Source organism: Homalodisca vitripennis, chromosome 7 (genome assembly GCF_021130785.1).
Source record: "Homalodisca vitripennis isolate AUS2020 chromosome 7, UT_GWSS_2.1, whole genome shotgun sequence".
In the NCBI taxonomy this organism is placed as follows: Eukaryota; Metazoa; Arthropoda; class Insecta; order Hemiptera; family Cicadellidae; genus Homalodisca; species Homalodisca vitripennis.
Window position 1 is genome coordinate 23,253,529 of NC_060213.1, and position 243,972 is coordinate 23,497,500.

At 38.7% G+C, this 243,972-nt stretch overlaps 2 protein-coding genes across 4 annotated transcripts; one reads left to right on the forward strand and one right to left on the reverse strand.

Annotated features, from left to right (window-relative positions):
• The first annotated feature begins 3,194 nt into the window (after nt 1–3,194).
• Nucleotides 3,195–27,995, forward strand: LOC124367010 (protein LTV1 homolog). Its single transcript, XM_046823682.1, is given in 11 exon segments — nt 3,195–3,431; nt 9,913–10,047; nt 15,310–15,447; nt 15,569–15,656; nt 15,846–15,969; nt 17,527–17,743; nt 23,758–23,883; nt 24,676–24,747; nt 24,749–24,847; nt 25,978–26,184; nt 27,430–27,995. Coding segments are annotated over 11 exon segments (1,320 nt in total). The 5' UTR covers nt 3,195–3,428; the 3' UTR covers nt 27,541–27,995.
• Nucleotides 27,996–58,306: 30,311 nt separating this feature from the next.
• LOC124367011 (steroid receptor seven-up, isoforms B/C) lies at nt 58,307–214,673 on the reverse strand. Of its 3 annotated transcripts, XM_046823683.1 has the most exons (6): nt 213,898–214,658; nt 179,931–180,080; nt 143,509–143,598; nt 141,517–141,824; nt 138,426–138,684; nt 58,307–61,273 (listed from the first exon to the last, which is right to left on the reverse strand). In XM_046823683.1, exons 1-6 carry the CDS (start codon nt 214,148–214,150, stop codon nt 60,999–61,001), a joined length of 1,335 nt encoding a protein of 444 aa, XP_046679639.1. In that variant the 5' UTR covers nt 214,151–214,658; the 3' UTR covers nt 58,307–60,998. The 3 variants fall into 3 exon arrangements, with proteins under 3 accessions (XP_046679639.1, XP_046679640.1, XP_046679641.1); XM_046823684.1 differs by lacking the exon at nt 143,509–143,598 and having other exon boundaries at nt 213,898–214,660; XM_046823685.1 differs by lacking the exons at nt 58,307–61,273; nt 138,426–138,684 and adding an exon at nt 138,916–139,357 and having other exon boundaries at nt 213,898–214,673.
• Between the last annotated feature and the right edge of the window lie 29,299 nt (nt 214,674–243,972).

The following is a 243,972-nucleotide window of genomic DNA, read 5'->3' on the forward strand; positions in this document are numbered from 1 at the left end:
TACAAATTTGTACAATATTAAAAAGGTTCGGAACTCTGAACCCAACTGTATATACTAGTGATCTGAAATTTCATAAATCCAAATCAGTTCATGATTATTCCGTTAATAATCTACTTGGTGGTTTTTTAAGGAATAATGCAATAAGTGTTTAATTAAGAAACCAACACCTCATGAACATTGATTTATCTGCTGTTGTGTGTACTAATGAAGATGTAGAAAACATTTTAAATACCTTTTTTTAAAATCATATTTTTATAAAACTTCATTATTGTCATTGGTTCTATACATTCATTTGACAGCAGTATTATTAGAAACAGAAGCTTAAAGTTTTGTAGTGGAACAGCATTTCCGCTGTTCTTAATACAGAAGAAATATCGTTTCAAATGATAAATCATGTGGTCAACACAGCTGCATTATCAGAAACCAGGTTTGATCTTTTTTTAAATTATTATTTTAAAATACGATGTTATAAGGGATGGTAGAGTAGATAAGACATGGGGTGGAGCAGCTCTCTTTGTTTCTTTTTTTCCTCTTTTTTAAGCCTCAGCTTTAAGCTATGACGGCTTCATTGAACACTGGTTATTCATGTTTATTCATGATGGGCCCTCCCCGGGATTTTAACCCGTGATCTCTCAGTTAGAGAGCCGAGACTATATCCATTAGTCTACGGAGGAGGACGGAGCAGCTCTCCTCCATGATAAATTACAATACGGTGCATTATATTGGATATAAATATTCCTCAATAGTTTCATTACCGGTACAATAAAGTAAATGTGTTGAGGATACGATTTTACGAGCATTATTAGAACATATATAACATATTATTACATTTTCAATTTGGGCACCACAACCTCATCGAGTTAGTATAATAATGCTTGGGATGAGGTTTTTACCAACTTCATAATAACATAATTATTATACTGGTAGATTGTAATGCTTATCATATGTGTTGGGGCAATGTTAGTAATGACTAAAGGAAATAAACTAATGAATTTCATTAAATTCTGTGGACTTGTCTCCTGTATTTTAACATTCCAAAATCTATTTTTTATATTGGATATCCCCTAAGAAAGAGTGCAACTCAAGTCTCAATAGTCTCCATAGCTACTATATCTAATTAGAAAGTTTTCAGTCACTGGAGTTTAATTCAACATATTCACATAGTTATTAAACTTGGATGTCCCTATTTGGTAATAGTGTCAGTAATGATCGACGTCAGCTTCGATAGTGTTTTAAAAACAAAATTGGGATTTATTCTCAAAAATAGTTGACGATCTATTAGAACAGGTTATGGTAGTAACAGATCTCATGCTATGTCAATTTTAACCATTTTTTTTTTAAGCAACTAATGAACCTATACCTCTCTCTACATTTCAAAGTTCAGTGTTTTTACATTGTCCATTGTGGAAGACTTGTTCCGAGTATATTGCGAAAAGAAAATTGTCACTCTTATAATACCATACAGGGATCATAATATAATTGTAAATTATACTAATTACAAGTTCTTTATTCGCAAAAATATGCTACAAATAATGAGAAAATTGCTATTTTGACAATGAAACAAAATTCATTCAAGCTTTCAAATTTGATTAATTGATTAACATCTATGTCAGCGCGTATTGTTGCATTGTTCACGTACGGTATTTTATTACATCGAAAATTGCACAGGAAAACAATGTATTATACAACGAATTCAAAAAAGGTATGTTGGTTGATTTTGGAAATTCTGATACTGATTCAAACACGCCACCTGTTCTTAAAGTAAATATAAAATAAAAATATATCTTTTTTCCTTACTTGCCTTACATTTTATATTCAGTTTGTCTGGATTTCAGGTCGTAATGGAATTATAGGAAATAAACTAGCAGACTTTGCAGCAAAACATGCTAGTACCGGCAATAGTTTTAATTTTAAATTTTATTTTGACTTCAGAAGTTGTTTCAATGTTTGAGCTAAAGAACTGTGGTAAAAAGAATGGACTTTTTAATCACAATTAGTAAGACAATTGTTTCATTTTTTTAATCTGGCTTATGCACGCTCTTCTATGGTTCACATCGGTAAGAAGAAATAGAAGATATATAACTTTTCAGATTAAGGATAGATCACACACATTGTAATAGTAATTTATATATTATTAAGATTATACAATGACCACTTTGTGAGGGCGGGGAAGAAGGTAAAAACATTCACCGTTTACTTACGGTACTTTACATTCACCATTAAAGACATTGGAACGTATAATTGTCTTTGAGGCTTCAAAAGCAATGCTGAAGTGCCAAATCTGGAATAGGGGGAAATTTGTAAATATGTTTTAACAAAAAATTCAACATGAAAGTTATCATATTCCTGGTAATGAATATAAGTAGCATGTCTGATATCAGGCAAATACATCGTGGTTTTTAATTGTTTTCTTTGTCAATTTTGTATTAATAAGATTTATTTCATCTGTTTAGTTTTATCAAATTAATTCTACGTATTTGATCTTAGTAATAAACTTATAACATATAAAAACCACACACTTTGCCATTAATATTGTAGTTCATTAATACAAACGAGGGGTGGCTTTAGGAGAATTTGATTTATGGAAGTGATTTGGGGTAATGAGTGTGAAGAAACCAGTCGCGTCTTTAAACTTCAGAAGAGGGTTATTAGAGTTGTTTTTGGATTACAAGGAAGGCAATCATGTAGAGGTACCGTACTTTTCAAAGGAATGATATGTTTTCATTTCCTTCCTTGTACATATTTAGCTGCCTGATGTTTGTTCATAAAAACCCTCATATTTCCCTAATAAAGCCTCTCATTGAGCAACAATAAATCCTTTGCCCTGCAGGTCCCAGCTCATCTTTTTATGAGTGTCAATGCTTATTTTCATGCATTACATTGTTCAATAAGCTGCCACAGCCGGTGCAAAGAATATTAAATATTGAATAAATAAAAATAAAAATAATGCTAGTTAAAAAAAAGAATATTGTACTATAAATGACTTTTGAGAATACGATCTCTAAGTTAAATTTAATATAAAGTCAATTATTATCATGTTAACTGTAATATTCTTGGTTTAGACCTTATTGTATTAATTGACACTTGTCACGCATGTACAAAATGTTTACGTCAATAAAACATTTTGATTGATTGATTTAGTTAGGTTTGGGTTAGGGGTAATATGATGGTTTACTGTTGGCTACAATGCCATAGACACACATGCTGAGCTGCGTTATATGTTAGGTTATGGCTGTTTATTGTTGTAATAGTTTCACATGGAGAGAGTATAGAGTTTTAGATTTTTGAGTTTACTGTAATACACCATCAATTCAATTACACTAGAAAATCGTTCACTGTCACAGTTGTGATTTTATTATTTGATATTTGTAAGCTAGAAGAAGCAGTTTTGTGCATAAATAAATTAGATCTTTTGACAAAAATTAAGAATGGTAAGTGACTAAAAGCAAGTAAACAAAATTGTTTTATTATAAGATAATATACATATACTTATTACTGGTCTAAGTTTACAAACCAACAGTGAAAGGGTTGCCTATATAATTAAATCTCACTGTTTTAGTATGTTCTCTTTCAATGTTTTAGTATCTGTCAATTCACCACCTGGAGCCTGTTATAAAAGTTTGGTATTTATTCAGTTTAGGAGACACCCATTTTTTTGTAAAAAATTTGTTGATAACTTCTATAGCCGAGCATGTAACTCATGTAGACAGGTTGGCTTTCGGGTAGGGTGGTCATCCCTCAGGTGGTTGTTCATCCCTCAGGATAGGTAACTTAGTTGGCCCTCCAATTTAACAGTCAGTTAGGTGGGTTTTTAATATAAACAGTTACATAATTGTAAATAATACTCATAGGTTTGCCATCAGTTAGGGTGGTTGACCATCGGGTTGGTCTGAGAGTTAGGTGAATTTTCATTACTTTTTTGTGTTGTCCAGCCCTTTCATGATGGTCATCCTGATATCCCTCCTCCTACCCTGTTAATCCCCCACTCAGATCACTAATCCCTTCTGTTCCCGTTGTTTTTGTATGTAAATTGGGTATTACGTTAAATGGCTGCACACAGTATAATAAGCCATGACAATCGATAATTCTCATTATCTAAATTACTGCAAAAGTGAAACCAAAATGCAGAACCGAATCATGTTACATGTTATAGGCATTTCAAATTATAGTAGGCCTATAGTTCAGCTATGGTATTAGGCCTATATGTGAAAATTAATAACTTCATGGTCAATTAAGCTATCTAATGTTATATGTAACAAACAAACCAATGTAGCCTAATAGGCCTATTTAATTATTACCATTTGAAGGATAAACATTTCGCATAGAATGGATTGTGACGGAAATAATGCATGTTCATCACCACTGTATTTGTGGCCAATCAATCAATCAATCAATCTTTATTTGCCTTTTTACATATGACATGCATTGACAAAGTCAGTAATATTGTCTAGATGACATGGTCAGAAACAGCAATAAAACCAAACTATTCAGTTTTTTTAAAATATCATTACAGTTTAAAATTATCTTTGAATATCAATATCATAATGAAAGACAATAGTTTAACAAAAGGAGATTTTAAAATAATTGAACAACAAAAGAATTTATAAAAGTTAAACAGATATTAAATTAAAAAATATTTTAACTGATTGCACGTGAATTACTACAATACTAGCACAACAATTTGAAATCTTAGGATAACAGGTTACAATATAAAATTCTAGATGAAATTTACAGTACTGAATAAAAAAAGGACAGTTTCTAGATTAAAATTGAACAATTTACTGAAATCTCATTGTTGTTTACAAATATATGTTTTCAATTGTAGTATATAACGATTTAGCGAGCTGTAGCCTACAGTGGATCCTGTATACATTATTAACAAACTAAAATTTAATATCCTTGTAGTTAAAAAACTCTGATAGGGTATAGAAAGGATTGTTCAAAAGCCAATGGTACAGTTTGTTTTGAAATATTTTTGTGGGATACTTATCTGCCAAATGTTTTTACTTTGTTGAAGATTTTTTGAGAAATTATAATGTGTGGCTGTTTTGAGATTTGGCTAATCTAACATGATCCTATGGCAATATTAGTTCTATTTCTAGTATAGTAGCTGTGTATATCACTTCTTAGAGTGAGAGTTTGAAAAAGTTTTGAGTAAATAGGTAACTAAATCAAAGATGTAGAGATTTATCACAGTTTGTAATTTAAGTTCAATGAATAGAAGCTTGCAGTGGTCCAGAGAATGGGGCCCTCGCTATCACTCGCACAGCTTTCTTTTGCAGAATTAGAATGTCTTCAATCTTACTGCTGTTTCCCCAGATTATTGAACCGTATCTTAAAACTGATTGAAAAAATGCATAATAAGCTGATTTTACGTAGTTTTTAGGCACACACGACAATAATCGCCTGAGTAGAAAAAATTACCCTAGACAACCTTTTGGATATGTACTCAATATGGAATTCCAAGTCAAAGTACTATCGATATAGATACCCAAAAAATTTTACAGTAGTAAAAAAAGCATTTATTGGTATCATCTGATGGTGTTTGTTTTAAGCTGAATATAATATTCTGAGTCTTGGCTTCATTGAGCACTAATCCATTGGACCTAAACCACAATGAGGCCTCTTGTACAGTCTCTCTAACAAGATCTTGTAATTCATCGAGATTAGAGTTTATGTTAATAAAAGTTGTGTCATCTGCATATAATAAAGATTTGGCCTTGATATTTTTTGGTAAATCATTTATTTGTAATAAGAACAACAGAGGACCCAAAACCGATCCTTGGGGTACTCCAGTAGAAACTTTAGCCTCATCTGACCAGTTTCCATCAACACATACCTTTTGCCTTCGGTTTTGATAGATATGACTGAAAAAACTTAGAGGGAGTTCCTGTTTACAACCATAATAATTTAGTTTAAGGACTAGTTTGTTGTGGTCCCACACAGTCAAAAGCCCTGCTCAGGTCGCACAAGGTGGCCTGAGCAAAGGCCTTGTCCTCAAAGGCACTCACAACTTCTCTAATTAGTGATTGCATCTATGGTGCATTTACCCTTTCCTAAAAACCAAATTGCGATACATCAAGGTAATAATTTTGTTCTAAATATGCTAATAATTGATCGTGAAACTAATATTTCTATGATTTTTGATAATGTGGGTACAACTGATATTGGGTCGATAACTCTCCGGTAGATTTTTAGGGCCTTTCTTGTATATTGGACAAATTCTGGAAAGGTTTGAGCTCTTCTGGAAAAAATAACCATCATTCAGGCATTTATTAATGCCTAAAGTTAAAGGAGTTAGTATTGTATGATAGATATTTTTTATCATATTGTTGGACATATTGAAAAATGTCTTTACTGTCAAGAGTTTTTTAGTCTCTTTATAGCTTTAGAAGTGTCATCAACAGAGACTTGTGTAAAGTAAAAGTTATTACTTTCTATTTGATAGTTACAAATTAGGGTCAAACTGTCTGTGTTGGGATGGTTAATGTTATTTACGGTCTGCTCAACCGAGTCAATGAAAAAATTTATTAAAACAGTCTGGTGTGATATCTAATTTAGTTTGAGTTGATGTGTTAGTAGTATTATCTTTTATAAGATTCCAAGCAGCTTTACATTTATTTTTGCTATTTTCAATTTTTGTTGTATTGTAGTATAACTTGGCATTTTCAATAGATTTTTATGTAGCATCTTTTGAGGTCAGTGTATTTTTGCATATAACCTATCACTGCTTGAATTTTTTTACAAGTTTGTTTAGAAAACAGAAGCCTTTCTTTCATGTGAACCAATTCTTTTTGTATACCAATTTTTATTTAAATGTTATGTTTTTCATGGTCTTAAATTTTTTCAAAGTTGAGAAATAAGCAATTTTATTAACAAGAACACTTAAAAAGTGTTGAAACCAATCTTGGGTACTTGCTACATTTTCAGAGTTCATTAAAGCACTCCAGTCATGTGATATCAAACTTTCAGCTAAATTGTTTGTTGCTGATTTTTGGAAACTAATTGTAAAAGAGTTCATGTGCTCCAGTGTTTTGTCATGATATTCAGATTCATTACAGTCAGGATTCATATTGCATGTCATGTTCAAAATAACCCCGTTATGATTGAGAAAGGAAAATCAAATATTTTGGATTCCAAAACTTGCCCTGGACAGTTAACAAATATATTGTCAAGACAACGGTCACCTCTCGTAGGAGCATTGTTGATGTAAAAGTAGTTGAATTGTCTCAAAACATTAAGAAAAATTCTTGTAGTTTTATTGTTTGATGTTACATCAAAGCTAGCATTAATGTCCCCCCCCAATTACTATTGAATGGGCCGTGATATGATGAGATGAAAGATAAAAATTCTTCTAACAGTTCTAAGAAAATATATGGATTTCCTGCAGGAGAATGATAGATTGATGCTGTAACAAAACTTTAAGAGAATCAATAACCACTGCAGACACCTCAAAGTTTAATTCAGAGCAAAATTTACTAACATCAATCTTTTTGAACCAAAAGCCTTATTAATAAACACAAGAGTTCCTCCCCTGATATTATCTTTTCTGCAAAAGTCAGCTGGACAATAAAAGTTTTTTCGGGCAGAATAAAGAGGGAGCACCTTCATCTAGCCAATGCTCAGATAGACCAATAATTGATATTTGATTTTTTTCATTATCTGGGAGAAAGCTTTCTAGAATATTGCACTTTATTTTGGAATCCCTGTATATTTAAGAACAAAAGATTAGTACTTTTTGGATGATTAGTTTTTAGGTTTGTAGAACTACTTACTATATTACTCTTATTGTATTATCACTAAGTCTTCTTTTTTGTTTGGGTTGGAATCAAGTTTTTTTGTTTGGAACTGAGAGTGGGAGATTGAGATTTAGAAAAAGGGGTCAACTGAAGAAGGATGTCATGTGTGTCATGGCCATTACTGAAATCATGGGTAGACTAGTAAGGAGCCTACACTCGTTTTTCAGTTGTTTTTAATGAATTGTTCGATGTTTTTATCCGAAAGCATAATTCAATATTTTAATTCATATTACTTAGCATATGATTTCGCCCAATTACACATAGCAGTTGAAATGTAAACAATGAACAGCAGAAAGTAACTAACATTTTGAGACTGAAAATGGCGATGAATATGAGGAAAATATGTGAGATATTTCTCACGAGATTAGTTGAAGTGGCTTCAACATATACGTTTAGCTCCTGGTAACCCATGTGGTGCTTATTATATTGCAGCCGGTAAAATTCAAGTTATTAGGCCTATTAATTTTTCACCTCTTTTTAAAACATCAAAATATGTGGTATTAATGGCAGTTTAAATAGTGAGGTATCAGTGAGGGCTGTGACAAAACCATGTAATCACTATGGACTAGCTGGTCAGATACTTGTGACCTTGACAAGCACAATGACATTACACTGACAGACCCAAGTTTATTGGATTCTTTTAAAAAAGGCTTCACTTCAACACTTAAAAACTATGCAGTATACATGAATTTATCTGTTACAGTGCTTACCATCATTCATAAACGTCAAGGAACTTTTATCAGTTTTTTTGTTGTTTAATGTGATGATTAAATAAAATCTTATTGCACTTTTATTTGAATGATTAAGAAAATGTGCAGCATAACCTCATAAAAACAACTCAAGTTGCTGACTGCAATATAGGCTAATAAATGACCAGCAACACAATCAGATGATGATTACCGAATGATATGGAATCATTGATATTCATGACCATCCAAAAGATTAAAAGCAAAATGTTGGACCAAATATAACAGCCTAACAGATATTTCAATGAACAATATGGTTTGGCTAGTTTTCAATCTTAGGAATTAATGTAGGCCTCTAAATATTAATAGTATAATTTACAAATTAAAACATAATATATAATTACAACAAAACAGTAATATTTACTTATCATATATATTTTCAAGGATAAACATGACTGCTTGTGAAACAAAGAAGACAATATGTACACCACCGTTCTTGCCACCATTAGTCAATAACAAAACACAAAATTATGATTTTAATTTTGAATTTATTTCCAATCACGTTGTAGGCTACTTTGAATAAATTTGATCGTTGATATCGTGAGATGAATTACATTTCAGGCTTTAAAAATGTTAATATTGAAAAGCTATGTAAAAGCTTTAATATGTAAAAGAAATGGGTTTTGTTTCAGATTACATAAAGTAACTAAACTTTATTTAAAGTCAGCTTGAGCAGCATAGTACTTACAAAATTACTTTAGCCAATCTGAAATAGTATTTCTGCAGATACTGATGCTGTAAAAACTATATTCATTAAATGTCATAGTTTGTTTGATTTAAACTAAAATAGTACATGATTTTCGGTATAATCATAATACCAAATTTAGAATGTTAAAAAGGTTTTCTTAGGTGCGTTTTTTATGACGTGTTTGTTCTTACTTTTCTTGTAGCAAAACACTATTTGATTTCCACCTTTAATTTTAGTTTCATCTCAAGATTACCTAGGATTTAAGGAGCTAGCTTCTTTTCTTACAGCCATTTAAAACATTGCTCAGAGTTTATAAAAACATTTGAGCCAATATTTGTATATTCATCGCCATTGTTTTTGTTGTCACCAGCCTTCTCCTACATAAACAAAATGACAGCTGGTAATGACGTCATTAGTCTAATTAAAGAAAACTGGCAATGATTATTTATGAATATCTATAGGTAAAATGTTGTATTCAATAGTATTGATATTTAAAATCAATAACATCTGATTGTGTTGGTGGCCGCTTATTATACTGTAGCTAAGTTGTTCGATGAGGTAATACAAGTTAACGTATTTAGTATAAAATCACTTTATTGTTCTGTACTCATCTAGAACAAACAAATAAGTCATGGAGTGGTATTCATATATTTTAATTAATTGAATTCATGTATTCCAGCCGAAGAACAAGAAGAAGTGGATTGATAAGAAAAATGCTGTCACTTTTCATCTGGTTCACCGCAGTCAACAGGATCCTCTTGCCGCAGACGAGACTGCCCCGCAGAAAGTTTTGCTGCCAGCCAATCCTTCCCAAGTGAGTCTCCCACTATGATAATAATAATATTACTGTTTCACCAGCTGAATATACTGTACGTAGTTTCTACTTTCAGATATAGAAAATATACTACTTAAGTTTTACTATACTGGTATAATATTTTACACAACTTAGAGGAAAGTGAACTTCTGACTTGTTTATAATTCAGAATCAGAATCAGAATATCTTTATTGTCATTTGTCAATATTACTATTGCTATAGACAACGTCAATATAACTAATATAATAAATAAAAATGTTATAAGGCTACTTAGTTTATTTGAATGTCATTAACTGATGTAATATATTGAACTAATTCGTACAGTGTATTTGTCAATTTAAAAAAATGTAACTGTAGTATTAGTAAATACATGACAAAATAAATAGTTGAAACAATAAATTAAATTACAACTAATCAACAACTCCATTCTAGGCCTAAGGAAGGTAACAATTCGTAGCAAAAAATTCTTCAAGGGAATAAAATGCCTTACTTATAAGCCAGTTCGACAGTTTAGCTGCAAATGGTTGAAGTTCTAAGCTTCTAAAACGTTTGAGGTAATTTGTTAAAACATTTAATTTGTAAAATATTTATGGCTAACTAATGTTTTCCTAAGTCTAGAGGAAGGTGGCCAACAATATCCCGAGCTCCCCTAGTGTCATAATCATGAATTTCATCAAAGCAGATAAAGTCTTCAAAATTCTCCTTTACATATATTACATTTTGAAATATGAAAATGCCAGGAAACAGTCATTATATATTGTAGTCAATAAAAGCATTGTTTACAATCATCTTGATAACCCAACTTGGCTAAAATTCTTACTGCCTTTCTTCTTTGCCACGCAAAAACTTGACTGGCACCCCTACTGTTACCCCAGAACATTGAGGCATAAAGTAAGTGTGAGTGAAAGTCCACTGAAATAAGAAGAGAGCAATATATTTCTACCAACACAGTTTTGTAATTTACGTAACAGAAAACAAGCCTTAGATAGTTTAGAAATTACTGAGTTAGTTTGAGCTTCCCATGATAGTTTTTGATCTATTGTTACTCCAAGTAATTTCACTGGCTTAATACAGCTCTCTGCTATGTGCAACTTTTTTAGTGTGAAACAAATTGTTTCAGTTTTATCCCCATTGACTTTAAGATGGTTGACATCAAAACCACGAGTTTGCAATTTCCATCACTCGGTCACTTTGTGCTTCCACTTCTTGGAAAAACTTTGCCAGTAACTAAAAAAGAAGTGTCATCTGCATATAGAATAGTCTTACATGGAATATTGGTTGGCAGATCATTTATATACATAATAAACAAGAGTGGGCCCAAAACTGACCCCTGTGGAACCCCAGCAAGGACCTCAATGAAATGAGGATTCTGAACCGGCCACTGAGACTTTGTGTAATCTGCCACAAAGATAAGTTTTAAGGAAGTGCAACGGTTTATCATCAATACCGTAGTATTTCAGTTTACTCAGTAGAGTTTCATGTGATATACTATCAAAGGCCTTACTGAGATCCACAAGAGTCATATTAACATATTCACAGTTCTCAAAGCTATTTATGACATTAGTTACAACTTCATTTAGAGCTTTAGTTGTAGATCGACCAGGACGAAAAGCCAAATTGGCTATTACTTAAAATGTATATAGATCAAAGAATTCTAACAGTTGGTTCTTAACGCATGACTCCATTATTTTTGAAAACACAGATACAATACATATTTGTTCTATAGTTGTCAATACATGATTTATTACCTTTCTTAAAAAGAGGTTCCTAGACTTTTTTAAGCAATCTGGAAATTTAGAACAGTGAAATGAAAGATTGATCAAAAAATGTTAATGGCTTAAACAATAGCATTCAGCAATAAGTTTGATAACTTTGTTACTAAAACCAAACACATCTTCACTGTTAGAGGGTTTTAATGATCTTATTACCTTAAGTACATCAAGCTCGCTGACATATTTCAAGTAAAAGTTTTCTGGAGGCTGTTCAACATTACTTAGAAAGGAAAAATGACTAATATTATTCTTATTAATTGCCTTAGCACTATCAACTACATTTTTCCCAATGCCAATATAATAGTTATTAAATTCTTCAGCTGTAATAGGTGGTATTGGATTTTCCCGTTTATAGTAATTACCAGCCTCAGACTTTATTATTTTCCATGCGGCTGAACATTTATTCTTTGAATTTTTTAATATGTTCTCATTATGCAAGATTTTTGTTTTGCTTCTTTAATTTTACTCCTGTAAAACTTCTTTTTGGCAGTGTAACACATCTTAAGTAATATATTGTTTTTTGTAATGAGGAATTTTTAGCAAATCCTGTAACATAATTAACCGTGCTTCTCATTTTTCTTAAGCCACTGTCAAACCAAGAAGTATTATTCTTACTTTGATTTCTCTGTTTAACATTTTTAGTTTTTCTTGGACAACTGTTATTGTATACTATTGATAATTTACTTAAAAAATAATCATATGCATCATATCTACATCTCTTCTATGTTATACAACAAGTTCCAATTTAATAAAGAACTTATTTCTGTGAACTCTTGCAATGTTTCATCACTTAGCTTCCTATAAGAGATTTTAACAGTTTGGGGAACAGTAAGTGGAGCAGTGAATTCAAAATAAACAATAGAATGGTCTGAGATTCTCCCCTTCCATAAGCGGTTTTTTATACAAATTATTATCTAAGTCTGTAGCTATATTGTCAATACAACTGTTATTTCTTGTTGGGAGTTTATTTACGCAGTAAAGATTGAATGATTTTAAAAGGTTTTACAAACATTACAGTGTCTTGCTCTCCACTCTTTAGAATGTCAATATTAAAAATCCCCCCCTAATACAATTTTACATTTAGGCTTTTTTCTTTGAATAAAGCATAAGAGATTATCAAGATTAGCCAAAAATATTTGGCACATAGAGCTAGGAGTCCTATATACCGATATAAAAATTACATTCCAAATATTTACATGTATACAAACAGCTTCAAGTAAACCAATTTGGGTTAAATGGGCGATATCAATCACCTCAAAAGCAATATTGTCATTAACAAGAATAGAAGCACCTCCATAAGCATTTTCTCTGCAAAAGGCAGCAGCTAAATTAAAACCTACAGGAAACATACAAGGAGACTTCCATTTTGTGCAGCCAGTGCTCATTAATAAGGACAATGTCGCAATTGGCTTCATCTAAAATAACAGCTAACTCATTTAACTTGTTCCTTATTGACTGGATATTTAAATGCATGATGCGTACAGTTTTTGGTGTTATTTTGATTTCAAATTAACCAGTTTGTGACTTAAACTAGACTTAAAAATTATATACAGAATTTACATCATCACTCTTGTTGCACACTAGGTCATCAGGTGTTGGACTGCCATTGGTAAGTTTCCCGCTGTAGACCCAGGTACTGCTGACTGCTGAGGGCTTCCTGGTGTGTTTGTCTACTGTTGCAGGCTGCTCGCTGTTGCTCGGTTTCTCAGATGGGGGTGACGGTGAATCAGCTTTCTCTTTCGCCGCCTCACATATCTTGCTCACCAACCACAAGCTTTCCCGTACGATTTAGGTGCATACCATGCACCATGAATTGTTCAGTAGAATCAGTGAGTAAAGTAAAAACTGGGATCACATGCCAGGGAAATAGGCTAATGGATGTCCATGATTTATACATCTTTATTCACAAAAATCAATATCTTTTTATGAGGGGTTACTTGCTCAGTATGTCTGGTGTTTGTGGAGGTAGAAGATCTCTCTCTCTCTCTTTCTGTCTGCTTTGACTGGTAAAGGCAGGACCACTCTTCACAGGCCATACCTTCATGGATCCTGGTTTTTAGGGTCTTGGCTGAAGGAACTCCCTTTTAACCTCTTTCCCGTCCTGAATATCCTGTCATTCGAGAATCGGTGCAAAATGTCCGTTATTATATTTAAGTATTAAAAGTAATATATTAAATATTATTACCCAGGGGAGTTTACTTCTGGCTGTTTATACCTTCCAGTTGAACCTACACAGGGTACAAAAACCGATGTGTCACCTATAACTGAGCAACATATGGATGTGTAGAACTGGCACATCATGAACCGCAAATGTCCAGATTCTGGGGTACAAGGTTATTTTGATAGGTCTAGTCCATTGTTGAAGTTTGTGGGGTTCCCTAAGAGTCAAAGGTTCTTGCTAGCCTAGGCATAAGGGCATGCCACCCTTGGAATGGAGAGGCTGGTTCAGAGCTGGCTTCCCCTTCTTCCAAGGGGACATGACTGAGATTAATGCCCTAAATTCTTCCTCATGGATCTCGGCAGGAGGCAGCCCTACCCCCAACCTTACCCATTCAGAATATACTGTCACTCCGGAAGCAGCACAAATGCCCTTTTATGACTAGGTGCAATTTCTAAGCTTCTTGGCCTAAGAGAACATAAAGAATCTGTTATGAGAATTTACTTCACTGAACACAAAGTTTGTGGAAGGAAAATGTTGTAAATAGAAGGGGGAGGTAAGAAGTACACAGGTACCAATAATGCTGAGCTGAGGTACCAATAATTCATCTAAACTCACAAATAAATGGTTGAATATCAACTCAGTCTACTGTTGTGTAGGTGAATTTCAGCTAGTAAAGATCCTAAAGGCTCCCTTGATAAAATGCTAGTCATGATTTCTTTTAGCATCCAACTATTATGTAATTCCAAACTGGATGTACAAGAACACCGTGCAAAATCATGTACTGTACAAAATGATCGTGTTAGAGAAGATGGTTATGTTGATTTCAAAACATATAATTTTAGAAACAGAACCAGCCTTAGTGATTGCTTATACATGTTCTCCTTCAATGAATAATAAACAACTTGGTACATGCTTTTTCTTTGATAGGGAATATACTACTGCATTCAACTAGATTTTATGAGCTATGAAACAGACTAACACTTTGCATCAAATTTATTACTATGAATATGTTCGTATTTGGGATTTAGAGCAAAGTACAAAGTCTTAATATTGTCTGTACAAGCTACAAAGTGCAGTGGAACCTTTTTTCTTAATTAAATACATTTTGCACCTGGAAGGTGGAAAATTATTAATGACTAATAAAAAAACTCTATAAGGGACATGTAATTTTGCCTATTTACTTGAACACAGTACCAATAACTTAAGAAAGATTTTAATGATTTGGGTGATCTATTGATGATATAGGTGATATCTACCTATGCACTATTCAAGGTGATAACTGTAGGCTTCAGATTGTGTCTTTGCTTATTAAAAGAGATGTTGTTCCAGACAAAATGTAAGAAAAACAAAGAAGAGGAAACAAAATATGGCATTTACTTTGACGATGACTACGACTACCTGCAACACTTACGAGAAGCCAATTCTACCGTCGCCCACTGGGAGGAGACTCCTGCTAAACCTGTCAAGGTAATTACTTTCACTAATTCCTTCAAGTAGATGAAACAGTACTGCAAACAACGCGGATTGAATATATTAACATTCTGAAATATTGAAAGTTGCTTGTCTCATAATTTATTTTTGATTGTAGGAGAGAAATATTAAGCTGCCATCCTCTGTTTTTGCATCAGAAATTGAAGAAGATGTCGGTCTTCTCAATCGGGCTGCTCCAAAATCAGGTAAACTGATAAAAATCTTTCTAAAACAACTTTAAATCTGAGTACCAAGTGATTAAGAATTTTCCAAGTCCAAAAAAGGAGAATATTCTGAATCATTTGATGTTGAATCTTTTTATCGAAATGTACATGTCAAAGATAGCATCAAATACATTGATAGTGCCCAGTGAGTGATTTACTTGAGTACTGTAGGTCTCTGCCTGGATCTGGACCCTGACGTTGTCGCTGCCATGGACGAGGACTTTGACTTTGATGACCCAGATAATATGTTGGACGATGATTTCGTGCTGAAGGCTAATGCTTCTGGAGATGAAATGTAAGTGAACTTTGCTATTGTTTGTAATTCTGCCTGAGATCTACCTGCCTGTCACAAAATGGTTGGATAGTAAGATTAATTTATTTAATAGATAAATGATTTTATCTTTTGTTTTCCATCTGATTTTAAAATCAAATTGTAATGTTGGAATACAATAAGTTTTAACCTTTTTATGGTAACAAATTTTATACAGATTTTGTGGAAATATTTTATACATATATTTATTTTTGGTTTTATTAAGTCATTGATCATGTAGTAACATGCTTAAATTGTTTATTACAAATAAACACTGGACAGTAAAAAGTGTAAAATATTTGGAAAATCTGATTAGCAAGTATAACATAGAGCGTTATACGTAATGTAGTTCAACACAAAATGTACAATGTAGAAGTTGGGTTAATATGTAACTACAACTAATGCATAGATAAATTGGACAAGGATGGTTATGTTTTTGAGTTACTGAATAGTGAGAATATTATATGTTTAATGCTCAGATATTAGAAAGTTTATTTTGAAAAATGCTGTGATTTCTATTCACAATAAACACTTGAACCATTTGGAGATTGTCCCATGACTTAAAATTGTAATATAATTTTAATGATATTTGCAAAGATATATTGGATAAGTATTACTTCCTTTTGTTATTCATAGCGGTAAAATCTGAACGTGAAAAACCTTTCTTTATTTTAATTTAGATAACTACAAATGTAACATTGCATCCAGGAGAATTAAATCTCATTACGCTATGGTATGGAAAAACCTTTCTTTATTTTAATTTAGATAACTACAAATGTAACATTGCATCCAGGAGAATTAAATCTCATTACGCTATGGTATGGAAAAACCTTTCTTTATTTTAATTTAGATAACTACAAATGTAACATTGCATCCAGGAGAATTAAATCTCATTACGCTATGGTATGGAAAAACCTTTCTTTATTTTAATTTAGATAACTACAAATGTAACATTGCATCCAGGAGAATTAAATCTCATTACGCTATGGTATGGAAAAACCTTTCTTTATTTTAATTTAGATAACTACAAATGTAACATTGCATCCAGGAGAATTAAATCTCATTACGCTATGGTATGGAAACTCCTGTTTTTTATTAGTGTCTAAATAAATGGTTTTCCACTCTGAAAATTGTTAATATTATAAAAAAAACTTCATTTATACAATCTTCTTGGGTTTATAAATGATACTAACTAGAAGTTCAATATAAACTTTAAGTTAATATCATTCATAAAACCATGATATTTCCTTTGTTATCAGTATGGTTTTTTTTGAAATATTTTATCAAAACTTGGTATAAAATAAATATAAACCATTAGTTTTGTAGATTTTGATTTATTGGAAGTTTACTGGTAAGGGTTTAATTATTTACTTTCATTTACAAATGGTTAATAAGCCATCCGTGTTGCTCCATGTTTAAAAAAAATAAATAAAAATATCTGTGTATGTAATAAATAAATTTTTCCTTGTGGAAAACAATGTATGTAAAACCTGTGTTGGTAGTACATGTTGTACACAACTGATAATCAACCGTTGCTCACAGATTCTCAGACGAAGATGACGATTATGAGGACATGAGTGGCGAGGATGAGGACACAGTCAGTTCGAGGATGGGAGGTCGCAGTGAGGATGAACTGGATGATGATCTAGCCAGTCTGGACCAAGAGGAGACCAAGTCACGGTTCACAGAGTTCTCCATGTCGAGTTCGGTGGTGCCTCGGAATGATCAGCTCACGCTGTTGGATGACCGGTTTGAAAAGGTGATTTAAAGTTCCAACTTTATCAATCAAAACTGTTATAATATATATATATATATATATATATATATATATATAAAATAAATTATTGTTTTTATGTGTAAGTAAAAACCTTAAAAATGTTATTTTACTATGCACCATTTAAGCTTTCTGGTTTACGCCATGTTGTATTGTTTTAACGTAATATGATGACTGAAAATAAATATACACAGTGAGGCCGAACCATTACAACTGTTTTGGTGCAGTGTGAACCGAAAACAGATATCGCCACCATCCACATGAGTTTAAGAACTAAATTTGTTATTGTGTTGGTTTCAGAATTTGTATGATGTCTTTGAAAATATTCTGGCAATAATTAATCTGTTGTATTGATTTCATAATGTAGGAGTAGTTGACAAATGTATGAGTCCACCAGGTATGAGAATCTTTGTTTGAAGTTCATTATTGACTGTGGATAATTTGAAAACAGAACATGATTGTTTGGACAATTACTGTGAATGTTTTTAAAAACCGACTATGACATGTTAAAAACTAGCGATTGCTCTCTACTTAGATATAAAATTGTTAAAAAATGGTTAATTCTACATGACTAAGCAGAGATGGTGTAAAAAAATTAACAGATTAAACAAAAATTAGTTTTGAGACACTTCTAACATTCACATTTATGATAGACAGGATTTTTGTGTGTTTTCCTTCTCAGACCATCAGATGGTTCTTTGTCCACTTAAATCTTTAGAGTGACATTTTCTGAACTATTTATTCAAGTGATATGATGAATATGAAAAGTTTCAGATTAGGACATTATACTGTGAGAAGATCTACATTCATACTGTGATCTTGTGCTGATACTGACTAGTAGAGCTATTTTCAGATGTTTGCCGAATATGACAAGAATGAGATCGGGCCACTGGACTGTGAAGAGATCGAAGGAGACCTGAATCCTGCCAATAATCTGGTGCTGATACTGACTAGTAGAGCTGTTTTCAGATGTTTTCTGAGTATGACGAGAATGAGATCGGGCCACTGGACTGCGAAGAGGTCGAAGGAAACCTGAATCCTGCCAATAATCTGGTGCTTATACTGACTAGTAGAGCTGTTTTCAGATGTTTGCTGAGTATGACGAGAATGAGATCGGACCACTGGACTGTGAAGAGATCGAAGGAGACCTGAATCCTGCCAATAATCTGGTGCTTTATACTGACTAGTAGAGCTGTTTTCAGATGTTTGCCGAATATGACAAGAATGAGATCGGGCCACTGGACTGTGAAGAGATCGAAGGAGACCTGAATCCTGCCAATAATCTGGTGCTGATACTGACTAGTAGAGCTATTTTCAGATGTTTGCCGAATATGACAAGAATGAGATCGGGCCACTGGAAGAGATCGAAGGAGACCTGAATCCTGCCAATAATCTGGTGCTGATACTGACTAGTAGAGCTGTTTTCAGATGTTTTCTGAGTATGACGAGAATGAGATCGGACCACTTGACTGTGAAGAGATCGAAGGAGACCTGAATCCTGCCAATAATCTGGTGCTTATACTGACTAGTAGAGCTGTTTTCAGATGTTTGCTGAGTAAGACGAGAATGAGATCGGACCACTTGACTGTGAAGAGATCGAAGGAGACCTGAATCCTGCCAATAATCTGGTGCTTATACTGACTAGTAGAGCTGTTTTCAGATGTTTGCTGAGTATGACGAGAATGAGATCGGACCACTGGACTGTGAAGAGATCGAAGGAGACCTGAATCCTGCCAATAATCTGGTGCTTATACTGACTAGTAGAGCTGTTTTCAAATGTTTGCTGAGTATGACGAGAATGAGATCGGACCACTTGACTGTGAAGAGATCGAAGGAGACCTGAATCCTGCCAATAATCTGGTGCTTATACTGACTAGTAGAGCTGTTTTCAGATGTTTGCTGAGTATGACGAGAATGAGATCGGACCACTGGACTGTGAAGAGATCGAAGGAGACCTGAATCCTGCCAATAATCTGATGCTTATACTGACTAGTAGAGCTGTTTTCAGATGTTTTCTGAGTATGACGAGAATGAGATCGGGCCACTGGACTGCGAAGAGGTCGAAGGAAACCTGAATCCTGCCAATAATCTGGTGCTTATACTGACTAGTAGAGCTGTTTTCAGATGTTTGCTGAGTATGACGAGAATGAGATCGGACCACTGGATTGTGAAGAGATCGAAGGAGACCTGAATCCTGCCAATAATCTGGTGCTTATACTGACTAGTAGAGCTGTTTTCAGATGTTTGCCGAATATGACAAGAATGAGATCGGGCCACTGGACTGTGAAGAGATCGAAGGAGACCTGAATCCTGCCAATAATCTGGTGCTGATACTGACTAGTAGAGCTGTTTTCAGATGTTTTCTGAGTATGACGAGAATGAGATCGGGCCACTGGACTGCGAAGAGGTCGAAGGAAACCTGAATCCTGCCAATAATCTGGTGCTTATACTGACTAGTAGAGCTGTTTTCAGATGTTTGCTGAGGTATGACGAGAATGAGATCGGACCACTGGACTGTGAAGAGATCGAAGGAGACCTGAATCCTGCCAATAATCTGGTGCTTATACTGACTAGTAGAGCTGTTTTCAGATGTTTGCCGAATATGACAAGAATGAGATCGGGCCACTGGACTGTGAAGAGATCGAAGGAGACCTGAATCCTGCCAATAATCTGGTGCTGATACTGACTAGTAGAGCTGTTTTCAGAAGTTTGCCGAGTATGACGAAGAATGAGATCGGACCACTTGACTGGAAGAGATCGAAGGAGACCTGAATCCTGCCAATAATCTGGTGCTGATACTGACTAGTAGAGCTGTTTTCAGATGTTTGCTGAGTATGACGAGAATGAGATCGGACACTTGACTGTGAAGAGATCGAAGGAGACCTGAATCCTGCCAATAATCTGGTGCTTATACTGACTAGTAGAGCTGTTTTCAGATGTTTGCTGAGTATGACGAGAATGAGATCGGACCACTTGACTGTGAAGAGATCGAAGGAGGACCTGAATCCTGCCAATAATCTGGTGCTTATACTGACTAGTAGAGCTGTTTTCAGATGTTTGCTGAGTATGACGAGAATGAGATCGGACCACTGGACTGTGAAGAGATCGAAGGAGACCTGAATCCTGCCAATAATCTGGTGCTTATACTGACTAGTAGAGCTGTTTTCAGATGTTTGCTGAGTATGATGGCGAGAATGAGATCGGACCACTTGGACTGTGAAGAGATCGAAGGAGACCTGAATCCTGCCAATAATCTGATGCTTATACTGAACTAGTAGAGCTGTTTTCAGATGTTTTCTGAGTATGACGAGAATGAGATCGGGCCACTGGACTGTGAAGAGGTCGAAGGAGACCTGAATCCTGCCAATAATCTGGTGCTTATACTGACTAGTAGAGCTGTTTTCAGATGTTTTGCTGAGTATGACGAGAATGAGATCGGCCACTGGACTGTGAAGAGGTCGAAGGAGACCTGAATCCTGCCAATAATCTGGTGCTTATACTGACTAGTAGAGCTGTTTTCAGATGTTTGCGGAAGTATGACGAGAATGAGATCGGGCCACTGGACTGTGAAGAGATCGAAGGAGACCTGAATCCTGCCAATAATCTGGTGCTGATACTGACTAGTAGAGCTGTTTTCAGATGTTTTCTGAATATGACGAGAATGAGATCGGGCCACTGGACTGCGAAGAGGTCGAAGGAAACCTGAATCCTGCCAATAATCTGGTTGCTTGATACTGACTAGTAGAGCTGTTTTCAGATGTTTGCTGAGTATGACGAGAATGAGATCGGACCACTGGACTGTGAAGAGTCGAAGGGAAACCTGAATCCTGCCAATAATCTGTGCTTATACTGACTAGTAGAGCTGTTTTCAGATGTTTGCTGAGTATGACAAGAATGAGATCGGCCACTGGACTGTGAAGAGATCGAAGGAGACCTGAATCCTGCCAATAATCTGGTGCTGATACTGACTAGTAGAGCTGTTTTCAGATGTTTGCCGAATATGACAAGAATGAGATCGGGCCACTGGACTGTGAAGAGATCGAAGGGAGACCTGAATCCTGCCAATAATCTGGTGCTGATACTGACTAGTAGAGCTATTTTCAGATGTTTTGCCGAGTATGACAAAAATGAGATCGGACCCTTGACTGTGAAGAGATCGAAGGGAGACCTGAATCCTGCCAATAATCTGGTGCTTATACTGACTAGTAGAGCTGTTTTCAGATGTTTGCTGAGTATGACGAGAATGATATCGGACCACTTGACTGTGAAGAAGATCGAAGGAGACCTGAATCCTGCCAATAATCTGGTGCTTATACTGACTAGTAGAGCTGTTTTCAGATGTTTGCTGAGTATGACGAGAATGAGATCGGACCACTTGACTGTGAAGAGATCGAAGGAGACCTGAATCCTGCCAATAATCTGGGTGCTTATACTGACTAGTAGAGCTGTTTTCAGATGTTTTGCTGAGTATGACGAGAATGAGATCGGACCACTGACTGTGAAGAGAATCGAAGGAGACCTGAATCCTGCCAATAATCTGGTGCTGATACTGACTAGTAGAGCTGTTTTCAGATGTTTGCTGAGTATGACGAGAATGAGATCGGACCACTGGACTGTGAAGAGATCGAAGGAGACCTGAATCCTGCCAATAATCTGGTGCTTGATACTGACTAGTAGAGCTGTTTTCAGATGTTTTGCCGAAGTATGACGAGAATGAGATCGGACCACTGGACTGTGAAGAGATCGAAGGAGACCTGAATCCTGCCAATAATCTGGTGCTTGATACTGACTAGTAGAGCTGTTTTCAGATGTTTGCCGAATTATGACGAGAATGAGATCGGGCCACTTGGACTGTGAAGAGATCGAAGGAGACCTGAATCCTGCCAATAATCTGGTGCTGATACTGACTAGTAGAGCTGTTTTCAGATGTTTGCTGAGTATGACGAGAATGAGATCGGACCACTGGACTGTGAAGAGATCGAAGGAGACCTGAATCCTGCCAATAATCTGGTGCTTATACTGACTAGTAGAGCTGTTTTCAGATGTTTTGCCGAAGTATGACAAGAATGAGATCGGACCACTGGACTGTGAAGAGATCGAAGGAGACCTGAATCCTGCCAATAATCTGGTGCTGATACTGACTTTGTAGAGCTATTTTCAGATGTTTGCCGAATATGACAAGAATGAGATCGGGCCACTGGACTGTGAAGAGATCGAAGGAGACCTGAATCCTGCCAATAATCTGGTGCTGATACTGACTTGTAGAGCTGTTTTCAGATGTTTTCTGAGTATATGACGAGAATGAGATCGGGCCACTGGACTGTGAAGAGATCGAAGGAGACCTGAATCCTGCCAATAATCTGGTGCTATACTGACTAGTAGAGCTGTTTTCAGATGTTTGTGAGTATGACGAGAATGAGATCGGACCACTGGACTGTGAAGAGAGATCGAAGGAGACCTGAATCCTGCCAATAATCTGGTGCTTATACTGACTAGTAGAGCTGTTTTCAGATGTTTGCTGAGTATGACGAGAATGAGATCGGACCACTGGACTGTGAAGAGATCGAAGGAGACCTGAATCCTGCCAATAATCTGGTGCTTATACTGACTAGTAGAGCTGTTTTCAGATGTTTGCTGAGTATGACGAGAATGAGATCAGGACCACTGGACTGCGAAGAGGTCGAAGGGGACCTGAATCCTGCCAATAATCTGGTGCTTATACTGACTAGTAGAACTGTTTTCAGATGTTTGCTGAGTATGACGAGAATGAGATCGGCCACTGGACTGTGAAGAGATCGAAGGAGACCTGAATCCTGCCAATAATCTGGTGCTTATACTGACTAGTAGAGCTGTTTTCAGATGTTTTCTGAGTATGACTGGACGAATGAGATCAGGTGCCACTGTAGAACTGACGAAGCCACTGGTGGCGAAGAGTCGAAGGAAACCTGAATCCTGCCAATTAATCTGGTGCTGATACTGACTAGTAGAGCTGTTTTCAGATGTTTGCTGAGTATGACGAGAATGAGATCGGACCACTGGACTGTGAAGAGATCGAAGGAGACCTGAATCCTGCCGATGATCTGGTGCTGAGACTGGCCGATGAGGTGTATGAAGAGAGATCAAAAGTATGTTGTTTGGTCCATACTGATTTTTTGTGATATTTTTGTTGTAGTAAATACACACTGGGAATTTAAAAACTGTAGAAACTCGATTATAATTTATTAAATAGAAATTTATTAATGGCCACCATATTTTTTAGAAAAATATACGGGAAGTGCAAAAATGTTAAAGATCAAAGAAAACTCAAAAGGCACTAAAGCAAAAATTACTTGATATTCCCCTTTTTTCTGTAAACAAGATTTTTTAATAACAACAGTAAAATATATTGATATTAGATCATATATGTACTGAAACCCCATAGTAAGTTGTATTTTTCAATGGTGTTGAAAGTTAACATTGTTCATATTTTATTCATATTTAATAAATGAGACACTATTATGTACATTGTAAAACATGAGTAAAGGGTACTTTGATATGATTTAATACACAAGACAAGTCCATAAGCTAACCTTTTTCAATAAATAATCAATATTTTAAAGTTACAGTTATTTGTATTACTGGAATACTCTAACCTTTTTATAAGTGGAAATTGATCTGAAAGAAGATTATTCTGGGGAATATTGCAGGATCCATAACAATGAAATCAGATGATAAGAACCATGAGAAATGTTACAGCCTGTGACATCAAATTAACATGAAGGTAAGGAATGTTGCTCTGTATGATTTTATCAGCTTGATATGGATAATAAATCAAACGGACATTTCCTTTCCTGATGTTATCTTTCCAATGGCTGTGATTTGTATAGTTTTCCATACCTCCCTGGAACAACACAATTAACATGTGTGGTCCGTGTCAGGTGCCGGATCCAGAGGCAGGCCATATAGTGTTGTCCGACACTGACAGTGAGTCCGGCCCAGAGGAGGAGAGGTTTGGTACCACTGGTGGAGAAGGAGCGGTGGGACTGTGAGTCCATCCTGTCCACCTACTCCAACCTTTACAACCACCCCAAACTCATCACAGAACCTTCAGTGAGTAGATTCTACTTAATCTTCATGGGTTTGATACAGTGGTAGTAGTTACTGCATTATTACAGTTAAACATTTAGATAAAATGTGTTTCAAAAAGAAATTTCTATCATATAATTAAAAGTATGCTTTTCAGATTTAATTTGTTCTTTTGTTAGAACAAGAAATCAATTCTCAAAGTTATTTTTTTATAATAAAATAAAACACCCTTTCTATGTAATGAATTAACGATACTATGTTTTATTATCACCATTTTGTTTGTGGCTAGCAATATAGCCGCTAATAAAATAACAAAATAAATAATTATCTAACATTCAAGTGGGTTTATTTAGAAGATTTGTTAGGTTGTTAGATTAGTTATGATACTCTTTTTAACAAATATGAGTAAAGAAATATTTTTTATGTATGAAGTTTATTTTTGACGATGGAAGACTTGTGAAGGAAACAGGATTTTTCCGAACATTTGCCATTGTTAAGTGAAACAACTGGAAGAAGAGATCAGATTGCAGATCTCAAAACATAGTGTTAGTGATTTTTTGTTTTACCGGATGGAAAATGTCCGGAAAAATCTTGTTTCGTTCAATTTTTATGTAGATGGAAAGTGTAAAAAGTAGTTTTTGCTAAACGATATTTGTAACAAGATTAAGAAACAGATTGCTTGATATATTAAAAACAAATTGTTACTGTTGATGAAAAAACACATTGTTTTCGGAAGAAAAGGGTTTGAAACTTTTTCTTGTGTGGTTTTACTATAGGTCAAACTTTGAATACCTGTAGGAGACATTTGCGAACCTGATAAAAAACATTTTGGCCTCTAGATCGTGAGAATTAGTTATGTATAATACAATGAAATAGTCATTTGTGCTAGATGAAAATCAAACGCTTTTGAATTGAAAGCTAACATTTTCCCTAAGTAGGGGAAATCTGATGATCCAACATTATGTGTTGGTTACACAGAAGATAAATCATTCATATGGACATGTTGCGCTGAGGTCAGGGGATCATTTCAATCACATCGACGCTAGGACTGTGCCACGTAACTTTGGTTGTTTAACTAATACAATCAAAGTTGGTATTTAACAATATATTTATCAAATACTGAAATATTGTGAGAATGTTGGTTGTTCTTTCAGAGTCGCAAGATCAGAGTGAATCAACGGACAGGCATGCCAGCAGATGAGAACCGGTTGACTGCCAAGAACCTGGCAGCTCTAGGAGGTGTGGAGACCCATGGCCCCAGATCCGTAGTGTCGGCACTGTCCTCCCTGTCCGTCCGAGACAAGGGGGAGACTGCTGAGCAGAAGAGGGAGAGGAAAGCTGCTCTCAGACAGTACAGGAGGGTGAGTCTACACATTACACAAGGTCCATCATACTCGATTACATTGTGACGCGACTAGTATATGTACAGACAACCGCACCAACTGTAGTTCCGTGGATAAGAGCGCACTCTGTCAAGAGACTGGCCAAAAGAAAACAGTTCGCTAATAAATCATTTGGAAAATGAAAAATAATTTATGAAAACAAGAGCATGAGGATTCTTTATAGTGTGTAGAAAAATCGGAAGGAAACATTAAGAATGAACAAGACCACATTAAAATGTTGCAACATGAACTGACCATATTAAAGGAGGAAATAAAAACAAAAGCAGGAATTATGAATTCTCTGAAATCAGATTGCAACAAAATTTCCAAGGAGCTGTTATATAAAAATAAGGCCATAGTAAAATACGATGGAGGTAATTGTGTACCGCCAACTGTGCCATTAAGAGCTGGGAATAGTTTTGCCTGTCTCTCTAATGACTTGGGAATGTCATTTTCATGTATTCTCCCAGAAACAAATTAACCCTATAATATTAACAAACAACTACTAACATGTCGAAGTTTGGTTCTTCAAATCATTTTGACCTTGCTGTCGCCCTACCGTGGATTGAGGAACTAATTTGGAAGTACTTTTGAATGGTGTAAATATCACTGAAACAATTGGTAAAAGCTTTCTCATTTTCGGTGGCAAAACATTTTTGTCTTAAAAGTTAATTTACATGATACATCTGCACATCTCAATGTCAATTTCTTGAGAGCTGGTTCTGCTGGTGGCCATCTTGATTATATCATCAACATGTTAAACTTCTTGCACTTTTACGATGTTGTTTTAGTCATGGAATTATAGAAGAGGCATCATTTTAAATATATGATTAATACTAAGCAAAACACTTTTAAGTTTTTTCAAATATTTTTATACACTTCTGAAAATAATTTAATTATATTGTTTTGACAACCACAAAAAAACTAAAAAGCATTGGGCTGCATGTTAATTGTACATTTAAAATGAGACATTTCCTATAATACTATAAACAAAAATGAAGAGCATAAAAATAAACAAGGTTTAACATTGTTCTTATTGGAAGCAACTACTCCAACTTGTAGCCTATACTATATGATAGTATATTATATATTGTGGTTACCACCACAAAAGCATTGCAGGACTGCAGTACAAGTGCTGTTATCTACCAAATATCTTGTACATATTATTTTCCATGAAATTGTCACAACTGATGTCATAGCATTTTGTAACACAAACTGTTTCAGGATCGTCGAGTAGAGAGGAAACTGAACACTTCTGCATTCAAGGAGGAAAAGAAACGCCAGGAGAAGAACTTGCTGAACACAAGAGTCAACAATGTAGCTGTGCACTTCTAGTCCGTTAACCGTAGAAGTTCATTGAAAATTTTATATAATGAAATAAAAAAAAATTAAATTGTACATATTATTGTATGTAAAGAATGTGTTACTTATCATAGTTAGTACATCTTCTCATATGTTTTATTTAGAAATATTTTGTGAAGCCTCAAAATTACTTTTTTAACTTTCACTGCACTTTTGTATAGCAGCAAAGAAAAATATTTTTTCATAATCTCGTTTAGAAGTGTAGCCATTTCAGACCAATATTCCTAATGTATCATGATTAACGTTATATTCTTCTTTACGTTCTTCTTTGTAATACTATAATATTGTTATGTAATTTATAGTTATTAATTTCTTTAAGAAATATTGTTTGTCAGCTACCTAAGTTAAAGCATTATTTTTGTTGAATTAAAGTTTCATTTTTTCTGTGTGGTGCGCTATATATTTTGTAAATATAATATTTTATTAATGAATGCCTTATCATTTTTACCCTAAGTCATACATCACAAGTATAATTTTTAAAAGTTTTGGACTCAGTGCTTGGAACCTTATTACCTCCAAAAAGCAAACAACAAGACTCTGATAAAACCCTAATTTAGTTGGGTACATCATGATTTGCTTTTTCTGAAATATTAGCCTCTGTAATACTTTGATTTTTTATTTTCCTTGTAAAGAAGACTTGCCAGATTTCACAGAAATTCAAATGTTTTAAGGGGAAAATGGTACATACTGATATTAAACAGTACATACAATTTTCCTTTGTATAAAAGGACGAGTTTATAAATATATAAATTGATTTATTTCGATTAAATTACATGTATTAGGCCCTGTTAAGTATAGCACTACTTATCAGCAGGGTCCCACTATAACTATGAGATTTATACAAACAAGAGTTCTAATCATAGTTTCATAAATATCTTACAAATGGTGGCACTAGTGGGGTTATTTGTTAACTCTTATGAAAATAAACTGTTATCATTAGTAGTTTAAAAAAGAAACAATACAAAACATCTTACACATTCGGACGATTCCGTACATAAATCATGTAATACAATAATGATTTAATAAACATTTATAATTTATGTGTTACAACAAACTGATGCACATAAGTAAGTTAATCCAATCCCATTACTGAATTTGACTTAATTTATATAAAAATCTGTCTATTCTAATCTATTGACTGCTATGAAAATGGTAATGCTATCCAATATTGATCCCAATGAGTAACTCAGCAGTACCTTGTTTCACAGTAGTATAAAAATAGAACACAAAACAAAATATAAAAAGTAGCAAACAAATCCAAAGAGAAAACACGTCCATTAATTTTTTGAAAGAGGATAATAGCCTTGATAATTTAGTAATAGAATATGCCCATACTGGAGGTTTCCAGGTTCGCATATGTTGTGTAGTGTTCTCCTTCAGTCGCAACAATAATATACTCTATAATATGAAAAGTCTGTTATATTTTATCTCCTGTACATTTTTCCTGTTATTTAGTAATTCTATTTTCACGAGTCTGTCTTCAATCTACCTATACATTTTTTGTGACGGAATCAATGTATTTTGTGTTAGAACTGTGTAAAGGTGTAAATTAAATTCTGTGTGTTGTTACTTCTTAATATAGGATAAGTCTTGTTTCTTTCTATATAAAATATTAATCAATGTGAAATCCAATTTAAGTAGTGTGTGTCTTTGTGGTGATGGTGTGAATACATAACCTAATATGTGTATAAAACATTGGCCTTAACATTATTGCAGGATATTTTATTGAAATTGAATAAAGGTAAGTAGGTTAAAGCTTACAGTTTTTACATCATTGTGTAAGTAATCATCAGATTTGTTTACACTGTTTATCGATTAGTGTTTTGTGGAATACTATATAAAGGATATATCCAGCGGGGGTACTTCAAGTTAGTACGATAAACTTATTTTAATCTGTAAAACAACACTATACAGCAATAAAATGCAGTAACAAGACTAGACCATAAGACTTCCGAATTTGTAAATTGTTGTAAATCACGAAATCAGTTATTATTCTGAAAATACTGTATGATACTGACATACTGGTCGTGAATGCTGATAAGGATTCGTGGTAATTCCATTTTACACCATCTAACAAATAGATGATATTTCAAGAGTTTTTGATGATTACAACGGGTGAGCAGTGGCTGCATCCTGTGCCGGGAGTACAGAATGTACATGTAGACTTCCTGAGATACCGGCAAGTCTAAAGACGCTGAAATCGATCTATCGAAACAAGGAAAAGTCGATTGCAACAATCGAACCAATGGAAAATATCGGAAGAAAAAGAACAACCCTAAAAATGACGAAAGGAAGGAAATGTCAAGGAAACAAGCCTGTGCTTTGGAAGAAAACAACGATAATGTTTTGAAGACAGACAGTGAGATACCCGAAATAGTGGAAAATAACTCTGTTGTATATCTAGAAAATATAGCTGAGGAAACTGCACCAGATGCATCGGTGCTGGGTGCCAGCACGGACGCCGCGCCGGTTGTGATAAAGGTGGAGAATGGGCGGTAGCCAAGAATCCGAAAAATGAAAGGAAAAGATATAGTACTGCTCTTAAGAGCAATCACACAAACAGCGGAAGCAATGGTGGACGAGATCATGGATGCGCTGCATCAAACATTTCCAGTCATAGATGGCACTATGACAGCATACAACATAACCTCAATCTTGTATCCAAGCTGAATTCTACTAGTAGGGAAAGGTAATATTATATTGTGGTCAGTGGTGAAGCAAATTCCTTTTTGACTGGCGATAGACGTGGTTGGTTTCATCTTGGGAAGGTGATGGAAGGGACAACTGTTGCTTCGGTGAATAAATTCGTAAGCAGTAAGTTCCCCGATACCGATTTCGTAGTTGATAAACTGGACACAAATGGTGTAAACGAAAGCTTCGGACTCGGATGTGATTTTTCAAGGAAACGTCAAATTATTGAGAGTTCTGTGTGGCCAAAGAACGTAGTATTGAAACATTTTTTTATTCGAGAGAGTGGACAGCCAACCGACAAGGTAGGTAATGTTTCTCATGTTGGTACAATAGACCTAACCTCAAAGTCAAAATGTTAATGTTTCATTTTAATGTTCCTGCAGTAATTAAAAACAACGAAAATAATGCTGGTCTTGGCTATAATTTTACAATAACCTATGTTAATATTCAATGTTAAGAAATAAATCCAATCTTGTTTCTTTATTTTGCAATGACGTTGAACCAAATGTGCTATGTATGTAACAGCTATGCTGGTATTAGATCAATTATGGCCAAGCGTCATTGTTTCCCAGAGGTGTGTACTCTTTGGATATGTTATTTGTTTTTGTGTGTTTTAAAATGTTTAAGCAACAACGAGTTTACAGCCTTCAGTTGTGATGTTGCGGTGGAAGTATAATAAAAAATACTGCTATAATAATTTAAGAATTTAGTGGTAACTATCCAGGTGTCGCGATACCCACTCTACAGTATATGCGGAAGTTAAATAAGAAATTTGAAACACAGGAAGCGGTTTAAATGCCCCGCAGTGTGGTCGTCCACGATCAATTTGCAACGAGGAAAACCTGCAGACAGTTGCTCAAGATGGTGCGCTAGCACATTTCGGTATCCAAGTTCGAGATTTTTTAAATAACACGTTAATGAATGGATTGGTCACCATGGTACAATCGATTGTATATATAAACTTTTGAGAATCTTGTGCTGCAAAAAATACGTCTGTGTCATAATTACTAATTGTGAAGGAAACAAGATTTTTCTAGATATTTGCCATCGTTCAGCGATAAAAAAAAAAAAAAAAATCAGTAACACTAGTTTCGAAATCTGTAATCTGATCTCTTCTTCTGGTAAATAACTAACCTAACACACAATAAAAATTTAAATCAAAATAAACATATCATACCAGAATGCTGTAACACGAATAAGTGAGGAATCACTACTACCATGTTGTGTGTCAACTTTACTAACATTAAACCACGCACTCAATAAAAACTAAACATAACACTAGTTATTAAAACTGAACTACATAATACAGGCCACAATAGGTCTGCATTAGCCGACTAGTTTTTTTTATCTACGACTGACCAGAGGATAATATACAAGGGTTGTTTAATACAAAAAGTCAGTGACTTTTTGAATAAAAACAAATTTTTTCGGCAAATAAATATTTTATTTTTCAATATAATTATTACCTTTTAGCTCGAAAACATTTTGACCTACGTTTTTATAATTTTTATATTCTCTCAAAATAATAGGTTTTCTCAAGGCTCTCAAAAATAGGCGTTCGTTTTAGTAAATGACTTCTTCATTCGACCCAAATCTCCTACCGCCCCCAGCCATTTCTTTTATGTTTGGAAACAGGAAATAGTCGCAGGGGACTAGATCTGGAGAATATGCTGGATGGGGTAGCAGTTCGTAGCCCAATTCATAGATTTGTGCCATCGTGACTAGACAAGTGTGCACACGTGCATTGTATTGATGGAAGCGCACCTTTCCTCTTTGACAAATGCGGGCCGTGTTTGCTTCAAATCAACGTCAAATCTGTCTCCAAAAGCTCTGAATAATATTTGCCGGTGATAATTTTAACATTCTCACGGTAATCGATGTGACACCCTTTCATCCTAAAAAAACTGTGGCCGTGTCCTTGTTGACTGACAGACTCACGTTTGCCTTTTTTGATCCATGTTCACCCTGAGCAACTCGCTGTTTCGATTGTTCCTTAGTCTCTGGCGTGTTGTGATGGATCAATATTTCGTCCACAGTTACAAAACAGCACCAAAACTTGTCCAGAATACTGCTAAAACATCGCTAATTATTCTTTTGAAGAGGTAACACGACTGCGCTTATGGTCGAGTGTGAGTAATCACGGCACTCCTCTCGTGGGGAGTTTTTTTCATGTCCAAATGTTCTTGTAAAATGTTATGTACCCATTCGATTGAGGTAACTACAGCATGAGCCAACTCACGCACTTTCATTATCTAACATAATTCAATTGATGTTATCGACGGTTTCCAGCGTGATAATTTCTTTTTGGCGACCTGAACGTTCGGCATCACTAGTGCTTGGTACGAACCGCAACGGAACTCTGCAAAACCACTTCTTAAACATCGAAATTGAAGGTTTCGAGTCCCCGTAGTATGTATAAAGTCTTCCTTAGTCTCAGTGATGGGTTTTTTTTACGTAAAAATGTAATGCTCAATCAGCACACGTAATTAACTTTTTTTTTGCAATTTCGAGAAAATTCACGAGGTTGTCTGCTTTGAAGGGCTATCAAACAGCAACTTGCTCAAAGTTAGAAAGTTGTCCACTGATAGATAACAGTTCACTGCAGCACTGTTAAATTTAAAGTTACTGCGCGCGGGAAATTTAAAAAGTCTCTGACTTATCAAACCTCTCTCGTAGTAAATAACAATCGTCAACGGCAGAAACAATACGGCGACTAAAAAGGAGAAAACGGGGATGGGCCTTATTATTATTGGCTCTTTTCAGATGAACTCCACATTGGTTTATTACAAATATCTAATCTTTTTTATAACTTTGGTTTCTTTGTAGTTCATTTTTCAGAATTGGCACCCAAAGCGGCCTAATCTCGACTTATGGTTGACTAACTGATTGGTCTGCCAATTTAAACGGATGATGCCTTGAATAAATTTCTTTGGAAAAATTAGGTTTTCGATGTATTATGTTGGCTTCATCAAAATCCATACGATGGTCTTCGGACCAACAATGATGTGCGATTTTTTACTTTCCTGCTTCCTTTTCTTGTTTTGTCTTTGTGTTCTTTTATACTTACGTAGCCTATAATGGTCTTTTCGCCTGTGTATTCCCTATTGCAACTACATTTTTATACTGTAAAACCCAGTTTTTGGAATCCTGTGTGCTATTTTTTGGTTTTGTTTCTACGAGACTTTGTCGAAGAGTATTGCGTGTTTTAAGTGCGGTTCTAATGTTGTACTTTCTACCTACTCTTCTAATTTTATCCGATAATTCCGGCACATAAGGGATTAACATAAATGCAAATTTATCACTATCTGAATTACTGACTCAGGAATCATTATTCTGGTTCGTTTGCACTTATTTGTTACTGGTTGAGAGTATCCATTGCGTCTAAGATCCAACTTCCCGTGCCAGTAATTATGGAACTTATACGATTATGCACTTAATGCAATCATTTTTTGGTCAAATGTAACGTCAAGATGAGGGGATGGCAATGGGTTCTCCACTACCTCCTATTTTCGCCAGTATCTTTATGGAGGAATTTGAGCAACAAGCCTTGGCCTTAGCTCAGTTCAAACCAAAAATTTCGTTGGAGGTTTGTGGATGATACCTTTGTGTTTCCTCATGGAGACACTGAATGTATTGAGATTTTTTTAAACACCTTAATAGTATTTCTCCTTCCATCCGCCTCACAATGGAATTGGAAGTTCAAAAAAGCTTCATTTTTTATGTGTGTGTATTACAGACAGGGGTGTTCTTAAGACAACTGTTTTTCGAAAGAAAACACACACAGAACAAATATTTAAATTATCAATCAAAATATCAGAAATCCGTCAATGGAGTGGTCTACTCGTTATTTGATAGAGCAAAGAACTTATGTTCAGATAAAGATGGATTAAAAGAAGAGTTTAAGAAAGTTGAATCGATTAAGAAAAAATATGTCTGATTACACAACTGATCGTTGGGCCAACGACCCTCATATTTAACACTAAATTAATATTGGGTCGATGGGCCCAACGATCGAAGGGAGTAATCGAATCAGATCCAGTTATATTTTACAACATTTTTCTGTATTCATCATTAGTTCCTGTTTGTTCTATTGAAAAATATATTAGTTTAGCAATGTTATTAATTATTAATTTTTGAATGTGAGGAGGTGAATTTCACACCATTACACGTAGCTTACCCACATTTAATATCATAATTAGGTTTTCGATATATGTATATTGTCGGTTCCTGTAAATTCTCTTGAATGAACTATTATATCAGTAATATTAGCCATTTACAGTCTTAATTCAATTTGTAAGCCAACTTCGCAGTGTAAAAGTACCTAGATTGCCGAGATTATCAAATATAAATACATAGTCGAAATACCTATTGTTTTTCATTGTTAATTTCTATACGACTGTCGTTAGTTCTCTAATGATCATTATAGAGCTTTACGTTAATGTAAGAAAGCCAATTTTAAAGTGTGACCAGTAGCTTACCCACATTTAATATCATAATTAGGTTTTCGATATATGTATATTGTCGGTTTCCTGTAAATTCTCTTGAATGAACTATTATATCAGTAATATTAGCCATTTACAGTCTTAATTCAATTTGTAAGCCAACTTCGCAGTGTAAAAGTACCTAGATTGCCGAGATTATCAAATATATAATACATAGTCGAAATACCTATTGTTTTTTCATTGTTAATTTCTATACGACTGTCGTTAGTTCTCTAATGATCATTATAGAGCTTTACGTTAATGTAAGAAAGCCAATTTTAAAGTGTGACCAGTAGCTTACCACATTTAATATCATAATTAGGTTTTCGATATATGTATATTGTCGGTTCCTGTAAATTCTCTGAATGAACTATTATATCAGTAATATTAGCATTTACAGTCTTAATTCAATTTGTAAGCCAACTTCGCAGTGTAAAAGTACCTAGATTGCCGAGATTATCAAATATAAATACATAGTCGAAATAACCTATTGTTTTTCATTGTTAATTTCTATACGACTGTCGTTAGTTCTCTAATGATCATTATAGAGTTACGTTAATGTGAGAAAGCCAATTTTAAAGTGTGACCAGTAGCTTACCCATAGTAAAAATCTCATAATTAGGCTTCGGTTTATGTGGCAGTTAAGTTTTCGTGACTGCCTCTTAGTTCTCATAAAACTACCAGTACAATAAGTAAACATTATAAATTTAATTCAAAGTGAATAAGGCAATTTCACAGCAATGAAATTTAACTTTATCCACATTACATGTAACAATAACTATATTCTGGCATATACACATCGTCAGGATCTTATTATTACCTGTATGAATACAATCACTAAATCACTAGCAACATCCATTCACCAAAGGACGCCAAAAGAGAAATAGTTAGGCAACTTTAAAACGGAAGTAGCCGCTTCACAAAGAATAGCGTCTATATAGCGAATAAACAATATCATACAAATATTTTTCTTTTACTCGAATGGGGGTGAATACCACCCAATCAGTACAAAATTATTTCCAAGATAATATAGGTGTATATTTTAATGTGGTAGACGTTTGAAGTGAGACGTTTAGCGTGTGAGAGAGGTTGCCGTGACCGGACTTCGTCGGGGATCTTCTTCAAAACACAAACTATAATAGACTATAAAACTGTAACTTTATCTATAATTTTTCAACCACTTATTTACAGATTTCTTAAACTTTTCATAACAAATGTCATCTGGCAGACTATTTTTAAAGCTTAGATACAATACTTGTATATTTAGCTAGTCTTTCTTCAGAGAATTTGTTTTGCAGTGAGTTTGTCTTAGTAACTAAAAGACATTTTGGAATTTTTAACTCATTTCCCGAAAATTACTAACAAATATGTTGTAAAAATCCTTAGGTGACAGGGTGTTTGCTTTTATAAAATTTATATGTTCATATTATAGTTCAAGTGTTTGTTTTTGCAGTCTTTAAAGCTTATTTATACGAAATTCAGCTGTTGTACTATAAGTTATGATGCCGTATTTTATTATTGACTCCTCGATCAATGCCCTATAAACTGGCATTTTACCATCCATACTCATGACATTTTTTTAATCTATACAACGCTACCATACAAGAATAAATTTTTGCTTTAGATCTTTTCAATATGTTTATCGCATCTAAGGCGATTATCTATAGTATTCTATCTATAGTAATTCCCAAATAGTCACGCTAGTTCACAATTTTGATGTTATCACAAGAACAACTATTTTCGTTTAAAAACTCCTCTATTGCCTTTTTTGGTATTTCAAACTGGGGTAAATAGTACAGTATTATATTTCTCAAATAAATATTCATAATAACTGTTTTGTCAAGATTGATTATAACTCGACCGTGCGTCCATATGTTTAGTTTTGTTGAAGTCAGTCACATTGTAGTTTCTATTGGACCACTCGCATATTTTTATCTTGATGATACAATCAAATGTCATCGGCATACCTCCACATTTGTACATGATCTACGACATCAAATATTCTATTGAGGTAGATATTGAATAGGACAGGACAAAAATTACTCCCTTGAGGAACACCCAAACACTGTTTATTCTTTATTCTTTCTCTAAATGCTCCTGCCACTTTAACTGTGAAATGTCTATTTTATAGATATGACTGGAACCAGGCGAAGTATACTTCCGTCACACCTACATCTTGCAATGCTTCAATCATAATTTTATGTTCTATTGTGTCAAACGCCTTAGATCAGTCAATAAATTGGGCTAATACGTAACGTCCTTTACTAAGTTATTGCTTTGCATAGTTTATTACATCTTTCAGGAGATCCTCTGTCTCTTTTATCTTCGGGAAAACATCCTGATTTTGATGTATAAATTACGTTTTCTCAAATATTTATTGAGTTTATCCATGACAAATTTCTCAAAAGAGTTTATCTATGCCAGGTAGTATGGCAATCGGGATATCACTTTCAAAAGAGCCTTTTAAACCTTTTTTGTATATTGGTCTGATAACGGATATTTCCAGACAGTCAGGAAATATATCACATCACATATATAGATTTATTACATTGGAGAGTGTATGGAGCTATCTTGCTAGAAACAAACTTTAGATCTTTATATCTAATTCCATCTATTCTGAGGGCCTTATTGTTGTTCATGTTATAATTCAAGGACTTTATTTCATTTATTGATGCTTTTGGGATATAAAAATTCAGTTTTCTCTGATATTCTATATTTGTCTCTTTCATTTCACAGTCATGTTCAGCTACTCCGAGTGACAAAACATTTTGCACCCTTGTTAGCAGATAAATGCAATGTATTAAACATCTGTTGATCACTATTTCTATTAATTTCTCATAAATTTGTATAAATGGCAATATTCTAATTTAATTTTTCAGTAACCATTGTCACAAAAAGTACTTGTTCCGCCGGGATTGTTCAGCGATATGTATGGATTGTTAGATTACGTGAACATTTAAATTAATAAATTGACCCATCTAAAAGGTGTTCGTATAGCCTACAACTATCTAATCCAGACTAGAATATTTCGTGTACATTGGTTTTCGACCAGAACACAAGATAGATTTTTGATCTTATTTGAACTTATTATCAGACCTCTATATCCAACCCACCTCCAGGCCACGGTAGTGAAGGGGTTAATACGACTATATTGTAGTTGTTTCCACTTGATCGACGAAACCTCCCTCGTGAGGAGAGTGGAGATGTGACGACGACGACACTGTGGAGAGATACTCGAGCGCTGTTTATCCTCTCGGCAGACAGCGCTGAGCTGCAGGGCGGGCCATTGTCGCGCTCAGCGAAGAGCTCATCCCATTAGATCCATTGTGCGCTAATGGCTCGCCATCCCACAACGTTAAAACCTTTACCCGACTACCGTCGCCGCTCTGAACCCACTTGTGGCCACTACAGTTGCACTTATCGTGTACGTCTCCATCACCTCATCGGTTCACGCTGAGACGCTAACAGCATTCACTTCTAGAAACTGCCAGTAATACATAGCCGCTTATATAGATGAGTAGAGCCTTCGGGACAGGTAGTGCAATCGATTTTAAGTTTGGACAATATTTTTATGTTAATCCATAGCTCTATAAGAGATACTTCTTCTTGTATTTATACAAGAACAGTTGGAATTTTTGTGTTACTCCTTTGTGAAATTACAGGAATTTACGCAAAGCAGGCAATTTAGGCCTTTTCAACTCAGACCTATCTGAAAGCGGCAGAAGACAAAAATGTGAGATTTGTACATTGTGTACATGAGTTTTAACTTCAGGGAGTGAAATATTTTTGTATTAAAAAAACATCTAAATCCATTAGGAATATGTATTCAATAACAATGATACTTAATGTAAAAAATGTAATTTCTTTGTCTTAAATGAATAAAAAGACGTTAATATAAACACATGTTTGATGTTAAACACTGTTTAATACGAGTATGTAATGAAAAATTATTTCAGTGTTCTAACATTTTAAATTTACTTTTTCCTGTCCACATTTTTAGTGCTTGAACATTCAATTTAAGTAGCTGAAACCTTTCCTCTGAAATTTCCTTTAGGTCTTCCCTATGATGTGCCGAAGCTAAATTGTTTTTTAAAGTCTTAGAATTCATATTACAAAAAATAACTGTTTAGTTACCAAGCATCACACCTATACAATCTTGTGCTAGATCAAAATATGTAACTGCTCGTCATTAGTCTATTCCTCTATGAATCTTACTGTGTACGAAATATAGATTACTTCTCTTGCCTTACCGATGAAGGAGCACTCGGATCCTCTCGGGTGAGAGTGTTCTCAATGGTTCTGTTATCATTAGGAGCGGCCCAGTACATGAGGGTCGCCTCTTCAGCTCAGCAGCTGGCAGTTGACTCCCAGCGCAGCGGTGGACAGATGTTGGCCCTCAGCCCAGCGGGTGCTGGCGAGATGGATAGGGGTAATCATCCTCGCGATGGACTCTTGACTGCCGAGGCCGCCACTTGAGGTCGCCGCCACTCAGTGGGCCTACACTCGATCTCCATCTCTATCACAGAGTTGTCCGCAACAGCTAAATCATCTAAGTTTTATACGCTCTAATAACTCACAGTTGATTGTAATAGTTTCAAATAATACATTTTCTCGGGAATACCGATACATTCACTTTTATAAATTTTATGAAGGACTCTTCAATAACAAAGCACCAAGAGCAGTGTTAACAACTAGTGTTTTTGTCGTTAGCATCCAAACGTGTAATTTAATCTCAATCCTTGGTGAAGCCAGATATCCATACAACAAGAAGAGGTCCAGGCCGATCGTTGTATAACTGCTTCCATCGTACATCTTCGCCCTCCTCGTCATATTTAATTTAAACCGTGATATGACCTTACGATTTAACCTTGAAAATCACTGTCAGATTTTGTTAAGTGCTGTTGTAAATATTTTTTACCTGGAGCTACTTCCTCTTGGCTCCAAACGTTTCAGTAATAATCCTGAGCGAAAAAACGAGCTATGGAACACCCATGCAGATTTTGAAAAGATCCGTCCAATTACTTGATTTATTCTTACATCCTAGGGCTTCGCTCTCTCCGGTTATGCTTTATGAAACCAGGCCTTGACCTTGGGATCAGCCTTCAAAATCACTGTCAAACTCAATTACGATCGCTTCATAATCAAGTACCATTATATAATAATTGCTGTGAATGATTGTATCGTGAGGCTCTATCATTTTGGGTCCTAACATTTCAAACGATTGCGGTAACAATCAATCGAGACAGTATAGTACTTGTACTCGAATATAACGACAGAAATTTCTGTATTGTAACCCAATCGTCTCAAAAACCTCAAGGCACTAAATAAATACATTAAATGTAAATCATAGGTTTGAAGTGGCCTAATTATACATTAACTTTGTACACACGCGAATACACATAGGCTAGTAGTATCAGAGAGTACATACTATTATATTATACTATTATACGCCACACAGATGGATGTCGTCCTACTTGGAGGATAGAGACCAGTGTGCAGATCTCAAATGTCGTGCCAGGAAAATTGAAAATGGTAAATGGCGTCCCTCGGGATCGATCTTTGGGCCAGTGCTTTTTACTATTTACGTTAACAATTTAAACTCATCGATCGAGAATGGAATGGTGATTTAATATGCTGACGATACTACTCTCTGCATTACTGCAAATTCTGTGCAGGAGCTTGAAACTAATTCATTTGTCACAGTGAATTCATCCATCCAATTATTTTATGAAATCAATCTGAAAACAAACAGCTTAAAATCAAACACAATTGATTTTTGTCTGAGACAGTGTGAAGGTAGTGCACGACCTGCTGTCCTGGTGGATGACAAACTCTTAGAGGAAACAGTAGTATCAACATTATTCTACCGTTAGTTTGTATATTTTAGAGAAACTCCTGCAGAGCGGCGAGTTACTGCTTAAGTGGTCTCACGTGAACGGTTAACAAGGATAACTAGATAGGGCGAATCAAATGAGGTCCGTATTAAAATAAACGTTTTCAATTTTGCGGGGTAATGCGGGGCGATTGTGGAGGTGGAGGGACATGGCAGTAATAGCGTAGGAACAGCAGGAGACTCATCACAGTGCCCCGTGGCACTCCGTACTATCATCTGCACTGGCACTCGTCACTTTCTCCTTATTTAAGGACCAGAGTTGATTTTAACGCACTCTATTTAGAATTATTTTTGGAGGTACTCAAATGATGGGTTTTGATACATGATTAACATATATCGAAAGATAAGTAATGCAACGCTCTTTAAAAATTTTTATTACTGGCACGTGTTTCGGCAAAATTTCCATGACCACAGTAACAATGATCTCAAAATAAACCATAAACCAATAAATATGGTGATAAATGTAATAAACTATAAAACTTCGTTTGGAATACTTTCAGGGTTACTTTCTTAATTTTGATATTAGTTCAAATATTGAATGTTTTGTATTTACTTGCATAGAATTTAACATATTTATTGAGTCTCTTTTATAATTAAATTAAAAGTGTAATTCTTGTTTAGAGGATAATTTATCTCCCTTTTTCGGAAACTTATTAATTTCCACGTTTTATTCCACACTTTTATAATTATGATCTGTTTCCAAAAGTTGTTCAGCAAAATTAGATTTCCTACTAGTTACTTAATTATAAACAAACACTCCAATAATTATTGAATTTTATTTTTTGAGGCCTTTTGTGTTGAAGGAACACATCATCAGACCCACATAACTGAAATAAAAGTGGTTCTTAAAAAATGCTCACATCTGTGTCTTGCGGAATACTTCTTACTTGGGATGCAACATAGGTGGCCTTATACAGTGTCGGTTCTATAGCATGTATTATTAGGCTGAGCGTCATTGAAGCCTATCCACTCAGTAGGCTAGGCTGACCCAATGTATCTTTTGTCTGCCGAGGGGATTTATTGTTTTTTTCTGTTTAATTGTTTGTCTATCTGTCCGCAGGACCTCCGAGAGTTAAATGAGCTATAGACTAGAAAATGTGCATGCAACCTGAGCGTAGCCGTGGCGTGTCGTTCGCCTTCCTTTAGATTATTAGATGCTTGACAATATCGCATAAACTGCACACTTAATAAAATTCTCATTCACAATTCGCAATGATTGAATTTCAATTTTGAGCAATTTAGTTTTAGCCGTGGAGAATACCACACAAACAATGATTTTAATACGATATTACAATATTGCGTGTCCATTCTTTATAAACTCTTACTTTAAAACATTTGAAAATATTGTTACTCTTAAACATCTTCCTTCTGTATGGCTGAAAATATTATAAATCATATTTTAGGTTTATTTAATTTTTAAGAATGCACAAAACATATACGTTTTTGGTCTAACACTCAATTTTTGAGACGAGTATAGTTATAAATTTTGATAATCCTGAAAATGGAATCTTTCGCGATTGTCAAAAATAGAGAATACTAAATATGCTTTATATATGTATGGCATTCATATAAAATAAAAAGTATTTCAGGATAAAGATTAAAAAATGTAACGTTTTCTTAAATAATAATGGTTTGCTTTCCCCAAGACTTATAAACTATTCTATACGTACCCAACAGATGATATTCACACCACCTTTAGCAGTATTTATTTAATTTTAGGATCACATCTGTAAAACAATAACCAACTGAAATAAGTTTTAAACATTTACCAATTATCGTTTACCCAAGAACTAACGTTTCGGACATAAAAAATAAACCATTAAGAAAACACTTTTAATAACTCTGATTAAATTATGGGTATTTATAACCCATTATAGGGTTGACAAAATAGCACAAACTGCATTTTTCTCAAAACTTATCTTTCAAAAGTCATGAAAATAGTAAATGACATCCATAAATAGCAATAGGAACACTACAGCATACGTGATTGACACATGTCATGGGATTCTACGTCGTTGTTCCTCAATCTAGATCAATGTCAACATTCAAAACGTCGTGGTTCGTTTCTTTATACTATGTTGTGTTTGTTCCCGGATTTTACTACTTTCCCAATATTTGGTCTCCGATTCCATTGCTACAAAGATTTATCAAGTTTCGAAATCAAGTCCCGTGTTGTGTTTTCAGAAGCTGTCGCATTTTTGCTAACGAGAACTAATCAGAATAATTAGCCGACAAAGAGGTCTGAACCAACAATCGGGCAGGTTTCTGTTTGCCCGGCTTCATAATCTTGAGTGGTCCCAGCGCCACAGCCTGCTCGATCCGCGTAACCACTCTCTGATTGCTGATACAGATGGCAGTGTCGCAGCGCTGCGCTTTGTAAACATCGCGTAGGCTTCACTTGGCGATCAAGATCCACTTCTTACCTTTCGCTTGATTATATTTGTCGGACTGAACAGATGTCACAACTGACAAGAAGTTTGCAATTAGGCGAATTGAGCAGCTTTCAACTCGACACTGAGAACAGAATCATTAGTAATATTAATGTCGAACATCGAGGCAGATTGTCACGTGCCAATACGAAGTTATGAGATATTGAACATTAACAAGTTCCGTAACCAGTCCGTTTCTTAATTCTAGTTCTCTATAATAATTATAAAACAACAGAAACGTTAATCTTTAAAGTTCATAATATCGAGAAAATGCGTTCGATGGATTTTAACATGTTTTATAGTTGTATGATGAGATACGAAATGCTAATTTAAACACCATTTCGGATACAGCACGTTTAAACTCAACAGTACAGTTATCAGATCTGAACATGTATTTATGGCTCAGCCATTGTTCCATAAATCATATTTTTGGTGAGATACGCAATGAATCATATAATGGAAGAGTACAACCTTTCTTCGCGCAAGACTCATATTTTAGTTTTTTTATGACAGCACATTCCGGAGTGCCCGCCGTATGAATAAAATTACACAAGAACAAAACTAGCATTGTAATTTCAGCGTACCTTATCAATTGCACTTTTTATAATTGGAGTATCTAACCGTACAATATAATGAACACGCAAAGTAATATCATCAGACCTTCGTGTTGTGTTGTAAATAGTATTTGGAGCACTTAACAATACTCACGTATTTTCTTGAAAAACATAAAACACTAAACTACAATGTCGATTCAACCGTATCTAACCGTACAATATAATGAACACGCAAAGTAATATCATCAGACCTTCGTGTTGTGTTGTCATTAGTATTTGGAGCACTTAACAATACTCACGTATTTTCTTGAAAAACATAAAACAATAAACTACAATGTCGATTCAACCGTATCTAACCGTACAATATAATGAACACGCAAAGTAATATCATCAGACCTTCGTGTTGTGTTGTCATTAGTATTTGGAGCACTTAACAAAACTCACGTATTTTCTTGAAAAACATAAAACATCAAAACTACAATGTCGATTCAACCGTATCTAACCGTACAATATAATGAACACGCAAAGTAATATCATCAGACCTTCGTGTTGTGTTGTAATTAGTATTTGGAGCACTTAACAATACTCACGTATTTTCTTGAAAAACATAAAACACTAAACTACAATGTCGATTCAACCGTATCTAACCGTACAATAAAATGAACACGCAAAGTAATATCATCAGACCTTCGTGTTGTGTTGTAATTAGTATTTGGAGCACTTAACAATACTCACGTATTTTCTTGAAAAACAAAAACACTAAACTACAATGTCGATTCAACCGTATCAGTTGGGAACCAGCCCTTGCAAGTGTCTGAATTATACCTTTTGGTTTTATGTTGTGTGTCAAACATTGCTGTTTGTAGAAATTAAATTATTTTAGCACAGCAACGGTCTGGGGATATTAATTATTTAAACAAGGCAGGAGTACGCCACATCTCGTGTCGCGCAATAGGCATCGCTCAGGTTACATGCACAAGTTCAAATCTATGGATTATTTCATATTTCAGATGTCTTACGGACAGATATACATATTTAAACAAGGCAGGAGTACGCCACATCTCGTGTCGCGCAATAGGCATCGCTCAGGTTACATGCACAAGTTCAAATCTATGGATTATTTCATATTTCAGATGTCTTACGGACAGATATACATATTTAAACAAGGCAGGGGTACGCCACATCTCGTGTCGCGCAATAGGCATCGCTCAGGTTACATGCACAAGTTCAAATCTATGGATTATTTCATATTTCAGATGTCTTACGGACAGATATACATATTTAAAACAAGGCAGGGGTACGCCACATCTCGTGTCGCGCAATATAGGCATCGCTCAGGTTACATGCACAAGTTCAAATCTATGGATTATTTCATATTTCAGATGTCTTACGGACAGATATACATATATTTAAACAAGGCAGGAGTACGCCACATCTCGTGTCGCGCAATAGGCATCGCTCAGGTTACATGCACAAGTTCAAATCTATGGATTATTTCATATTTCAGATGTCTTACGGACAGATATACATATAAAGAATCATACAGAAAAGAAGTTTTCTAAAAAATGACGCATCACATAGCCCATGTTTGCATATGAGGATATGAAATTTCAAATGAAAAGTCTGCAGATGCAATCTTTCTCAATATATCTATAACATGAAACATTCACATGTTTGTTCTTTAAGCTACGTTTCATAGCAGTGTTCAAATTATTAAAGATACCGTGAGCTAAGGAGAGGACTGCATGGAAAGGGTGCGCTGAAATCAAATCTTGTTACCGAATAGAGGTTAATGCTTTCCAAAATACTTTTTTATTCTTTTGACTCAATGAATAAAACCGTCACATATCACATATAATGTGACACATATTAAATTGATGTGTCACATTATATAATCACAGATTATATTCAGTTCGTTTGCAAATGTATTTATTCTGCTATTTTCTCATCACCAAGGTTATCCATGCTCAGCCAGATCCCATTGAGTGACATGCATCATCACCGAAATCAGTGTTGCCAACTGTAACTCAGTGAAGCTTCATGCAATATTTCAAGCTTATTGGTCTACATTACATCTGCAGTTGTTTTGAGACATCGTGCGTACAGACAGACAGACGAAAGAGGAAGTTTTCCAGCCTTTCGCTGACGCTCAGCCAATAAAACAGTGCTTTATTGTAGTTATCAACCTTAGGATAGTAGTGTTTACTGTTGATTAAAATCTCAGCACCCTGAATCGACTTTTCTTTCCTTGACAATAGACACACGAAAGTTAAAACGGGTCCTCCCAATATAACGAACACAATCCACACTCTTACAAAACCCGTACAAGCAATCAATACGAGTAATTAACTACTGTACTACAGGTGGTAACCAAATCACTATTTTTCAGTCCGAAATTCTCTCGCACTTAACTGTGATTTAATTAAAAATAATTAAGCAAATAAGAGTTTTCCTATGGATGTCTGTCTCGTGTACACCAAGGACGAATCTGCAGTTCTTCAGCCACTTGTATCACGTACAACTTGATTTAGCATTACAATACATTGTTACAATTTACTGATAATATATGTGTATGACGTCAGTCCGTTATTTCAGTCGAATAAATGAATTTCTAAGTAAAACCATGGACGGACGATAAACTGAGCATTTCCTACTCATAACTATATGACGCTTTGAGTTAGTACCTATTGATCCAAAGAACAAATTCCATCAAGGTCACATTGTATACAATGATTGGCTTATGATCTAGCTTATGAGTAGCTTGTATTTATGATTTATGATAAAGACCATGATTGCCGGAATTGGAGAATATAAAAATATTTACCACAACCAGAATAAAGTGAATAAGGAATAATGTTTGAAAGTATCAGCTGCTTTACAAAATTTTTATTTGTTGGCTTTTGGGAGATTTACCATTGTAAAGGTAAAACTAGTACTCATGCAAACGCTTTTTAGGTTTTTTTGTATATTGTTAATGGTTATTTATTAAAAAATCGAGTTGTGTGTGCTTTAACGTTTATTTAAAATGTTCATAATTGACATAAAAATTAAAAGGCTCTTGGATGCATTTAAACGTATACTGATTTAGGACTAGAAATATCCCAAAAGTCTGCGGATACAGTTCAATGCATATATACATAACTACAGCTAACTCTTAATACTATAAGAGTTTATTAATTATTAGTACTCTTAGTAATTTAATACACGTATCCTACAGCTTTCATACTAATTTCATCAATGAACAAGACTTGAGAGAAGAGTAGTTCTTTATTTTCTCTATGGTCAGCAATGTCACTCACAGTATGTCTGTTGGAACAGTAGAGACCTAGTATAATGATTGAAACGGTGGTTGATAGTGTAAATACACTATCATTTACCTAAAGGCGCAAGAACGCAAAATGGGTGCATTGAAGTACTGCGGTTACTGCCTACGCGCAAGGCGCACGACTACAGCAGTTATTCCTAATTTTGTCTACCAGTAAAAATATGTGAAGCTAAATTAACGGATAGTTAATAATTTTTATTAATATAATTTTTGTATCATAAAAATAACGTCATAAAATATTGCTTACTGTATCACAAATGAACGTGCAATAAATTAAATTATTTAAAAAAATATAAATTTAGCATCTATTTTACTCGTATACTAGGATGGTTTTGAAAACGTTTATATTTATCAGACCAATATTATTTCGCGCCGAAGGTGGATACAAATTATTGCGTTACGTTTATTTCCCCCTCTTAAATACATATAATTCAGAGCGAATATAGTAATAGCCCTGAAAATCAATTTGAGATTGATGGTCTGAAAGTTATTATTGTTAGAGAGAACACGAATTCTCAGAAGTTAATGATGTTGTGTGTCCAGATTTAACCGGTAAATTTATTCAGACCACATTTCATATAAGCGGCTTTTTAGAGTTATTACTACCATACCAAAATATTCTCAAAAATAGCGAATCGGTTAATATTTCTTATTTTACTTATGGCTCATTAAATATTCAACTCTTTGCTAAAACTAGATCTTCATAACAATTCTTATTCGAAATAAAAAAATACATTTCAATTTTGGTGCTAGTGCATAGTTTAATTATTGAATTGAATTGAATCATACGAGTGTATAATTCAAGACGGACATTCACTGGTCTGAGAGTCCGCTTCGGTCATAAGTACATATTTTCGGCAAGTTTCTACTTGTAATTTTAATCCGGCCTAAGATATTTCGTATGACATAATTAAGTTTACTTTGTTGCTCCGATCAAGAAAATGTATACGTACGCCGGTGTGAGAAGATGTATACGTACGCCGGTGTGAGAAGATGTATACGTACGCCGGTGTGAGAAGATGTATACGTACGCCGGTGTGAGAAGATGTACACGTACGCCGGTGTGAGAAGATGTACACGTACGCCGGTGTGAGAAGATGTATACGTACGCCGGTGTGAGAAGATGTATACGTACGCCGGTGTGAGAAGATGTATACGTACGCCGGTGTGAGAAGATGTATACGTACGCCGGTGTGAGAAGATGTACACGTACGCCGGTGTGAGAAGATGTATACGTACGCCGGTGTGAGAAGATGTACACGTACGCCGGTGTGAGAAGATGTATACGTACGCCGGTGTGAGAAGATGTACACGTACGCCGGTGTGAGAAGATGTATACGTACGCCGGTGTGAGAAGATGTATACGTACGCCGGTGTGAGAAGATGTATGTACACGTACGCCGGTGTGAGAAGATGTAGGTGTGAGAAGATGTACACGTACGCCGGTGTGAGAAGATGTACACGTACGCCGGTGTGAGAAGATGTATACGTACGCCGGTGTGAGAAGATGTACACGTACGCCGGTGTGAGAAGATGTATACGTACGCCGGTGTGAGAAGATGTACACGTACGCCGGTGTGAGAAGATGTACACGTACGCCGGTGTGAGAAGATGTACACGTACGCCGGTGTGAGAAGATGTACACGTACGCCGGTGTGAGAAGATGTACACGTACGCCGGTGTGAGAAGATGTACACGTACGCCGGTGTGAGAAGATGTACACGTACGCCGGTGTGAGAAGATGTATACGTACGCCGGTGTGAGAAGATGTATACGTACGCCGGTGTGAGAAGATGTATACGTACGCCGGTGTGAGAAGACTAGTATAACTAAGGTATGTTGTATAACAGGCTTGAAATCTGTAGCAAAAGTAAAATAGCAGTTTATCTTTGATATCTGCATAACACTACTGATCAAGCACGGCATACATAATATTAGCTAAAATGTTTAGTTAAAGGTTTATTTTATTAAAACCTCAAATTTTACTATCTGGATAACTTCTGCACTCAACAATGATTATAAAAACGGTTGCAATACGAACTGTTGTTACGTTTATGCTTACTGTATGCAAGCCATATAAAATTAAAAAATTTCCAATTTCACTTAAATTAATAAAGCATAAGATTGTGTTGTTAAATTATAATGTTTACAAATAACAGTTGATTAAATTTTAACAGGCTGTTTTAATTAATAACAAGTTTTTGAAACAATGCATTTCTTATAAGAATTTTCGCAAACTTAGAGGACAGTGGGACGGAGCCCGGAGGTCTGAGAGAAACATCCTTCCTCAGTGTGCCTCTAGGGTATGAGATTAAAGTATGTACCACACAGCATGTCTCTAACTTTCATGGTTTTCACTGAACATTGAAGAATCACTCATGACATCTCTATATATGTAGAGAGGAGAGCACGTGACGTGCTTCCATAAAACTGATGAACATTTATTTACGCAGTACCGCAATGTTGCGCAATACCCTTCTTAGAAACGATCGTACAATTCTTATAATATAGTGATAAGAACCAATCATGGTTCTATAAATGGCCAATTATCTAGGAATAATATCTGGAATTTCATTAGGAAAGGTCAAAGGAGGATTTAAAAAAGGTTTTTTACAAGTGACATGCCTGCAACATTCCTCGTGTAAAAACCAACAAGCCCAGCATTAGGATAGTAGACAATGGCGAGTTACAAGCCACCACCTTGTCAAGATCTGCTTGTAAATAGAAGCGGCTTGTATCACAAACATTTTACAAGTAACTTGATTTGTCTCTGTCTAACCACTTACTAGCCTTTTACAAGTAATTAGCTTCTGTCTCTGGCTAAACACTTACTAGCCTTTTAAAAGTAACTCGATTCTGTCTCTGTATGAACAAGTAATTTAATTCTGTCTCTGTCTAAACACTTACTAGCCTTTTACAAGTAACTTTATTCTGTCTCTATATGAACAAGTAACTTAATTCTTTCTCTATCTAAACACTTACTAGCCTTATACAAGTAACTAGATTCTGTCTCTGTCTAAACACTTACTAGCCTTTTCACGTAATTTGATTCTGTCTCTATCTAAACACTTACTAGCCTTTTACAAGTAACTTCTTCCTGTCTCTGTCTAACCACTTACTAGCCTTTATAAGTAACTTGCTTCTGTCTCTGTCTAAACACTACTAGCCTTTTACAAGTAACTTCTTCCTGTCTCTGTCTAACCACTTACTAGCCTTTATAAGTAACTTGCTTCTGTCTCTGTCTAAACACTACTAGCCTTTTACAAGTAACTTCTTCCTGTCTCTGTCTAACTACTTACTAGCCTTTATAAGTAACTTGCTTCTGTCTCTGTCTAAACACTACTAGCCTTTTACAAGTAACTTCTTCCTGTCTCTGTCTAACTACTTACTAGCCTTTATAAGTAACTTGCTTCTGTCTCTGTCTAAACACTACTAGCCTTTTACAAGTAACTTCTTCCTGTCTCTGTCTAACTACTTACTAGCCTTTATAAGTAACTTGCTTCTGTCTCTGTCTAAACACTACTAGCCTTTTACAAGTAACTTCTTCCTGTCTCTGTCTAACCACTTACTAGCCTTTATAAGTAACTTGCTTCTGTCTCTGTCTAAACACTACTAGCCTTTTACAAGTAACTTCTTCCTGTCTCTGTCTAACTACTTACTAGCCTTTATAAGTAACTTGCTTCTGTCTCTGTCTAAACACTACTAGCCTTTTACAAGTAACTTCTTCCTGTCTCTGTCTAACTACTTACTAGCTTTTATAAGTAACTTGCTTCTGTCTCTGTCTAAACACTACTAGCCTTTTACAAGTAACTTCTTCCTGTCTCTTTCTAACCACTTACTAGCTTTTATAAGTTACTTGCTTCTGTCTCTGTTTAAACACTACTAGCCTTTTACAAGTAACTTCTTCCTGTCTCTGTCTAACTACTTACTAGCTTTTATAAGTAACTTGCTTCTGTCTCTGTCTAAACACTACTAGCCTTTTACAAGTAACTTCTTCCTGTCTCTGTCTAACTACTTACTAGCCTTTATAAGTAACTTGCTTCTGTCTCTGTCTAAACACTACTAGCCTTTTACAAGTAACTTCTTCCTGTCTCTGTCTAACCACTTACTAGCCTTTATAAGTAACTTGCTTCTGTCTCTGTCTAAACACTACTAGCCTTTTACAAGTAACTTCTTCCTGTCTCTGTCTAACTACTTACTAGCTTTTATAAGTAACTTGCTTCTGTCTCTGTCTAAACACTACTAGCCTTTTACAAGTAACTTCTTCCTGTCTCTGTCTAACCACTTACTAGCTTTTATAAGTAACTTGCTTCTGTCTCTGTCTAAACACTACTAGCCTTTTACAAGTAACTTGCTTCTGTCTCTGTCTAAACACTACTAGCCTTTTACAAGTAACTTCTTCCTGTCTCTGTCTAACTACTTACTAGCTTTTATAAGTAACTTGCTTCTGTCTCTGTCTAAACACTACTAGCCTTTTACAAGTAACTTCTTCCTGTCTCTGTCTAACTACTTACTAGCCTTTATAAGTAACTTGCTTCTGTCTCTGTCTAAACACTACTAGCCTTTTACAAGTAACTTCTTCCTGTCTCTGTCTAACTACTTACTAGCCTTTATAAGTAACTTGCTTCTGTCTCTGTCTAAACACTACTAGCCTTTTACAAGTAACTTCTTCCTGTCTCTGTCTAACCACTTACTAGCTTTTATAAGTAACTTGCTTCTGTCTCTGTCTAAACACTACTAGCCTTTTACAAGTAACTTCTTCCTGTCTCTGTCTAACCACTTACTAGCTTTTATAAGTAACTTGCTTCTGTCTCTGTCTAAACACTACTAGCCTTTTACAAGTAACTTCTTCCTGTCTCTGTCTAACTACTTACTAGCTTTTATAAGTAACTTGCTTCTGTCTCTGTCTAAACACTACTAGCCTTTTACAAGTAACTTCTTCCTGTCTCTGTCTAACCACTTACTAGCTTTTATAAGTAACTTGCTTCTGTCTCTGTCTAAACACTACTAGCCTTTTACAAGTAACTTCTTCCTGTCTCTGTCTAACCACTTACTAGCTTTTATAAGTAACTTGCTTCTGTCTCTGTCTAAACACTACTAGCCTTTTACAAGTAACTTCTTCCTGTCTCTGTCTAACCACTTACTAGCTTTTATAAGTAACTTGCTTCTGTCTCTGTCTAACCACTTACTAGCCTTTATAAGTAACTTGCTTCTGTCTCTGTCTAAACACTACTAGCCTTTTACAAGTAACTTCTTCCTGTCTCTGTCTAACCACTTACTAGCTTTTATAAGTAACTTGCTTCTGTCTCTGTCTAAACACTACTAGCCTTTTACAAGTAACTTCTTCCTGTCTCTGTCTAACCACTTACTAGCTTTTATAAGTAACTTGCTTCTGTCTCTGTCTAAACACTACTAGCCTTTTACAAGTAACTTCTTCCTGTCTCTGTCTAACCACTTACTAGCTTTTATAAGTAACTTGCTTCTGTCTCTGTCTAAACACTACTAGCCTTTTACAAGTAACTTCTTCCTGTCTCTGTCTAACCACTTACTAGCCTTTATAAGTAACTTGCTTCTGTCTCTGTCTAAACACTACTAGCCTTTTACAAGTAACTTCTTCCTGTCTCTGTCTAACCACTTACTAGCTTTTATAAGTAACTTGCTTCTGTCTCTGTCTAACCACTTACTAGCCTTTATAAGTAACTTGCTTCTGTCTCTGTCTAAACACTACTAGCCTTTTACAAGTAACTTCTTCCTGTCTCTGTCTAACCACTTACTAGCTTTTATAAGTAACTTGCTTCTGTCTCTGTCTAAACACTACTAGCCTTTTACAAGTAACTTCTTCCTGTCTCTGTCTAACCACTTACTAGCTTTTATAAGTAACTTGCTTCTGTCTCTGTCTAAACACTACTAGCCTTTTACAAGTAACTTCTTCCTGTCTCTGTCTAACCACTTACTAGCTTTTATAAGTAACTTGCTTCTGTCTCTGTCTAAACACTACTAGCCTTTTACAAGTAACTTCTTCCTGTCTCTGTCTAACCACTTACTAGCCTTTATAAGTAACTTGCTTCTGTCTCTGTCTAAACACTACTAGCCTTTTACAAGTAACTTCTTCCTGTCTCTGTCTAACCACTTACTAGCCTTTATAAGTAACTTGCTTCTGTCTCTGTCTAAACACTACTAGCCTTTTACAAGTAACTTCTTCCTGTCTCTGTCTATCCACTTACTAGCCTTTTACAAGTAACTTGTTTGTAGTTCAGTTGCTTCGTCACAGTGCGGCGTTGTTGTATAGGATCAAAAGTGTGATGATGCCTAATTCAAGTGAGACGATGCTCCTAAGAGAGGGTATAATCATACATACTCGTCTCTTCATGTTATCCAATCTTTACACAAGCTCATCACATAGCACTACAACCACCCCTTCTCCTTCTATACACAATTCACTGTTCATCAGTTTTAACATGATTCATTATAACTGAAGAAATCCAGTAGAACTAACTTCCAGAAGACACTTGTACTGAGCCGTGGCACTTGTGTAAATACGTTGTATATTTGGACAGAACTCCAGAATGTTACACTTCAATCATGTATCGATTTAATTTCTTCAAAACCCGAAATGGTGCCTGTTCCAAGTGACAGGGATGTGTTATTTTATATCTGGGATTATTAACGTTGCCGGGGAAAAATCGAAAAATTGAGGATTTGTGAAAATGTCCAAGAACGACGTATGACGTATGAAAACATAAAACACTCAACTGAGAGAGCAGTAATAAACAACATTACCGATCGGCGATAATTATATCTAAATGGCTTTTCCATTGTCTTATAATGCATTTACTTTCAGTCTGCAACTTATTTCTGGCAGGACGGCGTTCTTATAAATCCTAGCGTTATGTTAAAAGGTAACAAACGTATTAATTTGTTGTCATATTTTATAAAAACCATTACAAAAACAGAAGCAGTCAAATTACTGTCAAAAAGAGGTATGAAAGTTTATGAAAGAGATATGAAAAATTTGCAACACGATTTGTCACGTTTTGATTAGAAAATTTTCCTTCCGCAGTAATCGGAAGAAAAGTTGAGAACATTTCGAAATGTTCGAACTGAAGGGGCACGATTTATTTAGACCTTTAATTGGCACAACACCAATACCTCTCAAGGTCGACATGCTAATTTACTTGTAACTCTTTCAAATATACAGGGACTCCATAATCTTGAAACCTTAAATGGTAAAATCGTTATATACGTATCGCAAATTAATTTGCAGAAATGTAGACTGCCAATCCGAAGTTATGTTTGTAAACATATTCTCTCTTGAAGACTCAATAATATTGTACACTAATGATACAACTGTGGGACGGCCATAATCTTGAAACCTTAAATTGTAAAATCGTTATATACGTATCGCAAATTAATTTGCAGAAATGTAGACTGCCAATCCGAAGTTATTTTTGTAAACATATTCTCTCTTGAAGACTCAATAATATTGTACACTAATGATACAACTGTGGGACGGCCATAATCTTGAAACCTTAAATTGTAAAATCGTTATATACGTATCGCAAATTCATTTGCAGAAATGTAGACTGCCAATTCGAAGTTATTTTTGTAAACATATTCTCTCTTGAAGACTCAATAATATTGTACACTAATGATACAACTGTGGGACGGCCATAAACTTGAAACCTTAAATTGTAAAATCGTTATATACGTATCGCAAATTCATTTGCAGAAATGTAGACTGCCAATCCGAAGTTATTTTTGTAAACATATTCTCTCTTGAAGACTCAATAATATTGTACACTAATGATACAACTGTGGGACGGCCATAAACTTGAAACCTTAAATTGTAAAATCGTTATATACGTATCGCAAATTCATTTGCAGAAATGTAGACTGCCAATTCGAAGTTATTTTTGTAAACATATTCTCTCTTGAAGACTCAATAATATTGTACACTAATGATACAACTGTGGGACGGCCATAATCTTGAAACCTTAAATTGTAAAATCGTTATATACGTATCGCAAACTCATTTGCAGAAATGTAGACTGCCAATCCGAAGTTATGTTTGTAAACATATTCTCTCTTGAAGACTCAATAATATTGTACACTAATGATACAACTGTGGGACGGCCATAATATTAAAACCTTAAGAGTTATAAAAATGAATAAGAATAAAGGTTTTTTAAACTAATTGACATTTTGTTTAATGTGTTAAATAGCCCAAGATAAACATTTTATAGAAATGCGAACGACCGCCGTCTTGAACACTCTTATTGGTCGAGGCTAGCTAACGAACTTATTCAAGCAATTAGTAAGTAGTGTCATAGTACTAGGTTGGTGTTTCTTCAATAAAGTTAGAAGGACAACATATCATGTGCGGCTTCCGTGGGAAGGGTTGATTTAATGCGAATGTTGAGATTAGCTCCAGTTCACCTTCTGCCTAACGCAGCGTCTGAAATCTGACTGAGTCAGAAACTTGACTCCTGGAGTCTGCCGCCAACGTTTCCGGATCTCTTCAGACGAACTTGGACTCCAGATTCGAGGAGTCAAGTCTGTGACAAATGTTCAAATACAACTATGTGGTTTTGTGTTCTGGAGGTCATGATCGGCAATATTGAAAATTCCATTATGACAGTGACTGCAATAGGCAGACTTTTTAGATTAATCTTAAAACACATATTATATTGTAGTACTTGTATTAGGTTCCATATACTGTCACTATACATATTTATATAAAGTGCACAATCACGACCTAACGGACAGGAACCTAGGTCGTAAATGAGTCAACAGGATAGTAACTACCTGGACCCGTACATGAACATTCCACACCACGTCTGTGATGGTCGTCCATTCGAGTTTCTTATGCAGCGAGACTTGGGAGTCGTAAATATTAAGGTATTATTTCTATTAGCAATTTCAACCGTTCTCGACTCGACCATAAACCGACCAAGTACTGTTTTAGCACGTCTGTACTACAATAAAACGAATCTGAGTTTATAACATTCTGGGCTGAGCTGATCAGCATGATTCAGCACGTCTCAGTTCTTTATTGGATACGTCTCTTTTACTGACAACTTCAGCCGCAGGGACCTGGGGTTTGTGTCAGTAAATTTAATAAGATACGACGTATCATTACGTAGATACATGTAAAAATTACAAATGATTACCTCTCTTTGTGAAAACACAATTACGACTTGAAGTGTTTGTGTTTAGACTTTGTCTACTTAATGTAAATTGAATGAACGAGTAAGCACAATACAACTACAGTCATCGTCATTCGTCACAAAGGTGATTTCAGCAACCACAATTGTAGATTAAACGTGATTTATAGATTTAACGTGTCAATAAATACTGGGCAATCAACGAGGGTTTATATTTTAGTTTCAGAAACCGTCATAAACGTAAATAAATGTTAAATCAGTGTCTACTAACCGTATAAAACCCCTTAAGGTAGCGATTTTACCATTATTAATAAATTATTTTTTATGCGTATCGAGGTTAGTTTTAATTGTATCGAGCTAACAAAAATATAATCCGACAACAAAACTATAGTTTTATATTTTTAACCCTTTCGGTACCCTTACATTTCGACTTCCATCAAAAATAGCGCGGCTGACGATTCATTTTTTTTTAGAAAACATATACAAAATAATTAAAATTACATTTTAAAACATGTTAAAATACGTTAAATTACATAAGTAATAAAATAAAAAACTATTTTGTACCAAGAGATTTCCAACAATAAACCAATTTATCTGCTTTCTTTCTTCGCTAAAGTGTTTGTAAAGGTTATTCTGACAAGACTTCGACCCTAATGCACTCTTAACTGCATCTCAATTTGGTTTCCGAAAGTGATAGTCAACTTTTAATGCCGTCAAAAACGTCTCGGAGGCCGTTTTGGAGCTTTGGATGGCCTACAGTGTCGGTCTGATATACTGTGATTTGTCCAAGGTTTCCATTGTGCTAATCATTCCGTCCTTTGTGGAGAACTGGAAAGATATAGGTTGGACGGTACAGGTATCTTACTTCTTTCCTCATACCTCTCTGTAAGGAAGCAGGCAGTCTCACTAACAAAAAAAGGAAAATTTCAGTTTAAGTGCACCTCAAGGCTCTATACTTGGGCCTTTTCTATTTTCTATATACAAAAATAACCTTCCTTACAATATGAATTCAAGCATTGTTTGCTGTGCAGAAGGCACAACTACTCTGTCTTCTTGTTGTATGTCCACAGCCTAGAAATAATCATGAATCAGTCATATGTCAGATTGATTTTAGTCTTCACTTGAATTAAAAGAAAACTAAAATAATGATTTGCTCACTATATTTCCGTGATTTTGTGAGTTGCAGCGTAAATGGTATCACCCAATTAGGGTCTGCCCATTCATCTTGATGTTATTTTGGATGATAACTCAACTGTCCTAAACATATTGATGCTCTATGCACAAAGTTGTTTTAACAGACTTTCGCTTTTCGAGTATTAATGCCTGTATTTCGAAAAGAAACTATACTTTAAATTTGTAGTAGTTTAAAATATATATACACTGTACAGGTATGTAGGTTGAAATATGCCATTACATTCTGAGCTTCGTCTAGTGAAATGTTAAGAGTATTTAGACTCCAGAAGAGGATTGTTCGCATTATGTCAGGATCTGGTCATCGTGCTCACTGTGAGCAACTGAATCTCCTCACCCTTCCAAGTATCTACGTACTTGCAGTTTTAACTTTCTTTAAAAATAACTCCTATTTTTTGCAGAAAATACCTTTAACCATCAGTATAATATGTGTTCACCAATATTTGAGAGTTGTGTGCAACCAATTTGATTCAAGATGATGAACGGGTTCTCCACCTGCAGATTAGGCAGTGAGTGTCTGCCAATATCTCCATCTTATTTTAGTACATGACTTCTTTTGTATAAAATTACGTTATTACCAAAACAAATGACCGGATAAATAACGTTGATATACTATCACGAAAATTAAAGCTTCAAGACATATAAAACAACGTTTTACCTTTCAAAAGAAGGTAAAATTACAAAACTTGGTTACAACAAAGTCAATAGAGTTTCTCCTTGAGTCAAGAGGAAGTATAGTTGCGTCAAAGTAAGTGTCATATACATTTGTGTTGATAAACGTGCTCACCATTGCTAACATTTAACTGCAGTCCATAACAGTTATCCATAGAGCAATTTTATCTCAGGAAGTGTTTGAAGAGAGAATAACATTAACTGTGCTCTGACTTCTCTTACTTACAAAGATTTACTGACTACAGGGGAATGGCTACACTTCGACGTGCGGTCAGACAGTCACAGACGACGGCAACATTATTTTACACTGGAAGAGGAAAGTCAATAAAACAAAACTTCTCGTTTTTATAGAAATTTTATACACAGTTTGTCAGTTCCTCGATCTGTACATAGGAAATAAAATTGTATTGGACATCATACAAACATATTTTGTTAAACACAAAATTCGGTGGTTTAAAAGAGAATTTTATATTTAAAACTATACAATATATATTCATCATCTATACACTAATAATTCATGGTTTTCTTCCGTCAACTGTTCAATGTGGACATTTGCTTATTAGTTTGAATGGAAATATAAGCGTAAATTAATACATACATGTATATTGAAAACCCGAAACACAATTTCGTACGTAAACACATGTTTCACAATTGTCCAACTTCGTTGTAAATACCTGCTTGTCACTGTGATGTCAACATATGCCGTTGCACAGTTGCATTCTAAAACGTAAATACATTCTTCTAATAAGTTTGCTGACAAAAGGCAAACATAAAAATACCTAATATGGTTTTCCAGATTGAAAACAGTACAATAAAACAAGGTAAAACTACTCGTAAAATATCCCTATTTTATTTCGTTGTTTATTTTCACTATTCATTTTAACCTAAAAAAGTGTAAAATTCCGATACAGCTCATCTTTCCAATGTCGAAATGAGTTTTAATATATGCACAGTATTATATAATGCAACAGTACTTATAACAGAAACTAATAAAACAGAATGCTAATGAAACATAATTTAATTGTTTGAATATTACCAATAGACGAACTACAGTAACTAAACCTACTGAGAGTTTATACATACAAGCAAATGCCACACTGATAGCCCACATTGGCGTACTTGGTATATAACGTTATTGCTATCAACGGGTCGCAATTTGAGCAATAAATAAAAAGTAACATCTACAATATAAGCCACAACAAATATAATATATACAAGACTGGTACACGGTCAATGTATACTATACAAATAAATCTGCCTCCGTGTGTATAAGATAACAGCATTGTTCTTTAGACGCTTTTGCTTTGTTTCTTAAAGCTAATGTATGTATCATATATTTTCCGCTCAGAGAAGGCGGCTAGGAGATTAGGCAGAGATTACGCATGCGCACTGGAAGGCTCTTCACGATTCACTGACTGGTCCCTATATCTGCTGGACTCACAAAAATACTGCACAATGCAATATATAAACATTTTATTTTTCCTACGATTTTTATTTCATTAAGTGACTTAAAATTTAAATTGTGTTGTTGAAACAGGCATCACTGGTGTCTATTAGTTTTTAATTTTAAATGTTTAATGTGGTATTACAATGGGAAATAGTTATCTTTGTTTATATGCAGTCTTACTTTTTAATAAAATTTAAAATATGAATAAATAGACATTAAATATATAATATAATAACAGTTTATATATTATGACGGACTATATTTTGCTGGTCAGTGATCACTTAAATGAACGATCCCAGTTATCGAAAATTACTTGCCAGCGAGCAAAAATATCCACCTAATATTCTAGCCGTCTTTCTTGACTTGATTAATTGATAAATTCGCATGTGATTTGTTACAATGCTTTCGAAGACACAAAGTAAATTTTAAAGGTTGTAATTTTTGAAAAGTTAAAATATTTGAAAGTTTTTTGACAGAACATTGAATCCTAGTGGTTATTTAGATTTTGTACATACCATAAGTTACAATGATATTTGTTTTTGACATTCGGTTAACATACACCTACTAAATTTGCTCTAGCAATATGAAGTAGGTGAATGTTGGCGAAAAGCGCGAAAGATCAATGCTGCTACCGACTGTAAAGCACACGACTATACCTGTAATCTCGAGAAGTTTACCTAAGAGTAAGAAATGCAAATACGCTCGACGGGCGCTAGCGCTATGTACAGACAGCTACGCTATGTACACGGCAGACGGTACAGCAACTTAACCTAATTATCGTCTACAGCTATCACAAGTGTTAACGTAACATTGCCTAAGTCGTCGCCATTGTCCAAACCAGCTCCGTCCCAAATGGTTATCGGACGTCCATTTGTTCGATAAGTTTGAATTCAACAAATAAGCTCAAGTGATGAATCTGGACGTGTCGGATTGCGATTATTGTAGTAGTTCTATTGCAGGAGTTATAGAATCAACTTGGGCGCTTCCTAATGTTTCACGATTTTTTTGTCCGTCACGAAAAGATCTTACATGAGCGGTATTGTATTAAAAGAAGTAAGTCTGATGTTAATCAAAATGTTCAAAAAAGGTAATACGAATTGAATTATTTTTCACTTGTCAGGTTTACGCTGTTATTAAGGCTAACTTGAATTTTATAGATTTATTGTTCTGAGTCAACCGTATCTAGTTTACAGGTAACATTTCCTAACTTCTGATCAAATCAGTTTCGGGGGGTTGGGGCTGGTTACGAGTGGACAAGACCACGAGATTCGTGCTGCCGGATCCAACAAGCCGATGTTGACTACACTCTCGCGTGTAGTTAGCAAACCGACCGCTTGGGGCGCGACTATCACCGCGAGCGCGGACCCCATTGGTCGTTTCTCTACACGTCGTGTGTAGTGCAGGGATCGGCCGCCAGGAGCGCACCTACTCCGCGTGTAGTAGACTGGCCGACCGCTAGGGGCGCGTCTATCGTTCGCTAACGCGGATCCCACGAGCCCGCTCTTCTACACACCGCGTGTAGTCTGCGGGCCGGCCGCCAGAGCGCGTCTATCAGGTGCTGGCGAGCTGACGCCAGACGCTGTGTCACATCGAGTTCATGTAGGGCCAGCTGAAACTGCTGCCGCTGAGCAGCATGTCCCGGATGAGAGTCTCGATCGGGGTCTTCCCCACGAGACGCACGAAGAACAGCTGCTCTATGACTTGGCTGCTGACGGTGCGCAGAGAAGGCAGGCGCAGCAGAAGTTTGCCGAAGCGGATGGGTTGGTTGGGGTATTGAGTCCGGCAGTATTCTTCCAGGGCGCACTGAGACTTCTCCTGTAGACTCTCTATGTGTGACACGTCCGACAACCCGCAGGCATCTGGAACAATAGCGGAACTTGTTACTGTTGACATGCTTAACCGTGCTCAGCACAATACAGGGTTTGTTTAATCAATCATTTAAATATTGTAACCTTAGTTATTAATATTGTTTTATACAGTACTTCTATATAAACAAACGTAAGAATGCATTTTCTTTTGTTGCCAACGAGCCCATTGTCCACTTTACCTGTACAATACTATACTCGTGTGTTACCAATGTTCTGAATATTCAATAAATGCGATTGAGGGTATATTGAAATTGTGGATAAAAACGAGCTCTTCATATCATCGTAATAAGCAATCTAAATAAGATATGAAGGCGAGATCACAAAAAAATTGTATGGCCTCAAGCTGAGCCATTAAGAATTAACTCAACATTTTCAGCTGAAAAGTGAGTTGGTGGTCCGGTTTACCGGGTACTGTCCAAAATTACATTGGCTATGTTGTGTTGTGTTCTCTGCTTGAAAATCGTGCTAGGAGCAAAATACAAATATGTGGTCCAGTTTTTCATAACTCCATTTCCATCAACCAAAATAAATCTATGAATCGTGTTTTTACATTTGTAACAAAAGAGGTTATTTTCAGTGTCCAAAACTTAGGGATCACCATTGACTTTTACATTTACTAATTTGTGAAATTTCTTTCTATTGAACGTGATCACTTGATTTGAGAGCGACCGGTTTCAATGTACTGTTATCCGAGTCACAGACGCAGGAATCCACCCGGGCTTGTCGGATATTTACGACGCTTAGGCAGAAACCTTGGGCACGACATAATCATCTGGAATTGGCCGATAACTTTCAAACTCGATTATTGGCTAAATCAGCAGGTGCCATTCGTTCTGAAAGAATGTTGAAGGCAGCAAATCCAAATAGAAAGCTGGACTTCGTGCCCGGGGCTTTCGAATCGGTGAGATATGAATATTCCAGCTATATACCTTCCCGTTCGTAATTACACCATCAGACGTGGACAGCTTTCACAGCCCGGGGAGCGGCCCAGGACGCGGGGATGTGCGGGAGTAAGTTCTGCTGTTGTAACGTAAGGGGCGGAAAATAATGTTAAAGGAAACCAGAATTATAGAACTAGTCATGGCTTTTGACACATGCTTGTACTAATGCATAGCTTTTGTCATAGTATACCATTCTAAGAAATAGAATATTTATTATATTAAAATTGAGATTTTCCGTAGCATATTAATATAATTGTATTATTAGTTGTGGTGGAAAAAGATTTTTTAAATAATTTTTAATTATTTAAATATTTTATTAACTTTAAATGGCTCTTTCCTTAAAACTCTCTGAAAATTGTTTCGAAGCACACAATTTTCAATTACGTTAAAGACATACCTGATGGATTGTATTTGAAATTTGTATCGGATAACTCTGAACTCACACACACGTTTTGAAAAGTCAATGACGCACTGTTTACGATCTATAATCTCCGCAAGAATAACGAGACGCAATCTCTTCAACATGCAAACGGGTATAACCGGTAAGTGTCCCATTAATAGAGAGTGACAGAACGAAACTACGGGAACAGCAACGGAGCGAGCACACAACCTTGCGGCATTCCACGAAGCCATTACTCCGGCATCCGATTGGGAATAGGATCTTTAGCATTTTTAACAGATTCTGCTCGGTCCGTGACAATAGTTCATGCTCGGCCGAGCCGCTCTCCGGTATTATGCTGGAATGCCGTAAAAAACTAGCGCATGCATTTCGAGTGTCCGACCTCTATTACCGTCTAGTCCCAAGGACGATTCGCTGTTTGGCTTAATTCCGAGTGGCACCGGCGTCCGCCCGGCGGTCTGCCGTCTCCAGCGCCCGGTCTGGGTTTGGACAATGGTGCGGTAATTTGCATGTCCTCTTCCAGACTTTGAGGAGCCAGGAACAGAACCAACACCTCACGGGAGGTTCTCATACATTCAGCAATTTATCGGATAAGAATCCGAAAAAAAGAAAAAGGAAAAGATTAATAGGTTGGATCACATTTTTGGTTCTAATAAACATTGGTTTAATCTGTTTTTAGCATCATCATTATCATGGTTAAAATTAGCTGATATTGTATGGATAAAGTAACTCAATATTCAATTAACTAGCTTTAATAGACTAGTATACAAGATACATACAGATTAATGTATCTCGGATGTGAAACAAAATTAAGTAGAAATCAGCGAAGAAGCGAAGTTTCCACTCAGACTTCAGCACTCTTCGTTCCATCATAACTCGATCAGGAGAGTTATTATTTTAATGATTCCACAAACCAACCCTTGCCGCCGCCGCGCCGCCGCTACCGCATCGCGCTGTTTTTGTACCAGGTAAAGTTTGCCAGTTGATGAATTAAACATCAACTCGCTTCTTTAATCAGCTGCTTAAGTAATTTGCCATTGTTGTTAAAAAGCTGCCAAAGAGTAAGAAGTTCCATTCGCGGAAACAAACTGAAAATAAAAGTTTCTTAATTATGAGTTCGTTACAGCGGCCGAGACAACGCTGATTACACGAGTCCGTGTTTTCTTTCTGATGCAAAACAGGATTATTTAGGCCATATCTTCGAATTGTGTTGCGATTTAGGAATACATAAGGATTAACCTAAAAAGACCTAGAAATAGAGAATGAATTGTCTCAGCCATAATTCAATACCATCACTTAAACTATTAAATAACGAGGGGAGACTGTTTAAAATGACATGACGCTGAAATACGTGTTTTAACGCACAAGTCTCTTATGGGAGCTAAGTTCTGGATAACTTTGCTTCTCAGGCAGGCTGACTAAACCTCCTGGCAGAAGGAATAAAATGTGGTAGAGCTACTGGTGCTGCAAAAGGTTACGTGATCATTGCCGACCATATTTCCTACACGTTGGCGGTTGAGTTGTAAGAAGTTATTGTTCTTGGTACCAGGCCTTTTCCTAACATTTTTTCTCAAAATTCCACCTTCTTATCCTATTTCCATTTATGCTATAGATAATGTAAAAATAAAAGTTGAAGCGTTTAACTCAAAAACGTCAACTGTATAAAGACTTTTCATGTATGACTTCATTGAATAGTTTTCCACAGTTCTCAAGATTTTTACATAGTCTAGAAATTACTCAAACGTAGTAACGGGATGACTTTTAGTTCCAGGTTTTGTTGTTTATTGGTTAGGGAGATCGTTTTTATCTCCCTGAAAGTAGTTTTACAATCATAGTTTATAGCAGCTCAAGGTATGAAGTTTTAATTTGTCATAAATTCAAATTATGGAGTTAGTGCAGCAGAATCATGCTCTAAATTATTCTAATAATTTAGTCTTAGTGCAAGTAATAAGTTGCTGAAAAATACAAAATACGGTTTCATAACAATATACATTGAAGTAAAATGTTAAGGGAATTTACATAAAAATTAATACTTGACGGGGCAATAAAGTCTTCCCACAATCACAAAAAGTTTATTTCCTCGTGTATTACAATTGGTTAAATATGAAGAAGAAAATACACGTTGTCTCTTAAAATAAATACAATTTGTAATTGACGTAAATACAATTGCACAAAAACTGTAAGGGTTAAAAAACACGGTATGATACATTTTGTCTTTCTGGAGTTGGTTTAATGTATTTACATGGATAGGTTTTTCCTTACACAGTTTTACATGAATTTCTGCATCTAAGTTTTAAAATAGCTACCTTTGTCAAACAGCGAATGGGAATTTCATTTCACACTATTATAAATGGACAAACTGTAAGTGGAATCTATACACTACCTAATAGTTTTAGTAAAAATACTTTTCCGTGTGAAAACACAAACAGTTGGCGAAAATTTAAGCGATCAAACTGTGCATTATACACCATGTAATGTATGTTTTTATCTAAAAAGAAGGCACACACACTTTGTATAAGAATAGTGATAGGTTTCTCTCGTTCAGTACGATGTTGGTATTATGTAAGTAAGATCTTTTGACGTAAAACCAACTATTCTCATAATATATTTTATTACTCAGTTATGGATTGAAAGTCTCTTGAGGATAAGATAAAGGTTCAGTAAGCAAGTGTCAGAAAACGTGTTTGAAGCCCAAAGACCAAAGATCAAGTTATCGGGTGCCCTCTCTGTTCGAGGTCAGAGGTCGGGACGCTGATAGCCACTAATTAGTGCACGAATACAAAACAAACTTACATCATTCTTCAGCTTTTTTACAAACTAAATCAAACCCACGTCAGTTTGAAATTTTCATTGGAAGTTTCCCTGTACTGCAATTTAAAACATTTCTCAAAGTGAGATGATGGCCAAAAAGTAGACTGTGATGTAAGAATAGTTTTAGTTAGAAGCGCCCATCAAGAGTTAGGCCCGCTCGGCGCCTGGAGGTCTACTTAATTACCGAACGCGGTCTTCCACAGGGGTCCGATTTGGCCCACTGATGTTCCGTTCCTCATTGCTATTCATCCATTATTACTGCGAGCGCATTTCGTACAGGATTTACTGGCCATTGTTGGCGTGGGAATGACTTCAGTGGACATCTACTAATAGATATCACGAGAAAATTTAGAAAGTAAAAAAAGAAACGTATTATTATTATTTATACCACTTTTAATTGCATCACCTTATTACCTTATAGGCATATTTCCTTATTGTTATTATATATTTAAATCTATACATTATTGCTGTATATTTATGGATACTAAGTTTATTTTTTGTAATTGAACATATTAAAGTTCATTAAATAATGTAGCTGAAATGGGTTGTAAATCGTTGTTAGTTTTAAACTTTCCAATTTTTTCAGTAGCACCAACAAGAGTATTAGCGTTAGTGAATTGTTAAAGTTAGTTTAGTGCTCATAGATTAAGTTATAAACATATTCACTTACATAAAGTAAGCATAATTATACTTAAGCAGTTCCTAAAATTTAGTGTGGTTTCGAAAATAATAAGTTATAGGATTTCATTATTAATTGTTCTTATTATGCTAGGTTTGTCCATAGCCTTTGTTGCAGATATTACATACATTAATAGTGCACCTATACTCTATACTCGTAGATTATCTTGTAATATAGTAGTGATTGAAACAATAGACCCTACTACATATAGGACTGTATTTAGTATGCTACCTTTTTTTAATAGGAAAGGAACAAACAGAATTTCACGAATCACACAACAGATGAGTGTATCGATGGTGATGGCTATGAGCTGGAGTATAGTGTTATCAAGACAACAATCGCAGTCCCGCAGTATGTAGACAAGTGCTACTCAGAGACGAGCAAGACGACGACTAACATCGCATCCCCTCTTCTAATTATTCCAACTTCTCCCCCGTCGAAATTAATTTCTCAACGTCCTCCCTCCCCATAAAGGTCAGTCCGCGACAAAAGACATGTCCCTAATATAAATCAACGCAAGCTGTGGTTTTTAATAATAAAGAGCATGTCGGGGTGTTGGTGGTGAGGAGTGGGGGAGGGGGTGCCGAATTGTTGCCAAACCACGGCTGTATTAGCCCCCGTCCAATTAATGGGCGTCGATTGCATTTTTGGCCGAAACGTGTATCGCGTCATCGCCGCCCGGTTTTCACCTCCACTTTCATCGATGTTAAATTTTCAATCGCGCTCTGCAACGAAGTTAAAGCGGCGGAAATAAAACACGATGTCATTTTTGTGACTGAACGATGAACTCGGCGCTCTGATGCCGCTCTCTGTGACACGTGGGCTGTGACGCACTGCCGGGCTGGGGCGCGTGATCCACTACCGTACTATCGGGAACTATATGATAACGTTTTGTATTCATATAAAAACTTAAACCTTCTAGCTTCATTAACAGAATTATAACTGTAATAGCTAAAACATTTCCAAGTGTGTAAAATACAAAGCTTCACTAGACGCCTTTTTTAATCTGCCATTAACATTATTGAATGTAATGTTAGTAAAAGGACACTCATACATAACTCGGCAACATTGCTGAAAACGTGTAGTAAGAAATGTTACCATCGGTATTCACAAGAGATGGTAAACTGTTTAGTGGATTTAGTATAGTTCTTATTAAGCATGATTAAAGAATGTTGCGTGGGATCTGACTTATTACTCCTTTCTGGATTCGAAACGTCAGATCACCGGTCTCTCACACTTTGAAATATTTCTTCTGAGGACAACTCGGTGTGACGTCCTCTGATTCTGACGGTAGAGGATCCCCACCTCGCGAACAATGTCCTCGGTCCTCGATTCCCGATCCAAGATGGCGCTCGCCGATAATGATTCGTCGCTTATCGGCGTCGCAAATCGCAAATGTGATGCAGATTGGGGCAATGGCGGCGGCGTCGACGTGGAAATTGCTTTCCCGCGCAATCATATTTCCCAGCGACCACGTGACCCGGGGAGAACTTTCGGCGGGAAACCGTCGGGAACTCCCACAGAGGGCGTAATTCGATTGGCGCGATTGGCCGTTGTTAATGGAGCTTGCAAAATAGTAACTACACTCGGGTCGTTCTGACTCGACTCCTGGAGATTACACTCGTGGTAACTCTGAGAGATGCCATTTACACATTTTACGCCCTTAACTGGTCGGCCCATTTGTTGCCAGTTTATGGGCGTATCACTGTGTCTGCAATGTTGTACATTTTACCTTCCAATCACCTTCCCCTGTGAGTGAGGAACTATACAAGATATAAGGAGCAGCTTCTACTTTGTGAATAGAAAGTATCCCAGAAAACATTTTATCCTCTTCATGAGTAATTTTAGTTCTATCATTAGGAATTTTTTAAAGAGTATGTACAATAGTTGTAGGGAAAGGTAAATATATTAGCCCATTCAGCCAAAGATGGTAGGAAACTGACTTACTATCGTCGAAGACGTGATTACGGGGAAGAAGTGAATGTGGACCGATGCTAATCTCTAAAACACGATGTGAGAAACTGTATGTATTTACCAGCCAGTTTTCCTCACAATTTGCACAACCCAAAGTTTTTTAAATATCTTGGACGGCAAAACCCGATAAAGAAACTACTTAAATAACTACTTACGAAGATCAAATCTGAAACTACTCAATTTACTCAAAACCTTTTAACTAGGGAGTGTTCATAATGTCAACGCAATAGTATGATTCGCAAATATAAGCAGCCATAAATACAATAATACTGTCTCATTCCTAACAACTACGTAAGTTCTTGGAATAAGAAAAAATAAATTCTGACGAAATGTGCCACAGGTAATGATGACGGTTTACATGTTTTTCCTTTCAGACCAGAAATATCGAAGGACTGTCCCATGCCATCAAAAGTTTTGTGACAAATAGACAAATTGAGACCTGAACATTGAGAGATAAATACTGGTGATTCACAATTGTTACAACTTACGAACATTTAATAGGCAGAATTAATTAGTTTGTCTTACAATCCTACCTTGTGATAACTAACGCCAAAACAACTGTACTTCTTTGCCAAAATTGTTGCACAAAAAAAGAACTACCTAAAAGTTCAACTCCCCGCTGGACACGATTCTTCACGCGACGCTGTGTGATGATATTAATACACTTATCACCTCTTAACCTCGCAACAAAAGCAGGGCAACTTGTTAAATCTGTTTATTGTAACCCGTGGCGTGGTGAGGGGGTGGTGGGGGAGGGGGAGAGTTGAAAGTGAAGACAGCCACAAATCGCGGCGGAGATAAAACATCAGGAAATGAATCGCGAGGCCGGGGGGGGGAGGGGGACAAGAGGGTGTTTTTTGGGGCCGGCCGCAAATTGTATTAGCAGTGAGGTCTACTGAGATAGCATTGAGCCCGGGGGTCGCCGGGTCGCGTATGAATAGACCCACCATATCGTTTGTTGCGCTTTCAACAGTGACGTCATACTCGACGTGTGCGTGAGGTGTTGAACAACTCTACAGGATATTCACTGTCAATTTAAGTCATGTAGAGAATTAAAAATATACATTGAAATTTGCCAATGCACCAGGTCAACACAACTGACACTAACAATAACCAACATACACGATATTTCACAGGCCATCCACACCCAATCTATTTGTGATGGTGGCGTGTCTTAAGTTACGACACAAATACAAATAAACAGGACTAACCAACATTTAGGATTGTTACTGCTCAAATCCATATAAGAAAAAACTCGTATTTCCAAAGCTTTTTTACATTGATCGTATACGACAAGTCCTATACAAGGTCGAAATGGATATAATAATTTGCTAATATGTACGTATATTAAACTTACGGTTTTATTTATTTTCACTTGAGGAAGAGACCAGATACTAATTTTCGAAACGTTAGTTTTCAGTTACTGATACGCTTGACGATTACAAAGGTTTCATTGTTTAAGTCAAGTGTCATGATGGTTTTTGATTAATCATCTATTGCTAAACCTATCAAACAACTTGTAGTCATTATTCGAATAAGTCATGCTGTAGAAGTACAAGGAACGGTTTTGTTATATAATAATTTGTTATATTAGTACGCGCTATCCCGCTGTTCACGAACAAGTGGCCGACAGAGAGAGGGAAGCGTGGGCCAAGGAGTTGAGAGCTGTTATCAGGTGTCAATCTGTACAAGTGCCCTCTGCAGGAAGCGAGGAAGCGGATCTTGTGAAGCCCTTGAGACGTGAAATGAGTACCTTATCTCAGGGCTCATTTGCTGCCCTGGAGTAAGATCACACGGCCTAGAGCGGCTTCGGTCTTAGACAATCCACGTGGGGAGTCACCTCTGGGAACTGGCAATACTTATACTGTAGTTTAGTGTCCAGGAATCTAGACAAACGCTCCTTGAGTGGAATTTGCTATCTAGTTGTGTGTCTACACCTTAGTTTTCTAAATAACACAACTTCAATGGCTCATTGGTTTGTCTACTGCGACTTTTAACTTGCTTTAAGTTCTGTCGAATTGAATAGAACAATTAAATGGAATTGATTTAAACAAAAATGCCCCTTCCAGCACAAGGCCATATACAATTTTAAATATATTAAAATAAATTAAAATTGTGTTAAGCCAATAAACTCAATAAATATAATATTAAAGTACTAAATCTTAATTAACGCTTAAGTTTTTTAGTCTTCCGCACTTCTACTTAAATCGGTATGGACTGCCGCAAGAATTGATCTTGAATCTACTTTACTTGATTCGTGTTTTTAAACGTTTTCCATAATATTTTGAACCCACAACTCACCACTCATCAATATAATATTTATTTATAATAAATTGGACAAGGTCAATCTTTCGACTAATTACTTGTTTAAATGAAAATACGTCAAAGTTAATTTATAATTTTGAGCCATAATGCGATCAAGACTCACTCTCTTTTTGAAGTTGGGGGGTGGGGGGAGGGGGGTAAAAAACAAATAATTTCACCAAAATCTAAATTAGATTTTTCCAAAGTCTTATTACTTTCTCATGTATGAGGAATAGTATGTAGGAATTATTTCCTCAACGAAGATCTCAACTGCATCTGACCTTCAGAGTATGTACGTTGCTTTGTCCCTCGAGAAGTTGGCTGCAAATAACGACAGAGAGAAATGATGTAAATCATCTGATTACGTCACCAGCGTGTCATCTGCAGCCAGTCATTTAGCTAGTTACGCGCCGGCGATAGATTGATGGCTGTCGCAGCCGATGCTGTCTTATGCGGCTATACTTGTATAACGCTGGAGTCATCCCGACGCGACGTTGGAAATATCTGCATGCCTTTACACCTGGTGTCATGCTGGACTCTGTGTGCGGCTATACTTGTATAACGCAGGAGTCATGTCGACACTGGAAATATTTGCATGCCTTTACACCTGGTGTCATGCTGGACTCTGTGTGCGGCTATACTTGTACAATGCAGGAGTCATGTCGACACTGGAAATATTTGCATGCCTTTACACCTGGTGTCATGCTGGACTCTGTGTGCGGCTATACTTGTACAATGCAGGAGTCATGTCGACACTGGAAATATTTGCATGCCTTTACACCTGGTGTCATGCTGGACTCTGTGTGCGGCTATACTTGTATAACGCAGGAGTCATGTCGACACTGGAAATATTTGCATGCCTTTACACCTGGTGTCATGCTGGACTCTGTGTGCGGCTATACTTGTATAACGCAGGAGTCATGTCGACACTGGAAATATTTGCATGCCTTTACACCTGGTGTCATGCTGGACTCTGTGTGCGGCTATACTTGTACAATGCAGGAGTCATGTCGACACTGGAAATATTTGCATGCCTTTACACCTGGTGTCATGCTGGACTCTGTGTGCGGCTATACTTGTACAATGCAGGAGTCATGTCGACACTGGAAATATTTGCATGCCTTTACACCTGGTGTCATGCTGGACTCTGTGTGCGGCTATACTTGTACAATGCAGGAGTCATGTCGACACTGGAAATATTTGCATGCCTTTACACCTGGTGTCATGCTGGACTCTGTGTGCGGCTATACTTGTACAATGCAGGAGTCATGTCGACACTGGAAATATTTGCATGCCTTTACACCTGGTGTCATGCTGGACTCTGTGTGCGGCTATACTTGTATAACGCAGGAGTCATCTCGACGCTGGAAATATTTGCATGCCTTTACACCTGGTGTCATGCTGGACTCTGTGTGCGGCTATACTTGTATAACGCAGGAGTCATGTCGACACTGGAAATATTTGCATGCCTTTACACCTGGTGTCATGCTGGACTCTGTGTGCGGCTATACTTGTATAACGCAGGAGTCATCTCGACGCTGGAAATATTTGCATGCCTTTACACCTGGTGTCATGCTGGACTCTGTGTGCGGCTATACTTGTATAACGCAGGAGTCATGTCGACACTGGAAATATTTGCATGCCTTTACACCTGGTGTCATGCTGGACTCTGTGTGCGGCTATACTTGTACAATGCAGAGTCATATCGACACTGGAAATATTTGCATGCCTTTACACCTGGTGTCATGCTGGACTCTGTGTGCGGCTATACTTGTACAATGCAGAGTCATGTCGACACTGGAAATATTTGCATGCCTTTACACGTGGTGTCATGCTGGACTCTGTGTGCGGCTATACTTGTATAACGCTGGAGTCATCTCGACGCTGGAAATATTTGCATGTCTTTACACCTGGTGTCATGCTGGCTCTGAGGTTTGATCACAATTGTAAATATGAAAAGTTGATTTATGTATAGTACCATGAGCGTTAGTGGAATTATTAAACAGGGTGGGTATTTACTAAACATAAAATCTTTAGTGCCAGTTGAATAGGGAAAAATTCAAATACAGAAGAGGCCAAAGTATGTGGGGAACAATCAATAATCTTTAAAGTATCCTAGCGAAGTATCCTACTGTAGTATCCTAATGTATTATCCACAGTAGCACCTGCTGGCCAGGTTACTTATACGCTCGCTCGCCGAGTTCTCACATTTCCCCGTACAGTGAGTAATCCGTTTATAAAGCGTTGAGAACATTTTAAGAGGGTTATCTTAATCTGGGTTGATAATATATAACTCAAATATTGTGCCAGCACAAGCGGTTACAGAGCGGATATTTATGGCAGTCTCGCAGTTGTTTTAGGCGCGATGTTGGTAGCATGCGGTGTTTTAGGCGCTTCCTCTAGACACGAGTCTCTACTTAGCGCCAGAACTCGGCTTTTGGAAATTAATATCGTCCCGGTTCCATTTACATAATGGCTACAATTACCTTTTTGTGTTCGTAAACGGTTTAATCTGTGACATAAAACTAATTGTTTAATTCATTTTACATTTTACCGCTTTTTGAATGATAAGTATAAAATTCGATTGTGGGGGCCTCCACATGACACACAACATATATTTGCATCAAATGAATTAAATATTTAAACCGCATTACCGCATTTGAACTAGGAATATGCCTGATCTTATTCAAGCGCAAAAGTGTATGGCAGTACGAACAGTCGATTTGATATTTTAATAAATTATTGAAGATTCTTTCGACAGTGAATACATAAGCATATAAAATAAAATATTACGAGTTGAGTTCAAATGTTCCAGATTTATAAAGCAACCGATCAAAGTAAACTGTTCACGTAACGGGCAACACACTAAAATATTACATATGATTCACTCTGGATAATAATCTGCTCCTTTACTAATTTAATTATTATGCGTTTTTATCATTGCGTCCTAGGTAACACATAACATCACTACATGACAAATAAAGCAGGCTCAAACACATCTTAACTTTTGTAACACCTCTCGTTAGATTGTATAATGTAACAATAAATATGATTGAAGATATTCGTAAATGAACACTTATAAGAAGTGACTATTGTAAATAACTGTACTTGTTCTAACTGAAAAACAAGTTGAGAGAAAAACGTAAGAAGAGAATACTGAATTATTATAATTAATTATGTAAATTTCGAGCTTCATGAATGATGTATGGACTAAATTTTGCGTATGACGGTAAATGTACTGTAAAGTTTTAACTAGTGATGAGTAACGAACACTATGTTACCAGTACAATGGAAGAAAATTGATGTATCGTGTCCACAATATCGGTGCACAGAAAGACGCAGGCAGGAAATCTAGAGAAGTAACTCTATCCAAAGTAGTTCAGCAAATACGCGAAGTGCAGGGGTTAATCACTCTCCAGACAACGAGAGTCACAATCCGCCGTGAGAGTCTCTCAGAGAGTCGAGGGCCCTAGGGCGCATCGATTCTGCCAAAGGTGCGAACTCGGTCACCTTGGCATAGGTCGGGAGGTGACATCGTACCTGGAGATATTTTAATTACTCATGTTTTGTAATATAAATCTATGAGAATTGGGACCACTGAGAAACTAAAATAGCTGGAGATAAAAATTGCCTTCACTTTAAGTGAAGCAGGAGGAAGTGCAGTGTATGGAAGTCGACATGTCTGTAGGCAGGGTTGGCAGCTGTGGCTTTTTGAATGATAAGTATAAAATTGGATTGTGGGCCTCCGCATGACATCCCCACACTGGTGTGTGTGTGTGTGTGTGTGTGTGTGTGTGTGTGTGTGTGTGTGTGTGTGTGTGTGTGTGTTGAGGGGTGACGCCCCACAGTGACACATCGTCACTTTTCGTCACCCCGCGGCCCGCGACCGCCCTAAAATTGCTCTTGTGCATTTGTTTGGCGGAAGTATCTAGTATGAAATAATAGGGTGTCGGATTTCTTCCACACATTCTCAAATTTTATACAATACTTTTTTATTTTCACAAGCCCGCTAGATTAAAATTATGTAGTAATCTGATATATTTAACGAGGTCCTTATAAAATGTTACGTGTTTAATTATTTTTGTATAGTTTTTCCAGCAAGCAAAATCCAGAGACCCTGAAGTGTAAAATGAACATATACTAAGAATTCTATGCTCTGAGAGGATCAAATTCAAAAACTATTTTGAATGACAAAATCTGCGATCCAACTCCTCCGTATTGAAATGTAGTACACTACTAATGCTAATAGGCACACACAGAGTAAAACTTCAGACTGGGTGAACGTTACAAAATAATTAGAAAACACGGTACGAATAAGCGAGGTGTGATTCCAAAGCCTCATAAGTACAGTTATTATTGGCGCCAACAGAGAGCGGAAATGATACGTCGAGGGGATAAGCAAACATGGAGGCACTGGCTTATTTACATTGCTTATTAAACATGTGATTGAGTCGATCAGCCGGCCACCATTGTCTCTTCCCCGATTGTCTTTGAGGCTATGGTTTATTCATCAGTTTCTTTCCTGTCACCATGAAATTAACTACGTCATATATATGTCCACTTGTTAAGTCGGGATAATTGCAGGTCGTTATGGTACACTTGTACTGTACTTGTACCGGGCGGGCTAGTACATTGATTTTAATTATGATATAATTAAGTCAGTTAAGAAAAAAATGATATGTACAGTTTTTTTCCTTCCTAATAAAACGTTCATAATTGATGATTAATTTTCTCCAATAATTTATCTTGGTCGATTAACTTGACAGTGGCAGTTAAAGGGTCTTTTAAAGTACGGTAAACATCTTTCGTACATAAGAGAAGTATAATATTTTTGAAAAGCTTGATAATCTTTCGATGATCCAAGACGTGTTTTCAAACCAAAGAATAAACTCGATTCAATTGACATGAGTGAGGAGCACGTTAAACCTGTCCGCATTCTGGATGCAATCAGACTCCCTTTCTAGGTTAGATCAGATAACCTTTACAACAGTAACACACGAGATAAGCAGAATGTCGGCTACAAGTGTTTTGGCGCTTTGGCAACCTCAGAATCAGCTGATAGCATCGAACAGCTGATTAGTTTTGAGGTTAGGTTCGCCGCGCCGCTTCCCGCAGAGAACAAGACGTAAATAAAGGCGTCCTAAGATGAATGGAGGAGCGGCGTTTAGCGTGGAGCCAATCAGGGCTCGACTTTCTCCCGGTATCGGCTGAGTTAGGGCCGAGCCGTTGCCAAATCTCGTTGTAACAGTAAACAACGAATATGGCTGAGCCTTTATGCCTATTATGGGCTCAGCGCCCCATGCGGGACCTGTTGGAACTTTAAATCACTAACTGTTTTGTTAACACTGACTGTACAATTTATCGGCATTTGAGGAAGATACTATAACTATAAATTCAGACTGTTAGTCACTATTTCAAACCTTTGTGACAGAATGTGAAATCGACATCAGAGACATCTGTGCAATTCGTCTTATTTATAATGGCTGTATGGTTACTACACTCAAGCTATACACTTTTCCATAATATTTTACTTGTCAAGTTGGTCATATCTCATATTACGCTAGGGTTATAGTTAGATATTCTCCTTAAAGCACATACAAGACTAAAGCTACCACGAAGACTGAATAAATTATACACACGTAATATATTTATATACTTTGCTACGAAATAATACCCTTTCAGCCCCAGCGTCCGATATATCGGACAGAGATGGTCTATCTAAAATGACCAATGTCCAGTATATTGGACTTTTCAAGAATGTTTTGTAGTTGGTTTCTTATAATTTGTCCAAATACCACCAGGTAGCGATCGGTGAAGAAACGGGCTACATGCAAAAACAACAAACCTTCCAATTGGCATTGTATGTCGTCGTCGATATCAGCTGTGAGACGACATCAGCTGGATTTGTTGTTTTATACTCACAGTTATAACCTCGATTAGTTTTCATGATACAAAGCGGTTTATTGTGTGATTTATTGTGTCATTAGCAAATAAATGAGTAAGTGTCGTAGGGAAAAGCGATCAGTGAGTGAAAACATTTTGATAAACAATATTGTTAGTGATGAAGGTGCTATTTTTGTGCCCATGGTATTTTTGCAACACAAATGTTAGATCAGAAAGTTGTTTATGTAATAATATTATATTATATCCTTTACTTTTTTGAACAATTAAACAAGTTTCAGTGTTACTTTATTTAAATACGTTATAAATTCAAAAGACTATGTACAAATAGGTATCTGTACACTGTTACTTATATACATATACATATATATATATATATATATATATATATATATATATATATATATATATATATATTTGTGAAAATGTGTGACGACGTGCTTATGCAGCAATACGATAAATTGGATATATCTCCTGCAGACAAGGTAAGTTCTTCAAATTTGGGTGTAGAGTAAGAAATATGTGTAAAATAAAATTGTTTCATTTTCAGGAACAACAAATCTTTTTCTTTGCATTTTTTAACTGTAAGACTGTTTTTACTATTGCATTTAAAATTACACTTATTTGTGAACAGTTAACAAAAAAACTAAAATTATCTTCAGAAGTAAGGAAATGAGATGTATGTTTTCTCAATACTACACTACGATCCAATATCACCCTGCACTTTTTGGCAAGTCTAAATGGACAAAATGGCTGGGGTTAAAAAGGTTAAGAATGTATTTTTCACCTGTAATACTTTTTAATAAACACTTAATTTATAATTCGACTAGTATTGTTAGAGCACTAAATTCCTCCAAGATAAAAACTTTATCCACACATTAGGTGTTTTAATGAACAAATACCCATACTAAATAAGGTGAAACACTGACAGCACAAGTAACTATACTACTGTGTTGTAGCAGTAAGTGATGTACCGACGGCGCTAAATCTCTATCGCCGAGACAGCGGCCGCTGTAATTTTAACAGATGTTGTCCCACCTTCTGTGTGCCATCCGTCTTTATCGAACCACATTACTGGTATGACCTGCCTCCCCCCCAGTAGATAGTGTATCAACCACGTTCTTATGATTCGTTGGAATCAGAGATCGCGTAGGGTATAGAAGAAGCTTAGTTGAAATCTTAGAAATTTGATACCAGCAAGTTGTCGAATAGACTGAAAGAGTTTTGGTTCAAATTGTAAGTAAACTTAAAATCTCCATTCTGCACTAGGCTAGGCAATAGGGTATTTAGTTTATGGTGTTTAAGTATCAAAACTTACTTCTTTACACAAAAATACACAATTTTCTATAAGCCTATATGTACAACTTAATCTAATGCAACCAATCCTGACCAAAATAATGTTATCACTCCATGCGTGGGAATAAAAGCAGCGCTGAATCTAGCAAATTAAAATCTGGCCTTCGTGGTACCGTAGGGGCAAGGTTGAGACACACCAATAGGGAGGTCACGGGTTCGATAACACAGGGAGGTCAATATAAATTTGCAAGTGATTTTTGGACCGTTCTCCCAAAATATTGTCATGTTAATCGCTCGGGGATGATAGTCTGGCGGCAATTCAGCAGGCACGGTCGCTGCGCGGGTGGCAGGTGTAGGACGGCGGGAGGGTCGAGGGCGGACCTGGCAGGTTGCCGGCCTCGAACACCGAAGGGGCGGCACTGAGGGCTCGATACCCAACAATTACTGGGAGACAAGTGTCTTGTCTTGGTCGTCACGTGGCCACGACACTGCGGTAAAGTGCGGTGAAAGGGAGACGAGGGTTTAATATTTGGCTAGGCGATACATGAATCCGACAAGAACAGTACTACTGGTTCAGGGGCTTATATGGGAATGTACGAGGTAGATATTTTGTACAACAGATCTAATATCATGTCAGTAAAAGTGGCCGGTCATTTAAAAAATGATATACTTGTCTTATGCTTGTACGGGTAGTTAGTTACTGACTGAAATATAAATCATTTATTCATTTTGATACATTTCAGTAACCTATCATGACCAATTTATATTCACGATCGAGCGATTGTGGGAAAGATTCAAGAAAATACATATCTTACCATTTAAACGCTATAATAATTTACTGCTTGGCGGTTATTGTGTCGATTCGAACAAAAGTCGTGAACCTTAAACACTAGTTTCAAGTATACCCTAAACACCTGCAAGAGAGAGAGAGACATTGAAACAATAACAGTCCTACTAAAGGGCTATGAATAAACATCGGATCAACAAGGGGAGAAAAAACGACTCATAAACACGTTCTTGATAAAAGAGGGGTGCAAAAAAGTGAAAAGTGTTTAGGGCGCGTAAACAAGACGGCGAGGTAACAGTAACACCGGAGTAATGGGCGTGTGGTCCTCGAGGGCGAGCTGAGGGTCGTGTATATTGATTGTCGGCTAAGGGCGAAGGGACGCTGCTAATTAAAATGCCCACACTGTGCCCTTTGATTAAAATGAGCCAAAGACAGGTGGTCCCGTGTGCTGCCTCGTCCCCCAGTCCTCTTTGAGATAAGCTTCTCAGTTCATTTGAGGTTACGGATTTTTGCGCGATGATTAATGCTCCTAATCACAAGCTTGTATTGACAGACTCTGCGTGCAAGGGAGTAGCAATGTCCCACACGTGGTTTATTGTATTAGAATTAGATTTTCCACAATGCTCCCGACAGTTGGTGGCAGCAACTTCAAGTATTTTAGGCGTAATATTTATTATTTAAATAAGAACTTAAAACTCAGGCCGTTTTGATCACTTATTTTATGCGCCATTAAACTAATAAAATTATAATTTGAATCAAACCTTTAGTCTTGATTGTTTGATCCAACGGTTTCAACTCCTAAACCTCCTCTTTGATCGAAGCCATAAGATTGTGGAAGATAGATTAACGTGAAATTGCCGCTTTAACTGATAATTTTAAATATATCTTATATGTAGCTTTTCAAAAGCCGCTTTGAATTGAATTCAGTGCATTATCATAACATAAATAGGAATTCGATAACTTTAAAATCGTGGACGAAAATACTGGGAAATTCGCCCTCCTTTAGTGGTACAACAATCAGTCTTTGAATGTTTTGCTGACCTTGGCCTGAAAATCAATAATTATATGTATAGTTTATTTGTTGATAGTAATGTTAGAGTAAAATGATTAAGTTTTTGTAATTTCTTTTCGTCAAGCCATTTTAAATAGAACCTTGTCTCATTAGCAACATCAACAATATCAATTTGATTAATATAAATATAAATATATATATATATATATATATATATATAATGCGGGAAGATGTTGAACAAAAACACATGCGTGTGGGCACATGCGGGAACCCTGAGGGATCCCAGATTTGACTTAGCTTATTAGTACTAATATTAGAACAAAAGCTAGTAAATTTCTGTTATATATAATTAAGTGTACATAAAATAAATTAAAAAATGAAATACGCCTTTAATTAGTGCTGGTTCTACAAATTGAGCAAAAGAATTCAATTATAATTCCTTATCCTGACAGATGGAGGAGTTTGTAGTATGATTGCTTGTTTCAGCTCACGGCAGTGGAATTGTTATAACTTCCTATTTACTTGAACGGTTTGATCGTGAAAATTTTTATAATAAAGGAAAACATTGCTCCCAAACTATATAAATTTCCTACTCTCACTACACCTCACGTGGAGTTTGCGCCAAACTTGTATTAGGCTGAAATGCGACCTGTAGGACGAGGTGGTGCCACAGGAGACACAGAGATACAGCGTATTGCAGATACACAACTAGATATTGTATCGCACCAGGTAGGAGAGAGCGAGAGCCAATCAACGGCTTTGTGGGACAATCGATGGAGGCTGATGCTGTTTACGGCGCGTGCAAAAACTCTTGATGGCATATTAAAAAATGTGGAACACAAAGGGAGCTAACACAATAAATCAGGCGAGTCGTTCGGCCGTGGGATTAAAAACGCAACACAATTTGGGCGCCAAAGTGTTAAGCGCCGTTTGGCCACAGCGCACTTTGTGGACGGCTAGTTTGCAAATTGCTTGATTATTTCTGATGCACGGTGACAAATAAGCTTTCAGCGCGCGTGTTTTAGCACGTCGAGTTTGTTTTAGTTTGGGGTTTGTTGTGATTCAAATATGGCAATAATGGTGTTTGAACATTACCACGTCGACTTTTGGTGTGATTTTTATATTGTGTTTTCGAATTGTTGATGGAAAATTTATAACATAAACACTTTCCCTTTCTCCCTCGTACTTTTCTCTCTTCATCCTTTTCTTTTCCCTTTCATAGTCCACCTCGTATCAAGGGAGAACAAAAGCACCAGAAACGTGTCGAAACCACAGAAAAGTTGTTTTAATAATAGTTTTCGTACATACCAACTGTTTTCTACCAACTAATGAACGTTAAGTTTGTCGTCAGTAAATGTAATTCCATTAATCTGGTAAAGTTTTAATTTAGTTTCGTATTTGCGAGTGTTTACAAGCAGTAATTACTTGTATTGTTCTTTCCAAGACCATTGATGTGTTATGAGCAGTAATAAAACGAACGTCATGGCTGGTTGACTTGAGAGTGCCAACGGGCAAGAAAGGTAAATAATAAATACAAATTCGGAAAATTGGTATCTGTGAAATCACAACAGGAATCGATTATGATTGGTTTTGTCCTTAACTCGACAGGTTTATCGATCATACCTGGACTGTCAAGAGTAACCAATCCTTGTATTCTGTTGCCTTTTACTCCTCCTTCCTTCTTAGACCAGAAGAGACTTCAAATTCAAAGACCAAAACAGAAGTAAGAGCTGTAAAATAATAAAAATAATAATAAAATAAAATAAAATTGATTGGTGGTAATATGTGTAAAATTGATACACGTAAATTTCTATTCTGTATGTTATATGCCGAAAATTACCATAAAAATTGGAGCAATCATAATGGTACAGGATTATGGAATATGATGTTTCAAGGTTAAGATAAGGCGACGATAGGAAGATCGCAATTTAAAGGTCTCAGTGCTAGCAATCTGAAGGTTAAATGATCAAAAAGGTTGGGACGCCCAATCTGGGAAGGCTGGTTGTAAGAAAGAAAAGTTGGAAGGTTCACGAAGCATTTCAAATTGGTGTACATGTATAAACAATCACAGAACAGAAGACTATGTCGAGTGCACTAACCACTCCAGGCCGGCGCGCTACTGCCCCAGACGTCCGCAGGATCAGCCATATACTCGTGTACATGTATAAACAATCACAGAACAGAAGACTATGTCGAGTGCACTACCACTCCAGGCCGGCGCGCTACTGCCCCAGACGTCGCAGGATCAGCCATATACTCGTGTACATTATAAACAATTACAGAACAGAAGACTATGTCGAGTGCACTACCACTCCAGGCCGGCGCGCTACTGCCCCAGACGTCGCAGGATCAGCCATATACTCGTGTACATGTATAAACAATCACAGAACAGAAGACTATGTCGAGTGCACTACCACTCCAGGCCGGCGCGCTACTGCCCCAGACGTCGCAGGGATCAGCCATATACTCGTGTACATGTAATAAACAATCACAGAACAGAAGACTATGTCGAGTGCACTACCACTCCAGGCCGGCGCGCTACTGCCCCAGACGTCGCAGGATCAGCCATATACTCGTGTACATGTATAAACAATCACAGAACAGAAGACTATGTCGAGTGCACTACACTCCAGGCCGGCGCGCTACTGCCCCAGACGTCGCAGGATCAGCCATATACCGTGTACATGTATAAACAATCACAGAACAGAAGACTATGTCGAGTGCACTACCACTCCAGGCCGGCGCGCTACTGCCCCAGACGTCGCAGGATCAGCCATATACTCGTGTACATGTATAAACAATCACAGAACAGAAGACTATGTCGAGTGCACTACCACTCCAGGCCGGCGCGCTACTGCCCCAGATGTGCAGTGCGTGGGCGACGTCGCAGGATCAGCCATATACTCGTGTTTTAAGGAGGACTAGTATTTAACCCGGCGGGTCGCTGGGTCGGTGACCCAGGCCGGGGCTCGCGGCTCGGCCAACTCAGCTCTCTTCGCGGTCACACTCACTCGCTCACCTGCTAATTCTAATGGCGAAGTCGAGTTACAACGGCTGCGAGTCCTACGTCATTGTAAACTGACTTCTCCGATCATTGGAGTTGTAAAGGACACCGTGGACGGTACCTTACACATACATATGTATAGTAGCAAAGGTAGACAGGTGGTAATTCTGTCTCTAGCTGACTTAGATCAATAATCTTAATGAAAAAGTCAAATATTTTACTTGCAAAGAGAAACCTGATTTTTACGGTACCCTGTAAATCTTAATAAAATATAAATCAAATTCTGTTATAATATATTAATTTATTATGTTTCATAATACAACACGACTCGGCTGTTCAACACGATTGATACATACAAAGATTGGAGGAGAGCGCGAAGATGATTGGTTTGATTTTTAACACGGTACCCTGTAAATCTTAATAAAATATAAATCAAATTCTGTTATAATATATTAATTTATTATGTTTCATAATACAACTCGACTCGGCTGTTCAACACGATTGATACATATAAAGATTGGAGGAGAGCGCGAAGATGATTGGTTTGATTTTTAACAAAAATAAGTTTTTTCAGTACGGTACCGATTGGTTTTACCTCTAAGTTACGAATCGAAAATTATACTATTTTAATGTGCGTTAAACAATATTATGAATGACGTGTAAATTAGAGAATTTTAATTGTTATTTTGACACAGTTTTGAAGAAATAAGCCTATTTTACCCATAGCAGAAACTGGGGACAAATCTGTGGATAGTTACAGAGCCAGTTCCGTAATTAGAATTACATGTATTAAGCCTATTTTACCCATAGCAGAAACTGGGGACAAATCTGTGGATAGTTACAGAGCCAGTTCCGTAATTAGAATTACATGTATTATATCAAATCAAATCAAATCAAATCATAAATCTTTTTTATTGCGAAGACAATATTTACATTGTAATGGCAAACGTCATGGGGTTTTTTAAAATTTCTAACATTCATACAACAATACACACTCACACATACAATTTTGCAGTTACGCCTCTTTCATCCATCGCCAATGCTACCCACTTAGTACAGCGGAGTCAGTCTTCTAATTGGAGCGGTCTCCCAGTCGAATGCCAAAAACTCACCTGCATTATAGAATGCTTTGTGACACCAATAGGCGTTTAAGGCGAGTCTTTAACGCCTTAGGGCGTTGGGGCATCTTTAATTGAATTGGGCAGTATGTTGAGGAAAATGAAACACCCGCCTGCGAGGGCAGGCGCTCATAAACCACCGTTCTGTGTCTCCCAGTTCGGTAGTTAGCACTCCCACGTGTCTCATACATGTGTATGTCTCGGCCTCTGGTTAAGGCACATTTACTCACACAAAAAAAAGTTGTTTCCAAAATGTAGAGGCAACGGCAGAGTCAACAGCTGCAATTTTCTTGAAAGCTTCCCTGCACGACTCTCTAAATTTGATTTTGGCGATTATTCGAATTGCTTTTTTTTGAGTCTGAATACTCTTTGAAACTGTGTGTTTGCGCAAGCTCCCCAAAAGGACCACACCGTAAGACAGATGGGGGTAAATCAGTCCATAATACGCCGTAATCAGTACCTGACTCGGGCAGTATTGGCTAAAGATCTCAGAACAAAAATTCCAGAGCAGACTTTGGCGCAAACATAGTCAATATGCTCATTCCAAGTCAGCCCTCGATCAAGGTGCATTCCTAGGAATTTTGAAGAGCTGACTTCTTCCAGTGTGGAGTCATCTAACAAAATGGCAGCAGGCCACACTGGTTGCCTGCGGTGCGCAAGGCAAAATTCAAAACGTTGGTTTTTGAAGAGTTTGTTGTAAGATTGAGGCTGTGAAAGTATTGGACACAGTTGTTGATATCAACATAAGCCTGTTGTTCCAACACTTCACTTGATGTTGCATTGAAAAAGAGAGTCGTATCATCGGCAAACTGCACTAATTTTCCATGCAGAAGCGATGATTTAAGATCATTGACGTAAAGCAGGAAAAAGCACAGGACTGAGGATGGATCCCTGTGGGACTCCATAACTCAGTTCTATTTGTTTGGACGACTTGCTAGATATCTGAACAACTTGGGATCTGTGAGTTAAAAACGAACAAAGCCATTTAAGAGGCACGCCTCGAATACCGTGGGACTCAAGTTTGTCAAGCAGCGTACCGTGGTCAACGCAGTCGAATGCTTTGGACAGGTCTAAGAACACACTCATTGAGTGGTTACGACATTCAATCCCCCTCTACAATCATATCGACAAGACTCACGACTGCGTCTGTTGTCGATTTGCCCTTCCTGAATCCAAATTGTTCACTTGAGAGCTGATTGCATTTGTCCAAAAAACCGAAGCATTCTTATAAGAAAAAAGCTTTTCAAAAATTTTGCTCAGCACTGGCAAAATTGAGACAGGCCGGTAGTTAGTGATTGAAGTTGGGTCGTCCTTCTTGAAAATTGGAACAACTTTAGCAATTTTCAGGAGAGAGGGGAACACTCCTGTTTGGAATGAATAGTTTACCAATTGAGTTAAAGGTCTCACTAAATGCTTGCAGCATTTTTTTATGAGCCACGGGGACATTAGATTGAGGTCATTTGATTTTTTGGCTGGGAGCTGCTGAATAATTCGGTGAAGCTCATCCTCAACGACAGGAGCCCAACGCCATTGACGATGTGGGGCTCTGTCTTCGCGAGGGCCGTACTTGGGGTTCAGATGGCCGAGGACCCTGCCCACCAGCAACGGATGCGAAAAATCCATTGAACTGATTGGCAATCTCTGTTTCGTCCTCCACAAGCCTATCCCCAATTTTAATTTTAAATTTCTTTGTGAGCTTTTGTTTTATTGTTAATGATGCCCCAAATTGTTTTTGAAACGTTTTTGGAAGAGAGAATGGATTTTGAGACATCATATGCTTTTGCGGCTTGAATCACTTTCCTGTATATTTTTTTTATAATTTTTGAAAAAAATTTTGAATTGTTCGCTTGAAGTATTTTTATAAACTTCGGAGAAGAATTTTAGTTTCTCTCTAGAAACTAAAATACCCGTTGTGATATATAATTGGATATGGACTTTGATTAATTCATAGAAAACTAATTTTTGTTTCCATTACCGTGACAGTGAGGTTGCATTCTGTATTACATCGCATGTGGGATTCATGGAGTTGTCAGTTGTTGTTGTGAGCATACGTAGATCTACTACGATCTATGCTCTTTAGTTCAGTTTAGAATAGGTATGTTTTAGTGATAGTGTGCATGGGATCGACATACAATATATCTCAACGCATCGCTATGATTTAATTGCTTTAACTTGTTTACAGTCTGGTGTTAATTATCCACTTGAAGAAGAGATCGGATTGCGGATTTCGAAACGTACTGTTACTGTTATTAGTTCCATTCAACGATGGAAAATGTTCTGTAAACTTTTCGTGCTACATTCGAACCAATGCTGGTTTGCAACAGTTCTATCAATACATTCGACAAAGACTCCCCAACAATGTCGCATAACCATACGGTTGTTCATAATGCACCTACCACGAAGTCAGTGTTAACCCAGATCGCGCGATCAGTACAACAAGAAGACTACACAGGGCATCCACACTCAATCTATACGTGGTCAAACACGCCAAAACGTTGCACTAAACAATTTCATTAATATACATTAAAGTTTAATGAAATTGGTTCTGAAGCCAAATAAAAGTGTTCTGAAGTTAATTGATCAACTTGGTGGTAGAAAACCGGTTTAAAAGACTCCTGGCATTTTGACCCAACTAGATCTCAATAGATGATAGGCTATACTATGACGTAAATAGTTCCTAAAGTACAGATACACACGAATAAAATGTCTACCTAGACATTGTATCAGCTGTGCGAAATGGAGCACATAAATTCTGCTGTATACTTTTCAACACACGTAAAAAATTAAGCAGTGAAGCAATGCGCTAAGCAATGAAGAGAATAATAACAAGGACATTTTTGTTGTCTATAGTTTATGTCCGGGTAGACACAGTCGATTGATGCGTGCTGGTGAAAGGAAAGAAATAACGCTGTAAGTAATTATTTCTCGAGTACCGTATAAATTAATAACGTGTCCGATATTAACGGTAATTATAGTGTTGGTGTGCACACGATATCAGTGTATGGGGCTCGAGGCGCGGCGGCGCGAACTTGTGCGTGTGGGCGTGAGAACTCGCGGTGTCTGTAGCGTCGGGGCACATCATCCTCACAACGGCTATCGGTGTGTATTTTAACATTGGTAGAATACACTAAAGGCTCGATTAACCGAATCCCGGATTAACGGAATACCCGATTAACCGAATCAGTTCATTACTAATGTAGCGCCCCGGATCTGCAGGATCACTGCATTACTTAACACACCTTTTCGCTATGAAAGGTCGATTTTGTAAATGATTTAATCTGAATTTCTATTTAACCGAATTACTTCGGTTACATAAAATTCGGTTAAACGAGACTACAGAACATTTTAAAGCTATCAACGCTTGCAGCAGCGGGATTTAGCGTTTACAGAATTGTATCTTCAACCTACTCTATAAGTCTAAGTAATTGAGGTAATTAAAAACATAATATGATCTGTAAAATTCAAATTCTTAGTTCAAACTGTCTCTAGCTTTAAAAATAAAAAATCTAAATCTAACAGAACAACTTTTTCATTTCACAATCCTAAATTTAATTGAAAACACAAAATGTGTTTAATTTTTTCACACTTTACAATAATTTATAATTAATAAGTGTTATATTGTCACCATTCCAAACTAATACTCTTAGAAGAGTGTGTTAAAATGCCCTGTCTGTGTTATTCTGTGGTCGCAGACAAATACATCCTGCGCGATTATATTGATTCTGCCAATAATGACATTGTCCGTTGACATCCGGTTAATAAAGTTTCAGTATGGTGACTCATTATATTAGTAGGTTAAATATTGTTTTCGGTTACGTGAAAGTGTATAGGCCTACTGTTAAACGAAAGTATCTAGAATGACGGGCGTTTACTTTTATACATTCAGTTATAACCCCTCACAGAAAAAATAAAATGTATTCTACAATTCTCAAATATTTAGATTATGTGATTTCAACTATTTCAATATCTCATAAGATTTAAATATTACAACACGTATATTGGATGGTGCAGGTATATTGTTACGTGCAACGTATAAAAAATAAATAATTGTCTCAGCCTAGTGAAATTATTTACATCCAGGAGACACAGAGGCGAACTAGGTAATAAAGGCGTGCGAGTCAAACATAGGCTACAATAGAGAGTTAGTGTTAAAATTTATCTGGCGATAAACAGAACTGGTTCCCGCTGGCAACGCTACCGGATCTACTACACGTCAGCATACGGTGCCGGCAGGGGCGTACACAGGGGGGGAGCAGGGGGGCACGTTGTACTTTGATAAACTGGTTGGGGTAAAATGAACTACAGTAGCTTTTTATCAGATGTTGTTTTCTGCGTGCGGGCCCATTGTGTGGTATGCATTATTTAGTTCCGTTTTTAATACTTAGATTTCGTTTTTATTAAGTGCATGCATGAGTGATAGTGTGCGTGGAGTTAACGCACAACTTGTTTGTTGTGATACCTGACTTATGCGCGTTTAAACGTAACCCAAATTGTAGTTATGCGTTAGGCTAGCTATCCATCTGATGATTTTCAAATGTCCGAAAAAATGTCGTTCAGTACGTTTTTAAAGCTGCAATCAGATCTCTTTTTCCGGTGTATTTTGAAATTACGTTTGCCACCTTGTGTTCTATACCATAAAAATACTATGGAAACTAAATAAAATTGATTTGAAAGTTGAAAGTACCTCTCGTTGGAATAATAATAGCTCGAAGAATGGCGCGACTTTTGTTATCTAACATTGGAGAGCTCAGTACAACATACAAATATTTGTTTTCTTCCAAATTGCTATCCTGTAAGTTTATTTTCGAGTTTAGCAATGTAAAAAGTATTTTATTATGTATAGGTAAAACTTACTTGAAATAAACCCTGACCCCCTAAAGGAGGGGTTTAAACTGCAGTATCACAATCGCTCACCCTTGACCACATGATGCGACAGCAGTTGCGCGATCTATCTCGCAACTTTTCTCGCCAGTGTGTTCCCCTCTTTATTGTTTCCGATGCGATCCTCGCACAGGCCCGTGGCCTATGAGAACGGACAGAACGAGGCTAACAAGGGAAATGCTCACACTCTTGTGAATGGGATAGAACGGTCTGTTCCATACTCATATATAAATTACGGCGAATGAGAAATCCCAAGTTGTCCCATGTCAGGTGGTGTGGTGGGGGGGGGGGGCAGTTAGTAGGTGAGCTTGAGCTTGGCACCGGTCGGGGTGAAATGTGAAATGTCAGCCGAAATGTCACAGCCCCCCTCCCCCACCCCCACACATACACGGTCTTAACAATTAGACATCCCTTACAGGGGTCGTTGTCACCCTAACAGTGCTGAGCATGGCTAGATAGCTAACAAGTTGTGCGTGTTGAAAGTTTAAACACAAATACAGTTATTCTAAGGGCCGAACAAGACACAATCAACGATTGATTATATTTGTAATAAATTATATTCTTCTTTATTAAATATTTCCGCGTAATTGTTGCTACTATCTCAGAAACAACACAAACCTGTTGGAACTGATCAGAGCCTATGATCTCAATTTTGGATTAATATAATTATAAATATATCTGTCGGTTCTACTGAATGTAATTGTATTGTTGAAAATATTCATTTCTTTACCAGTATAATTGATGCAAAGATTTCATGAGGTAAATAATGTTAACATTCTTATGATGAATATGCCATTAAAACTAGTGAAACGGTAGTGATATTGTTCATAATTTTCATATCGGAGCTTGGAATTCAATTGCAAGCCATGCATAAATTATACCCTGGAGATATTATTTTTTCATCTAAGACTTGTAACTGATCTTGTAATATAATACAGAAAGAAAATTACTTTTGTAGTGCTGATTGTGGGCATTTCGTCTCGTTAGTATAAGAACGATCAACTACATAAGTTTAGAAATATATAAATGGAAAGTATATAATTTTTACTTTTAAAAATTGTTATTACATATGATATAGAACATTGGCACACTTGTATCTAATTATAAAAACCTTTATTTTGCCTTACGTTTTTAAAACACTACTTGTGCCAATGACAAATAAAATATTTCAATTTAAACGAATCCGACGTCCGTGTTATATAGTACAATAAAATTATGTATTGAAGCGAAGGTGATGGAGACAAACGAGTTGTTATTGTGCCTCAATAAGTGGACTGTGAGTCCCCATACCGGGCGCCCTTGAGTGAGTCTGCGCGGAGCGGCGCGGCGCAGCTCTGCGCTAATCTCCATAGCTCACCGCGCATGCGTACTACACACCACTGGCCACTGAGACGAGTGTGCGCATGCGCAACGCATGGGAACAGCGCGCTACTACGGCCGCTGCCGCCAGGAATGCGGCTCTCACACCCACGCACGCGCACACACATCGTATCAGCGCCCACGAGGTAATTGTCAGTTAGGCGCATCAACGCCTCTTCGTGTATCATCGACCGTGTCCGCCGATATTCGGTTTCCGATGAGCCCACTTTCCGAACCGGTTCTCTTCTACTCGAAGGATGCTGTGTGCTACGTGGTATATGGTGCTTCACTGGACCGTAAGTGAAATACGCGCCGAGGAATATTATTGAAAATTTATATATAACGAGGCTGACGAAGGATCCCAAAAAAATCCGAATCCAGAGAACAGACCAAGAAACACATCTTTCTGATTACTTTTGTCTGTGTCGTATTCACGCAAAAATAGCGTACCATTTATAGCAAGGACGGTATTTTTTTATTTTTATTACCAGTTCAAAAATGTTGGTTTACATTCCCGTGGTCACAATTCCATTATAACAGTTCATTAAGGACTATTCCGTAATGAATTCCCCGTACAGGCAGATTAAATTAGTCGATGAACAGATAGTAGCTTGTAATTAGCCATAGATCTGGCATAACTGAATTGTTAAAATAACAAAATACGATAATCTGCAGTAAAGAATGTTATTTGATAGACATTCAATTGGTAACACAATACGCAAGCACAAGAGTGTTATTTCTACAACAATAATAAACAAAGGTAACGTTGCATCGACCGTGGTTCCTAATTCTTTAAGCGAATATTAAAAGTAACATAACATTGAGTGATATATTTTGCGTTTTGGAAATTATGATATTTAAATAGCATGTTATATATATATATATATATATATATATATATATATATATATATATATATATATATATTTATATATACCATGTTATAAAACATTGAATAAATAGGATTTCATCTACTTCGTCAGAAACTGAGATTATAAGGAATAAATAATGGATTTGCGCATGATTAGTTGGAATTTGTAGTTTAATACTAGTGGGGTGGTGAAGAAACTTCCTTCAATATCTTCTGTCATCAATTTCGTCAATTATGTATTTAGAGGATTCCCGACACACACTATATGCAAATTATCGCCTTGTCTATATAAACTCTGTTCTCATTATATAATTTTTCTTATTATATGAGAAAGTAGTATAGAGTAACCGGAGTAGTAGGCATTTCGTTACTAAAGGCTATTTTAGTTTAAAATGTTCCTATTTTGTGATTCTAATTTTCTATATACAATGAGTGTAGGTATATATTAGATTAACGGCGGGAATTATTTTTTTCGGAAATCGATTTCGTATTAATTAAATTAGCAGACATACAGTAAACTATAGACTTATGAGCGAGACGCCCTGTTAGGCTGTAAGTGTGACACGCATGCGTGTTGCATGTGTGTGTGCATGTGCGCGCGCGCGCGCGCGTGTGTGTGACGACAATTAGTACAGCACGACCGCGCAGTCGCAGACTCTCCCACTATCTGACCCATATCTGCACTGCGGCTGCGCACAAATTTCTATTTCCACGTTCCATCCCGCGCCCACGTTCACCGTTCCGTACGTCTCAGTTCGCACTCACTCTTCTGGAATTTGGTTCCAAAAGTTTCTGTTAGGAATAATATTTAGATTCGCTGTACATCGGGGAAATCCTATTTACATGAATCATTGACACCAGAAGAATACTGTTTAGATCCTTATCCATTCAAAGCCGCATACTTTACTGCTGATTTCCATCGATTTTTTCATTTGAGTGGAGAGTTTTAACAGACATTTTGAAAACAAAAACAGTGTGGTTGTCGCAGAAAACTGCTATAAACTGAAGTAAACCCATATTATTAAAAAAATAGGCTAGGTCGAATTCCAGTAGAAATAAACAATTATTAATTTGTTATATTGTCAGTATGTAAATATTAGCGTTACTAAATGTGTGAAAAGCTGTACCAATTTAATGATTTTCTTTTTAAAAAACCGGACTGCGGGCAGTTTTACTTTTTAATTTATTAAAATTTACTGGAAAGTCCTAAATTAAATAATAAGGGATGATTTTGTTGTTATCACTTTTGGTAGCTTGCCTTCTGGATTAGCAGGTGTCTTCCCATCGTCTAATGCAACCTTGTGGAAATAAAACGAAATCAAAGATTTCAAATGTTAAACTGAGTCCAGAGCCCATGGCATATTTAAGCTAAAAGTGTTACGAGGTATAAGCCAATCAGTGGATGTTTAGACGTGTAAGACGTTATGACGAGTTTGATGTTGATGTTGTGATACAAAGCGCAGGAAAGGTTCAACTGTGTAAGTCCAGAGACCATGGAGTATTAAAGCCCGAAATTGTAAGAGGTGAAAGCCAATCATTGCATGTTTAGACATGTGAGACGTTATGACAGATTTGACGTTGATGTTGTGATACAAGGCGCAGCAAATATTTAACAAAAGCTATTGAAATCAATAGCCTTTGTGCGGAAAAGGTCATTTTGGAGGGAAAGGTCAGCCACCGAGTCGCCGTGTCACCCATTCAGCTTCCACGGCAAACTACAGACACTAAGGTCAACCCTTTATTCTTTTATAATTCAGAGGTTATCAAGAAATGTCTGACTACGAGTGTAGAAAGGGCGTGTACACTGTGTAGTGAGGCTGACCTACGCAACCTCAATCCATCCATACAGAGACTGGGGAGGCTGTAGAGATTCTCTGTTAAATTTGAATCACAATGATTATATTTGATTTTCAAGACCTGTTGTTTCATTTAGAGCTAACATACGGTAGATGATAACCGTAATAAATCAAAGAATTTGTCAAACGTGCAAAGGTCGTATAACAGCAAAGCTTCTGTAGTATGTCACTGCTAGCCTACCATACTGTTTTTTGTCTAAAAGACTCTTCAATAGATGGTCTAGAGACAACTAAATTAGAATAGAATTATCAAGACCGCCTTGGTCTCCAATCCCAGGATCATCAACACACTAGGTCACTTAAATTGTTGACTAAAACCAAGATATAAAATAGCGGGTAACGTAATGACTATCACTTGTAACTGTACTCACGGAGCGATGAGTTGGATTAATCGTCTCACCTAAAATCAAACAAAAAATTAGTAACTTACATATTTATTTATAGCAAATAATATATATATATATATATATATATATATATATATATATATATATATATATATATACAGTGCTCTAGTCTTACAATTCTTATGATGGATTTATAAACCCATTTAGTGATTAAAGACGAATAAAAACATTTGGTATGTACAGTTTTCAATCGAATATACTCGTAGTTAAAAGCACCAATATGAAGTAGGTAACCTTAGTCTATAGGAGATACATATTAGAGCATTGTTGTTCATTATTTACTTCCCTTATGTTCTCATATGTACACATGTACATGTGTACGACAATGGACGCATTGTCCGGAGATAAACTGCCCCTGCAACAATCGCACTAACAATGCCTCTGACACCCTGAAGATGCCGGACAGCAGGACCGCGGACACAAGAACCACCGGACTGTGAACAAGCTGTTTACCTGTGTTTGGGCCCATTAGCGCCTAAACAAGTCCAGTGTAAACACGACCCCCACCTGGCGTAACGGTCACGCGTTTTTATACTAGGGCGGGTTTACAGATTTGCGGATTTGAGGCGATATTTCACAAGAACCGTCAAGAATAAACTCTACATACGTAACATTCACTTAGCTAATGAGGGTACAATCTTTCTGAATAATCTTCTCTCGATTTGCTATTTTTCTTTCCAATCCGGAGCTTCTTCATGAAAAATAGTCATATCTTTTTGTACATGAAAAACAACATATTACATGCACTCTAATTCTCAAAAGAGGAAATTCTGGAGGTCTTGACCAGAAAAACATAAAAATTAGGATCTGCCAAACTTATTGACCACAACTAATTATATTACTGACAAGAGCAGAGTTTTAGAATGTCTAGCTCAAAAGCCTTTTTTTATATTTGTTCAATATTTGAAAACATTACTGGATATATAAATTACCTTTTTGGAAATGTACGGAATTCCCAGGAAATCTACTCCATCTGCCTACTCTATCTCAAACTTATTGACCACAACTAATTATATTACTGACAAGAGCAGAGTTTTAGAATGTCTAGCTCAAAAGCCTTTTTTTATATTTGTTCAATATTTGAAAACATTACTGGATATATAAATTGACCTTTTTGGAAATGTACGGAATTCCCAGGAAATCTACTCCATCTGCCTACTCTATCTCAAACTTATTGACCACAACTAATTATATTACTGACAAGAGCAGAGTTTTAGAATGTCTAGCTCAAAAGCCTTTTTTTATATTTGTTCAATATTTGAAAACATTACTGGATATATAAATGACCTTTTTGGAAATGTACGGAATTCCCAGGAAATCTACTCCATCTGCCTACTCTATCTCAAACTTATTGACCACAACTAATTATATTACTGACAAGAGCAGAGTTTTAGAATGTCTAGCTCAAAAGCCTTTTTTTATATTTGTTCAATATTTGAAAACATTACTGGATATATAAATTACCTTTTTGGAAATGTACGGAATTCCCAGGAAATCTACTCCATCTGCCTACTCTATCTCAAACTTATTGACCACAACTAATTATATTACTGACAAGAGCAGAGTTTTAGAATGTCTAGCTCAAAAGCCTTTTTTTATATTTGTTCAATATTTGAAAACATTACTGGATATATAAATGACCTTTTTGGAAATGTACGGAATTCCCAGGAAATCTACTCCATCTGCCTACTCTATCTCAAACTTATTGACCACAACTAATTATATTACTGACAAGAGCAGAGTTTTAGAATGTCTAGCTCAAAAGCCTTTTTTTATATTTGTTCAATATTTGAAAACATTACTGGATATATAAATGACCTTTTTGGAAATGTACGGAATTCCCAGGAAATCTACTCCATCTGCCTACTCTATCTCAAACTTATTGACCACAACTAATTATATTACTGACAAGAGCAGAGTTTTAGAATGTCTAGCTCAAAAGCCTTTTTTTATATTTGTTCAATATTTGAAAACATTACTGGATATATAAATGACCTTTTTGGAAATGTACGGAATTCCCAGGAAATCTACTCCATCTGCCTACTCTATCTCAAACTTATTGACCACAACTAATTATATTACTGACAAGAGCAGAGTTTTAGAATGTCTAGCTCAAAAGCCTTTTTTTATATTTGTTCAATATTTGAAAACATTACTGGATATATAAATGACCTTTTTGGAAATGTACGGAATTCCCAGGAAATCTACTCCATCTGCCTACTCTATCTCAAACTTATTGACCACAACTAATTATATTACTGACAAGAGCAGAGTTTTAGAATGTCTAGCTCAAAAGCCTTTTTTTATATTTGTTCAATATTTGAAAACATTACTGGATATATAAATGACCTTTTTGGAAATGTACGGAATTCCCAGGAAATCTACTCCATCTGCCTACTCTATCTCAAACTTATTGACCACAACTAATTATATTACTGACAAGAGCAGAGTTTTAGAATGTCTAGCTCAAAAGCCTTTTTTTATATTTGTTCAATATTTGAAAACATTACTGGATATATAAATGACCTTTTTGGAAATGTACGGAATTCCCAGGAAATCTACTCCATCTGCCTACTCTATCTCAAACTTATTGACCACAACTAATTATATTACTGACAAGAGCAGAGTTTTAGAATGTCTAGCTCAAAAGCCTTTTTTTATATTTGTTCAATATTTGAAAACATTACTGGATATATAAATGACCTTTTTGGAAATGTACGGAATTCCCAGGAAATCTACTCCATCTGCCTACTCTATCTCAAACTTATTGACCACAACTAATTATATTACTGACAAGAGCAGAGTTTTAGAATGTCTAGCTCAAAAGCCTTTTTTTATATTTGTTCAATATTTGAAAACATTACTGGATATATAAATGACCTTTTTGGAAATGTACGGAATTCCCAGGAAATCTACTCCATCTGCCTACTCTATCTCAAACTTATTGACCACAACTAATTATATTACTGACAAGAGCAGAGTTTTAGAATGTCTAGCTCAAAAGCCTTTTTTTATATTTGTTCAATATTTGAAAACATTACTGGATATATAAATGACCTTTTTGGAAATGTACGGAATTCCCAGGAAATCTACTCCATCTGCCTACTCTATCTCAAACTTATTGACCACAACTAATTATATTACTGACAAGAGCAGAGTTTTAGAATGTCTAGCTCAAAAGCCTTTTTTTATATTTGTTCAATATTTGAAAACATTACTGGATATATAAATGACCTTTTTGGAAATGTACGGAATTCCCAGGAAATCTACTCCATCTGCCTACTCTATCTCAAACTTATTGACCACAACTAATTATATTACTGACAAGAGCAGAGTTTTAGAATGTCTAGCTCAAAAGCCTTTTTTTATATTTGTTCAATATTTGAAAACATTACTGGATATATAAATGACCTTTTTGGAAATGTACGGAATTCCCAGGAAATCTACTCCATCTGCCTACTCTATCTCAAACTTATTGACCACAACTAATTATATTACTGACAAGAGCAGAGTTTTAGAATGTCTAGCTCAAAAGCCTTTTTTTATATTTGTTCAATATTTGAAAACATTACTGGATATATAAATGACCTTTTTGGAAATGTACGGAATTCCCAGGAAATCTACTCCATCTGCCTACTCTATCTCAAACTTATTGACCACAACTAATTATATTACTGACAAGAGCAGAGTTTTAGAATGTCTAGCTCAAAAGCCTTTTTTTATATTTGTTCAATATTTGAAAACATTACTGGATATATAAATGACCTTTTTGGAAATGTACGGAATTCCCAGGAAATCTACTCCATCTGCCTACTCTATCTCAATCTATAGTATTTTGTTTCATAAAATTTAAAAATAAAGGTTTTACACACTGAAAGTGGCGGCAAGATCATTTACCAAAACTACACGTTACTTGGACAGAATTTTAAAATACATTGCACTATGGATGAATTGAAGTAGGGTAACTGTGTTATGTGACGTAATACTTCGATGACGTGGAGCTCGTAATTACCTAATTGATGATTTGGCAAGGAGTTGGAATTTTGCATGGGAATTTACAGCTGGACAGTATTTCACTATAGGAATTTCTGCGGTTCATGGTCCAAGAAACCACAGTTTTCCAAGAAACAGCTGATTGCATAGTAAAACATCTGCCATGGTTCGACGACATACGCAATATAAATAGTTTTAAAACACGATTAAAGTCAATCTATGACCCCCCCCATATGACAACTGATAACGATTAATGTAACGAATGGATCTCTGCAGCTCCCTATATTCTTCGTCATTACGATTGTACGATTGTACCAAAACAGAGCCTTTCCTTTTCACACACTCAAGGCCTCCTTTGTTTTGAATGTGCAATCAACAAACTGAGACTTTCCCCACAGTGAACTCTGACCTTCGGTGATTGTGATTGGAATCCAATCAGAAGTCTAGTGACAGAGATTCTGCTGTGGAGTCGAGGGTAGCGGGGGGCGGCACGCGCATCTCAGGTCAAAGGTCAACCCGGGGTCAACTCGGCGATCTGGGCGGCCTGCAGTGACCTCGCGAGGAGTCGTGATCTGAGCCCGAGCGGGGGCAGGATTCTCGGCGAGGCTCGATCCTCGTCTGTTAGGGATAGCGTTCCTCAGCACTAACGGGTGGGGGGGGGGGGTGTCCTTGCTCAGGGTAGTAAGAGGTGGTGACATATCGAGATCAACTGCAATAGTGATACTATCCTGCCATTTACCACAGTTTCAGGTAGTAATCAACCTTTGAGATATCTTTATCAGTGCTGCGCAAACTGTGACATTACACATACTCGTATATGTACAAAGACCATCAGTGGTTTTGTTTGAGTGGCATGTTTATACCTATCGTTTGTGTTAGTGGTGTTTACAGCAGATGTTTTATAATATTGTTAAGAAAGGTTTATTTATTGATTTCATGCACGCTGGATGCGAAAAGGTTAGAAATGATGGGGTTTTAATATTTATGGTAGATGTTGTTCTTAAATTACATTATTTGAAGTCAATATATTCCAAGTGCTATCAGATTGTAATGTTTTATTACTTCGAGGAAATAGTTTTTTAACCGTATTGGATTGTGGAAGTGAGCTTCTTTAATTAATGGGATGGCATTTTTGTGAACAAAAAATATTTTCTTTCCAAACAATAATCCCGAAAGTCAGACTGGTGAGATAAATGACTACTGTGATATTATATTACAGCGCCTTCATTATATTAGTTTACAGGATCTTCTTGTAATAAATACGGATAGTTTACTACTACATTTCATACATGCTCACGCGATTATTGTGACGTGTCAAGTTTTAATTAATTACATTCCAGAACCCTTACTTTGGCACTTCCTTAATATAAATATAAGGACACTCACTGTACTTTAGTAAAATTTGACTAGTTAGCCAGCTATACGTATTGTATCCACACAGGAAGGATAGAATATTCAGTTAGTTAAATTTTATCCTCAACGAAGGGTTTAGACTTTACCATGACCACAATGTCAAAGAGCACGGCGTTCTCAACAGTATTATTGTACACATACCGGTACTGTATTTTGTTATAAACGTAGCCCTGATAGCGGAGGAACAGTGGAATGTGAGGAGGAACAATTGAGGACCTATAATCGGTCCCTGAGTCACTCCCGATTGTCCACTGTTATATCTACATTACGGACAATAGCCGGCCCGGCCTCGGCTCTGCCATTATTAAATATCGTCCTGAGCCTAAGTGCTGCTTAAACCCCCGCCGAATGGCCGTGTGTTACCTCCGACCAGTGTTCAGTGTCTCTCCAGTGTTTGGAGTGAGCTCTTGTCTCTCTCCTCCCCCTCCTTTCCCCCGACTGTATCCATGTCTGAGGGATAAAATATGCTCGGAATGAATCAGTAGTAGTAAATAATTACAGAACTTTGCAGCAATGGTATACAGGTTGTACTTTGTCAGATCACACTTGTCTTTTGATATTATGTGTCTCAAAGTGTTTGGAAAATGTAGACTTAAAATTCTATAAATAAACTTACAGGGTGAATAAAAAGTCAGAATCCCACTCCCCCCTGAGAAGATATCCTTTGGGTGGTGGTGCCATGTGGAAAAGAAGTTTAATTTGATGGTTTTGATCATTTTTCCGTCACCCAAAAATGCGGGATGTATGGGGAAATTCAAACATTTTAAATGTTAGTCCGTTTCGAGTTACTCCTCATTTTGAAGAGCATAGAGAAACTTAAAGATCAGTGAAAACCAGAGACCGCTATACCGTTCATATTCAAAATAATAGGTCGTCAAAATGTTTATGAAGTTGAACATTTAAATTAACTTAACAACTTAGTGAGCTATTACAAATATTGTTTTGGTAACTCTGGGTATTATTTTGGATGGGAAAGAGATATCGATCTCTGGTTTGTTTATGCTCTGCAAAAAGGAGGTGTCACTTAAGAGATGTTTACATTTGAAACTTTGAGTTGCCTACAAAATCCTGCGTTTTTGGGGGATTGAAAAAATATTCAAGATTATTAAATGAAACTCCTTTCCACATTCCAACCACTACCCAAGGATATTTTCTTATAAAAACTTTTTTAAAAAAATAGAGGTGAGGGTTCACCCTGTATGAGTTTGAATAAAAATTTAAAATCTATACTACATGACTTCGACATGTATTAAGTAAACACGATCCATTTAAGTGTTCAGCCAACTAAAAAACAGTATATGCACAACAATATTTATTTGGTTCACGCTAATTCCACATGATTTAACAAACGTAGCACTTACAAAATCATTTACGGTGGGTATTTTAACCTTACCATGTAGAAAACTATGTATTTCGTACTCTGTTTTTAGTTGTCTTAAATTACAAAACTGCAAACGCCTTCCAAACCGAATTAACGTTTAAAACGACTTTAATCCAGATTTAGATACCACAGTACTTCCAGCATCCTTGTACTTCCGGAGGTAAGGGCGGAAGGTAATTTCCCGAGGCCCAGACAAGGCAGAGGGCAAATGCAGCAGCAGCCGAGCATCGGTTCCATTACACAGGTTATCATCGCCTCTTGTGCTGATAAACGGCTGTTCCGGTGCCGTTTGTTCCGCGGCGAGGCCTTTATCAGCTGATAAACGTAATTATACAGCGACTCTCTTACACAGGCTATCCTGTACTGTACTTACCAACACTTCGCAAATATGTGAGGTGTAACATTACAGATGGACCCCACTTCAGCTCTTACACAGGCTATCCTGTACTGTACTTACCAACACTTCGCAAATATGTGAGGTGTAACATTACAGATGGACCCCACTTCAGCTCTTACACAGGCTATCCTGTACTGTACTTACCAACACTTCGCAAATATGTGAGGTGTAAGTTTACAGATGGACCCCACTTCAGCTCTTACACAGGCTATCCTGTACTGTACTTACCAACACTTCGCAAATATGTGAGGTGTAAGTTTACAGATTGACCCCACTTCAACTCTTATATTCTTGAACAAAATAAAAATTTCATAGTAATGTGATTAAAATGTCTAATGATGTATATCGCCTAATTTCAGTGACCAAGGAATAATGTTTTAACGGAATTTTGGTCACAGTTATTCACTATAGGTTTTCAACAGATAAGAAATAGAAAATTGTGTGATCATTTCACGAGGTGTTGTAGGCATTTAAAACAGAATCTAGGGACATTTCATATTAAGGCAAAAGAAAAGCGGTTGAAAATAAGGATACAATTATTTGGTTTATATAAAAAACAACTGAAGAGAGTAACTTTTCTAGTTGCCTGTGACACCTCGTGGAGTAATACAAAAATTATTATTTTTATATTTAGGGAAGTTGTCACCAGTTGCTATGACTTTAATATTAAAAACATATTCCAACAAGAAACCGATCGCCCCACCTTTAAGAACAAGAATCGATAAAGTCTTGACAAACTGTTAACTGCAGGCCTGTGCAAGAAACGTGAAGCAACTCCAACAGCAATCGAACAGAACAATCGAACAGTCTCTAATTAGACCACAAAAACCTATCGATCCGGGGAAAAGCTAATCTATGGACAATTGACGCCGACCGCAGTCGACTAGAAAGAAACTGCGTAGCGTGTGTGGTGGGGGGAGGGGGAGAGGTGAGGAGGGGGGCATAAGGCGTCATTAGAGATAACAGAGGGCACGGATAACCTCACTAATCAGAACATGACCTGCCGCCATTTTGAGTCAGGCACGCCACTAGTAGTTTGGTTGTTCCCGGTTACCGTGGCAACAGTACAGGGATTGGTCGGTTATGGTTATCGTTATGGAGTATCGATTCCCTGAAACTTTCAGCGGAAAGATGATGGATCTCGGTGAACTTGAGGGTCACCACTTCCACGAACTATTGGAACATTCATGAGCTGTGTACCGAGGAACTACTCGGGTATTGGATGAGAATTGTGACGCCCACGGACGTGATGCAACGATTATCAGATATACAGACAACGTGATCAAAAGTGTTGTCGATATGAAAATATACATAATAGTGCTATCATACTGTATAACGCTCTGAAGAGGCCAGCACAACGTGAAAGCGAAAGTTGCACAATGTAAATATATTGTCAGTTACCTTGTTATTATTCTTTTAAGATACATTTAGTTTTTATAAAACACGTTGATTCAGAGAAGTAGGTACCGATAAACTACATTGATTGTGTGATAAAGTCAATGAACTAGTAATCTTAGCGTTATATGATAAAGTTAGCTCACAAGTTGTAGTGAGCTCGGTTCATGAGGGCGGCCAGAATAAGGCTTAAGAGGGGATCGGCCTCCCCTTCAAAAAGTGATACGTATTTTTTATAGTCAATGTTATTGCTTAGAAAAGCTTTCAAACTATATTACGAAATATTATTTCATCTTTTTGAATAGTTTAGTGTTGCTCTACATTTAAAAATGTGTATGGCAGAAAAACTGCATTATAAACAGATAATAAGGAATAGCACAATGAGTTTGTCACGACTTCAATACTCTCAAAGTCCGCGTATACATTTGTGTACGAGTAAATACAGAAACGTAGTACTTAATGTTATCAGTTCAGCCGTTTATGTAAGGTTCGGGTTCCGCTGTCTGCAAGGGCGCAAAAACTCGCACGTAAAGTGAGACGGAGCTCAGTAGGGCAAACACATTGAGCCCCACTTTGCTCGGATAAGGGCTGGATTACCATGCAAATGAGGGCGAAGAGCCTACGGTAAAAATGTCCAGTTGACATAGGGTAGGTGAGAGCCGGGCCATCGGTATGCGAGCCAGCCACACGGGTTCATTGTAATTACATTCTTCTCGCGACGCCAGTTCAACATGTCTTAACACACCTCTGCGTAGTGCCCTCCACACACTTTGCGACAAATGAGAAAAAGTTTCATACTTTTACAAAATTTATTTTATACATAGTTTCTAGAATGTTGTTGAAGCACTCCTTCACAGAATTGAATGATTCTAAAATTTCTCATTCCTCTACCATTAAATTCAACATTTTCCCCTTTGCAATCAACACGTTTTCTTTATTAAACTACGCATTCTTTATATTAATAAGTCGAAGGCACAAAATAGGTAATTTTTAAATTGTATTTAACATTTTGTAATCATGATACACACAAATTTCAAATTTTCTTGGAGTTATTAAATTTCGAATTAAACCAGTGCCATAATAATAAATGACGTACGTTGAAAGTATAAAGTAACAATTCTGTGAATATACACAATTGTAACGAAATACAGGTCTTAGAGAGGTGCCTTCCAAAATTTACAATATTATGAGTGTTCTAATGTTAGTTAAACAAACTGAAAACCAAAATTTGTTCTTTTATCTTTCACTTAAAACATCCAGTTTTCTAAATGTTAACTTGAAATTAGGAGGGAACTCAGTTACAACACGAAGTAAGAGGCTGCCCTGGCTCAATAATTAATGGTTTTCATTTATAGTAGTCACTTTTACATTTGTATGTGAATTTTTTAAACGTCTTTAATATGCCTGCATTGTACGATTTTTAAAGCTTTTCATAAATTAAATCAACAATCTTTAATTTTCCTGGGTAAAATATGTACAAATTACATTCTTTAACGTAGTGTAATAGATAATTTTATTTTATTTTTATCGATTTATAGCTTTTTAAGATAATTCATGAACACAGAAAAGGTATATAATATGTTTTTTATTATTGCAAGAGTAATAACATGCGTTTAAAGTGGGTAATTTAGGCATTCTTGAGACCATAACAAAAAAAACTGCTAAAGATAGAATGTATCCTTAGCAGTTTTAACAGTATATAACAGTTTTAACGTATGGACATGAGCATCAGAGAGTGTCATGTTTTTTTAATTCATTTATGTGTTCAGGAAATTCTATTTTTAATTAAATATGAGTATAAATTTAAGAAAACTACATATTTTAAAATAATGTTTCATTTATAAAATTGAATAAAAAGCTTGTTTTCTCTCTCCATATTTCATACACGTTCTGTAAAAAGTTCATTTTCCATCTTGAACAGTTTTTCTCTAGGCCTGATTACATAAGATATATCAAAATTTTTTTTCAAATTCCTACCATTCCTCATGGAATAAACAACATTTTTGTTTTCAGAAAGGGGTGTAGCCAAAGTTTTCTTTAAACATTCCAAAACGACTATAAGTCACTCTCGTTCTCGATACTCACGTTATCGTCTCCCTGGTATCCTAACATTTTTAACCAAACTGAACTGCCGAATGTCTAGGCACAGTGCGGAAGGACGAACAAGTGAAAACCCACGTTATCGTGTCCCTGGTATCCTAACATTTTTAACCAAACTGAACCACCGAATGTCTAGGCACAGTGCGGAAGGACGAACAAGTGAAAACCCACGTTATCGTGTCCCTGGTATCCTAACATTTTTAACCAAACTGAACTGCCGAATGTCTAGGCACAGTGCGGAAGGACGAACAAGTGAAAACCCACGTTATCGTGTCCCTGGTATCCTAACATTTTTAACCAAACTGAACTGCCGAATGTCTAGGCACAGTGCGGAAGGACGAACAAGTGAAAACCCACGTTATCGTGTCCCTGGTATCCTAACATTTTTAACCAAACTGAACCACCGAATGTCTAGGCACAGTGCGGAAGGACGAACAAGTGAAAACCCACGTTATCGTGTCCCTGGTATCCTAACATTTTTAACCAAACTGAACACCGAATGTCTAGGCACAGTGCGGAAGGACGAACAAGTGAAAACCCACGTTATCGTGTCCCTGGTATCCTAACATTTTTAACCAAACTGAACCACCGAATGTCTAGGCACAGTGCGGAAGGACGAACAAGTGAAAACCCACGTTATCGTGTCCCTGGTATCCTAACATTTTTAACCAAACTGAACCACCGAATGTCTAGGCACAGTGCGGAAGGACGAACAAGTGAAAACCCACGTTATCGTGTCCCTGGTATCCTAACATTTTTAACCAAACTGAACCACCGAATGTCTAGGCACAGTGCGGAAGGACGAACAAGTGAAAACCCACGTTATCGTGTCCCTGGTATCCTAACATTTTTAACCAAACTGAACCACCGAATGTCTAGGCACAGTGCGGAAGGACGAACAAGTGAAAACCCACGTTATCGTGTCCCTGGTATCCTAACATTTTTAACCAAACTGAACCACCGAATGTCTAGGCACAGTGCGGAAGGACGAACAAGTGAAAACCCACGTTATCGTGTCCCTGGTATCCTAACATTTTTAACCAAACTGAACCACCGAATGTCTAGGCACAGTGCGGAAGGACGAACAAGTGAAAACCCACGTTATCGTGTCCCTGGTATCCTAACATTTTTAACCAAACTGAACCACCGAATGTCTAGGCACAGTGCGGAAGGACGAACAAGTGAAAACCCACGTTATCGTGTCCCTGGTATCCTAACATTTTTAACCAAACTGAACCACCGAATGTCTAGGCACAGTGCGGAAGGACGAACAAGTGAAAACCCACGTTATCGTGTCCCTGGTATCCTAACATTTTTAACCAAACTGAACCACCGAATGTCTAGGCACAGTGCGGAAGGACGAACAAGTGAAAACCCACGTTATCGTGTCCCTGGTATCCTAACATTTTTAACCAAACTAAACCACCGAATGTCTAGGCACAGTGCGGAAGGACGAACAAGTGAAAACCCACGTTATCGTGTCCCTGGTATCCTAACATTTTTAACCAAACTGAACCACCGAATGTCTAGGCACAGTGCGGAAGGACGAACAAGTGAAAACCCACGTTATCGTGTCCCTGGTATCCTAACATTTTTAACCAAACTGAACTGCCGAATGTCTAGGCACAGTGCGGAAGGACGAACAAGTGAAAACCCACGTTATCGTCTCCCTGGTATCCTAACATTTTTAACCAAACTGAACCACCGAATGTCTAGGCACAGTGCGGAAGGACGAACAAGTGAAAACCCACGTTATCGTGTCCCTGGTATCCTAACATTTTAACCAAACTGAACTGCCGAATGTCTAGGCACAGTGCGGAAGGACGAACAAGTGAAAACCCACGTTATCGTGTCCCTGGTATCCTAACATTTTTAACCAAACTGAACCACCGAATGTCTAGGCACAGTGCGGAAGGACGAACAATTGAAAACCCACGTTATCGTGTCCCTGGTATCCTAACATTTTTAACCAAACTGAACTGCCGAATGCCTAGGCACAGTGCGGAAGGACGAACAAGTGAAAACCCACGTTATCGTGTCCCTGGTATCCTAACATTTTAACCAAACTGAACTGCCGAATGCCTAGGCACAGTGCGGAAGGACGAACAAGTGAAAACCCACGTTATCGTGTCCCTGGTATCCTAACATTTTAACAAAACTGAACTGCCGAATGTCTAGGCACAGTGCGGAAGGACGAACAAGTGAAAACCCACGTTATCGTCTCCCTGGTATCCGATCAGGTTTCTGTAGGACTCCGCCTAAGGTCAGGACGGGTCACGGCGCGGGCAGAAATACGCGAGTGAAAAGTATAATTAAGTCCTTTCTTTGAAAATCCAAATAATAACAACTGGCCCCTCGTTTAACGGCTGAGGTAGAAAGTTGAAATTCACGCGGAATTCATTAACTGTACGAGCCGTGGCATTAGGCCCAATCTGTGCAGATTTGTTGCCTCTCCCCGTTCCTCACAACAGCGTTATAACATTGTGCATAGCTGGTACCTGACACCGTGTCATTGTATTGCACGTCCTGTTCGATATGGAATTAGTTTATTACAGGTTTCTAGGGTGACGTGACACTCCAATTCTTCAACGATTTTTATTCGCCCTCGTTTTTTTACTAACCACTGATACATTTTCTATTCGAAGTCTACTTACTCAGTGCCTTTACAGTGGCTATATCTATGACAAGTTTAGTTCTAAGTGAAATTTTGTCCGTGGTCGTGCTGAAGGCCACAGGTCATCCTCGTTTATTTCTGTATCTTCGGCTTTGGCTGACAGTTTTCCTTTCCTACTCATGACATGCCTTGGATCTGCACCCTCCCTGGTAGCCAACATGCAGCTTGCTAAAAGTCGCTATACCTATTGTTAAATTATAATGAAAGACACAACGGAAAAGTTTATTAAGGAAATCATATTCCGTTGTAAGGTAATGTGAAACGCAGTATAAAATTTGGAAGAAAATACGCGATACTTGGATGCGAGCGAGAGATATTGTGAAAGGCAATAACTCTGCAGCAGGGTAATTAATCAGCTTAATATCTGAACAGATAACAGCAGCGGCCGCTCGGCCACCTGCCTTCCCAATTTGGCGTTAACAGATTTGCGGTCGCGGTAAGGACAGCTATTTATTCTTGTCCAGATATAAAACAAGTTTGTATCGCGCGAGAGGATGCAAAATGACGCCATAATTCCTTATTTAATTGTTGGCAGTTTTTCAGGAACAACTCGTACGGGTCCGCGCGCCGAGCTCATGCGTCTTGTCGGAACATGCCACGGCGAGATTTGACGTTTCGGTGGAGAGCTTCCAAATAGTTGGTGACAGACGCGACTTTATCTGCCATTCGTAGCGTTACCTTTCAGAAACAACTTGTACGGGTCATGCGTCTTGCCGGAACATGCCACGGCGAGATTTGACGTTTCGGTGGAGAGCTTCCAAATAGTTGGTGACAGACGCGACTTTATCTGCCATTCGTAGAGTTACCTTTCAGAAACAACTTGTACGGGTCATGCGTCTTGCCGGAACATGCCACGGCGAGATTTGACGTTTCGGTGGAAAGCTTCCAAATAGTTGGTGACAGACGCGACTTTATCTGCCATTCGTAGAGTTACCTTTCAGAAACAACTTGTACGGGTCATGCGTCTTGCCGGAACATGCCACGGCGAGATTTGACGTTTCGGTGGAGAGCTTCCAAATCGTTGGTGACAGACGTGACTTTATCTGCCATTCGTAGAGTTACCTTTCAGAAACAACTTGTACGGGTCATGCGTCTTGCCGGAACATGCCACGGCGAGATTTGACGTTTCGGTGGAGAGCTTCCAAATAGTTGGTGACAGACGCGACTTTATCTGCCATTCGTAGAGTTACCTTTCAGAAACAACTTGTACGGGTCATGCGTCTTGCCGGAACATGCCACGGCGAGATTTGACGTTTCGGTGGAAAGCTTCCAAATAGTTGGTGACAGACGCGACTTTATCTGCCATTCGTAGAGTTACCTTTCAGAAACAACTTGTACGGGTCATGCGTCTTGCCGGAACATGCCACGGCGAGATTTGACGTTTCGGTGGAGAGCTTCCAAATCGTTGGTGACAGACGTGACTTTATCTGCCATTCGTAGCGTTTCCTAGAAGAATATAGTTCAGTTCAGTATGTTTCCAAGGACAATATCGTTGATACTACTCAAACGCTTCATACACTCATTCCATATTCTGTAATCCTCCTCATATTCGTCCATAACTTTATATCGAGCATCCATGGAGACTTTAAGAGTCACTTTGCATTCTACTGACATGTCTGATACGAGTTATTTTGAGTTAGTCCCACCAAAATGTGAGTTTTTAATTTTTATTTGTTTCAATTATGGGTTGGGGCAACTAAAGCATTCCCTTTCTCTTTGGATGCAATTCTTTCCCACTACATCCGTCCTGTAAGAAAGAAACGTTAAAGAGCGGTGCCGTGGAAACTTGTTATTGTCAACAATGCTGCAAGGTACGGGCGTACCGGCGGATATAAATCTCTTTTGTAACTCAATTTCGAAACCTAATCTTAACCGAGAGCCGCCAATGACATACGAAGGTGTCAGATCTCAAATTGTCTTTTATTTCGGCCCACAATGCCATACGTAACGCGGGCTCGCCACCGTTTCGTGACCGAAATATCGGCTCGGTGCGGCAATCACATTAAACTACTGGCGCGGAGCGACGCAAACGGGTTCCGAGGCGCAATACGAGCCGAGGGCAGCGATAATTACGATATCGTATATCGGCCCGACGACCGCACAATAAGTATTGCGCTCGAATTCGGCGTGGAAACACCACATAAAGTACGCACGCCTAATGGCGGTTGCCAACAACGATTAAATCTCGTCGATGCCGAAACAGAACCGAAAGGCGGCGGGGAAAGCCGATCTACGACACCCACTCGGGGTGCCGCAGGGCTCAGCGCTCGGACCCGTACTGTTCCCGGGACTTCATTAGCCGCAGATTAGCTCGTAGAGGCGCTGATGCGGAGATAGCGGGCGGAGAGAATTATCACGCGGTTCTCGACGTTACCGGGTTAATGGTAAATTAAATTGAGACGCGAATGTTTTATTGGTTGTAAATCAATTGGGAAACTCGAGTCTGAGTGTTGGTGTAGTGGCGCCAAACAATGGAGCTTATCTCTCCTGATAAGGTTCTGCTGAAAGAACGTTTCGAAACGTCTGAATCAGGCCAATTACATAGAAGAGTACAAAGGCCGCTTTTGGAGGTCGTTGAAACCATTTTTATTACAATACGTTACGTTGAAGTTACTGAAAGAAGCAATAAATGTAGAAACTGCATATCAATGCTCAACAATTTATTTTGTGTTATTGTGATTAGTCTGCTTAGTTATTTATTAAAAAGTTACAGGTTCCATTTCAGTAATCATGAAATAATTTATTAACGTATCAGTTAATTTTATAATCGTAGATTATATTTTTTCCTTAAAATTAGTCAAGTTCCCATTAGGTGTTCAATCATCCACACTCCATAGCATGGAAGAAAATTCAAATTAATGTAGCCAGAATTGTAGCTATTTTGAAATCAAACAAAGTCGTAATAATGAACAAGGAGGAAATCTTCGAAACAGACCAACTCGACGAGACTTCTCAATTACGAAGATGCCGCGACAATTAAAAACTTCGCGATCAGCGAATTAACGCGGAGCAGCAAAAATTAATTGTTGCCGATTTGATTATTTCGGCAACGAGATTTACTGTGGTCGGTTGGCAATCAAGATATTATCTGAGGGAATGCGGGGGCGGTGGCGGGGGATATGGAGATGTGGGGTTGGTAACACGATTCCAGGGGTACCTAACGAGTGCTGACCCTGCACCTTATCTGCGGGATATTTACATGTATCCCGTGCCCTGATTATTGTTTGCTCAGCCTCTAGGGTCAGGCCGGCGTCCAGATGGCCATTCACGCACATTACACCTCACACTGAGAGCTCTTTAAATTTAGGCGATTTTAATCTTGTAATGTTAAGTTATATGTGCATCATTACCACAACACAATGCTTTAATAAATTATTTTTTATCACAGAAAAATCAATTTGAGGTAACAAAACTAATTCCAAAAATTAAATGAATCACATTTTTCATAATTCCTCTTAGTCTTGAAGATTTGAGCGGCGATAACAATTAAAGCTTATTGTAGCCATTTCAGACCTTTTATATTTCAGAAAATTTGAATCTCACTAAAGAAAATAACTAGTACTATCTCTATTACTATACTACTTTCCTCCGGTTTCATTTGAGAAAGTTACAATAACTAAACGATCAGACTTAACATATTCTCTACCCCATGCTTAATAATTGAAATACTTCCGAGAGCTTCTTCATAACGCTTGACAAGTGACTTCTCTATGATGTTGGATGCAAAACTGACGTGTTCTCCTACTATAAATTCTATCACAATAATTATCCTGGATTCAATTGATTCAAAGTTCCAACATAATACCGCTTCGAGTATCTTCATAACGCTTGACAAGTGACTTCTCTATGATGTTGGATGCAAAACTGACGTGTTCTCCTACTATAAATTCTATCACAATAATTATCCTGGATTCAATTGATTCAAAGTTCCACAGATTTATAAAATTTACATTTCAGCTATAAAATGTTTTATTATCACTTCGTAGTTAGAACTTTCCCAAAATTTTTATGTTCGTATTTTTGTTTTATTCGCGCTTTTCTAATGGTTTATATTTAATGAGAGTTGTGTGTGGTGTAAAACCGACCCTTAACTTCCCTCCTGAACAGTTTGAGCAAGAATTCCCGGCCGAGGCTCTCACACTTAGAGTTAAATTATATCTGTGTTGCTACACACTCTCAGTACTTCCTTCAGTCACGCTGTCTGTGGAAATAATAAAATCATTGCTTCACACACATACTCACATGTGACGTCATAATATACAATATCTGTACAGTCTCGTCTATGGCCACGGAGAGATGGAGCGGCTTAATTGCCCCTTATCGCAGTGAGACCGGGCCGGCTCGAACATCATCTTGTTCTGACTCCAGTTAAGATAACGCTATCAGTCGAGCAGCCATCTTGGTCAATCGACATCTTTGTCCTCGCATTGACTGGGAACCGCATTCTTCAACAACAACAACCGAGTCTTTCAGCGATCGAACAGAGTGGTCATTTGCGCGGCCACGCGCCACACAGGGTTCACACATCGGAGATCTGTCGACATCGGGATCTCTGGACAACGGTGAGGACGGTAGGCACTGTCTAGAGATCATCATCGACACGGCATACCTCTGTATACCAACAACCGAGTTCTTTCAGCGATCGAACAGAGTGGCCATTTGCGCGGCCACACGCCACACAGGGTTCACACTTCGGAGATCTGTCGACATCGGGATCTCTGGACAACGGTGAGGACGGTAGGCACTGTCTAGAGATCATCATCGACACGCATACCTCTGTATACCAACAACCGGGTCTTTCAGCGATCGAAACAGAGTGGCCATTTGCGCGGCCACGCGCCACACAGGGTTCACACATCGGAGATCTGTCGACATCGGGATCTCTGGACAACGGTGAGGACGGTAGGCACTGTCTAGAGATCATCATCGACACGCATACCTCTGTATACCAACAACCGGGTCTTTCAGCGATCGAACAGAGTGGCCATTTGCGCGGCCACGCGCCACACAGGGTTCACACATCGGAGATCTGTCGACATCGGGATCTTCTGGAAACGGTGAGGACGGTAGGCACTGTCTAGAGATCATCATCGACACGCATACCTCTGTTATACCAACAAACCGGGTCTTTCAGCGATCGAAACAGAGTGGCCATTTGCGCGGCCAACGCGCCACACAGGGTTCACACATCGGAGATCTGTCGACATCGGGATCTCTGGACAACGGTGAGGACGGTAGGCACTGTCTAGAGATCATCATCGACACGCATACCTCTGTATACCAACAACCGAGTCTTTCAGCGATCGAACAGAGTGGCCATTTGCGCTGCCACACGCCACACAGGGTTCACACTTCGGAGATCTGTCGACATCGGGATCTCTGGACAACGGTGAGGACGGTAGGCACTGTCTAGAGATCATCATCGACACGCATACCTCTGTATTACCAACAACCGGGTCTTTCAGCGATCGAACAGAGTGGCCATTTGCGCGGCCACGCGCCACACAGGGTTTCACACATCGGAGATCTGTCGACATCGGGATCTCTGGACAACGGTGAGGACGGTAGGCACTGTCTAGAGATCATCATCGACACGCATACCTCTGTATACAAACAACCGGGTCTTTCAGCGATCGAACAGAGTGGCCATTTGCGCGGCCACGCGCCACACAGGGTTCACACATCGGAGATCTGTCGACATCGGGATCTCTGGACAACGGTGAGGACGGTAGGCACTGTCTAGAGATCATCATCGACACGCATACCTCTGTATACCAACAACGGGTCTTTCAGCGATCGAAACAGAGTGGCCATTTGCGCGGCCACGCGCCACACAGGGTTCACACATCGGAGATCTGTCGACATCGGGATCTCTGGACAACGGTGAGGACGGGTAGGCACTGTCTAGAGATCATCATCGACACGCATACCTCTGTGTATACCAACAACCGGGTCTTTCAGCGATCGAAACAGAGTGGCCATTTGCGCGGCCACACGCCACACAGGGTTCACACTTCGGAGATCTGTCGACATCGGGATCTCTGGACAACGGTGAGGGACGGTAGGCACTGTCTAGAGATCATCATCGACACGCATACCTCTGTATACCAACAACCGGGTCTTTCAGCGATCGAACAGAGTGGCCATTTGCGCGGCCACGCGCCACACAGGGTTCACACATCGGAGATCTGTCGACATCGGGATCTCTGGACAACGGTGAGGACGGTAGGCACTGTCTAGAGATCATCATCGACACGCATACCTCTGTATACCAACAACCGAGTCTTTCAGCGATCGAACAGAGTGGCCATTTGCGCGGGCCACACGCCACACAGGGTTCACACTTCGGAGATCTGTCGACATCGGGAATCTCTGGACAACGGTGAGGACGGTAGGCACTGTCTAGAGATCATCATCGACACGCATACCTCTGTATACCAACAACGGGTCTTTCAGCGATCGAACAGAGTGGCCATTTGCGCGGCCACGCGCCACACAGGGTTCACACATCGGAGATCTGTCGACATCGGGATCTCTGGACAACGGTGAGGACGGTAGGCACTGTCTAGAGATCATCATCGACACGCACAACGTTCATTCATAAAAACTTCTTAACCTCGGTATACCAACAATTGGTGCGAAATGGCGTTTTCTTCGATAGTTAACTGTCCAGAACACATTGTTCGGTATAGGATGTAGTGAGGAAATTTTAAATGCTTTGATTTCAGGGATTACTTATTAATGCTCTAAGTTGTGTACGATGACGTGGTTGACCACGCGATTCTCACACTCGGTATCAAACGCACCGCCTCTCGCACTCAGGAGTCAAGATTGACTTTGAACCTCAGGACACTGTTCTGCACATTGTCGTGCTCACGGTGTTTGGCTTCTGACTGTCACTCTACCAGGTGCTCGTACCTCAAGAAATCTCGGCTGTTCAAACGGACGTTTATAAGGTAGTTCTTGAAGAATCACCTACGTAGTACAAATAAATGAACGTAGCTTTCATATTTGTGTAAATTAAAAAATTGTTACATTTTAATTCTCACCCAAGTTGACCCGACCTCACCATGTAATTGAATGAAAGAAGCATGGCAACTGCGACTGGGAGATTAAAGACCTCGACGAGCCGGAAAGACGAGTCAATCCTGACGAGGTACTAATCACGAGGAATGTTGATCTCAAAGAAGCAAATCGCCGATTGAAAGTGAACGGGTTGATTTACAAATTGGATAAAAGTCAATTTGCGGCTGCTTCAATAAATGAATCGCTAATATCTCGAGCAGTTTTAATCTCTTGAATGATTAGAGGCAGAACCTCAGTCTGTACCGTAGGCCCTGTAGTTAAAAGGGCGGGAGGATTTACTTTACTCTAGGTAATATTCAGGGGTAGAATTTTATTTATATGGGTATAAGAGTTCTGATACCCTTACTATATGTTATTATAATAATGTTTATTGATAATGTTTATTTTGGAGCGGTGGTGGCCGAGCGGTCTAAGAGTTTGTCTCCGAGTTGGAGATTGCGCAGGTTCTATGACGGCATTACTTGTTATTAGTACCATCGATCCTGTACTATATAGACTCTTGCCCTCGTTGTGGTTGACAACATCCTCGCAAAGGCCAGTGGCCCATGATGATGTGCAGAATAAGGCTTACAGAGGAGAGGCCTGTCCTTAATATAATTGTTCGTGTTTACTTCTCTGGTAGCTGGGTGACTGCTGTTTTAGCTCATCGCCCTGGGAAAACCGGTTTCTGATTTCTGTCTTTGCAATGCATTTTTCACCCCAACAACTTCCTACATCTCAACGAACATAGTCAACGAATTGCAGTATGACAAAACATTATTTTTATTGGTTTTGGTTTCGGTTAAGGAGATTTGTAAGCGAAGAAACGTGAGGAATTTCCACTCTAGATTTTATTTTAAATAGGCTTCAGATAGGAATAAACATGAGTTGGTTTAGAAAATGGATAAATCGGAGTAGAGTATTTTCCAACAGATCACAACTACACTGATTTGATATACCTCGACAAAGAATTTTCATGTAAATAAATGCCTTTGTGGAAACAATATTTTTCGAGAAGAGAAAAACGTACCGGTGAACTTGCTTTTATCAAAGAGGAAGTACACGGAGACGAGGGCGCCCGGCCCGCAGGGGTGGTGGATGCAGGAAGCCTAAGTCACTGGGCTGGAAAGATAACCTTGGGTCTGTGGGTTAGCGAGTTAACCCTGTCAAACAATGCCGCTAACTCACGCTGCGGACCCTTGTCTCCTTACACCTCTGAAACGTTTTAATTCTGTTGAATACATTTGTTTCCCCGAATGTTCATTCTTTGAAGAACGAACAATAAACGACAGTTCTATATTTTCCTTATTAATTTTGTTACCACGAGCTGGTAAGACCTGTTCTGAGGTTTTTATGAATTTTGAAAATATTAAAAACAACCTGATAACAATTGATATGTTTAACGTATACGTTTCAATCCTACAGGGGCAATTAAAACTCTAGAATAATAGGAAACCACGCACTGTTCTTGTAAAAATAAGGGTTTTTCAATACTTCTGATTGTCCTATAATATACGAGTCTTGTGGTGCATCGCGAAATGCATAAACACCTTTTACTCAATCCAAAATTTAAATAAATCTACGAAAATTACAAAAATTCCCCAGGAAGTTTTTGTACATTCTCCCCGAAAATTCCTAGTGTGAACAAATAAACTCACTCTCTAGCACAGGGTCAGCACGTGTGCATCAGCAGTGCTTAGGAGTCCGGCCAGTTGAAAGCATTTATAGGAATAGCGTGGTATTGAACAACCCTCAACAAAATGGTGGTCGTGTAAATATCTTTAACGTGGGATACTAGACAAATCATATCAGATATCTTACAAGGTTTATAGACATTGTTAGCCAGATATTTGTGATTGTAATGTTAAGAATGTATGGAATATAAATTATATGACAAATAAAAGAATCAACCAATTGAAGGCGTTGCGCGTGTTACGATGCTGGTCCAGATACAGTATCGAGAGATGAGTGCTGTGGTGGTGAGGGGGGGAGGAGGGTAAGTGGTGAGTAGCTATCTGCTCAGCAGGCAGTCACTAGGCCCTTCAGATAAGGGTCCATTATCAGCCGTGAGTAGCACGCGTACTCATATAGCAGCGATGTGGAGGGGGAGGGGGGTGTGCAGGTGGCCCACTGGCTGAGGGTGCTCGTGGCAGTAAGAATAACAAATCTGCGTACAAACCAGTAATACGTCTAAAATTGAAAACTACTTCTTAGAGTTTCATCTACGAAATGATAATCTTGGAATTTTGGTCAGGGAATGACAGTTAATTTTCGACTTTAGCTATCGACAAAAATTTTAAAAGAGTTTTGTGATTTGTTTTTCAGTCGTTCTAGCAACGAACGCGACTGACTTCATTATTTAAAATGAGAGAGCTTAAATTTAACAGATAACAATCAGTGGCAGTCTGTAGAGAACCGTGGGCTACAACACAGACCTCAACCATATCTGAAGGAATGAAGGTAAGTGCAATGTTCGATTGACAGAAGACAGTGTTAACTTAGTTACGTTGACAAACTGAATCTCAAAATAAAACAGCTTTCACTGAAATTCTTCAATGATGCTAAATTTGCTATAACCAATGAAATAATTCAGAATGGAATTACCTATATACGAAGCAAAGGGTATACAAGCACCTTCTTACCGGTAATAAAGAAAAAGTGATAATACAGAAAGTTATAACATTCGTTTTTAAAATCAAATGAGACTAAAGTGGAGAGCCAACCGGAGTAGACGCAGTTCTTTGGTTTAATCACAGGCTGGGAAATTTACATGTGCGAGGTCGTGAGCAAGCATTCATATCTGCCGAGTAGGCGTAGCGCTCGCCGAATCTGAGGCTTGTAAAGAGAGGTAATAAGGCGATGTCCGGTCAATTAAGATGGCTGATAGAGATAACACACCGCCACCCACAAGCGCAATCAGCTGATCTACAACTGATATCTGATAACGTCATCTCGGCTCTGTACAATACAAGGTATAATCTGCGTTCTCTAGGGCCCATCTACATTTGGGGTAGAATTCAACTGGGCGGACAGAGTATTGGTTGGTGTTGGTTTTGTTGCGGTAATACCGAGATAGATCACTAGATTTGTCATCCCAAAAAGCATTTGGAAAATTTAAAGTAAAAATTCGGGGGAAAAGATATAAAAGCACATGCAAGTTCATGGATTTTCACGAATACCTTATCAATCCAGGTTTGGGTTTGGACGTAAATTAGTCTTGAAGACACTTGTAAGGAAGGGTATACTGGCCAGAGAATGACAAAAAGCCTTCATACTTGGTGCACGTTATGGAGACATTATCTTTTAGAAATATACGGGTCAGATATTTTACTTCAGCCTACTAAAGGTTACCCGAGAACGAGTAAATTTATGACCAACGCTTCCATTCCATATAGTTTGCGTTTTGCCAGAAAAGGCAGTGGTGAAAGGAAAGGTTAACTAGAATAAAGGGTATTAATCAGTAGAGTAAGTAAAAATGTCTCGGACAGTCGAGTGAGGTGTGTTCGTGATGGTGTTTTAATGTCTCAGATTCCGTCAGTGATAAGACGGAGTGTCGCTGACGCAATCAGTCGTCAGCAGCGAGAACGGTAGATCACCGGAGGTTGCCGAGTGCTCACGCGGACATAGCCTTCAGCAAACTTTCTTTAAATTGGCTGTTTGATTAATGACGGTGTAGGACCGGCCGACAGCCGCAGACGGAAGGTGTGTTGGAGGTTTGTTAAGTGAGGTACAGCCGCTTTGCATAACTCGCATTTTTCGAGTTTAATGGGGTCTTCACCAAATACCCCTACGCGGACCTGTGGATAGAAAGTCGTTGAAGTGAAAAAAACTCGAAGTCTCTTGCATGCAGAATTGAATTTGTAACAAACAGTTGGCACGCGCTCTTGGTATCTCAAGGTTCCAACTGAATATTTCATGCATTAAGAGGGCATTATTGGTTTGTTCCTATTCTAGTTCTTTGTAATAGACTTATGTGGTATGTTAGCTAGTTCACAATATACCACTCTAATTTATAAAGAAATTGTAAAATGTTGTTTGATCTAAGCTAGTTTAAAGGACATTTCTATTCCTTACCAATACTTTTTCAGGGAAATCATTTGTATTCACATTATTCCCTTCACTTAATTGGCCTATTTTCTCGGTCTCTTTAAAAGAGAATTGTTCAACTCTTTTAATAAGGATTGCACGTGAATGTACTGCGAATACTATCAAATTATTAATGCTCCTCGATGAGCCGTTGGATGCATTGTAAAGTTTAAAGACCAGAGAAAATTATAACACATACTATATTTAAACAAGGGATTCGAACAAACCAATATTGCTTTAATTATCGGCTAATCGATAATCAGTTGTGACTGAACCGCCCGGGGATAACTAAAGGCCACCAGGGAGACAGGGCATAATCCTCGTAATTCTGACCTTCGATCAAGATATCATCCAGAAGATTTTCGGTGATCTACGGGACAGTAAAGTCGATATGTACGTGACTCGGAATCCATGTCAACCTACGGGACGCATTTCCTTCCTAATCTGTGAGGTACCAATGTATTTATCCCTTGTCTAGACTTGACCTTTTGACGCAAGTCGGTGAACCCGCGCTGACACAGGTAGGTGACCGCTCCTCCCCTGACCCACAAAACGGTTTAGAGGCCGTGAAATGGGATTGTCAGATATCCAAACTAGCACAAACAGAGTGGGGGAGGTCTGCCTGGAGTCAATAGTGAGTGGGGTGGTGGGGGGGGTGACTGCCCTCAGTACACCCTCGCCCTCACGACTCATCCGATTGTCGAAAGATTGGCATTGATAATGGAAGCTAAAAAAATCGTCCCCAGTAATAACCGGGGGGGATGACTCAGCCACCACCCCGATCTGGGGTTATTATCAATCTGAGACAGCGTGAGCGTGACCTAACCCTTCTGGTAGCCGCCTCAACCACAGCCTCGCCTCGCCTCGGGTCACCAGACTCTAATTTGCCCCGTTTTGTTCGCGAGACTTTCATTATCGCCAGTCGGCCTCAAAGAGATGCCTGCGAGGGCGTGGGCTCTGCGATTGAAAGAGTCGCTGCCGCAAAACGCGCAAAGTGTAAAAATAACGTTTAACACTGTAGCTGGGATATTGTTGGTGAAACTGTGATGTAAATAGTGGTCAGATTATCACATACAACGCGTTCTCAATGCTCAATAATATATGTAGTACAACCGTCAACATGTAGATTTATAGGTTGTTTTGAGTTCCTCCTTGTTTGTTAATGGAGCTCTGATACAGAGATAGTGATTTTCAAGAACTATAAATATAAATAAATCCTTTTTTGTGAGTGCTTCACTTAAACTAATTAAACTTTTAAGCAAGTTAAAAGACAATAACTAGCCCTAACGGCTATTCAGTTTTCTGAAGTTAACGACTTTATGACAATATTTTAAATCCAAATTTAAATAATTTATTGTTCATTTAAAACTCAATTGGATTACTCAAAATGGATTAAGCCACACCTACTATAAATTTGAAAAAGTGAATATAATCAGTTACTATGTATGTATAAAAGGTTATGTGTACAACGTATTTTTGGAATTTTATTAAATTTGGTTATTTTACGTGTACTTACGTGTAATGGGTTTCCCAATCTTCAGCGATTTAAAAGTTTTACAGTTTTTTATATAATTATTTATCGTAATAATTGTCTTAATATAATACTCTCGCAAGCAAGTTTTGCATTTATGGATATTCTTCGTGAATCTTGGTAGCCCAGCTTGACAATTGTGTGAGAGTGAGAGAACATGGCACTACCTGTACAGGTGAGAGTGAGAGAACATGGCACTACCTGTACAGGTGAGAGTGCGAGAACATGGCACTACCTGTACAGGTGAGAGTGAGAGAACATGGCACTACCTGTACAGGTGAGAGTGAGAGAACATGGCACTACCTGTACAGGTGCGAGTGAGAGAACATGGCACTACCTGTACAGGTGAGAGTGCGAGAACATGGCACTACCTGTACAGGTGAGAGTGAGAGAACATGGCACTACCTGTACAGGTGAGAGTGCGAGAACATGGCACTACCTGTACAGGTGAGAGTGAGAGAACATGGCACTACCTGTACAGGTGAGAGTGCGAGAACATGGCACTACCTGTACAGGTGAGAGTGAGAGAACATGACACTACCTGTACAGGTGAGAGTGAGAGAACATGGCACTACCTGTACAGGTGAGAGTGCGAGAACATGGCACTACCTGTACAGGTGAGAGTGAGAGAACATGACACTACCTGTACAGGTGCGAGTGAGAGAGTGAACATCTTGCAGACAGACGTTTGTTTGTATTGTTTGTATCTATCACATGACACATTATATGCAATATTACGTGTTATAAATCCAATCCAGAAATATTCAGTTCCATTCTATTCCATAATTCAGTTTAGAATCGTCCACCTACCCCTCAGACAGCGTCCTCTCTGGAGGACAAGCGTTTATGTACAATACACAAGAGCCGAGTGTTGCTGGCAGCAGATAGCTATCAGCATGCTGCTAGATCTGCTGGCGCGGTGGGCTCAGCAATACAACTGCTATCAGCCATCTAAATTGACCTCCTTATCGCCTTATTATTGCGTGAATCTCTTCATGATACTCCATTACGGTCTTGTGATGATTTAAAATCGCCCGCCTCCGCTGCAAATTAACGGTTAATTTATTCGCTTTTGTGTTCCCGTCTCACAACGGTACGCGGTGTATCTATTATAATGGACCCGAGCATTTCCTCAACATGAAATGTTGAATAATCGAGATCTAATCGCATGGAAATGCCAGTCTGAGACATTCGCTTCATTTAGACAGTATTTAGAGACATTTTCATCGGTCTGTCTATTTGTGTTTTCATTAATACATTCATAACAGACTGAAATTAATTTAGATTTTGGAAAGAAGTGTCAATTGAAAATTGAAATGTCAATTTATTATGACCTATTTATATAACTGTTTATACATATTTCTGTTCTAAAGTGAATGGCTTTGCAGTGCTAAATCGATAATAATAGATAAATCATTTGATAAATGTTTGTTAAAGCGCATCGCTCAATTATATATTACAAATATTGAATGTTTAAAATGGTTTCATTCTTAATGTCAAACAATTGGATAAGTAAACGGAAGGAACAAAGACTTCTATGCAACGCTCGGTTAAAACATTACATTTCGAATTCTCAACCCACAATGGCTAGCATATTTAAAATTCTATTACTTCAGTTATAAAGGAGATTCACTAAGTCGACACCTTTAAGTCTGAATTCTGGTAATTAGGAACGTTGTGGCGCACTTGTTTTAATTGTATAAAACTTTGAATGCAATATTTTAACTGTGAATGGTTTCCGATTATTTTGAAACTTTTAAAAATAAATAATGACAATTTTTTGATATAGCAACGTAAAATGTACACATATGAAATTATTCCAGAGGATCTAAAACATAAAAAGAGTAGGAATTGTTGAATCGTTTCTCTGTTTCAAAACGTCACTATTTATATATTGTATTTTGGAAGTTGAAGGAAACAGGATTTTCCGGACATTTGCCATCGTTCAGTGAAACAAGAAGTCAGTAACACTACGTTTCGAGATCTGCAATCCGATCTCTTCTTCTTTAACCTAGTTTGTAATTATATATTAGGTTAGTTCTTTACCCGAAGAAGAGATCAGATTGCAGATCTCGAAACGTAGTGTTACTGATTTCTTGTTTCACTGAACGATGACAAATGTCCGGAAAATCCTGTTTCCTTCACAATCATTGTCAAAAATATCCTTCAAACAAAGAGTTTTTGGAAGTTTTGGGCGTATACCAGTATTATACACGATATTGGTTTTGTTCACAGATTCCCAAGCACGTAACCGACAGACTGTAGTTAGGTTGTAGCGCATACAGTGGCACGGCTCTTGTGTCAAAGTGATTGTGACATTTGGACACGGCCTCGTCAATAAGTCAGCTGATTATTGTGTTATATCTGATCAGCTGATCGCTACCGACACGCGATCCTCGATAGACCGACTGTAGTTAGGTTGTAGCGCATACAGTGGCACGGCTCTTGTGTCAAAGTGATTGTGACATTTCGACACGGCCTCGTCAATAAGTCAGCTAATTATTGTGTTATACCTGATCAGCTGATCGCTACCGACACGCGATCCTCGATAGACCGACTGTAGTTAGACTGTAGCGCATACAGTGGCACGGCTCTTGTGTCAAAGTGATTGTGACATTTGGACACGGCCTCGTCAATAAGTCAGCTGATTATTGTGTTATACCTGATCAGCTGATCGCTACCGACACGCGATCCTCGATAGACCGACTGTAGTTAGACTGTAGCGCATACAGTGGCACGGCTCTTGTGTCAAAGCGATTGTGACATTTGGACACGGCCTCGTCAATAAGTCAGCTGATTATTGTGTTATATCTGATCAGCTGATCGCTACCGACACGCGATTAGGCTGTAGCGCATACAGTGGCACGGCTCTTGTGTCAAAGTGATTGTGACATTTGGACACGGCCTCGTCAATAAGTCAGCTGATTATTGTGTTATATCTGATCAGCTGATCGCTACCGACACGCGATCCTCGATATACCGCGATTAGGCTGTAGCGCATACAGTGGCACGGCTCTTGTGTCAAAGTGATTGTGACATTTGGACACGGCCTCGTCAATAAGTCAGCTGATTATTGTGTTATATCTGATCAGCTGATCGCTACCGACACGCGATCCTCGATAGACCGACTGTAGTTAGCTGTAGCGCATACAGTGGCACGGCTCTTGTGTCAAAGTGATTGTGACATTTGGACACGGCCTCGTCAATAAGTCAGCTGATTATTGTGTTATATCTGATCAGCTGATCGCTACCGACACGCGATTAGGCTGTAGCGCATACAGTGGCACGGCTCTTGTGTCAAAGTGATTGTGACATTTGGACACGGCCTCGTCAATAAGTCAGCTGATTATTGTGTTATATCTGATCAGCTGATCGCTACCGACACGCGATCCTCGATAGACCGACTGTAGTTAGACTGTAGCGCATACAGTGGCACGGCTCTTGTGTCAAAGTGATTGTGACATTTGGACACGGCCTCGTCAATAAGTCAGCTGATTATTGTGTTATATCTGATCAGCTGATCGCTACCGACACGCGATCCTCGATAGACCGACTGTAGTTAGGCTGTAGCGCATACAGTGGCACGGCTCTTGTGTCAAAGTGATTGTGACATTTGGACACGGCCTCGTCAATAAGTCAGCTGATTATTGTGTTATATCTGATCAGCTGATCGCTACCGACACGCGATCCTCGATAGACCGACTGTAGTTAGGCTGTAGCGCATACAGTGTCAGTCGATTGTGATAGCTATGTGACATTTTGGACAGTCATTGTTATATCTGATCAGCTGATCGCTACCGACACGCGATCCTCGATAGACCGACTGTAGTTAGGCTGTAGCGCATACAGTGGCACGGCTCTTGTGTCAAAGCGATTGTGACATTTGGACACGGCCTCGTCAATAAGTCAGCTGATTATTGTGTTATATCTGATCAGCTGATCGCTACCGACACGCGATCCTCGATAGACCGACTGTAGTTAGGCTGTAGCGCATACAGTGGCACGGCTCTTGTGTCAAAGCGATTGTGACATTTGGACACGGCCTCGTCAATAAGTCAGCTGATTATTGTGTTATATCTGATCAGCTGATCGCTACCGACACGCGATCCTCGATAGACCGACTGTAGTTAGGCTGTAGCGCATACAGTGGCACGGCTCTTGTGTCAAAGCGATTGTGACATTTGGACACGGCCTCGTCAATAAGTCAGCTGATTATTGTGTCATATCTGATCAGCTGATCGCTACCGACACGCGATCCTCGATAGACAGATCTCGCTTGTCCACGCCCACCCCTGGCACCCCCCTACACCCCCGCATCCTGGCTATGATTTTGCACTCAACAAACTGACTGGGTTCGTTGAAATCACTTATGCCAAGGCTGAATAATTTATTTAAACTATTAAATTATAAAACGCAAAAAAGTAAGTGTACCGAGTTATTTCTTTATTGCCGTAGATATTACAAACAGCATGACAAACGTCAGAATTGATCGTTTAAGATTTTAATAAACACACAAGATTAAAGCTTCAGTCAAACGTGCGGATTAAAGAATTAAGCTTAGAGAGGATAATCGACGTTAAAAGTTGATTTTGAGATTTGACAGCAGCTGGTTACACAGTGAGGTACCGATTTCGAATCCTTAAATTAGGTAGTTATCATGAATAAACTCATTATCGTGATGACTTTGATGTACATTTTTCGCCAGATTTTACATGAATTAGCACTATTTTTGTAGAATATCACAAAGTTACAACCCTAATCTTAAGACTCAAACCTGATATTATACATCTTGGAAACTTGACATAGCGGTATGTATGGATATATAAGTACAAATAAGAACAACGATAGGCCTACTTCTTATTTAGAACATAACATGTCTCATCCATAGTCTGGTAACATTTTCACTTGAATAGATAATATAAAATGTGCAAAACATACCTAACCTTAATTTACTATCACTGGTAAATGAATAAAAAATTTTCCAAAATAAATTTTATTACTGCGTAAGGCCTTTCGGAATAATAACATTTATATTGGAAAATGTAATATTCTATTTACCAGTGATAGTAAAATAAATCTTTTTCCAATGCTCCAAGATTCTTTATAGGAACATTTAATTTACAATACTAATATAATATACTAAAGTTTAAATATCAACGATAAACGTATTATTGATAGTTGTTGTAATTTTATTAGAATCTGATATGTACTTGTAAGTAACACACGAACAGACAACACACACAAACACGAGGCTGGAGCCATTCCACTGTTGGCTGTTATTAACATAAACAATAAAAGGTCTGACCCAGCCTATAACCCCGGCCCTTGCATTGTCTTGTTTATTGTTTGATTGTATCTGAAAAGTTTAATTGTTGCACATAATGCCAACTGTTATCTGCCCGTTATTAATATACGCCGCACCACCGCCACGCCGTTCTGCTGCTCGAGTCCACGCTTCAGTACACGTACTGTGCGGTCAGTACCGTACTGCGCTGAGCGTTAAGTCTACTAATACGTGAGCAATCTCAGACAATACGTTATATGGAATATATGGCATTACTCGGACACAACAAGGATTCGATGTTAGTTCGATCAATGCATTAAAACTATATACGATTTTTGTAATGGGGGTATTTTGATACATTCGCTACGCACAACATTCATTAAATTATCCAGTCTACTCATGCTGACGTTTCAATCTTAATATGACAATATTTTTACTTTCAATATATGATTTTAAACATAATATGATTTCGGAATTTTTTGACTTAACTTGAAACAATTTGTTTCAATAACTTGTTTGTGGCGCTCCTATCTTTAGTGTTGATATCACGTATATGATGATACATTTTACTATCCAAATTTTCTGTTGTCAAGTATGAATGTAGCTTATTAACCGTTGTTATTGAATTCTAACATTAAGATGACGCATGAACTATTTTTGTTTTGGATTATGACGCCTGAAGAAGAGGGCAAATACTAATGTGCGAAACGTTGGTTTCAGTTTATGTTAACACTTGACGATGGCAAATATCGAAAATTCTGTCACCGGCGTGTTGTATGGGATGACATAGTCTCAGTATGTCCGTAGATAGGTGACATCGCAGTTACAGCGACAATGTGCGCTATTGTCTCCACCGCAAGGGTTAAGTGTCGTGTCGCCGTGTCGCCGGGCGGCGGATAAATGTGTCCCGCGGATTTAGGCCATTGTAAATCCGAACTGTCGCATTTGTCTGTCGGTGCGTTCGAAATGGATTTACGGCAGATCGCCTAGCGTGGACTGCGCCAGCCGCGCCACACCGGTATGTCTGGACTCTCAGTCCGCGACGTTTGTCACAGCGTTTGGGCCGAAAATAAGACGTTCGCGTTGTAATGGATTTTATATGTACATACACTGAGTCTCTACTATGGTCTTCGCTATGGAGGACCATTCGTACTGATGATTTATATTGCTTTGTAATTAACTTAGATCACAATTTTTCGCTAACAAACATATTTTAATTTTTGTAACCGTCTATCTCATATTTCTTTTCTCCAGGAAAGTGACTAAAATAAAAACATTTGTTGAAATAAGTGTATATTTGCTAAATGTGCCAATACAAATCCTGTTATCAAACTTTCCGATGTCAACAATCAGAGGCAGAGAATGAATGATCTGAATTGTTGAACATTTGTTCCTGTTTCAGCCGTACATTGTATAATGTTTCCTGCCTGCCACCTACTACCACTACCGCTACTACTACCACTACCGCTACTACTACCACTACCGCTACTGTTGCTAAGTTTCCGTCACGAAATATAGGTTATGTGTGACAGGAGGGATCACGTATTGGCGGGAAGGCGCGTTGGTCCCACGACTTTGAATCGCTAATTCCGAGCATGTCGGGTTGTTACGGGCGAATAGCGAATATCGTTGATAGCGCGGGAACCGGTTATCGCTGCTGTATGATATGGGAGCGGGCCTCGGTGACACTTTCCACCGCAGATTGGCCGTCCGGCTTCCGCTTTCCCCCGTGGGAACCGCGATCAGCTGAGAGCTGTATGCAAGAGATAGCGCGGCGACAGCAGCGCCCCTAGCGGACACTGAGAGCGTTAGTCTCGCACGTCACCTGGTCTGTTTAGCAACAATGCCTCGTTCATGAATTGGCCGTGGACATATGAATTCCTGAACAGCACCCATAACTGATAGTTTATTGTTACATTACATTAGACCTCAACGACGCTATATTGACTTTAGATAGCCTACAACGTAAATTATTCTATACTGTAATATTTTATATCACAATCTAAGATTAGTAGGCCTACGTATTATAATGGTTTCGAGTTTAATCCTTTAAATGTGGTCCTTTCCCATTTACGGACGATTCTAACACAAGTCATTTAAAGCGTTCACATTTCAAGGTCAATACAGACATCAATCTCCCTGGAAAAATTATTCAAAACGCGATCCAGCGGCTAGTCCTAGTACTACGATGAACGGACAATTTCGTTGACCGGTACTAGTTAATGGCCTCTAGGCTTGGATTGTCTGTGGTTGAGATGATCCACGAGTCCACAGCAAACGTAGATATATGAAGCATAGGAGGTTCCGCTCACCCTCTTACGGAAACAAAAGAGCGTTCCTTTAGTCTAATATCGGCCTGGTGGCCGTGAACTTTGCCACCTCATTATACACGACACCACGTGCCAACTCTCGAGATAACTGCGGTAATAAGATAACAAGCTGGTAACTACAATCTTGACATTTAACTTTTATGTTTGGAGTGTCTTAATAATGTACGCAACTTCATTCACAACTAGTACACCACTCTCGAGAAGAGTAAGGAAACTCACCAAGTAGGAAGAAAATGTTGGTTTGGTCACACAAGTAATTCATTGATAAGGCAAAAGAAAGAAGAATTTAAGAGTTCTAAAATATTAAGGTCATACATAAAACTGCAGATGAAAAATGTGACCTAAAGAGTGCACGATAATGAGAGTAGAAGCTATTACTGCAGAGCTCTTGATACTAGTTCATCATTTTTAGTTTTAATTTAGTTTTGTGTTTAGTTAAGTATTTTGTATTTAAATTTAATTCATTGTTTGTGAGATAATAATAATAAAAAAGAGAGTTAGTAAGAACTAAATTGCTGACTTCTACTATAAAATAGTATTAAAGACGGGCCACGGCCAAGATAATAACTGATAAGGCAACAAACCCCGCTAAAGGATTTCTGAATATTGAACACCACTGTAGACAGACATCATAAACAGACATCATAGACAGACATCATAGACGGACATCATAGACAGACATCATAGACAGACATCATAGACAGACATCATAGACGGACATCATAGACAGACATCATAGACGGACATCATAGACAGACATCATAGACGGACATCATAGACAGACATCATAGACGGACATCATAGACAGACATCATAGACAGACATCATAGACAGACATCATAGACAGACATCATAGACGGACATCATAGACAGACATCATAGACAGCACTTTAAAATCCAACTGGATAAATAAAAGAAACACCTCATACTTGAGGAAACCTTTTAGACGTCCACACTACTGTAAACACAATACATGGACAGACAATGTTCAGACTTAAACAATATTGTCAGCAGTGAAGTAGACAAGTATTGTCGCGTGGAGTCAAAGCATGAAATTCAACGTAACTTTTTCTTATCGGCACCAGTAGGGTTAAGGATTGGCCGGATCAAATCTAATTTTTCTTTTTGTAATATATTCGTACTTTGTAGTGTCACTTATTAATAAAACAACGAGTAGATTACATCGCCTGTGCGGTGGCAGAATGTAGTGTAGCACGCAAGGGCGGGGTGACCTTAAGCAGAAAATATAATGTCAGCAATCGACTCCAGCTATCTCTCCAGAAGTGTTAAGGTTTAGCTACGACAGTAGGCGTTCTGTCAATGCGGGATTTATTGCGATGTGGGTCGCGTACACAGTTCTTATATACCGCGGAGTCTCGACCAAGGTGTAACATTTGTTGTAGACACTAGCCGAGTAAATGTCATTATAACAGTTAGGTACCGACCGATAAGTGAGTAATGGAACTGATAGACAGATGCGCAGTTGTGAAGCATCTTACGCGCATGCGCAAGTTGACCACTCTGTATCAACCGGTCTGTAACAAACACATTCAGATTGACCTCAACCTGTAGAGGCCCTGGTGGTCGGTATCGTTGTCATCGGATGTACAACGTAAGCAAGGGCACAACCCAAGTTTCTGTCCACAACTCAATTGCTTCTCCTACCTCACGAGCAGTAATCATAATAGCAAGTAATTGAGAATTATTTCAGCAGTGATAAAATTCTAATTGGAAACAAAAGTAAATGGAGAAAAGTATTCAAATTGTGGAAAACCTGGTTAAAATAATTTTAAATTGTAACTATGTATTGCGCAGTTCAATACCCAACACAACACTTGCCGTACTGAATGAATTCAATCACCACACTAAACCACGTTTGTTTAAAAGTTTCAGCTTCTCCAAAGACGTTGTAAAATCGAATATTGACAGTGTAACATTACTGTACAATTAAAATTACTAAATTGATGTTGTAAAACTCATAATGTTTTACTGACCCATAATAATTTATTACCCTTTAAAATAATAGAATGACGAGTGACAACAACATTTGTGACAAATATTATGTTTTTATAAAACAATTTAAACTTAGTTCTCTAACTTTCAATAAACAATAGCACACTTTTTGTAGACGAATGTTATCCCACTGAGACTCATTATTAAAACAGAAATATGATGTGTTGTAGGACCTACCTGAGAGAAAGATATTGTAGGTTAGGTTAGGTCAGGTTAAGTTGGGTTAGTGGTTAGGATAGGCTAGGTTAGGCTACTGGTTATGATAGGCTACGTTAGGTTAGTGGTTAAGATAAGATAGGTTATGTTGGTGGTTAGGATAGGCTAGGTTATGTTGGTGGTTAGCATAGGCTAGGTTATCTTGGTGGTTAGGATAGGCTAGGTTATGTTGGTGGTTAGGATAGGCGAGGTTGGGTTAGTGGTTAGGATAGGCGAGGTTGGGTTAGTGGTTAGGATAGGCGAGGTTGGGTTAGTGGTTAGGATAGGCGAGGTTATGTTGGTGGTTAGGATAGGCTAGGTTAGGCTACTGGTTATGATAGGCTACGTTAGGTTAGTGGTTAAGATAAGCTAGGTTATGTTGGTGGTTAGGATAGGCTAGGTTATCTTGGTGGTTAGGATAGGCTAGGTTATGTTGGTGGTTAGGATAGGCGAGGTTGGGTTAGTGGTTAGGATAGGCGAGGTTATGTTGGTGGTTAGGATAGGCGAGGTTGGGTTAGTGGTTAGGATAGGCGAGGTTGGGTTAGTGGTTAGGATAGGCTAGGTTATGTTGGTGGTTAGGATAGGCTAGGTTATGTTGGTGGTTAGCATAGGCTAGGTTATGTTGGTGGTTAGGATAGGCGAGGTTGGGTTAGTGGTTAGGATAGGCGAGGTTGGGTTAGTGGTTAGGATAGGCTAGGTTATGTTGGTGGTTAGGATAGGCTAGGTTATGTTGGTGGTTAGGATAGGCTAGGTTATGTTGGTGGTTAGGATAGGCTAGGTTATGTTGGTGGTTAGCATAGGCTAGGTTATGTTGGTGGTTAGGATAGGCTAGGTTATGTTGGTGGTTAGGATAGGCTAGGTTATGTTGGTGGTTAGGATAGGCGAGGTTGGGTTAGTGGTTAGGATAGGCGAGGTTGGGTTAGTGGTTAGGATAGGCTAGGTTATGTTGGTGGTTAGGATAGGCTAGGTTATGTTGGTGGTTAGGATAGGCTAGGTTATGTTGGTGGTTAGGATAGGCTAGGTTAGGCTAGGATAGGCTACGTTAGGTTAGTGGTTAAGATAAGCTAGGTTATGTTGGTGGTTAGGATAGGCTAGGTTAGTTAGCATAGGCTAGGTTAGTGGTTAGGATAGGCTAGGTTATGTTGGTGGTTGGGTTAGTGGTTAGGATAGGTTATAGGCGTTAGGTAAGTGGTTAAGATAAGCTAGGTTATGTTGGTGGTTAGGATAGGCTAGGTTATGTTGGTGGTTAGCATAGGCTAGGTTATCTTGGTGGTTAGGATAGGCTAGGTTATGTTGGTGGTTAGGATAGGCGAGGTTGGGTTAGTGGTTAGGATAGGCTACGTTAGGTAAGTGGTTAAGATAAGCTAGGTTATGTTGGTGGTTAGGATAGGCTAGGTTATATGTTGGTGGTTAGCATAGGCTAGGTTATCTTGGTGGTTAGGATAGGCTAGGTTATGTTGGTGGTTAGGATAGGCGAGGTTGGGTTAGTGGTTAGGATAGGCGAGGTTGGGTTAGTGGTTAAGATAGGCTAGGTTATGTTGGTGGTTAGGATAGGCTAGGTTATGTTGGTGGTTAGGATAGGCGAGGTTGGGTTAGTGGTTAGGATAGGCGAGGTTGGGTTAGTGGTTAGGATAGGCTAGGTTGGGTTAGTGGTTAGGATAGGCGAGGTTGGGTTAGTTGTAAGGTGCACTTTGATGACAATTTTCAGTGCGTTCTTATTCGGTTCGGGCCACCTTTTTATCACTGTGATTGATTCAATTTGATGAATGCTATTCCTCACAATGCATCAACTGACATTTGGCACAAGTTGGTCAGAAGGGAAGAAAAGTGAGTCGCAGAAAGCCTCGGCTAGTGTGACGCGGTGACTCCCAGATCTTAACGAACCTTAAGTGTTTGATGGAAGGGTGTAATTTGCGCCCCAGTGATGAGGAGCGTAATTTTAATTGCAAAATTAGGGATGGTGGCGTGGCGTGCCGGTGGCAATGTTCTCCACACACAGGAAGCTCTGTGACCCACATTATCAGATCTGCCTGCTCGCAGTACGCGCTGCTTTCGTCTTCATCATTTCTAATTGTGGCCACAATTACGAGTTAAAGTGGTTTTAATTAAGACTTGGGAGACGGACCTGAGGCGCGGCTTGTTAACTCCGCCGTCCGCCGCTTGGCGCGCTGCGGGTTAACCGACACCACACAATAGCCGATTGTGCGCGCGACAATGGGAAACATAACCTATAATAACAACAGGCCGATCGGTGTTGCCGGCCGATTGCGGGGTTATTTATTATCTCTTGCGGTACACTGTGGACTGTGGTGTGTGGACTGCCGCGTAACAATGGTGGAAACCGCCGGTACCGCAGTGAAGTAACTGATTGTTTGATAGGCGATCGAGTGCTGGGCATTCTCTTCTGTATTAGCAACATTGACCTCCAATACGAGAGCGTGAACGTCAAGTGAAAGGAAAGCAAAGAAGGCTACAATTGGGTTGTTTTATCTAATGTGTTGGTCACAAAATCGAACGATTTCTCATACGTATTGTCACAAACAGAGACGGGTCAGAGTCTCCAGAGTGACGTCATACGCTGCACCGACGCTGTGACATGTTGCACGCTGACCGGGAAACATCGTACCCTGACAAGGACACGCACCACGATGACCGGGCGCACCATTCACTGACAAGACATGTTGCACGCTGACCGGGAAACATCGTACCCTGACAAGGACACGCACCACGATGACCGGGCGCACCATTCACTGACAAGACATGTTGCACGCTGACCGGGAAACATCGTACCCTGACAAGGACACGCACCACGATGACCGGGCGCACCATTCACTGACAAGACATGTTGCACGCTGACCGGGAAACATCGTACCCTGACAAGGACACGCACCACGATGACCGGGCGCACCATTCACTGACAAGACATGTTGCACGCTGACCGGGAAACATCGTACCCTGACAAGGACACGCACCACGATGACCGGGCGCACCATTCACTGACAAGACATGTTGCACGCTGACCGGGAAACATCGTACCCTGACAAGGACACGCACCACGATGACCGGGCGCACCATTCACTGACAAGACATGTTGCACGCTGACCGGGAAACATCGTACCCTGACAAGGACACGCACCACGATGACCGGGCGCACCATTCACTGACAAGACATGATCACCAGTGCTGCCAGTTTGACGGAATCGATTATCTCGTGAATCGGACGGTAAATGGTTTCGAGCTCTTACTAATGGAATGCAGTTGGCATGCCTGGTACTATCTACCTTGAAAACGTTGGCCGTGCTGTATGAGATGTGCTCTACTACCTGTTCGGTTCCTCCCGGTAGGGGGTGCTGTGGTCGTTTGTATCATTCAATTTTAAACAATAGTAATAACCGAACTGACTGGGTATAGGCATTATTGAATAGTCAAGTCTAACTGTGGGGAAATACATTGTCAGGAGGGAATCGAATCACCTAGTTATTGGCCTGATCGTAATGGTAATAATAGGTCCTATTTAATTAGGTTTAAATTGCAATCTTTAGTTTTGCTGATTGGATAGGAAGAAATTAATAAGTTTACTTATAAAGTTTATGTATATTAAACAATTAATAAATGTCAGTTCACTAATCTCAGAATGTATTAATTACATACAGATAGAAGTAAATGTCCCGTATATCTGTTACAAAGAATCGGACAGGAACGTTTCACCACGAGTGTCTGTGTTGAACACTACAAGACACGCTTGCCAGAACAGTTTGTGGTAACAAGCCAAATGTGAGAGGTAAAATGGAATTTTACATTTTAGCTGAGTTTATATTAATTCTGTGACAACGTCCATGTCGTGTGACACTGACGTACACGAGTTCAGAACCTACCCAAAATATCAGTGATCTGTACAAGGCTCAAACCTCTGCAGAGTCTCTCGGTGTCGCTAGGTTATGTAGTCCTTGGACATTTGTCATCGTTGTATGTTACAAATCAAGTATAACACCACGTTTCAGGGATTGAGATTTACTGTCTTCCTCAAGTGTAATAAATAAATGACGTCACTGCACACTGCACACTAGCTAAGAGCACCAGCATGTCACAATGAAGGTGAATTAGTTAACATGAAGTGTATAAACATCACAAGTCATGTCTATATAGCAGCTCGTTTATGACGAGTATAAAAAAGATTTTATTGCTTTCTTTCAGATGATATATTCCAATAAAAGACTATCTTTAATGATTATTAACGCTATGACGGGAAACATCAGGTTTGCGGTCTGCTCTAACGGTCGTCAGGAGGGAAGTTCAAATTGGTGCTTAACTCGGCGAGCCCAACAAACGGACGAGAGAATAATCGTTACTTGTCATAAAAAGCGACTATACAAACGTGACGATGATGCGGGCGATGCTATTTTATTTGTTTATGGATTAACCCTCTGCTATACGGGCTTAGGGATTGTGGCCAAGTTATTCATTGAATATGGTGAAATGGACATATTCAACAATAAGGCGGTTTTTATATTGGCAGGAACACTGGTGGTGATCGGAGGGGAAAATATAAGTAGGTAAACTTCTTCCACTTGGAGTACATATGCCTTGGACTTAGAACCATAACCTAGATTCCCGTATGCTGTTAATATAACAATTATTCCAAGCGTAAAATGTACGGATCCCCTCAAACACCGCTGTTGTTAGCCTTAACGTTACATTTTTAAACTTTGGACACGAAGTGGCAACATTGCAGACACGCCTTCTACACTGGTCGCGACTATAGAGTTTGGCTCCATACAAGAATGTACAGTTAACAACATTGAACTTATCCCAGAGGTCTTCCCCTGTTTTGAGGACAGCTAATGGGTTTATAAGAGCGTTTCTGAGAACATTGTATTCAAACTTGAACCCTCCATAGTCAAAAATGTGAACAACGCTAAATACAGATTAATGGCATTCACAAACCACATCGTGCCGAAGAAGAAGTACCGATAAAACACGTTGCCAAGGCGGTCTGAATGACTGGCAATAGGAGAAGAATAAGAGTGAACGACGGTACATAAATTACCTGAGGAAATAAAGGGCCGTAAGAGATAAATAACAAATTAAAGAGGACCATTAATAGAGAGGAGATGTACGAGGCGCACATTGGGAAGCCTGCCAGGAGTGGACTAGTCCTGGTTTCTCTCTATCCTCCTCCCCTTCCCCCTCTCGCTATCAACCTCTATTCCGCTGGCTGTATTACTAGTGAAACTATCGGCTATTTTATGTAGTACCGATGTTCTAAACGAGTCGTACGTGATTATTTGTGTTGAAGTGACGATTTTAAATCACACGCGGGCACAAAGGTCTGTGATCCTCAGTTTAATACTAGTGAAACTATCGACTATTGTATGTAGTACCGATGTTCTAAACGATTCGTACATGATTATTTGTGTTGAAGTGACGATTTTAAATCACACGCGGGCACAAAGGTCTCTGATCCTGAGTTTAATACTAGTGAAACTATCGACTATTTTATGTAGTACCGATGTTCTAAACGAGTCGTACGTGAGTATTTGTGTTGAAGTGACGATTTTAAATCACACGCGGGCACAAAGGTCTCTGATCCTGAGTTTAATACTAGTGAAACTATCGACTATTTTATGTAGTACCGATGTTCTAAACGATTCGTACATGATTATTTGTGTTGAAGTGACGATTTTAAATCACACGCGGGCACAAAGGTCTCTGATTCTCAGTTTAATACTAGTGAAACTATCGACTATTTTATGTAGTACCGATGTTCTAAACAATTCGTACATGATTATTTGTGTTGAAGTGACGATTTTAAATCACACGCGGGCACAAAGGTCTCTGATACTCAGTTTAATACGAATAAAATTTTGTTCATGAAAGCCTGAGAGTAGTGATGTGCAGAATGAATACGTCTCCGTTTGTAATTTCGTTGATTGCAAAGTCCATTGATCACCATGAAAAATGTTCCGTGAATTCAAGAATATGAAGTTTAACATATGTTCTGTGATGGACACACATTACCGCTGTCCGGGTTCTCCTAATGTCTAGAGTGGTAGTGAGGTGTAACATAGAGGTGTATCATAGTTTAAAGAAACTGAATGTCACCTACAAATAAATATACTTCAAATAAATTTCTCTTAACAATATTTGATTGGGATATTTAGAGGAGGACAAACAAATTAATTAACTTAGTTATAAGAAATTTAAACTCATAAAGGCAAATTTTATCGAGAAACACAACAATAATAAATTGTACATGTTAAAATAAACTTCCTGTCGATAAGCGTATAACAGATATTCATGGGTTCGATAATATTACAAGCACAAGCTGTCTACAAGGAGATAATAAAGCAAGACACTCTAGTTTTCAAAAATCTGCCCAATCAAGTTGTCATTTGCCGCGAGTAAACCTAGAACCGCGGGCGCCATAGTGCACGAACAATGGGGGAACCAGATCACAACCCTGTGGCAATCCTCGCTATCTGATAATGCGCGATGGTGTAACAGGCAGCAACTTTCCCACCCACGTGTGCGTGTGCCTGTGTGTGCGAGTGCGAGTGTGCACAAGCTCGAGACCACTTGGCGGGATATTAATCACCGGGTGGTTGGTACGGGAGGTGGGCACAATTTGAAACGAAACCGAGTTGACCCGGTTCCATAGCGGCCGTCGTGACCGACCGTGAGGCCGTCCGATAAGTCCGATGCAGAAATTGCCGCTCCCGACCACCATTACGGCAGTCGGAGAATTACAAACAATAATTTACACGGTGCGAAATTCAATTTCCGATAATTGGCGACCGTTACTCCGATATCTCGGATGCAGATAAGGTCCGTCAGCCACCGAGGCCCCGGGAATGTTGTTTATTCCGGAAACAGTCGGAGCCATGATTTATGGTAATTGTGCTCGGTTCGGCCGGTGGTCGGGCCGATGTTTAATCCCGGTTTCTCGATCCGAGGTCCGAACCCGAGACGTTTAGACGAGCGGAGGCCAGTCAGTAACAATCGAAACTTCTGATAGGAACCATGAAATTGCCGCAGATTGGCGGCTTGTTGATCTGCGCCATTATCGGCAGGTAGTACTCGAAGTGAGATTATAGCCCGATGCGTACAAACTCGGTGGGAAACAACTAACAAGTTTACAGGTTTAATCATTGTTTCCGCGTAGAACTGTGGGGTAATTATTGTTAAAGTTACTATCAGCGTCTATGAAGGAATGTACCAAAGACACGGCGAATGCTATAGGTTTAGTAGAGAATAATTCCAAATTCAGCAAGAAAACTTTGGATATCGACTGAAGCATTTAGTCATATTTTGGATTTTTAAGATTAATCGTTTAAGTATATAAACTCCAGCAACCATTCTGTAGTCTCTGCCCTAACAAATCAAGACCTCAGATCATCGTCTATGTAAGCATCTAGGCACAAGTTGCAGATCTAGTAAGATTTCGAGATTTATGATAAAAGATACGTAGACTCTATAACACGAATCTAATACACGAATGTATTATTTAATTATTCAGTTATACCTATAGTAATAGTAGTGATTTGTGTCAAAATAAACCAAATATGTTAGTGTAAGAGATAAATTCGACATTAATTCAGCACTCACGGCTTAGGTTACAATGTACAGTATACGGTATCTACTACTGTACAGATTCGGGTGTAGAGAACGAGCGGACCGAGAGACGATATGAAGCGATCAGATACAAGGCTACGGGACGTGTCCGGTCGATTGTACTGTCCCCTGCCTGACATCTTGTTTACAACTTCAGATTCTTGTCAGCCAAACTAACTCATGAATATAGTCGCTCGCCCCTCCACAAGATGTACACCACACCGGATCTCATCCTGCGCCTAACACGCGCGTGTCCGTGTCCTGTCGCTGTCCTTTCCTGGTCCCAACACTGCCGTGTCGTCCGTGTCGCGCTGACAGCTTGACACTGTCGTCCACTACACAACGTCCCTAGGGGTTCCTGCTCAACGTCCGCTACAGTTATCTTGAGACCAGGGAATATGAAGTCATCAACACATTGTGAGACAACACATATAATCTTGTTTGTTATTCATAACTGAGTAAATTGAAAGAGAAATCCAATCTTACAACTCCTCCCTCAGTCAATCTGGAACAGATTTTTCTAAATTTACATCTGGAGTCTGCACCACTTGGCATGCCAGACACACCGGCTGTACTTCTGTATCGGTCAATGGTCAGCTCTCCTGAATGCTTTGTCCTTGATCTGGCTTTTTATTTGACAATGTGCACTTGAAACCCACAGTTACAGAACGGCTGTACTACGCTCCAAGTACCTATATCAACCTATACTAGAACAACACCAGATACTCTTTGTGGAAGAATGTTTACTACTCCGTTATGATCACTGATTGACAGTCTCTGACAAAATCCGTAAGTCTGCAAGAGCAATGTAAATGTAATCGTAATTTTTCGAAGTAGAGAGATTAGTACAAGGGTGGCCTCCTCTTTTTCAAGGTAACTCGAATGGATTATTTCGCACGCTAGCTCTCCTCATGGATATAGACAGGAGGCGGCTCTAACATCACCGAGCTTGAATATCCTGTCACTCCGGAAGAAAGCACAAAGCAGTGTGAAGTTGCTCAGCTTCTTGCCCTAATAGAACAAAAGCCCAATATGAATGTGAATACGATTATGATTTTACATCCTTTCATGGTCTGAGTGGCAGCGCCAAAAACCAAAACGCACCAAGTTCCAAGTTCCGGACAACTGTTCCGCTGGTGATACCAAGTTCCGGACAGCTGATCCGCCGGTGTTACCAAGTCATGGACAGCTGTTCCTGACACAGCGGGTTCAAGCACCGCCGCCGCGTGTTTACGTGTAACACTGGCGAAGACGTGATGGGAGAATTTCGCGGACGACGATGCTATCTGCCATGTAACGAGACAGAGCCTCGTGAGCGGGGACTCAATTATTGCTGGAGTAATTGCACGGCCGCCCTCCATAAAGTCCGGCGGCCGGCCGCGCCGCGCGGGCTATATATTATAAAGTTATTCATGCGACGTGCGCAGACGTAGTGCGCGGTGCGCGATCCGCCGCAGATCCGCGCAACTGATAACGCGAACATCGCTCGCCTATTGTGTGCAAATCCGAGCCCCATAAGCTAAGCTACCTTCACGAAAACACAAGGCGGCCTTGTTTATTGGGCCACTGGGCAGTATCCTACACGGATAATATCATGGGAATATGTCTACTGTGACTGTGGTGCGCGGCGGCAGCGCGACAGTCCCCGCTACCCGCTTCCTCCAGAGACCGGGGCCAAATTGAAATGTTACAAGACTGCCACTGAGTGATAAATATCACACTGGCACCACATTATTCATTGGTAATTAATGGCAACTACAACAATGGGAACTAAAACAATAAAACAATAGTTAATCGTCCTCTTTGAACGAAGAAAAGAGAAGCTGAATCTAGCAATAGCTAATATTGTAGGAACTAAAATGTATTAGTGGAAAAGTCTAATTTGATGATGATAATTTTATATGAGTTAGGCGTAAACGAAAATCCTCTCTTTATTTGTTTTTTACATTAACTATTGAGAACTTCCAGAATAAAAATTGAGGGTAAAATATTCAATGTATTAGTCCAAAATAAACTTTAAAATGCTGGCACCCATGAGTTAGCACTACAGTCTTACGTTCACCGAGCGACGTACCTGTTGTGAATAGGACGATGGCTTTGAGACAGCTGTACTCCGCGCTGTCGACGTGCAGAGCTTTCAGCTTCTCGACCTGCTCCTGGAATATCCTGATGTGGTCCATGAAGGCGACGACACGGTCGGCAGCCATGGGGGAGGCGTGGAGACCCGCTGCAGCCAGGAGCGGAGCCACGTGCAGCGGCATCGAGCACTGGGACGCGTTCAACACGAACAGTTCACTCCAGACTAGCCGCAACAGGGCCACTTGGTCCGTAACCTGCGGCAAACAAGGAACAGTGAGCAAGTGCAGTGGCATCGAGCACTGGGACGCGTTCAACACGAACAGTTCACTCCAGGCTAGCCGCAACAGGGCCACTTGGTCCGTAACCTGCGGCAAACAAGGAACAGTGAACAAGTGCAGTGGCATCGAGCACTGGGACGCGTTCAACACGAACAGTTCACTCCAGACTAGCCGCAACAGGGCCACTTGGTCCGTAACCTGCGGCAAACAAGGAACAGTGAGCAAGTGCAGTGGCATCGAGCACTGGGACGCGTTCAACACGAACAGTTCACTCCAGGCTAGCCGCAACAGGGCCACTTGGTCCGTAACCTGCGGCAAACAAGGAACAGTGAACAAGTGCAGCGTGAATCGGGGTAATACACCAGATTATGTTCAACACGAACAGTTCACTCCAGACTAGCCGCAACAGGGCCACTTGGTCCGTAACCTGCGGCAAACAAGGAACAGTCAGCAAGTGCAGCGGCATCGAGCACTGGGACGAGTTCAACACGAACAGTTCACTCCAGACTAGCCGCAACAGGGCCACTTGGTCCGTAACCTGCGGCAAACAAGGAACGGTGAGCAAGTGCAGCGGCATCGAGCACTGGGACGCGTTCAACACGAACAGTTCACTCCAGACTAGCCGCAACAGGGCCACTTGGTCCGTAACCTGCGGCAAACAAGGAACAGTGAGCAAGTGCAGCGGCATCGAGCAATGGGACGCGTTCAACACGAACAGTTCACTCCAGACTAGCCGCAACAGGGCCACTTGGTCCGTAACCTGCGGCAAACAAGGAACAGTGAACAAGTGCAGCGGCATCGGGGTAATACACCAGAGTATGTTCAACACGAACAGTTCACTCTAAACTAGCCGCAACAGGGCTACTTGGTCCGTAACTTGCGGCAAACAAGGAACAGTGAACAAGTGCAGCGTGAATCGGGGTAATACACCAGAGTATGTTCAACACGAACAGTTCACTCCAGACTAGCCGCAACAGGGCTACTTGGTCCGTAACCTGCGGCAAACAAGGAACAGTGAGCAAGTGCAGTGGCATCGAGCAATGGAACGCGTTCAACACGAACAGTTCACTCCAGACTAGCCGCAACAGGGTCACTTGGTCCGTAACCTGCGGCAAACAAGGAACAGTGAACAAGTGCAGCGTGAATCGGGGTAATACACCAGAGTATGTTCAACACGAACAGTTCACTCTAAACTAGCCGCAACAGGGCTACTTGGTCCGTAACCTGCGGCAAACTAGGAACAGTGAGCAAGTGCAACGTGAATCAGGATAATACACCAGATTATATTCAATATACGTACAGTTCAGCTATATGCCGATCTGGCACAGATGACCAAATGGGTGGTTTTGCTCGGATGAGTGATAAAATATTGAAAAAAAATACTGAAGTTTTTTCAAGGTTACAGAATTTTAGTTTTATACTGACAATACAATATTAATGGAATGGGCTCAGAGTAACAAAAATACGTCTCAATTTACTAATTAATTATAATTTCTTCTATAAATTTATTTTGTTACGATTCTAATGGGTAGAGTAATTACATGACAGTTATTACCGAACTATACAACTATAAATATAAAACTGAACAAAAATCCCTCACTAAACACGTTGAAGAGGAGAAAATATTCTCAAGATAAGAAATATAAAACACGTTAATGCGATTGTCTTGTTTTATGGGGAAACGGACCATAAAACGCTTGAGAGGAAGGAAGAAAGTCGCGTACAACACAGTTGGCTCGGCGCCACCCACGTATAAACATGAATTACTTAGTGGCATTTATATGTAAACGCGATGTGCATCGACAATATGGCAGATGCAACAGTTGGTTCTGGCGGGTAGAATATGCAGATCACTACGAGCAGATAAAAGGTCTCTTAAAAGTCACAATGAAATATGAGTTATGTCACAGGGCTTTGCAATAGTTAAATATACTTTGATGACGTTTTCAGCACACACAGTAATTCAGGTACAATAAATTCAGTGTAATATGTCATATTTACACGGTATAATATCATGATCAAAATAGATTTATTGCTACTGACCGTCTTAAAAATAAAATAACTATCTTAAGTAATTCAGTAGGAGACCGTGTTATTACATTTCTACTAGTTGTTTATTACGATTGTACACACCATTGATAGATATGTAGATTCTACTTATCTACACAAAATACGTAAGGAAGGGTATATCTACTAGTGATATATACGATTTGCATTAAATTTAACTCTTAAATACCGATTCCCAATGTATGTAAAGCTCGTAGAACTGTGTAACGTAAATAGTAGATTAATATGGGTTTTCGGTAACGAATGTATGAGTCATAATTAAGTTGTTAAGGCCTGTTAAACTATTTCGAAGTATAGACAAGATTTTTTGTTGTGAAGATATAAAAATCGTGTCTTTGGATGACAGTCAATAAACAATGAACTTTTACGTCATTTATGACACATTGGATGTCTCAAAAGGCTATAAGTGCAACAAAGTAGAGTAAAATAGAGCAAAGTGAAATGCTCCGGCAGACAGGGACTAAGTTGTTCAACAGTATTTTTTGGCTAAACGCCAATCCAACGCCTTCTCACCCACCCGCTATTTCTTCATGTGACTCTTATATTGTCTAAAGTAAAAGTTCAAGAACATAATAATTCCAGACACATGCAGTTTTCAAGATGTTAGTGAAATAAAACCAAACGGAACGACTTTTCACGGACCCGTTGTGTCAAGCATGCCTTTGAGCAGAGGACGTGTGGTGTCAAGGTGTGTGACAATGAGACGGAAGCTACAGAAGTTTGAAGGGATCCCTGTATTACCTGGAGGTCCGGGAAGAAAGGGATGTTCCTGGCCCACTCGACCGCGGAGAAGAGTAGCCTGGCGGCGAGCTCGCAGATATTATCGATGCCCATGATGTTGTTGGGCTGCATACACTGGCCATACCGTGACGTGGGGTAAGGCTCGGCCCGTAGCAGCAGCGATATGTAGCTGGAGAGGTAGGAGTGACCGTTGAGTCCTGCGGCAGCAGCGGCGGCAGCAGCAGCGGCAGCGGACTCTCCGTTCGTCAGCGAGAACTGGCCGGGTAACCCTGGAGGCTGCGAGGGAGGTACTCGCCCTCTCTGGACAGCTGAAACATCACACCCGGTCAGTCTTGTCTGTGACACAATCCAGCGGCGCGAGGATCAAGTTCAACATAGGGCAGAATGTTTAAAACTACACTTTCTTACACATTGTCAAGAACCTTTTTTTTGGTAAAATCAAATATTATTCTTGCCAATGTAGAGATAAGGAATATCATACATAATTGATGAACACCTTCTAAAATAAGTTCTGTATTGCGTTAATCAAGTTTTTCCATTGAATAATCTGCACTATATGATAATACTTAAAACCATAAATCTGTCTTATACTATAATACTGCTACAAGAATATTTAACTATTGCCCAAGGAGCGTTCTTACCCCATGATTCATACAAACACATACTTGGAGTTAGCTTCAATTTTGCAATCACTACTTAGAAAAGTAATACAGGTATTACGATTCCTTTTGCACTTGTATTAGTAAATGGTGGATAAACTATCTACAACAGGTACAGCAAAGATCATCATTTTATATCAACTGTACGCCAGTGTAGCCAAATTTTGTAACCACTACGACGTTACATGCAACAGCATACTGAGAAGACCGTTAAGTTGCAGAGGTGTTCCCATATGTGCTGTTTCATTTACCAACAGTTGAAGGCAATCTGCGTAAAAAATCTTCTGTACACGTAATTCTCATTAAAATTAACCAAGTACTGAAACCGTCTTTGACTATTAAATGTCTAGTATATTTTACAATTGTTGATGGCCTAATGAATCATATCGGTGCTGGGGACTTGCCAGTGAAAGCAAAGATGACTGATGTAGGTACCTCCGAGAAGTCCGCCGTAACTTAGCTAGAGGCTTTGCATGTGCAAGTGGGGTCATAGTACATAAATCCGCGAGTGAGCCTTGGGTAGCTGCACTTTGCGTCAAGGATAGATTTCAACAACCCGGCGGCAGATTTGTTATTGACACAGATAGGCCGACGTTCATTTTAACAAGCCTTAAAGATTTTTCGTTTTGCAAGAGACTTTAGTAGTTGCATTGTTAAACGAGCCATGCTATTTAATTTTCCATTATTTTAAGGCTTTTGGAATTTAAGGCCTTTTGTCGTTTGTGATGATACATGAACACACTTACCTTTGATAATCTACTCAAATAGTCTAGTTATGAATGGCCTTGATATATCAGCAGGCATCACAATGAGAAAATTGTGACAGTTTCCGAGCACACGGAAGAATACGCGAAGTGTTCTACTCGTACATACATCGCACCGTTATTACAGTTCTGTGAAAGAGTTCTACTAGAAGGTATTGCCTAGTGGAACCCATATTAGCGAACCCAGTCTGTCTACTGCCCGTGTCATAGGATCGAACTGTGCACATAGATTCATAAAACTAGTTGAACAGTTTTGTTAGAAATGTGACCACTTTCCATGATTCCTTTGATGGTGTTGTTTGCAAGAGCTCACCGGCATCATTAAAAGTCTTTATGGGCGTTACATCGTAAATGATTTAAGTTTCAATTTTGGTGTTTTTGATAATTTTGAAAATTGAATTTTAAGCTGGTAGAATGAGAAATAATGAGAGCTCGGTGTCCGATCGAGAGCAGGGGAACATGAATTGGTAGAGACAGAACCAATGTGCACGGCTTCTGATCCGATCCAAGGGAATCACGGGAAGTGGAAGCACTTAAGTTGCTAATGTTAGAGTTATCCTAGACAATACCTTCGTCCAGCTCGCCGTTGGTGAGGGAGGAGAACTGTCCCCCTGGGTACCAAGGTAGAGCCGCCGCGGGTACTCGCTCTCTCTGGACCGCTGCAACAAAACACACCCTCAGGCTACAGACCTCAGTCATCTGGGCTAATTGGCCATTTATAGCATAAGTGCTCTGTGGTTGTCATTTCGCAATGAGGACACCAATTGCGAATCTTATTTGTTGCAAAGCATAACAAAAAATATTCTTTGTAACTGTCGGATATCACCCCGCACAGTGGCATAAAGTTTTTGAATATTGCAAGAAATATTATTCACTAGACATTAAGTACCATACGGAGAAAGTACTGGGATAGGAGTTCAACTAAAGTAAAAGCAAAAAAGATCAATCGATCTGTTTAATAATATCAAAATAAATAACAAAGTGTTTAATACGTGATAGAACTACTTGTGTGTGGAACACAGCATTTTGTTTGCAAACTTTGCTTGCATCGTAATTGACTTTAAAAGAGTAATTGATAATTGAAGAGGATAGTAGTTACAATTTTGTATAATCTAAAACACACATTCTACAATATGCACAACATGTTTAACAACATGTTTAACAACATATGTTTAACAACAGACAATATTTACAATTCTAGAGACCTAAGAATCCAGTACTTCTTAATACTCGAATATTGAAGGCAGTATAGTGAGTAGTGTAGATAGGGAAAATAAAACACTTCACAGTCTCAGCCAAAGATCTCTGAATCTCCACATTTCCCCTCAAATTCCGAGACAGTAATACTTGTATATTGTAGAACACAACACTGCCCCATGTGCGGGAGTCTCGGCTCGGTATGGAGTAGTATAAATAGGTGAACAAACCACTTCACAGTCTCAGCCAAAGATCTCTGAATCTCCACATTTCCCCTCAAATTCCGAGACAGTAATATTTGTATATTGTAGAACACAACACTGCCCCATGTGCGGGAGTCTCGGCTCGGTATGGAGTAGTATAAATAGGTGAACAAACCACTTCACAGTCTCAGCCAAAGATCTCTAAATATCCACATTTCCCCCCAAATTCCGAGACAGTAATACTTGTATATTGTAGAACACAACACTGCCCCATGTGCGGGAGTCACGGCTCGGTATGGAGTAGTATAAATAGGTGAACAAACCACTTCACAGTCTCAGCCAAAGATCTCTAAATCTCCACATTTCCCCCCAAATTCCGAGACAGTAATACTTGTATATTGTAGAACACAACACTGCCCCATGTGCGGGAGTCACGGCTCGGTATGGAGTAGTATAAATAGGTGAACAAACCACTTCACAGTCTCAGCCAAAGATCTCTAAATCTCCACATTTCCCCCCAAATTCCGAGACAGTAATACTTGTATATTGTAGAACACAACACTGCCCCATGTGCGGGAGTCACGGCTCGGTATGGAGTAGTATAAATAGGTGAACAAACCACTTCACAGTCTCAGCCAAAGATATTTAAATCTCCATATTTCCCCCCAAATTCCGAGACAGTAATACTTGTATATTGTAGAGCACAACACTGCCCCATGTGCGGGAGTCACGGCTCGGTATGGCACGCCATAAAGTGCGGAGAGGCACGTAAACGGGAGAAATGGCCGGTGAAAGTCATGATCTAACGAGGAGATCCTATCGTTTCTCGTTACTCGCGTTTAACGAGAATCTACTCTATGCTTTCTGAATACCGTATTAGGCGTTGGCGAGGGCCAGCCAGTTCAGTGGCGGCGAGGCGCTGCGACCCGAGCGTGAACAAAACCATTGTCGGCAATCTGGCGGGGGATCGATTTACGAAATGGATGTTTTAATTAGGACATCTCCGTATATGCGAGCTGGCTCGGCCCTTCGTGAGGGAAACTGCGCTGAGATTGAGGCAAGCGGTGAATCATCGAGTTATCCAAATAGTCAATTTGTGTAACACTCGGCGTTTCAACGTGATTTTCCGCTGTCCTTTCTGATGTCATCACTTACTAAGAATTGGCATTGTTCTTAGAATGTAAAATAACTTTGAGAACGTCTTTACACTTAAGGCAATCTCACTAAACACATTGTATATTACACTTCTAATGGAATTTCTAAACAATTATGACTAAAATATAATTAATACCTTTACCAGTTTTGCATCATAAGATTCAATTATCGAGGCTCGAAAATTGGGAGCTTGTAGTTAATTAACAAGTCTATTAGATCCCCATTTATCTTTGTGCAATAGGTGAATAACTTATAACGATTAATTAAACTCGGGGGGAACAACTTTCATTCCCTCTTTCACCGCAGAGCCGTCGCGGTCTATACCCGACACTGACCAACAAATTGCGTAAAAACTGGAAACGGCGGTACTCCAGCGAACAGGGAAAGCGCGAACGGAACGCGGCAAGGCGAGGCGTCGGCAAGGATTAATACTGGGACCCGTGCTGTTTCTTCCTTCTCGCGCTCTTGACGTCATTCAATTTATGTTTAAAAATACAACTGTCCGACGACCGACATGTGAGAATTTCCCAATGGAGTGAAATGACGCCGGGGTGGGAGGGGGAGGGGTGACCCACTCACCCGGCGGTGACCTTCGCCTTGCGCGGATCCGGTTTCCTTCTCGCCGCCCGAAGACATAACCCCGCTGACCACCGCTGACCCGCCTAGCACCTCGACAGCCGCTTAATTGGCACAAATTCCCCCAAAACGGCGTTAAACTTTTGTTTACCACCTGCGAGGAACTCCTGAGGTGCTCAAGTATTTTACACCTTTCTCTATCCCGACCCGGCAGAACAGATGATCGCTCGAGGCTACGGGTCAGTGATGCACCCTATCGTCGGGCTGTATTCTGTGAATTGGTTGTAATTCGATGTCCTCAGGGTTTATGACCGACAACTTGATTGAACCAAATAACCGTCTCCTACACGAAGTACTCACAAGGATAAACAACCAGATCAAATGCTGAAATCGTTTATTATTGTCTGAGAGTTTATAGTTTTCCACGAATAGCAATGTTCCACGTGATTATGGTATAACTTTGAATAAAAATACAATCATTGTTTTTGTGGTGAAAAATATAAAAACACATCTAAAATAAGAGTGTAATTTCAACGAGCTACTTTGAACTTCAGCCTCTGCGGTTCAACAATCTATACTAATTTAGTTGCGTTGATTCAATTTAGTAAACCTTCCCTACATAAGCAAAGAGACGTCATTCCTGAAATATCTCATAATAGGTGTTGGGAAACTGCGTCTTGAAAATATTACTAGTTTTTCTCTTGTTTGCAGGAAACAAAAGCCATTTAATACTGCAGTTCAGTTAATTACCTTTCATAGATGAAATGTATGGTCTCATAGTTGTGTTAAGATTTTGCCAAGTATTTTGAACAGAGATGGTAAAAATCGTTGTCGTAACAAGAATGGGTAAGTTGAGAACAATCTGCAGTATTAGACATTACCGTACTCGAGTCGGCCGAGAGGTCAGATGTTACCTCACGGCCAGGATTGAGGAACAATACCCGCCAATCAATCAATCAATCAGCCCGTGTATAATGGCCCAGCGGGCCCGGGCCCCGACCCCCCGCTATACTCGCTAAAATTGGCTGTCCGACCATTTGTTATCTTTTGGTCCACTTCCACTTCGCACCAACAGTTCCCATTGTTAATTAATCACCGATACTAATGTGGGATGTTAATGTTCGTCCGATCGCTCAGTCATTTTGTTGTCTTTCTTCTTGGGTGTCGATGAGACGTACAAGGGCGGATGTGACTTGATGGAACATGTCGAGAGAAGTACTCTCACTAATTCTGTGACATTTGATATTGTCAGCGACGTAGTTGATGGTATGAATCTTGAGGCTACAAATGTAACTCAATTCGTCACGGAAACAGGATAGAAATACGGATAGAAATAGTATCTAGAGTGTTGACCCTATTTCAATTTAATAAGTTCACACACACGAGATATGTTGAAAAATTGTCTGACATCGCAACTATTAGAGCTCTGGAGTTATGCCTTCATCAAAATTAATGTATCTGCCTCGGAGAACCCGAATCGTGGTAGTCCTAAGGAACCGGGATGTGACAAACTTGCAAGGTCTTCCTCTGGTTTCGAGACATCTATTAGTATTATAAAAAGAAGATACTACTAGCTCTTCTGAGACCAACAGAACGACTCAATAACGTTTTATCCTAATGCTTGGATATTCCCGGGGCGTGCTACCCACTCAACACTGGAATCACAATCGTCAACCCAAGTCGTCGCCGTTTTTGCAGACCAAGTTGGGTTACAGTTGGCCTCGTCAGTGCGGTACTCTATACCGATGTGCCACAGACCAGCCGACATAACACCGCAGCTCTGTAGCGTGTCTGTCGTGCAGCATCGTGACCACAGTGACGTTTCTGGTAACTTTGTCGCGTTGCCAACATGTAGTAAAGTCTTAGTGGATCATAACATCTCGGTTGGTTGGGTATCTCATAAAGGCTCTCCGATGAAGAAGAACCAAGATGGTAGAAAAAGACTAAAAAGTGTAAGGCAAGGTTTAGAGAGAGAGTGTAAAGGTTCTTTCACTTCTCTTGTAATAAATATGCAGCACTTTCAGATGTAGGGGTTCGATCCTTCACGTCCTATCCAAGAGCTGTTCTAACTTTACTCGGTAATATTACATCCGGATAATGTGATCAACATTGAACCGCTGTTTCTCTTTCAGCGTCCAAAACACAATTTCGTTGTTAAATAGCATAACAAGTAAACAAAAATCTCGCAACTAATTATATTTATGAAATATAAATGTTCTTTTGTATTCTAAACCCATTTTCACCTCTGTCACTAGCAGGGTTTTTGATCAAATCCTAGGGGTGCAACTATATTTGTAAATATGGAATACAACCTCGCACCGCCGGCCAGAGTCCAAAGGTACATTTAGAATATGCCCAGTGTTATCTCAGCGATATTCTCCAACATTTATATAAGTCTCTATAAAACTTTAAGGTTCCTCAGGAGGATCCCCTTGGTCGTAGCCAACTGCAAGGTGGTAAAACATAACACCTGGCATAAATTATGAGGTACTACTATAGTTACAACGATTTATAATGAAATAAGGTACCACAGCAGGTAGAATATCCTGTACGAATGAGCGCGCGCAGAGGAGAGTGACTGTGCGGTCGCGCCGCGTCAGGGATACGGAAGCTTTTTGACCTTCGCCGTTCCTGTCTCCTTGATTGTCGTCGCCCACCATTATATACTCATTTATATACATACTCGCTGCCTGATGAGGTACCGGCTAGTCATTTGTTAAATACGCAAAAACTATTAAAGCGTAACGGATTTGTGATTGCAAGTCCTTGCGGTCACCCTCATTACGTCTTAGTTGCGGAACTCTGCATATTACGGACATTTCAATTCCGTCCGCTCCCGGTTTTTGCTCCGGCCGACGCAGCGGTGCCGCTGCCGCTGATGTCTCGTCGTTATCTCAGCGGACTTTGTGGATGTAACCTTCGTTTCTTGTTATAGGGCGCTATTAATGATCGTTTGTCGAGATGATGATTGAGCGCTTACGTGTGTTTATTCCCCATAACTTCCAAACGGCTCCTTCCATTCGGATCCACTTGGCTCGTTGGATTTCTCTCTTCGCCGGAAGTGTTACGGACTGCATTTCACCGGAAGGTGTACATAAGTGATTAATACCTCAACGGGTAGTGTCATAAAATCTGTACTATAAACAATATAAATATTACACGTAATAAGTTAGCAGATGTTTGCTTGATGTGTTGATCAGAAATATTTCCCGTTATGATCGAAAATTAATCTAATAATTATTAACAATAAGAAAACGGTGAGACCTCTACCTTGTATTCAACTTACTACTACTACCACAGTAATGTTAGAGCTCTGCTCTGCAAAGAAATTAACCCATTTACCAACATATTTGACATAAATCGGAATTATTTTACTACTTACTAGAATAAATGTAACATTGAATTAATTAAATTAAATTTACATATGACGAACGTAACACTGACATACTCGTACATACGAAGTGTACACAAACATTTAATTTACATATGACGAAAGTAACACTGACATACTCGTACATACGAAGTGTACACAAACATTTAATTTACATATGACGAACGTAACACTGACATACTCGTACATACGAAGTGTACACAAACATTTAATTTACATATGACGAACGTAACACTGACATACTCGTACATACGAAGTGTACACAAACATTTAATTTACATATGACGAACGTAACACTGACATACTCGTACATACGAAGTTTACACAAACATTTAATTTACATATGACGAACGTAACACTGACATACTCGTACATACGAAGTGTACACAAACATTTAATTTACATATGACGAACGTAACACTGACATACTCGTACATACGAAGTGTACACAAACATTTAATTTACATATGACGAACGTAACACTGACATACTCGTACATACGAAGTGTACACAAACATTTAATTTACATATGACGAACGTAACACTGACATACTCGTACATACGAAGTGTACACAAACATTTAATTTACATATGACGAACGTAACACTGACATACTCGTACATACGAAGTGTACACAAACATTTAATTTACATATGACGAACGTAACACTGACATACTCGTACATACGAAGTGTACACAAACATTTAATTTACATATGACGAACGTAACACTGACATACTCGTACATACGAAGTGTACACAAACATTTAATTTACATATGACGAACGTAACACTGACATACTCGTACATACGAAGTGTACACAAACATTTAATTTACATATGACGAACGTAACACTGACATACTCGTACATACGAAGTGTACACAAACATTTAATTTACATATGACGAACGTAACACTGACATACTCGTACATACGAAGTGTACACAAACATTTAATTTACATATGACGAACGTAACACTGACATACTCGTACATACGAAGTGTACACAAACATTTAATTTACATATGACGAACGTAACACTGACATACTCGTACATACGAAGTGTACACAAACATTTAATTTACATATGACGAACGTAACACTGACATACTCGTACATACGAAGTGTACACAAACATTTAATTTACATATGACGAACGTAACACTGACATACTCGTACATACGAAGTGTACACAAACATTTAATTTACATATGACGAACGTAACACTGACATACTCGTACATACGAAGTGTACACAAACATTTAATTTACATATGACGAACGTAACACTGACATACTCGTACATACGAAGTGTACACAAACATTTAATTTACATATGACGAACGTAACACTGACACACTCGTACATACGAAGTGTACACAAACATTTAATTTACATATGACGAACGTAACACTGACATACTCGTACATACGAAGTGTACACAAACATTTAATTTACATATGACGAACGGAACACTGACACACTCGTACATACGAAGTGTACACAAACATTTAATTTACATATGACGAACGTAACACTTACATACTCGTACATACGAAGTGTACACAAACATTTAATTTACATATGACGAACGTACAACACTGACATACTCGTACATACGAAGTGTACACAAACATTTAATTTACATATGACGAACGTAACACTTACATACTCGTACATACGAAGTGTACACAAACATTTAATTTACATATGACGAACGTAACACTGACATACTCGTACATACGAAGTGTACACAAACATTTAATTTACATATGACGAACGTAACACTGACATACTCGTACATACGAAGTGTACACAAACATTTAATTTACATATGACGAACGTAACACTGACATACTCGTACATACGAAGTTTACACAAACATTTAATTTCTGTATGTCTGTTCGCACGATATTATTCCCACAACTGGCTCATAGACTTGAAATGAAGCATAATTTCTATGTAAACAGTACCGAGGTCGACGATAGTGCATGTACACTCCATGAAATTTGCCTGAGCATGAATGAACACACTATTGTTAACAAACTAAATACAATCATATAACATTTGACGATAAACAACGAAATGAGCCATAGACATTGACATGACCTAGCAACCTCACTCACCAAAGCCTCTTGACATACTGTAGAAATGTTGAAAACAGTCCAATTTGTATTATAGAGTTGATGAATGTTCACGAGCCCTAGACTCAAGAGAAGTGAAGTAGTTGCTCGGACACGGCGGGGCTAGCAAGTCGGTGTTTGCAGTGAAAGTGTAAGCACTCTGTAATGAATTCAAAGTGCAAAGTTTTACAGCGGCGTTACAATACAAAATTGGCCTTATAGAAGCCGATAGCGATAAACGAGGACCATAACGTCGAGGCATCATCACCTCCTAAACCTTATAATAACAACCGAAGTGACGTAAGCGGCAGTCAGTGTTGCCACCACCACAGCCGTTACTGTTGGTCGCGGTTGGCATCCCTGTATCACAGTAATTACCGGCTATACGGCCATAATGTCCACGGCCCGTAGCTTTTATAGGCTGCTCTGATAATCATATTTATTTATAAACGCTTCCTCAAGTACAGGCGAGGCGCGGAGCTGGAGCTGGTGTTGTGCAAGGGCCTCGCGCTCTACTGCCGCGGGCGGTTCTCATCGGATTGAATGTTTAAGGCCGGGCGTAGTGTTGCAAAATTAATGAAATATTACATATTGTATACAGTATTTTCACCAAAAAATTATTAATTATCCATTTTACCTCATAGTCTTTTAGTTAAAATTTTAATAACCGGGTTCAACTTCAAAAATTAGCTATCGAGTGTTTGAATATGATGAACAATGTATCCTGTGACTCCTATATGTTGCGGGCGCGTTTTTTAATGGCACAAACGGTTTCGTGAAGGCCGAGAAGAGGTGGAAGATGGACGAGCTTCTCGGGTGTGCTTGCACTTCAAACTACCGACGAAATGATCCAAAGAATTAACCAAATCATCAGAAAAGATTATCGTTTACCTATCCGAGCTATTGCTGATCAAGTCAACATCGATAAAGAAACTGTAAGACAGATTTTACATGAAAAATTAAACATTTCAATTTCAATTTCAATTTCAATCTTTTTATTGTCGTAGACATGTATTACATGTATGACAAAAGTCAGTAGTACATTATTAATAAATAACATATAAAAATACAATATTTGTATGAAAGTCAAGCTGAGGTAGGAACTAATTTTACATTAAATAATAAAAGAATACAAATGATTATTAAAATAGAGTTTAGGCTAGGAACTCCCCAACCGAATAAAAACAACCCTCTAATAGGTATTCTTTTAGTTGTTTTTTAAAAATTGTTTTTTCAGTTATATTTTTTAAATGACTAGGGAGCTTCCAAAAAAACCTAGCCCCTGAATTTTGAGGCAGTCCACCCGCCAGAGCCGAGCGATGTTGGGTTTGTCGGTTGGGGTTGTCCATGTAAAAAGTTTGCTCAAAAATTGTCCCAAAAAGTCTTTTGCATGATCATATCTTTTGGAGCGCATTGAAAGTGATGAAACTTTGTGGGACATTACATGTGATCAAACTGGAATTTTCAGTACAACCCGGAAACGAAAAAACAGTCCAAGCACTGGAAAACACCGTCATCTACAAAAGTGAAGAAAGCGCGACAAAACAAGTCATAAATTAAAACCATATTAATCGTTTTCTTCGATGTCAATAGCATTGTGATGACTGAATGGGTGCCTGAGAGTCAGACAGTGAATCTACAGGTTCGTACAAAGCTCAGAGAGGGAGTTACAAACAGACATTCAGAACTGAGAAAAACAACTGGTAAATTCTGCATCAAGACAATGCACAAGCCCATAGCGCCTTTTACCCGTTCGGAAATTTTTAGCTGATAGGAAGATACCATTGTTGCAACATCCAGCTTATTTTCCTGATTTTGCACCATGTGACTTTTGACTCTTCCCCAAAATCAATAGGCGACTGAATTGAATTACTTTTAAACCTGTTGACGCACATGTTTTGGAGGAGTTCTCAAAGATGACTCCGAGGCTGCTTCAACCAGTGTAAAATACGAATGCAGCGTTGCATTGAGAGGGGAGGGGAGTGCGTTGAAGGGGATACATTTGAGGTTACATAAAACTACCGATTTCACTACTTACAAAAAGTTTGGATTTCAACAAGCCAAGCCTCGTATTTTAAGGCTCTTCGCGTGAAGAAGAGGGTATATAAGAGTCCTCGAAATGTAATTTTACAGATTTCTGGATAAACAATTCTGGAATATTTCTGTAATAATTGTATTATCAATCTAAAACTAAGACGGTGGAAGGGTTTTAAATAGGCCACGGCGATTAGTAAGTAATTCTAGGCCAAAACTGCTTTGCTTCGGCAACAAACCGCGGCGTAATACAGGAAGCTGCAGCAGATTTCAACCGCAATAATTCAATAATCTGAATGTTACCGCAGTCTGCGGCTACAGATTATCCTCCAGACACTGCGCTGCTGATACCCTTATCTGCGGGCCTGCTGGAGAACGTTTTCCTGGAGGGAATCCTGCCGCGGCCTCACCAACTGTAAGTGATAATTGAACGTTCGCAATCAAGTTCTATATCTCAATCGACATTGTCCATTACGGGTCTGATATTAACTCTACCCATTACATATAAACTCCATACTTTAATTTACCATACAAAGAAACCCATTATTACAGTTTACTATAGACGGTAGATGCTTCCAATGGATAACAGGATGTTGGACATTTTCATCGTTAACCAAACCGGAAACACATCGTTTCGTGGACGGGTTTATGTAGTCTTCTTCAAGTTAAAAAAGCTTGACATAAGTTAAACATGCACGTAAAAAATGATAAATGCTTCTAAAAATTATAGCATTTCAATTTTATTAAATTTTAACTAGAATATATATTTTATTTACATTCTTTATTATGTTTAAATTCTATTGAATTTAATTTAATTTAATTATATATATTTTAATCAGTAATTGCTTATCATCGTTTGATGGTATTTATTTTATTTATTAGATTTTATTACTTCATTAACGCAAAAGAGATCTCGTGTTTGTCTTCTACATTGAGATTTTTATATTTTATTGCAACCTTTCATTGTGGTACTGAACTGCTACAATTTTTAATCGAATTAATAAATGTTTACAAACTAAGACATGATTTTTCTTGTGGGAAGCGACAGGTAGAAAATTCTGGTCATCACACCAACAAAACAGTTGCCTGACCTTTCCGTGACCTTTGAGCACGATAAGGGCACCTGAGAGCAGTTGCTTGTAACAGATATGATATAGTCGGTATCCGCGAGTAATTAGCGAGGACGAGATCACGGTGGCATTGCTCTTCTCGCTATCTGTACGGCTGCTTCCGGCACTGCAACGGTGACTACAGATGGCAGTGCATTATACTCGGCTACGTCACACACTTCAAGTATGCAGCTTAATGCAGGGAGTTTTGAGGAATTTATCTTTACAAAATTAACTCCAGTGAATATATATATATATATATATATATATATATATATATATATATATATATATTTCTACTTAACCACTTAAAACGAATTAACCATTGCTATTAACCTACATTTGCTCCAATCACGTCTGAAGTTGTCATGTAGAAGGCCAGTTGATCTTTTCTGTTATGGCTTTCTTCTGTACAAAAATAATAAGCCTGGACATTTTTATAGTTGATTCATATTAAAACGTATATAAGGTAATAATATTTTATTATAAATACGACCAAGAATAACAATCTGGAGAAGTTGCTGTACATACAAAGCGGGCTTCTATAAAAAAGGGTTTTAAGGCGCTAAAAACGCAAAAGGGATGCATCCCTGTATTGCGGAGTTTGCCAACCATGAAGGCGCAGAGCAGATGTTGCACATCCCCTTTCAGTAGGGGAATCTGATACTACCGGATAATTTGCTGTAATTTTTTATAAAATGCACGTAAATAATAATTCTCATAAAACAAAAATGTGGAAATTAACTAAATTGTAATAAATACACTAAAGTTTAACTAATAATAGAGCATTAGTATTGTCTCTAGGAGGTGTTATCGGCATCACAGAGAAACCCATAGGACGGAGTTGGTTATACGAGACATTCTTATACAAATAAAATCCAACATTTAAAATAATTTTGAGATTCGTAATAATAATATGCGTATTTATTAATGCATTTCAAAGGAAGATATTATTTTTAATAAATTTCATTAAATAAGCAAGCACTGGTTCTAAACCGTTATACCAACCCTGAGGGCCTTACCACTTACACACAAACCACATATAATACACATAATACGTGCAAGATAAACAAATGTACATGAGGATTGTTCTAAGTTTTAGAGATTGTACTCACTGGAAACACATATACCCCTCCCCCTCATCCCAAGAGTAATTTATTTCTACCTCCTTCACTATTCACTGTGTGTGACGTGTACTCTTAAAGGAACCAATTATAAAAAACGATCCTCACGTAAAAATTCATATTGGAATAGTAAACATTAAGAAGAGATTGGTCGGTGCAGAGGAGACTGTAACACTGACTGGCATGGCGTGATCCCGCCAGGGCGGTAGAATTGATGACAAACAGCTGATTAATAGTGGATCAGGTGACTCGGTAATGGATCAGCTGTTTGGGCCAGTCGTACCTGATGAGAGTGATCAAACGGCGCGGCCCGCCCCCACCCCTCCCCTCACCTACATCCACAGCTGACAGGCGCACTGCCTACGTGATTGCGTACTCGTATTGATAGTTACTTTTTCGAATACAATTCAAACATCTTGAAAATCAATCGAATACTTTTTTCGAATAATTTTAACGTACGATTTTAAAATTTATCCAACTATTTTTCTTTAAATATAACGAAGCGCATATGTGATTTTTAAATAGAATAAAAATATTATGAACTGTTCTACAAGTTTCCTATAGTTGAGTACTAAAACATGAAATAGCGTTTCGAGTGTTGGTAACCGCTCTCTTCTTCAGGTTAAAACCCTAAGGTATTATTAAGTGAAGCCTACATAAGGGGTTGGTCTTATATTGTGTTTCTACACCTAAATAAAAGAGGCGATTCTATTTATTCAAATGCTGTGTTTCAATATTAAATTTGGCGACATTCAATATCGGCTAATGTTCCTAACAGTTTACCATTTCAAACTACCATAACAATAGCCGGCTTTGACAGATATTGTAATAATTGTAATGCTGTGTAGTCTTAAAGGTCCTTTACTTGTAGATATTTCAGCGTAGCAGGCTAAATGTTTTCTAATTAGAATGATAAAATTAGTAATAAAGAAAACCGAAATGTTTTACCATCATGCCTTGTTTGGTTATATTATTATTGGTTATATGCAGTATTTATCAATGTTATTTACTTTTGCCTGTCCAGCTTGTGATTGTAACAATAAATAACTTACTTAATTACAATAATGCGTCCTTCCTCTGTACTAAGTAATACTTAGTAGTAGAAATATGATATTTATTTACCAGTTTCACTACGGTACTGTAAACTGCTGGAAAGATTTTTATAGATATTCTCGCTTTATGCTGTGAAGCACATTGTGATACATACAACCTAGATTTTAAAATGTTATATAAAAGGTAAAATGTTGTTAAATATTTAACAGCTTGTTTCGTTGATAAACATATTTAGGGTGAACTCGAGCTAAAAGTTATAACTGTTTTGTGTCAAGAGGGAAGGAACTACATAAAACACGAGCGGGATGGTCCCAACGTTCCCAGCTACGGTACTATAAATTTACCATCGGTTCCCAGTTTAGTATTCCGACCACAACGTACTGCGCAAATCGCAATAAATGAGTCAACATTTTTCGCGGTGAAATATGGCGGGAGAATAAACGAGCGCGGAGAGGAGAGTGGGGCTCATTTGGAATATGCGCACGCGCCCATTTGGCGTTTGGTGGACTGTAGCCAGTAAAGTTTTATGGAGCAGGTTATTGTGGAGCTATCTGCCGGCAGCCAGAGGAACTACACGAGTCTGCACTCGCCGCGCCACGGCCGCTGCCGTACCGTCGACTATTTGTCTCGGATGCTTACACGGTTTAAGTTTTACATCAGCTGTTCACGAAATGTATCAACAGTCCGCCGCCGCGCGACCTTCGGCTCCTCACATTTTATGGCCAGCAGCTTTTATTGTTCGGCCGTACACGTGACGGTGGCACCGTATTAAATATTTGCCCATTGTTTTACTTCTGGATTCTTCCGGAGGGAAAGCGAACTTTTGAAAGTCTTGTAACCACCGACAAGGAATCTTGTTTAGTGGAGTTTATCGCTGTGTTTTCGTCCGAAACGGGAACATATCTCGGGTTTAATGACGTAAATGGTCGCGATTCGGAAAGCGGTGTTCGGCGACTCAACAATTTTTGAGGAATGGACATGCTTCCCAAAAACAGCCAGATTTGTTTTCGAAACCTGAGAGATCTAACTCTTTCCCAAAGAAACGATAGTAATACAAGAAAAGACGTCGCTTCACAGGAGTCGCGTCCGACAGATTTTGCAAAGTAGATGGAGCTCAGGAGAGATTCCCAGAAAAATGGTTGCTATATTACTAATTAGTAATAGGAACCCCAATTATCCACTAAAAGCTATATCATCAGGGAAAAGTGAAGATCCAAGATGATATCTCAGGAAATGAACATCAGAACGAAAGTTGCGTCCCCAGTACACACCATGCTGTGTTTCTTACAACACCCGAGTGTACGGTCGCCAGTGAGGTACGGACCTCGTGCCCTGAGTACTCCACGCTTACCATGCACCACCGACCTGTAATTACCCCGGACCGCCTCCACCCAATTACCGCCGCGTGCACTCACGTGAGAACTCGCCACCCCCGCTCTCCTCACCGGCCATCCTCAGTCCTCAATCCTCATCTTCTCTCCTCCACTTGTTCTACTGTCCTCCAGTCCGCAACGCTATACTAGAGAGTTCCTTGAAACCTTGTCCACGAGAACCAAATATCCAGAACGACAATGGTCGTTGAAAGTAACTTACAGTTTATTCTTCATTTACTTGTCTGAGAATAATTTTGTTAAACCATGGTTGCAGCATAGCATCTAACAAATTTTGAAAAACATTAAAACAGGGAAGTAACCTGAGAACGTATATGCAAATGTTTGGAAGATCTCAGTTAAGTGCTGATCATGTCGCAGCGCAGTGTCCCTGTCACACTCACTGGTCGTTCTATTCCTAACTGCAAAGGTACGTTAAACTACTGTACAATTAATACTAGATGCTCAATTTAGCAGAAGACAAATAGCGCCCACGGTCCGCACACCGGAACGGGTTGGCGTAGATAAGGTGTGTTAAATGGCTTCATCGGCATCTCGCTGACCGATAAGAGCAGGTACCAGAGTAACTGGGACGAGCGGTCATCATTGTAAGTGGGGACCTTGTTACAACACACAGGGTGAGCTTTATTCCTTATTACTTTGAATATATAACAGTTTATACTTATGGCCGATCATAACTGGCACATTTGTGATACACAGTGAATGAATCAAGACACTATTTTGAAGTTTGGAAACCTTACACGTTTTCGTTGCTTGAAGTTTGTATTTTTACGATTGAAGGATTGTACAAGAAACAGGATTTTCCGAACATTTGCCATCGTTTAGTGTCACAAGAAATTAGTTCTTTCGTTTCTAGTTGTCTAATACGGGTATTTACATGCATTAAAGGTAGTTAGAGAGACTTGAATTAAGCTAAATAAAACTTGCTGTGCACAATAATAATTAAAGAATATAATAAGTTAATAAATACGTCAACTTGTGATTGTGTAATTAATTTCAATAACACTTCATATGATTCATAAAAAAACTCAGAATACTTGTAATAATATGGTTTTACGTAAAAAAATTAAAAATTACAGTTACTTACAATTTAACAGAATCAATGGCAACTAAAAATACAGAAAAATTGTTCCTAATACTTCAATAATTGGAAGTAATTGGAATTAAAGTAATTAAATTGCCAGTAATTGTTCAGCTTTAAGGACTGATTGAACCTAAACATTTACAACTACTGTATAGTAATAGTATTATGTTAATCTTGAGTTAACCAGCGATCTCTACGGTAACATAATAACAATACAATTTATAACAATGACTAGTGATGTACTGTAATTACGCTTAAATATTGTATTGTAGCAGAAATTGGCCATGAGCTATAAGGACTAAATCAGCGTATGGATGTCGATTTAAAAATAACCTTCCGGCTCAGTCAAATTTTGTGACAACAAACATAATTATATAAGGACAATAAATCGCAAGAAGCTGATTGTTTATAATATACTTTGTTGTATTTAGTAACCCTAATCTTTGAAAGGCTTTGAATAGTACTTTATAAACTGATCGCTTACCAAACCGTGTCCGAACTAATGAAGAATCGTAATATTAATTTAAATTCTTCGTAAACTTATTAGACGTGCAGTGGAGAGTGGAGACCGATACAGCTCTGGATTACAGCAGCGGCGGACATAATAACACAAGTCTGGCAAAATGTGGAGATTATCTCTAATGACATTCCGACCATTTCCGCACGAGACCGCCGCCCGCCGCCGCAGTCGCTGGAAGTTGCTGGAGGCCGGGAGTCGGATGCTGGAGTCCACGGAGTTGTGTGGATGGCAGCCTTGGCAGAGAGCTTCATCATTATCAAGGCCCTCACGAGGTCACTGGGGGACACCCCTGCTCGTTTCTCACCGCCAGCCACTCTTATAACAACTGTTTTTCTCTTCACATTTTCATTTCGCGATAAACACAGGAATTCAATGACTAACATCAAATATCGAAGTGCAACAGCAGATCCAGTCAATTCCCACCATTGGTCGGATGGTGATTCGATCGGTACAGGGCAGCTACAGATAATTCAGGAACCTCAAGAACAGAACAGAACAGAACATAAAGGAAGAATAGAGCATCCGTTCACCCAGGCGTTAAGTTCTCTAGATAATTTCAGAATATGTTTATCCGTTCTCGTTGTTTAAGAGTTCATTGATATTTTATAGAAAGAGAAATGCATTGACCAAAGAGGACATCTTATTCGAGGGCGTCTGAAATTTCTAAATTTGATTCCAAACAGTGAAAAGCATTGGTAATGATAGTACTTGTCGTAATGACTTTTTTGGGTCATAGCTCGGAACCTGATATAGTGCAGGTTGAAATACTACCGCACCTATTATCAATACTGTCAACTTTGTACTCCACCGACTCTCCCTGACCTCGTACAGGCCATTAGCCAACGAGGAGCAGAATAAGGCTTAAAAGGAGATCGGCCTTTCCTTAAAATCAAACAAAATTGTCGTCCATGTGTATAAAATGTACATTTTAGGCTCAGGCGGACCTTACTGTGGACCTACTAGTAATCAATCACCTCTCAAAGATATGAAGTATTTCTCAAGCGCTGAATTCTATCGGCTGGAAATCCTGTAACTAACACTGTGTAACTAACGCGCTATAGTGACACAGGTCGAACAAGGAAGCCGACCGATGAACGGTAGCCAGTCACACTTCCATTGAGTCCTGAGAGTCACGCACAATCAGAGCGGCCGGCACACGTGACCTTGAATCTGACCTTACCTTCGCTGATTGTGTCAAGATAACCTCAACCTCGAGTGGCAACTCCGCTCCACATACTGCGCTCGCTTTCGTGTACTGGTCTGGTCCTGTCTTCCGCGTCAGCAGGGGATACTTGAAGTTCAGTCACGCGAGATGTCAGAGTGTACAGAACGTTTCGCAATGTATGTGACTGATTGTTTTTACGTATGCGAATTGTCTTTTACGGCGAAGCACATTGCGTACGCAATTTAAAATCTCGGAAAAAGGGGTGTGAATTGTAAATCGAAATTTAAAAGTTGATTTTAGATGTGGGAATTTTACAACAAATAACTGTGCGTATTGCTACAGAATTATATCATTCTCTTTCGTGGATGGCTTTTCATACACCAATGACACCAATAGCGGGTGATGATGGAGCAGCTAACATGGTGAGTAGTCTGCGGTTACCAATCCATTGACTTGTTGTCTTGCGATAGATAGAATTGGTCAATGAGCATCAGGTAATATATTGTAGCTTGTTTTATTTCTATAATACCTAAATAGCCAGAATATAGTAGAAACCTACAGTTTCAGTGCAATCCAACTCTCTGTGACCAAAACAAACTAAGCATCGGAGGATTAAGTTATAAAGTTACTTCATCCGTTGTACTGGATAAAAAGTTTTATTTTTTGGGATTAAAATGACTTTTTTGAAGTTAACTGGTGCCGATCAGAGTTGAATTCGTAGTTCTAGTGTGGGTATTGAACATCGTTGAAGTAAACGTACATGGATATGGAATAAAACACTTCCAACAACTCTCCTTTTCAACAAGCCGAACAAATTGGCGACGCCATCACAGGAAAGTAAGTGTTATCCTCGTACATTAGCGAGCTGAGCCGCGCAGTATCGCAACTGTACGCATGATGAATACACGATTTGAATACGCACTTATCATGCAGGAGAAAGCGCGTTCCTTGTCCCTGTGTCATTAATTTACTTTTCGCTTCTCTCTGATTGATCTTCTCCACTATATCCATTCACGTGGCGAGACTTTCTTTACAAAGCTTGATTAACTGTGTCTTTTTACTGTACAGGCATCGTGGATGGCTCAACAAACTGGTTAAAATTCCAGGATTTAAAGTCTCCTCGGCAAGCTCCATGCTTTAAATTGTTCACAAAATTAAATATGACAGACCATCTGGAATACATAATTTCGACAATATTAATATATCATATTAAAGCCTTTATATATCCTTATATACTCATGTTCAATTTTGTAAACCGTCTAGAATACTGTGTGGACCAAATTGACATGTATAAATGGTTAATATAGATTAGATAACGGGTTTCTAATAGAAAAAGGAAATCACAAACATGTACCATAGTTCCAAAGACTATACCTTACCCATCTTTTTCTAAAAAAAAGACAGTTACATTAAATTTACCTAAAAAATGTTGCATGGCAAATTGAGAAAACAGACAATAAGTATCCTGTGGATTACCCCGTATTATATCTTAAACGATTGTCACCGCACTCACAATACAGTATTCGCGGGACTTCCTTATGGTGAAGACAACAATTTCAAAAATTGTTCTAAATTGGCTGTTTTGTATGTCGGCGATACGACGCACGTAAAACTTGCAAGGGTGTGAATGGCCAACTGAGAGAGGAACACACTCGCGAGATGCCGCGGATCACCGGGGAACTAGATCGGCCTGTTTGAACTATCGCAGGATTAAGGAAGTGGACAGGTGTATATGTGTGACCTTGGTCATCCTGCCCGCCCACTAGCCCACGGCCCGCGTGACCCTGCTACTACCCACTCGAGAAACATCGCGACCCCGCTACTGGCCGGTCGGGAAACATCGTGACCTCGGTACTACCCGTCCTGCGGACATCGGCACCGCACTACTAGCCTGGCTGCGGACATCCGGAACTCTACCGGCCGGTACATTCCTGCCGCCGACCTCTCACTCTTCGGCCGTGTCAGATGCCGCGCCGCTCCACGCCGAGCTGAAGAGCTCTTGAGAATTAGACGTCCTCCAGACGACCCATTGAAGCCGGCCTTCGCACATCATTTACCTGACGAATGCCGCAATAGTTTACGACACTTAATACACACTAAAACTATAATCTGGCCTGACCCAGATCGCTGATAAAATCTTGTCTTGTTTGTTATGGTTGCAATGTTGAGTCTCTTAAAACAGAATACATAAAAACTTGAAGTAAGAAATACGTGCAATCGAGTAAACTGTGTTAGTCATGTGCCTGCTCTGGGCGCAGTCCTAGTTTATTTGCAAATCTCTATGCACAGGCTACTAAGGCCATCGACCTAAGCTTCCGATCTGTTATATTTACAAATTTACTGTCAGCCTAGTAAACGACCTAAAGCCAAATCCCATTCATTTTTAATGATGGGGTTCAATGTGCCGACACTAATGCTCACCTGAAACTCATGCAAGTTTTGGTCTGAAATATTTTTTTTATTCTATATTTGTAGCCTTGATTATGAACTTGGTACTCTGGTTGGAGGACATCTTCACATAGCTTTCCAGGAAGCCTAATCGTGATTCTTCTAGAAATTAAACCATCTTAATAAGGTTATCCTTAATTTATTACATTACGGACATTATAAAAAAAGGGGAGAAAGGGATGGAAATAGGGCAAGAAAGGAATTACAGGAAGGACTCTGGTATCTGGGCAAGTGTCGTTATACCAGAGCGCCACATGTGGGAAGCGTGGACAGAGTCCCTAACCTGTCGTCTCCGCAGCGTCTGGAGTCATCCTGTTCCACAAAGTTTATGTTCCCAAGCTTAAAAAACACCTAGCACGAGAATTGGCGCGAAGACCTAAAGTTTAATCTTAACTGGAGATAAGTAATCTTTAATGGTTGCTAAATGTCTTCAAAGTTTTGAAGTTGTCCTAGTCAAAATTTCCTGGATGTAAAGGAATACACTTGTCTTACACTACAACTAGAGCAGAAGAGAAAATAACAAGGTGGTGTATAAAGAAATGACACAAAAGCTGGACAAGGCTTAAAATAAGAAAATTATGTGAATAAAATTCAAAAATAGCATGTGCTATGGTACATGGTATGGTAACCCCAGGAGGTGCTGAAGGCCGAGTCCCCGCGAAGGTGACCCGGTGAAAGTCCAACCTCAGACGTCGCTCCGGAGTTAAGACCCCTGTACTGTACCACCTCTACAGAAATTAGTGCGTCGTTCTACTTAATGTCCTGCAGATACATATCGGGAAGTTGTGGCCCTGCGGGGTCCTTAGTTATTATAATGGTCCTGGTGTGACGCAGGGTACTGCCTTAGTCCCTGTGCTGTTCTGCTAGGGTCTGTTCCACTTGAGACCAATAGTGGCATCCACTAGTAATGTACTGTATTGATTACTTGTAACTACCAATTCAGAGAATATTCTGGTGACCGGTAGAGCGTCCAGTTTTATTTCGTTGTCAGAATGCCAGCTTTTGTTAAACATAAAAACACGTCCAAATACTCGTCCTATTATTGGTATCCTAATTAGATGAAACTTTATATTTCCATTTATGCCTTCTTCTGTATTTTTGCAAATTCTTGAAAATACAGGCAAATATATTACAGCCTATGTTTTGATATTCTCGCTAATCATCTAAACTGAGATGGAAAATTTCACTCCTGGTTCAGATGAAGGCAGATTACGCCAATTTAAGACACCCGATTCACAATTTCACCCGACAGATCTGTTTTGAAACTTATTGGTTGGTAATAATTAATTCCTATATTATTACCAACCAGTTCTTATATGTGGTTCCCGGGCTGATAAATTCATCACCTCCCTGGTGTGCCGCCCCCAAGCCGATCCGGGATGTCGGGGGCGGTGCTGTACGCCGCCCCTCACCGGTTCTCACGCCGCGGCTCGGTTGCTGCGCTTGCCGCCGTGTAATAGCGGTCCGGCCACGGTCACGATTAATTTCAGCCACTATACCAAAGGGTTTGATGACGTTTTTTCTATTGTTTCGGGGAACGGACGCCGGATCCTCGGCTCTGCGTGGTTACCGTCCCACCCAATTTGCCGACCCTATACTTTGCTCTGAGTATTTGATGATTGTATCGGCCGAGGCTGAGGGCTGAATTAACCCTACTTTACCGGGTCAATCCCTCCGACTCTAATTGCTTTATGGGATTCGGGTTGGGCTCTGAATGTTAAACATGTGTTGGATGTGTGAACATTTGCTGTTCGAGTGAAATGGCTTTCTTTGGGAGTCTAGAAGAGCACATTAGGCAAAGATTCGTGTGTTTGGCGCTAATCCACTATTTAGACAATCATAGTTTCTCTAATTGGTTGTCAAAAAATATTTCTGTTAGAAAGTGCAGGCTTACTTTGAATCAAAGTTGGTACGTTTGTAGAGCTGTCGGTACATAGTCTGAAAACGACATACAGATTTCATTCAACCATAAAACACCGATTTACCTCTACATTGTTTATTGCCGGTATAATCTTTCCACTGTATCATAGTTTTATTTGCAACATAAAACATCTTGTAATAGACTCATATACAGAATATACGTATACATATCAATATCACGAAGATGAATTGTGTGCAAACAAATAACATATAATATTCTTGTTTTTTAATACTTATTCGAAGAACGGAAAACTCTATTACAACAAGATAATTTAAATTCGAAATTACAACCGTATCCGTATAAAAATAAAATAACCTATTTGATGGGTCTGATTTCTTAAACAAATCACTGCCAACATTAATTTCAATTGCAAGTTTAAGTGTTATAATATGTCATAAATGAATAGTTTTCCTCGTTCAGCTCATCAAATAGTTTCATCCGCGGTATTCACGTGTAGATAATATAGCTTTTGTAGTGTTATGCTCAATTAACGTGATGAAACGAACATAAATAATTTTAACGGAATAATTGATTTTTAAATGAATTCGTATTACAATTTTAACGTGATAACAAATAAACACAAAACGAGATGTTAGGAGGACTCCTTGCCATGTGTTATCTAACAGGCTTCAATGAGGTTACATGCAAAACATCAAGCCTATGTATGGCTCCACTTCATTCTATAGATGTGCTGCGGCCAGACAAAAAGTCAAAGAGAAAAGACATTTTTAAATTCCTCAGGCAGAAACAAATTGTTAATTTACTAAGTGACAGGCTTCAATGACGCTCACCTTCATTCTTTTCTCCTATAAGAAATGCGCCATAATCGAACTCGCCGTATATGAGATGAAGTTTCACGCAAAATGTTAAGTCTGTAGGATCAGTTCGTTCTGGTGACATCAAAACAAACACGGGATAAACTTAGTCCAGCTCCTCGATAAGATTTACAATAATAGGACTTCAAGCCCCTAATATCAAAATATGATCCTTAAACTCTTTAGAAAATTATTGTGTAATTACGTTGTTGGTCTTGTAGTATTCTGAAGATTCGAACAAGATCTTAAAGTTGTTTTCAATCCACGATGTACTTGTCAGACTGAAGCTTGTGCTTTGTTTGGCGACTATGAAAATATTTTCCTCAATTACTGTAAATGAATCAGCGATATCGCAGGTACAAAGACAATTGATTGTGCCGAATGGAGAAATATGCTGAAATTAACGACCCTGCCTGAGGTCATGTTGTCTAAGGTTGATGAGAAGGCAGGAGTTAAGTGATTATTGTGAACACCAGAAACATCAGCGCCTACCTTCCAGTTACTGCATTTACGACACTCTCTCCGTCGTAAAGAGAATTGTAACGATAGAAAACGTGGCGTATAAAATCGCTAGTTTATGTGGCAAGATTTGTTTTATTGCGCGTACCTTAGAGCGAAACTCCCATCTCGGTTTATACGACAAGAAAACTAGATTTTTTAGAAAGTGCAAAAAGTTAACTTCTACTTGTCCCCACTTTGCATGCAGCAACTCAATATGCTTTCTGTTCACTATCGTAACATTATTATACACTTATTGTTTACGACATGGCTTAGTGCGCGGCAGAATGTGATTAAAAATATAACATCTGAAATAAAGGTTCACCAAATCATAATTTTTGCATTTTTGAACATATATATGCAAATTAATTAAATTTGTGTAAGTGGCAATAGCCTAATTTTATTTCAATAATCATTGAATCACAAAAATTACTTGCTCCACCGGAAGTCGAAACAGGATCTCCCACTTGCCGGGTGAGTGCACTACCACTACACCACAGAGCCCTGGTATACCAGTAGCGTTTTCCTTGAACCATGATAGATCTATAAACCAAATGTCAAGTCACAGGATCTCTCTACGAAGAGTCACCACACAGATGAACGGACAGACAGACAGACAACGAGAACCTGCCGGGTCGTTAACATGTTGATGCTTGGTCTTCCGATCATATGCTAGTTTGGTTACTTAAACCCCCATGTGACAGCAACGCCCAAATACAAAGTAATTGAATCATACACAGTTTTAGATATATGTGCATATGTATGTCCAAAATAGACGACATTGAGGTACAGTGCATGATGAAAATTTAAATGTTGAAGATGGAGTTTTTATTAGCTTTTCTTAGTTCAACCACTACATTGAAAAAACACAAACTAATTCTTATGACTTTTATTTGTAAGGCCTTTCCATAGCAAGGCTGTCTTCGTCAGACACATTACAAAATTGATGTTTTTTATTTTAAGCAAGTTTAACATAAAAAATTAACGAGTTTTATAATAACGTACTCTGTTAAAATATGAAATACTGCCACAACACGTAAAAACAACAGACATTTTTACTCGATACAAGAGAATATCGGAGTCGACAGAACGTAACCATAAGTGTTGGACGCGTAAAGTGATACATCTTTACATGCAACCAACCCATGGAACAACGTCAATTCTTGTTTAAAGTTTTTTATTGACGATGAAAGTTTTGAAAGGGTAACAGGATTTCGGACTTTGCCTTCGTTATATGTTACAAAAGGTATAACACCCTTCGTAACCTTTCAAAGTAAACTCATTAGATATATTAGTAACCTACTGAAAAATGCCGTATGATTGATTAACTTTACAGTATACTCTGTATCTGATGATTCTGCATTTTCTGCAAAACACATAAGATCGATGTAAAATTATTTGAATTTTTCTTGCTGCTTTAGTTAACCTTTGACCTTTTGAGTCCAAAATCAGTAGCGTTTTTCTTGAACCATGATAGATCTATAAACCAAATGTCAAGTCACAGGATCTCTCTACGAAGAGTCACCACACAGATGAACGGACAGACAGACAGACAACGAGAACCTGCCGGGTCGTTAACATGTTGATGCTTGGTCTTCCGATCATATGCTAGTTTGGTTACTTAAACCCCCATGTGACAGCAACGCCCAAATACAAAGTAATTGAATCATACACAGTTTTAGATATATGTGCATATGTATGTCCAAAATAGACGACATTGAGGTACAGTGCATGATGAAAATTTAAATGTTGAAGATGGAGTTTTTATTAGCTTTTCTTAGTTCAACCACTACATTGAAAAAACACAAACTAATTCTTATGACTTTTATTTGTAAGGCCTTTCCATAGCAAGGCTGTCTTCGTCAGACACATTACAAAATTGATGTTTTTATTTTAAGCAAGTTTAACATAAAAAATTAACGAGTTTTATAATAACGTACTCTGTTAAAATATGAAATACTGCCACAACACGTAAAAAACAACAGACATTTTTACTCGATACAAGAGAATATCGGAGTCGACAGAACGTAACCATAAGTGTTGGACGCGTAAAGTGATACATCTTTACATGCAACCAACCCATGGAACAACGTCAATTCTTGTTTAAAGTTTTTTATTGACGATGAAAGTTTTGAAAGGGTAACAGGATTTCGGACTTTGCCTTCGTTATATGTTACAAAAGGTATAACACCCTTCGTAACCTTTCAAAGTAAACTCATTAGATATATTAGTAACCTACTGAAAAATGCCGTATGATTGATTAACTTTACAGTATACTCTGTATCTTTACTGATGATTCTGCATTTTCTGCAAAACACATAAGATCGATGTAAAATTCTTTGAATTTTTCTTGCTGCTTTAGTTAACCTTTGACCTTTTGAGTCCAAAATCAGTAGCGTTTTCCTTGAACCATGATAGATCTATAAACCAAGTGTCAAGTCACAGGATCTCTCTACGAAGAGTCACCACACAGATGAACGGACAGACAGACAGACAACGAGAACCTGCCGGGTCGTTAACATGTTGTCAACATTAATTATAAATACGTCCAAAAAGTGAAGAACGATCAATCAAATACAATGTTTACGATAATGCTCGCTAATTCTGTCCTGGATATCAATGGACTATACAATTATCCTTTCAATGGGAAAACGTATCGAAATAAATGAATATGAACGCACATTTTGATGGATATTACGAAGCTACGTGGCCATGACATGTGCGATCATAACGGGGGTGGAGGGAGGCAAGAACGGCCATACACCGCCTTATCTAAGCAATAAACTTGGGCCATGAAATAACAGGCCTTTGTTTTCAGTTAACAACCCCTCTCTAAGGTTACAAGGGGGTAGCGGACTTATAACCTTATCGTGGTCTTCCACATAAGCTAGGGCCTTATCTCGCTTTCCTTCAGTCATTACAGATACACCATTCACGACAGGTTATGATTTGATAGTCGTCTGTAAATGCACTATTGTTGTAGATATTTTCGCTCAACAGGTCCTTCATTTTCTCAGATATAAGATATACGGGACAATATGTTGGTTATAATTTTGGAGCAGACCTGCTATGTCGTGGCTGGCCGTATATCGTTAACGATATGAACATAACTCGTTATCTCTCGGTCGTCTCGTTGCTGACATCTCGGTTACTTGCGACCTGTCCCAACTATTCTTTACCGGCACCGGGCGGCCGTGAACCGTAGACCAGTTGTCTTAGATAAACCAGTCCGCACACTGACGGTTGGTTAGTGTATGCCGCCACACCTCACCTCACCCGACTTCCCATGACCTCAGGCAAACTTCGTGTTTTGGAACCCGTTCCCGGACCGTGACGGGATCGCGTCTCCTCCAGGAACCGGCCCGATCGGGAATATCGGACCCGTCCCGGACTGGAATATCGGCTCCCGGTATCGGGAACTGGATCGGGACAATGGGTCGCGGCTCGCGGTGAGTGAGTGACCAGCGGCGGGTCGGAGGTCGGGTCGTGGGACCCGGGCACGGGCACGGGCGCCGAATCGCCCCAAACCAGAACTCTAATGGTTTGTTTCTTTGTGGCCAAATTGCAGGTGTATCGGAAACCTAATGAGGTAACGGGCTCTCTGCCGTTACTTGTATACGTTGTGTACGGTGCGACCCTGTCATGGGAAGGCAATCAAGTTTTAAACATAACAGATACACATAGTCTGTTTCATCTACATTGTCGTTGAGCTTAATTGGATTGTACTCATGTTATTCATGTTGATGATTATGGGAACTAGATCATTCATAGTACAAAAATGTAAACATAACTTATACGTGGTTCAATTGCAATCAAAACTTGGTACAATCCTCTGACTGTGACAACCACTATACTCCCGCCGGATTCGGGCAGCAATAACTGACACACGAAGCCAAGGCCGTGACGTCAGGCGGTGTTGCCACATCTCTCGGGCAATTGCCGCCTCTCGGCTGTTAATCACTTTTAGACCGATAAACCTGACTTTTTGTGCGCCGCCATCCGCTTCCTATTGTCCGAGCGTCGGGCCGCAGTCTCCTCAGCGCGCCGCGCCCGTAATGTATGCGCGCCAACGTGATTCAGGGGAATTTATAGTGACTCATTGAAACCTAGAAACCAATTATGAACCGATCCCCCCTCTCCCCGGCCGGAAAATTAGAGTCACCTTTGTGGATGCTTAATGTACTGTGTTTTTTATGTCATTGGCTTTTATTTTATGGCACCTTTTTTCGACCCCTGGAGAGAAAAATAGGAAATAAATAGGTGAAATATGAAATGTTAATGTTGGTGTTCGGATTGTACAAATACCAAATAGAGGCCTTTAATAGAGAATTTTAAATCGTAAAATTTTCTTATGTTAAAGCAACAACACTGATTAATCAACAACCTGAGTTGTCTTGAACAAGGATTTCTTCAACAAAATAAACAACAATACAATTACAATTATTCACTATTTGGAACACTTAATATTATAATAAATATTCAGTTACATTGAAACGTCAAATTCTAGCCACATTAATTCACTACACTGGTATTAATTCTTACAACCTAACGGATCTGTATGGCGAGAGATGGCATTTCAATGTTACTGTATATTTATGTGCAAAGGGGTTGTATGTGTGTGTTGAAATGATTTAGACAAGTTTTATATGTTGATTAGAAATAAATAAGGATAGACATTAATAAGCATTAAACCATAAATCCCTTTAGAAGACAATTGCATGCCAAAAATTCATTAAACGTAAAAGTTTTGGGAAGATATTAGCAGCAGTTGCATTGTTAATGTTTTTGAAAGTCTAGTCAGAATACTTATGGGTCTGTAGTTTTCCAGACTGGACTCCTACAAATCAGTCTGGGAGTAGAATGCGGAACGTAAGAGCCACTTACTGTCTGTCTAGTAACAGAACACAAATAATAAAGAAGCGCTTCCCATTTCATTTAAACTCCTTGTATTAATTTTAAGGGTGACCGGACCGAAGTAACAAGCCACGGCGGCCCGTCCTCCCTCAAGCGTAACCCGCGTAGTAAACCTATCGGCTGTGCGGTGTGGCACGCTCAGAATGCCACTGTCACTTTCTATCTAAATTGAATCTGCACCCGGAGCTGGGAGGTTTGCCGCAATTATTTTGGAACTGCAATTAATGGGCTGCATATCATTGCGATAACGATCAGGCGTAATTGCGCGATCAAGATGCGTGAAGACACGCGTGAACGATACCGAGGCCTCCCTAGCCACCAACCGCGGAACCTACAGATAATGGTTCAGTATTCTAAATTAAACAATCACGAAATTTGTTTATGACGATGGAAGGATTGTGAGACATTCGCCATCGTCAGTCGTCGATAAAATTAAATATTCGTGATGTCGATTCCTTGTATCACTAAATAATGGCAAATACCCGAAAACTCACATTATCTGCAGGATACACTAGTAATCTTTACTCATTTACTTAATGATTTGATATATTCGCTTGTTATATGGATTGTATATTTCACACGTCAATTTTGTAAATAATGATAACATTAAGTAATATACAATGTAAGAATTTGAAAAGACAAATTTACATTATGGCATACGTACATAATGAGAAACCTATGTTTGGTATTATCCTGTCAAAGATTCACTTTTTCAGTAATGTTCATTTTGTATAAAAAATTACTTTTAAACTATTTTTAAGGGAAACAGACTCTGAAAGTTTGACGCACACACGAATGTGTTGTAATGCGAGATACCCTTGACAATAAGACCTCCTGGGCGTCAGGAGTATACTGTACTACCGTGCTGAAAGTTTGACGCACACACGAATGTGTTGTAATGCGAGATACCCTTGACAATAAGACCTCCTGGGCGTCCGGAGTATACTGTACTACCGTGCTGAAAGTTTGACGCACACACGAATGTGTTGTAATGCGAGATACCCTTGACAATAAGACCTCCTGGGCGTCAGGAGTATACTGTACTACCGTGCTGAAAGTTTGACGCACACACGAATGTGTTGTAATGCGAGATACCCTTGACAATAAGACCTCCTGGGCGTCAGGAGTATACTGTACTACCGTGCTGAAAGTTTGACGCACACACGAATGTGTTGTAATGCGAGATACCCTTGACAATAAGACCTCCTGGGCGTCCGGAGTATATACTGTACTACCGTGCTGAAAGTTTGACGCACACACGAATGTGTTGTAATGCGAGATACCCTTGACAATAAGACCTCCTGGGCGTCCGGAGTATACTGTACTACCGTGCTGAAAGTTTGACGCACACACGAATGTGTTGTAATGCGAGATACCCTTGACAATAAGACCTCCTGGGCGTCAGGAGTATACTGTACTACCGTGCTGAAAGTTTGACGCACACAAGAATGTGTTGTAATGCGAGATACCCTTGACAATAAGACCTCCTGGGCGTCAGGAGTATACTGTACTACCGTGCTGAAAGTTTGACGCACACACGAATGTGTTGTAATGCGAGATACCCTTGACAATAAGACCTCATGGGCGTCCGGAGTATACTGTACTACCGTGCTGAAAGTTTGACGCACACACGAATGTGTTGTAATGCGAGATACCCTTGACAATAAGACCTCCTGGGCGTCAGGAGTATACTGTACTACCGTGCTGAAAGTTTGACGCACACAAGAATGTGTTGTAATGCGAGATACCCTTGACAATAAGACCTCCTGGGCGTCAGGAGTATACTGTACTACCGTGCTGAAAGTTTGACGCACACACGAATGTGTTGTAATGCGAGATACCCTTGACAATAAGACCTCCTGGGCGTCCGGAGTATACTGTACTACCGTGCTGAAAGTTTGACGCACACACGAATGTGTTGTAATGCGAGATACCCTTGACAATAAGACCTCCTGGGCGTCAGGAGTATACTGTACTACCGTGCTGAAAGTTTGACGCACACAAGAATGTGTTGTAATGCGAGATACCCTTGACAATAAGACCTCCTGGGCGTCAGGAGTATACTGTACTACCGTGCTGAAAGTTTGACGCACACACGAATGTGTTGTAATGCGAGATACCCTTGACAATAAGACCTCCTGGGCGTCAGGAGTATACTGTACTACCGTGCTGAAAGTTTGACGCACACACGAATGTGTTGTAATGCGAGATACCCTTGACAATAAGACCTCCTGGGCGTCAGGAGTATACTGTACTACCGTGCTGAAAGTTTGACGCACACAAGAATGTGTTGTAATGCGAGATACCCTTGACAATAAGACGTATACTGTACTACCGTGCTGAAGTTTGACGCACCGAATGTGTTGTAATGCGAGTGACAATGACCTCCTGGGCAGGAGTATACTGTACTACCGTGCTGAAAGTTTGACGCACACAAGAATGTGTTGTAATGCGAGATACCTTGACAATAAGACCTCCTGGGCGTCAGGAGTATACTGTACTACCGTGCTGAAAGTTTGACGCACACACGAATGTGTTGTAATGCGAGATACCCTTGACAATAAGACCTCCTGGGCGTCAGGAGTATACTGTACTACCGTGCCTAGTGGGAAATCTGCGGAATCTACACTGATCATTCATGTCAATATACACTAAACACACATAATAACCTAAAAACAGATGCAGAAGAAAAATCTTAATGCAGACATACCGGAAATATGACGACTCCAAATATGACGGAGCAAAATTAATCCCAAAAACCAGCACCGTAGACCGTTCATTGACTCCAGTATTTAGGAAATATAAGGGGAGTCCTTAATATTTTAAATCTTAAATGTTTACAAATTAGAGTTTTGATAGTTGAAGAAAATAACAATATAAGGACACGCATAATTAGATAACACGTCGCATTTTACGAGTAGTACTGTTTTAGCAGAGTTTCATGAATTAGACTAAGCTATCGTTTATCAGTTGACCACACATCCTAAGCACATTACCCTGAATAATTTACCGCATGATCGACTAATTTAAGTAAGTTTTAATTTACTGGTTTATCAGAGACATAATTAAAGTCGGCTTATTGAATATATCTAATTGAGAATGACCTTTAATTTGAACGCTCTGCAGACGCTAGAGTTGCAGATTACACGTGCAGGTGCACAGACAATTATTCGTGCCACATCATATTTGCATCAAATAGCATAATGCGCGCCAGGAGCGCATAAATACCGTGCAATGCGCAGGAAAGCGCGTCTGCCTGCTTGCGCCTAATTACAATTAACGACCTGAAAACGGAATATAATTCTGGGCAATTTGCCTACGACGCGTGGCTTACACTCGATACACAATATCTGAATTGATAGAACAGCGTTAAAATGGCAAAACTGCGATAGAACATTAGACTCGTTGTCAGTGGTATGTCCATGTTGTACATCTGGTGTGCACTACGTAAGATAGGCATGTATAGTAAACTGAGATTATTTCTTAATGGTTAGTTATATTATTTATGGTTGCATTAATTAATACATAATAGCCTATGTAGAATACTAAAATACTTCTCTGATATGGACCTTGAGTTATAATTAATTTAAATAGGTTTACGGCAATTTATATTTAATTTATCGTCTTTTTAATAGAGTGAATTATGGTGTAATATTTTGTATTCATGAATAATCTGAAAGGATAACGGAATTAAAGCAACCTGCCAACGTTATATTTTATAACGGAACCATATTGATTGGAGAACTGACAATTTCTCTCTTCATCATCATAAGGAGAACGCTAAAACCATAACGTTAAATATACGAAAATGAAAATAAATTTAAAAAAATATTTTGAGGGAAATAAATATGTTGAAGTACACGCAAAAATTAAACTTAACAATGGAAAGGTTGTACATAAAAACATACACGTATCACCGAATACTATGACATAGGTAAAGGTTAGAAAACATTCATTACAGTATGAAAATTCGGTTCAATTATTTTTAAATTAGTGCATGGCACCAAAGACTCTAAAGGCTCAATTAAACGTGTTTTGCATATAATACCCTTTTCTAGAGCGTCAAAAAGTACACTTCTTATGAAGACAGTCACTGATATTTTACTATGGTTTTATACTAAATTTTGATTTATGAAAAATCGACAAATCCCTTTACATATCTGTACATGGAGACCATACATCAAAGTACTAGGTATTAACGTACAATTTAATTCGAGAGCGTAAAACTTATTATCGCAACCAAAAATCCGGGCTTAAAATGAACGTAAAGAGTCTCGATCGTCTGTCAGCAAGTGTATATCACTGTCGCTACAACTGCGCGCGTTAAATCTACTATTAATGTGTATTAATTACTTGTAATTTTTTGGACTGAGTTTCACAAAAAATCAGTTCCAGTTACATACGACTGCAGTTGTTTCTTATCGTTAAATTGTTCACCATCCAAGAATGAACAAGTGAGAGAGCTTTTAGAATGTTCCGTAAGTGTCAGGAAGTGAATAATGTACATCACGCCCCAAAGTACATAACATAGCACTCTCAACAAAGGTAGATCAGTTACAGAAATACAGAATTTTCAAGATCGGAATGATTTATTGAAGAGGGAAATACTCAAGAGGTATCACATTCCTGCTGCGGAGTAACGTGCTACGCGCCGTGTCACGTGACGCCACTCCGCGCGTAATCGGCACGTCCATAATGTCCTAATAAACAGTGTGAAGAATGGACTGTTAATGGTCAGTGTGAACAAAGGTTAGGGAATTGGAGCTTAATTGTCGGCGAGAGAGATGGAGTACGGGTTGGGAGAGAGGGAGGGGAGGAGGGGGGTCACGCATGCGCGCATTATGGCTCAGGCTCAGTCTTCTTGTTTCATTCTTCAACATCATAACATGGGCGTCCAGCGCTGCCCGCTCAGCTGGTCGCTACTATTCCAACTGAAAACATTTGTATGGATAACTGTTTGTGTGTTGGTCCATTGGTGATGAGTTTGAAGTTTTAAAGTAGCTGAATTATAATAGTGAGTACTTTACACACAAGTTATTGTGCTCGAATCCCATGTAATGGAAAATACAAATTTATATTTACAATTCAATATTGGCGAGTTCTATACAAATTCCTTAACTGACCAAATTTTCCGTTATACACTGCAATGCACACTTTTAATTAAAATATCATACCCCTTGCTTGAACACAAGAGAAATAAGCAAGGAAAAGACTGTTTTTGTGTTTATAGAATACACCCTGAGTTTGCTTTCCTAAGGGTTTCTGTTTAGTCTCTGTTTCCAAACCCAAACTACGCAAAGCGGAAATATTTTAGAACGCACTTGAGAAAGGTCTGTTGTAACATTATATCCTCAACATACTGGTAGAATACATGAACTCAACTTTGAAATCACACATATGTATGTATAAGTTCAAAGCGTTTTTGGATAATTTGATTCAAAACAGAATGAAAGACGACCTGATGGAGTGGATTCGGTAGACTTGGCGGGGTTTGTTACATGTTTATTTTACTCATTTGCCAACAATTTTAATGTTTCTGCATTCGTCTTATCATTGTATCTCGTCTGGTCGACCACAACACCAACTTGTTCAACGCGTACTGAACCAACTAAGTTAATTTCCAAAATTACTATATCACAGAAAATAGGATATATTGAAACTGGTATCGCGCAATTATTGAATGTTATGACTAGTGCAACAAAATCGTCAAAATACTGTGTTTTGTGTTTGTCTCCCAAGAGGCGCGGCGTGACGCGATGTAGGAGGCAGTGCAGACCTAATGACCGTGATCAATATACGACACCATATCACCACACGTCACACACTCGCATAAGCCTTCTCGTGACAGTAGGCACCGCCTCCAGCGTCTCCGCCAATCACAGAGCTCCTCGCCTAGTCTCCACAGTCGCATCACTTCTATCCGCATGCATCACTTCCGGTCGACTTATATATAAAATATGGAGGTTAAAACCTTAGTTATCTTTTTCTCGATTGGATATATCATTTTCCAAGAGCCAAAACATTCTTTTGTATGCTAAAATGCCAAGGAGTGATTAATTATTATTGATATATATATATATATATATATATATATATATATATATATATATATATATAAAATATAAACTATATTTTTTCACGTTTGTGCACTAAGTATATACACGGAGATACATGAGGTATGCTGCAATATATGGAAGGTGCCCTTTCGAGGTGAGAACGTTGTTCGTTATTTTAAACATTAATACTCGAAATTCGACTTTGTTAAAAGACAAAACTGTTTGCTTTCCAAAAGAGAGGTTTGATCCAGATTTCGGACTATATTAAATTGTGAACCATCTACGAACCATAACTATGTAAATGTTGAACCTAGTTTGGGATCATTTATGTTAGTTGTAAGTGGAATGCTTTGAAATATTGGAACAGAGCAAACTAATTCGTTATGTCATAATTCAATCTATCAACAGTTACCCCGACCAGTGTAGTTATGGATCAAAATACAAATAAATCGCAGTGCCTAAGGCACGAGATTACAAATAAGGTAACATAACTAATCACGCCTGCACAATAAAAGACAGGTAAGTCACCACGATCATTTTAGTTCAATCAGTTTACAAAAACTTAAGTCAACAAAACACACAACACAGCCACTTCAACGTGCAATGTCCTGTTGCACGATTTAATTTATCGTGCTTGTGTTCAAATGTTCACGCTACTTAACCACCAGGTTCCAAAAATGTAGTGTTCTCTATTTTGTATCACTTTAGTATGGAAAAAATCTATTTATAAAAATCCTTTTACATTTGCCAAATTTTCAGAATAGACTGGAATGGCTTTGACTATATTCTTGTACGCTGTAGTGTTGCAGCGCGTGGTACGTCTTGAGTATCGGAATATTAATAGTCTATAAATAGAACACTTTAGTGGAAAAAACTATAAAAATCCTTTTACATTTGCCAAATTTTCAGAATAGACTGGAATGGCTTTGACTATATTCTTGTACGCTGTAGTGTTGCAGCGCGTGGTACGTCTTGAGTATCGGAATATTAATAGTCTATAAATAGAACACTTTAGTAACTTATCCTTTTACATTTTCCAAATTTTCAGAATAGACTGGAATGGGTTTGACTATATTCTTGTACGCTGTAGTGTTGCAGCGCGTGGTACGTCTTGAGTATCGGAATATTAATAGTCTATAAATAGAACACTTTAGTAACTTATCCTTTTACATTTGCCAAATTTTCAGAATAGACTGGAATGGCTTTGACTATATCTTGTACGCTGTAGTGTTGCAGCGCGTGGTACGTCTTGAGTATCGGAATATTAATAGTCTATAAATAGAACACTTTAGTAACTTATCCTTTTACATTTTCCAAATTTTCAGAATAGACTGGAATGGGTTTGACTATATTCTTGTACGCTGTAGTGTTGCAGCGCGTGGTACGTCTTGAGTATCGGAATATTAATAGTCTATAAATAGAACACTTTAGTAACTTATCCTTTTACATTTGCCAAATTTTCAGAATAGACTGGAATGGCTTTGACTATATTCTTGTACGCTGTAGTGTTGCAGCGCGTGGTACGTCTTGAGTATCGGAATATTAATAGTCTATAAATAGAACACTTTAGTAATTTTTTAGTAAAAAGACTTTGCATTGTAGCCTGCTATTGACAAAAGTATACTGATATTGAGTGGACTGACTGCAAGTCCAACATTGTAAGCTGAAGTAATACTAAAGAGAGCTGGTGCCCTCTGTCCTAGACTGTATGAAAAGTAGAGAGCTGTGGCTCTCCATCCTAGCGAGTTAAAAACTGGACTGATTCGAGGAGAGACGCTCTGAGCCCTTGTCCTGAGGTGAAAGTATTGCCCTTTCAGGCCGAGCCTTTCATACCCTGAAAGCGACCCTACCGTACACTCGGGGGTAACATCCTTTGCTTCATTCTAGTATGAGACTGAAAGCTCTGTCGCTTCCCATTCTCTGAAAAGTAGCAATTGCCACTTCTAGGCGACCTTCTCATAAGTACTATAGAAGTTACCCATAATATTCAAGACTGCACCAATTCTCCTCTCTAACAATAATGTCTACATGAGCTTACACTAAGATAATAAGCTAATTACAATATATTTATTTGCAACAAATAACTATGATTAATAAACAAATACAATGAAAATTACCAAGGAAGGGCCGTAACAATGTGAGTGTATATTTTATGTTTACAGATAATTTGAAAAGTATTTATCATTAGGTTTTCAAGAACTGAGTAGAAGCTCACCTTCTCTCCTCATTCCCATCTTGAGACACTTTTTCAGCCGACAGAACTGACACTGGTTACGGTGGTGCTGGTCGATGGGACAGTTGCGACTGCCACGACACGAGTACGTCAGGTTCCGCCTCACGCTGCGCTTGAAGAAGCTCTTGCACCCTGGAACAAGAGAGGGCTGTAGGAACTGACTGGTCAGGAAAACCAGTGGGATACAGCGAACATCTTGCCTTTTTGGGGTTCCGAACCACCGACGGTGGAGCTGTGTTTAGGGCAAACCGTTTACAAATAAAAGATCGATCAGCGGTCACCCATCCAAGAAGAGACCACGCTCGACGTTGCTTGACTTTGTTGTACGCCTTCACACAATACGAGCGTCCTTGAATCTGCGTGTTTGTGACAAATCTCTAGAGAGAAGCCTCTATTCACAACACATTACTGAAACTGTTCAAGAGTTATATTTTTTGGGTACGTTTTTACATTGGCCTATACAGTATCATATAAAAATTAATAGTGTGGGATTTTTGTTATGTACTCATATATTTTACTTTATTAAGTAGCTGTAACAAATCTATATGCAGGGTGTAATAACGTCTTGGAGACTTTAACGCCAATTTGATGGCAGTAATGATTACTCTCTACTAGAAGTCTTATATTCGTAAGAAAAACGTAATGACCTAAACAGTTGTTACATTGTACTGTAAAATCAGTGAAAACCTTCACAGTTAACGTTGAGTGGGGTGTTGGGCTCTCGACTGTGGACCTCCCGGCTGTAGAAAGTGTCCCCGGACAGCTGATGTGGCTGTTGCCTTGTTCGGTGTCAAATTGCCGATGCATATTGCTTTTATATACAAATGTCGCTGTAATTGATGATTCGATAATGTCCTTTTGGTTGTCTGCCAACATCACTTTCTTACTTGGCAACTCCTTATACTCTCTTGCCTATTTAGCTACTAGCATACCTTTTCCTTCTTACACCCGCAATGTCTGAAACCCGGCAAGACCCGTTGTCGCACATCTTCCACGCGGTTGCATGACTCCAGTCAGGGATTTAAACTAAGCTCAGAATCATGAAATTTTAATGGTACACAGTTTAAATGTTGGAGCGAAGAAATGACAATTTCAAGAGCGACCTACTACGAAAATATTGTAATTGTGATTAGTAGTTTCAAGGTCAAATCAAATCAAATCAAATCGTCAAATCAAATCGTTTAATTGCAGTTGACAATATACATTGCATAGCAAACGTCAATTTTCATGTCTAAATTTTTCCATTCATCCCACAACAAGGCCACATTTAAACTTACAACATTCAAACATTCACTCCCCATTCATTCCATGCCAATTACGCCCACTTTCGGCGCTGGAGTCAGTTTCCTCATCGCGTGGTCTCCCAGTTGAATGCCAGAAACTCATCAACACTGTAGAAAGCGTTTGTAGAAAGGTAACACTGTAGAAAGGTAACATAAGTGCAAGAGATTGAATCTCTTTCGGTTCCTAGAGCAACACACATCTAAATGTACCGATGGGTAGTTGCGCATTAGTCCCCCCCTCCTCTACACCCCGCGACCAACACTAAAATTTGTGCTACTAGTAAGAACAATTATTGTTCCGTCTCAACTTCGGGAACAGACGATGTTCCGGAGCGATATGGCTACATCAGCTCAAATGTCATCAGGCTATTTTAGTGAAGGCTGATCTAGTTTTTTTACGATAACTTTTTCGTTTTATGACCAAACAACGCCAGAGAAGCAAAGAAATAACCTTCTCAAAATTCTCACGATTTAACTGATTTTCGTAATTTCAAGGTGTCACAACTATAGGCCAGTTGATGCAATCTTCAGCAATGTTACCTTTTTTAACTCAACATTGACCGAAGACTTAGTCTTCTCAGTTTGGTGGAACCCATACCTATAAGGGAGTGCAAATAATTGTATTTTGAATTCAGTGGGCCGTAGTTTATTAGATTTCACCGTTTCTTCTAATCCCTAATTTGAAGTCTGAAAAACTGAAGATGCATTAACAGTAGCATTGAAGAGAATCGCACCCGCCCTGAGTAGGCGAGGAAGGTGAGCGGCGCGGCGTCTCTAGGTGAAACTGACAATGTCTGGATCTCCAGCAGAACTGTATCAGTACGGTCTCCGTCTGCACGTTCCCGCACGTCCGTCGGCGATTTGCAGTAAGTGCCGCACGCGGACATTAGAGACCGCCAAACGGTGACGGGACGTGCGCTAGCCGCGGCCGCGCGCGCGCGCGCGCGCACACACACACACACACACACACACACACACACACACACACACACACACACACTACGCGGTGCTGGGGACCTGCACGGTCTCGGTGGTTTCCAACGACATGCATTGGAAACATTTAGAGAACAGACACAAGACTGGCGAGAACAGGGTTTTTGAAAGTTTTTTCAAATCTGACTCAGCCTCGGAGGGTCCATTTGAAGAAAACATTTACCGTTGAAAAATTGCAAATGGGTTAATGTTTTTATTCTTGGAAGACATCCTCCCCACACTGTTGTTAACACTACTCTGTGTTGTTACATTGGGTTTCAAGACACTCCTTGAGATCGTATTCCTTCCGCACTTATAGAACAAGGCACATTGTAATTGTATATTATTATTTGAACTAGTTAAACTGGCTAGAATGTAGGGGACAATGTCCTGTTTGAAAGTTGAAAGGAATGAAGCGTGCAACAACGTTGCGACGGGTTTACGAAGCACTGTGAACACGAACTTTTACATAGTGGGTCGTAACTTGGCCAGAGTGGTCGGGGGTCCGTGAAGGACGCGGCAGCGCCGGAGAAAGGTCCGAGGAACAGAAGAGAGGAGACAGGATGCGGAAGTGAAAGATGAGATGCAGAGTCAGTGAAGCAGTTCAGGGACCTTGCCGTTAGCGAGAACCTCGGCAACAAATCAATAATAGAACCGCTTCAGCAGCTCGTGGTCGGCTGATTGGCATCGAGTAATGAGCGGGAGAGAGAGGGAGATAACATCTCCACGGGAGCGAGAGAGACGGAGAGCGAGTGCCGAGCGTGACCGACGGCGGACATCCACGAGGCAGTAAAACTGGAGAAATGCAGCGCAACACTACAGTAACAGTTCTATATGCGTGTTACAAACACAACAGTAATAAAACACTACCACCTTTGTAATAACAAATTCCGTTAAATCAATAATACAGTGTTTACTTTAATTTCTTATATGAGTAATCAGCTATGATAATTTAAAATGATTCATGGATTCCTGGATTGATGACTAATACGGGAACAACGTACCCGAAAATTATTCGATGCACCTACCTCATCGAACATTGTTGATGTATTTAAACGAAAGTTTATTGTAAAAATCAAGTCAAAGGTTTCACACCTTTATTGGTTTCAGTCCAGTATTACAATTTTAATTTGTAGATTTGTCAAGTACAACCCAAACCCGACTAGAGAAATGGGAGAATGATAACACCGACTTTATTTCAAACGATACCAATTACTAAAAATAAAAGATTTTAAAAATAAGTTGTAATATACATTTTTTACTTAAAATTGTATATTAAGTTTTTAACATTGAGATAAACATTTTAAAGCAAGAAATATCATACACGAGTTTTTATAACACCAACAAGACAATAATTCACCGTAAGTTTAAAAAAAAACACCGCCGACAAAACACACCGAACAATATCCCTTTTGCATATGGAAATATTTTTCGAAATAACGAAGTGATTTTTAAAGTTTGTTAGACCAGATTAGTCGCTTGGGGAGGCAGCGGGCGTGGGCGCTGAACTCGAAACTGAAGCCAAACATTCGCCAGCGTTTGTTTTACTACCGGTATTTAGGTGGTGCAGTCGGATTTGTTACATTATTTATTTTGTTTTTAATTTCAGAATTACAGCTTATTGAGATAACTTCCCTACCTACAGAAACAATAGTAAATGTGTATCACTCAATCAAAGAGAAATTACAGGCTTTATGAATCGACATTTTTAACAAGGCCCAAACATGGCCTTTAAACACAATTAATACTTGTGTTTGTTACACACTATTTTTGAAATACAGCTTCAAGTAATAAGATATTCTAGTATAATTTTAAAGGCTTACTTTTCCTAAAAAAATATATTTAACAAAGTCACTCCCTCTAGTTATCTTTTGTAATAGCTAAAAAATCACATCCATGTCATCAGCAATTTTTAATTGAGACTAATCATAGGGTATGCCTAGATACTTCATAAATGCCTTAAAGGGGATTCCTCGCGGAATGGATCAATGCGGTCTTGTTTCCCAGTTTTAAAGATCTTTCCTGTTCTATTAATGTAATGTGACGGTAAACAAGTTTAATCACGTAACCGAATGCCGATCACTTTAAAACTACACCACGACACTGCAGAAGTCTTTGTGAACGGCCGGGTGTGATCTAGGCACGGGTTCCACGAGTTGCGCCTCTCAGCTGTTTACAGGCCTAACTAATAAAGCAAGAAATTATTAATTTGGCTGCATTTAACCAAAATTGATTACTTTACCACCTTGCGGAATGCACTGGATCCTAATCGGCGGAGCCCGGTGGTGTAGTAGCTAGACCATTTGGCACAAATTGTTTCACGATTTGGCGATATACAAATACTACACACAAATTTAATGCAAGCGCACAAATAAGCCTCACAAACGTTGCAGTCGTAAATTATTGCTAAACAGTGAAATATTTGCGCATGTCAAAAGTGGAAGCATGATAATCAAAAGAAAATGGTGATATCTTTTTATTTGCTTCAACACTCTGGAAAGTCACTTTGCTTATCTATTATTTAATTATTTGATATTTTACGCAAATTAAAATGTATACTTTTACAGGATTTAGGTAAAATTAAATAATAAAATTTGTATCTAGTTCAAGGGCTGCTAAGTGTATATTGGAAATTATACAAAGATACAAGTCTAGATAAATAGTTTTTGGCTTATCAATAAACACAGCAACCGGCAGTGCCAAGTGTTGGCCGGACAAATCGTCAGTTATTATTGTGGGAGTAACCACAGTTATTGGGGAAGAGCTGTGGTAAACACAGGGTTCCAATGATTGTACAATCGCTGCATGTTACTCGCTCAGGAGTACGACTGACTTGACGTCTTTGCATGACTCATGTTCTGAAGAAAATTTTATATATATATATATCTTAGCTGTAATTGTTTGCACTGTATCATCGGTGTCGGTGGAAGCCGTCACATTAAAATTCTCTCGGCCCGATTCTGTCCAACTGACCAGAAAACGCTTTTCCCCGAGCCCCGTGTTCGACAGTCGCGGTTATCTCACCCTTGCCGGTGACCCGACCGTAGACGGCCAGTTCGGTTTAGGCATTCCCCATAAAAACGAGCGGCGAAGCGGTGTCATAAACCCGGCGAGAAGTGGGCCCCTATCTGAACGCGGAGAAATTCCAATTTATTACCGATAACTTTCCACGGGCGGGCGCAGAACCGAAAACCGTTCCGAAACAGGTCCCGGCGATTGATTCTAAAGGTCACCCGGGCCGAAAGGGCAGATCCGGTTTCGCTAGCGAGTCAATTACTACACGAGTAATTAAAACAACGGAACTACCGCGGTGCAGGCCGATTAAATTTAATTAATTCCCCATACCGGTCAGACGGTGGTGATCGGCCATTATCCCCGCGGTCAATCGTAATAAGATCGAGTTTACCGAGCGCCCATTAGTGCTCGCTCGTCGCTTCGATTGTCTGCCCAAAGTTGTCACGCTCGTTCCAGTTTTTACTGTCGCTTTGCTCGTTTTTTAAACGTCCCACTCGCGGCTTCGTTAGCACGCGAGGCGAGCCTAGGAGAACTCTTCCGCATACCGCTCGCTCGTACCGCCGCTCGACACGGTACCGCACGGTACACTGCACGCAATTATCGTGTGGCGTACCTCAAGGATCGATCTTGTGCCTAGTCCCCTTTCTGCGCTTTTCATTAGCACTTTTTTCCTTCAGCTATGTCTTTTTATACGTATTGTTTGTATTGTGCTACAAGCACGCAACTATGTTGAATGTTCGTATATGGCTAAAATAAACAATTACGTAGATAAAATTAAAGTGGAATTTTTCATTTTTCAAGACCTCTTTCTCACTCAGTGTTGACTACGGTGAACTCAACTATGTACATCGGCTTTCCTTAAATCCTCGTGCAGAGTAAAGGTTTAATAACAAACGCATGTAGGGCAAGGACTCTTGTACATGGGATTTTATGTTTTATACAGCATTTGATAAGGATATTAGAAAATTAATATTGCACTCAGCATTCGGCTATTTCATAGTAAAGTAGTGTTTATCATGTAAGAGCCACTGAATATTTCTGTAATATTTGAAATTTATCTAAATATATAGTAAATGAGTAGAATGGAGAGTGGAAGTGGTGTACGAACCTATAAATAAGCGACCCTTGATTACACCGTTATTAAGTGCTCTCAGATCGTAGGTCGCAGGAGCAGGAAGCGGCCGAGGTGACGGTGACACTCTGACAGCGTTGTCACTCCAGAGCGCATTGTTTACAGTCCGGCCCTTAAAGGGTTTAGGAGCGCCGTATCAGCACAGTCTGTGTTTATGAAGGGTTTTGTGTCCTTTTGTTGGGCACGCGCCACCCTTTGTCTCAAGGGCCTATAACCCAATAATGGGCCACGGCGTGCTCCAGGGCAGCTCCCGGCTCGCATTGTCTCCTTTTATTGGCCTCACAGGTGTTAATTTATGCGAGCAGAAGTAATCCCTAGGCGGGGACCGGGCGGCGGCCGTGATACTGTCTGTGAGTAGCCCAGTCAGTGAGATATCTGATCGAGAGACAACTGTGCTCTTTGGCACGCCAGAAACAATAAAAGGCTGCGGAGCGCAGTATGTAGATGTTTAGCCTACTCAAAAAAGGCTAATTCAATCCAAGGAAATTCCAGTCATTGTCACACATTTATTCCCCAATTCTTTGTTTTGTTTTCTTGATATTATATTTCCAAAAATAATTGATCATTGTTTTCTTTACCAACCAAATAAACAATTATTGTACTTATAACGTACTCCTTTAACTGATATATTTTCTTGTAAAAGCCACAGAATAAATCAATCGAAGAATTGTTTTTGTCTTAGTCTCTAATAACTCTTCGATTTTTTATCGTAACATCCAATTAATAGGGAACCACTAATCTTCTTCGTTGCCTCTGACACGGTATCTGGAGTTATTCTCTTGAATCCAGAGAAGACAAATCACCACTTGCAATAATTTGATAGAATCTCCAGATCTGTTTTGAGGAGCGGTACCTTATATATTGTGTTATTACTGATTCACCTTGACGTCTCGAACTGCCATCAATTGGAGATCTCTCCGGCAACTTTCCACCGCCACAGACGGTTCTCGCGCGGTCCACAAACAGCGCGGCTCGAGGAGGAGTTAACCACGGCGATTCCCGGCCGAGGAGCTATCTGGCCATCTTCACCAGATTCCTATAATCTTCGACAAGTTGGCATTGTTCCGTGGAGAAAGGCAATTATTGTTAATAATAGGATACGGTCCGGGGTAAGAGTGGGATCAATTAAAATGGCGGGCCGAGGAGCAGCGGCGGGAGGAGAAAGTCGATGTGGCGGACTCGAGCAGGTAGAGTCGTGGGCGGCAGGGAGCACGATCCTCGCCAATTAGCGCGTAATTGCGAGTGGACATCCCGCGAGAACTGGCAACTGCCAAGGGTGACAAGAGCAGTCTCCACCGTGGTGTTCTACACTAGAGCAACCAACTTTACCCCTCAATCTTTCTGGGGTGGAAGGCAGAACTGAAATTTTATAAATGCAGTTTCACACGCAGATCTTCTTAAAGGAAAAAGGTTAAATTGTTAAGTACTTAAATACATTTTTGGGAAGTCAAATGGAAAGGTACTGGCTGATAAAAACCGCAGTTTAGCAATGCAGGATAATCTTCAGAGGTTAAGATAACGGTTTTCTGAAAAATTACCACTTGCAAAGATATTGAATGTTATAGGTTATCAGAGGGACACTTCGAATAGTAACAGTTTAGTCACGCTGTATTAGTTAGTGGATGTATTAGACATGAATACTTGCTAGGTTGTGTATGAATGTTATTTGTTGGCTCCAGTTTCACTGCTCACTAAGATATAACAGCATATTTTATAAGGTGATCAATTCGAGTTCTAGATCGATCTCTGCGGTTAATCTCGAAGCCATTTGGCCTTTCCGTGCCCTCAATAATATGAGCCGAGTTAACAGAGCTGTTGTACATTAAGTCGAGAACGCAGGAATTCGTCTGATTTGAAACTAGTTCTATCGAGGTCAGTCTGTCACGTAAGAAGATAAATGGTGCTGATGCATGTCGACCTTGCCATTGTGTTTTCTTGCTTATTTATGCAAAACCACTCAAAGGTATCAACTGTGACTTTTTTCAAAAGCCCAACAGAACTTTTAAACACAATTAAGAAACTTGTCCACCAACTGTGTGCATTATTTGAGGACAAGATATTAATTTTTTGAAAACCCGTTTTCAATGATTCACGTTGATATGAAGGTTGCCGACTTAAGACAGATGTTTTCAAAAAGGCATATGTTACGTGCATCTATATGGATAATTTTATATCCTACGGCGATGAATAACAACTAAGCCAAAAAATACAGTATAATACGAGCAATTACAAAATACTCTTTAGTATGAGTGACACAAATCTCCACACAAGCAAAGTAGTTAACTCTGCAATAACGCCAATTCATTTGCTTAATTACTAGTTTTCTATTCATACTGTTGTGAATGTCTCTTAAGTTGTAACAATGCTAATATTTTAGTATAATGAACCAGTGGCGTAGCCAATGGGGGTTGTGGGACTTATAACTGCCCCTTCCTTGTTATCTTATAAGGGATTCCCAAAATCTCATGAAAGAGTACAAATTATTGAAAAATAATGGATTAACTCATCTTTCCCAGTTAATTAATTTGTTCCTTTGTATAGAAGAGATCTCATGTGAATGATTGTGTTACGATATTTTCTGACATTATTTACCAAAAAATATGACCCATATGAACAAAATGATAAGCGCCCCTTTAGAAAATATTAGCTTTAATAAATCTGGTAGATAACTGCAAAAATCTTTGCTCGATAATTGTTTGCTCTCTTTTCTTTTCCGATTGTAGTACAAATTTTGATGATTACTATAAAAGTTCTTTACTGTGCATTTAATAGTTAAGCACGCGAGGCTGTGGGGTCGTAAAACACTAAAGCGCAGATGATTACATGTATCTGGGACAGGATTGCTAACGATCAACGAGCCCGAGACCGGCACGAGACGATAATTAGCAGTCGTTGACATGGACGTGGGCATGCGCTGCCGATCAAAGTATAACAATTATCGCATCCTGAGTGAGAGGACGGGAAGTGGAGATTGGTGACCGGAAGCTATTGGGAGAGTTTCCCCTGGATCATTTCCTACAAGGGATGTTGAGATTATCGGCTCCACGCTCCGTCAAACAGTTCTAGGGCATATTAGATAAATATGTTTTGTAGTAGATACATCTTACAAGTAACCGCATATATATATATATATATATATATATATATATATATATATATATATATATATATATATATATTATATGTGTTATTACTGCCCAATTAAAATGTCCTAATATATTTATTTTAGTAAAACGGTAAATGGATAAAATAAAAAAGAACACACACAGTGAAACAGTGAAAAATGTAATTGGAAGAGTTAAAAAAAACATGTTTGCAAAATGCGTCAATAATGAAATTGGTCAGAAGTTATACAGGTAAGTTTGGCTCCCGTAAATAATTTCTACAGAAAATAGCAAAACAGAACAACTTTGCATATTCAAATACAGCTTCAAATAAGCCTCCAACGACACTACGGACTGACGATAACGAGTGGTAAATCTCTTCTTCTGTCACTAAAATGAAAATCAGCGGAAATGTGGCCTCGTCTGATGTATCGCCGTTGTCAAACGCGACTGGATTTAAAAAGCGGAACGACACTAACACATAATTAACAAACGTCAAATATTTCCCAAAACCCGAACCCACTTTCCCGACGACAACAAATCTCCGAGGACGGAAACACGGCGGACAACTAGTTGCCGGTTGTGATACGGCCGCGGCCGGTAATGTAAATGTAGGCGATGTGTCGTTCGGTCAGCAGGACTAGGCGGACCGGTTCCCAATGAATCACACGGCTGCATTTAGCAATGAATAATGGAAATCACGTTTACTATGTCCGCGGTGTCGCACGAGGGATCCTGACATCATTGACACCGATGGCGACCTCGCCCTGCCACCGTGACGCCTCGGACTCGGTCTCCTGGCCGACCGGTCCATATTGTCTCTACAGGCTGTTAGGCTAACTTACCATTAACTCACCTCACACGATGGTAACCAGTTCTGTACTCACAGTGTTGACATTCCCACGTCAGAACCTGGCAATCTTGCTCAAATCAATTTGACACTTGCACTTGTGAATGCTAAACACGACACAACGGTATGTTGGTGGCGGTTGAAGACTAAAAGATCTTTTTTTAGAAACCAATTTTCAAAACAATAATTTAGAAAAAGATCTTATGTACCACTAATCCAACTCTCGTCTGGAAATTGTATGTTCATTTATGTAATCGAAAACCATCAGTGTCCATGATGAAATTGTTGTGTCTTGATTGTATTGACCATTTATATCTTGGCATCTTTTTTTATTTCTATCTAATTTAAAAAAAATCGCAAGTACTGGTTTGTGTAGTATTTAACCTTTGCAAACAACTTAATTATTGTTTTCTCAATGCTTTAAGCTGTAAATAATATCGTACATTCCTTTTCATGATGTGTTCTCATCCACAATCGGGTTTCGAATCCACAACATGCATATTATCTACTTTCTTTTTCAAAACAATGATTGCGCAAAAAACTTATTATTGCTCATCACGCAACTGCATTACTCATCCAACATTTGAACTGGAGACGTCCAGACGCCGCCTGTACCGGTCAGGTGTAAAGCACCAGCGACCTGCTGACAGCTGGCCGAGGTGCCAGGGAGACGGAGCAGATTCCTGTACGCTCAGCGCCTTGCCGCGCCACGCACGCCCGGTCCTCTAATTGTCCGAGTGTGTCTAATTAAGGCCATCAGGGTCACACGGTCGAGCCCGGCCCCACCACACACCCACACCGACGATCGGCAGAGTACTGCAATTGTGGTTATCTCTCCTGCCACACTCTTCCCACTTGAGGCTTCTTCCTCAACACCTTCCGTTCAGCAGAGTACTGCCTCCCGTCACACTCTTTTCACTTGAGGCATCTTCCTCAACACCTTCCGTTCGGCAGAGTACTGCCTTGCGCCACACTTCCCACTTGAGGCTTCTTCCTCGACACCTTCCGTTCGGCAGAGTACTGCCTTGCGCCACACTTCCCACTTGAGGCTTCTTCCTCAACACCTTCCGTTCAGCAGAGTACTGCCTCCCGTCACACTCTTTTCACTTGAGGCATCTTCCTCAACACCTTCCGTTCGGCAGAGTACTGCCTTGCGCCACACTCTTCCCACTTGAGGCTTCTTCCTCGACACCTTCCGTTCGGCAGAGTACTGCCTTGCGCCACACTCTTCCCACTTGAGGCTTCTTCCTCAACACCTTCCGTTCAGCAGAGTACTGCCTTGCGCCACACTCTTCCCACTTGAGGCTTCTTCCTCGACACCTTCCGTTCGGCAGAGTACTGCCTTGCGTCACACTCTTCCCACTTGAGGCTTCTTCCTCAACACCTTCCGTTCGGCAGAGTACTGCCTTGCGCCACACTTCCCACTTGAGGCTTCTTCCTCAACACCTTCCGTTCGGCAGAGTACTGCCTCCCGTCACACTCTTCTCACTTGAGGCTTCTTCCTCAACACCTTCCGTTCGGCAGAGTACTGCCTTGCGCCACACTTCCCACTTGAGGCTTCTTGCTCAACACCTTCCGTTCGGCAGAGTACTGCCTTGCGCCACACTTCCCACTTGAGGCTTCTTCCTCAACACCTTCCGTTCAGCAGAGTACTGCCTCCCGTCACACTCTTCTCACTTGAGGCATCTTCCTCAACACCTTCCGTTCGGCAGAGTACTGCCTTGCGCCACACTTTTACTAGTTTTAACAATACTAGTTTTTTTGTTATTTGACTTTAAATATTTTCAACAGATCCCACTTTGTTAATATTAAAGAAAATAACACAATTTTAATTTTACATTTTATTCTTATCTATGTTAACATATGTGTCGAATTTAGTTTCCTTAGCTAAATAGTTATATAGATATTTATTTATGTGTAAAAAGTAAAATATGGTGGGTAGCGAGCGGTTAAGCGACACATTTCTCGTCCCATATTCACAGGATATTTTTTGCTTTAAATGATGAATACTATCCCACATATAAGTTTGTGACCCCTTTTTGTGAACACCCTCTATATACATATCAAAGTTCGTATATAGCAAGTGATTCAAGCGAGAAAACTATGATGTTAAAGTTGTTAATCGAGGACGGAATGTAAATTCGTTAGGGCACCCAACGAGCGAGCTCGTGTTTAATGGCAAACACCCTGAATTCCGAACGCACTAAGCCTACATTCCTAGTGCTGCATAATGAATCACACAACATTTCTGCCCGCCATCCAAAGGGAATGACTGAATTAAAACTGCGTGGCGTCCCCTCGTGCGGCGTACCACAAGGGAATGTTTTAGACTCCGTGCTGTTAGGATGAGTACCACTACAAGATGAGCCGATTACGGATTATCCCCCTCACTCTCCCCCACCCACCCCCGACCCACTGCGTGATTTGTGGGCACACGTGGTCCGTAATATGTGGCCTTCTTCTCTACCTGCCACAGAAACCTCCCCCACTCGAGTGACTTAACTAATTTATCGGATTCGCAGTCCACGTCAATTATATATCACTTAAGGTGCCCTAATTTTTAGCCACAAAAACCATCTGAATTGTGTAGAAGTAGTACTAATATTAGAAGTGGAACTAATATTATCAGAATACAATTAGGACTGTGTGAATTTTTGTACAATACAATACTGATCATTAGTTGAATGCAATCTGAAAGTTTCGTACCATTCCTTATGTCGCTACATGTTCTTGTATAACATATATTTAGTGATTAAGATGTAACAAAAATTTTAGTACATAATTATTTTGGAAAGGCAGTTATGTTCTCGGACTTCGTAAGCAAAATCTAAAGACCCTTTAGAGGCCACAACCAAATTTATATTGCTTCTTTCATCAGAGCTTTTGACAATAAAATCATTCACAATTACAACACAGATATTTCCATGACACTCAATACAAACATGACAAATTACACATAACCAATCAATTAGGGACAATTGAAATCGACCAATCAGGTCCATGGTCTGGGTCAGCAGGCTCTGGTGCTGGGCTGGCGGATGTTTACAGCGGAATGTTGGTCGGAACAAGTGGTCGGAATTAAACGATTTGATTGGTCCAATCGATTTCAATTCACGACGACATTACTCTGGAGACAGCAGAGCGCCGCCGTGCCGCTTACATATGAGAGGGCCGAATATCTTTATTACAGCAGACAATAACATGTATTATATTACAAGAGTAGGGGATACTAGTAGTTTGACATTCTCGCCACGGTTACATATACTCAAATGTAGGCTACATTCACTCGTCAATGTTCATTTGTTTGTTTATTTACCTCTAGTTGTAGCATTTTGAAAGACTTTGTACACGACTCTCTGATTTTAAATTATTCAGGAATTTGAAAGCTAAAGCCCCGAAAGCATTATTCCATAGAGATATGTAAGAAAATAATCCTAAATATACCGTCATCAAGAAATGAATCGTGTAGTATTCTGCGAAAGACCTCAACACACATATGCCTGAGGATAGTTTGGCACAGACAGAATGTCAACCCCTACCAAGGAATTGTGTTGCATAGACTTCTCAAAATAAGATGTCTTCTAACATTAAGGTGGCGCCACTCGGCGAGTCTGAAGAACGAAAGGAGAAATTCACAAGGTTTGTTGTGAGATTAATATTGTTGAAATATGTAATATTCTCTAAACACTAGTCTTAAACAATCTCAACCGGTGAACTATCGACAACAGAGCCGTAGCCTTAGCACCATACCAAGGAGGAAATGTTAGGGGTTCCTCCGCCAAACCCGTCACAAACTTGACTCAGCAGGCGAGTTTGGAATGTAAAATGAGGTCTCTTTTTTATTTATTTAAAATAAATGTATTTTTTGATCCGTATATCGTGTTGTTTACAATTTTATAAATTGGGATAGTTCAATTGGAACCTTAGTTGGTGATAATCTTGAGCATCTAAGTGTGGCTCATCACAACCAAATCTCGGGATTCCGGGATAGAACTGGATAAACCTCATGGTCTCGTAATGTCACCTCGAAGATGTTGGAGAGCAACTGAGATAACGCCACGCTGTGAGCCACGTCTCCGTCTGCTTCTCCGAACGTCCATTAGACTGATGATACTAACAGTGTCACACGTAGGACAGTCGGTTTCCTCGAACCGTTCCTAACGCCGAACCGTTCCGTGTGGTACCTCGGATACACGGAACTACGGTACGAGAGTCGCTGATGAGTTACAAGTCATTTAATTTATTGTGTTTTCCAAAACCTTCTTCAGTGAATCTATGATATTTAATAAACATTTTGATAGCTTTTAAGATTACAAAATACTCGGGAATATCGATCTTAAGAGATTTAACTAATTCAAAAAACAATATCAGCAATGACTGGGACGATCCATAACTGTACTTGTTCGTTCTCCGTTTTAAGCAAACACAAAAGACAGTTATATTACTAAAATTAAAATTAAGATAAGACGTTTAAAAAAGAAACATTATTACGAACGTTGTTATTATTATATATTACATGTATTCTCTTCTAGAAATGCCAAAACACTACAAAATTAACAACAAAACAATTTATACATACAGAGTTTTCCAAATTTTTTTTGTTTATCGGATTCATCGATATACTCGTATTTTGGTTTTTGGGTACGTGAAGAAGAGGATAAATTTCAATTCTTGAATGTAGTGTTCCATGTTCCACTGCTGTAACATCGACATGGCAAATGTCCGAGATCCTTAATTCTCAAATTATGCATCGTCAATAACACAGAAGACGTTTAGATAACTCCAAACAAGGTGTGAAGACCGTTAAATGTAATAAAGTTTGTCAATAAATAGATTGATAGTATTGAAGTCAAACGCGAGGATACATTCCAATTACCCATGTCGAACATTGGTTTTTGTACTTCACTTTGCTAACGAATACGTACGTACATATAATTCCAAAAAGTAAAAAAAGTCTACTTGTTCGTAGACACTGTCCTGTGAACCATAAATATTCCGAGGGGTTCCAGCACACGCGGTCCGCCCCCACACCGCGCCGGGGGCTGTTCACAGGCCTAATTGAAATGACACAGCCCACCTTGACAAGTAACAAAAACCCGGCTACTGCCCTATCAGATAACAATCTGTCTAATTGTAGCCCAGATCGGCCACAATCGCCTGCAGTTCTCGCGGTGCGGCCTGCACAGTTTTTGCCACTAACAGTTGGTTTCTGCTACTCTTTACTGCCCTGTTATTAGCCAATCCACTGCCCCCGTTCCTTATTTAGCGTTCCCACGCCTAGGTGGATCGTTTTACAGATTTATGACACCTCCTGTGTACAGTTATAGACAATGGTATCAGTTCTTACAAAATCAAAACTAACTTATAAATATTGATTCTGGCGGTAATATTGTCATATAACACCATTATTTACGTTTTTTTCTTTTAGTTTTTACAGTAATGCCGAGAGAAAACACGTCACAATTGTATAATTATGTCCAGACATTATGAACATATCAAAATCAGTGACAAAGACTACATGCAATATCAACCTTTAAACGGAAGATTTAAGGTAAATAAAAATTAACTATTGGAAAAGTGCACGTAGCCTAGTTTTGCAGTAAAGGAAGAAATTTACGAAATGTAGTGATAAAAGCTATATAAATATGACGAAGCAGAAAGAGTTCACAGTCTAAATAGATTTTAAAAGTATATGAGTACCTAATATAAACTTGTATTTGCCGTTTGTTTTACAAATGGAGAATATAAAGTTGAGCTTAAAAGAATATACAGAAATTATATAAATCGTATAAAAGCAAAATAATAAATCAGTTAAATTAAATATAAAATTACACTAATACAAGAACTAACATTGGTCTTATTTTTAAAGTAGTGTTGTAAAATGACTTAGCGGTCTGTGTATACTTTAGATACCTATTACAAAATATTACACTGCAATTTGCACTATATTTACAACGTCAAAGTGATCATACAAAAACAAATTCTAAAGTAATATAAACGAAGGAAAACATGTCCTTTTACGTCTCGTGAATACGTGGCGTAATGTCCACAATAAATAACTAATACAATTTTCCAGTATTATCTTTTATTATTTAAATCTAGTATACTAATCAGGCGTATTGTAATCGAAAGTGGGTAGAAACGAACAATGCATCAACGTATCGTACCGTAGAGAACTAATTATAGTGTAACACGAATTTGGTAATAATGACAGTGGTAACACTGATGTGGGGGTTGGCAACACTGAGCCCGTGGACAGCTGAGCGATAATGGACAGTTCCGAGCGCCGCGGGGTCTGTGTTATTACCGTGCAGTTGACAGCAATGACAATCATTATCAATCCAAATATTCCCTCTAATGACCGGCCATTCGCTGATACATCACTTGTAAATATTGCGCTGGAGTTAACTGGGCACTGGGCAACATTTGGTGTCCGAGGCGGCCAGGTATGATGTTACTGATCGTGATTACCGTGCAGTTGACAGCAATGACAATCATTATCAATCCAAATATTCCCTCTAATGACCGGCCATTCGCTGATACATCACTTGTAAATATTGCGCTGGAGTTAACTGGGCACTGGGCAACATTTGGTGTCCGAGGCGGCCAGGTATGATGTTACTGATCGTGATTACCGTGCAGTTGACAGCAATGACAATCATTATCAATCCAAATATTCCCTCTAATGACCGGCCATTCGCTGATACATCACTTGTAAATATTGCGCTGGAGTTAACTGGGCACTGGGCAACATTTGGTGTCCGAGGCGGCCAGGTATGATGTTACTGATCGTGATTACCGTGCAGTTGACAGCAATGACAATCATTATCAATCCAAATATTCCCTCTAATGACCGGCCATTCGCTGATACATCACTTGTAAATATTGCGCTGGAGTTAACTGGGCACTGGGCAACATTTGGTGTCCGAGGCGGCCAGGTATGATGTTACTGATCGTGATTACCGTGCAGTTGACAGCAATGACAATCATTATCAATCCAAATATTCCCTCTAATGATCGGCCATTCGCTGATACATCACTTGTAAATATTGCGCTGGAGTTAACTGGGCACTGGGCAACATTTGGTGTCCGAGGCGACCAGGTATGATGTTACTGATCGTGATTACCGTGCAGTTGACAGCAATGACAATCATTATCAATCCAAATATTCCCTCTAATGACCGGCCATTCGCTGATACATCACTTGTAAATATTGCGCTGGAGTTAACTGGGCACTGGGCAACATTTGGTGTCCGAGGCGGCCAGGTATGATGTTACTGATCGTGATTACCGTGCAGTTGACAGCAATGACAATCATTATCAATCCAAATATTCCCTCTAATGACCGGCCATTCGCTGATACATCACTTGTAAATATTGCGCTGGAGTTAACTGGGCACTGGGCAACATTTGGTGTCCGAGGCGGCCAGGTATGATGTTACTGATCGTGATTACGTGCAGTTGCAAATGACAGCATGCAATGACAATCATTATCAATCCAAATATTCCCTCTAATGACCGGCCATTCGCTGATACATCACTTGTAAATATTGCGCTGGAGTTAACTGGGCACTGGGCAACATTTGGTGTCCGAGGCGGCCAGGTATGATGTTACTGATCGTGATTACCGTGCAGTTGACAGCAATGACAATCATTATCAATCCAAATATTCCCTCTAATGACCGGCCATTCGCTGATACATCACTTGTAAATATTGCGCTGGAGTTAACTGGGCACTGGGCAACATTTGGTGTCCGAGGCGGCCAGGTATGATGTTACTGATCGTGATTACCGTGCAGTTGACAGCAATGACAATCATTATCAATCCAAATATTCCCTCTAATGACCGGCCATTCGCTGATACATCACTTGTAAATATTGCGCTGGAGTTAACTGGGCACTGGGCAACATTTGGTGTCCGAGGCGGCCAGGTATGATGTTACTGATCGTGATTACCGTGCAGTTGACAGCAATGACAATCATTATCAATCCAAATATTCCCTCTAATGACCGGCCATTCGCTGATACATCACTTGTAAATATTGCGCTGGAGTTAACTGGGCACTGGGCAACATTTGGTGTCCGAGGCGGCCAGGTATGATGTTACTGATCGTGATTACCGTGCAGTTGACAGCAATGACAATCATTATCAATCCAAATATTCCCTCTAATGACCGGCCATTCGCTGATACATCACTTGTAAATATTGCGCTGGAGTTAACTGGGCACTGGGCAACATTTGATGTCCGAGGCGGCCAGGTATGATGTTACCGATCGTTATTACCAGTATTTGAGGTTAGGTAGATTATAAGTTAGGTTCCCACGACTTAGGTTAAGACACATCATTGCCTCGTACTTTAGTGATTAGTTATACAAAAAATTTACCATTAAAATATAGTTTATTATTTTACATATTAGACTTTTTTAATAAACATTTTTGTTCATTAAAAATATACCAGACTATTCAGAAATTTCCAATGTGTGTAAATTTTTATTTTACACGTTTCAATGTTAAGTTTACTAACGTAATTTCTTTGCATAGTTGCATGTATATTATCGAAGAAATTTTCGTCCACTACGAAATTTTTGTGCAGTGTTTTTTTGGAATACGTTCAAAGATGATGGTTGTGCAGAAACTGCAGTACAGTTATACTAGACCCTGTCTTAGTTTTAGTATATCTTTAAGATTGACAAATGTAATTAAGTCAATAAGTAAGAGTGACTTTAGCCACTCGCATCTGTAATATTATTTGATTTCAAAATCTAATAAACAACGAAAAGTATGTACCGAATAACTTAAATGTATTTTAAATATACCCTAAATAATTTGCTATAGAGTAAAGTAACTACAGTAAAGAATCTTTAATTAAAATCAGCATTTATCAAGTGAAGGCCATCAACGCTATCACGATAAGTTGCTAGATTACGCAACATACCTCGTGCATGTAGCAACTTGAATCACGACAGAGTACAACAGCTGTTTGAATGTACGCAGTTATTTCACTCACAATCAGGTAGTGATAGTTTAACTGGTAAAGTACGGTACTGATGCTGTTTCTGGATATGTCAACAAGTAGCAGTTAATAGTGTATTACTTGCACATTCTCAAAGAATAATAATTATAGAAAGCCAAAGAGGATCGACAATGTTTTAAATTGTATATATAATTTTACTCTCTATGTAGATTTTAAATATTTATTTATGACGTTTGTATGCAATTTTATAATTGTTACCGCAATAAAAATATTATTATTATTATTATTATTATTATTAGATATTTCCTTACGTTATAAAGCTAATTTAATTCAGATAAGATCTTAAACAAACGAAAAACGATGAAACAGTGCAATTGAATCCAACGTGACACTCTTACATCTCTGTTCTGGCAATACGAGTATCCTGTTCACAATAGCAATTTGCCTTTGTATGAACAGTGTACATATCTCAATCGACTCTACAGGAAATAAGTATTGCAACGACAAGTATATCAACAAACTGAGCTTGATTTTAGCACTGGGTTGATATAATATGAGGTTTAATAGAAATTTGTATTTTCTGCTAAGCACAAGAAGTCAATTCGCATAGGAAATTAAGATTTTCTCGTTCAATCCGGAAGTAGAAATGAATCTGAAGGAGACACAATGTGGGTAGAAAAGAATAATTGGAGAAAATCACTGAAACAACAGACTATCACATCACTAGCCGAACTCGCTAAAACATTTCTCCACTGAGACACCAGAAGTAGTTTGTGTTGTAGGCCACGACGACGCCCTCCCTAGTCCGACCAGTTGTGTTTGTCAAAGTATATCACTGAAACAACAGACTCTCACATCACTAGCCGAACTCGCTAAAACATTTCTCCACTGAGACACCAGAAGTAGTTTGTGTTGTAGGCCACGACGACGCCCTCCCTAGTCCGACCAGTTGTGTTTGTCAAAGGATACATTAGTAAAATGCACTCCCCAGTATCCTCACTGAAGACGCTGGACTACGGAAGTAACCTGCACATCTCGGGAATTATAACAGAAACTCAGGATGAAAATGGACTTTGGATTCTCAGGATGGTTACAAAAGTGTTCAGCAGTTGTAAAAGATCTTGGAGAAGTCAATTTGTTTAACTATTTTAGTTTAGATAAAGATCAACATTTTAAAATAACTAGAGATCTTTATCGATCTGGAAAAGATCAAATTTAGTTATCACATAATCATGAACGTTAGTGGTAGCATCAACACTCTGTTCACACTTTAAACGTACTTTAAAAGAACATTTAATTCGTTGGTATTATTCAAAAGTTAACTTTGTCCACACGCGTAAAGAATGGAGTGGAAATTCCCGGCAAAAATGACACCCTCGCTCGGAGTTTTACACTTGTCGCCAAACACGGATGTTTGCGGTTGTGTCCAAAATATTCGCCAAACTTTCATCGCCCTGACGACGCGTTTAACCGGATTATTCAAAACCGAGGGTGAGAGTGTACACACGAATATATCCATACTCGGTCACTTGCTCACGAGTGGTTGGTCATGTTTCATCACGCCGCGGTTTGGCCACCAGTTCGTTAGTAGGTCTGCATATTCATGTATGGTAATGGTCGTGACCTTTGATACCCTCCTCAACCCCGTATCGCTGCCCGCTCAGTTTCGGTATTAGCTTCATCTCACGCCTTCACACGCGGCTTTATCTGCTCGACTGTGAGAGTGTACACACGAATATATCCATACTCGGTCACTTGCTCACGAGTGGTTGGTCATGTTTCATCACGGCGCGGTTTGGCCACCAGTTCGTTAGTAGGTCTGCATATTCATGTATGATAATGGTCGTGACCTTTGATACCCTCCTCAACCCCGTATCGCTGCCCGCTCAGTTTCGGTATTAGCTTCATCTCACGCCTTCACACGCGGCTTTATCTGCTCGACTGTGAGAGTGTACACACGAATATATCCATACTCGGTCACTTGCTCACGAGTGGTTGGTCATGTTTCATCACGCCGCGGTTTGGCCACCAGTTCGTTAGTAGGTCTGCATATTCATGTATGATAATGGTCGTGACCTTTGATACCCTCCTCAACCCCGTATCGCTGCCCGCTCAGTTTCGGTATTAGCTTCATCTCACGCCTTCACACGCGGCTTTATCTGCTCGACTGTGAGAGTGTACACACGAATATATCCATACTCGGTCACTTGCTCACGAGTGGTTGGTCATGTTTTCATCACGGCCGCGGTTTGGCCACCAGTTCGTTAGTAGGTCTGCATATTCATGTATGATAATGGTCGTGACCTTTGATACCCTCCTCAACCCCGTATCGCTGCCCGCTCAGTTTCGGTATTAGCTTCATCTCACGCCTTCACACGCGGCTTTATCTGCTCGACTGTGAGAGTGTACACACGAATATATCCATACTCGGTCACTTGCTCACGAGTGGTTGGTCATGTTTCATCACTCCGCGGTTTGGCCACCAGTTCGTTAGTAGGTCTGCATATTCATCTATGGTAATGGTCGTGACCTTTGATACCCTCCTCAACCCCGTATCGCTGCCCGCTCAGTTTCGGTATTAGCTTCATCTCACGCCTTCACACGCGGCTTTATCTGCTCGACTGCCCCGAATTGTTCAACCATGTATTACGATAGTTCATGAATTTCACAAATTGGTTTTGAAAAATGAAGTTAATGACGCATTTAATACATAAACCCCTTCAGATCTCTCTCATATGTCTTTTTACGGATTAGACATATCAGCTTGGGTGAAAAGATTCAAAAGGCGAGATGTGACATAATAAAGTAAACCCTTAAACTTAAGACCACTAAGTGAAACATTAAAGTAATAATCTACTGTTGTTTTTATTTTACTATGACATCCTTATTTAAAATATTTTACTCATGAATTGTAATGTAAATTAATTATAATTAATTATTATTTTCGATTTAGGAATACATTCAATAAAGATAAGTAGTACAATTTAATACAAAAACGCATAAATTACATATACAAAATTTGTTTATCATAAGATTTCTATCGGTCGATTTGGGTATTTTTAATAAATAATAATTGTGAATAATCGAGATTGCAATAAGGTAGTAAAGCTAAGATAAAAATTTTCTTGAAATTTTTTGAGAATTGCATCTACACATCTATGTACAACTGCATGAATATAAGTAATATAATTAACTATGGTGTCTTAAAACTTCAGGTTTACCTATTATCTACTGTTTCAAATCTAGGTACCTCCAAGAGCCACGAATATTCCAGCAAGATAGGAAATTACCCAGTGTCACCTCTACCCCGGGTAGAAGCGCTGTGGGGGAGAGGGGGGGACGACGCGACAACCTGTGATAAGAAGGTGTCAGTAGCCACTGATAACGATCAGTCCACACACAATGGGCCCGAACAATATGTCCAGTTGAGCGTTTCCCACGTTAATACATATTGATAGCGGAACAACTAAGGTCACCAAGCCCCAACACTGATGACCTCAGCTGTAACGCTGTTTATAGCCTATGAAGAATTGCCGAACACGGTAATAGAACTATTTAACTAAGTAAACAGTAAACTATCTTGTCTTTCTGTAAGGTATCTAGTTTGAGGTTTACTTGAAATTAAAAACGAGTTCTGACGGATTGACCAAGTTTGGCGTGATCATATAAAGAAAGTAGTTCTCGTACACTCCGAATCCCTTGTCGTTTGGATTATTAATTGATATACTTTTCGAGAACTCATTCGAGGTGGAATTCCTCCAATTTTTGTTCACAAAAAACACAATTAGCGTATATAGTTTTCAATTTTTCCTTCAACTCGTGAAGACAATACGACCAGACCAGTCGAGTTTCCAGTTTGACAACCTACGGAAGTACCCACAATTTAAGAGCGACACCGGGGAACAAAGTGAAGAGGAAGAGAGGAGTCGATGTATCTCTGGCTGTCAGCCCGCCGAGCCGGAGAGCCGCGGACGTAAATCACGAAATAAAATCAATTACTGCGCGAGATTTAAAGCGTGAGTCGACCTTGCATTCTTGTGGTAGACCGGAAGATGGCCGGCAGCCAACCGAACTGCCCTCAGCAACGTACGGTAACCCACAGGCGCGCTCGCTGCTGGACTATTACTACGTACTCCTTCACGTTTGTGGCTGTACTTCGTGCACCGTATACAGACCGAACTGCCCTCAGCAACGTACGGTAACCCACAGGCGCGCTCGCTGCTGGAATACTACTACATACTCCTTCACGTTTGTGGCTGTACTTCGTGCACCGTATACAGACCGAACTGCCCTCAGCAACGTACGGTAACCCACAGGCGCGCTCGCTGCTGGAATACTACTACATACACCTTCACGTTTGTGGCTGTACTTCGTACACCGTATAGAGACCGAACTGCCCTCAGCAACGTACGGTAACCCACAGGCGCGCTCGCTGCTGGAATACTACTACATACACCTTCACGTTTGTGGCTGTACTTCGTACACCGTATAGAGAGACCGAACTGCCCTCAGCAACGTACGGTAACCCACAGGCGCGCTCGCTGCTGGAATACTACTACATACACCTTCACGTTTATGGCTGTAACTTCGTCGTACACCGTATATAGAGACCGAACTGCCCCTCAGCAACGTACGGTAACCCACAGGCGCGCTCGCTGCTGGACTATTACTACGTACTCCTCACGTTTTGTGGCTGTACTTTCGTATGCACAGTATACAGCAACCGACATAACTGCCCTCAGCAACGTACGGTAACCACAGGCGCGCTCGCTGCTGGAATACTACTACATACACCTTCACGTTTATGGCTGTACTTCGTACACCGTATAGAGAACCGAACTGCCCTCAGCAACGTACGGTAACCCACAGGCGCGCTCGCTGCTGGAATACTACTACATACACCTTCACGTTTATGGCTGTACTTCGTACACCGTATAGAGACCGAACTGCCCTCAGCAACGTACGGTAACCCACAGGCGCGCTCGCTGCTGGAATACTACTACATACACCTTCACGTTTATGGCTGTACTTCGTTACACCGTATAGAGACCGAACTGCCCTCAGCAACGTACGGTAACCCACAGGCGCGCTCGCTGCTGGGAATACTACTACATACACCTTCACGTTTATGGCTGTACTTCGTACAACCGTATAGAGACCGAACTGCCCTCAGCAACGTACGGTAACCACAGGCGCGCTCGCTGCTGGAATACTACTACATACATACACCTTCACGTTTATGGCTGTACTTCGTACACCGTATAGAGACCGAACTGCCCTCAGCAACGTACGGTAACCCACAGGCGCGCTCGCTGCTGGAATACTACTACATACACCTTCACGTTTATGGCTGTACTTCGTACACCGTATAGAGACCGAACTGCCCTCAGCAACGTACGGTAACCCACAGGCGCGCTCGCTGCTGGAATACTACTACATACACCTTCACGTTTATGGCTGTACTTCGTACACCGTATAGAGACCGAACTGCCCTCAGCAACGTACGGTAACCCACAGGCGCGCTCGCTGCTGGAATAACTACATACACCTTCACGTTATGGCTGTACTTTCGTACACCGTATAGAACGGTACGTATAGAGACCGAACTGCCCTCAGCAACGTACGGTAACCCACAGGGCTCGCTCGCTGGAATAATACTACATACACCTTCACGTTTATGGCTGTACTTCGTACACCGTATAGAGACCGAACTGCCCTCAGCAACGTACGGTAACCCACAGACGCGCTCGCTGCCGGACTACTACTACGTACTCCTTCACGTTTGTGGCTGTACTTCGTGCAACACATGGAATACCACAAGGAACATATTTATGCCCTTTATTATTTATTTTCTATATGAATGACACATCATTACTTTTGTTCCAGACACGGCTAATTAATCTAGTACAACATATGGAGTACTGCTGGGCCTTTTGTGTTGGTTACTCTTTAACACCACATAGTAAATAATTTATTTGTTAGACTTTGGTTCATTTGGCCCACTGACATCGATCTTTGCGAAGTTTTCGTTTATATAATTCGTGTGACGCAGGAAGGACAATATAATTTTTACTTTAAAGTATCGGTATATTATACTTATGGACGTATATTTACGTATTTTTGTGCGTTACTAACAAATATCCGATGTTATCAATGAAATAATGATAGTGTTCAGATATCACGTCGGTTTTCCCGCAAGGTAGTCGGGTCCACTCAAGACCAACCGCTTTCTCGAGAATGTTGCGGCTTTTCTACAATGACTCAGCTATTACACAGCCATGAGCAACACCCGCCGGGAAGATGATGTTGGAAGTGAGAAACCATCTCAATAACTATCGATCTCTGTGTAGATCGGTTTAAAGTAACATTGTAAATGAAAGCACATGTCAAATTCCACACATCATACACGCTTTAACTAGACGAAAGCAATGTAACAACAATTATTTGTAGAAGTGGTCGGTTTAGCAACAACCCTCAATAGTCCGAATAGAACCGGATATTTCCAGTCCTTGCACAATGTAATTGATGGCCTCTCGATACCGGCGGTACGGGGTCTAGGGGCCTCGTGGCCTTGGCTGGCGACTTTTATTATAATAACAAAGGGATGTTGTGAGTTGGTGGCGCGGACCTTCCTAATCCAGGGGTCGGGCCAGGAAGGGTTAGAGACAGTACGCCTTAGGGGTAGGCGAGCCTGGAACAGACGATCGTAGTTCATCAACTTAGGAATACCATAGAAGAGAATACACATTAGTTGTAACAATAATCGGACACGTGTGTTGACATGTATAACTTGCGAAGACAACAGTATTTGCAGCCCCTGTAGCACTGGTAGTCATAGTATTCAACGTTAGTGTAATCGGGAAACTTTAATCGTGACTTCCCTGAATATTCTAGATATGAGAGTCAAGGTTATTGAGAATTCCACGCTCTGAGAAGGAGCTGGTAGAGTTGAGGGAGGGTCATGTAGATTGCAGAAGAGCAAATATAGAAGAAAGATGATTCTTAAGTGTGGAGGCTTCCATATGATCACAAAGACTGGGTAACTCTGAAGATATTATTATGTTAGTATGTATGGATTACTGTAGAACTATACTTCAATGTTGTTGTTAATTAGACATAATATAGTGTTGTCTGTATCATGTGTTTATTATTGCACTGTACTGACAACTGGACACCCCGATATTGTTTAATCAAAGATTTAAATTTCTTGAATATACCGAGATCGTATTTGGTGATCCCTGACAGAGCTGAGGTCTGTACTTAGAGCCAAAGGGAAAACACAGGCTGGCGGATGTTTATTACTAGGGCTAAACTACCGGCAATTTTCCGTTTGACCTTTCGCCGAACTGCCTCGCTTGGACTGTTGGCATGTTGTTATCAGTAAATAGCTGTTTGATAACATCTCGGCCTTGGCAGTCTGTAAGCCCGCCACCGCTGTTAGGAAGTGGTTAGGCTGAAGCAAGGACGCGGTTGGTAACTATGTTCCGAGAAGATTAGGGGAAATGTTTCAGCATCTAGTGAGCACAGAACCAGTTAATATACGGTTGGGAAGACTCTTTATAGCATATCTTCAACTTACCGTTTTTGAAGCAATCTCCTTTTTTCGTTATAAATAAATAGGGTAGACCATAATTTGTTTTACATTTTGTATTGTAATCATAACTACAACATTATGGTACACGAAATGGCTCTCTGACGAATACCAAACAGTTTAATTATTGTAATTAGACTTACTAAATTTATTTTTTTTTATCATAAGGAAGCGATTTCTAGCTTAATATTTCTTTATCTAGAAAAGTCTAATTATCTCCTTGTAGCAGAGTTCTATAAAGTGATTACACAAATTGTGACGAATTTTACTCTTTATTGCAATTTCAATGACGTGTGTCGCTGAAATAAAACATCTAATTGGTTAAGCAATACCATATAAAGTGAAACGCATTATCGACTTTTAGTTTGTTATCTAATAAACAATAAAATTAAGAAAATATAAATGTTTTTAAAACTTTAGGAACTTAAGATATTTTTTCTTATAGATGAGCGTTAGCAAATAATTTTCATTTTCGGTGGACTAAAGAAAGTTTTACTTCTATAGAAAGTTTGCATGAAGATTTATTTCTAAATGAAACGCTGAGATCGGTCATGGTGCATGCCACTCCTTGGGATTTGGCCGAGCGTTAGTCATATTTTTACATTTGTCTTATGGGAAACCATGACGGCAACGAGAAAATATCAAAATAAATAAATTTGTGAACAAAGTCAGTATACTCGTAAGAAATTGTAATTTGTGACATATCATAAAACATTTAGCGTCAATATCCTAACTATCCCAACACACACAACGCGTGGTGTGTAGACCCATATAATTATGATACCAAATCAATGAAAAAAGTGTGACTGTAACAAGGGGCAAGATATATCGAGTAAGATTTTGTCTCCAGACATGGAATTTTGCATGAAACCTAATTTTATATAGACAAGAATAAGTTCTATAATGGTGCATGTCCACCATGGAACTTGGTGGAGCGTCCTCGACGTTCTCATTTGTTTGCCGGTGATGTAAAATGGTCTGTCCCGTCGCCCATCTGCATAGAATCAGCTGAGCTGTAGACTTGAAAGTGTGCAAGCAACCTCAGCGATCCTGTCACGTGACACGTGGAGTGACGTACTCTTACCTTGTTTACAAAATTGGTAATTATGAATGAACAAATATTACACTTTGATTAGAGAGACACATACTCCAGTTCAAAATCAGTTTGACCGGAATTCTGTGCGATTAGAGCCTAACTGTTCCGGGAATATACAATTTTTGAACAATTTTTACGAGGCTTTCGTTCAGTTTTGTACGTTATTTGATGATAGAATAACGTGTAATATTGTGTTTATTATTAGTATGGTTCGACATAATCCAAGTAAATTAATACTACAGTTAATATACATAAACCTCGCAACCACAATCTAAGAGGATGTTGCTTACATCAGACTCAGGTGTATATACCGCTACACAGTGTAGTGCAGTTCTCTGCTCAGTGTACTCAGGCGCCTGATGTGACGTCACTGCCGCGACTTGACGGTTCAACAATAAAGCGGTAACAAGCGGTGTCACAACGAGAGTAAAAACGGATAAGCCGCAATAAAGAAGAACGGCGACAATCTGTAAAGGGTGTAAAAATAAGCCCTCACTCCGGTGTGGCCGCCCTCCGCCGGTAGTTAATGTGTTTAGCGCCGGGCGCCGGGCGCCTCAAGCTGCCGTTACACTTTACGGATCCGGAAATGCCATTTGTGGCACAATATGCTAATACCGGATTCACAACGTTTCCACCTTCCACGCCCGCTTCAGCTACAGCTCCCTCAGCACCCTCAGCGCGCCGCGCCTTACGCGTCCTTTACTCACATTGATCTGGTTCAATAACACACTGACACAATGTTGCTATAAGACATTAATATTGTTACGAACATCACAACACTGTATTATACAACGTTTTGGGACAATAAACAGTTGATAAAAAAATACAATGCAATCAACGTTAAAATTTCACACGACTATACTTTGTACAGTACATTTTATTCACACATTTGTTTATTAATACAATTATGGAGATTAATCTGTTGATAAATAATAAGTTCTAATATATGTAAAAATCTGTTAATACTAATATAAGAGTGTTATAGAAAATTTAAAAAAATTTCCATTATATTTTACTTAGGCTAAGGAGACTTCATGTTAATAGTAGGCTAAACGCGAAAAAAGCTTTTAATTTAGTAAATTAATTTAAATTTTTATGTAAGGTTATTTTTTTTTTGCAAAAGTAGTATTCGTCTGCAAAATGTAGTATATGCTCTGGACTCTGGATAAATTATAAACTATTAGCGTACTAAGAAACTGATTAGAATTTTTACCGACATTATATTATTGTTAACGAAATTAAATCCAGTTTAATAATTAATTGTTTGATGATATATTAGCATTAATGATTTAGTATTAGTGCCAATGAAATCTAAAATATATCTTGTAGAGTACGGTTCAATCATTTCGCGTCACATTAATGACGAGCAAAGCAAAAGTGGCGTGCGTGACCTGTGTAGTCGTGTTAATACGCGAAGATGATTAATTCTTAGAAATGGATTAATGAGGACCCGAACCAGTCAGATGCAGGGCCTAGTAACATGTTACTAGGCCCTGAGTCAGATGCCGGTTTGATTGTGTTGTGTCAGATAAGGTTTGAAATGCTGATCATAGACTCTTAAACTGCAAATGATGTCCCCAACAGTCACATGTGGATTATCCAGATAGACATGATACGGCAAAGGCATTCAACACAGTAGACAAATACAGCCGTCAAACGTTTTAAAATAGCCTACTTCATGTTTATTGTAAAGATAATAAAAATAAATATTCTAAATGTAACTTGCAATGTTTAAAAGCTAAATTGTAAATCTGAAAATAAACTCTTATGTTAAGATAGTTGCACCACTTGTTTTCAAGAGATCGTACTATTAAGCCTTTCATATAATTACGTACAATTACGTCTTCCGGTAAAAATGTATTAAATTGATTGATTGCAACATATTAACAACATCAACAACTATAATGTTATGAGATTCCAAAAACCTACATTTTCGCAAAAATTAGAAATTGAAAGGAAGTCGCCGTTTCCGTTTGTTTTTAAAACGTTTTTCTAATGAAATCCACGACATGTGTTGTCAAAGAGCCAGTGACGATGAAGCTGTTATAAACAAATAATTATGGGCGAGGCCTGAGCACTGAGAACATACTGTGCGGTATAACCCCCCCCCCCACCCACATAACATTGAGGGCGAGAACAAACTGTTAGACATACAATGGGGGCCCAATTTGCGGTACCACGTTATCACGTATTCGCGGTCCAACTTTGAACCCGCTCGTATATTTGGACGAACTTGAGAATGCTTTAAAAGCACAATAATATAAAATTATTTATTTAACAACATTACTCGTTACAATTAGACTCCAGTCGGCTGTAAGTTAGCAGCCACACCTGCGGAACTCATGTTGAATTTCCATGTTTATAATTATATGATTGAAAACTAATAACCTTCTTTAGAGTAAACAAATATTTCTTTGTGTGCAACCTATATCAATAGATTATCAAACACATCCAACGAGTTATAAACTATTAAAATCGTTATACATTTCTATTGATTTTACGACTTTTGGATTTTGGAATTTTTATTATTTTGGCGTTACCAGTGACAAGTGTTCGATGATTGCAAAATATTTTGAACTGTATAAACTGAAGATTGTAGAAGAAAAGTGAACGGCAAATATGAATAATATGAATTTCAGTGAACGGTTACATTTTTCAATTATAATGTATAATGATACACTTGTGTAGGTGAAAAAATAAATCACGGAACTCCAAAATCAATTATTATAAATCGATTTAAAATTAATATTAACTGGAAATATTATGAAATATGCACTCGGATTATTTTATTTTGACATTAAAATTACAAATATTATAATTTTTTAACTAAGTTATTTGGAATACTATACTGAAAATATTATTAACCATAAAGAACATAAAACTAATTTTTTTGGGTTTAAAATGTAAAAATATAAAAATAACTATGAATTACTTAACTCTGTATTTTATTTTATAATTTAAATTGGTAATAGGAAGATTCATACGGATTTTATTGTACTTATAATATTTAACTAAACGTATGTTTGCTGAGACAGCATTTCGTCAAGTGCGATGCATTCTTTTTTAACGGTTTTGTTAACTTTATGGATTATCGTGAAAAATATGCACTTTTAAATTAATCAATATAGGATTTTTTTCAATATTTCATTACAAATATATATTACCACTACTTATAGTATTCTTTTTCATTAAAACAAAGACAATTTTACGTATTCCTTCAGAAATAGCTCACATCCTACCTTCTAATGATATCGATCTCTTCACCAAGTCTCTAAAACTCATCCCTGAGGTTTTTATAATAATGCACGTCAAAGGAGTTATTCTCCACAGCATCTTAGTTCCAAACACAAGCGGATTAGTTGTTATTACTGCTTAGGGAATTAATTTAACTTTCCTAATATTGTCGCACTTTCCTAATTTTGTATATGCTGCTAAACACAAAAAGGTAGAACTAATCCTAAGTCAAAATTATAAAAATATTTCATGAAGCACTTTTTGTAATAACATTCCTTTTTCATCGCTGCTCTGGGTACCAAAATGTCAACATTTTGTCTCAATATAGAAAATACGTCGGTTTGATAGGTCGAGGAAAGAAGTGTGAAACTTTTAATTTTATTACGTCGTAAACATTTGTGACGTGTAATTAAAATTCGAGGGTAATTACAACACATGATACATGTAGTCTATTACCGTATTCATTGAAAACTCAGTGTTAATTATATCTAAAGTAACATTAACAATCATAATACATAAGTAACGAGGTACCAGAAAACGCGAACTTGGCGTTGTCGTAAGGTACGGACAGGAGGCTGTTTCACGCTACGTTAGTCACAATTGCTATAACAAGAATTCATACGAAAAGGTGCATTTAAAAATATGTCGAAATTTTTGGTTTGTAATAAATTATCTCTGTGCCGATATATCGCATGTTTTAATTTACAGAAGCCCATCAATACATTTGATTACGTATAAGACGTATAATACTATACGCTCGAATAATGTGTTGTAATTGAACGAAAACATTACAAAATTATTCAAAATGACGTGAAAAATTGTTATAACGCTGTTCTAGTTTTATTTATTACATTTGTTTCTTTAATTTTCTTTACATTTGCCGTTTCAGAAAAAACACTACAACCAACAACTAAGCACCTACATTTAAAAAAGTAGTTCAGATTGTAACTTAAATAGTTTTGTTATAAAACTGTAGATAAAGTCAATAAACAAGTCTAGCGCAGACGAGTGGTTAGGCTGATGGCTGATTCTGATAGCGAGAAACAAGAATTCTTGATAACCAGTTATAACGCGTTATTTGTTATAGTGACGCCGTTTCTCGCGGAGTTTGTGCAATAGCACTTTTATACAGCCAATGGTACTGCAAAGACTCAAAACATATAAAACTTCATTATTTTGCCTCAACGTTTCAACGTTATTCTGTAAATTCATAAGTTTTAGCTGATACTTTATGTGTTATATTTAACAAAAGAGTAAAATATGTTCAAAATCGTCACCAAGAAAGATGTAAAGAAATACTCAACATTACTGCAATTAAAGTTGTAACTACACAATTACGCCTTCCCGCTGGGTTTTTGTGGAGTATATTTGATGAAAGTGGTAAAGTTTTAGTAGTAAAGACGTTTTTATTTGTAATACTTTCAGAAACTTTTATTTCTTAAAAGCGCCGTGTACGGACGGCATCATTAATCGATATTAACGGAAAACGTGAAGAAACATCTTTTTGGGCTAAAAGAAAAAATGAGTGCATGTGTGACGGCTTTAAGAGATGCACGCATTTCTCAACCTTTCGTAAATTTCAGTGATATTTTTCACCTTTGGTACAAGAAAAGATCCGGTAAATGATTATAAATTGTAAACCATAATTTTCCACATAATGCTTTTATAATTTATTAGTTTATGATCTTTAAGCATTAGTTTTAAATTTTAATTTAATTGCTATTTCATAGGGCTCTCTGTCGTCTACACAGCTAAGTTATACAATATTGATGTTGTTTGGATTTTAAAATTTAACCAATTATTTGTAAATAATGGCATAGTTTTTGAGGGTTTGAATAAAATGTTATAATAATAACTAATCAACGAAAATTTATTCATGCCAGGTAGTCTAGTATTAATTTTTTACTCACACGTTTTCTGTTTTTTTATAAAATATAACTAAAATTATAAATTGTATAAAATGATTGTGTTTTGTGTTACCTGCTAACGCGAACTTAGTGTTACGCTGTATACACTATGGAAGGACATTGACTAACTAAAATAGGAACTGAGATAACCTCCACTCTTGCCTTTTATACTTTACTAATTAAACTAGCGTTAAAGTTTTCATCCTTCGACAGATACACTTTATTCGAAAAGTCCAGTAATTTATTACGGGAATGTCGTATTTTAGTGGTCTAATTAGTATTTTCTGTAACGTCACTTTATATTAGTTCTTAATTTTGACATGCGCAGCACATTATTAAAATGTATATGTCATAATCATGTGCATCTACAGCCAATACATTTTATAACGTAAAAAAATATGATTTTATTTGCAGATAATTTATTAGTGAGCAAAATTAACGGGATATAATTTATTTTTGAGTTACAAGTAATAATTGGCGTCAAACTATTTTTTTACGAAATCATGATTAACAGTTTGCCCTTTACACATAAAATTTCATATATATTAGCGTTTGTACTTTGATTTACTGTATTGGTACAATTAATGTAAGAACTTTACGAGACTTTTGGTGTTTTTGCGCTTTCCAAATGACCATATCTTACCGTACAATAAGAGACAGGGGATGTGTGGTTATCATGCTGGAAAGAACAATTGGCACTGAACTTGTGTTGGGAAGATTGTAACAGTTCCCAGGTCGGTTCTCACAGATTGTAAGTTAAGGTGAGCGTGGGCGTGCCACAATTACCTACCTTCGCAAGTGAACTGGCCGTAGTGTTTGCCGCTGGACTTGTCACCACACACGACACACTCTATGTTCTGGTTCTTGTCGACACCCTGAGAACTGCCGCCACTCTGGGTAGAGTTGGTCCCGGGGGTCGTGGAGACCTGGAGTTCCCGGAGCCCGGACCCCGGGACCAGCGACTCCTCGGGGACCGCCGGGGTGACGACGTGGTGGCCCAACACGGGCGGGGGTTCCCGCCAAGGGGGCGCCACCAGGGTCATGCTCCGGGGAAACCCCAGGTCCAGGCTGTCCGGAGGCGGCCCGGGTGGACACAACACCCCCGGCCGACACACCGTCAGGCCGTTGTGAGGAAGAATAATGGTGGCGGAGGAAGGGAGCGGGTGACCGCCTCCCGAGATCCAGAAGGAACTAGAAGATCCTGCGGGAGCTGAACCACGAGGCGCGGGCACTAGAGGGTCCCGGAGACCATCACTGTCACAGTCCTAGGTCCGCAGTCCTCACTTCACCCTCCGCGACGGGGGAAAATTAATATCAGGAAAAATAAATATTTTCGTGAACCTCAAAAGAATTGTCCGAAAGCGATATCCGGGCGATAAGATGCGCACTGTAGATACGGCACTGATAGGGTTCGGCAGATAAGACAAAGTGGATTTTTTATGAGAACGTAATGTCGACAGCGAGAGTGTAACCTCTAACCTGGATGACCGAGCGAGCGGGTCGGCAGACCACGATCGACTGAACTAGGACCTCGCGATCCCTGACCCCCTCCCCGGGCGCGTCGCGTAGCAACCGCTGGTTGCCTCTTGGCCTGCGACTGCCATTGGCTCCCGACCCCCGGCCCGGCCCCGGACTCGGCGGGGTTTTATGTTCGCGCTACTCCGCCTAATTGTTCATTATGTCTCGAGGTTGTGCTCTCTCGGACGTCTACGTCACCCGGTCGGTGGAGTCACGACCCCCTAAACGACTCGGGGGTTTTTGCATAACCCGCTAACGGGATCGAGCCCTCGGGGCTTCCGGATTATAATAAATAGTTGCCGTGGAAGTCACTTTCAATTTGCTGTCCCGCTCACGAACTGGGGTTAACATTTCAGTAAAATTAAATATTTATTTCTCAACAATATTTTTAATCTGTACAACTATTGCATTTTAATGTTCATAAAAAAGGAATATAATGAATCCTTTTTCACGTTTATAAATTAGTAAGCGTTATGATAGTACAATTAAGTGACACCTCATTGAACATCACTCTGGAAATTTTTCTCTATTAACTCGTTTCATTGTGTGATACGCAAAATTTGCGTAATCAAAACTGGACATCTTTCAGTTTGAAGTTTTATTTAGATTAACTGCATCTGTAGATTTATGAGTGAAGCGAAATCAGGCCTACTTGGTTTAGAAACTTGTTGGGGCTTGTAGTTCAGATACAATTTTGAAAAATAATAGATGTAATAATTTTAAACCTAATTACATAAAGTAATAGACTTGTATATAACATAACACAAATATAACCATAAAATGTCGATTTTAAACACAATTTATTAAGCAAGGGAGATAAAAAGTGAACACTATTTGATTTTTGGACGCATTGTGATTGCTATGAATTAAACCATACACATATAAAGTATGTATTAAATACTTCAAAATTGGCATCAAGGGTTTCCCTCATCATATTTGACTACTTGTATATGAAGTCTTCGCTACTAGAGTTGGTCGAATTTCCTTTATTATTCAAGTCAAGTCAAGTCAAAAAGTATTTATTTCTTCATCAAAAAAACATTTACATCTAGTTTACATACATTTCCTTAGGTGAAATAAAATATACTACAATAACTAATTAAGTTGCTGTAAAACTCTATAAAATAAAACTTAGAAATTAATTCCCAAACTAAGTAAAAACTTGTGTTTTGAGAATGAGTCCTGTAATGTACCGCATTGTTACTTAATATTTTATTGTAGCTTAATTACAACAAACTAAAAAGAATTTCTATAAAAATAATTAAAATTTCTGGTACAATAAATATATAAATATTCAGAAACTAAAACTATTAATTGATTATGTTTTTAATAATTTAAAAAGAATATAATAAAGATTTGTATATTAATAGACTAGTAGCCGTGAGTCAATTTGCCCTGTATAAGCATACAACCTGGATTGTCAGGCGCTAATCTTGATGGAGGTTGAAATGAGAGGGTATCTATAGGGTTAAAAATGTGAAATAACAGTTGTTATCACATTATATATTTCCTAGCTTGATACACTTCAACTGACAATCAGACACGTGTATAATATATAGGCTATATATTCAGGCAAGTAGATTAAGCGACTGAAGAGGCCGATGAAGGTTTGGTGTCTGGTTATCTGACGCTGATTTAACATTTATTTGCGTTGTGTTTATTTAACCCTTTTGCTACTCTTCCATTTTGCCCTCCATCGTACTTACCGCTGCTTACGATTGATATATTTCTCGGGATAAAATCGTCTACCTGTATCAAGAAAACCAGGTTATAGCCTAGTGTAAATTGGCTCCGGGCTCCTGAATTAAAATATGTTAATGAGTATTGGAAATGGAAAAGTCTGTAAATATAGATAGCTACTTATTACTTTTCCTCCCTATTACTTCTCACGCAGAAATGTAAAATTAAAACAAACTAAATTTTACAGCGCAGGAATGAGGAATTACTTGATTACCGATAAGAGTAGACGCTATTCCATTAATTCCTGGAAGCTGTTGGCGCTTCTGTGTAAGCGAACCCGGAGACGTACCATCGCATCATATTATTTAAATGACCAGATATAACTGGCACATAGTTTATTTGACAGAGACAGTTTAAATTGTGATTTGATAGCGGGGTTATCGAGCCTTGCATCTAATCTGCGTCATTCCGCGTGTAATTACAACACCATTTGTGTTAAAGTCGAGAGTTATGTCATCATCGCGATCAGTGGCTCAGCATCACTGCATTCTTCAGCGAGTTGGGACTGTGATTGGGAACTTGTGGAGCGCCGGGCTAGGTCAGGTCTTGTCGGGGAGTTTACCGAGAATATGTACCGCGAGTATTTGGGATTCTATTACACAATGAACCCAACACATTGAACACTGGCACTACACATGTGTACGTTATGTTATTGATATCATCAGAATATCGGCCGACCTTAACAGTTGGACGCTCAAACGATGATATTGATGATAAATGAAATGAAAAATATCTTTATTAGAGGCAAAGTTAAGACTATAAAGTCCTCTCTACCACTTAACCTCATACAAAATTAAACTAACACATTTAAATATACATTGATAACTAAAAATTAATCTATTTATTTACATTATGTATTAAATGAATCTTAGAACCGATTTACTGAAACTATTCACCAGAAAGTTATAGTCGATTGTAAACATGGTATTGTGACCAGATGTTATGCACTTGGCTGTTGTTGCTTTAAGAAAATGTTCACGGCTTCATAGTGTGGAATACAGTAGTTGTCTGTAGGCTATATTGGCAACATTGTATTTTGTTACTTCATAGATGAGGACAGTGACCAATGAATACAATACTCCTTGGGTCTAAATAAAACAATTCTTCCCTAACTTCAGGCCTCCGGCCCCTCTGACCTCTGGTACAGAATGACTCAGAAGTGTTGCCGGGATATAAGGTTCTGTTGTAATGACCTACACCTACCACTGGGGTTGCCCGTGAAGTTCTCGTTATACTACAATATACTACGTTATGAGACAATGTGGCTAAGTAGCCGAGGCTGTGTGGAGGATGCAGTCCTGAGTAGAGACCGTTACTACGTCACGTGTCCTGTACTGATATATTACACGGTACTGACCAGGGTCACCCCTGTACCTACAATATAAGACAATGTGGCTAAGTAGCCGAGGCTGTGTGGAGGATGCAGTCCTGAGTAGAGACCGTTACTACGTCACGTGTCCTGTACTGATATATTACACGGTACTGACCAGGGTCACCCCTGTACCTACAATATAAGACAATGTGGCTAAGTAGCCGAGGCTGTGTGGAGGATGCAGTCCTGAGTAGAGACCGTTACTACGTCACGTGTCCTGTACTGATATATTACACGGTACTGACCAGGGTCACCCCTGTACCTACAATATAAGACAATGTGGCTAAGTAGCCGAGGCTGTGTGGAGGATGCAGTCCTGAGTAGAGACCGTTACTACGTCACGTGTCCTGTACTGATATATTACACGGTACTGACCAGGGTCACCCCTGTACCTACAATATAAGACAATGTGGCTAAGTAGCCGAGACTGTGTGGAGGATGCAGTCCTGAGTAGAGACCGTTACTACGTCACGTGTCCTGTACTGATATATTACACGGTACTGACCAGGGTCACCCCTGTACCTACAATATAAGACAATGTGGCTAAGTAGCCGAGGCTGTGTGGAGGATGCAGTCCTGAGTAGAGACCGTTACTACGTCACGTGTCCTGTACTGATATATTACACGGTACTGACCAGGGTCACCCCTGTACCTACAATATAAGACAATGTGGCTAAGTAGCCGAGGCTGTGTGGAGGATGCAGTCCTGAGTAGAGACCGTTACTACGTCACGTGTCCTGTACTGATATATTACACGGTACTGACCAGGGTCACCCCTGTACCTACAATATAAGACAATGTGGCTAAGTAGCCGAGGCTGTGTGGAGGATGCAGTCCTGAGTAGAGACCGTTACTACGTCACGTGTCCTGTACTGATATATTACACGGTACTGACCAGGGTCACCCCTGTACCTACAATATAAGACAATGTGGCTAAGTAGCCGAGGCTGTGTGGAGGATGCAGTCCTGAGTAGAGACCGTTACTACGTCACGTGTCCTGTACTGATATGTTACACGGTACTGACCAGGGTCACCCCTGTACCTACAATATAAGATAATGTGGCTAAGTAGCCGAGGCTGTGTGGAGGATGCAGTCCTGAGTAGAGACCGTTACTACGTCACGTGTCCTGTACTGATATATTACACGGTACTGGCCAGGGTCACCCCTGTACCTACAATATAAGACAATGTGGCTAAGTAGCCGAGGCTGTGTAGAGGATGCAGTCCTGAGTAGAGACCGTTACTACGTCACGTGTCCTGTACTGATATATTACACGGTACTGACCAGGGTCACCCCTGTACCTACAATATAAGACAATGTGGTTAAGTAGCCGAGGCTGTGTGGAGGATGCAGTCCTGAGTAGAGACCGTTACTACGTCACGTGTCCTGTACTGATATGTTACACGGTACTGACCAGGGTCACCCCTGTACCTACAATATAAGACAATGTGGCTAAGTAGCCGAGGCTGTGTGGAGGATGCAGTCCTGAGTAGAGACCGTTACTACGTTACGTGTCCTGTACTGATATATTACACGGTACTGACCAGGGTCACCCCTGTACCTACAATATAAGACAATGTGGCTAAGTAGCCGAGGCTGTGTGGAGGATGCAGTCCTGAGTAGAGACCGTTACTACGTCACGTGTCCTGTACTGATATATTACACGGTACTGACCAGGGTCACCCCTGTACCTACAATATAAGACAATGTGGCTAAGTAGCCGAGGCTGTGTGGAGGATGCAGTCCTGAGTAGAGACCGTTACTACGTCACGTGTCCTGTACTGATATGTTACACGGTACTGACCAGGGTCACCCCTGTACCTACAATATAAGACAATGTGGCTAAGTAGCCGTGGCTGTGTGGAGGATGCAGTCCTGAGTAGAGACCGTTACTACGTCACGTGTCCTGTACTGATATGTTACACGGTACTGACCAGGGTCACCCCTGTACCTACAATATAAGACAATGTGGCTAAGTAGCCGAGGCTGTGTGGAGGATGCAGTCCTGAGTAGAGACCGTTACTACGTCACGTGTCCTGTACTGATATGTTACACGGTACTGACCAGGGTCACCCCTGTACCTACAATATAAGACAATGTGGCTAAGTAGCCGAGGCTGTGTGGAGGATGCAGTCCTGAGTAGAGACCGTTACTACGTCACGTGTCCTGTACTGATATATTACACGGTACTGACCAGGGTCACCCCTGTACCTACAATATAAGACAATGTGGCTAAGTAGCCGAGGCTGTGTGGAGGATGCAGTCCTGAGTAGAGACCGTTACTACGTCACGTGTCCTGTACTGATATATTACACGGTACTGACCAGGGTCACCCCTGTACCTACAATATAAGACAATGTGGCTAAGTAGCCGAGGCTGTGTGGAGGATGCAGTCCTGAGTAGAGACCGTTACTACGTTACTGTCCTGTACTGATATATTACACGGTACTGACCAGGGTCACCCCTGTACCTACAATATAAGACAATGTGGCTAAGTAGCCGAGGCTGTGTGGAGGATGCAGTGCTGAGTAGAGACCGTTACTACGTTACGTGTCCTGTACTGATATATTACACGGTACTGACCAGGGTCACCCCTGTACCTACAATATAAGACAATGTGGCTAAGTAGCCGAGGCTGTGTGGAGGATGCAGTCCTGAGTAGAGACCGTTACTACGTTACGTGTCCTGTACTGATATATTACACGGTACTGACCAGGGTCACCCCTGTACCTACAATATAAGACAATGTGGCTAAGTAGCCGAGGCTGTGTGGAGGATGCAGTCCTGAGTAGAGACCGTTACTACGTTTACGTGTCCTGTACTGATATATTACACGGTACTGACCAGGGTCACCCCTGTACCTACAATATAAGACAATGTGGCTAAGTAGCCGAGGCTGTGTGGAGGATGCAGTCCTGAGTAGAGACCGTTACTACGTTACGTGTCCTGTACTGATATATTACACGGTACTGACCAGGGTCACCCCTGTACCTACAATATAAGACAATGTGGCTAAGTAGCCGTGGCTGTGTGGAGGATGCAGTGCTGAGTAGAGACCGTTACTACGTCACGTGTCCTGTACTGATATGTTACACGGTACTGACCAGGGTCACCCCTGTACCTACAATATAAGACAATGTGGCTAAGTAGCCGAGGCTGTGTGGAGGATGCAGTCCTGAGTAGAGACCGTTACTACGTCACGTGTCCTGTACTGATATGTTACACGGTACTGACAAGGGTCACCCCTGTACCTACAATATAAGACAATGTGGCTAAGTAGCCGAGGCTGTGTGGAGGATGCAGTCCTGAGTAGAGACCGTTACTACGTCACGTGTCCTGTACTGATATATTACACGGTACTGACCAGGGTCACCCCTGTACCTACAATATAAGACAATGTGGCTAAGTAGCCGAGGCTGTGTGGAGGATGCAGTCCTGAGTAGAGACCGTTACTACGTCACGTGTCCTGTACTGATATATTACACGGTACTGACCAGGGTCACCCCTGTACCTACAATATAAGACAATGTGGCTAAGTAGCCGAGGCTGTGTGGAGGATGCAGTCCTGAGTAGAGACCGTTACTACGTCACGTGTCCTGTACTGATATATTACACGGTACTGACCAGGGTCACCCCTGTACCTACAATATAAGACAATGTGGTTAAGTAGCCGAGGCTATGTGGAGGATGCAGTCCTGAGTAGAGACCGTTACTACGTCACGTGTCCTGTACTGATATATTACACGGTACTGACCAGGGTCACCCCTGTACCTACCTGTCTGTACCTGCCGGCCACCCCTCCACCCAGGCCGCGGCTCTTGATATGTAAACAAGGGACATCTGGGAGGTCTGCGTCAGGTAGACAGTAGACAGTCAACTTAGGCTACTCGTCTTATTACCTTTCTACTTGATTTAGTTCCATACAAGAAACCTAGAAACCTAAAAATATGTTTAATTTTTACATGCCACTTCAATCTAAGAATTACGTACTAATAAAACAGACAGATAAATACTTTCAAAGGCGTTTACACGTGTAAAATCCATGTAAGGTGTCTTCATTAAGTACCGGTACATTTGAACCAAGTAACTTGACAATGTGCTCAGTCCAGGACACAAGCAGTGGTGTTGGGCGAAGTTATTTCTTGGCAGTGACAATCTCAGCTCATTGGATTAACAAATGTTATATGCCTTTAAGTTTGGAATACGATCCTGTAACTACTCTCGAATCAAAAAGTATAGAAACCCAATTTTAAATGTCAAAGTTGTTTTTCTTATGCGTTTAGCTATGAAAGCAAATTATTTACAAAGAATAACGTATAGGCGCTTTTCAACCTAACTGAGTCTTTAAAAATGTTGTTACTATGAAACTGTAGATCCAAGTAAGACCAAATTTATATAAACGGAGTATACATTTTAGAATTACATAAAAACCAATATTTGAACCTTTTAATTTTTTACACATGTTTAATAGAACAGGTTTTGTCTTGTTAATCACCAAGGCGGTGTTGTTCCCTCGGCACAACACAAAGTTACACCCTCAAGATAATGACTTTATGGACTCCATAGAGTGAATAATGCCGATTAATTTTCATCCACCCGTTTAAGAATATTAGTAAAATGAATAATTTAAAATTAAATGTTGTCCCATAATTCTAAAGGTCTTAAAAACATAACACTTATACCAACATATCTTGTATAAAATTTTGATCTTAATGGGATCATAAGCTTATGAATTTACAAAGTCGCAGTTTGGTTCTTACCGACATAACAACTGGAAGTTATTGTAGTTTATAAATATTTAGTCTAAACGCAGAAATAAACAAACTAAACTTCAATGTAATACCTGTTAATGTAACAGCTAACTTCGGTCTCGAGCTCATCTACAGCCTACTGTCCCCTGCGCTTTAACGTAATCGTTTCATTATTATCTTATTCTTATCTAAGGTGCGTTTGGATTATATTATAAATGTAAGTAAAACGCTGTGTCCCATAGTCTAAAGTTAAATACTTCTATTTAAAATTTAGTCACAGTCGGTCATGTCAATTTTGAAATATTTCTCTAAAAAGCTCAAGATTTCAATCCCTGATATTCTTTTGAAAGACAATAATAAAATTATACGTAATTATTTTTAAATAAACGTGGATATAACAAATAGCAATGGCAATACTTAGTTTAAAATAAACCGATATCTACATTTTGTTGCTATTATATCTAGAGATAAATAAAAATATTTTTAGAACAAACAAAAATGCCACTATTTATTAGAATATCAGTTTACAGAAACAGTTTTTAGAGTAAATAAACTATACCAAATATCCCAAGGCTACATCTTCTACGGTCCAAATAGACTACTACTCACATTATATAAACAGGTCCGCCTTTCAACACTCATGGATGAACTTTTCATTCGCACACGTCTAGACAAAATTTAATCAAATAAAATATTATAATATTTTTGGACTATATGTTGGCATCTCCCCGAGTGGTACGCTACGCTAGTGCTCAGGCAGTGACGTCATGGCGGGTTTCATGATAGGACAATATACTCAATACAACTCATTATACTACTATAACATTTTCAATGTTTAATTGGCTTCTAGTATCCTTAAACGTTATAACCTTCCCATACTTTAAACAAGTGTTGTCATACTACAAGATAGTCCATTCCCTAACCTTCTGTTTAAAATATTAATTTATTGAAAAGTCCTATGTATTAATATACTCATTTTAAACTGCAATATCTTTACGATAGTAAATGCTTTAAATGTCATATAATATATTTATTTAATTTTTAAATTGACTCTTAAGAGAGCCTTTCCCATTTATTACAAATAACGTTTATGAGCACATTAAGTTTCATTTAAATTTAAGTAATATAAATTCTCTTGTTTTCATGTAAAAGTAAAATATTTCATTTACAAGGAAACCGAGTTATTACAGATTTTGATTCGCCAGCCAATAGTAATTGGAATGCTTGAATCCAGATATTTTCAACTGGAGCGTCCAAGAACATTGTGGGGATAAGGAGTGTTCCCAGTGGTATCCCGTCTACAAAGCTATCTCGCCTGTTATCCTAGCTCAGCGATAAGTCTCGTTTAATGAGGCTATTTCTTTCCCTAATATATTTCCCCATTTTTATGGCAGTGTACAAGGGTTATCGCCGCTCCGCCGCTGGTCTGACCATTGTTCCCTGATAACTTTCAAAGGTCGCCCAATCAGAGTGCTATATTTAGTGCTCATGTATAATTCACTCGGCAACCGTCATCGGACGTTTTTTGTTGTTCATGTAACTTCTAGAAAAACCCACGCAATATCAGCGAGATTTGTGTTTATTACAGATCATACTACGTCGTTTCTTCGACGGGTTTCTTAATAAGGGTAATTGATGGCAAAACAAGCAATGTTTTCAAAGCGCGAGCATAATTATTAATTATTTTAAAATTGTTCGTAACTTAACGGTTCACAACCACCAAATATATAGTAAAAATTACCATTGGAAAAATTACCAGCCGTAATTGATCTACGTAAAATTGTAAAAATACGTTTTGAAACGAAATAATGAAACCTTGTATAAATCTCAAAATGGTATTAAATGAAGTAAGACAGAGCTAAATATAAATATTTATGTTCATGCCCCTGTACTTGTATCCAAAATTTCCACTCGTCAAAACCCGAAGACTTCCTTTAAAAGAGGTGATACGATCTTATTGAAATTATACTGGAAGCGAAAATGGAAGAAGCATGGAGAAAAATAAAGGATCCAAATTGGATCCCTGACGTACTCCTGAATTATTAAAAACATATTGGTTGATGGTCACTTCAAACTTAAGTGGCCAAGTGATCATACAGCCCTGTGGCTATCCAAACATGTAAGTCTATAGGAAAGGATGTCTAGAATAGGTGTTCAGTCGAGCATCATACATTGTCTTTTTCGCGTTCTTTCAAAAGTTGCCAAATCCATCTGTAACAAATTCCAAATTATTAAATCTGTCTATGATCATAGCTCTAAAACGCTTGATGCATCATCAGTCCATGGCCTCTGGGGCTTATTGGAGGAAGGTAGAGATCCAAGGTCACAGTGGTGCACCCTAGATATCGCAATTGGGAGACAATCAGAAATAGATCTTGATGATGAAAGGACAAAGATTTAACTAGTAATGACATGGTGTTGCCAAGTAATGAAATTCTTAGGGGTAAACAATAGAACACAATTATCTGATCATATAGTCTACAGCACAGATAATCGAAAGTATCCCTCGAGCTGGACTTCTTGCTCTATAACGTTTGCTGAACCAATGTACCAATCCTATTCTGCCCTCAAAACCATCGAGTGTAGAGGTGAAAGATCAGATCCGTAAAATCCAGTCGCACAGCTATTCCAACAACCATCGGAACTCCAGCAAGTGAGGAATTTCTCTTCACAACTCAGACTGCTACGAGAACATTTTTATGAACCATTCCGTATCCTTACAACAAGATTGAAATTCCTCTTTGCTTTAGAGGCAATATCGATTGCGTGTTCGGAATAGATTAACTTGAATTTGTTGAATACCAGATGTCAATGGCCAACATTTAAGATTGATTACTCTAGAGGGTGAATGTGCCATACATGCATAACCAACAGCTAGTTAAAGATGTTGAATGTGTGTAATTATAAACACTTATAGAGATCTTAATATCACCAGAATAGAGCTGGTATTCTGGTGTCAGTGATACGTTATAACTTAGATAAGCAAAAGGTGAATTTAAGAATCCAAGTAGTAACCCTGTAGTACTCCCGAACTTATAAAATCATGCCTCCACCAACCCAATATGAACATTTGTCCTGATATGCAGAATTTAATCGACGGAATAAAGCAAGAAAAACACGCCACGAAGCTTCACGTCTCAAATCTTGAAGAAAACGTGAAGAATCAGATTGTCAGAATTCTCCTGGAAGTCGAAAATTGTTGATGTCAAATACTTATCTGGTGAGCTAGCATCGAAAGAATCAAATCGAGTGTGATAATTCCACAATTTTTAACATTAAAAATAGATTTTAAGTAAGCAAACAAGTGGAGAATGACTGTTTTATGAATGTATATAATTAAAAAAAGTAAAATATAGAATCAAATCAAAGACGAAATGATTTCTTATTTTAGACAGATAGTACGATAAAGTTTTTAAAAATCGCAAGTATAGTTGATGCGCAATTTTAGCATTTAATAGAACTACCGTAAAATCATTAATACTTAGAGCATATTCAGTTTAAATGAACTGCTTGTTGTAAACAAAACTCAACGGTCTCAAGCGTTGTCGACCGAACCACTCGATCCGAGTTTGACCGGACTTTTACGACGCTCCGAGCGACGGCGACGGTTCGGTTCCCGGTCGTACCGGGTTTACGTTTACTTTTACGGTCCAACCGGACGTTTATCGTCCTGATTTAGTCTCGGTGGCAATCTCATCATCAATCCTCTCTTTATATGGCGACCTCTGAAAGAGTTAAAACCGATCTTTTACCAGTTTCTCCGTTCAAGTCCGGGTCGTTTGTGCGAAAACACAAAAATTGTGTTTGCTAACATTAAGTTTTGCAAACCTTTATTAATTTTACGATTCGGCTCGTAATTCAGTATAGATTATCGCTGGAGTCCGTCGTAAAACTCTTACAGAAGCTACGAAGTTCCGGTGCTTGCACACGAAGCGTAATGGTAGAGCAGGGAATTTTTCTACACTGGACTTATTAGTGGACATAGATTTTAAAAGCATTTAAAGGATGTGGATTTGTCTCTTTTTCTCTGTGTATTTGATCTATTAAATTCGCCATATTAGGACATACAATAATAATGCCGTTGGTAGAGAGTTGTTTGTATTGGTTCGGAATACTTCAGGGTCCCTAATTGGGAACTGTTATTTTTTGTTAACAAATCAAGTGATTTTACTGGTCGAAAATCCAAGAATAGTGTTTGAAAACGTCAAATAGTTTTGTAAAACGTTTATAATTTTACGATTCGGTTCAAAAATCGGTTTGACTACTGTTGGAGCCCACCGTAAGGATTTCACAGAAGCTGCGATATTCGGGTTCTTACACACGGAATGCAAAGGGCCTACCCATCGCACTAGACTTGTCGTTCCACATATCGTACCGTCATCGTTATTCAGAGTGGGGTAGCAGTCTACACAATTAAAATACTACACAGATATCTAACGCTTAGTTGTTTCTGTCTGTATTACACTTATAATTTACAGTTATAAAGTTGTAATTTAGTATTACGGTTACGTCTCTAAAAAGTTTGTGCTGTAACTAAATAAACGCCAATTTAATAGAAGTTCCTAAAATTTCCTTTTATTTCCAACAAAGACAGCAGAATAAGGGTGAAAATTATGCTGATCATTGTTTTGTACTTGTATACAAAACTATTAAAATATTTCGTTAATAAAGTTGGTATAGAATTGTGACTAACACGTCTTTTTAACAAATTCTACTTTGATATTTCCACTCAAGATAAATAATTATTAATGATAAATTGTATCTGCCTTACTCGGCCAGCTCTGACTATTTATATCCTAAGTGACTTTCAGGTCTCTCTTCACTCACCAATGTTGTGGCTAACCTACGTTAACAGCTAGCCTAGAACGTAACACTAGGTACAGACGTCTCAGTCAGAGCTGATAGCTTGCCTTGCAGTAGGCCTATCTGCCTTACTCGGCCAGCTCTCACTATTTATATCCTAAGTGACTTTCAGGTCTCTCTTCACTCACCAATGTTGTGGCTAACCTACGTTAACGGCTAGCCTAGAACGTAACACTAGGTACAGACGTCACAGTCAGAGCTGATAGCTTGCCTTGCAGTATCTGCCTTACTCGGCCAGCTCTCACTATTTATATCCTAAGTGACTTTCAGGTCTCTCTTCACTCACCAATGTTGTGGCTAACCTACGTTAACAGCTAGCCCAGAACGTAACACTAGGTACAGACATCACAGTCAGAGCTGATAGATTGCCTTGCAGTATCTGCCTTACTCGGCCAGCTCTCACTATTTATATCCTAAGTGACTTTCAGGTCTCTCTTCACTCACCAATGTTGTGGCTAACCTACGTTAACGGCTAGCCTAGAACGTAACACTAGGTACAGACGTCTCAGTCAGAGCTGATAGCTTGCCTTGCAGTATCTGCCTTACTCGGCCAGCTCTCACTATTTATATCCTAAGTGACTTTCAGGTCTCTCTTCACTCACCAATGTTGTGGCTAACCTACGTTAACAGCTAGCCCAGAACGTAACACTAGGTACAGACGTCACAGTCAGAGCTGATAGCTTGCCTTGCAGTATCTGCCTTACTCGGCCAGCTCTCACTATTTATATCCTAAGTGACTTTCAGGTCTCTCTTCACTCACCAATGTTGTGGCTAACCTACGTTAACGGCTAGCCTAGAACGTAACACTAGGTACAGACGTCTCAGTCAGAGCTGATAGCTTGCCTTGCAGTATCTGCCTTACTCGGCCAGCTCTCACTATTTATATCCTAAGTGACTTTCAGGTCTCTCTTCACTCACCAATGTTGTGGCTAACCTACGTTAACGGCTAGCCTAGAACGTAACACTAGGTACAGACGTCTCAGTCAGAGCTGATAGCTTGCCTTGCAGTATCTGCCTTACTCGGCCAGCTCTCACTATTTATATCCTAAGTGACTTTCAGGTCTCTCTTCACTCACCAATGTTGTGGCTAACCTACGTTAACGGCTAGCCTAGAACGTAACACTAGGTACAGACGTCACAGTCAGAGCTGATAGCTTGCCTTGCAGTATCTGCCTTACTCGGCCAGCTCTCACTATTTATATCCTAAGTGACTTTCAGGTCTCTCTTCACTCACCAATGTTGTGGCTAACCTACGTTAACGGCTAGCCTAGAACGTAACACTAGGTACAGACGTCTCAGTCAGAGCTGATAGCTTGCCTTGCAGTATCTGCCTTACTCGGCCAGCTCTCACTATTTATATCCTAAGTGACTTTCAGGTCTCTCTTCACTCACCAATGTTGTGGCTAACCTACGTTAACAGCTAGCCTAGAACGTAACACTAGGTACAGACGTCACAGTCAGAGCTGATAGCTTGCCTTGCAGTATCTGCCTTACTCGGCCAGCTCTCACTATTTATATCCTAAGTGACTTTCAGGTCTCTCTTCACTCACCAATGTTGTGGCTAACCTACGTTAACGGCTAGCCTAGAACGTAACACTAGGTACAGACGTCTCAGTCAGAGCTGATAGCTTGCCTTGCAGTATCTGCCTTACTCGGCCAGCTCTCACTATTTATATCCTAAGTGACTTTCAGGTCTCTCTTCACTCACCAATGTTGTGGCTAACCTACGTTAACAGCTAGCCCAGAACGTAACACTAGGTACAGACGTCACAGTCAGAGCTGATAGCTTGCCTTGCAGTATCTGCCTTACTCGGCCAGCTCTCACTATTTATATCCTAAGTGACTTTCAGGTCTCTCTTCACTCACCAATGTTGTGGCTAACCTACGTTAACGGCTAGCCTAGAACGTAACACTAGGTACAGACGTCTCAGTCAGAGCTGATAGCTTGCCTTGCAGTATCTGCCTTACTCGGCCAGCTCTCACTATTTATATCCTAAGTGACTTTCAGGTCTCTCTTCACTCACCAATATTGTGGCTAACCTACGTCAGGGTTAATTATAGTTCATCCTTATAAACTCTGCACATTACACTGCAGCTAGCGTACGTCGGTGTCAATTATAGCTCATCCGAAATAAACTCAGCACATTACATTGTGGCTAGCCTACGTTAATGCGTATTATAGCTCATCCTTATAAACTCTGCACATTACACTGCAGCTAGCGTACGTCGGTGTCAATTATAGCTCATCCGAAATAAACTCAGCACATTACATTGTGGCTAGCCTACGTTAATGCGTATTATAGCTCATCCTTATAAACTCTGCACATTACACTGCAGCTAGCGTACGTCGGTGTCAATTATAGCTCATCCGAAATAAACTCAGCACATTACATTGTGGCTAGCCTACGTTAATGCGTATTATAGCTCATCCTTATAAACTCTGCACATTTCACTGCAGCTAGCGTACGTCGGTGTCAATTATAGCTCATCCGAAATAAACTCAGCACATTACATTGTGGCTAGCCTACGTTAATGCGTATTATAGCTCATCCTTATAAACTCTGCACATTACACTGCAGCTAGCGTACGTCGGTGTCAATTATAGCTCATCCGAAATAAACTCAGCACATTACATTGTGGCTAGCCTACGTTAATGCGTATTATAGCTCATCCTTATAAACTCTGCACATTACACTGCAGCTAGCGTACGTCGGTGTCAATTATAGCTCATCCGAAATAAACTCAGCACATTACATTGTGGCTAGCCTACGTTAATGCGTATTATAGCTCATCCTTATAAACTCTGCACATTACACTGCAGCTAGCGTACGTCGGTGTCAATTATAGCTCATCCGAAATAAACTCTGCACATTACACTGCGGCTAGCGTACGTCGGTGTCAATTATAGCTCATCCGAAATAAACTCAGCACATTACATTGTGGCTAGCCTACGTTAATGCGTATTATAGCTCATCTTGAAATAACTATGCACATTTCACTGCGGTTAGCGTACGTCGGTGTCAATTATAGCTCATCAGAAATAAACTCGGCACATTACATTGTGGCTAGCCTACGTTAATGCGTATTATAGCTCATCTGAAATAAACTATGCACATTTCACTGCTGCTAGCGTACGTCGGTGTCAATTATAGCTCATCCGAAATAGACTCAGCACATTACATTGTGGCTAGCCTACGTTAATGCGTATTATAGCTCATCTTAAATAAAGCTATGCACATTTCACTGCTGTTAGCGTACGTCGGTGTCAATTATAGCTCATCCGAAATAAACTCAGCACATTACATTGTGGCTAGCCTACGTTAATGCGTATTATAGCTCATCTGAAATAAACTATGCACATTTCACTGCTGTTAGCGTACGTCGGTGTCAATTATAGCTCATCCGAAATAAACTCAGCACATTACATTGTGGCTAGCCTACGTTAATGCGTATTATAGCTCATCTGAAATAAACTATGCACATTTCACTGCGGCTAGCGTACGTCGGTGTCAATTATAGCTCATCCGAAATAAACTCAGCACATTACATTGTGGCTAGCCTACGTTAATGCGTATTATAGCTCATCTGAAATAAACTATGCACATTTCACTGCGGCTAGCGTACGTCGGTGTCAATTATAGCTCATCCGAAATAAACTCAGCACATTACATTGTGGCTAGCCTACGTTAATGCGTATTATAGCTCATCTGAAATAAACTATGCACATTTCACTGCTGTTAGCGTACGTCGGTGTCAATTATAGCTCATCCGAAATAAACTCAGCACATTACATTGTGGCTAGCCTACGTTAATGCGTATTATAGCTCATCTGAAATAAACTATGCACATTTCACTGCTGTTAGCGTACGTCGGTGTCAATTATAGCTCATCCGAAATAAACTCAGCACATTACATTGTGGCTAGCCTACGTTAATGCGTATTATAGCTCATCTGAAATAAACTATGCACATTTCACTGCGGCTAGCGTACGTCGGTGTCAATTATAGCTCATCCGAAATAAACTCAGCACATTACATTGTGGCTAGCCTACGTTAATGCGTATTATAAGCTCATCTTGAAATAAACTATGCACATTTCACTGCTGCTAGCGTACGTCGGTGTCAATTATAGCTCATCCGAAATAAACTCAGCACATTACATTGTGGCTAGCCTACGTTAATGCGTATTATAGCTCATCTAAATAAACTATGCACATTTCACTGCTGTTAGCGTACGTCGGTGTCAATTATAGCTCATCCGAAATAAACTCAGCACATTACATTGTGGCTAGCCTACGTTAATGCGTATTATAGCTCATCTAAAATAAACTATGCACATTTCACTGCGGCTAGCGTACGTCGGTGTCAATTATAGCTCATCCGAAATAAACTCAGCACATTACATTGTGGCTAGTCTACGTTAATGCGTATTATAACTCATCTTAAATAAACTATGCACATTTCACTGCTGTTAGCGTACGTCGGTGTCAATTATAGCTCATCCGAAATAAAGTCTGGACATTATATTGTTACTAGCTTCATCAATGTAAATTTACGTTCTTGAAAATAAATCTGCACTTTAGATCCATTGAAAAATGTACAAAATTGTAGCTCTGAACTTGAATTGACTGTTGCTACAAATATAAATCATGACTTCGCAATAAATATGGATTTATTGACTTTAAACTGTGAGTAACCTACGTTATTTTGATTTGTAGTCATATGCAATAAATCGTTCTTGAGAGTTTAACCTCTGATCTGTGACTTATTTATTTGAATGTACGAGAACGTCAATGTACATTGTAGTGTAATACCTGTAGACAAAATCTACTCTGGATGGCAAGTCGTATTCAGGATTACTTATACTCTCTACTCAAGCGCATATGGCCTCGGGTGTTGGTGACCCTGTTAAGACTATCTTAGGCCTATAGGCGTCTTGGTCTACTCAAGATTGTTCAAGCTTGTTCAGCCGGTTCAGACATTGTCCCATCTAATAACTCTAAATTGTAATCGATTTTTTAAGGTCACTTCATAAAAATTCTGCGAGTTAGAGTCTTTTAAAATAAAGTTTCACATTGTTTGAATTCAACAATCACGTACTTTATTTTATTGAATAATTAGGCTAATTAATTATTACAGTTATACCATTGTATCTATATGAAGTGGTATTTCCACGTTTTGACCTTCACTCATTGGTCTTGTAGCTGTTTGCAGGCAGTAGTGTAAGTACGCATAGACTAACTTGTAACAGTCGTTACAAGCGAGTCACGAGAAGTTGTTTTCGTGAGTAAGCAAATGTACTCGGCCTGGAAAGGCGCACTTTTATTACATGTGTGTTGCGACTGTTAATGATCATAAAATTAATTAAAATAGATCATGGAGAATTCACAAGTGGTGATGATGCTTTGCCAATGGAAAGAGTAAATATTTAGGGAATGTGGTGGTATAGTAGAGAGAGAGAGAGAGAGAGAGAGAGAGAGAGAGAGAGAGAGAGAGAGAGAGAGAGAGAGAGAGAGAGAGAGAGAGAGAGAGAGAGAGAGAGAGAGAAGTTAGCGCAAGTAATCCAGTATAAATAGAGTGAGTGACGAGGCAAGGATCGCGGCCGGGGGCAGGCGGGTCGGGTCGCCAACTTAAGGCGCCGCGGTGTGTGGGCGGAGGCGGGCCAATAGGGCGTCCCGGCGGCGACGTCGAGGGCAGTGGGGGCGGCAGGGCACGGGGGCGGCACCGTCACTGTATCGACTGGGACCTGACCGGCACACACACGCAAACACACACACACACACACACAGAACCTCAGCCCGCACAACAATAATACCCACCTCAATGTTATGGGCTCCTTCCAGAAACAGGATTTTGACCCAGTTTTCAACCATTCGTATATAATGCTTTCTGTGGACGTTCTGGTAGTGCAGCTCGTACAACATTTTTATCTCTTACGAGGTTTTATCTCGTGATGCCTCGGAAACATTTTCTCACGCCTTCTACAATTTCTCAACTGTTTGTTATCTGTAGATTCATACGTACTGATATATGTATGAAATAATCTCAGTCAAATTGGAAACCTTATTACTGAAAAATCAAGCGATGTGGAGCTCTTTTGCGGCTCAGGGTTCAGCCTGTGATGAATCAGTGGAAGAATATTCGCGAGTGCGTAGGTCATGTTGTCACTATTAAGATCTCGAGAAGACAAAATCATAAATATAAAAAAGTAAATGAAAACCTACACCAACATAATTATAACAAACAGTTTTTCCCCGACAGGTGACAGATATGCTAAGAGTTCAAATTGCATTGAATCGCTACGTCAAATTGTCTGTAGGTATGTTAAATAGCCAGTTAAAAATTTTTGATATTGAACCAAAACAAATGTTGAAACAGCGATGATGAAAATACAATGTTGGAATTTCAATACAAACAATGAAAGCGAAGTTAATTTAAAGAATTTTTCTGGATGTCTGAAAAATACTACAAAAATCAAGCGTGGTGTTCTAAACGTGGGTTGTTACGTAATCCCAATTCTATATTACAAAGAAAATGATTTATTGATACTCCTACTTCTACAGTTCGGGGCATTTAATATAGAGAACGCTCAGCCTACTACGGGAAGAATAAGTTTATAAGTGAGATTAATTATTGAAATAAAATGGTTTTAGAGCAAAACATATATAAACTGGGAAGGGGTAGGTACTAAGAAAGGAGATATTGTTTATCAATAAATAAGTATTACTAAACATGATATAACGTGGTAAACGGGTATTTTTGGTGTTCTACTACTGTTTTAGATCATTTGCCCTTCAAAATAATTCAAGTTTTTATAATAAGTTTTTATGTGATTGTATACTTCAAAATTCTTAAGGAGAGATTTTTTAACTGCAATGTTTTATACGACCTGGAAAGATTTTAAATTGCTAAAACTGTTTTATGGTATGTTTACCTAAATTGAGTATTTAGGTTTACTCAAATACTTACAAATGTGTTATGAGTTTTCTGTTTCGTACCGTCAGAGTCAGCGTCACATGAGTATGTGCGTTCTGATTGGGGAACCAACGCAACTGATCTGCTGTTTCACATCATCAGAGTCAACGTCACATTAATATGTGCGTTATTATTGGGGAACCAACGCAACTGATCTGCTGTTTCGCCTGTCAGAGTTAGCGTCACATGAATATGTGCGTTATGATTGGGGAACCAACGCAACTGATCTGCTGTTTCACATCATCAGAGTCAACGTCACATGAATATGTGCGTTATGATTGGGGAACCAACGCAACTGATCTGCTGTTTCACATCATCAGAGTCAACGTCACATGAATATGTGCGTTATGATTGGGGAACCAACGCAACTGATCTGCTGTTTCGCCTGTCAGAGTTAGCGTCACATGAATATGTGCGTTATGATTGGGGAACCAACGCAACTGATCTGCTGTTTCACATCATCAGAGTCAACGTCACATGAATATGTGCGTTATGATTGGGGAACCAACGCAACTGATCTGCTGTTTCGCCTGTCAGAGTTAGCGTCACATGAATATGTGCGTTATGATTGGGGAACCAACGCAACTGATCTGCTGTTTCACATCATCAGAGTCAACGTCACATGAATATGTGTGCGTTATGATTGGGGAACCAACGCAACTGATCTGCTGTTTCGCATCGTCAGAGTCAGCGTCACATGAGTATGTGCGTTATGATTGAGGAACCAACGCAACTGATCTGCTGTTTCGCATCGTCAGAGTCAGCGTCACATGAGTATGTGCGTTATGATTGGGGAACCAACGCAACTGATCTGCTGTTTCACACCGTCAGAGTCAGCGTCACATGAGTATGTGCGTTATGATCGGGGAACCCACGCAACTAATCTACTGTTTCACACCATCAGAGTCAGTGTCACATTAGTATGTGCGTTATTATTGGGGAACCAACGCAACTGATCTGCTGTTTCACACCGTCAGAGTCAGCGTCACATGAGTATGTGCTGTTATGATTGGGGAACCAACACAACTGATCTGCTGTTTCACACCATCAGAGTCAGCGTCACATGAGTATGTGCTTTATGATTGGGGAACCAACGCAACTGATCTGTTGTTTCGCACCGTCAGAGTCAGCGTCACATGAGTATGTGCTTTATGATTGAGGAACCAACGCAACTGATCTGCTATTTCGCACCGTCAGAGTCCGCGTCAGGATGGAGCGAGATTAACATTCAATTGACCCACGAACTTTCTGTTTCCCAGTAGTCCTAAACCAATTACATGGCATACGTGACAAACTCAAATCCGGATTTAACTAGTCTGAGCAGGAATAGTTGTTTTCTTTCTAAATATTTCTTCTATATTACATTTATTGTCTATTTAAATATTCTACTTTTAAATAAACCATCTCTCACTAATAAAAACATATAAAATGTTCTTATCTGAAGCTAAAATTGTATTTAACGCAAAGGACTCCTTGCCGGGAAAGTGCTTTTTCTCTCTTCGCAGGTACGTGAATGTCAAATCAAAACAACCAATGAAAATGAATGTCGTGAATGTCATTTAATGCTTGAGAACGTAGTTTTTTACATATTTTAATCTGTTTTGGTTTTGTATTATTACATTAAATGGAAAAAGGGGAGAAAGCTCATTCCTGATAATTTATTGTATATATAAAATACAAAACTTCGGAAAGGTTAACTGGAACTTCTTTTCTTTGCATAATCAAAATTTTAATTATAATTTGGAGTTGTCCTGCAGAATATAAAGTTTTCACAGAATATAACCCTTGAATCTCAATTTTTCTCAGACTGGTTTAGTAATGAAAACATGTTCAATATTTAAGTTTTTTTTTATATTGTCTACATTCTATTGCTGATATTTTTTTCCATCACTATTTATAAAATGATAACCGATTTGGCGTGTTAAAGTTGTCTTTGAATGCTTCAAACAAATATAACCTTTACATACTTACGATAACGTAACAAACTGCTCTACTGCCGTACTCTCGCTATAGCTGTCTTAAGCTGTATCGCCTCCCTTCTCCATTGGTTCTTAATACCTCTAAAATAATCCAAATTGAGCTTTTAACCAACGTTAATAATTTATGTTCCAATTCAATACCGGTATTCAGTAAAAAATAATATACTTTATTTTGTTTCTTTGATAGGGCTTGATTTAAATACCATTATATTGTAAAGTTTTGTGGCATAATTTATGAGATATGTAGCCAACAAATTATAATTGTTTATTTTTTTATTTTGTTTTTTTAGGAACATTGATTATTTTGTATACAGAATTGTTTATTATGAAGATAATTGATATAACATCACATGTGCACATCGACATGACATAGACCCGTCATCTCGCACAAGCCTCTGTGACCCATGGGGGGCTAATTTCGTGTTAATATAGAATACTGCCCGCCTGTGTGAGTAAAATACATAAATTTGATTTGAAATAACGGTTATTTGTTTCAGTGCAAGTTAAGATATTAAAATTCTAGGTACAAAGTTATAGTGCCTGGCTTTGTGTATCACATACGCTGATATATATCTGTATACAATAGATTCTATACACAAATTATCCTGAACCTTCGAAAGTTCTGAAACACAGTTAGAAGAAAATGTTCAGTAGCTATAATTATAACTATGATAATTGTCCCATTTATTCTATCTCAACAAGATCATTATAGGTGTTAGAAGATACCTATGCTTGCATCCAATTTTTTACAGAACCTTGCGGAACTCCATATCTGTGGTTGATATAATTATAAAAAACCACGGAAAGATGGATTGAACTTTTTAAACGTCCGAAGATAGTGCTCAGACAAAAAACAATCCGTTATTATAACGTATTTAAACCATATTTAAAGTAGAAAGCCAGGACTTTGACAAGGATCCGGGGTATGGAGAGCGTGGAGCTGTACGAGTATAAGCCACTGAGTGCTAGGTTATGTAGTGTCAGACTGTTCAGTAGACGGGTTGACGCCATCTTCTCTCAGGTGTGCTGGGGGTGGTTAGGTGATGGTGAGGGGGTGGGGGTTGATGTTATCCTCTAACCAAAGTGTATTAGACCCGTGGTACGGCTTCCTAGTATTGACCGGTCACCGGCCGCACCACCTCTCTGTTCTCTCAACAAACTTTAACCTCTCGATCAGCTCTTACTCGATACTTACTCTCTGATAACGTGATATAACAGAGAACATAAATAGTACTCATTTGATGGTGTTACGTCACTAACTAAATCTGTATTTTTGTCAAAATCTCTTCAAGTTGCCTCCGCATGTTCAAAATAGGCTTTAGAAATGGTTGGTGACATATCTAAAATCGATTTTGTGAATTAAAACGAAATGTAATTTATCCATACAAATAAAGTTAGGGCACTTTTTTACACTCAATCAGCAGATACAGATGAAATTTACTTTAAAATATACAAAATAAATAAATAATCTCATTAGATAATACAGAGAAAATAATCAAATATTTAACACATGAAGTACATAATTTACAAATTAATTATTGTTGTAAATAAATAAGACGAGTTCAATACATTTGGATTTTAAAATATACATAAAATTTAACTAAACCTTGCAATTTGTCGTACCTAAATAAGAGAGGTAAGGGCGGTTTAAATTATTTTAAATGGAGATTCCAAAAATGTTCGTAAAAGTAGGGACAGTTGAGTTATGTGTAGTCTCAGAAACGTACTCAACATTGTAAAATATCGTGGAGGACGGTGGTACCTTCATCAGTTGTGTGAAAATATAACAATGTAAGAATTGTCTGAAGTTCCATGCAGGATTTCAAACGTATAGCTCATATCATACCTGAGATGTACTGCAGACAGATACACCGACTACAGGCTATGGTACCCTCCTCCCCCCCTCTCCCATCAAAAGATGAAGGAGAAATGCCAGCCTACTGAGTTATAGACTTCACTTACGCTCAGTCAAATCTCTTGTTTAGACATGTAGCAGCATCGAACTCATTCTTCTCTATGAAAATGTGAAGTTTCATGCAAAATTTAAAGTCTGCACATCACATCTTTTCGAGTTATCTAGTGACAAGCAAGATACATAATCGACTAATCAATCATCAATAAACTTTAAAAAGCTGGACATTGCCCAACGACCTCAAATATAAACTATACATTTTGCAGAGGAGTCGTTGGTTCTCGACTAGCCGTGTAATCAAGCTAGCATCCAGGTATAAGAAACTGTGAAAAGATTTATCTCTTGCAAATACTTGCATCCTGTGCAGTGACAACGCCTGGACTGGACTCCAAGCAGCTTTTGGGTACGTTTGAACCCTTATCTTTCCCTTCTTTAATTCTTTCTGTTCGTTATTTTCGTATGTATTAATACGCCTCCCCCACCTGACGAAGAGGATAGATTCTAATCCTCGAAACGTTGTGTTATACCTTTTATAACCTTAACGATGGAAAATATCCGAAATCCTGATATCCTTTCAAAGACGTAACGATTGAGTTATTAAATTTGTAGAACAGCACGGGTTACAGCTGGGGCGACTGTACATGTAACTGTCGCGGCGTGCTCTTGGATACATATCCCGGTTATAGAGGTGAGTTCCTATTGTATTTTCACCGGATAATCAATAAAATAGGTGTTCAAGTGTAAGACTGCGTGGACAGACACATATAGACCCGCGGACGACTCGGGCACGCGCTATTTCTGTTGTCGAATACCCCATCGAGTTAATGGCATATTGGCAGGGGATAACATGTGAGGTGCGAGAGTAGCGAGTGCCAGAACATTCCGGGCCGCCAGATCAATCCTCGGCAGTGCCAGAGTGCCGGAGTGCCAGAGTACGGCGCACTCGGTCTGCATACCGACACCACACCGGCACATTCCCCGCTCTCCTATCGGCTCGCTATCTGACCTAAATTTGCCGCTGACAACGAGTTCAACGACAATAAAAACATCTTGATACATTTCCAAGTGTCTGTATAACCCTTTTTGAGCCATTTAACTAACTAGTTCCTATCTATAGTACATGGTCATATAATATGACATCTAACAGTACCCTACAGGACACTGTGTTCTATTATAGAAAACACGATATTATATGATCACATCTCAATAGCTATAGAGCACGGTTTCATATGACATCTCTCTTGGATTACTACACGATGTCATATGATAACATCTTCTACGCTTCTTTACACAAAAGTCACTGTTTTTATTATTCAGGGTGTTGTTTTCCCCTTTACATAATCATATTTTTAAACTTTAATACATTTTTAAAAATATTTCCTTATATTAGTATTTTTATTATTTTAATTTTATAATTTTAACTGTTTTTAGGTTATAAGTTTCTATTTATTGTTGTTATTTATTAATTGTATTTTATTCTAACTTTTCCTTTACGTTATGACATTTTATTTATTGTTGTTATTTTTTTATTTAATTTAGCCTAGTATTGTAACTTTTCATTTTAGGTTATAACTTTCTATTTATCATTGTTGTTATTTATTGATTTAGTTTTATGGTTTTGACTGCTTTTTTAGGTAAAACTGCCTTTTTTATTATTATTGTGATTTTTTTATTTAATTTTATAGTTTTAACTGATTTTTAGCTTATAAATTTCTATTTATTGATCTATCTAACCTTATCGTTACATTTCTGTATTTCTGAACCTAAAATTTTTCAGTGGTTTGTTACAGAATTTTAGTTTAAGAATTGTGTTTTAACATATGAATCTGTCTTACAAAATTAAAACAAATGCAGCAACATATTTTAGACTAGGATATTATTTACGATATCTCCTGTTCCTCAAACATTACTATATGGTATGTGACAATAAATAATTTGAAAATGTAGGCTCCGTCAGTAATACAACTAAACAACAAGATATGTATGTAAGGCCCTGTACAAGACCCTCGCGACACCACGTACGGCCTTGTACCACATCGCGAGTTACTAATTCTAACCCCATGCTCCCAGTCCCATGTGCATCCCGAGTGACGAGCAAATGATCGATGGATGGAGTGATCAAATACCACGCACGTTCCATCTGATCAACCGGGACAAATACGCGCGTGTGTGTGCGTGCGTGCGTGCGCGGGACCTTAATTCACTTTTTCCAAGTGTCGGATTCCTTGTGGACCAATATTGACAGAGTACAAACACCGGGGGGAGGGGGGGGTGCCACCCCGCCACCTCATTCTTTGGGTCCGCATGATTAAAACCAGTGCTGGATGTCACCTAGATTAACAGATGCCTCGGGCCCGGCCACATGTGTTTTGATTTTTTCCTCCCCTCGGTCGCGCCCGACTCTTTGATTTTTTCGCAAAGGGCGGCGAGTCTGGAGAGGGGCGGCAAGTAAAATATTGTGTCAAATTTGTCAGCATCCAAAACGGAAAGAACGAGAACCCCTTATTTTTGAATTAGAAAAGTAATCGATATCGATCGCACTGACAATAGTATACACTTGCACCATAACCAATCACTTGCACTATTATACCGGAGTTGTGCTAACTTTTCTTTTCCTCATAAATTCCCAAAATTCTCAAACTTGGTTTGCAATAAGGAAAATTTATTTCAGATTACTAATATAAGTGTAAATTTAAATTGTTACACCTTATTCTGTCAAACCTTCAAATTCTGATAAGCAAATTGAGTATATAGAGGTATTTAAATGTTTTGTAGAAATTAAATAGTTTTCTGGAAAATCGCGATTTGTTCAAATTTGTGATTATTTTAGCCGTAATTTTCTAGTATTTTATTGCACGTTTGCTAAACGGTATAGGGAAGAAACAATTTACAACTTTAGAATTGGTTAAACAAATAAATACGTAAATAAACGTTAGTAAAATGTTCTAATACATTTCCAATATTCAAGAAGAATTTTGCATTCATATTGTATTACTAATTCAACACTGTTGGTTCATCTTCATGATTAATATACAAACTAAACTTAAACTCTTATAACATAACATCATTCTTACACAATTACAGGATACCTTTGTATTAGATTAACTTAAGTACGATATATTTGCTAATTAAACCACATGTGTTTACGGTATAATATCATCTTTAATCTAGATGGTTTTAAAAGTGAATAGATATAAAAACTTGTCTGCGGATGTTATGAAACTTATAACGTCTAGTATTGCAGGAAGATGTTTTTATGTTCTAGTCACTTTGTCCGATTTTTAATTATGTGCTATCCCTGTTTAACCTTAATTTAACTTTTGTTCTGTTGTAATATTTTGATAAATAAAAGCAATATCGCCGTACATAGTAGGTCTTATATTAGAAAACATGAGAGCTATTCACAACATAAGTTTGGTTTTTGATGCGATTTTATGTGTTATTCTGCAATTATATAATTAATTGACCCACTTTATGCCAACCGGCCAGTTTTGGTAGTAAAAAATAATGAGCGCAATTTTCTTTAAAATTTTAGTTTATTCATTCATTTATATACTGTAATAAAGTATTCAATAATTCTGTAAAGACAATTTACTAAAACTATTTTGTTATCAGTAAACTCTCTAATTCTTAAATAGTAAATCTAATCAATTATGCCTTTATGCCCAGTTGAAAATTCTCAGGAAGCTTCCATTAATTTATCTAGATTAAGTAAACCCTTATCCTACCCGAGGCCTACCCCTGTAAATAAACCTGCTGGGGCAGGTCTAAATCACCAGGAAATAAATAGGTTAGGTGACTTCCGGATGTCGTGAGAACCTAAGGGTGTCTTCCCTTTGTCCCTAGGACAGGTTACCGACCGTTGGAGGTCGGGGGGACAGTGGTCACTAAGGATAATAGCGGCCGCGCGGGTAAATAATAGCGGGTCGAGACGCGATCCTTGAGGCACACCTCTTCAGGATTACATGACTTGATGAGGGATGACCGTAGCTCTATGGCTGTGTGCTGTCCTGAACAGATCCTGACAATTTCTAACTCCTCTGGAATTCAACGATTGTGATTTAAAATACATTGGCAAAACAAAAAGGAAGTTAAAAGAGAGAGCTAAGGAAAATAGAGCATGTTTAAAATACCAACCAGAAGAAAAATCGGCCATGGCAAAACATGCACTTAAACAGAACACTCTTTTTCAAATGCAAAATTATTAAAAGAAGCCCAAAATTAAAAGTTCCTCGATGCATGTGAAACAATTTTTATAAAGAAGAACCAAAATAATCTAGTAAATAACGAACCTGGAACTTTTCAAAATTCACCGTTACTTTATTTGATCTAACTAAATATCAACTTTATTTTTTATATATACATATAACATACTGTCCTGTCATAGAATATTGTCTCCTTGTATTTTTATTGACATTTGTTTTTAATTAGTACTAAATTGTTTATATTATTATTTTAACCAATTTATTCAGTTATGTGGGTCTGATTATGTGTTCCTTGAGCACGAAAGGCCTCACAGAAATAGAAAAAGTATATTATTGGAGTGTTTGTTTTAAATTTATATCCTCTAGAATTGCTTTTAATGTATATAAAATTATGTGTAAATATATATATATATATATATATATATATATATATATATATATATAGTACAGTTAATACAGTAAAATGTTTTAAGGTGATAGATAAGAGTGTTCAAATAAGAGTGTTTTACATAAGGAGCAGACTGTATAGTGTGTTAGAGAAATAACTGCTTCTGTCCATAACAGTCTCATTACAGACTACTTAAAAGGCAATAAAACCCATTAGGATTGGAAAGGTCATATAGATAATACAAACGAAGCCTCTGAATTATTTGTAGATACCCCATATTTAATATTTCTTTTTATTTTAAGGTAAAAATATTATCGTTGAATATACTTTCAACTTATATTAAAAACGTATTCAGGTCATTTTGGTTTAAGCAAAAGTGTATAAGCTCTAGTTTCTATTAGGATTTATTAAGATTTCTAAATGAGGCTACATTTGTTTATTAATAATTTATCCGTTAGAAAAATGCATGCGTAATTTTTACAGTATAAGGACATGAATGCAAAAGAATATTGTCAGTATTGGTGATATGTTTCAATTTAATGATTTGTTTTTTTTAAATAAACGCATATTATATTTTCATTGAATACAAACACCGAAAGAGATATATTGTTTATAAACTACAATAATAATATATTAGATTCATGAGTGTGAATCATATACACGTTTTTTGCCGAATAAACTGTTTCTGAACAAGGTTAAATCAATACAAGGTTAAAGAAAATATGTAGGGGTAGGGTGTTTCTTTAGCATGTAATTTCAGGGTTACCCGTTTCAATTTGGCCACTTCGAAATGGTAGGTTAGGGTTCGATGAGACAGCATCGCTCAGCGGTCACCCATCCAAGGAGCAACCAAGCTCGACGTCTCTGGTTAGTAGAAGTCCACGGGTCATTAAAAACTTGGAGACGGGTGGCCTCTCAGTCTAAAGCGTTTGTCTTTGAGTTTGGATTAGACCAAGTCCATACGCTATCTTTTACCGTAGTGGCCAATTGGGTAAGTCAGAAGGAAAGTTTTTCAAAGAACTGTCTATCTTTGAAAACCCAAAATTTTGATTTAAAAAAAAATTAAAGGCACCAACACCTGATTTAATAACAGAATGGGCTCAACTTACCCAAAGAGTGAATTTTAAAATTATACAATAGTGATGATGTGTGACGTAATAAC

What these genes read in the sequence shown, in the direction of transcription:
- LOC124367011 (XM_046823683.1), bottom strand. Translation starts at nt 214,150, where the DNA reads ATGACCCTGGTGGCGCCCCCTTGGCGGGAACCCCCGCCCGTGTTGGGC. An exon ending in CGGCCAGTTCACTTGCGAAG is followed by an intron (nt 180,081 to 213,897) that starts GTAGGTAATTGT and finishes CTCTTGTTCCAG; the next exon opens with GGTGCAAGAGCTTCTTCAAG. An exon ending in CAACGGCGAGCTGGACGAAG is followed by an intron (nt 141,825 to 143,508) that starts GTATTGTCTAGG and finishes GTGATGTTTCAG; the next exon opens with CTGTCCAGAGAGGGCGAGTA.